The 248,220-nt window shown below is 37.7% G+C and overlaps 3 protein-coding genes across 5 annotated transcripts; 1 reads left to right on the top strand and 2 right to left on the bottom strand.

Moving 5' to 3' along the window:
• Nucleotides 1–21,462: 21,462 nt before the first annotated feature.
• Nucleotides 21,463–111,131, bottom strand: TBCK (TBC1 domain containing kinase). 3 transcript variants are annotated; one of them, XM_063422595.1, is made up of 27 exons: nucleotides 111,073–111,131; nucleotides 108,677–108,755; nucleotides 107,200–107,434; nucleotides 104,323–104,395; nucleotides 88,104–88,218; nucleotides 86,554–86,627; nucleotides 85,413–85,554; nucleotides 84,857–84,917; nucleotides 83,472–83,533; nucleotides 82,653–82,714; nucleotides 82,149–82,297; nucleotides 81,112–81,250; nucleotides 79,560–79,659; nucleotides 77,626–77,675; nucleotides 77,150–77,279; nucleotides 76,231–76,329; nucleotides 74,994–75,056; nucleotides 74,008–74,134; nucleotides 73,394–73,444; nucleotides 72,597–72,680; nucleotides 70,256–70,341; nucleotides 64,093–64,129; nucleotides 62,518–62,679; nucleotides 49,192–49,367; nucleotides 36,265–36,440; nucleotides 33,515–33,674; nucleotides 21,463–22,852 (listed from the first exon to the last, which is right to left on the bottom strand). In XM_063422595.1, the coding sequence occupies exons 3-27, from the start codon at nucleotides 107,390–107,392 to the stop codon at nucleotides 22,742–22,744; spliced, it is 2,682 nt and encodes an 893-aa protein (XP_063278665.1). In that variant the 5' UTR covers nucleotides 107,393–107,434; nucleotides 108,677–108,755; nucleotides 111,073–111,131; the 3' UTR covers nucleotides 21,463–22,741. The 3 variants fall into 3 exon arrangements, with proteins under 3 accessions (XP_063278665.1, XP_063278666.1, XP_063278664.1); XM_063422594.1 differs by having other exon boundaries at nucleotides 21,464–22,852; nucleotides 108,684–108,755; nucleotides 111,073–111,128; XM_063422596.1 differs by lacking the exon at nucleotides 108,677–108,755 and having other exon boundaries at nucleotides 111,073–111,125.
• A 163-nt stretch (nucleotides 111,132–111,294) lies between these two features.
• AIMP1 (aminoacyl tRNA synthetase complex interacting multifunctional protein 1) lies at nucleotides 111,295–143,521 on the top strand. Its single transcript, XM_063422597.1, has 7 exons — nucleotides 111,295–111,444; nucleotides 127,076–127,209; nucleotides 127,935–128,048; nucleotides 130,347–130,505; nucleotides 132,952–133,163; nucleotides 136,373–136,541; nucleotides 143,257–143,521. Coding segments are annotated over exons 1-7 (957 nt in total). The 5' UTR covers nucleotides 111,295–111,442; the 3' UTR covers nucleotides 143,424–143,521.
• Nucleotides 143,522–143,653: 132 nt separating this feature from the next.
• On the bottom strand, nucleotides 143,654–148,433 carry GIMD1 (GIMAP family P-loop NTPase domain containing 1). The gene is made up of 2 exons (XM_063422598.1): nucleotides 146,915–148,433; nucleotides 143,654–145,747 (listed from the first exon to the last, which is right to left on the bottom strand). The coding sequence occupies exons 1-2, from the start codon at nucleotides 147,305–147,307 to the stop codon at nucleotides 145,478–145,480; spliced, it is 663 nt and encodes a 220-aa protein (XP_063278668.1). The 5' UTR covers nucleotides 147,308–148,433; the 3' UTR covers nucleotides 143,654–145,477.
• Between the last annotated feature and the right edge of the window lie 99,787 nt (nucleotides 148,434–248,220).

The following is a 248,220-nucleotide window of genomic DNA, read 5'->3' as shown; positions in this document are numbered from 1 at the left end:
CTGACCAGGAGTTACTACAGCACTTCCCCAAGAATTTTTTTAACTTAGTACTTTGAATTTTTACCTTCTCTTCAGGCCTCTGTGACACTTTTCTCCCAGGTTTTAACTTGCCATGCATTTCAGCAGGCCATGTTCCTGTTTCAGACTCTTATCCTGAATACTCTTGAATACATTCATTTTGAGTTTGGCAAGCATCTGGAAAGATAAAAGTATAGTGTGTACTCAGAGAATGATTTTACTGCATTTGTATACAATACCAGTGCTAAAATTTGAGATTGAAACTCTCAAAGAATTTCAGGAAGATACCATCGCTGTTTTGATACCATAGTGCCCCAGCAGAAATGGAAGACCACATCACCTTTTTGCTCGCCTTTTGCACTGCCCCCATTTTAGGTAAAAAAATTATAGAAGTGGACTCAGCAGATTTTTTTCCTCTATCAGAGTGGTTTAAGACAGAATTCCCTTATGTGTGAAGCAGGATTACTGTGGCATGCATGCACTCCAGTTCAGTACCAGCATCTTTGAACTGCAAAGAACAGAAAAAAAAGTGCCTTCCAATGAAAACTGACTTTGATCCTCACACCCCTGGGTTCAAGTCTAGCACAAAAGCCAGAGCTCCTGATTTGGGAGCTCAAGCAATGTGTGCCACGCCAGCTGGTGATGACACCACCAGAATCCTCAGCAAACACTACCCTGACATCCAGCACAATGTGTGTAGAGAACTAAACAAAAGTAACTAGTGAGCAGTGCCAGTTATGTTTTAAATTAGGAAAATAACTGCAAGAAATTTGATTAAGAGAATTCAGAGGGGTGTCCAAGAGAGACACTTTGACTTCCATCCCTCTGAAGTTCTGAGTTGGCTCAAAGAATGTTGTCATCTTATATCAGTTTCTGGATCAGCTGGAGGACCAAAGTTGTTGGAGCTCTTCAAAGTTTCCTTTTCCCAGTGCTGAGTGTTCTCTCTCAAACACGGAGGATTCTTGCAAGTAGTCATGGGGATTCCTTTAGCCATTTGAGAATACACAGGGTTTGAAGCCACTGGAACTGCTCCCTAGTAATAAAGTCTACTACTCTATGGTGCACATCGATTTACATGGAACCTGTTAGATAGAGGGGTCATTAAACTGTGAGCAGTTCAGTCACTCTCCTGTCATATGCCACTGGTTCTATCCTGATTTTAAAGGTACTACAGTTGTGTGAACTCTATGACTGAAGGTTGCCTCTTACAACTGAGTAACATTTAATTACTCACAAGGTACATCAGGCAGTTTTCTGGGGGTTGGGAGACCTCGGCATTCTGGCAGCTCATCTGTGTGTTAGCAAACAGTGCTGGCACACTCACTATGAAATTCACTGTGAACTGCTCTGCCAGGATTTTTCAGAGTAATTTGCTTGCCAAATAAAGATATGTGACAGGCTAGAAAAAATATTACATTAATACAAAACATAGGTAGAGAAAGTACGTGGTACATCAAGAATGCCTTCATCACCATATGGCCTTTGATCAGATTACACTGGCAGTTAGAGAGCTAGATGGGAGTTGTAAGGATTCAACTACAGCTTGGCCGCAGAGCTCTAGCCCACAGCCTCTCACACAAGTTCTTCATAACACTGTTCTTCATCTTTCATTCAGCCATCCCCTCCCAGGGTACCACTTCATCCAAAGAGTGTGCTTGGCACTGCAGCAAACACAAATGGTGACTACTTCTCTCTGTGGCTGGCTGTGACCAGGTGTGACCAGGTGCTCCCTAGTGTGTGGAACTCTCTTCATTTCTCTCTCAGGTTTTGCCAGAGGTATCAGCTAGGCTACTAGATACATACAGGGCAAATTCAAATTTTCGTGTGCCCTAATGCAAGTAAGGAGCTTTCCTTCCCTGATACGGAAGTCTGCTTCCTCCCTAAACAGAGACCTCACCAGAGGAGCCCATTCCCTGCCACGCTCTGCACTTGCTGCTCCACCTGAAATCCCGTGTGCTGCAAATGGGTCTGAGTCTGCAGGTAACAAACCACACAAGCCCCCACAAATAAGGCAATATCCCGAGCATGCAGCGAACAGACTGGAACTGTGACACTTCAAGAAGCAGCTATGCATGAAACTACAGGAGGCACAAATGGGGAATGCAAGAAATCCTGCAATTTGCACTCAGCAGTACACAACTGCAAAACAACTGGACTCCATTTCTGGCCCTGAACTGACAGACTTGTGAGTTTTACAACAGCCAGTCTGCCTGGAACAGACTGGGAACACAGCAAACCATAAGGCTGCCAACAGCAACTACCAGGTAATCTTGCAGCATACAAAATATTAGGTGAGGGGGATTTTCAAACCTTGCTATTAAAAATATCCTTGGAATGATAGCTCTGTCCTGACACTCCATAAAGACAACCCCTGATTCATGATCCAGTGGCCACAACTCCCTTTGGAGAAGAGAAACCTCTTACACTCATAAGGGAACTGCACAGAGCTGCAGCAGAACAGGCACAGGCTGTTCCAGTGGTCTCAAGCCTTGCCCGCCAGCCTTTCAGTTGAGGGGGTCAGGCTGCTTGTGAGCTCGCTGAACACATTCAAGGGATGAGTAGAAATTTTCTCTGTGCACCTCTCCACATCCTTTTTCATATTGCTGTAAGAAGGGTGAGTAAACTTACCCACATGATAGATAAGAGAAGTGAGCAAATGCTTATATTGTGCACCCAGAGTAGGTAAGTGCCATTCACTTGAACTCACAAATTCTCCTGCCACACACTGTCCTCTTGACCTCAGTCACAGAGACTCAGGTCAACCAGCCTAACCTGCAACAGCAGCTAGTTCAAAGCAGTAACACAATTAAAAGCTTCTCTTATCCAGCATTATTGAACGGGAGAAGCTATTAATACGTCTTTGACTTCCAGAGGCCTGGAACTTTTTCACTCATCCCTTTTTCACCACCAGAGTCAGGTGAGACATTAAAATGCTGCTCAAAGAAAAGCATCTGACATTCTCTCCTGGAGGAACTGGTAGACAGGGCATCTCAAAGCTAAGAAACCCAAAACACGTTGCAAAGGATCTTGGGCAGCCATGAGACAAGCAAATATATCAGACACTGATTAATTCACCACAGTCTCTGAGCTATTTGTATGGGATTTATCTCAGCCTTTAATTAATTTTTAATAGGCCCCTGTTCCTTGCCAAGCAGTTGGGAAACTCACTGCATGTTCTCCAGATTCTCCAGAAACAAACATCCAAGCAGCAGTTCAAAGCAGGTGCTGTAAATGGAGTTTTTACTCAAAGTAAGAAATGCTGTTTAAAATCCTATTTTAAAATCTCCTGTTTAAAATGTCCTGTATCTGAAAATGAACAACCTCTTTTGCCCACATCAAAGTATTGAAATGTAACATCCCTCCCTTCTCTATCATGTTCTGTCATGCACCACAGCTGTTTTTCTTCCTACCTAGGTACAACATGTCATTCCTATCTCATATGCAGACCACTGTAAGGGCTTCAGAGTAGATTCTTCAATTAAACAAAGCCACAAGCATTCAAAGACTTAAACACTGCACTTGCACCACCACAAACCAGGGCAGCATGAGGACAAGACAAAGGGAGAGCTCTTGCAGCCTCACATTTCAGGACACTACTACTTTGCTGCAGAGCTTCCAGCGACATCAACCTGTCAAAAGCTCTTCAACAGAACTGCCAGCAATTGTATAAACACTATGCTTGAAGTACTCTCACCTGTAAAATGCCTCCTCAAGCTGCCTCTTCTAGTTCCAGTCATTTGAACCCTGGGCTGGTGGAGAGATCGTGCTGCTTGCTACCAGCCCCAGCTGAGGCTCTGACTCTGGTCAGGACCCAATCCTGCCATTACTGCCCCAGCTTCAGTGAGGTCTGGAGCCTCCAGGTGTGAACAGATTCAAACCAAGTCCCTACAAATCAGACTGGAAGAATTCCCATTTGCCTCGGAGCCTTCCCAGGTGGGCAGTCCATGAAGCCCAACCATTGGAATTTTCCCAGCCCATCAGGCCTGCGCTGCCCACCCCACAGTGCCAGGGATACTAAGGGTGCACTGGACTGACAGCAGGTGAGTGGGCACTGGTGGTGCTTCTAGGCATGACCAAGTCTTTGGTTAAGCAGCAAGGAGCCAGGGCTGTGAACTCAGAGCTGGAGTGTTTCTTATCTTGCCCGTGGGAAGTGTGTCTGTGGGCTTTGGAGCTGCATGTGCTCACCACAGCACACCATGTGGGGGTACAGCTTCCCACCTTCTGTATCGCTCATCCCCCCACACTTCCTCTTCCTCTCCCTCCTCCTCCTCACAAAGCTTCCAAGGTTTCTCCAAAAGCACTTTACCCCCCAGTTTGTTCCAACACCTCAGCTTTTTCTTCTCCATCTTCCAGCGCTCTGCTGCTGCTGTGGTCTTGAGCTTTTGATGAAAAGCAGGCTATCAAAGCCTTTCTCCTCAGCTGCATACTTTTAAGTTTGGGCCTCCCCATCTAAAAGGAACATTCAAGTTAGGTATCAAGCACAGCACCTGGCAGCGTTTCCCAGATCCTGCCCAAACAATAATAAAGTTTCTTTGCCTCAGGACTTGCTGAACCCAAGCGCTGTTTTCTCTGGCACAAGACGCCAATTTACTTCTCCAGATAAATATTAAGCAAACAGGAATTTTTTGACTTTAGGAACAAAGAAGCTAGACCATTTTCCTGCAGCCACAGTTCCACCCCTTGTGTTTGTAATGCTGAACTATTTTTAAAAACTAATTCCTGTGGTATTTTCCTAATAGCCATAAAGCAGCCGGGCATTCTCTAACATACACTCTGCTATTATTACTCCTTCTATGCCTGCTGACTATGACCTTCCAAATTCAGATAGATTAGCCAGCTGTCAAAAGAAAAAAAATTACTGTCTTTGTAGCCTTTCCTCTATTGCTTGTTTTCCCCAGGCAGCAGCTCAGACCTGGCAGGAACACAACTTAGTTCCTGCCCGAAGACTCCATCATATTTTTGAAAAGTCCATATCCTGAATGTTGAAACTTGGGCTTTCTGCATACAAACAAAAAAAACCAAACAACAACCCACCCACCCGCCCCCCCAACACCAAAAAACCCACAAACAAACAAACAGCAACAACAACAAAAAACCACCAAACAAACAAACAAACCAAAACAAAACAAAAACAAACTTGTATCTTTTGACAGTGTTTCAACAAACAAAAACAGTGAACCAAACCCAACTGAAGAACTGTTGCCCATCAATGTAATGACACTGTCAATACCCTAAAAGAGTAAGACTAGTATTTTAAATTGACCAAGGGACACCAACATCAGCCGTTTAACAATCATTTCAACAATCATACTGTTTCATTCATCCAAGAGGTGACAGGTATAATGAGTTTGTGACCTAGCTGGTAACTTCGTAAAAAGCACAGAATTCTTACCAAATGCTGCTACAAACCCATATCAGCGTGAGGACTTGTTAAAATAGCAGGCAGAGACACAGAGCACTTAGCTGTTCTCCCTCTTCTGCATTTGTCCTCTGTTATAAAATACAGAACATACTTTCTAAGTCTACATAAATATAAACAAAGATTAAAATTAGGACAAATATCTCTTTTTTTGTGATTTCATTGTCTGAACCCTCAATTAAACTCCCAGTAAGCATCTATTTTCTATTCATCCATGACTTATTTCTGCTTGCCCATGGTCCATGCTGAGGGACAGCACTCCCAAGCAATCAACCTTTCACTCCCAGCTCCTGACCCCATATGTTTTTTTCCATCCTTTTACATGTTCTGGCCTTCTGGTCATCTCCTAATGCTGAAAATCAGCTTTTTGCTGCCTGAGGCAAGAGAAAAGACAGCGCAACATACCCTTGGGTAAGTTGAAGGGATGAAGAAAGAATGAAGAAGGGGTTGCCTCTTGCCATGTTCTCTACCTGCCAGAGCAAGTGTGCAGCCATGTGTCATCCTTGCTGCTGCCCTCAGCAATGTTTGTCAGGCCACAAGAAGTGGCAAGCTCTGGAGCAACCCCTCATGGTTCTGGTTTGCATCTTGTCACGCTCCCCCTGCTACTGCCAGCACACCCTTACACAAAAGCCTCTTTCAAGTCAAAACCCAACTTACTGACACACAATGAGTCCCACAAATGGTAATGGCAGATTTTGAAATTCGAGATCTTTCCTCTGCATGTTAATGTTCTTTTTCCTCTACTCAGAGTGTCCACCTCTGTGTCCCAGGGAGGTGATGAACACAAGATACTGTGAGATACAGGTCAGAGCTTCACCCATCAGTGTAGCCCACCCACCTCCTGGAGCTCACACTGCAGAGACAGCACAACTAAGCTGAGTGTTGCTGCTCTGCTCTACAGTCACGTCAATTCAGCTGGCAGCAAATAGGCAATAAAGGTTTTAGTTCAAACTATGCTGTTTTGTCATCAGCTGACATTCTGGCCCACGAATTCCAGCATCATTCATATAGTCAGAAATTATATTCAATCCTCATGTATGTCAGAATCTCAAAATTTGTTTCTTCCATGTCAAAGTTAAGGAGAAAAAAGGTGGTGGGTTGCAGAACTCCCTAAAGCTAAATGCTAATAATTCCTGGATAACAACAAACAGAAGGTTTTCAACAAACAAAAGATTATCAACAACTTCTACCTAGTTTCAGAAGGCAAACAGGAAAAAGACTTCAATAAAAAAGAGCCAAACTGCATGAAAAAAGTAATAATTTTTTTTCCCTCCAGTCAATATTTTTTGCATTAATTCGAGTGATTTATCTACATTTCTAGACTCTTTATTTGTTCTCAAATACACTGGAAATTAAAAAATGAAATAAAATCATCTTTTAACCTGCTCTGAAGATGCTACAAGGAAGTGCAATAGATAACAATTTGAACATGCCTCTAGCAGGCAGGCAATTCCAATACTACACATTTATTTATATGGGAGGAACAAGATATATATTTCATATATATATATATATATATATATATATATATATGAAAAAGTGTGTACCTATTTATGCCTCCATGTAACACATGTAAGAAGGGTCACTTGAGAAGTGTTGCCAAGGCTGGTCAGTGCTGGACAGCAGGACCTCCCAAACCCTCTCCTTCAGGGTTTCTGGGGTAGCAGGCACTACCTATAAGGAAATACCTCCCCTAGTGCCAAGTCCTCCCCATTTCACAGGTTGAAATCCTCAGCTGTTTGTCAGGCTCTGCTTGTTATAACAAAAGCTTCAGTCTCCTGCCATTTAAAAAATGTTCAAAGAAACACAAGATGAGCCAGTTAAAAATACCATGTAGGGTGCATGCACACGCCCACCCTGCTCTAAGCCAAAAATCACAGAAAGCAAAGTTTGTGTGGCCTAATAGCACATCCAACCTATCCCTCCTCTCCAGCAGAACTCCTCCAAAACAGTATCTGCCCTGTTGCCTTGGCAGGTGTGCTTTGAAAGCCCCAGTGACCCCCTCTCCTCAGCAGGCACAGAGGCAGTGCCCCTGTGCACACCCAGGCTGTGCCTGGCACCTCCAGTGGTACCTGATGTAAGCACAGGATGGAGGGATCACGCTGCAGTACTTTTCCTGACCCCCATCCAGAGGGTTTGTTTTACCTAATTTGAAGCTCCTCTTCTTGGAGACCACCCAAAATGTCTTTGTACAGTTCAGGTTGTGTCCTAATCACCTGGCCAAACTAGAGTCCTGCAGCTCTTTTGATCTCTTGTGGTTAATCAAACTTCTCACTCAGTTTGCCACTGTTGATGCCACTCTCAGATGCAGGGACTACTACATGGAGAAGAAAAAAGGATCAAGAAATCAACAATAAATAATATTTACATAAAGCAGGTAAACCACCACCACCAGTATTCTGCCTTTTTGCTGAGAAAATTCTACATGTCCAAATTTCCACAACACAGTGTCATTTTGTAGTAAAAAAAATAAAGTAAACTGTATAGCCAACCCTACTGTATAAAATAACAGAAAGTTAGAGACTGTGCAATGAGTAGCCAGGCAACCAGGCTTCCTGCATGACAGTTCTGGGATATTTTGATACCGTGCCAGAGCCTGACAGCAGCCCTGGATTACTGCCTCCCAGCAATGCCTCCAGGCTGCTCTTCCTACCATGCAATCCATCACTGTTCTGCTGTTGGCATCAGCATGCTCCGAATGCCAAGTGTTGAGCTATGGGTCAGGGTGTATTTACACCACCTTTCTGCTGAGACAAAGGCTTGCTCAAACGTGGCAAGAGAGAAGGCATTGGGCTCTCAGACTAGAAGACATCTAGAGAACTGATAGAGAAAATCCCGTGCCACTCTAAGAGAAAGATTGTTTTTGGAAAGTCAGTAGTGCCCAAATAGGCAGTGCTACAACAATTAATGAATATTTTTATACTGTGCCATTGGGATCCATGAGAGATCTTACACTTGATGCTGGATGAACAAGGAGGTTTTTTCCCAGGGGAATCCCACCTGTTATGCCACTTGCTCTAACAGACAAATGCCACACTACAGTCTTCTCATCTCTTCTTTAAGGTATTTTTAACATGAAAAGATTATTTTAAACACCTCCCCCCTGCCAAAAAAACCACAAAAAACAAACAAACAAACAAACCCCCAAAAAACCACAAAAAAACCCCAAAAAACCCAAAACAAAACACAAAAAAACCCCCAAACAAACACAACAAAAAACCAAACCAAACCAAACCAAACTAAACCAACCACCACCACCACCACCACCACCACCACCACCACAACAACAACAACAACAACAACAAAAAATTCCCACCCAAAAAAACCAAAACACCATTTTACTCTTGCAATACCCTCCTGACTGGTACAGTGCCATTGTCCAAAGGAAACCTCACTCAGATAAATTCAGCATAGCCTGCTAACAGCACTTGAAGCTCTTTTTGTTCAGCATTATAAAATTGTTTGTCTCTTGAGTTTAAGAGTCTCCCTTCAGGCCCTGCCAATGTCAATATGAAAGATAAGCACTCTCCCCTCTCATGGCCTAGGGGGAGGTCTCCTAAGCACCTCAGGTTTGCCATTTAATACATGGGGAAACATGACATCCAACATTTCACATGCTAAATTATGTCGGATTTCAGAATGCAAGCAAGATTTTTCTTCAGCTACTCTTTTCTTACCCTCTCTGATACAGAAAAGAAGAGAACCTTTCTAAATCCAAGATACTTTGACTCACAGCAGTAGAAAAAGAGAAATCAATATTTCTTAAAGAATTGCTGTGAGCAAAGGTTTAGCTGAACAAGAGCTGTCACACCAACTTCCTCCATGACAAGTAAAGTGCCTGGAACTGAAGAGAAGGGGGACTGGGGAAGGTGAGAGAAACACCATCAGTCACTCACCCCTACAACAGAAAGAGATCCGTTTTAAGAATTTTGTACCCCAGAATAACTTTCTTAAAAATCCTCCTTAAAAATCGGTATATATATTTTTTTTTTTAATTTTTATTTTATTTTATTTTATTTTTATTTTTATTGTTTTGCCAGTGAAGGTCTGGGCCACTTTGAATCTTTTCTCCAGAGGAACCCACGAGTTTTCAGTTTTCATAGTGTTGGGCCTGGAATGAACATGTGGCACGATAAAGTGCCATTATGTTCCCTGAAATGTAACTACTGTACATTTCATTTGGCAAAAAGATGTTTATAATTCAGAAGTCTGCATATTCCTCAAAACATCTTGGTTATCAATTAAATTCATAACAAAAGAGGAGTCACTTATAGGAATAATCTGTTAACCCAAAGCAGGAACTTTACACCTGAGGACACACACCAACAGATGCATGAAAAGATGATGTTAGGTTATCTTGGTTAGACTTTGTCTGTGCAGTTTGTGTCAATCTGCAGTGTTTCACTGTCAGTACAGCTACTGCTGTCTGTCTGCACTACCAAGCTGGAACAGCCTAGTTAAATCTAGTTAACTCTGAGTCCTGACCCCAATGTGTCTAACAAACATCCAGACAGTTAAGGAAAAACTTCCCCTTTTTAATTTTCAGCAACAGTATTAGCTATTGAGACTTGTCAGAGATGCTGACATCTAAATATGCTTCAAAAACTTCTGAGTTTTGACTGTTTCACTGTATTTCCTGAATGCATTATGCCTGCAATTTTCCTCCTCTGAATAACACAACTCATCTGTGTCAAAATAAATTTATCACCAGCTAATTTCCATTCTTCTGCTCAGTTACTTCACTCCTGCAGCAGACAAGGGCAGTGCAATGGCAGGGCATCAGGTTGCTAACCTAAAATTACAGAGGAGGTTACAGCATTCCCCCCTCTTCTGTATGTCCACTTGGCAGACTTCTGAATAGATTTCTGGCAAAAGATAAATCAGATATGTTTTTTCAGTTTTAAGAGAGCTCTCCCTGAGTTCATAGAGCTGGTGTCCACTTTCTCTCTTTCAGTTTAAAGAGAGATGCAGTTTTTCTTGTTCTGCTGTAATTGATGAAGGCTATTTCCTAAAAAACACTTAATGGGAAGTTAAACCCTCCACAGAAAACATTTCAAAAATGATGAAAAGTTGTAACTTTTGACAATTCTATTTTAAAAAGGAAACAACAACCCAGAAAACAACAAACCTGGAAACAAATATGTTTTAAAGGAGCAAGAGGCAATTCTTAAATGGAACTGAATCCGTGTTTCTGTGATACAGCTGGATAGAGCTCCACTTTGTGACAATCCATGCCAAAGATTAAAAAATAAAACAAGTCAAAGTATTTCCTAGTGTGGAGTAACTCAATCTCTCATAGAAAAGCTCTCCATTTGATTAAACCACTACATCCTGTCTTTCAGTCAAATTGAACACAGTTTTGCTTTCACCTAATTCTACTCTACGCTGCCTCCTTGCCACCTGCAGAGCGGGTGTATTTTTCCATAAGAAAGTACTGGCAGAAGTGCAAAAGAAATGTACTTATCATCATGCTCCCACCCTAATGCCCAACTGAAACAAAAGCCAAGCTAATCAGTGGTTTTGTTTTTTGGTAAATCAGGTGGCCAGCACCAGCTCTCTTCCACTTGCACCTCATTTGACACTTGCCAGCGGCAGCAGGGCTGCTCCCTGAACGCTGCCCTGTGACCACAGCACTTCAGCCTCTCATTAGGACAACACTCGTTCATTAAGAATATTTTAACACAGACAAAGGGCAATTAAAAATCCTGTCAGTCATTGTATGCAGTTTCCCAGTTTCTGTTCTTTGAATTTATGAGCTCATCACAAAGCTGCCACTGATATACCATGCAGGCTATCAGTCCTCTTTACAACACAGTGTGGCACACAATGAACACCCTCCTACCTTGTACATTTACTCAGTTCAGTGGCAGAGTCTCATCCCCCAAACTACTTTAAAAAAGTGGTTGCTTTTTGAAATTGTCTTACAATGTTCTCAGATTACGAAAAACCTCTGTCCAACAGACTTCAGATGTGATTCTTATTAAAAAATACACCTACAGGATTTCTTCTGCTGCATGGAAGGGGAAGAGCGTTAACACCTTGGACACCTGGTGAACACAAGTAAAATCTTCCTCCCCTAAATTCAGGTTAACAGCAGTTAGCACTGTTACTTGAAGAGCTATGCTTTTCTCTACAGCTCTCATTCCCAAGCCTTGAGGGAAGGTGCTCCAGGGGGACCCCTGGTCTAAAGGATACCTGTTTGCAGTTCTGCCCATGGACTGAGAGCTGAAACAGCCCTCGGGTCAGCCAGGCTAAAGACCACACTAAAGCCAGCAATCTGCAACAACATTGCTCTTTAATGCCCAGTCTGGTAAAATTTCACACTCAGATGGCTCTGCCAAAATTGTGCCATCAAATGCCAGATTATCATGTCATCCCACTGATTTGCACTGGGATACACTCCCTGAAATGCATCCAAGAAATGCCATAAAAGCACGCACCTAGAAATGGCAAAAATAATAACCCCAGAAAACAAAAAAGGGAGGTAACAATAGGAGAGTTCATTGCAGGAACAGCAGCATATCAGAGCAATGACAGAAAATCAAGCCCTAACAGCCAGGAGAATACATGCAGAACAAACATGATTTCTATCATTGTATTAAGGATCTGGAAAAATAGACAAATTGAACACTGGAGCACATCATCAAGTTTCCTCCTTCAGTTCAGTATGGAAGTTTCTGGCCCAAACTATGTTATTTACTATAAGTTTCAGTATTGCCTCATTATTCACTCAGGGGCAGATCAGACTCAAAGTTTTCTTCCTAAAAGTGATTGTTTCTTACTCACCATGAATCCTAATGAAAGACACAGGGTATGACACATCCAGCAAATACCTAGCCTGGATTGCTTCATTTTACTTCTCTTCTTCTGTGTCCAAATCTACATTGCTGCTCTTGACTGATGCTTTTAACAAAAGGGGTGCCCAGCTTTACAGAATAGGACTATCAGACTTACTCCACTGCTTGAGCAGCTGTCCAAGCTACTACTCTAAGCTTGATTTCCAGCTTGCTGCATTAATGTCAGATTTCCTGTGTGCAATTTGAACTGTAAAGAAATCAGCCTGATCACTGGCTGAGTGAGAACAACATTTATATCCTTGGAGGTGGTATAAAGAGAAGAGAGACAATAACTGGCAGGCATGAAACAGAATCTGTGTCATGGGGGGAAAATGGATAATAGCATCCCTCAGGATTCTAGTTAACACACAGCCTTTCAGCTCCAAGCAGAATGATTGCCACTGGAAGACACTGAAGTCTTGCTCCATAGTTGTATACAAATCCTAAAGACATTAAGGGAAAGAGTAGGATATAAAAGTTGGCCAAAACCAAAAACCCTGGGCATGAAAAACAAACACAATCGACATCAGTGCTAATTCTGGTGAATAACAATTGACATAGCTGAGAGATGAAAAAGGGGGGCAAAGAAATCCAAAGACAGAATCTGCTACATTCTATAAAATAAACTGTTCATTTCTCAGGATACCCTTATGTCATGAGTGTGCCACAGGACACTTGTCAAGTTAGACAACTGCCCATGAGACACAAATGTATATCTGATAATCTTTTCTTTGGCATGAAATGTTTTGCACGTCACGCTTTGAATGCCTTCCGAGAATCTGAACTGTTGGCTCACTAATGAGACGTGTCCCTCATTTATGCATGACTGGGCTTTAGACTTCCCAAAGAGGCCAGACCTACCTGAGGGGCTCTGCAAAGCAAACACCAGCTTCAGGAAAAGGCAGAATACCTCTTAAACAAATAATTACACAAGCGCAATACTGGGAGAACGGATGCATTCCAGACCCGCACTAGTTGAGAGTTTCTGGGTAACAAATTAGTTCAGCAACACTTGACATTAATCCCTTTGTTCTCTGTACATACTAAGTTGCTCCCATGTTGTCTGTGGTTAACAAATAGAATATGGGGAGCTGTCTGCTAACTGGAAGTACTCTGAATACTGAAGAAAGAGTAGAGTATCTACCCCTTTTTAATGGTAAAAATCCCTTCCATGCTGACAGTACATTCCTAATGCCTACACAAACATATTATTTGACTTGTAAGTCTCCTAGTTTTCCATAGCCCTTCTTTCCCCTCTGAATGGGTCTGAAGTTCAAACTCTTCCAGTTATACCTGATCATAAGGTCCACCTGCACTGCCAGTATTCTCCAGCCCTACTGATATCTAAAGAGAACCACTTGGAGACTGAAGACTCTGGATGTTTTGATTAAGCTACAGTAAAATATTCCTTTTAATTAAGCATGATTTTGTATAATTAATCTCCGCAGAAAGCATTAATTTACCTTGCTATCTCAGATTTCCCCAGAGAAAACCTTTACAGTTCAAATGACCCCTCCATGTATCATCATACATCACTGTACCTTAGTAATGCAGCCTGCAAGTACAAAGAGCTTCCCACACACTGGTTCTGTCAAAACAGCATATATATGCCACATACAGCTCACACGTGAATTCCAGCCTCCAGCAAAACAAATCCTGACACAAGATGCTCCAAATGTGAGCCAGTCTGCCAGCATCAGCAAGGCTCTCTCCCTTCACAGCTCTGGTGTTTCACATGTCAGCAACCCAGGAATCATCAGTATGAGCCAACTCCACAACTGCTGGTGACCGGGCAGTCTAGTTTCCTAGACCTGCCCTCTTTGGGAAACTGTTCCCCAAATTCCTGTTCTTATGTATTAAAATGAAGGGTGTCTTCCCTGTACCTGGAAAATGAGGCAGGGGAAGTAGGCAGGCAATGACAGCCTACATTCACACATGAATTAAAACTGGGAGAGTGCAGGACAGGCTAAGAAAGAACTAGGTTTTAGAGATGAGCATTTGCGGAATGAGTTTGACTGAGCAATTTGACAGATTTGAGTAGAACATCTATTCTATTCAGCATCTCTGTCTTCTGCACACTCCTTTGCTTTCACTGACATGAGCTTTCCAAAATTTAATCACCTTGATGACAATGTAACTTCAACTTCCTCAGTATACCACTTTTAAAAGCTACAGTAAATAATGGCTTTTGGTCCAAATACTGTTTTTCTTCTACATATTCCAAAAATATTCTTGGTAACCATTACTTCTTGACTGCAAACAAGAACAACCCTAGAGTGGATGCACTTATGTATGAAAAATCCCATGGTTTCCCAAAATCCATGATGAATATTTAGAAAAAACCAAACAAAAGAATCCCCCAAAGCCCAGGCACTGACATAGATGGTAAAAAAAATAGAAGAGGGAGGGGAAAAAACCATTTCTAAAATGTATTAGGTACATTACCTACTTACAGCATGATTCTTCTGGAATTTAATTTATAATTTTGGAGAGTTTGATATGACCAAAGGTTATATGCCAGCCAGATTTTCCTGCCTCTTCTGTGAAGCTCCCACTGAACTAGACTGGAGATGGAGGAGGATGATTACTTACTGTTTTGCACTCAGGACAGGCTTTCAACATCAGCCAAAAAGTAATCAGCAATTACAAATTGCACTATGTGACAAAAACCATGCTGAGCACTAGTTGAACATTCTGGCTGCACATTAACGCCAAGAGTTAATGAGATAATTTGTCTCCTTGGAAGCTACGCCACTTTTAAATCTGAGTAAAGGCAGCCTTTACACAAGCAGTACCACCCCTAGAACATGTCCCTGAAACAAAACATTACCTAATTGCAGACTGCAGCTCCATCACTACAGGCAAGAAAGGCGCCTCTGACCTCTGACAGTAACTGCTTGCAAATGGGATGTGCTACCTAACCAGGAGAAGTTCCAGAATTGGTGTGTGTATTCTCAAGGCTGTTTACATCCCTTCAAGTTGGTGGCCTTTCTCCATTTTGGTTTTTGAGTGTTCCTACTCTTTTTCTTTCCCTTGAAGTATTATTATTATTCTAACAACTATTCCTTCGTGTGATTAAGGCTCTCTGGCTATAGGAGGTATTTTTACTTTTTGCTTAATAAAACAAAACAATGTAACAGAAACCCCTCAGGTCTTTGAGTGGATTCAGGCAAAGCTTAAGTTTTGATTATCCGTGCTAATTGTTTCTAGCCAGATCAGAATAAAGCATTTAAGGAACTTAAACTTATGTCTAACATAAAGCAAGGAGTCATGACGTTATCTCCAACCTGAAGGTGGCTCTGATCATCCTTGTATATTGCTGAATCACTAAAACAGTGAAGAAAGCAATCTTCATGCCTGCTAATATTTGAACATCTTAAAGTTTCTTAGTAAAATGCACTCCCCTGAAAATGAAATTTGAAACAGGGTCAGCAGAGACTTTAGGAAGATTTTGTAGTCAGTCTGATTTCACAAGGAAAAAGGGTGAAGGAATTTTCTTTTCTTTTATCAGCTAAATGAGATCAGTAAAGACAAATGCCATCAATGAATGCCTCACTTAGGCTTGTTCTATTGCACAGGCAGAACGGGTGGTCTGCAAAACAGTTAACAACACTAAAGGGATGGCTCTGCCAGCATTTCCCACTGAGACCACTTACAGACAGTGTATGTAGATCCTGACCCTTTTGAGGATAAACTTTCCAAGCTCAAATTCAAATTTTCAAATGTTTAGCACTGACTGTGGAGGTCTGATTTTCAGGAACTTGGGTCCCATTTAGACATTTAACAAAGGGTTCAGATTTTTGCAAGATTTTTATGTAAGTAACTGAAGGCTTATGAAAATTGGCTGGGAGTTACAAGTGGCTCTTTCTATTGCATGAAATAACATTTACTTAGCTTGGTTCACCCCTTGTGACACAGACACAAGTCTGATGTTTCTGCACAAACCTGCGAAAGTCCAATGCTGCAGCAATCTATCAAGGTGTTGTAAATTGTGAACAAGTGAGGCTCTGCAATAGGACATCACAGCACTGCAGCAAGTGAACAGGTGTATGGTGGAGATCCCCAATGTCCATGTTTAGATTGCTGCTACAGTGAGCATTTATTGCACAACTTCTATGTACAGCACATATAGTAGAGCTGCTTGGATTTTTCCAGTGCCTGTGTTTCCCCACTACTTAAAAAACAAAACAAAACAAAACAAAACAAAACAAAACAAAACAAACAAACAAACAAAAACAACAAACACACACACACACAAAAAAAAAAAGAAAAAAAAAGAAAAAAAAAAGGAAGTAGGCACCTTGTCTTTGCCAGAAGAGGAGGTGACAAGTTCATGACAGTCTCAGGATGTGGTCACCCAAGAGCAGCCCCAGTCCACGAGGGATTGGTGCTCTTGTAATGAGCAGTGAGCAAGAAGCTGTAGTTTGAAGCACGAGCTCTACGTGTTAATTATTCTACCTTGCCATGAAAGAGTAGTTAGAGAATCACTCCCCGATGCCTTCAACTCTCTCCTGCTACCCCCACTGGTTTGCATCCATCACCATGAAGATTTCTCTCAGTGATTCATCATAGGAGGGATGCCCTTCCAAGGGAGGCACTGAGAGGAATTTTCCACTTCTCCCTCCCTTCCATCCACTGTGCACAGCAGCAATCTCATTTATTACAAGCCCATTCCAATGTCAGTGGCTTCAGGCATTTGCTAATAAGGAACAAGCAGCTTCCAGGAAGAGGAAACACAGTGAGTGCATTAAAAAACTCTTCTGAGAAAGAAAACTCATCACATGTTTCCAACAGGGAAGGTGAGCTAAAGGCGAAAAGCTATGAAAAGTTGAATGAAGTTCTGGAGAGAGAGAGGGAGGGCCTGTAAAGTGCACAATAAAAGCACTATCAGGCAGGATGACAGCAAAGAAGCCCAGGCAAATAATGGTTTATCTTTAAGGCTTTAAGAAGAAATGTAGGGTAAGTTTATATTTGCACATGTAGGATCAAGCAGTAATTAGAACAACTGAGCTCAGGTATATTGCAACAGCACCGGGTTCTAACTGCCAATTTGCTGGTTTCTCCTTGAAAAGTAATTGCAAAGTTTCTCTCTGAAGTGGTAAGAGGACTTACCTGGTTTAGTAAAGCCCTTGGCCTAACATGCAGGTACATGCACTGCACACCTATACAATTGCTGCAAAGCAGAAATTTTAATTATTACAACTTCTTTGAGCTATTCTAACTAGGTTCAGAGTATCCTCCAAAAATAGCTGGCAGTTATTAACAATCTTGTCAATTTAAAGTAAGCTGTCAGCTAACGATATTGTATTCATACACACATTACAGCTACATATACACCCATGAAATTTTGTACTAAAGTAAGTTCTGCATAATCCTTCCCCCAGGTACCTATTGTACACGGGGCATCTCTCCAGACCCAGAGTATGGGCATTCCAGTTGCTGAAGAGCTCCCACTGAACTGGTTCCACACTGAGGACATGTAGAACTTCAAAGCCAGCAAGTTCCTCTCTTGAGGACAACATCCCACAAGTGATATCACCTTTTTTTTAAGGCTGGAGAAACAACACTGTTCGAAATACCGGCTTTACTTAAAGCAAAGATGCAAAATCAGAGACATTAGGTCATCCAAATTTCAACAGACTTGAGAAAAAAACACATTTAGGGTAGCAACTGAACCAAGTCAAACAGTTAATTGGCAAAATGGCAAGAAAGTCACCCCTTAATTATTACAGGTACCTGTTCTGTACTCTCAGTTTTACTCTTTTTGGCACTCAGCTGAAAAAAAGTCAATACCACCAGACACTCTTTGTCTCTAAAATGAGGTAATGACAGGTAATTCTAGATAGACAAAGAGGAGACATTTAATACTGCTTCAGTTAGGAAATAATAATTAAACCAGTGATCTGCAACTTTTCCCTGGATTGTTCCATTTGAATCCAATGATTACCACATTGCTTTACTGTATTGGCTCTTTTAGCCAGATTGCTGTGTCTGGAAACTGTGTCTGGTGTCTCTGCTCCTAAAGCACATAAGGACCCATCACCAGGGAAGGAAAATACATGAATTACAGGAGTGCATGCACTAGTGTCTCTCTACCTTTACGAGGCAGACCATGCAAGACCACTATTAGAGATTAATCTGAACATGTATTTACATAATGGTTAAACAAATGTTGGGAAAAGGCTTTACAAAAAATACTTACAAATTAATTCAGCGGTAATAACACTCTATGGATTCTAAGTTTCTTTAAATTCTTTATAACACTGGTTTATTAAATACTGATATAATGAGAGACATATAACAATACTGAATTATCTTCAATAGCAGGTGCTTATGGCAGTACAAGAAGAATTTTTCAACCTAAATGAATGGAATATAGAATCTGCTGTCATAGAACAGAGACTGTTGTCCAACAGGTATTTTGGTGCTATTATTTAAAAGATACTACCAGCAGCAAACTTAAAGCTTCGTGGTTACTCAAAAAGCAAGTGAAACACCATTTCCAAACAACCCTGCAGTTTCTGGCATCAGCTTTCTACTAAGTATGGAAACCTAAAAGATTGACAATACCAGCATTATAGTTAAGGATTCAAAGAGAAAGGAAAATCTGCAATTTTGGTAGTCAAATATACAAATCTGATGTTAGCTAAGTCAGCACAGATCAAGTTTCATTACTTCTCCTGGAAAGAAACACTTTTGGGAAGAATAATAATTCTTTCAGTCAATTTTCACAAGCTGGGTCCACCAAAAGAATCAAAAATGCAAGATAAGACTGATGACAGTAAAATTTCTAAGGTAACAGTGGGAGAGGCCAGTGTGACTCATCAGCAAAGAAAAGATAACTGAAACTGGGAGATTAAAAGGACATACTCAGTCCCACACAATTCCCAGACTCTTAGTAACTCAATCTGAACACTGTGAAAGCTAAACAAAGACAAACCTTATTTTTATATTAACCGAAGGAACTTGATAAGCTATTAAAAGTACAAACATAAATTAAATCTCAAAAAGTGATATTCTGTACAACAGTCTCACCCTGTAAACAGGAGCAGCAAGTAAGTCTCAGACCACAGAACTAACAGGCTCTCACAGTATCTCCTTCAATAATAACATGAGTGAGGCAGCTGCTGAAGAACTAAGTCATGTCATTTGGGGCTTTTTGTTTTGTTGAGTTTTGTGTGATGCAGCTAAGAGATACTCTAATAACAATCTTCCTTAGCTGGCTAAAAGGTCACAGAAATAAGATCATACCACTGTGTGATGACACAGATTATGAAGGCACAGGTATCACACTGAAGTGCAGTGGTCTTGTCAGTAAGCCTAAGGATAGATTAAAACTGAGGAAAAAGGAGCAAGGAAAGAATCACATGAAACTTAACCCTTATCCACTCTGAAAAATTATTTAGCCCTTAGCAGTTCTAGTGATCATCCCAGAAATCAGAGAAATAAACTACCTAAATGAAAGAATATATACCAGCATCTGCCCAGCTGCTATGGTTACTGTTTCTAGTTCAGAAATACCAGGAAGAGTCTACCAAAAAACTCTACCAAAAAAAAACTACCAGTAGGAAGAACATAATTTGAAAGGAAAGACTTATGCTAAATTGAAACAACAACAAAACATCTTAAAAATCACCAAAACCTCCCGAAAATCAACAAACCAGAAATATCTTAAGCAAACCAGATTAGTGAAAGTTACAGTGAAACAAACACTGTAACTTTCCTCCTTTCTGCTACATTATGTGAGTTCTTTCTGTCCTGAACTGGGAAGGTACCGTGGTCACACAGAACCTAGGCACAGAGAAACAAGGATGACAAAGGGAAACAAAATGGGTGCAGAAAGGGAGGTTCCTAGGATAAGGACAAATAGTCTTAGCCTTTGCTCCAAAAAAGGGGACAAAACAGGACAAATATTCACTTGTGAAAACAAAATAAATCCCAAGGAATTTAGACGCAAACTGCAGTAAAAAACTCACAGGACTGTATGTTTGAAGAAGAACACTCCAGTGCCAGCAGCAATTTTTTCATAGTCTGCAATGACCAGTAGGTCTAAGGCTCCAAAAGAAAATTAATTTGTTTGCATTTTTTAGAAGCCCACCTGGGTACCCTCTGGGAATATGGCTTTCCTGGCAGGAAGCTATAGGCCCAGGTGGCTGGGGCAGATTCAGGATGTTTTAAAAGTGATAGGAAAAAACAGAGTAAGAGAGGCTGCATTTTCCAGGTCAAACAGTGGGAAATATTTAGTTAGGGTATTTTTATGCTAGCAGCAGAAGACACCAACATGCAACAGTAATATTGTTGTTTTTCTCCTACTAGATCTTTGTGGCATCCAGTTGTAGTCTAAAACAGAGAATGGTACAGCTGGACAAACCAAGCTTCTAGAAATGCACATTTGGAAAACTCAGCCTCCAGAAATCTTTCAAGAGCTCTACAAAACCTTCTACTTGCCCCACCAAGAGAATTAAGACTTCCTCTTTCAGCATCTCTCATAAAGTCTCATCTTCCATAGTTTCAGTTCAAAAAACCCCTCCCGAAACCACAAACCTCCAAACCCACAACCACCAACACTAAAAAACTCCACAGAACAAGTGATCAGGTTGCCTGTGATTTATGGACACTATTCCCAGCCTTTCACTGACCACCTCTCTCTCTGAATTCCCAGTTTTGGAAACTACTGTAATGGAAGAAAAACAAAGTGAAGTTAGCTGCTGCAATGTTCTGTTTGCCAAATAAAAACTATTCCCTATTCCTGATCTAAAATCCTAAATAAGGCATACAATAATCCCATCTCTAGAGCAAATCCTCATTAACCCTACAGTGAACTTGTACTGTGGAAACTGCCATGTTTCAGATGATGCTCTAAAAAAAGAGCTGGGTGTCAAATTCATGATGCCAGCTAATATGTGACTGTAAACAGAGGAACAAGTTTTTGGTATCATTTTGTTAATTTTACAAAATAGATTTGAATCCTCACACTTCAGTGATTATTAAGCCTCATGTTGCATCAGGTTTTTTCCAGCTTTAAAAATGTAAAAATATAACAATTTCTTCTCTTCTAAAACACATTCTTCCACATTCCCATTTAATTTCACTGCCATACTGACAGTCTTACATTATCGTAACTGATTTTCCTTCATTAAATGTAATATTTTCAAGGAGCATTCTTGAACACAGATTCTTTTATTTTCCCAGTCTTCCTCCCATCTCCTGCATTATTTTTAGAATAATGGACCTGACAAGGTAGCAAACCAAACATGGGGTTTTGAGGGGGAGTAATTAGGGTGTTTTGGGTTTTATTCCCCCCACATCTCTTGAAAGGTGGTAGTTGTACAAATCAAGTTTATTTTTAGCTTCTCAGCAAGAGATATGCCAATTTCCGTTTCTGTCAGTGCTTTAAATGTTTTTGGCTTCTTACTGCAAAGTAATTCCCACATCTTTACTGCACAGCCACCTTATGCCCTTTGTGGAAACCTGCTTTCACTCATCTGCAGCACTTGCATCCACTCTAGTTCAAAAACAGGTTGCTGTCCCAATCTGTCAATTTTAAAGTTCATGTTCAAGGACTTCAAAAATCCCCAAGAAAATTGACACCACTAGCCGAAAGAGAAGAGGGCCAAAGAAAACTCTCAACTTCCAATTCATACAAGAGTGATAATTCTAGAATGTTTTCACATGAAAATTAAAATTGCAATGTTTTCTTCCAAGACATGAGCTGCTAAAATGGAAGCACACTATTATTTTAAGAATAAATGATTTATACTCCCAAGACACAGTGTTGTTGAAAGCCCACCATTCTGGTAACTGTAACTGTTCCAGAAATTGTTACATTTGATAGGACTATAGAAATAGATTATTAAATTCACCACAGAGTAGAAGAAATTTTCCATCTTGTGACAGACTTTGGATTGAATCACCAGCCTCTATTAGAGTGACTTCCAATTTGAGACACATCTTTATTTCCAAATCAGATGAAAAAACCCACTTTCTCAGAAATAAAGCAGGTCAGAAGATACAGCAATTAGTTTTCAAATATTAGGGAACACACTTTTTCACACAATATATATGGTACAGTTTCATTTTGCTACTTTCAATATTCACAGTAAAATATTTTTGCAAATAATCTAAGTGCACATTTGAGCCATCAAGTGCCAGACAATTTTGTTCCATAAAAATATAAGATACCAAAAGCCAGATGAGTTCCTCTGTCTGTGTTCAGACTTGCCCAAGCACTTCTGCACTGCATCAGTGCTGAAAGAGGTTTCTTGAAAAGCTCAAAGCTCCAGTTTTGATGAGCTCCAACTGAAGCTCTATACTAAAGAACAAACACAAAACTCCTGGGCTCTACAGCTGCAGGATAGGATCATTAGGATAGCTTGTGAAGATGCCATAATGCCCTTTAGGTTCAGGATATCTGTGTTGTAGGTAGGATTTTCCTCTTCAGACAGATGTCCTGTATGTTTACAGTCACTTAGATTTGTGGAGAAGGAACAGTGAGGAGACCAGTTGGCTTGATCTTGTTGATTCCTCCATCAAGGATGCAGACCCTTGGGTACTTGTTTTTCACTAGATGAGCTGCAAACTGAAACAGATATACCATTAGCCCACTGCATATCATAGTCATTAAGTGACAATAACTTTCTGTTACGTAAGGCAAAATAAACAAAAAATATCAGACCCTAGGAAGTTCTTTTTCTGCACCAACTAGTCCAACACAGGAGCCCAGGCCAGTATGTTAAAACAGCTGGGATGAATTTTGAGATCCTGAAAGTGACACATTAATAAAAATAAACTTTATTTATCTCTGCTTAGGCAGGACTTTACCTCATTCTAAAAGGACTCTTTAATCTCAGGGTGATCACTGGAGCCTCTCTCAATGCATGAACTAACAAATATTTTTCTGTGCATTAATCTAACTCCCACCTCTTTTCTGTAGGTTCCCAAATGCACAAGCATCATAGTTTGAGGGTACAGTGATTGCATACCTGTCAAATTTGTCTGATGTGACCTGATCTCACAGATGTCAGGTATGAATTTGGGGTCTACCACCTCTAATCTTCCCTGCTCCCACCAATCTGCCCACAGGCAGGTTGAATAGGACAAGTAGGTATCCCCCACCATTGAAGGCCTCTCTCCTCAGTTAGTTTGTGCCATAAACCAAACACAGTAATTCCCACTTTCCACATAGTAACTCTGTGAAACATTATTGCACTGACAAAGTTATTTTGTATATCAAAATAATTATGTGCAAAAAAAAATCAAAATTACGTTTCAGAACACCAAAATCCAAACAATATTTTGCGCCTTACATGTCAAATTTGCCTACAATGCATTAGAAAGCAAGCACCAAAATGGACTAATCAGTGAAAAACTAATAGTTTACTTAATTTCCAATAGCTGTGAGAGATTTCTCTGCCATCCAAGTTTTGAGACTGTTTCTTTAAACTTGGTTGTCAAATCAGTACCATTTGTAAAATCGTTGAGTGCTTCCAATGGGCTGTGTAAAACATTTGCAATTCCCTTTTTGACTCTTTAAAATAATTAGTGATGCTATTTGAGAACATGTGCAAGCATGATGTCCAGGTCACTAGCTTTGCACAAACAACTAAATTACTGACTCAAGAACAGCTGTGGGCACCCCAATCAAACTTAATACATGGGATTTCTTTTGCCATTTAGTTTCCTCCTAATTACCTGTTACAGTATAATAGATACTGAGGCAGAACTAGATGTACTACATGATTACCTGCGAACATTTTACATTTTGGCTGTTCAATTTGTTTCAGGTAGTTGCCTAGGAAAGACTTGAAGTTCAATCATCCCTTTCCCCATTGGTTTGGGTTATTCAGTAAAAGAGTAAAAAAAAAAAAAATTAAAAATTTAAAAAAAAAAAAAATTCTCTGCAATCAAGCAATCAAAGCAGCTGACAGTAAACTTACACCATATGTGGATGTCAGCTTTCACGAGCAAAGTAAATGCTATGCTTTTGGAAAAGTTCTTGGCTGCACAGGTGGTGTAATATGCACAGAGACACCACAAGGACAGTCCAAATACCTCTTGCTATAATCACAGTCCATAAAGATGCTGCATACAGTAGAGACGAAGATAGCACTCAGCTGTGCATACCATGAACTACAAAAATAGTTTATATTCCTATTGAAATACTCCTACCAGATGTCTCTACTTCACATGGACATATCTGTCACTTCACAGTGCTCTTCACCTGTAACTAATGGACAGTGCTGTGTCTTGGACACCATTGTTGCTCGGAGCCAGCACAGAAATGAAAAATGGCAAGCCTTTAGGCTGGCAGGAAGCACCATGTTATTTCCTGAGTTCAATGTCCCATGTGTCAACAGAGATGTTCCACCCTCTGACCACTGATAATTTTTAAATGTTGATAATAAACTGTAAACCCTGCTCCAAGTTTCTGAATGCCCTAACCCTAATCCTTCAATGTAATCTTAAAAGAAAATACACAAATAAATGCCTTGTACTTGGGGTTTGAGCATTAAGACCTGTGTCCCACTGTATTTTAGAACTGCTTTAGTAACCAAGGTATGTCTAAAAATACATTTTCATCACTGCATATGATAAGGTTACTTTAAAACCTTATAGTGAGGAATTTGTTGCTTCTTGCAGGGCCTCAGGGAAGCAAGCACTGCAAGATCTGGGCCTGATAGCAATGATAGCAGAAAGCACGAGATGATATACCATAACAAGAATTTATTTTTCATTATTTTAAAGTTGTCACAGGACTGTTTGATGTTGTCTATCTCATTTCAGTGAGAAATGCTGCAAATGCAGTTCAAAATATTGCAGCTGAACATCCAGCCAAGGAAAATCCACTCTGCAGGAAATGTACTACTATCAGTTATCTCACTACCGTGGGAATTAGCTGTGAGTCAGGGGCCTAGAGGCACATTGGCATAAGCTGAGAATTGCCATCCAATTCCCAATATCAGCCTCCAAGAGCTTTGTATATACATCTGCCCAGGCACTGCATAGGTTTATTTCACATGGCAACAGGACTTGAGCTGATTAAAGACATTGCCAGTTTTACCTTCTGCCTTCCCCTCTTTTTTCACTGAGAGCAAAAATAGTAACTTTTGGTAAAGCATAGACTTAGAAATATTCTCTTACTGGCATAGCAGTCTTACTTATTAAAGGTAAGACTGATTTTTTATAGTTCTCTTCCTGTGTACATGTCTGTGCCACCCTCTCCCAGACAAAGGAGCTCATCTGTTGCAGACAAGAACAGGAACTGGTTCACCATGTTTCTGAAATGTTCCAACACCACCTGGTATCTTGCCTTGCCAAAATACACTCTGTGAAGCCACTATTTTCAAAATACGGGGGAGTGTTATTTCTGGTGCATGCACTGATGGAGAGGCACAAGAGGAAGGACTATTTTAAATAGCTACATAGATTTTTTCCCCAGTTTGACCCTCAGTTATGCCAAATATCAGTAGCCTGGATACAAGAAAAAAAGATTAAAAAAAAATCCTAAAAAGCTGGAAAAAATAAATCAGTGATCTAAAAAGAGCAAAATCTCATGCACCAAAAAATCCTGAGGTGCTCTTCTGAATGAATGGCCCAGACTTTCTACAGTAGAAACTGCCATCCTGGAATGCATTCAGGTGCTCTATTTCCTTTATAAATGAAATCATTAAGTGTTAACTAGAAGTTTACTAACAGGCATCTGAATATGTAACTTGTAGTTTACTAAATGATCCAATTTACAAAGGTGCTGTTAAGACTGAAATAACACGGTGAAGAGATAAGCCTATAAGGCCTAGCCTATAAGCCTATAAGGCATATCGTCCTTAGCAACTTGTAAAGCACCTACATTTTAAAGGAAGATGTATTGAAACGTATAAAGGTAGTGTACAGTTAAATTCCATTATACAGCAATATATTTCTGTAAATAGAAATAAGATATACTTTATTATAAATTATTATATATGACTAAACTTTCTCAAATTTATCAAATGTTTGTGTTGACATAACTTCTGAAATATATCTTTCCCCATACCACCAATGGATCACATTCCTCTGTAATGCTTCTGTTTTCATTTAGACAATAAGACTACTTGGGGAAAATGGGAGTTATGCTTACCTGTGGAAAGGCTTCAAGGTGTACTACAAGACTTTAAGCTTTTTACTTTCTGCTTCAGGTGGCCTTTCCTCAAAATGAGTTCTCAAGTTCAGTTACTGTGCTTTCCCTGGTTGCATTTAATGTTTAAACTGAATTTCCAAATTGGAAGTCTTCTTGCTGCTTTCACAGCAAATATTACATTTGAAAGGATGAATAAGTGAGAAACTTGTTTAATGACTACTATATGATGACTTTGCTGAAAACTTTGGAAACACAGTTCCTCTACTAACTAATGCATCCATCAGTTTCACATAAAATACCCTTCTTGGTGAGCATAACTGAGCCAGAAAGTTGCAATTTGCATTTGAAAGTAGTCAGCCAAGATTCTTCATGAAGATACAAAAAGTCAGGCTTTCAAAGACAGACAAGATCACAGCAAATTCATACCAAAGTTTGGGCAAATATTAAACATTTTACCCTGCCTTGGTGATACTCTCAATATAAACATCATAACAGGACTGCTCCCTTTAGCACCATCAAGAAATCTGAATGACCTGCACATTGGAGAATTTATCAAAATGTTTCCACTACTCTGTTCCAAGCAGCAAAATAACAGCTTTCAAGTGCTGCATGTCTTATGCCAGGCATGTCACGTTTTCAGACTGTCTACAGCACAGAGTGTAAGAACACAACAGCTTGAGCAGCCCCACTCCCACCACCCTTCGGGCCAGCCATGAGGGTTGCTATGTACACATTATTCACTTTCTCAGACAGTCTTGTGACAGGTTGTAATTAAAAGGCAGGCTGGGAGGGAAGGAGGAGTAACATACAGCACCAGAATACCAAAAGAGATTGCTGTGACAAGTGTTACCATGGTATAAATATTAACAGCATACTCTGAACGAGTCAGAAGGAAAATATAAGTTGGAGGAGAAATATCAACCAAATTTTGTAGTATTCATTCATTTCCACAATATTATATCTAGATTTCACTTGTAAACTCATGCTACACAAACCTCTCAGGAACAGCAGTCTATTTTGCTGTCTGATTTCAGTCCAAGAGTTCATCTACACCTCTCTGAAAGTTCAACAGACAGAGTGATCACTCTGCAACTTTTTAAACAACACTGTCCACATTCCACAACACAGATCCAGTACACAAGATCATTTTCAGTCAGCTACTTCCTATATTAAAGGGTTCCAGATAAATGAAACAACAGTTTAACACCATGGAAAAGATAGGAACCTAAAACCTCCCCTACAAAAAACAGTGCCTAGTTGTTGGTTGTATTACCATAAACTGAATGGAAGTTAAAAAAAAACCCACAGCAACGACAACTTAGTGCAAAAACATACTACAGGGTGGGAGCGGTAAAACAGAATCAAATGCTCTAGCCAGATAATGGGAAAATTCTCTATATGTAGACCTGGCCAAAAGGGAACACATTCCATCAGTAAAAATACAGGGCACTAACTTAAAGGACTTACATGCAAAGATTTGAAAATAAGCTTAGACAAATAGGCATTTAATAACCGGTTTCAGAGTAAGTTTTACTGAGAATGAAAGTAAACACTCAAATTTCTTCAAGTGATAAATTTCAAACACCTGTATTTTAAGTTTTCCACCTAGAAATTATATACATTAAAAAAACTCATTTGAAAGTGAGCACTTGAAAATTAAAGTCAGTTGCAGGTATTTAGCTGTTGTAACACAACTAATTTATACTAAGGAAAATAAATGCAGTGCATACATTATAGATGAACAGAATGTAAAATGAAAATACAGAAAGAAAATTATTTTTCACTCAACAGAAAATAAAAAAGCTGTTAGGGAATAGAAATATGTAATTTTGACAAGAAGCATAACAGCTGGCTTGGATATAACAAAAGGAAGTATGAGTCTTTGTGGAGGATTCTACCTCCTGTCCCCAGGTCTGTGGGTTGCCCTAGGTCTTGCAAAAATGGTCGAAGAAGCACGTGATAATGAAAAACACTGATTTGTAGTACTTTTTCTGAACACTACCCAAACTGCAAGTTTTGTTCCATTTCTACTCAAACCCTCCTGCAGCAGTCAGTCAGTCAGTCCATCCTGCTCAAAGGCTGGTTCAGATGCAGTTTAAGAAAACCAAAACAACATTGCTCCAGGCAAGCAGCATGGATATTGTAATTGCCAAATTCACTAACACCATTCTGGCTGGTAGATCCTTACACAAGGTTCTGAACCTGTAACAAATATTTGTAGTTCATTACCGCCTCTATTTCAGTTATCACTATTTCAGATTCTCTGAACTGGAATACCAGGAAACACAAAACTGTCTCAGAGCTGAGAAACAGCCCCAGAAAGTGAAAACTCGATGTTGTAATGCAGTAGCCCTAAGCAGCATGGACACAAGCTCCATCAAGGACAAGAGTACTCCTTCAGAGGTGCAGTCCACCTCTGAAGGAGTACTCTTGTCCTTGAGGACTATAACCACAGCCAAGACAGATACCTGGAGAAACTCTGACAGCACAACTCCAAGATTCAGCTTCACCATTCTCCCACCTCTCCTGTCTTCAGAGATTTCCCAGATGATTGAAAAGAGTTGACAATCCTGCTTGCCAGCATCTCTCAGACATATTTTGACAGGTAAAGCCAAGGACACTAAGCAAAGCGAGGGTCAGGGCAGAGTCACAACAGCACAACACAACTTCTGGCTGGAGCTCAAGTGTCTCTCTCGGGCTGTGTGGAGAGCATGCACTGGCAACAGCAGCAGGGCCGCTTTCTCTCCATGAAGAAAAGTATGCATACATTACACATGTCACAACAATAAAAAGGGCTAAATTTACAGAATAAAATAATGAAGGCTTAACCATGAGGAGAGTTACAACCAGAATGATTGTTGCTGATTAACTAAAACATTTCAAACTTTTCAAAATACAAGCTTAATCTCTTCCTCTTTAAAGGCAACAAGGGGGCTCTGATGATTCCAGTAGGCTCTGAATCTGAATGCAGATGGGAGAATGGGGCCTCAATAAAACAAACATGAAAGAGCCATTCTGGGAATCATAAGGGGCCCCTCCATCCCTGCAAAGAGAAGAGTTTTCATTCCAATTGTTCAGCCACTTTTCTGCAGAAACTATTTACAGGGAAACAGAGTCTAAAAGATGTATAGGGGAAACATCTCCAGAAGTTTATTGCCTAATTTCTGTTTACTTGCACTCCAGAAATTTCATTAAACCCTTCTAAACAAATATATTTGTCTTTAGAAGCACCTGTCCCTTAGTATTCTATGCAACATCTAATCTTCAGATCACCCTATGAAGTGTCATGGGCATCCATTTGTGGTTTTAAGGCAAGTTTATCACCAAAGAAATCATGCAAGGACTTGCTTCTCTGGCAAGGGCTTTTAAAAAAGCCTGGGAAGGAGGACAATAAAATCACACAAATTCATTAGTAACCAGACACTTTAACCTATGTGTCCCAGTCTTCATATAAGAAGAAATGCATTTTTGACAGTGTGCTGGGAGAGAAAAAATGCTATATGCTAATTTCAAATGGAAAAAAAAGTCTTTTTCAAGCTAAGAATATGTTATACAAAAAGAATTTTGAATTTGACCCCCTCCCTCTTGCCTTGAAAAGGGTCAGGAAGATCTCACAGAAAATCAGAACTTCTTGTCTTTGTTTTGGAGATAATTCATGTATTTTATCTATTAGCTATTGCAATGCAGTAAGAATGACTACTTCAGTAACTTATAGAAGTTGTCTAGACAATATATTTATAGCAGCATAACGTATCCACACAAAAAGTAATCGATGTAACAATTAGAATTTCCAGTTTAGAATTTATTTCCCAGCTATAAAGACAGACTTTTTAAAGCTTTGACTTACAGCTTATTTGTCTTCTTACAAGAAAAACATAAATAAGTTGCTAATTATTAGACAGATTAAAGTGTCCTGTATATTTTATTCTAGCATTTAGCTGACAATAAAGCATATATATTAAAACGCTGGGGGAAACACATTTATTAAACAACCATGTGATGGAAGTAGAAGTGTGTCACCATCAAAATTAAATTGCTAGAGAATGATTAAGTGTCAGGTAAGGTATTTCTCCTGATTGAAATTCAGTCAACATTGCAGTGCTACAGTCAAAAGTTTGAAATGGAAACAGCATTTTCCATTTCAAACTTTTGTCTATAAATGGCATAGCACCTTAAAGATGACTGAAGAAGAGAAGATGAAGTAATGCCACTCTTCCATACAAAGACCCCAAATAATCCCTGTCCTTCATATGCATAACTATAATCCACCTTTTTACTTCTGTATCTCTGACTTCAAAAGTGACAAAAATCAGGAGATATGTCATTTGTCCTAGACCAAAAAAGAAGCTACAGTTGAACACTTATTGCCCATTTAACTGTTATATTCCCAACTGTATTGTCCATAATGGAATTTACAAGGTGCTTATCTATCTACGGAGATGGGAAAGGGGAATTCAGCTCACGAGATGCTGCCATTTAACTATCCAAAAGTTAAATACCAAATTAGAATCTGATTGATGAACTCGAAAATAATACCCTTAATGTGGACGTTTCCTGCTGTTTTCAGAGACAAACAAATATCTGCTCTGTTAACAAATGCCCAGAAAAACCTAGAAGAAAGGCTGCCACCAAGTGAGAAGCAGCCTTAAGGAAGGAATATTCTCCAGAGAAGTGTGAGTCAAAAACCACAACACAATTCCTCTTTTTCAATATCTTTATGCTGCTAATGGTGCATTCAGTAAGGCTCTTGTACATCAGCCAATATATTAAATTAACTTTTAGGGTTAGTAGCACCAATGGCTTACCATGCAGGGTTACCCAGTTTTAATTCTAGAAAATAAAGGAAGCGTTCAACTAGAGCCAGAGCAGTCAGATGCAGAGGCACTACAAGACACTGCTGGCTTCCTTATCCTCTTGCTGGAACAGTGCTGTGGTGAAGTTTTCAGTTTTCTCTCTCACATCTCATATTCTAGACAGTATTTTTTTTCCAATTTAAATCTTTTATCATCTGGCACCAAATCAAATGCAAAAAACAGAAACAGAAATGAAGTGCAAAAAGACTTCTTCTACAAGTCTGTCCTGTATACCACACTTATCTTTTTAAATTCTTTTCAAGTGATGCCAAGCAGGTTGTTCACATGAAGCACAATTGGAAGATTCAACCTTCTAAATTATAAACATCCCCATAAACAATTACTGTTTTTTCCACACTTACCCCTGCCTCTCAGTCCTATTTGAATTTAAACTAAACATACAGAATTTAAATTAAACATGTAGCAATGCCAGTCTCCAAATTTTTTGTGGAGTAAATATCAGTGAACACTTCTGAAAAAATTCTCCTTTATGGCAGAAGGTACAATTTTTGGCTCATTCCATTTCATCTGGAAATATATACCTCTGTTTAGAAAATATACATTTAAAGTTGAGCATCTTATAACATGGACAAAAACTGGTTTTGTTTCCATGCATTCACTTTTAAATTTTTTCCTATGATTGGACTACCTAGTAAAATTCAAAAGGTAATAACTATTGCTCTTATCAAGCCTTGAGCCACACAGCTTGGGCATGAAGAGTGGCAGACAGTCCTATGCAGCTGTGCAGAGTAAAACTCAAACCAGCTTAAAAAAATTATCCACAAAAGAAAAGGTTTTATCTACACAGTCAAACTGAGGTTGGTTTTGTATGTACTTTAAGGGTGTGATAGAGGTGGTGAGTCCCAACCAGTATTCAGGTTTTAGTATTGAATTAATTTGTAGTTCAACTGGTCAATCCAGTATTTTGTTGCTATTTAAAGCACAAAACTTTTAGTTAGGATTTCAAGAACTCTAAAAGCAAATCGAGAGGCAAAGCAGCATTTCTTTATGGAAAGCTGTAATATTGACAATTCTGGGTCAACATTGTCTCAGCTGCAGAAAGTCTGGGTTTAGAGGATAAGACAGCACCTCCCATGTGACTGAAGTACTTGCACTTACTAAGCACACTGCAAGATTTCTTTAGCTGCACAGCAAAGGAAACATTTCATGTTCACGTCAAAAATTTTGAAACATTAAAAATGAACTTATCTGGATTCACACACAACCTAGATACTCATTACTGCAACTATGTGAGAGATGGTTTACTGTCTCTTTCATGCCTTCTCTGTTACTGTTTAAGAAACCTGATACGTATCAAAAGTTCATTTTCTAAATGACGAAATGCAGGTTAATAAAGGGGATTTCTCCATCTGCTTACAACTCTCCATCACTTATAGGTATTAAATTAGTATCATGTGTTGGGCTGATGCTTCTGCTGTTCCTGACATGAAGACCTTTTAATGATTCACAGCCCTCGTTGTCATATCAGGGTTACAGTTCATGTCCTTTGTGTAAACAGGTAAGAAATGGGTGAACTGAAGGTAAACCATAATTAAGAGCGTCTGAAAAAAAAGGACAACTTTCCTTCATCTGAGAGAAGTACAGTGAAAGAAATACTTACACACTTTCACTTGTTACTCTGGCAGTTCTCAACACCATCAAATATTTAATTATATAAAGGAATAGGCAAGTTTGAATATTGTTCCTGTCTAGCTAAAGGCACTGACAATAAATATATCATACAAAAGTTACCAGTAAGGACCATTCTCCTCTTTACTAAGCACAACTGCAGGAACAAGTGATTCTAAAAAATTGGGCAATATATTGTTTCTTACTAGTAGGAATATGACTTATATCTTTTTCCTTTGCACTTCATAACATATCTGTCCCCATCCAACTTACCTTACGTGTCTTTCCTAACTCCACAAAAAATAAATGCAAGCCAATTTTGAAAGCTCTTACTGATGCACATTGGAAGTACCAATGTCACTTCTCTGACATGACAACAATAAAGATTTTAAAGCTGAAGAAGATAATGTTAAGCAATTTCATTTGAAAACATCAGCCTTCTCAGATGTGGACCACTTGAAGGGAAATGTCTTTGTCTAGAAGCAGAAATGAACAACAACAAAACCACCACCCCAAATCCTGTCATCATGCACAAAATTCTAATCTAAATTTTCCAGACTCTAGCATTTATTTTACTCCTGCCATATGCATGCTATTGATATATCTCTAATGATAAAAACATACATTACAGCAATATACTTACAGCAGCTGTGTTCTTCACTGCATTTCCTACAATCACCACGACTCTTCCTTTAAAGCTCTGCAGTGTGGCAGTTGCTGGGCACTGGATGAGATCCCCTTCTGCAGTAAATGCTGAGGCAAAAGGGACATTGATACTGCCAGAAATGTGCCCACGGTTAAAGCTTAGCAGGATCAGTTAAGGAGGTCTGAAAAGCAGAGGAATCTGTGGTACATGAATAACTGCAGGATGAACCTGCTCTTCATCCTGGCTGCCATGATACACCACCATTAGCTGATATCTTTTGTGATACAGCATTTTGACAAACCTTATTTACTCTTTACACATATGGAGAAAAACCTTCTGACACTAAATATGAAAGAAAGCACAGAAGGAAGAGCTGTTTGGTTCAAAAACGACAAAGCACAGCACTACAGAAAATGATCTGCTACGTTAAATACTTACTGCTCAAGTGCCAATATCCCCAGGATATCTAATTTTGTGGATTTCACTTAAACTCTAGTCCGCTAACAGGAGCCAAACACCAATAGGCAGCTGGAGCACTTCTTCTAGAGGCATTTTATGCAAAAAGAATGAAGTACTTAAAATGAGAACCAAAACTAAACAGGGATTATCAGGAAATGTCCTCAAACTTCCAGTCAGCCCCCACAAGTTCTCTACTATTTTGATCCAAATTGAAATTCTAATGTATATGACCTCAGATTCCCAGCAATGAGCACCACGTATATTACCTGCAGTCCCACTAAAAGCAAGTGTGTAATGGGTATTGAAAAGCAAATAACTCTGAGATATCATAGCTAGTTTTCCTTCAGTTTAAGAGAAAGATCATTCAATGAGATTTTATAAATGAGTATTGAATGTGAAGATCTCTTAAATAAAAATTAAGTTGGACTACTACTACCACCTAGCTTTTTATGAGTTCGAAAATGCACCATGACCTTGACAAAACTCTGAATTATTTTCACAGACTGTACGCATGCCTGGAACATTATCCTTCCCCAGCTATAAGCAAAGACAGCTTTGAAGAAATGGGAAAGAGTAAAGTTCTGCAAAAATATATACAGTGTCAAATATTGAGATTAGTCACTCTATTACAGCACTTGCAGAAAGCTAGTTAAATTTATAATTAAATCCCAGAATCCTATTAAATCCCAGAATCCTATTAATTAAAGGAACTGCCTTAAATGGGGGTAAGATTTAACTGACTTAGGCTAATACTAGCATTTGTTTTTCATTATTTATGAAACAGTTTTAGTTTTATGACCATCATTGTTGTAGTGTGGGAAAAGCACAGCTATATAAAAAACATTTGAAAGAACAAAAGATGATCATACACCATTCATTAATGTTGTCAGTTTATTTCTGTTTTGAATGGGAAAATTATATCCCTCCTTCATTCCTCTGTGCCAATCCCATTTCCCCAACCCCATTTATAACCACATAACTCCCACTGCTATTCATCACGTTCTGAAATGATCATAATTTAGACAGAAAATAACTTTGGACAAATTCAGTTACTTAAACTACTGAGTACACTGGGAGAAACATGACCTAGTCTTTTAAAAAGTTCTAATTGCTAAGACAATTAACAAAAAGGCCAGGATTTTGTGTTACAGACTGAGAGACCATAAATGTGCAGTTATAACTTTCAAAACATGAATGGAAAGCTGCCCATATATCTGCTAACATGCTTAATGAAATAAGCCTTAGAAGAATTGCTGGCCAACTGAAACAGTGCCTTGTGTATAAGTGCCTTTTCATTCAAAAGCCTTCTGTTACAAAGCTGTCTACTGGGAAAGAGGGCTGGTAGCTCTTGGCCTTGCAACATGAGATTCATTACAAAATAATCCCTCAGCTTTCATATGAGTAGTATTATGAAATATGAAGTATGTTTGATACTTGTTGGAAGTTCTCCCATGGTTTTCTCAAAGCACTAAGAAAAGATGAAAGGAAAATTTAGCATGACAGATATACATGGTGAAAAAGACTAAAACCAAAATACACAAAATGATCATATTTTTGAAACACCTCACAGTGGTCTGTCACATTTTAAAATGTGACACCACTGAAACATACACTCTGATCCTATCTTTGTTGAAATTTTGGGACAAACACAAAGCCTGTTTCCTTATTGTGTGAAGGAACAGGACACTGAACACAGTATTCTTATGGTTTCCCATATATTCACAACTGCTGACAACTTGATCTCTTTATATGTACCTGATATTTTCTTCTGCAAATGATATCCCAACCAGTATACTCAAGGGCAATTTTACTACCTACCAGGCTGCCTTTTAATGGCACTTCCTACCTGTTAATACCAGATGGTGTTAGGGTATCAGTCCACCTATTATTTAAAAGGTAGCACATTTTAGTCTACTATAAACTTCAAACGTACTAAAACATCTTTAAGACTACTCCCCTTCCAAAATCCATTTAATTGGAAAATTTTGCATCTTTCCAAAATGTTGGTCATATTAAATGGGGAAGGTCTGCTGATAACACCTATTATAAAGAAAAATGTAGCATTTAAAGCACTTGTGCTACTGGTACAAAGTGATTTCACAAAACACACAATTTAAAATGGAAAGAGAAAAAAACATTTGTCCTGTGGCCTGCCGAAAACCCCACTGGCTTCACCTCTTCTACCGCACCTCTAGCAGATCCCTCTCTTTCCATTATGTACCATTCTAACATATCATAATTGACACAAGCAGTATTCAGCAGGGCCAGCACTCAGATTTGAAGGATACTCTTCGCTGTTACGGATGTCCACCACCAGCAGCTTTGGCTTGCCAGGCTTTGTTTTCTTTACAGGTGTTTTGGAATGACTAGGTCCTGTCAACTCACACAAGTCAATCAGATCTTCTGCTGAAATTCGTGGGGACACCTCGGCCTTCAGGTCATCCAACTTGATGGAGTCCCTAGACTTTAAAAGAAACAAGAATAATGTTAGAAGTGAAAGAATTAGAGATATGCGGGTTTTTTTCAACTTCTACTTACTTGACAAACTTCAAGTGCATCAACCTAGTTAGATGGAAATACATCTCTTTCTTATAGCTCTGAACTAGTCAGAGTTTAACTATACATACAGAAAAGCTCCAGAGCAGTGCCAAATGCCTAGCTGACAACTATAGCTCTATTTTCTGTTGGAAGTTGTTAAAATAGAAAAATTGTTTGACAATTTTTGCAAACTATTTCAGTTTGTGATTTGTTAATGAGTTATTCACTGTGGCTAATGGGCTCACAACATCCACAGAACATTTCTTAGCATCAGCAATTAAGTAAATTTGCTATAAAGCACTTTCTGAAAGGAGAAACTGAAAGGTCTCATGACTGCAGCAGAAAAGATGGCTGGCAACTGGCAGCTTGCCACAGAAACTGCAGGGATGTCTCTGAAAGATACAGAGCTATCCAAACACCAGTTATTACCCCAGCCCAAAGACCAAGCGCAAATCAGGACATCAGAAATATAAGACTTCTTTTATATCTATAAATACAGTATTTTTTTAAATAATCTGGAAAATTTGTCCTTAGTTTTTTGGGATGGGAGAATTATATATAGATAAAAAAAAATATTTTGGGCAATGTGACGGATTATGACACAAAACACCACCACACCCCTGGTAATACTCAAGCAACTGCACGATAATACCTGAAATTATTTTTCATAAGAAAAAAATTCATTGTAAATTATCCCAGAAATATTTCCATGTTTCTACATTTCTACACTCCACATTGTTAAAGAATATCACAGTAACAATTTTTCTGCTTCTTAAAAAATTCCACTTCTGTTATCTGGTCTCAGATTGCAGTAATCACACCAGTACCTTAGTTGCTTATAGCCCATGATTCAAGAGAACAAGAGTAGCACTCTGAAGAAAACTGAGGCATTACTAATTGCTATTAGTCCAACTGACTGTTGTTAGTCCTAGATTTTTTTTTTTTACATACTAGTTCCTCATCTAATCTGAGAACTATTCCAAATTTAGGGAATAGTCTGGACTAAACAGAGAGACACAGACTTTTTTTTGAGTTATGTCCCAGAAAAGGTTTCTTAAGACAGTCCAGCACTTAGAAATACCTCTGCTGTAAAACAAGTTACCCCAAAATTACAAAACAAACTCCAACAAACAAACAAAACAAAAAACATAAAACAAACAAAAAAGCCCACCAAAAAAACCAAAACAAAATCAGTAATTCTACTTCAGAGAATATTACCTCACTGAACCGCCTTTTTTATTGTATATAATAATATTCAAAACAGAAGTTACAAATTACCAGTCTCAACACTCTTCTTCCCAGTTCAGAAAAATAGAGTCAAGATGCTTTAGAATCAGAAAAATACATATTTTCTGGATAATGTATGATTTGTTTCAACAGAATAGTCAATACCCAAGGGAGACCTATATCCATAAAAAACCCAGTGTGACAGGGCACAGACAACTCCCAGTTGCTGTCTAAAGCCACCTCTCATCTGAATAGCTGAATTTTCCCAGGAGGAGTCCAAGGAAATGAATTGCATTAAAAGAAAGGAGGGAAAAAAAGAAGTCAAGCTCTTCTCAAAAACTTCAGACTTGCCAAAGGAATTCAGCAGTACTATGTCTAGAAAATTCACAGCAGACACATTTGCAAGATCCAAGAAGAGCAGTAGTGTAGAAAAAATACTGATTACATAAGTACACCCTTGGCTGACAGAGCTTAATTTGCCTGATGAGAAACTGGCAGGCATTGCTATATTCTCCTCAGACAACAGCTTCTGCCTGATGACCATGCTTAAGAAGCAACACTAAGGAGGGAAGAGAAGCAAGTCTGCTGCAGAGAGTTCAGTCCTTGAAGCAGGTTCACATAACTACAGGTAACAATAAAAACTCGGACATGAAGTCAGTGAAACTGGCTGAGATGACCCAAATTAAGTCTTCTGGAGAAACATTTACATTATGTTGGACTCTAATTACAAAATCACTTCTTACTTTTACTCACACAGCTCTTGACTATTCAATTGTCCCATTCAGTTGATGGGATGAATGCCTCAGGAAAGAATGAAACATTAAGAAGAAAGCATGAGGTCTACAGCAGAAAACAAACCAACCAAAATCCACCTAATCTGATATAAAAAACATTTTATCTTAAAGTATAAACTGTTATAAGGAAGAAAATGTTTCCAAATGTATAAGTTCAATTGGTTATAAGTAGGCGAATGTTTCAAATGTATAACTAAGCCAAAGTTTCCAAATGTATGAGTTCAAGTGTATACTAAGTAAACGTTTCCAACTGTGTAAGTTTAGGCAAATGACTGTTTCCGGGGGTTGTGGGTTGAGCTGTGGGCAATGGCTCCAAGGCTTTTGTGTTCCAGGTTGCCAGTTCCTGCTCCTGCAAGCGCTGGGGCTGTGAACGCAGCCACTGCTCCAGGATGAGTAACGCAGGCAGCGTCCGCACCTCGGGCCTGGATTGGTGAAACAACGGACCAATCACTCGACGCCCTGGCAGAATGACTCTCGTTATGGACCAATCAAACGCTTGATAACCAGCCAATCGCAGAGAGGATCCTTAGTGAGCCAATCAGGGGAGAGCACGAAGGGATAAAAGGGGACCTTGGGACTCTGCCAGGGTCCTCCAGTGGAACAACCTATCCTAGGGCGAACCCAGTGTACTGCACTGTTACTTTGTGTCTTTTCTCTGGCTTGCCCGGTGGACTCTGGCTTATCCTGGGCTCCCCTCCTTGGTGGTTGCAAGAATAAACGAGGAGCTTTTTTTTGTTTGTCCATCCGAGTCCTGGCCTCATTTATTACATAAACCATGCAAAGTGTTTTACAGTACACACTATCTGTCCAGCTAATAGGTTTTAATAACCAGGACAAGCATTCTTTCCCTTTAACTGAATTGAAATTAAGGAGAAACACATTCAGCCATAAATTGTACAACCATCTTTGCTTTGACCTACTACGTCCAGATCTGCCTCAATGGTAGACTCACTGATAGAAATCTCTATATAGACTGAAGCTTCTCAACAGACTTCCTGGAAATAGAATTGATTCAGCAATTCTTAACAACTTTTTTTATCATACTAATTTATTTCCTTCAAATTGCAAAGTGAAATATATCCATTCTCTTATAAGATAATTTTGCTAATTACAAAAAAACCAAACCAAAACAAAACAAAACAAAAAACCCCCCAAAAACCCCCAAAAAAACAAACACAAAAAAACCCCAATAAAACAAAACAAAACAAACCACACTACATCTGCTGTATCTATAATTCATCTCAAGCATTTTCCCACAGGAATTTTCTAATGAACTGTCAGTCTGCACAAACTTAACATGGCTAAGAAAGTTATCAATCCTTCTACCCCATCCTCACACCTTGTCTTCATAACCACCATCCTGCTACAGATACTTTGAAACTTCAAGAAACTAGTACAGAAGCAGGACTTGAGTTGTGACAGCTCTTCAGGCCATCACATCCACTGAATACACAAATCTTGCAAACTCTTCTGAACCTTTAACACCTTTCCTACTCCTCTACACAACAGTGTTGCAGCTGTTGTCTGTCACCTCAGTGCCTACTCTCTTTATCTCATCATGGACAAACAAGACGAGATGTATGAGATAAAGGCTGACATTTCAGACAGGAGTCTTCATGTTTGTCAGGATTATCTGCTTCAATTCCCTGTTTAGACTTCACTATGTCATTGCAGACACTGCTTTCCAGCTGTGAAAAAACAGAAGGAAAAGTAGGTGAAGGAAGGAAAAGGGTTCACCAAATCTGTTAAGTTAGGTTGGCTGCACTCACAAAAAGTTTATGGCACTGACAGTCTCTTAGTAATTAATTATAAATATCCAATAAGTTGTGAACGGGGTGTAGTATGCAAATGAGATTTTGATATCAGCTATATTAGGTGGCAAGTAGGCACATCTCAGGACAGGTACTTGCAATATCATGTTGAATTTATCATCTGTAATTTTTTTTTTGTTTTAAACAATGAAGGGAGCATGATGATTATCTCACAACCTAAGATTTCCATGCAATACTCTATAAGGAGTACAAACAGCACAAAAAACCCCAAAAAACCAAAAAACCAAACAAAACCCAAAACAAACAAACAAACAAACAAACAAACAAACAAATCAACCAAAAAAACCAACAAAACAAAACAAAACCCCACAAAAAGCCAGGATAACCACTGGGAAAAACTTAAAAAAGCCTTAAAAGCTTATCACATCTACAAAATGCTTGTTTCTTCCTTTCAACTATCTTCCTGCTGTGATCTCTTTACTCTTTTCCAAGGCAGACAAGATACATAATTTCTAAAAAACCCACTCTCTTTCTTACAAAAGGCAAAAGCTCTACTTTAAGCAGTGCCAGAAGGTAGTTAAAAGCCCAGTTACAAACTTGTGTTTTAGCAATTGCATAAGAAACTGTATACTGACATCAATACTGAAATTGAGAACTGCTCAGATATAGAGCATGCTCATACACTTCCTTTCATTACTTGGGAAACATAAAAATTATCAGAAAGACACTCATATTTTCACATATCCATGTATGCACAAGTCTACATGTGCTAAGAAACTGAGCTTACTACTTAAATCTCTATCTGTTCTCATGTGAAGACAAACTTATTTTAGCATATTCTAACTACAAGCATGAGTCTTGCTTTAGATCATTCAGCTATAAGCAACTGTTTGTCAGGGAAGACTGCTTAAATCAGCAGGATGGCAAAACAGCAGAAAGAGTATCTAAGCTGAAGTCTGAGGTCTCCTTGTCACCCAGAAGTTTTTTTGACAACACCTTGCATTCTTTACTTTCAAAGTGCTTATTCTCCTCACCCCATTAATTTTCAAGTAGGCCTGGGAATTGCTAATCCATATGCATTTACTGCTCTTAATAAGAAGAAATAGGCATTAAGAATTGATTTTTTAAAAATATTAGGAATTAAAGCTGCTTAACCATGCTCAATTTGGAAGTCAAGTTTCAGAAAGATTAAAGCAGTCCAGAACACAAGGCTAGTACAATCACAGCTCCTATCTCTCTTCCCATTAGCCTGTAATCTCTTACAGGCATTTCATCATGGCTATTAAATGAAGATATACACTTTTTTTTTTTGAGAAAATAGCCAAGGATCTTTAGTTCTCCTGAACCCGAATTCAACAGTTCCATCTGATAAACACAGAAGCTATAAAGGAACTTCCCATCCATGGAAAGGATAGCTTTATCTGAGTAGATGAAGGGTTTCTCCTCTTTGTCTTTGAAGCTGGCAAAACTTAGTGCAGTTTATTTAATATACTAGGAACTTCAGTCTGGAAGTCTGTATGATTAAAATCTGAGGATCAAGTAAAATACTCTATTCAAACCATCAAGGTCCTTCATGAAGGAACATGTTTCATGAAAGATGTCATTCCATATTTTTCAAACATATTTCTGAAATCAGTGTATGCATGCATACAGAAATAAGACTACAAAAACATTTTTAAAAAGTTTATAAGATAATGGTTTAAACTCACCAGTCCCCCTCCTGACCATTTTTATTACAATTACTAGCAAAGGGTCATATAAAAAGGCTTCAGTATTTTTTGATGTCCAATTGCAACTGTTTACAAAGGAGGAACAGCCAAAATTCAGATTTTAAGAATTTTTTTCTACAACTTTTCAATACTTGAATGCCAGTGTTCTCTACACAACCTCTCTAGAAAACTGATTCTTACACTTAGATTCAGTCCTCTGTAACCATCATATTCTGCTTCTCATATTTCCTAGTCAAGACACTGGTGTCTACCTTCCCTATGCTCCCTCTCTCCCTCCGCATCCTATTTCAGTTCATTCCATTTTCGTTTTGCAAGCTGTACTTCTCAGGCATTTCAGACATTTTCGGTCATTTACCCCTGCAAAGCCTGTTGAAACAGGCTGTTCAGGCTCTCCCTTAACTGATGACTATTAAGACGAGTACTGAATTCGAGTAATTGACAAAAATCTTGAGATTATGGCCAGCCAGACAGTTACCCTGTAAGCTGTATGTGCTTTTCACATAAATCTTGGATTTCTGCACCATTCCACCTATTTTAGAGACCTGGGCCCAAGCTCTGTTGAGCTATATGAAAATCATCATCAACAGAAACATTTATTCCCATAAGCCTGAAATGCACTTATTCACATTTGCAGGATGGGCTCCATGACTAAACTTTGGTGCAGGCTCAGCTTTACAATCAGTATGGATTCTTTCTTCTACTTACGCTGTCACACATATTTGATAATCAGATTTTCCACTTCCAATAATGTTAGAAGAGAAAATACATACACAAAGCTGTAACACTTACTGGTAGATTAAGATGGTGTTGACACCATCACACAGGTCACCAGACAATTTGTACAAGGCTATGATCTACAAGCAGACAGTGACAGCACCAGGCAAGAGAGCTGCATCCAGAAAGTCTTCTCTATCCTTGAACTGCACTTCTTAATAAAGTTAGATTATGATGACACTGCATCCTGACTCAAATGAGAAAACATAAAGCACCTTGCCTGGCCTGAGGTGCACAAGAAAGGAATCCTAAATTCAAGATTAGCCTAAGACAGGCTCCTATAGAGATGTATGTTGAGAAAATGAATAGAGTAGGACAGAAAACAGGAGTAGAGTGAAAAGGCACCTTAGGCTGACATAATACACTCCCTCCCCTCCTCATGAAAATTGTGTTAATAACACAGTTACACAGCACTGTGCTTTAAGACCTAACTATTACAGCAGCAGTGTATGGTACACACAGGAGTGGCTGCAAGCTGTAATTAGAGTTGCTGTGACTGACAGGAGGTAGCTATAGCTGTGGACCTGGGCATGTTTGTGTGGGAGACAAAACCATTAAGATCCTTTAGTCTACTTCTCCTCCAAAACTTGACTTCAAAAATTTTTCCCAAACTCTATTGCTTCTAATGCTACTAGTACACAAATAAAAAATCTAACACCAAGTGGATAGTTCCTCACTGCAGTATCTAATGGTGCTTATCAGAAGCTGAATGAAGCTATTTGGATCTGTGCTGGTCTTAAAGTGTATTTTAATGCACTCAGTGGGTTATTCCGGCTGTTACTTCTCTCCTAAAGTAAAAGTACATAAACACTGCACTGCTCTTTCATTTTCTCTTTTTTAAATGCAGGCCACTATATATTTTTTAAATCAAATATGGATTGTTTAACAAGGCATGAAATAAAACTGTCACCCTGGAAACTTTAGTTTGGCTTTGGTTGCCTAAAAGACTTACTTCCACTATAGCACTCCCTCTCAAAGACAAACTGAGTCAGTCACAAAATACATGGAAACAAAGTAACAACTGTGTCTTCAGTCAGCAAGCCAGACTGCAAAGCAGGACCACTAGAGCCTGAAAAATTACTAAAACATGGAGGTGTGTAATTATTTCCTAATATTCTCCTCAAATCTGATTTTAAAACAATTTCCATTTTGGGAAAAAACCCCAAACATTCTTACAAGATGCAGAGAGAAAGAAACGGCTAGATTTTTTTTAATAATTAATTTTACTGGTACAATTACCCTTGCCTCCTCTGCACGTTTGTTAATCAGTCTTGGAATCCCAGTTGTGGGAGGTCTAAAAGGTCAACACAGCTTTCAACTTCAAAGTGGGTATAATCACAAAGGCTTGTGAGGAAGGACTAGTGGACCATCAGTGAATCCAGAACCTGAGCCCAAGGCTGCAGCAGAATGCTCTGGCTGCTCCAACTGCCCCATTTACATTCAAAACAGATGAACACACCCCAGGGAGACCTGAAATCCAAGTCTGTGCAAAACAAGCTTACAATCCTTAAATATGATCTAGAGTGAGTGTCTCACAAACCCTAACAGTCTCATATAAATAGTATTTAGATCATTACAAACATACCCCTTTAATTCTGTCTCAACTAAGCAGTACATTTGTTTCAATGAGTTTACATTCAATTTAAATAACTGCAACTTGTATCACAACTTAAAAAACCCACAACATTCATTAGGAATTTTTAAATTAACACTTAACATCAATTATTTCCTGAGCCTTATATTTTGTATTTTATCCACTCTGGTAATTTAATGCCTCATCTTCGACCAGAAAAAGTCCTAAAACTATAGAAAATACATACAGATTTTCAAAATCAGTCAGAGTAGACAAAGTGCTAAATAAGGCTTATTTTAAATAATTTCATCTGCAGAACCAAAGTTCTGGAAGCAGAGGTTTCCCTATACTCCTTACTTCCTGGTAGCTGGCTTCCTGGCTTATGAGTATCAAAAAAACTTTAAAAGCTAACCAACAAACAGAGAATGTTTTGAAGTTTGCAACAATTCCCAAAGTATTTGCCAGAATGTGATGGGCTTATGAAATGCATAATTAAAAAGTGATTTGTTTATTCACTCACAAGAGAGTGACATTTAAAAAGTGCATTTTAACCAACTCATCTAAAAATGACAAATAACCTCAGCTTCTCAGTCAAGCTGTTGGCAGCTACATCCAGAAAAACAGAAGCATCAAAGGCAAATGTAAAATAAATTAGAAGCATTAACTGAGATCCTGATCAGTTAATGCTTTGCACAATTTGAGTTAAGATAAATTTGAGTAAGAGCTTTCTGTTAAGTGTAAGAACAATAGAAGAGGAAAACAACCCCAAGATCCACACAAACACAGAAGACAAAAGAAACATGAAATGGGTCAAGGCAGCCAGAAGACCGTTTAGGCAGAATATAAGTAACAGGCACTGTGAACAGCATGAGCATCACACAGACATTCCTTAGCTTGTACACTGAAACAGAAGTGTTGCTATATACTACTGACCATGCTTCTTTCTGAAGAACAAATGGACTTACACACCAGTTATTTTATGACTTAACATAAATCTAGCTGATAAATTTCATATGGACAAATACTTCCTAGGTGCACACTGGAACTCAGAAGCAAGTGAGTGCTGTTATATGACAAATAAGCCTGAATTCCCATCTATAGGAAGTCTATCACACAAGCTATCCTTAATTATTTGTAAAGGAAAGTTATCATCAGGAAAATTTGCTCATGCTATTTCTGATAAAACCAAGTTTGTCATATTTAATTTTCGTATTTCTTTGATCAAGCCATTAAGTCATGTTGCTGCTTATGTATTTCTAATACTTCATCAAAAACAAAAAGCTGAACTGGACTTTTGGCATTTAAATCAATGCAAGGATCAGTAATCATCTGCTAGACTTTTCTCCAGTTTAATGTTTTCATTCCTCAACATCTTTCAGGAACTCTCCACTCTTGAAAAGAGAACTAGGAGTAGAAGAACAAGATAAAGCTGTAATTGTATCAGTCTCTGGACTTCTGAGAGTTCACCTGCCACAGGTGAGGAGATATTGATGCAACATTTTCTCCTTTTAATTTAGAATTATGGAAGTAGCTGGAGAGAGTATATGTCTACCACATTTATAATAATGGAGACACAGATACAGCAGACAATTGTTATATTACAGAGTTATCTGTCTCTCTGACTCCTGGACATTCAAGAGCTTCCAGGGTATGAAAGGAAGTTTCAGGAAGCGTAAGAAGAAAAAAAAAATCAACCATGTACTGGTAAAGAAAAGCTACAGACACAAAACTGAGTAGTATTGTAGTGTAAATATAGTAGTGAATTTAAAGGGGTTTTCCGTTGTTATTTTTTGACATTTTATCTTTCTCAAAATAAACAATACAAACCCACTTAAAATGCACATTCATTCTCTCTGAAACTATTTCCTCCTTGAGATTTTATCTCAGTAGAAATAAGCTTACTGCCTGAAAGAGTAAAAGATTAAGCAACACACAAGTCCAGGAGGAAAAAAGAGAGCACCCAAGTCTATTTACAAAGTCGCAAATAGATGTTACTAAAATAAAAACTAAGCAATGCTAGTGATAAGAGTCAGAGCAGTTTTGTTTTACTGACTGCTGATTTAGGGAGAAAAATGCACACCCAGAGGGAAAATACTTCTGTTATTATTAACCACAGCACAGTAACATGCAGATACACACAAATATTTGAGTAGCCAATAAAAAGCACTTAAGAAACAAACTGAAGCAGCGTAGAAAGAAAACACATATATAAAGGTAAGAGACAGCTGGTGTTTACAATTAAAAACACTAAACATTTAATGTTTCAAGAAGTCATAAATTACCTTCAGAAGCAAACCCACAACTTTCTTCACAAAGAATTGTTTCGCACCCTACCCACTTTCAAATACAGAGGTGACTCACAAGTATATAACTGGAGATAGAAATGTAAAGTAGTTGCCCAAAGAATGACCAACTAAATAGGTAAAGAAACAGCAAAATAACTTTTTAAAGAGTTAAACTGCAAAGCAAGGACAAAGGTGTATTAGAAAATCCATTAAAGAGTACTGTGTATACTAAAGAATGAACTCAGATTTCATCCCTTTCAAGTAGATAAAAAGTTTCCCCATGGCAGCAAGCACCAGTAGAGGACATGTTTGAAGAAAGAAATGGATAATTCCAGGATTAAGGTTAGAAAAATAACCCAAACAAAAACAAACCACATCACCTTTGTGTGTAGTGTATTTCACCAATAATTTCAATTTATTTTTTTATCAATATTGCTCTAATCCCTGAGATGTGTCATTTTATGAAGACAAATATCCAAAAGTACAGAATTGGTCACAGATGAGAGGTAGCTCATTATGGACTCATGTTACATGGGACTTTCCAAGCCTGAACTATGGCTCCTGACTGAATCATAACATACTTGATTTGTATCTACCTGCCTCAAAATCTGACACAGAAAAATACAGCAAATGAGAGCAAACAACACATTTGCAGCCTATAATTTAAGATATGAATAGTCTTTTTTGTTTCCAAGAGATTAGTTTCCTCTTTGCTTACATATTTCTGTATAGATCCCAGAACCTATACAACTCTCCTTCATATGATGAGCTAGAAAAACAAAATACATGACTGACCAAAAGATCCAATATACTCGTGCTTCAAAAGATGTTAAACCTTCAGTTGCACTGCAGTAAATGAAGAGGTCTTTGCTGTTAGGCAGATGGAACTAGGAATGAAAGACAAGGCAATAGAAGTTCTAGTATTTATTTATCTCCTCTTTAACATACCAAAAACATTGGCTTAATTTCTTGGAACTCATGGGATGGATGAGCCTAATTAATGGCTTTATAAACAAACACAACTTCTGGTATGCAGATAAAAACATTATCAGGGAAAAAAACCCACACAAAACATTTCTCAGAAAATGGAAGAATACTGAAAGAAACTTGCTTTATCTGAAAAAACAATTTTTATCTCTGTTACAAATACAAATCTTTTTACTATTTATTATTTCAGTAGACCAGGGGTGCTTTCTCCTATCTCCCTCTTTGCTACATCCAAGTGCTTTGACTATTGCTTTTACACATAAAGGCACAAGCAAATTCTTAGAAATCAGAAAACCTGTTTTTTCACTCTTTTGTCATAACATTCAGAAAAGCTAGCACATACACAAAATCATTTTCACCGGTAGCGCTGTCAGACATCTGACCAGACTGCCAAGAGAGACTGAATACTTTCCTTGAAAGTTTTCTTGACCTGATGGATCAAAGTCCTGGACACCTCCATCTGAGTTCAGTGCTGAACATGTTTTCTGCAGGAATTTGTATCAGATGACCTTAGGAGGTCCTATCTGAATTACTCTATAAAAGCGCAGCCCTTGGCTCCTTCAGAAAGCCTCTCTACATAGCTCCAGAGCAGTACAGCACCAGTTGTGCTGGCTACATTCCCAGATGGCAACAACCAGTACTCCCCCGTAATTTCCTTTTTCTTCCCCATTGCCTTTCTAGATCCACTTATTGTTTCTTAAATTCTGTAAGATTGCAGTCCTGGATTTGTAGCTAAGGCTTCCAGAAATTACAATAGAAACAAAATAAAAAAAACTAAAGTAAAAAGTAAGAAAATGACAGAAAACCAAGCTCTAGTTTAAGGACTAAAAGTAAAGATTCACTTGAAGAAAACAACACTTCTTAGTTTCCTAGTAGTTAGGAAAAAAAATGGAAAGACTAAAACTTAACGCAATTCACCAAATAGATGTAGGAGGTGTATATATAATTCCCATATTATTAGAATGTGCTCATGAATTAAATGATTGTGGGAGAATGTGGAAGGAAAAACCCCCAACAAAATAAATTTATTTTTTAAGAGACTAACTAGATTTATACTGTTGAGAGGAAGAAAAGGAATAATTTCAAATCACCAGTATTCATATAGTGCAATTGACAAGAGAAACAGCAATTAGATTCTACTAGAGAGAGAGGAGAAAAGACTTTTTGCTCTGTATCCAATTAATGCAGATATTCTCTGAGTTACTAGTTACTCCTCGCCAGGATAAACATAGGCATAACTCACCTACTAAACTCTCAGAGTAACTTGTAGCACATGTTTTACCTGACATGCGAAGATGGAAAAAGCAGCCAGAGCTGCCTGCATCACTTTACAGTTACCTATTTCTCACTGGCACACTGTTCTTTTTGCTGCTTTTATCCTATGATAAAGCCTGTCTGTAGTTCTGCAGGTGAGCTGTGGACATTGCTGCATTGCTGTACCAGAACTGAAGGTGCAGGAGTTGGGAGAGACAGGAGAAACACGCAGTCTGAACAATCTACACAATTCTACCCCCTCCAATTCCCAGGTTGCTTACAAGATCACTTCGAGGAGCTTCCTGGTAGTCTGCAGAGAAGCAGGACAGGGAGCTCCGGGTGCCGCTGCTGTCGGTGCCCTGCCGTGGGGGCTGCGCGTACTGCCGGTACGTGGCGCTCTTGGGAGTCCAGCGGAACAGGTTGATCGACTCGCGAACACAACGTTCAATATCAATCTCTGGAAGGGATTTAAAGAGAAAACAGGAAATGCAAGAGCAAAATATCAGTAAAGCCAAGTAACCCAGCTATGACATCGCTAAATATACATATACCCATCTATAACTTTGTCTGTCTCTCTCTCCCTCGCTCAAGGGAAATGTAGATTTCAAAAGCATTTTCCCATTCAGAAAGAAAAGCACTCAGAGTTTTTTTATTAAAAATTAGTAAAGACATTTTAAGAATTAATCTATCCCCAGTTGTACAGGAAAATGTGTTCAAGGGAAGCATATCAGAACTTTAACCAATGCAAAGTCAGGACAATAATCGAAGTCTAGTCATTGTAAGGCATCTTAAAGTCTTTATAAGTCAGACCATTGAGTGTTCAATGTAAATTTGTGCAGTAGATGAACTGCACAAATATGTAGATTTCATATAATATACACACATCAGGATTTTTTGGATCAACTGTCTTTATTTGTCAGTTAAATCCTCTAAGAGCCAAGTTGAAAGCTTTCAGCTATTGAATTTTGCATGGCCATCCATTTTGACAAAACTACATGTTATATGTTTGCTGGAAAATAGGAGTTTTCAACATTAATTTGTGCTTAATGGGAAACATAATGGATTGTTTTATAGATTTTAGGGAATTTTTTTAAACAATGCAGTCCCAAACCCAACCATACATTCCCAGTAAAACATCCTGGCTGAAAGGGTGAAATGCTGTTGTGATAATATATTACTCAATTTGAAAGGAAAGCTGACACCTATCAAATGAGAAACATCCTAAAATAAGATGTGGTCAATTAAAAAGCACGAAAATACAATGAAATAAATGTGTAAAAGAAAAAAATAAACCTATTGGGAATATATATTTTGCAACACTAAGCATCCTGCATGTATCTATCTTCTAACAAGATGTAACATAAAACCCATTTACCCTTTTACCACAATAAAAGGACTGGTCAGTTTTGTACCTCCTGTACGTGCTCTCACGAAGAGAAAAACGATCCTAGCTTTCATTTTATGATAAAACTGGTGTAGTGCGACAGTCAAACAGCAGGGATATCAGCACTCCTTGCGTCTGTCCCAAGATCTTGTATGATTCATTACAATAGTCAAAATTTATATTAAAGCATTAGCTTCTATGAAGAAAACAGAGGCACTGTAGCCAGGCTTTATCTGTTCATCTCCAACAGATTTGATACACTGCCATCAATCACTCATTGCCATCAGTGGATTTGATCCCTTGCCATCAATCTGGGAGCTACTCCAGAAACCTCAGTCATTAGCAGGGTGGCGAGCAGAAGAAGCTGAAATTGAAGCTTGGGGCAGAATAATCTAGTTGGATGAGATTTTTAAAATCTGTTTAAAATCTGGAAGATGTGATCTATTACTCTCCCATTCAAAAAGATGTCCGTATTCAGGCAGGATACAATCTGCAGTAGATGCTTTAATTCCGTCAATGACAACATGCCTATGTGCTATCTTGCTTCTAAAATTCTGAAAAGTCTGAGAGTAAAGCTGTGGCTTACCCAATTTTAATTCTAGCTCTAAAAACCTTTTTGTGGGTGTGAAAATAAATCACAATATTCCTGGACAATATCGGATTCCCTAGTTGCTGGGGACAATAGGTGTCAAAGATAAATGGACTATGTGATGTCTCAACAGTAGCTAACAATTTTTCATTTCAACTATGCTGTAATAGAAAACTGTTATTCAGCATCATTCTCAAGGAAAATCCACACAACTGGAGAATTTCACACGATTTTTAAATTCAGATAAAGAGAGGAGATGCCTTTCACTGGTTATTATTCCTCAAGCTCAGAAAACACCCCAAAGCACCATCATTACAGTTGCACTTTTGTCTCCAATTCTGAAAACTCATTTTACTTATAGAAAATTGAGAACTTCAGTTCAAGACTGTAGTACATTTATAGGGGAGCTGTGGTTTCTTTTCTTGTTTTAGTGGTTGTTTGTTTGTTTGTTTGTTTGGTTTTTTTGGTTTTTGTTTTTGTTGTTGTTGTTTTTTTGTTTGGTTGGTTGGTTTTTTGTGGGTTTTTTTTGGGTTGTGTTTGCTTTTTTTTTTTTTTTTTTGTAAAGAGACTGCTCTGATTGAGTTATAAGCCCCATTTTCAGAGATTCTTAGGTAAGGAAATATTAGTAGTACTTCTGTAATAAAAGATACGAATGCAAAATTTAACCAGTAGGAAAATAAATCTGAACAATAATAATTAATAGCATGAGAAGCATTTGGCTGTGAGAGGGCATAATAGCCAACAAATATCTGGAATTGAAAACAGAGAACTGGGTGATGGAATAGGAGCACTGCAGTAAAGCTATGACAAAGCTGAAAGAGAAATCGAGACTAAGAGTGTTAAACACTGAAACAGGTCGAAATATATTTCCTAGAAACAAGCTCTGTGATTCTAGAAGAAATCCATTTCAGAGAACTGGAAAATAGGCTTGCACACTGGAACAGGCTTCTCAGTGGAGTGGACACAGCAACAAAGTTGATAGAGTTCAAGATGCATTTGGACAATACTCTCAGGCACATTGTGTGACTCCTGGGGTATCCTGTGCAGAGCCAGGAGATGGACTCAGCGATCCTTGTGATCCCTTCCATGTGCATTTTTGTAAAAAACATAACTAGCTTTCACACATCAGAGTGTAAGTAAAAAATGTAGGATCTTGTTCCGTAATTTTGGAATGCTCGGTTTCTCATTTCTCCAAGCAGCATTTCAGGAAGACAGTGGATATGGCTAAAAATGAAACTCCACAGAACAAAGGACAATTTTTAATCTTTTGTGGGGGAAGCCATCAAAAGCCTAAAACAAATCTACAAGCTGTCAATTAAAAGCCTAAAATAAATTTACAATCTATTGATTAATTGATCTGCTTCTCAATAATGCAAAATAAAAATTACTAACGAAGCAATTGTGGTTTCCACAAGTAACAATAAAAAAGCCACACAACTACAAAATGCCCCCCAGCAATGTGCAAACCATAGGCACATGCATGCATATAAAATGGGAACAGTCAACATCTAGCACACACAAGGGAGACAAGACTATGGGTGGTGAAAGAATTTACTCAAAGAATTTACTTGCATTTGTTTAAAAAACCAATTACTTTCAGGATAGAGTTTAAGGCTATACTAAACTGGTATAAATATTTACAGAATATTTATTAATCATGTTGCATGAACTGGCTTCACACTTCAGTAACCTTCAACCCCTTCTTCATCATGTGTTTGCAATTTCAGTTCAAGAAAAATCACTTCCCGTCAGTAACTAAAATGCAATGCAATCTTGTGCACCCTTGCTGGATAAGATCTTTTCTCCTCTTTTTGGCTAATAAGTAAGGGTCTGCTGCGCTACTTCAATCCCGATTTCTTCCCATGCCCTTTCAAATATATGACAAATGAGTCAGTCTCTGGTGAAAAGTCCATTTTTTGATTTTGCATTCACACAGCATTAATCCTGGCTGCACTCCTCCTGCTCCCAAGTCACAGCATCAACAAGCCAGAAAACATTAGAGCTTCCACATTATTAGAAACATACCCTTGGTATGTCAGAAGCATAAATGTATCAAGTCAGAGCCTAGATTCTTGAACAGGACTATGAACAAATGAACAGAGACTACCTCAGCAGAATGCCAGAGTACTTGACACAAGCAAACAACTTAGAAGAACATTCTTCTGAGAGCAGGGTCTGCATAAACCTCCAGATGTGAGCAACACATGACAGTAACATTTAGAAGGGATGAAGAGGGCATGCTCACTCATGGAGATGTATATGTAACATCTCAGTGCTCTCTAAGATCCCAACCCTAGGGTATTTTTTAGTTTAAAAATTATGTGCCTTCTGTTTTTATTAAGACAAATTATTTAATTGAAAAATCTGTAAAGAAAATGTGCTGGATAAGATGGTGCCATTAAATATGAAGTGTGAAACAATTTAAGCCTGACTTAAACCATAATAAAAATAAGTTATAATTTCAAAACTTAGTACATCTTCAAACTGCTTTTGAAAAACTGCAGAGTGCCTGTATTTCAAAAAGTCAAAGCTGGAACCCAAGTATCTTAGGAACCAAAGCCACAATTCCATTTTCAAACATTATGCTTAGGAGTTCTGGCTCAAATAAGCTCAAGGGCTTCACAGTCAAGCAGCAATCAAGCCTTACAGGAAACAACTCTATAGCAGCAGCTAATTGCTCAGCATCAAAAGGCTTTCTCTGACATTTCTAAGTATGCAGATAACACAGCAATTGATAAAGGCAGGAGTAGAGAAGGGAAAGAAAAGTGATTTAACAGTAGTGTCTTGGTTTTGCCATAGCCTCATCCTAACTTTAAGCCTACTGAAATGTTTTGCTCTTTTTCTTAACAGAGCTTACTGTTTATTCTAAGACGTTTTTCACTTTGCTTTTTTCATGCTAAACTATAACTTCTTACCAAGCTGCTGTCTGCCTCTATCCACAGCCTCAACTGAAAAGGACAGCTCAGCCTGACATAGCTGCTTTTTAAACTATGTAAGTTTAATTTATTGTAAATACAGGAGAGAAGTAGATTGCACTTGAAACAGATGTTGAAAAATGCATCAGTTTAAATGCAATACACCTGTGACAAAAGCACACAGAATTTTTTATTTTTACAGCAAAACTGGGTGTGCATATGTTGTTCACAGCAAGTGAAGGAAAGTAATGGAGAAAAACATAAGATGAATGGTGCTTTCCTAATGAAAATCTACACAGAGCTAGTCTTTGTGTGCAGTTAATCAATTCCAGAGCCTTTTCCTTGGGTAACAGAATACCAGCTAAGAAACTCAGCCAAAATAAACTGCTTCTGCATTTTGGGAATAGACCAGCATTATGAGCTTGGTTTGACATCTTCATCACAAATACTTTATTACTACCCTGCCAGGCAACATCAGCTTTCACCACACAGCCACATAAATAGGCCAGAAAATCTCTGCTATGAATGCTCTGGTACTCAGTAGGTCAGTCAGTTCAACCTCCTGATTCCTGCTCTTAGAAGAAATAGAGGTGAAAGGCCATAAACTCTTTTCTCCTGATGACATACAGAAAGACACACCGAGCATGCACATTTAAAAGGATAAATCTAGGAAGAGAAGTGACATTTCTAGCCAAAATCTCTGTATCTATTACTGTAAGAAGGTTATTATAAATGAAAAGGTCAATGCAGAACTATTCTGTTTACATTATTTATTTCATACATTGCAGGATAGTTGCGTGACTTCATTTTTTTGTGGACAGCAGTAGAGAGAAGCAGCAGTAAACACCATGAATTATTCCCCTGACATTAGACTGCATAAAGGGCAAACACAGATTCTTTTCTTACTTGTGATTGTAAAAATTCCTCTGACTCAGCAGTTTACTAGAAAGGTTTACTAAAGAATGCCTTCCAGTATGGAAATGTGATGGTGTCAGGACTGACAAGAGCAGGGAAGACACAGAATGCCAAGTGACTGCACAAAGTGTAAAGCTTTACTGTCAGTCAATCACCAAATGTCACATGCTATGTCTTAGTGAGAAAGAAAACAGAAATAGATTCCATAAAGATAGTAGCTAAGCTCCAACAACAAAGCACTTTTTAAACATTTTTATGAGGTGTGCCAGTACTGTTGAACAGCAGACATTTCTACAAACTAATAAAATGTTAAAGACGTCTGGAGCAGTCCTAACACAGGGTAGGACACTGGCCAAAGACAGAAGCACAGGAATTCCCAATATATAATGGAAATAGTCAGAGGGAGGCTACTACGCAAAACTTGAGAAATACACAAGGGGAAAATAAAGCAGCTCAGCAGAAAAATGAACAGTACTTCATAGGCAGATAATAACCAGAAGATGCATAAAAGGACAGGTTTACAAAATTGCAGGGATCAACTCAGAGGAGAAACTTGTGAGAAAGCCATGGAGATGAGAAACTCGTGGTACCACCACAACAACATCCAGCAACAGTCAGTTTTTGAAGGAATAACTCTTTTTGGTTTTTCTATATTCTTTTCGTTGTACTATTTGCTAAATATCTGTTAAGTCAGTTTTAGAATCTGAAATAGTAGTGAAACTCATCTTTGTTATCCTAAATCTGTGCTTCACAGAAATAATATGCAAATACTGAAACTCAGCATGCAAAAATAGACATCATGCTGTTCTAGGTTTCCATCTGGGTGGTAACTATGAGCTACTTCATGTATTTCCCAGATGTAATGGGTATAAACCTTTAAAAATGTCTACAGTCAGAAACTCTGACCAGGCCCAATGCTTATAAAACTGATGACTCTCTCAAGAGCCACAAGTAAAAGACCATTGCATTAGCAATCCTGTTAGCCTTCAAAATAGTCCTAAGGAAACAACACGAAGTAACTCAGATTTTCTGGTTTTAAACTAAGATGAAAATTCAGGTAATCCTGAAAAGGAGTACCTGTTGCCATGAGAAAAGAATGAAAGCCTCTAACTTGACCTGTTCATTCCCATACCAATGATGGAAAAACTTGGGGTAAAGATAAATATAAATAGAGTATTTAGATCTGCCTAATAAGTACCCTGAACCATGTAACACTCAAACTGCTAGAGCAAGCAACATCTTACTCAGGATTGAAATGTTATTTCCTACAAATACAGCAACTGTAAACAGAAAGGATAACCATCTTGCTTATGTACCCATACTTAAAACTGCTTTCATTTCTAAAAAAAATGCTCTAGCCATTTGACACTGCAATAGATAACATACTGAGATCCCAAACTTTCAGTGTTTATCACTAGTCAAGTCTGTGTTAGTGTTTCACATAGCAAAACTATTAGCTTTAAGTAACTAACAGCAGTCCAATCTTGTCAGTGTACATTTTCTAAGTTATTTAGAGCTTGCAGCATAATTAACCTACACATAAGCTATGGGAAAAAGTTCGCTTATTCTGTGAAAGAGCTAAGTTAACACCCTCATTTGAATTTACACATGAAAGTATTAAACTACCTTCAAGACATAAAAGTTTGTCATTTCCAGGGTTGCATTCCCAGCAGACAAGTTTGTGGTTAATCAGCTTACATGACTGCTTACATGAATTGTCTCCTTAGAATGGTGGTACGCTTGTTTTTTTATCATGAGGACTGAAGAAATAGCAAGAAACCGTCTAGCTCCTTGCCTTGCTCTAAAGCCAAATGCAGTGTGTCCTGCCTATCCCCCCTATCCCCTACAGATGCTTATCTAGACCTCTTAAATTTTTGAAGTGACAGAGGTGACACCTAACACACCTCTGCTGGTTACTCAGACTATTTATCAGCATTTTCAGAATGCAGGCAACACTGTTCACATAAAATGTGAGTTTTTCCCAGTTGGGATACCTGCCCTTCCTGAACAAGTTTTGCCCTTCAACATTAACAAAGCAGTCCTGAAATTTATTCCAAGCTTGCAGTATTAACAAAGTCTCAGCTTTAGGTACAAACCCTGCTCTGATTATCCATGATAGTTTTGGTCTTCCTGTTGATTTCTACTAAACTCCAGTATACTCTTAGGATACTAAGAAGGAAGGAATTTGGACAGAGAGAATCATGCAGCTTTATAAAGGCAAGAGTTTAAGTGAAATACTATGTGAAAGTAAATCAAAGGGAATTGACAGCTACCCCAAAGTGTAAGAGCACTGGGAGTTCACTTAACCTCATTTCAAAGTCCTTATTTTGACAGAAAGATTTTTCTAGCTTTCAGCCTACACTGCCATTCCAATCTGTATTTAAGTAATGTGTCTCCCTATTACACATGCTAGATATACGCTCCCTAAATATATCTACAATCATATAGAAATGTGATGATAATGTACGTTTCAATCAAGAAGTCTTAACACTGCATTATTTGTGCAGCCCATTTAGAAATTGTCATCAATTAACAGTTGGAGAACTAAAGATTATTGAGCAGAACATTTATACCCGTACAGGCAAACAAACATAATCAGCATAACAAAATTATAAACAGATACCCTATAAGGGACCTTGCTCTGTCAGCAACATTCTCTGCAATTGTAAAAGGAAAAAAGTCTAGTACATGGTATTGCTTTCTAAGCATTAGTCTAACCCTGAATCAGTTGCTATGCTTGTCGTTTTAATGGGGGGAAAAAAAGGAAATATTTTCCCAAGGCAACTTGGTAATGAGGAAAAAAAATTCACCACATCTAGCAACAAAGCTCAGATAAGAGCAGCCTGAATTTTGTCAATTCATTCCTAGAAATATGAGTATGTTTGACAGTCTACCTTTTTGTACTTTTATTTTATTCCAGAGTGAAGATGTACAAAGTCCTACATGACCAGCAGATGGATTATTCTATTTTCTGAAATGCCTTTTCACTACGGAGAGCACTATCAGGGTTCTTTCAAGAAACAGGGGGCATAAGCTGTGTGTCAGGCTGTTTTTAAGACATGGCCCAGGAGAGTTCTACTGAGGAACTCATTTTTCACCCTTTTTATGAAGCACTATCTCTTGCAGAGACATATAAAGGATGCTAAAGGATATACATTTGATTTTCTTCTGCCAGTGACAAGTACAGACCACAATAAAGGATTTCAGTTTTTTTTTCCTTAGTGTGTTGCCCACTCCAGCATTTCTCTTTAGTCCCAAGAGGGTAGAATCTATAATCTAGAACTGTTTTCTTTGTGTCACAATGAGTGGAAAAGGTGAATAACTAAAGAATTCACAGCTTCAGGTAAAAAACCATCAATCTTACAGTCTGACACTACCAGACAGACCTGGTCAGCAGATGTGCTCTAAAAAATCTCCCTGCTTCTGTCCCAAAGCCAACAATCTCGATGAATTGCATCATGAAATACACTGACATCTCCAAAAACCCATCTAACATAGCAAAGATGAGCATCATGCTCAGAAAGATGCTTCCACAAATATCAGAACGACCTACATACTTCAAGAAAAGAAAACGAGGAAAAGTGACTTCCTTTTGAATTCTGATGTCTTTTGATATTTCCAATCAATATTTTTGTCATAGTTACCCCATTATCATGTGAAAGAGAACAAAGTGCTGTTTTTCTTCAGCTGTACTGTAACTTGATAGTCAGCTTCACTAGCTCCACAGCCAAATACTTTCCAGAGCCATCTTCCATGAACGACAATAGAGCAATGTTTCAAAATTTTGCAGCTGAAGCTAAAAAAGTTTCCTTTTAGAAGAGTGTTATGGCTTCTGTTCCTCAGAGCCTTAATCTAAGCAATAAGGTATTTTCAAAAGTGCAGGAAAAAAGTCAAACCCTAATCAAAACACTATGATCTTTTTTTTTTCCTTACTACTCACTGGAATATGAAAAACCACTGCATCTCTGTAAGTCCCTTCAAAGATGGTATTTTAATCTCTGATGTTACGTTTTCCTTGGAAGAGTGGTGAAACAAATGGGAACAGGCACTAAACACCCACAACCTCAGTGTCGATTTGGTGGCCAACTGTCATTTTTTCCTCTTATCAGATCTATACTAATTAAATGCTGAACCACCAGAAATTCCAGTACAATAAAAGTGTATGGATCACAGATGTGGGCAGACAAAGGATTTTAAGGAAGCAAAACAGCAGAAAGTAAAATGGTAGCTACCTAGGGTCAGAAACATACCTGAAGTAGAGCCTTCTGATATGTGTCTAATTTTTCTGCTGTCAACAGAAATGCATCATTCAAAACTGCTCCACACAGTCTTAGTAGAGAATTTCCACTATTTTTTAATCTTCCATTTATAAGCTGTATGCAATCTGTCTAAGCATTCATATGGCTTCCACCCTCATGGGATTCAGCATTTGGCACATCACTAGAATGGCAATAGATACAATTTCTCCTGCATTAGAGAAAATCCGTTCCCTGGAGAATCATTTGTGTCTGTGGTTTGATGATAGCCAGATCTTGCATCTTAAAGCTTCATGCGTCTGTCTCACAACATTTTCTACTTCAACCATTTTACTGTAGCTCCTCATTGCACTGGACTGCACTTATTCATTCTCATCATAGCAGTGTCACCCTTACCATTTTCATTTTCATGACACATTCTGCTACACATCAGCCTTACAGGAAAAATAAAGGTAGTCTGTAATGTCTTTGCTCTCTCTGCATCACCTGAATAAGACAAAACTTACCAAGTCTCACAAGTACAGGTAAAAAAATTAGCAACTGTTCCAGGATTGGTTTTGTTTGTCTCAAATATTCCTAAATATTCTCTGGTATTTATATTATTTGAATGAAGTTTGTACTTAACAGAGCTCCTTAAACACAAGGAAAAAATATGAAAGAAAAAATGAAAGAGAATTTAAACTAAAAAAACCCAGCACTTTGGGGTAGTAACTTCCTAAACAATCTAACTCTAAGTTCTAGCAGTTCTTATATGCCCCCTTCCTACAGCTCCACGAAGAATGAACTAGGACTTTTGTGGCAAAGGGTTTTTTCCAATATTCTTAATTAGCCAATTATTTTGTCAAAATCTTCAAATAAATTTCCTAATCTGCTAGGACATTGTCTGAACAACATAAAAATAAATTAAAATTTCCAACAGAGCTTCTAAAAATACCAAGTACTGCCCAATTGTACAGGCTTTATAGATAAAATATGGCCAAAGTTTTGAGACAAGTATTGGAAAGGGTTTTCAGAACCAAGTAATCAATAATGACACAATGCCCCTTTGTTTTTCTCACATCACTATTATTTTAAAACAGTAATTCCAATTGTGTTATATATAGTGCACTGGAAATTAGGCAGTGGTTTCTTGTTTGGGTGGTTTTTGGTTTTTTTTTCTGTAGAAACAAGAAATCTTATAAGTGTTCTACAAAGTTTCAATATTGCAGTAAAATACCTCTATCAGTCTGGAAACGAAGTTGCTTTCATTGACAGCCTGAAACAAGCCATTCCAGTGCACACAAAGCTTAAAAATCACAGGAGTTTCGGACTGTTGAGCAAAAATTGATTTTAGTTTAAAATTATCGCAGATGTTTTGAACATATTCTCTTCTGGGAATGATGTATTTTCAGGTGAAGGTTATTTGTAAATTACTTTCAGAAAATTCTCAGCCTTGGCACACAATATCATAACCAAAATAACAGAAGTCTCATTTGGAAGATGCAGGTGACAAAATGCATAATGAGTCAATACCTTTTAAACACAAATAAAAGTCTGGTCACAAAGCAAAGGCACAAGGCTATGAGAATTATACGTTGAAAAAGTTACTGATTAAGCTAGATCAACACCATTAACTTTTAAGATACACTAGGACTGTCTTTCACCCTTATTCTTTATTCCTTAGTAGTTTTACTAGCAGTATTTTATGGTAAGCTTTAGATTTATCTCAAAATATTCAATTGTGCTATTGTTGACACCCTAAATATCACAGAAATCAGCAATTTACGATAAAAAATCTTTTCAGAAACATGTATTCCCTACCATAGTATCAACAAAGTTATTACCAATTAAAACCAGCAGAATGCATGTTCATTATACCACTACAGACTTCAGTGATTTAGTTTTATTATATGAACACATATGTATTACAAGAACTAATGTGTTCTTTACACATGACCTCAGCATAAAGTACTTCCATTGTCAGTAAATCAGCTGATTTAAGATAAATTGGAATCTATAATTTAGCACCCTTCAAGAAAAAGAAAAATATGGAGAAATGACCTTAGGCAAGAAAATAAGTTAAATATTAATGGATTTGTACTTAATTAGGACATACAACTAACACATGGGGGAGGAGAGGATGAGGAGAGAATCAACCTTTTAGTTTAGCACTCACACTTCAGCCATCTGTAAATATCCCATTAAATTAACCATGAGCACTTGAAATGACTAAACATACAGATTGAAAATTAAAATTCTACACTATAAGGAATAATCTAATTAAAGTCCTTATGAACTGAAAAATCTTGTAGCAAGTGCATAGTACATATTATACTAATCAGTAGGAGACACATTTTGAAATCCAGACCTATACAGAAGGGTATACACTGAGAGACAATTTGTGACTACAGTATTTAAAGAAATAACAGAGCTTCACTTATGGTAACTCACTGACTTATGCAACTGTGAACTCACACTCTCATCTACTTGATAACATATCCTAGACTACTGCTGACCTCTGTAAACTTTGCATTTGTGGAGACTGCAACACTCCAAAAGATCTTTTAAATTTTCCTCTAAACTTAATTCTTTCCCTCATTCTGAAGAACAACTTCTTTTTAAATGAACTATGAATTACTGAATTGCACATATAGTGTTCAAATAGAGTTCACTAAATCCATAATTAGCCCAGGAATTACCCCAAATTTAGAGCTATCTAAAGAGAAGCCACACATTTGAAACAGTGCCAACCTCTTACCTAAGACCCATACTACATTAGTAAGATCCTGAGCAGGAGAGAGGGAATTAATACAAGAACGTAACAGTGTTCTGAGTGCACCAGCCCTTCCTACTTGTGTTGCTACAAACTAAAATACGTCTTTCAGGTGACATGGCTTACTCAGTTCAAATGCATTCTACTGTCTTACTAGGTTCTTGCTCAGAAGGAAGATCCAAACTTCATGGTTAACTGCTATGTATTTTTGTACAGTACCAATTTGTAGGGATAGGTTAATCACCTTCCACTAAGCAAAGACACAGAATGTCTGCACAATGGTCACGCAGACTCTGATACAATTTAAAAGTTATTCTGAAAGCTTTACATTTCAAATTTCAAATTTCCTATACTGCTTTCCCTAATCCTTTTATATTAATTATTTCCACAGTAAATTTTTAATTATGTTTGAAAGGAAAACAGGCTAATACCAGCACCAAAGAGGAAAAGAACTATTCAGAATTGTACTCAATTTATTAAGAAAAATAATTCATATCAACTGATGGTGTCTATATGTGGCATGACTATGAACAGTTGCTTCTGAATTATTTTAAACTATACTAAATTTCACAACAAAATACTCAGATCTTCACCTGCAAATAACAATCCTACTGCATTCTTGCTGATGACAGCAAAAAGACTTCAACTAACTAATCTTAACTACAATAAATTGTAAAATTTTATTGTAATAAAAAAGCTAGCAGTGAGTTTGTCTAAATCTACCATGATTTCTAAACATATATTTAAAAACACACTGGGGAACAGAGAAAAAAGGAAGAAACAGTATTTTCTGTACCTGGCAGGTCTGAAAAAAGGAGAATGCACTCATTGAAACCATTAGCCAGAAGACGATCCCTCAGCTGTTGAAGGATGGCAACTCCGATACAGAACGGGAAGGAGGAATTTCCAAGCAGTAAGGTATCCCACAAGTGAAAAATTTTGTGCAAAGGAAAGACATCTGCATAATGAATAAATAAATAATAAATAAAACATAATAAAACAATAATAAATAATAAATAAAACTCTATAAGCATATACACACAATAACAGTTAATGAGTTGTCCATGTACTTCTTTCCTCTCCCATCTGGAGTGATTTCTTTTTTATTTGGAAGCAAAGAGGACTCAGCCTGTTTAGGATCATGCTTGTCATCATATGCAGTTTGATTATTCTGGAAATTATAGTCTTCTTTTCTTAATGAATAATTAGAAGCACATGGTTTTTCACATTTCAAGTATGTCAGGAATTAGGCAACTTATTTTTCTTTTGGTACAGTACAATTATGTATTAAGGCATGCATATCAGTTTTTCACAATAAGACGACATGAATGAGTTAATCAATAATGTCAACTATTTACAAATAGACAAAAAATTTAACTGAATAAAGAAAAAATTGGCAGAATAAAAGAAAGACAAGGAAAAAGACCTATTAAAAATAGCAAGATTTCATAGGAAGGTGACTCTCTTAAAATATGCTACCTTCCAACTTTATAATTTTAAGACTTTATTGCACTTGATTGCTTAAGGAAACCATCTCCTTGGTTTTCCAAATGTGGCAATTCTCATTAAGGGTATACAAAAAGGGTTAACTTCAAGAACCAGTTCTTTACAGTCAAAATCTTTAGAAAATACAATCAAGAATTTCACATTAAGTTCTTTGATATTTCATCAACGAAATAATCTCTTCTTTCTGCCACTTGTTTCAAAATTTAAATTCAGTATCTGTCAATGTTGATATGACATGAAAAGAATCAAAGATTTTTGAGAAAAGAAGTTTTAAAATGTCTTTCTAGACTTGATTTATTAACTTTGTTCCCTTTAATTAAAACTCACCAAATTAGAAAGCTCTTCTTTTTTCCTAATATACATGCACAAAACCAGTAAACTAGTGCTACCAGAATAACAGTGTGTCAACAAAAATATGATTACCTTCAAAAACAAAGTCACTCTATTACATTATTTGAGTGATGGCAGGGGATGGTGGTGTGGTTTGGTTTTGCTTTTTAACTATTATTAACTCTTTTTCCAGTAGATAACAACTTCCTCTGAATACACCCTAAATACTGCATGTGTAATATTATCCAGATAATAATTACAATGACAACATAATAACTATATAATAATCTAACTACAACAAAAATTTTAAAAAGCAGGAGAAATACTAATTATTGCCAAATCAGGGCAAAAAGTGACAGGCATTGGAGAGTTTTCCATTGTTAGAGTTTTCCACAACATATCCTTGCAAATTATAAGCATCCTACTAAATGATCTATCATACCAATTAAGAAAGGCTTTAGCTGGAAAACTGAGAAAAATTACGCTTAAGAAAGATAAGAAGATTTTATCAGAGGAGAAAAAAAAGCATACTCACGTGTAAACATTGTAAGAAACCAAGGAATCGCATAAAGCTGCCAAAGGTGGTGATAGGGGGAAGAAGACAAAAAAAAAATTGAGAACTCAAATTGTCTACAACAATTGACAACTACATTAAAAACTGCCTGTTTTGCATGAATTTATTTAGAAAGCAAAGTAACTGCAGTGGCAGATTTTCTATCACACAACTCTTAGCCTCTCAGAAACTTCTTTCATCCCTAAATTTTTCAAATTATTGGTTTGTGACACTGCAGTGAAAACAATTAAAAAACTCCCAATCACCACCCATACTAGGTGAGTTTGCAAAATATAACCTCTAAAGTCGTAAAGAACTCAAAAACTTGCTCTACCAAACTGTAACAATTCTCAATAACCTAAGCAAAAAATTACCCAAAGATGCCTGAGAAAGCATAAACCAACTTGATTTAATATATCTTTTTGACTACGGAAAAAAATGGTTTTATAGAAATAACTAAAAGTTCAAATAATGATTTTCAAGAGAAAAAAACAACCACCTCTGCCTTTTTCTTATTAAAGAATTTTTATTCTTTAATATTATTAAAATGCCTATTTGTCAGTGAAGAAATTAAGGACAGTTTCATTCTCAGTAAATGCTTACTAACACCCAAGCATTTATGTAGTTCTACTGTGACCATTTTAGGGCAGTGTCATCAAAGGTGTCCTGCTTCAGCACCTACACCTCTACGAGACTTGTGCTGCTGCAACAGCTACAAAAAACCTTCAGTATCTGCAAACTTTCATACTCATGACATCATACAGAGAAAGAAAAGCTAAGCATTTATGACATCTTAAGAATTTCTAATTCTCCAATGAAGTATTTAGCAAGACAAAGGCAAGAGAATCTACTACTTTCACAGAAACATCAAACTGAGCAGAAAAGTTCCATAAACTAGGAATGCAAGAGCAAGACGATCATTGTTAAATTTTACTCAGCTGTACAACTCATGTGCTACGAAGATTTACAGTTAAACATAAAGCTTAATATATTACTTTTTAACTCATAAAAAGTGCAAATTAATTCTCCTATTGAGCTTTTCCTGGAAGTAACCAAACAAGGAGCAGAAAACATAATTGATATTACGTTAATAAATTACTTCTTATTCCATAAACTCTGAACTAGATTATGGCTCTGATTAAATGATGCACACATTTGCTGAAAAACCTTCTTAGAACAGCTCTTGCTAAGTTTTATTCCTATGCTTCCATCTGAGATCTGAACCATACTGTCCCTAAACTAAGGAAGATTTGATCACCAGTTCACCACTTTTAATATTCAGCAGGTTTTTATGAAGCTTGACCTCCAACCCACAAACTGATTTTAAGTGTTCAAAATCCAAACCAATCATTAAATCTTATAACACAATCATACTATTTCCCTGAGTATATCTAGGTCATGTTTTAAATAGATGGCATCCTAGGAATAATAACATATCCTATTCCCTGAAATGTCCCGTGCAGTGGTTGATCAGCTAATATCTGTTTATCAACTTGTTTGTATGCAATATCTTGCTTCCCATGCAGTAGGAAAACAAGCCTAGTGTCCTGAGGCTCCTCTTTCCTTGGAGGCACAATAACCACATTATTTCCTTGGTATTTAAAAAGCAATTATTTCCTCCTTTTCATATGATTTCCTCCTTAATCATATGATTAAGATGTTTTACCAAAGCAGATCCTCATTTTCTTCTAATTTCACAAACACCTCTATCATGCACGTATTTACACAGAAATATACATGAACTGTGAAGCTTTGAAGATTATTAAAAGGTAATCACAAGGAAAATCACTGCTTTGCTCTAACCCATCTTCACCAAACCTATCAGCAGTGACACAGAAAGTAGGTCAAACAATTTAAGTGGAAGGTGTCAGGTGAGCTTCTATCGAAGGGAATTTTCCTTCTGACTTTAACAGAAATAATGCTTTAAGACAAGGGGGTGTTGGTAAGCCTGAAGAGGTTATTGATGCTATTAGCGAGCAAGGAAAGGGACGGCGCAACACGGGTGGCATTACTCCCCGATGCCAGTGAAAGGGAAGGAGGAGCTGCTCTGGTTCCAGGGCAGAATTCGGGATGCTCTTGGGGCCAGGACTGCGCACAGCGCTGGTGAATGGTGCCCTCCAGCGGCCGCCGCCCGGAACAGCACCGCACTGCGCCTCCAGGAGAAGAGGATTTCAACCCCTCAGGGCTGAACCCTGAAACTTATGGGCCTTGTGGTTTTACTTGACACTTAACTCTCAGGAGCTGGGAAGGAAACCTAAAGTAATCAAAGTATCATCTGAACCGCTGGAACAGCCTGAGAATAAGCCACATTAAGAAAAAAGAGCCTGTAAAACCAACACATCATTTTGTGGAGAGACCCTGAGAGGAGCAGTGCCATAAAGTATAATTTTGCTTTGCATCAGGGAGTAATGCTACCCATGTTCTGCCTTTCCCTTCCTTGCTTTCTAATAGCATCTATAACCTCTTCAGGCTTACAAACACCTCCTTGTCTTAAAGCAAAGGAAAATCTCCCTGCAGTAATACGTTACACAGAAAAAGTATAACTTATTTTCTGTACATACTTTAGCTGTACCATATATTGCAGTTTACATGAGGTGCCAAATCCAGACATAAAGAGGTTTGGTTTTTCCCCCCCATCTATTAATTGGCCGTTTCTTTTTTTTTTCCCTGACTGATGTATATGTGAAACAATGCTGTCTAACAGTAAGTGGAACTTTATTTTGCTGAGTTGTTCTAACAACTGTCCCAACTGCTGCTTTTTGCTTTACCTTTCAGTTGTTAAAACCCCTATTTTTATGCTTTCTACAGCTTCTTGAACGGGGGACGTAAAGAGGGAGATGCTGAGCTCTTCTCCCTGGATCCAGTGACAGGACATGCTGGAATAATTCAAAGCTGCACCAGGGGAGATTTAGATGGGACATTAGGATGCCTTTCTTTACCAAGATGGTGGTCACACACCGGAATAAGTTTCCTAGAAAAACGGTTGATGCCCCAAGGCTGTCAGTGTTTAGGAGGCACTCGGAGAATGCCCTTAATAGCACACTTTAAGTTAGTCCTCAAGTGGTCAGGCAGTTGGACTACACGAGTCTTGTAGGTCCCTTCCAAAGTAAATTGCCTGTTCTACAAACTCCTGATCTTTCACCTTCCTGTTCCACATTTGAAATACACACACACATACTTAGCTTCAATCCTATATGGTGCCTATCCTATCATATCTTTAAAGGCTACAGAAAGGTGCAAAAGATAAGGTACATTGAATCACATTTTTAATAAGAGATTATACCCACCTATATGTACCTACAAAAACTAAGTTTGAGAATGATCGCTTTCTTCACAAGAAAAAAATATCAACAAGAAACTTCTCCTCCAGATTCATTTTCAGGTAATTGTGTAATAGGACAAGCAGAGAGACTACTTCAAGGGCAGGATTTTTAAGATGAAGCCCTACTACTGACACCTTGTGCATATCACTAAAACCAGGCTAAGGTATCTACCTGTGGTAGCAGCTTCAGCACAATGGCATTAAGAAACTGCAATCAGTTTGCTTCTATGTTAGTGGACAGATGACAACCTTCCATAATTCGCAGCTGTGAGTGCTTTAGAGTAATTTATAGCAATCACTGCGCTTTTAGCAACATTGTAGACTTTTTTGTTTTTCTTTAGTCTACCATGGTCTGCTGTTTAGGGACAGAATTAGTAAGTAAAATAAGGAATGGCTTATAAAGCATACAGGGTGGGAAAGATTATAAACTTTGGGAGAGTGAGCAAAGAAGAACTATAAGATTCACTGTATATATCATCCCTCTATTTATATGTAAATCACATAGCCACAGCAATGTACTTAATCCAGCCACCACATCAGCTAATAATATTCACAACGACTCAAGCTTCAGCAGTGTTCAATATTCTGAGAGCTACGTGACCTGAAGCAAATGAGAAGGGTGCCAGGAACACAATCTTCCCTGCAGCAGAGCCTGCACTTCAATGATGAAAGATTAATCAGGGTTTACTTTGATAGGATTAGTACTCAAGCACGAAACTCTGGTTCAGATCTCATTACTACAGTGCATATCCTTCACCTTGATGGATCCTATGCTGCCTTGTTGCTGTTACAAAAAATCACCTCTCTGACTAATCTAAAAGGCAGAACAACTTTTTACTTACTAAAAAAAACCCCAAACCCTGACAGATAATTCAGAAAGGAAAACCTCTCTTCAGAGCTTAGCGTTAACTTTAGAACTTGCATTTTTATTCAATGCGAGAGTTTTTAAAAACAATTCCTCTTTTGCAATTGTTTACTAAATTACCTAATCACCTACAGACTGTCAGATTTAGAGACAAGGCTCATGTATGACTACATACTGTCCAATGACTAGCACAACAAAACTAAAAATATAGCAAAAACACATGATTTCAAACTATTCCATCTGACCTGAACCTTGAAGTCTTCAGTGGAGAATTATAACTATATAAGCAGACACAAGGAAATACTGAAAGATAAGACCCAAGATGGGTTGCTGTGACGGTCTGGCATAGATTAGTAGCCCACACAGGGACTTAGAAGGTGGTCAGTGAAATTACATCTCTAACGCTTTAGTGGGAGCTAGCATCCTGGACAAAATACATAGACGTTTTGCTCATCTGCAGCCTTTAAAAAATAAGCATTAAATGCATTTATATCTGCAAAATTGATTTCCCCTCAGGAACTTAAATGCTGCTGTTAACCCTTGCACTTCATCTACCCAAATATTTAGGCTTTCCACAGATAAATATTCCTCCTTCTCCTCATTTTCCTTTCACCTTCCTCCCATCTGTCCTCTTCAGAGGTGCATCATCTGAAATACATGTGATATATGCTTTTTCAAACTCCTCTCTTTATAAGGCAATATGCTGGCTTTCTTTTCTGCTGATTTTAACACCACTGTGTCTCCTAAATTTGTATCAAACAACATTGTTACATTAAAAACACCATCTACAAATGAAAGTATATAGTTTCTTTTCTATTACAATATTTGTAAACAGTGATAATGAGTATCTGCCAGTCCCAAACTCCCAAAAATTCTTTCAGGAATGGTGTAAAACAGATGATTTTCAGAGGCTTGGTCTTGCTGCTCCAACTTAAAATATTTTCTAATAAGCATAAGATGTTTCTGATAAAATAAACTTTGTATTGCTTATAGAAGCAATGCATATAAATTTCTTATTTATGAAATTTGTTTTTCTACATCAGCATCCCTGAGTTCAGTTATCTTCTTCCATTTTGACCTCTCAGTCATCATCTGTTCTTCTGACTAACTTGTAATTACCAAATTTCTAAATGCCAAATATAGAATGATATAGACCATATCAATTAACATTATCTCCATGGCTTTGCCTAAATCTACTTTTCAAAAAACATCAGTATCTGTAGGCAGCCAAACACTTTTATTTTGGCTTTCTTGACTACACACACCTCTCTAAAAAAAGGAGAAAAGCTTTACTATTTACAATGATAGCTAAAAGTAAGGCTCTAGAGAAGGTCTTGTTTTGCTTTTTCCAACAAAGCCCATCCTCTACTATGTTTTGGCTATCTTCTCCGTTTTCATTTCCTCCCATCTTACAGATTCTTTTTCCAATAGAAGATTAAAACTTGCATCTATGTTATGTACTTGTCCCATATTTGAGACAAACTCCAGCAAATGACTGCTTAGCATTTTCCAAGGTCTGACATATCTATTAGATTGATGATCATGTATTTTTTCTGTTACTTGCAAAATAATGTGTCATTTGTGTTAATCAGCAGCATTCAATTAGCTGCAGTGATTTTGCCATTAGCACTTTATGGGTACACTAATTTTTGTATATTAACCCATATTCCAAAAATAAATGTATCTATACATTTTAAGATGAATCTAAGTGATAGTAACTGGCTAGTAGTATTTTTATTGTATTTACTGTCCCAGCAGAAAAGGAAGGACCGAAGCACATAAACAAGAATCAAAACCTTACCATCTTATCAGCATATTCAGGAAGGTCTACTAATATGGAAGTTTACTTTTGTCAAAGTGCTACTGAAACAGTTTGGAAAGGCATCTCATCTCAGTTTCCCTCATTTTCCATTTTTTAATTCCTTTGTATAATACTTATAAGGACCCTTAGCACTTACATCTGGAATAAACCCAATCTCATTGAGGTGGTTACTCAGCTCTGGATCATGGAATGCAATCATCTGGGAAAACACTGTCAGGTACTCTGAAATGACAAATCCAAGAGTGTTGTCAAAATCACAAGCCATCATCACATGCTGCTAGCTCTCAATAGAGCTGTAGGAAAGCCACTCATTTTAAACAGCAAGTGAATACCACCACTGAATGTCACCATTACATTCAATACATTCTTCAAGAGGAAGAAACATTTCTCCTCTTTAGTATTTCTCAATTTGGATTTTTAACAATGATTAAACTTGGCACACTTAAGTTGTGATGTATGCTTGACATGCAAACTTAAAAACTGTTTAGCAACCAGCAAGAAGAAATACCAACTATAAAAGACAAAATTTATTACATCTTCAGCCTGGCCTTTTCAGTTGATGGGTATAATTTCATTAAGTTGCCTAAATAACACTTGCTTTTAGTGAAGCAGACAGCAGAACACAGGACAGTGACAGATTTCTCTCTGTTCTGCCCCTCTCCCAATTTTCTCCACGGTCTGTCACACACTCTGTTAGAAGAAAGCTGAAGAGGCAGTAACATTGCAATTTTGTAACAGAAGGTAACTCCTTTTCCTCCAAATTCCCAAGAACAGAGTAATTAGGACGCGGGCAGCTAGTCCTGAGGAGCAAGAGACAGAGAATGCGAACTCTGTTTCCAGAACATGCTGGCATCTCAGCGCTCCACACAGTTTATATCTACACAGAAGACACAAAGTAGCTAAAATTGCAGTGGGTAGTTAAATGACACATTATTAACCCTCTCCTCTACCTTAAAAAGGAAATGGCACAGCATTTTCCTTTAAACTTTTAATTATACATTGTTTTTTGACATACAACCCTAGAAAGGATTAATTAGCATACTGAAAGAACTCTAAAGGGTCAAATCTCCCTGAGTCCTTGATGATGCCCAATGTAGAACAGGAACTCAGGGATGCCAACACAATTTTGGTTCACAGAATTCTACTGACCCATAATTCTAACTTTTGTTGACACATATTTTTGCAAAGCTCCTTAGGAATAACATCAGGAAACTATTATAGAGCAAAAGTATTATTTTATGGAACAGTATAAACTCTTCAGAAAAGTCTTTACAAGGCTATTAATCTCGAAGTCTAAAGAAATTGTCTCCAGAGGAACATACTTATTCTTTTCATTTTTAGACCTTTACTGAAAGCAATTTTTCTTTACAGACAAAAGGATGCAAACATGTCCTCTACAATCATTTTTCCTATTATTTTATTCCATTCTTAACACCTTTTACCCATTGTCTTCCGTACACAAACTCTCCTAACCTTGGTATTCTCTCCTTACATTAGCTCTCTCCAAATTATCGAATATGTAAATGCTTTTACATCTAACTAGTTTTGTTGATCAGTTCTTAATTACCTTCCTTGAAGACAAAAAATGACAGACACTTTAAAGCTGGTGAGTTTCACAAGAAATATACAAAAGAACTTCTTTGAAAGAAATACAAGGACAGCAAGCTATGCTGATATTCGGTATTCAAAAAACATTCATAACTACTTGCAATCAAAAACATAAATTACCACCTGTTTCTTTTAATTACTAATGGGTTTTGAAACAGCTTCTTTTGTTTTTTAGAGACTGTCTGGATAACAAATTATCTTCCCAATGCAGACTGTGCCAAGGTGACTTTCTAGGTGGCGACAATTCCTTCTTCATGTTTCTATGAAATTTAAAATTACTTTTCAATTAGAACAGACATTCCTAGCTATTGTTTTAATTTCTCTAAGTTACCTGTATACTTGTTGAAGGCTGAACTATGGAACATTACTCTTCAGGGTTTTCCAGCTCCTGTCTTGTATTGAATAACATCATCTTCTCAATAAGAAATTCCCCTCAAATACCTATTTTCCTGAATACCATAACTTTCATTTTCTGAGGAACCCTTAGTTTGTACTCTTCCTCTTCATTTTCCTTTATCAGCTCGTCTAACACTTTGATCACTTTGACCACTCTAACATTTGATGACTTTGATTATCTGAGGGTAAGAATTTACAATGTAACACTAGAAAGACTATTTACTGCTTTCACAACTTTGCACAATGGACTGACTCTTACCTTGGATATTACATAGACCACTTTTTGCGTGTGCACATCTAGATTTCTTTCTCCTGTCTGAATCCTTAACCACTTATTTTGTTCCAAATTTTCTTGCACAGTTACATGATTTTAACTGCACCCCAATTTTGCAAGCTCTTGAGAAAGTGTATTCACATATCCAGAAACAATTTTACTTCTCTTAGAACTACACCAAATAAAGGGACTGACTTACCTTGAATAACATGAGAGTTATCCTTCAGAAAGAAGTTATACAAATACTTTGGAATAAAAGCAGACATACAGGCATATGCCAGAGCTGAAAGAATGAGAAAAACAGATGGAATGACAGAGGCGGAATTTAATTACACCTAAAAAAGTCCATTATTAACCAGATAATAAGCATAAATACTTAAATTAATCTATACACAAAAATGATCGCATGCACAGTATGTATGAGTCATTGTTCTAAGAAAGTAGTTTTCCCACACAGAGACCTCATATAAAGAAAGTGAAGTACAAGACAATAAAAGCTCGGACTACACCTGTTACAAACAAATCACATTCTAAGAAGATAAAAGTCATATATCTAAAGCAAATCTGAAAATTTCAGGCATTTAAAACCACCATCAGCTTTTCTGAACAAAGCTGGTCTGACAGTTTAACACTTTGGTGTTATTTAACACCAAATAACACATTCACCTTAAGCAAGGCTGAACCACAGCTTCACTGAAAAATACAAGTGCTGCAGCATTTGTTCCTTTTTCTATTCAAAATTATTTGTGCTTTTTATTATATATCATTATTACTCTTTGCAATAAACAGTACTTGAACCACTGCTTGAAGAACAGTACACCACATGCAATTTTCAAAACCCCAACCATTTCTTTTAACCTGTGGCAACAAGAGCTTTAAAATTCCTCTGTAGATACAGAAACTTTCCATCTTTAAGTGGATTCACACATCTGTCTGCACATAGATACAGATGAGAGACTGTGCTTTTCTTCACCCACTGCAAAAAAAGGTGCTCACCTTCATTGTTAAAATTCAAGTACAGAAACGGTGCACAAAGAGAGTCAAGACCTAAAGAGAGAAGAGCCATGAAGAAACAGCACAAAGAGCTCATTTATTTTAATGCACAAGATAAAGACTTTAATTTATAATGAAAATTTGCACACTAGATTCTGGTTCTGCGTTATCAGGCCTTCACAAGCAATAGTGAGAACAACTGTGAAATCTATGCATGAAAACAGCAAGGATTTCAAATTGTTCAGCTATAATGCCAAATTGATTATTCTGCCAAGGCATCCAAGAAATGCCAATTACCGTTCCAAGAACTTAGTAACTTTTGCAGTATTATCTTGGAGCCTAATAGCAAGCAACAGACTTTTCTTTCTAAAATTAAATGAGTGAAACTCATGAAGACTGAATATATAACAAAGAGTGGAGCCATTTTTTGTTACAAATTAAACATAAGTTATTAGGATTTAAATTTGCAATAACCCACAGATTCATTCTTCAAAGGAAACAGAAAGGAAAGCACCCAAAAAAAGGCTTATATTGTGGGGATGAAAAGCAGGAGGTACTTTTAAGTGAATCAAAGCTTTCCATTCAATTATCTGCCCTTGCCAGCTACTCAAACTCACCTTGCCAGTACACCAAATTAGGATGGGAAACAACCCAGGCCTTCAATACACGTCTGAACTTTGCATGACCCTCTGGTGATGACAGCAGTTCATCATACTGATGGCAACGAGGAATATCAACTTCAATCTGCACCACAGCCAAGCATACAAAAAGAAATTGGGATGAGTGGGGAAGCACTACAGCAATCTTCCAACGCTAGAGGTGGAAGTCAGCCAAAATGTAGGTCAGAGCACCATAATACAGGATCTGCATCCTCCATCACTGTCACAACCAAAACTGACAGGGAACCTAACAGACCTGTCAAAGTTTAAAAACAGAGATTTTTTTTTTCTCCTCTTCTGCACTCATATATTTTAAAGGGTTCTAGTCCTTGAAAAAGGCAGAAAACAGATGACAGTTACAGGGTTTTTTTACTTCTGGATGCCTTTTAGGTGGTAATATTGCTTTACTGTAAAAGGTAACCAGATCAGAATTCTCAATGTTGCAACCAATTTGATGAAAAATATTTATTCACCCAGCTGAAAGGAAAAGCTGTTGTTTGTAATGTCTTTTTATGTCTGGTAAGAGAACATTTGAGAACATTCTCTCCTTGGAGAACCAAATTACTCAAACCCTAATTTTGGTGAAGTATAGCTCACATTACAGGACTCCAAGGTACTCAGCATTATCTGCTACAAGATCCAACAGGGGTAACAAGCATTTGGTAAACCCAGAATTTTTAAACAATAAATCATGAATATTGTTCACTACACTGCTGCTGCCACAGAAACAGTGATTATAAAGTAAAAAAGGATTTCAGCTTCCCCATGTTGTTACTTGAGTTAAAGTACTTGTGTCCTTCTGTTTTGCAAGATTCTTGCTACAGTGTAAGGCTAGAGAGCAAGGGGAACCATACTGTTGTTATCCACCACATGTGCTGTAACAGGCAAGCAATGGTTGGGAAAGATCTTCAAGTGACAATATTTGGTAACACTGTAGGTCTTACTTGTCTGTCTGTAGGAATCGGTGTGTCTTTATCAATGGCATCATATTTTGCTTCTATGGCACCCTAAGTGTGGAAGAAGAATATTTGAATTTAGAAAGCCCTCACCAAAGTAAGTGCATATGACAAAGTACATGGTGATATGCAGAAGTTTGTTTTTGTAGCAGAAGATTCTGACAGCTTAATTTTAACAAAACCATCTTTATTCTGTTACTAACTCAAGACATAAAGACCTTTCTATAGATCTTCTCAGCATGACCTTCAGTGATTTTCAGCTGTTTACACAGAAAGCTATGTACTTTGTAGTTTTCCATTTTCAAGCCAAGAGATGCTCTCAGTTTAAATACAGTGCTTAACTCAGGCCGTCTCTAAAAGCACTGAGTCCAGCTGCCTGTTAATTGATACTGCCAATACAGATGACTTCAGTAGCCTGTCCTTGCACAAACCCCAAGGTAAGAATATTAACAAGTCCATTTTAATGTTATGGGACAGAAAAACACGCATGTTGTACAGATGGCAAGTTGCTGAAGCATGAAAATGTACTAATTTCCTAAGACTCAGGCTACGAACCTGACCAGCAGTTTTTCTTCTCCTTTATGGCTTTCTTGTTGATTATATTATACAGCACTAGAAGATCACATCCTAAGCTAAATCTCTTGAATAACTTAGGATGTGTTAGCTCTAAGAATCTTTATAGTCTGCTGCTGCAGGACTCCAAGTAAGGTAAATCAAAAAGCTGGGTAGTCCAGCAACTCTGTGAGGAGCCCTCATTTCTTGGACATTCCATTGTCCAAAAGAACTATATTTGATTGATTTATTCTCCGTTTTTTCTAAAAAGTGTATTGATTGGTAGGTGAGAAAAATACATTTCATGTGTTTTCTCCTGTTTTTGTCCAACTAGTGCTAACTGGAGCAGAAGGATTGTCAACTGCATTTGTCAAAATACTAAAAATCAAAACAAAAAAATCCTGTTAGCTACCAAATGTCGTGGTATTATTTTCCACTGAAAATAATAATCGAAATTAAAGTCAGTCAAATTTACATATGCTTTCTGAAATCAAATAACCTCACAGAAAAGAAGCAAGTTCATCAGAACATCTTCTTTATTTGCACAATTTCAAGACTCATTTTCTTTGAAATTCCATTAACCTACCAGCCGAATCTTTAATATCAGACTCCTTGTCAATCCCATTCCCAACCCACTCCATCCCCAGTCAGTACTGGAACTTCTTGCCCTTACCTCCACACCCAATAAGGCAGCCCAGGTTATGCCTCTCAGAAGGGGAGGGATGTCAATCCTGGCTTCTTTCCAAATTTGGTTTTTCTTGTATGGGTAGGCCTTCAAAGAGAAGAAATTAACTAGAAAAAGTGTTATCATGTAACTGAAACAATTCAAATCCCAAACCTGGGACAGTCTTTCCCCAGATGAAAAAGCCTAAATAGTGAATACAAGTTTCACAAAAAGTGAATTTAATTCCTAACTAGAAGGCCTGGATGAAGGACTACTTTTTGATGTTAAAATGTTCACTCTTTCTCATAAACGCATTCATGTGCTGTGGTATATACTGGATGGATCTACTAATCCAAATTTGTACTATGAATTTTTTCTTCATTACAGCTTTTTTTTTCATACTATGTATTCATCTTGTTTTTATTAAACATTTCTAGTTTATCCTTGATAATGTGCATCAGCTCTCTCATTCTTAAACAGGAATCCATCTCTCTGTATATATGTAAATTAGGGGCTGCTATTCCTTTACCCAGTATAAACCTCATTTATAACATGGCACTGCCGTGTTTTCAAATACTTTATTGCTTGGAAATGTAGAAATGTTACAGGTATATTTATACCTATAATAGCTTAGTCTATTGTGAAATAAAATATTGTGTAAAATTATTTTCATCAGTAAATAACCAATATTAGCAGCAGCTCTATTTCCATGTATTTGGTTTAAAATCTACTTTCATATTCACCAGTGCTGAGAATAAACTGTTCTATTTTTATTCTCAATATTCTTAAACTTCTGAAGGGTTTTTATCTTCCCCCTTTCCTGTTGTGGTCTCTTGTATCTCTGCTTCCTTTTACAATTACTTGGTCTTTCAAAATCTTCCAATTAACAGACCAAATGCAATTATCCAGCATCCCATGGACTCTATACCTTCAACAGCCTGTCAAATAGGACAATTCTATTTAGCTGGTACTCTGTGTCCCTCTCCCGGATGATCAGAGGAAGAGTAGCAGCTGCAGAGAGCTCATTGCTACTGTTGGAATGAGGTAAAGCTGGCTGGCTGGAAAAAAAAAAAAAAAGGATAGCAATAGTGAATGGGAAGAAAAACAAATCACTGAAAATAATTAACACCACATAAAGCATTTCTAACTCATAAACAAGGATAAATGGATAATTTTGAATATTCAGCATAAACAATTGATTCCAGGACAGAGGCTAAGATCCTCAGTTTGGTATCAGGGCCTTAAGTGCAGCGTGTTTATCAGCTCTTGACTTTTAGAGCCAAAGACATGTTAGTTTTGCTTTTGGGAGGCAGTTGTGTCTAGCTGTGCAGTGTGCCATTCAAATAAAATTAATAATTCAAAATTCAAGGCATTAGAGATGTACAAATTTACACACATACTTACTCATCTTCAAGCAATGGATAAAATGCTTCTCCACCAACATCCTTCAGTCTCTGAAAGGAGGAAGAAAAATAATTTGTTATCAGAATGCTGCTCAGAATTCAAGTGGAAATCTTAGTGGAATACAAAAACTATTAAATAGCAATTAATTTTCCAAATTCAGTAACTTGCCTTGAGACCCAAGCATTAGCTCAGTCCCTCACCAACAATGAAGCATACAGCCTTCAACACTAAAACCTTTTGCTAATACAGGCTTTTGGAGCTGGTGGAAGTTCTCCTGCCTAAAGATAAAAACCTATAAACCTATTTCCACACAAGAAGCAGTTTATATGCACCATGGATTAATAGATCAACAGTATTACATAGTTCTTCTATGTTTCCTTGTTTTTCTACATGGACTTCCTATCCAAGTAGCTGCAAAGCAACTGCACAACTTGCTTTTATGGTTCTAATCAGCTCAAGAATTATGCAAACCTGAATTCCTTTTAGGAAATACAGTCAGTAAAGGTGACAGACAAACATGGCTGGATTTTTGACTGAAGTTTTCAGACATCTTATGGTGCATGATTAATGTTTAATGCCATGTTCCCTGCAGGGCCCCATTTTGCAGTTCAGCCTTCAACTTGCAGGGACACGGCACACAGCCTGTTCCTCTTGGGGCTAACAGAAGAGTTCATTCTCAGTTCATTCAGTACTGCTTCTCTTTTGATCATAAGCATCACACTCTGCTCTATAAAAAGTGTCTGAAAAATTTCACAAGTTCAAAAACTTATTTCAACTAACACTGCAAGGTTCAGGCTTGCATCTTCCACAAAATGAAACTTCCATATGCAATTATTTCCTGCTGTATTTATAGACATAGTCAGCAATATCCAAAACTACAGATCGAAATGTTTAAAAAAAGCCTTAAAATACTGCCCTCTAATGAGAACATTAAACGCTGCAATGTGTATTATGTTCAAAATAGATGTTGCATATTTTTAACCTCCCTCCTACTTCACAAGCCCGACTGACCAACTGAAGAAAATAAGCCAGGTCTTTGTCAGCCTTGATGTATTTGTGTGAAGCAATGCAAAGTTCTATTGAAGAAATGTATTTACACAGTGATTGACACACTACTTCCAGTACTAAGATGGCAGAGACAGGAGTCACCTTCTTTTTTGTACTAACCCCTGTAATCATACGGAAAGGATTTAAAAAAAAAAAAATCACTGATAGAATTGCATTTGCTACTATAAAAAGCAAGCTACAAACAGTGCAGCATGGTTAACCAATCTGACAGCAATAAAACTCTACATGAGCAAAGACATGTAAACAATTAAAATATTTCAGTGATATATGAAGTAAATCTTGTAACTGATCATTACATCAAGCCAAATCATGAGTTATCATATGCTGATTTTCTACATGAAGATGGAAGAAAACTGCATTACAGTATTTTTCAAAGCAAATGCTTTGAAGAGACCTTTTGAAGTAGACATTTCAAGCCATATATTCCAAAAATTAGTAAACAACTAGTGGAAAATTGATATCCAATGTTAAAGCTTTTGAGGAGCTGAAACTGAAATGAACTGATTTTTCTTTTGGATAATGTGAGCCATTGACAGATAGTATTTAAAGCATACGGAAGACATTCCCTAACTAAAGAGTTGTAGCAATCATGGAGAATACCAAGTGGTACAGAACTATTTGCACTACACCGGAACCAAACAGGTAACAGAAAAAGGAAACAGAGGGACAGAAGACAAATCAAATTTATTAAGCTTTTGCAGGCAAAACAATTTAATAGCACAAACCAGCATCTCTATTGGACACTAAGAAGTGTTTTCTTGGAATCAGTGACACTTCTGTGGGTAGAAACTGCTGCTGTTACATATTCCCTTTAAATAAATGTTTCTGCAGAGAAGAACAGAAGAAATACACAATATCACTCTTACATTTTGAAGCTGGCACAGAGACAAGGTCACAGTTGTGTCATCTAGTAGGGAACTTCTATCCCGTCCTTGCCCAAAGCTCTCACCATCTTCTAATAAAAAGCTTCAAAAATGAGAACAAAAAAAGAATCAGATCATTTTATAACACAGGACTTGAGCTAGGAAAAAAATTCTTACATCAAGAAGTTTACTCTTTTAAAACAAAGTATTAGGTCTTAGAAGTATACTGTATTGACTGCATGGCATGAAACCGTCTGTCAAGGGAATATACAATCACCTTAAGTTATTCAGACAGCTTTTTGTGTAAAACGGCACATTTCAGGTTTTCTGTAACTTTTCTTTGCACACAAAGAAAGAGTTATGAGGTATGGGATTAATATCCCCTTTTATTCCTTGATCTCACAGAGACCAGGCCTGCCATTTACTGTGAAAAGCAAAAATAAAATATTATTATCATATGAAAGGCAGTTTCCATCATGACAACAGACCCCAAGTGTAAGTCTGACATTTTCTGTTACAGTGTAAGGACACAAATGTATCCAAGATAGAGTGTACACAAATTTTCCATTATTATGATATTTTTAAAGTAGGCCACATGAAATTCATTTTCAGAATTTAACCTAGTATTCTCAGTGTCACTTAAGAGTTCAACTGCATTTTTGAAATTAACTCCTCATCTTCAAGATAAATAGTATGGTGGAAAATATTTGTCTCTCATAATTGAAAAGCACCTGCATTCACCTATGGGCAAAGAAATAAGCAACTCCTCAAAAATGTCACACTAATTTTGATACCAAAATAACACTTAAAATCTATTTCCACCATTTTTCTTTTAACAGATACTGAATTTTGGCTGTCCACATATTTCATCTGTTTTTTAAACACAGAAACAGTAAATTGATATATACATGGGCTCATAATTATACCATTAAGATTAGATCATAGGATTAAAACATAAAACTGCAACATGTGCAGCAGTAAGATAAAAGTAGCAATCACTAAAATGATGTTACAGAATTCTAAGTCATAAAACAAAGCACTTTGAAAATAAGTAATTAGCTGATCTGAGTAACTGCTGCTGCATTCAGTACTGCTGCTCTGTGAAAGGGAATTCAGAATGTGAGAATTCGCTACGTAACATACAAAATTAAATTACAAATATCCCTCTGAAGCACGGTAAGAAATTATTACTAAAACTTAATTCTATTGGAAAGTGTGCAGAATTGAGGGACCCCCAATTTCAGTATTTTCCACTTTACCAGCGTCTTTGCAATTTCAGAAAGCAATAGGTAGGTGACAGATAAAAGGCATTCAAATAATGCCTTAAACTGGATAAGAGGGGAAGTGACAGTTTCCTTCTGTTCAAGAATGCCATTCTCAGCATTTTTCACATGTACAGGTCTTTAAACCAAGTATGTTCTCTTGCAATCACTAGTGTTCTCCATCCATCCATCCATCCATCCATCCATCCATCCATCCATCCATCCATCCATCCATCCTCCCTCCCTCCCTCCCTCCCTTCCTTTTTTTTCCTTAAAGTGCTTCTCCATCCTACTTGGGAAGTGTGCAGACAGGTGGCTTGGATCGAATGATTTCCTTGTTGACAAGTTCTTTCTCCAAGTCTCCTCCAGCCAAACACCAGAGATAATAAACCTCTTCAACTGATCTTTCTGCTAGGTAATCATTATCTTCATCTATTGGGAGAAATGACACAAAAATAAATTATCGCCTTTTAAGTAGTTTCTCTTTCTTTCTACAACTCTAATCACATACTGTTGAAAAAAAAATTCTGCTTGAAAGGTCATAACCTTCATGTGAAGCTAGAGGAAAAGTGACCTTTCCTTTGCAAGTGCTCTTTAAGGAGATTTAAGGAAAGAAGACATTAAAAAAGCAAATATTTTGGCAGTTTGACATGAACCCCTCGCATGAATATACTGAGTGTGGACTTTTGCTTCCCGTGTGTTTTTAAACAAAACAAAACAGGGTTTTGTACATAGCACTAAGATAAAAAATAAGAAGCAAGGTATTCCTACTGAGTAGTTAAAATCTCTCTTCCCTTCAGATACCACACTCATTCTAACAAGGCAAAACATCTTCATCTAGACGAGATTTTTTAACATCTCCATAAGACAAAACTAATCAGGATTTAAGAGCAATACCATTTTCAACATACTATCGTTTAAAACTTAGAAGTTTAATCTTTTAGTCCAGATGTGACATCTTCCACAAAGATTTTGTTTTCCAGTACTTCCAAAAATTATCTTATGCTACGATCTAGCAGAATTTAATTACCAATAAGTGGAAAAAAAATTACCTCATGCATGCACATATCCTGCTTTTGCAATACGGACTTGAATAGTAATGTTATTTTTTCCCTGAGGTTGAAGTGTAAAATTAAGATTTAACTCCTTTGGCTTGCACACATCCCTCAAAACATGTTTGCCCGTGGCTCCCTCTATTAAACAACATTTTGCATTAATCTAGTGTTGTAACATTTAACAGTCTCTGTGAATAATTTGTTGGAGAGAAAACGCAATAACACTTTATTTTCCTTCCCCTTCCAATGACATTTATCCCACTACCCGCTTTTACCTTTACATAATTGACTTATGTCTTCAGGTAGTGTTAAGTTGGCACACCTTGGAGAAGATGAGAACAGACCAGCAGGTTTGTGGAAGGGAGGATATAGTAAGGATACTTCACTGAACAAATTGTCATGCAGCAATTCCTCTGGAGTTGGCCTTAAATTAAGAGAACAGGATAAAACAATTAGAGCAAAGTGCTCCCAAAAATGTTGCATTTTGGCAAAAAAGATCCCCCGTAACGAATATTAGCAAGTTATTTTAAATTATATTTGATTTCAGGAATTTTAATAGCAAAAAAGGTCTACCAACATTTTTCAATTCATGCAGCACAGCAAACTAGTCTGTTTACAGCCCAAATTCTGACCTTTAATTCTTTTCTTTCAAACACTGAAAAGCACAAAACTGAGAATTTCTTATAGATAGCCCAGATTCCAAAAAAAGGTTCAGCAACAGTTCTTTTAATTTCACAGTAACCCACACAGTTTACCAGGCCCTTGGACTGAATACTTGCCTCTTAGAAGGCTGGAAAGTAAGGCATTTCTTCAGTAGAGCTATGATATTTTCAGAATGGTCCTGGAACATAAGAAAAATATGAAATATGGAGGAAGTCTGTTTATTGCCATCTTAATTCAGCAAGTCACTTGGCTCATAGTTAACTTTTAACATACAGGCTATTCTTTTTAGGGCAATAAAATTTCACACCTACACACATGAAGTTGGCAATGTGAAACCAAAATTCTGGGGAAGTAGCTCTTCTCACCTCCCAATCTTACATTTGATTTAGTGGAAAAAAATCTGAAAAATTTGCAATGTATGCAGTTTTTTACTTATTTTTTAGTTAAGATATTCTGTACCCTGCTGGAAACAATGCTGTACCTGGCAACTTCATTCTGCTAACAATCACAACTCTTTCATATAATGTCCCAAAATATACAGACACTAAAATTCAGTGATCATTTTGTGGGTAAGGAAAAGTTTAACTACATAAACCTACACTATCAGAATGTGTAAAGTGGACCAGATAGAAGACTTAATTTCTGGAAGAAAAACACTTATACCACCAAAACTTTACAGAAAATTTATAGCTTATTGAACTACTCAGAAAGCATTAACATTTACTGAGACTGACAGCAATTCTAAGAAAAAATATTACCAGTGCTGACTATTTGAAAGGATCTTAGACATGTAGTTTGGACTTCAAAATTTTTCATCATACTGCAATATAGTAAGTGATCAAACAAATTAAAAAATTAAATATGCAAAATATCATTCAGCAATAATAAAATGTTCTGGGTAAGACATCATGGAAGAGCAAACGAGTTTCACAAACCTTAATAATATCAAGGCAACCATGTTCTTCGGCCAATACAGTTACAATATCATCTACACAGCCTTTGAAAGACAAACAGAACAATAAAAAGTTAAAGATTATTAATAAAGTGATACTAATTAAACATGGCATCAGATACATGTCTACTCAAATAAAAATCACTTAATTTTGGCTTTTTACTGACACTTGCCACATCACTTGAAAGTGAGTTATCAAAATCAAAAATGAAAATTATTATTATCTATGCAGACAGAAGCCTAGGAAAATTAACTAGCACATCTAAGGTAACTGTGAATAGCTATTTACAGTCCTAGTCCAGAGTTCATTCTATACCAAATAAAGTAAAACACTCTTTCAACATAGAAATAAAAAAATTAAAAAGAAAAATCCTTGGAAGAACTTAAGGGTACCTACACAAATCTTTAAGTCATTTTTGCCTCTGTTGCTCCTAGCAGATAACACTAGCAATATTTTAGAAGTTCTTGTCACTACTTTATTGAACAAACCATTCCCATGTCAGGACATGAATGCTTTTCAGTGGATAAACCACCAACTTGAATTCAGATTGAAGTGTATGGAGATGCTTCAGGAAGCCTTGTTACCAAAGCCCCAAGAAAGCCACAATTTCAGCACTTAAGCACTAGCTGCTGAATGAAAAAGATATTTCTCCTGCCAACAATACATTTTAACAGTATTGCTGTTTGCTCTGGATAATAATAACTTACTGTTAAGGCTTCAAATTGCAAACTCATGCCTTTCCCCTTCCCATGGATTGATTATACATAAACACCATCAGAAATCAAGTTTTAAAAGCAGCAAGGATAGTCCCACTTTCTGGCTCACCTACATTAAACCAAAATTCTACTTGTGCAGTGATGTTGTATAGTTTGAAGTTGAAACCAGAGACAAAAGCCTGAGTTCACTAAAACATTTCTCATCTCTCTTTATTTCTGTCTTCCTATTTGAGTCCTGCTTTTCTCTGCTTGCCCATTGCTACACAGGCACGGTAGGGATAGTTTTCTTCAGTGTCATCAATTCCTATCTCATTTCAGAAACCTCCTGCAACACAAACCAACAAATAACCATGAAAACTACTATAATTCTTGAGGATGTTCTCTTGTCTTTTATTCTTTTTAATAGTGTGCCCTTACTCTAATACACTGTCAGCTTTTCCCAAGTTTTTTTCCCCTGGCATCCAGCTCCATACTTTCTCTAGAGAAGCAACACGCTACAAATGCCTATTTAAATCTGTAGACGAAAGATGATAAAGGTAAGGTGCTTTAGATCTATAGGTAAGGTGCTTTAGCATCATAAGCTGATTACTCGGTAAAGCTCTAATCATAGAGCTGCTTGGAAATTTGAAAAATGGATTTTGTGCTACTTACCTAACATAAGCATAAATTTCAATCTTTCTGCTATCTCCAAACTCTGAAATAATTTTCTCCCCTAAAAAACAAAGTCAAATTATACTTGAATTTGAAAGAAACAGCTACTACATGAAAACAATTAGATAACCTTGTATCCCATCTTTATACAAAACCAGTGAAATAAGCTTCTACATGGGAATTCTATACATATCAAAACTATCTGTAACAACAAAAGAACTTTATTTACCCTAACTGCGGCAGAAACAGTGTCATATCATGATATAGCAAAAATATATCACAATAACTTCTCTTAAATTGACCTTGCAGTCAAATTCTTGTGGCTCCACAGGTAACTAACTATCCTTCATGGTTAACACGTATACCAAGCATCCTACACACCAAAATGCATCCTATTCCTTGAACAATCACTACTGTCCAGGTAGGAATGCTCACATACTCTGATATTTGGACTTGGATGATGGGCAGGGCATCACCAACCCCACATTCAAGAGCAATCAAGTTAATGAAACTATTCCCCCAGAGTCAAAATCAAGAGAATTATTCTTTTACATACCATGCAAAGCTCAAATAATATTATACCAAGAGACCACAGATCTGATTTAGGGCCAGAAGGCAGAGGCTTCTCACACTGAGTGTGGTCACTAGGTTTGCCTATTCCCTGTGCAATTACTTCAGGTGCCAGATATGATGGGTACCTAGAAAGAAGTAACAACATTATATACTATTCTTCTGTCCAAAAAATGTGACTTCTTGTTAGATAATGAGCATAATTTGGCATTCTGACAAACCAGAACACTGCCTATTTTATTCAATCAAAATCGACACATTGCAGCAAAGTTTCACTCCAGTGTACTGTTTACCACATAAAAGGTCAAATCCCAATCACTGGCTCTGTTGTTTTATGAAAGGAAACCTCAGGTTTCAAAGTGGTATATTTACATATCTTAGGAAAAACATACATTGAGTTTCAGCATTAGTATATTAAATAAGTGTATCCTAGACTCATACTTAGGGATAGTGGCAGTAATCTTTTCACTGACAGTGTATTCTTGTCAAATAACTTCTGAATTTGCAAAAAAAAAAAAGTAACAAAAAGTGTTAAGGACATATATTACCTTCTACTAGATGATTTTAAAATAATATTATCACTTTTCTTTTTGTCAACACATCACTATAATACCTAAAAAAATATGCAATCACATTTTGAAAGGAAACATCAGTTCCTTTTGGCCATGTGTTTAAGAATCAGCTCAGCATTTAATTTGAAAACAACATGAGACCTCCAAAAACCAAAAAACGACAAAACCCCCACTGCAACAAAGCAATGGTTTGTAATACAGTATGATCATTTGAAAATAAACCATAAAATTATAAAGAGACAGAAACGTTACATTGGTGGGCAACCAAAGCAAAGCACTGATTGCGCATTTTCCTAAATTTGAAATTAGGAATCCAAGTCATAAGGAACTATAAGTATCTGAAGGCAAATCTAGGGAATAAAGACTTACATCACAGAGTTAGGCTAACATACTGGCATCGTACTCATTCCCTGTTTTTCATTCAGCTCACCTAGTTGATGATAACCTCTTTAGTGACATTATCAGAAGCTTCTGTATAAGAGGTGTTGTAAACATAATTTATTTCCTGAAAAAATAAGTCTCTGATATATTTGTATTGTGTAGCTGCATCCTTACCCTATAGGAAAGTCAACATCAACACCTTGAGCAGTCATATGGTAGAGTCCAAATTTAGCCAACTTCACATGTCCCTGAAAAGGGAAAAATAAATTATCAAGAGCAGCAGAATCCAACATTGGAAGAATCTGTGTTTAAGGTAAAAAAGTAAAAAATTATTTCAAATTGCATTAGCTGTCAGAGGACAGAAACCTATAAAAAGCACCCTCTTATATTTCTGTCTCATCTATTATGCAGAAGTGCACTGCAAGTTAAAGAGGTGCTTATTTCTAATGCTTTTACATCTCAAAAGGATTAAGTAAATCACTTTGTTTGGAACACATCTGAAATTTTTAAGTTATAGCATGTTTTCATTAAATTGAAAAGGCTTAAATACTCCACTGAACGTTTTTCCTGTTTGAAAACTGTTCAAAATCCTGCTTCACTCCTAGAACTCCCTAAACATTAACACTATCCCCTCAACTATTCAATTTACCCAGCCTTGCTTCTGCAGACCTTCCATCAATTCATTACTATCTTGCTCTTCTTATCAGTATTAACACATATTTCAAACAATCAGTTTTTCCAGGTACTTTTTTTTAAAATGTGAAGACAGAAAGCTAACACCAAAACAACAAAAATTAGGCATAGAAGTTAAAGTGAGGCCTTACTTCTGCCGGATTTTGAATTACACTCAGCCAGCCTCCAGGTGGTGCAACAGGGAAGGCTACAGAAAGCTTCCAAAGAGCAGGGAAGAGCTTAGATTATTGTCTTATGGCCCCCTTCTCTTCTTTTATTGATTTTAGGAATATCTTAAAATTCTAGAGTACTTTTGCATGTTAGAACGTTATTATGATTTTCATTTGCTTACAAGCGTATAAAAATGTACTTTTCTCTAACATACTTATTTTTGTCCTGTCCTTTCTCTTTGCCTTCCAAGGGGAGCATCTAGTTATTCCACCTAAACTGAGTAAAAAAAGGATAGACAGAGGAGGTATGCAGACAGGTTAAACTCTTTAGGTGTTGGTGCTGATGAAGAAGCTGCCCTGAGGACACCAGTAGCAATCGATTTCTCTCAACTTCTATGAGCAGAAATTGTATTCCACTCTGCCAACTCAATAGTCTGTAGTAACAGAATTGACAGACACTTAAATTTGTATAATTTAACATGAACAAAAAAATACCTTGATACCTTAAAAGGCAAATATCATATCAGCATGGAACACAAGAAATATTAGTGACAGCTAATTAGCCGTAAGAAGTATTATTTTATTCAAACAGCTAGGAAGGTCTTGTGACTAATTACAATGATGACAAGAAGACTTAGATCACCACTTGGAGAAGGGAGAAAAGTGTGGTTTGGGATAGAATAGAACAATAAATTTGGCATTATATTTGAAAATTAGGAAATGAGGGAAAATTGTAGTTAAAAAAAAAAAAACCAAACAACTTTGCAGATCTGCAATTTTTTTTCCCGTCAAAAGGACTGTGACTGTCCAGTCTCCATCTATGACACAGCACAACACTTTTTAGCAGTAAACAAACTCATGGATTTATTCCTGCAGCTGTACCTTTCGATCCAGAAGAATATTGCAAGGGGAGAGTGCTCGGTGGACCATTCCATGCTGATTCATATATTGTAGACCTTGTAAAACCTCATATGCTATGCATAAGATCCTTGAAGAACTGAAAAAAACCAAACAAATCAACAAGAGGTTATAGTGAATCTTTTTAATCTGTAAAAATGTAGTGTTCCACAGCTATTCCAAACAAAAGTGAGACATTTAGAATTCCAGAACAGTTTAAGGGATCAGCATTGAATATGGTGGGTTATATATTCTGTGCCATACAACTGTCTGCTCTATTTTAAAATCCCACAACTAGGTTTCTACACCCTGAACTGGTCCTTAGGAAGTGTAGAAAATGCTGACATAGTATAAAATACTCTCTTCAATAGAAACTCACCTAATCAGGAAATATAAAATCTTAACCCTCCCCTATTTTTATTTGCTCTTAAGTCTCCTACTGATATTCAGAAAAAAGTTCACCTGAACAAAAGGTTTTTAAAACTCAGTAACTACAGCTTATTCAGAAGACAGCAAAGAGAGGCTTGACTATATTGTACCTATAGTCTTCGCTCACCTCAAAATCTAAAATAAGAAAAAAACCCCTTACTATCTTTGTAAAGAAACAAAAGCTTGCCACCCTAAACATTTTGACATAACTATGTATTGTGACAAAAGTTACCATTTCCTCTAAAGACTGACAGCCTTAAAGAGGAGTTTCTGTGAATAACTGATCAGAATACAGATCACCATAACAGGCTGCCACAGTGCACCTTAAATAAGAGCAAAAAAGCACAGAGCTCATGTCACCTGGAGAGATTTATTTTTCTATTCCTCCTCATTCTGTCCACTACCCCTCAGCCATTTCAGGTCTTTTTGGTAACTTTTCCTCTGCAGGCACTGGTTTACACAATGTCCAAAAATAAAAGTGTATCTGCTTACAAAGACCTAACTTTAAATCCCCATTTTTTTTTATTTCTTTGTTAAAAAATAACATGCAATAGCATTCTGGAGGATATTCACCACCTTCTCTTGCTTATTAAAAACCTGTGCAACAGAAAAGTGAGGAGGAGCATTTCAGACTGATGACAGTGACAACCCAACTATCTGACTAAACATCAAAATTAATTTCTTTCTTCAACTTCATTAGCTGTTATTCATACCTGATGGAATGACAGAACTTTGTCATAAGAGTAAACAGACAGATTTTGACAAAAGCCACACTTACAACAAATTCTGAGACTAGTGCAACACAGAAATATTGAAAGAAGCCATGACTAAGTTATCCTGCATGGTGCTATCTTCTAGATTCTCACCTTTTTCCTAGAAGAGTTCTGTACTAACTCACAATAGTTATGAATATATACTTTTAGAGATAAATTTTAAGCACAAAGGGAATCTATTCTAACATACCTCCATACTGCTGTATGTTAGGTCACAGTATTTGAAATTGATTCTCAAGGTCTTAACAACTGGACCAGAAATGGCTAATGGCTAATAACTACAAAACCAAAACAGAACCCCATAACCACCTAGCTCCTCCCTCCCCAGCACCTCCCACCCACAAGTTAAATACTACACCACAGCATCAGAAACTATAATCTGTGTACTTTTCCTCTCAGTCCTTCTTGGGTAGAGATATAAATGTTGCAAAAAAAATTACAAGTCCTCAACTTTCTTATATATTTTTTGCCTGCAATGCAAATACCAGTGATAATGTGACAAACAGAACCCCTCTCTCATTTTCTGCTGAGTTTTGCAAAACAAGACACAAAAAATAAATGATGGAGTATTCAAGTCTCTAGTATGAAACAACTGCATGTGAATAATTAGTGCATCATGAGGTATTCTAGCCTAAACATTGTTTCTCTGTGTTAAAAAATAGAAGTAAATATGGCATAGTAAAAAACCAAAAGTAACTATTAATAAAAGTGAAATTTGGTGTCTGTTTGCTGGAGGCAGGCAGTGTGTTCTGCTGGCGCCAGGGGGCCTCAGCCACCCATCTATTCTCCATGTTCTCTTGCAATTCATTAAAAAAGCACCGCAGAATCCGGGCAAATACATGAAAATACTGCTTTGGGATTATTTGCTCTTTAAGGTAAACCCTTTACATCATTACAACGTTCACGATCACACAAATGGTAACTATTTTTTCAATGTTAATTCAATGCTCAGTGCTCTTAAACTCTTGATGCCACCCTGTTGGGCAGAAGTGTTGAGCCAAGTACCTCACACTAGTCCCTCAGCAGAGAGGGACCTCTGGATAACAACCTCTGCACTGTGCTGCTGCACCTTAGATGTGTGGCTCTTATTTATTAGGGAAAATACACTGTGTGGTTACAACCCATGAGATTTGCATTTAATTCCAAAGGGCCTGGCAACTACACTTACTGCTGCCATCAAGCCCAAGAGATTTCTCTCCTTTCAACTCCCAGAGGCCAACAAGTTCAGCAGATGTTCCCAGCCTCACTGGAGATCATTACCAAGGCTGTCCCCTTGCTTCAGTGGGTCTCGGCTCTCTCCCAGTTGTTACAGCCACCGTCAATGTTGCAAGCATTGCATCAGCCTTTGGCAAATGCAGAAGGTACATTCATAAAGCTGCTTCCAGGCTCCAGGTTAGCTTGACTGTTAAAAAAACCCCCATAAATAGAAAAAACCCCATTGTTCTAAATGAGGAGGACACTTACAAAAATCCAATGTTGGTGGCAAGATCTGAGCAGATTCAGATTTTTTTCCCACTTAGCTGGAAGCCTGTTTTTCAATAGACTAGCTAATGTTGAATTATGATAGATGTAGTCCCATTTAACTACTGGGTCTCTTGAACTGCAGAGGTACCAGCACCCTTCTTTAAAAGAAGGTGGAGAAAAAAAACAACAGCAGAAGCACTAGAAACAACACAAGAGATAAGGCAGCAGCAGGAAAAGAAACAGAAATTTCCTTGCAAAAGGAGCACATGTGTATTCAAGAAGCTGTCTTCATTTTAATCCTCAGCCTGCATATCTAAATCTATTCAGCTGTACCCTAGTCAGTTAGGTTTCTGAACAAGGGTTCTCCTCAAGTGAAAACACTGCACACTGGTATAAAATCAATCAATTTAATGATTGTCCTGGTTTGGAGAAGAACCACAGCCATGAAGAGAGGTCATTTTGTGTTTCTTCATACTAGTAATCATGCATTAAAAGACTGTAAGGATTAAAACCAACACCAGGTTTCGGATTTTAACTTGAATGAATAGAAAGGAAGCACTAGGGAGAACTGTATTCCTCCCTCAAATCCATCCTATGAGTAGGATGAGGAAAAAAAAACCCTTTACAAGTTGATATGAGCAAGTTCAGGCAACAATACAAAACCCAGCATGGTTAAGAGAGGCATGTGCATGGCATTTGTGGGTGGAGAGAGAAGGGAAGTCGACTTAAAAACCCACAAAAAGGAGAATTGTTTTATTACCTCCAGAACTTGTCAGACCAAAAGCTATACCAGACAAATGACTAATTTCCACACTGTAATAGTACACAGGTGTCTGCATTGTGCCTGCACAAAATACATTAACTCTTTCACTTAGCAGCTAGCCTGATCTCTAGTCTGTTGAATTCTTACTGTTAAGGACATAAAAACATTTTCTGGAAGTTTACTTCAGGAATAATAAACCTAACCTGTCAGGAAACAGATGTTTTAGCAGAGTTTCAATCTCTCATGGTTCTGCAAACCCACTGATGAAATAATCTGATTGCCTAGGAGACTGTTGTCACTTTTTGGATTCAGACGGGTGGGGAAGAAAAGCTTCTTAGTGCACCCACTACACTCCCTGATCCAAATGAGAACAGCTTCTGGGCCAGGGTGAAAGGGAAGCTACTAGAAGAAGCTGGCCAATGCAGGGGCTTACCTTTTTCAAAAGGATTAGATTTTAGCAGAGAGAGTGAGAAAGATGCATTATGAGGAACTAAGTAAAGACAATAAGCCCTGAAAACAGTCAGGGGATTGGAGAGCTAAGTGTGAGCATATTCACCCAGTAGTGACTGAGCAGCACCTGGGAAGAAACAGCTAAGAAGAACTGCCCAAGCCATAGGTCAACATAACACAAGATGAAACAAAAAAAGTTGCTTTATTTAGAAATCAAAAACTTTATGACAAAAATGTGGTAAGCTGAATTCCTGCTAAAACAACCCCAACAATATTATCTATATCAGATTCAGTTTGAGTGGCTATTTATTAACTTATTATTTGTGATTAATGGGAATGGCAATGCAGCTGCTTGTAGAAGTGAGAACTGGACTCCAAGATAGGATGCTGTAGGAACAAACAATATCTTGCAGCTAATTATTTCCATTTTAGACAAAATTACTGGTCTTCCAAATCCTAAAAATAGGCATAGTGCCTCAGACCAAAAATTATTTCAGACCACTATCCTTTTCCCAACAAACAAACAAACCAACAAACCAAACCAAACCGGCAGATGCCTAGGAGAAAGGGAATACAGAGCAAGCACCTATGAAATTTTCTTCTGTATTTTCCTGGCTTCCAACCTTGGATTAGAGGAGGTTCTAAAAGTCTTCCTCCTAAGCATCATGTCTTAGGATAATATCACCTACTAGTTCCTGTGGCTGTTCCACAGCCATCAAGCATTCTGTTGGTAAAATCTCCATACTATTTTATCATTACTCGACTCTGGAGCAGGATGAGCGTTTATGGAAAAATGCATTTCACAGCCAGCAGTATGGTAGTTGCTACATACACCACAGATTGCTGAAGGGAAAAATAAAAACTACTTCATGCATGAGGTACTGAATATGAAAGAGGGCCAGAGATCACACAGCTGGAAATTGGACATGGTCAGGGTCAGGAGGCTTGAGTTATTAAACTGATCCAAAAAAAATCCAACATGAGAAAAGAAACAATGAAGAGATGTATTTTCAGCATTCATGTCAATATCATGGAAGTTACAGGTTCACACAAGTTTCTTTCCCTCCAATTTAAAGGAAAATGCCAACCTGCACACAAATTCACTCTGTTATCTTTAAGAGAAGTACATTCACGGCATTAACTGGAAATACATCTCCATCTTTTTTCAGTGCTACAATAGAATAGTTTAATATGAAAGAGTAATTTGGTACCTCAAAGATCTTCCTGTCTTCTTACTGTGTCCAGTCCTACCTTCTAGACTATGTCATCTCCCCCTTTCATGCAGAGGCAGCTATTACAGTGTAGATAATCAGTACATAGTGATTGTGCTGGTTTTGCAAGAATTAATTTTTAGTGAAGAATGTGAGTATCAGTCCCGCTATCACTCAGAGGTGCACTGGTGTCTGGCCAGTGTCAACCCATCACATTTATGTACCTGCATAACAGGACAGGAGCAAAAACAACAGGCTGGAAGCAAAGTGAAGGCAGGAACAAAATCTTGGGGAAGGAGAAACAGTTCTGGCTGTTACAAATACATTTGTGGTATTTTTAACTGGTTATGGCCAGTTGTAAATTTAATTTCCTTTTGTGCTTTTGTATCAGTCAACACAGAGCTCCCAAACCAGTTTTTAGAAGCAAGAAAGCTGTGCCTGGAAAGCACTGGCAACATATTCAGTACTTAGCAGACTATTTTGAATAGAAGTGTTTCACCAAGTGAAGTGAATGGAGGCCCTACTAGAATCTGAAAACAAAATAGGACTGGTGTCAGAAAGCAAGCCTCCTCATCATCTACTTAACTGTACAGAGTCCTGTAATTTTGTAGGTACTAGAGATGTATATGTGGATTAGTATTAAGTCATGTTTCTTCAGTGCACTGGCAATTTAAGGAAAGACTAAATCGATAAAAACTGGAACCAGAATCATTTTGACTTCTCATAGGAAGGCAGAGCAAGACCAAACGGTAAGATTATGCTGATGATACCATGTTTCTGAGTTTCTCCTTCCTCAGACTTACAGTTCACAGGTATGTACACTGCAATGCATGCTTAAGTAAGTCCTTTATTAAACCTGTGCATCTTGTTCTAACACTGTAATATTCCTGTAAAAAGTAAATGCCAAAGGAAGAGAACGTCAACAAGCAGGAGTCTTAAGAAGCTTACAGCACTGATACACAGGAGCAAAAACATGGGTTCCTTTTCCAAAGCAGAGTGTCAGACAGGGTCTCCCTGAGGAAGCACACCAGAGCAACACAGACCAGCAACGTCGTAAATCACTGTCCCTGGACTTGTGAAACTAACACACATTTGGAATGCAGGAAGGAGATGAATCACAAAAAATTGTGCCTGTTCAAAGTGAAAGGGAACCAGGTTGTGAACAGATGTAACGTTTCTGAACTCATAAAAGTGACAATATTTCAATACAAACAAAAGTATAAAACAAAGAAAATGACATTTGCAGTTAGTTCCATTACTGCCAACAATGTGGATAGACTGGTTAGAAATGGTGTGGCCGAGTGGTTCAGCAAAGGATAAAGTTTGGGTATAATCCCAGCTGAGACAATCACTACGCTGACCTTAAGAAAGCCATCTGACCTCCTTATTCCTCAATCAACCAGCTGGAAAACTGGATAAAATGCAGAACTGGCTTGAAAACCAGATGTGCAGATAAATTGGGTCTTCCTGGGTAAATAAATTACAAAATACCCTATACAGAACATAAAGAGTTTGATGCAGGTGGGAATGGTTTATTTAGCACTTTATTATGTGTTTGATTAAAAAATGGCACTGGGGACCAAGATTGTAAACACTGCCAATTTACTTGGAAATGCATTCACATTACCAGAATGAAATGAACTAGAAAGGAATGCAACAAACAGAGAGTAAGACACACATACAAAAAAAGAATTTTATAGACAGAGTCCTCAGAAGTCTCTAACTCGTGCACGAGGTTATTTCACACAGGATATCTTCAACAAGTTCATCGCTCACCTGAGGAAACTCAGAAAGTCCTTTCATTCCTTTTTTAAAGTTCTAAGCCACAAGCATGACTTTAAAAGCAACACAGATGATGTTACACTTTTATGAAGGTCTCAACTTGTAATGTATGATAAAAGTCCATAAAAAATAGATGAAGGTGCAGATAAAGAACAACTTTATATATAGAGCAGATTGAACACAACACTTTTTATCAGACAGATGATTTTTCAGATCATTATCACTTTGAATGACTTAAGTCACGATCCAAAAATTTTCAAACTTAATTGCACCTTAATTCCTTTTGGACATTCAGCATTCACCCCAAAAAATGGGAGAGCAAATGAAAATAGTAGTTTTGAAAAGTAAGTACACCTTATAAAATGCTATTTTAATGAAACTTCTAATGCCATCCTGTTCAATGCACAGAATGGAAAAGACAATCCACATTCCCAGTTCTTGATCTTGCCCCTCATTAACTTCTAAAAAGTTTTTTTTTTTTTGCATCTTATTCTCAGCTGGCTCATATGTAACACATGGAATAGTGATACGTTACACTGGACCAAAAGGTGCAATGAAATAAATTATTTCAATCACTAGATACAAAAATTAGGTAAAGTAGCTTTGATTTAAAACTCAATCAGAGACTCAGTGTTCTTTCCACTGACTATACACTCTGAGTAACACAATAGAACTAGATGCACAGGTGACAATAGAAGAACAAGACCTAACAAGGGAAACAAACAAGACAATGACCTCAAAACATACAATAAAGAAGTAGCTTCAGCAGCATTATATACATGTACCATATGTCACAGGGCCAAAATTTCATTGAAGGAAACAACACATCTCACATTCTCCTCCTCTTCTCCAAAAGGAGTGCTTTCTTAAAAAGTAGTCGAATTAAGATCAATTGAAGTCAGATCTCCAAAAATATTTTGCTTTCTTTTGGACTCCTCTGAACAAATGCACGCACCTCTAAAAGGCCATACATTGTAACTGATACTCCATCAACTCTCCCTGCTGCAACCAAGGGCAAGTATTGATCTGACATTTTAAGATCATAGGAGTGCTTTCTCCCATTTAAGATTATAATGTACAGGCTGCGTATTTTATTTTACTTTTAAGGAAGACCTATATCTATGGCATGAGAATGTCAGCCATACCACCTTTCTCCTCCATACTTCAAGAGAAGTGATGGGTCCCTAACCTCATCATACAAGGAGATAGATTCCCTCATTCTTACTGTGGTGCCCTAGGTGGATCAGAAAAACCTGCTTAACGAAAAATTTCAGAAGAAAAGCTGAAAACGAAGGGTAATTATTGATGCAGTTAATGTTGTTGCAGCTGTGTGGCAGTTAAACTGAACTGACAGCTCTAGAAATCATGACTAGTTATTAATAAACAATGCTGTCCTTGCAGTCAGACAGGATTTTTTTTTAAATTCATTTCTGCAGACATTTCTATGAGAGGATTAGCCTTATTAACAAGCCACTTTCCTAATACTTTCCTCTTCTCCCCCATTTTAAAAATTTCCAACAGAACTTTTAAAACTATGAATACATCTTGCAACACTGCACAGATCTTCTAAAGCCAGGCACTCTATGTAAATTAGATGTTGCAACAGTGTTAATTTAACAAATAACTTTACCACAACATAGTTTTTTAAAAAAAATCTTAACATCTAAGGTGAAAAGCCTGCCTAGGTATGTTTTGGTGTTTAGCTCAAAAAATCTGGATCCCTAAATCAATGGTACAGACAACTGCTAAAAAGTGAAACCGAATGGGAAGTTTCAAGAGAAGAACAGCTTGCAAATTCAAGTGATCAAAGGGACTTTACAACTAGGCCAATAAGCAGTGGTGCTGTTCGGAATTTCATAGCTAACAACTAATCTTGCAAAAGCTGTTAGGAAGTACATGACTTTGATCTACAAACCAGAACACATCATCACAACAGGCAGGAAACACCTATGCCGAGAGGTAACCATAAACTTACATGTAGACAAAGCAGATGTCTGTGACTATAAATTCACAATTTATCAATCACCATACAATTAGTACTAATTTTTCCTGAAAGTGACAAGAGAAATGTGATCACCAAATGGGAAGATAGAGAGGGCTGCAGTTGCATGTAGGAGAAATGCATACACCAAAATTTGCGAGACTAAAGGGCAGGAGAAGCAGAACCAGCTCTAAGTATGCAGGACATACCCCCAAATATATAGGAAGGATGACTGGCAAAACATAAAATAAGCACTACTGGAACTACAGGAAATCACACTTTGCAGGGACTGAATAGTGCTGATTACACAAAAATGTTAGGCATTAGATAACAGTAGCAGAAAGCCCAGTTCATGCTTCACTTGAAGAACTCTCAAGCTTTACCACCTTGACTTCTAAGAACCAGCAAGTTGTTGACTGTATAGTACCAGCTCTGTGGTATTGGATACCCACAGCTAATTTACAGTAAGTATGAGTTCCATGTAAAGAGTGATGAGTAACCATATGCACAAGCTAACCTTTAGCAAGACGTATACTGCTAATGAATGAATGAAATCTTAAAACTAGCCTGATCTGCTAGCCTTCTAAACACTCCCATCACAACAATGTCCAGTGCCCTGGTACCTATTTAGTTATACAAAGAAGCGAATATCCATATGCACAGAAGAAACAAATCTCAAACCACAATGATGTTAGAGATCAATGCACCTAAATAGCAGCTGTCTGATCCCTAATTAGTGCCAAATGCTCCCCTGAAGATATTGCTCCGTAGTCCAAAAGCAAGAACTTGCACTTAAGAAAATAAAATCCTTTTCTAGAAGGATCCACTATAAAGCAAGTCTAACAAGTGCTCACTCTTCCTTGTTTTTTTCCTTTCTAGAAGCAGGATGAAGTGTCAAACACTGCATTTTGTTAGAATAATCATATACAAACCACGCTTGTTCTCACAGTCTACAGCATTTTTTATGCTAAACACAACTATCATAAATCAACATTTGGATTAATAACGTGCTTTAAATCCCCTAAGATTTGCACAGTACAAATCTGACATTTGGGTTTTCAGCCATTAGCTCATTAGTAGTAATTCGCTCATTAATGCAGATAGGAATTTTAACATGATCCTTGCCTAATTCCTTGCAGTAATATTTTTGCATGATGAAGCCACCCTCCCGCTGAGGATGGTGTTTTGTCCACTTGAAATTCAACATCCTCTTTCACTAAAAACTGTAGACTCAAAACTCTCCAGTACTTTTGTTCTCAATTAACTCAGCACAACTCAGCTTCTGTTTAAGATCTTTAATACTTCTTTTAGCACGGAAATCTGTATGAAGTGTCTACAAGGAACTACAGGAAAAGCACAGTTGAACAAAAGGTTGAAATAATCACATACGTTTTCCCCAATCACAGACTTTATGTTGTCATGGTCTAAGCCCAGCTGGAAATTAAGCACTACGCAGCCACTCACTCAACCTCCCTCTCTCCCCACCACCTCAGTGGATTGGGAAGAATAATCCAAGTAAAACTTGTAGGCTGAGATAAGATTAGTGTCATAACTGCCAATAAAGTAAAATACAGTAACAATGGTAAATTATAATAATATTGGTAACAGAATGGGAAAACCAGTGATGCACAGTGCAATTGCTCACCACCCACTGACCGATGCCAGAGCCCCTTCCCAGACCCAGGCTGGCCGCCCTTACAGGGAGCTGCCCCCAACTGATGCTGGCCATGACGTGGTGTGGAATATCCCACTGGTCAGTTTGGGTCACCTGTCCCAGCTCTGCTCCCTCCCAGTTTCTTCTGTGTACCTCCTCACTGGCAGAGCATGAGCCAAAGAAAAATGTCCTTGACTCAGGATAAACATGACTAAGCAAAACATGAAACATCAACACCATTCTCATTCCAAATCCAAAATATGGCATTGTAACAGCTACTGAAAGGAAATTTACCCTAGCTGAAACCAAGACAATTATATACAGTTATCATTTTAATAGTAAGAAGCAGACACTATCATAATCCCACAGAGTTGGATTATTTTCTTTTTTGTTGTTGTTTTTTTCCTGGAAGAGAAGATAAGAAATAAGGATGCACTCACTGTTAGGTTTCACATATGAGGAAGAAACATGTAAGTGTTCTGAAATGTCTTTGTGCTGCAATTAAACAATGCAACCAACTATGCAAGCAAATAATTTGGTTCTATACCTAAAAAGATCACTCAAACATCTCAAGCAACAATGTTCACCTCTAATATTTCATGCAAGCTGCACCCCTGTTGGGGGTTAGATTTGGGTTTTTTTTCTTCTCACAGAATTTTTTCCCATAAGTTTCCAAGAAGCCTTGACGACTACTTAGTCAGAACAAAAGGAGTGCTTGAGGGATATGGCAGCACAAGGCTACACCTATTGTTTGAGTCCCTGGGAGTGTCCCTCAGAGGGGAGAGATGATGAGCTTTGGGAAAGGCAAAAAGACAGATCTGGGGGAGGGAGAGGCACTCTTGCTCTCAGCGCCGAGGAGGAGGCTGCCCTCTACCTCTGCCTCGTCCTGGGAAATTTATCGTCATCTGCTCCTGTACCCGGGAATCCTGAGCTCGTTTTCTCCAGCCTCCCCCCACCGCCGCTGCTTCTTCGAAGCTTTGAGGTTCCCCTGCTACTCTGTGTCCCTGCACTGCCCAGCCCTGCCGGGACACCCCTGCTGCTCCAGCTGCCAGCGCAGAGCTCCTCATCTCATCCACCAGCCCGGGACTTTTCCTTCCTTCCAGTTCGGCCTCTCGGAGTCCTGCAGGGGCGCCGAGATCAAACTGCTCTGGGCTTTTGTAAAAGAAAGCCCTCAAGGTTCTTGGTTCTGTTTATTATTGATGCTGTAGTTGTTGTTTGTTTGTCGTTTTGTCATATATACTAGTAAAGAACTGTTATTCCTACCCCCATACCTCTGCCTGAAAGCTCCTTTATTTTTTTTTTTTAATTGGAATAATTTGGAGGGAGGGGATTTGAATTATCCATCTCTAGGGAGGTCCTGCCCCCTTCCTAGCAGATATCTGTCTTTCAAACCAAGACAACCCCTTTTCCACTTCAAACAATTGTTTTCCTGTGAGAGTAAAGACAATCACAGGAGACAACCTATGCGAAAAGGAATGCTACAGGAAGATTTGCAGTCAGGCTAAAAATTACTTACAGAAATAAACTGGTACTTCTGTATGAAGAAAAGCCTTATTGGACAATATATAAACAAGTTCAGACTAAGAGATAATCCTTCACTGTACCTTTACAAGTAAAGCATTACCAAGAAAGTAAAGAAAAATTCTATGGACTCTAAATGCCCAAACTACAGTACTTCACATATGCCTAGGGAAAAAAAACTCTTTAAGTTTGTTTATTAATGCTACTTCATTTTACTATTACATCATTTATCCTAGCCAAATTCCGCCTTATTGCGATATATGGATTTCTCATGTGAAATTCCAACACAGACTTGATTCAAAGCAGAATACACTCAGCCCATGAACCTCTCTGCTCATATGCAGCTCTTCAAGTCAAATCATGTAAAACCTTTGGCCTTTTGATGACTTGCACCTGTTTTACAAATATTTTTGATGAATGCCTGGCTACTCAGAAATTGTTTTCCTCCCCATGTAACTTCTAGTAACTTCTGTACCACAGTCCCACTTAAAGTTTGCCAAAAGCACACTAGCAGCAATGATGGCATGAAGAACTCTAGTCCAATCAGTGAACAGACAACTATTTAATCTAGCCAAATAAAATGTACTCATCCGAATCCGCCAGATCATGTTTTCTCCAAACTAGTAAACAGCTGCAGACACAGTCTGCTTCCCATCAAATGTTCCATGTATAACAAACTATACCTTGTATCTGATGGTTCACTAGTAATTTTTCAATACCATGACTTTCAAAACATATGACAACTATATTTTATTGAAGAAAGGAATGGACTTAGACTGTCCAAGCCACAAATTGAAGACCAATCCAGAAACCGTACTGTAGTTGCCAAAAATCTGCTGAATGTCAGTATTTGCTGGCATTTTTATTGTTATGAATACAAGTGCAGACCAACTTCTTCAAAGACGAAACACATTTGAAGCATGACAGAAAAGGAAATGCTCACAACTCCTTTTATAACAGCACAGGAGCAGAGAAAATAACTCCTTTAACACTGTCTGGAAAAGGCATCTCAAAGGAATAGTTGGAAATGTGTTTGAAAGATGGAGAACCTTAAAAATAAACGTACATCCTACATTCTCGTCTTTGGTAGCAACACTAACAACTAGCAACTTGAAAAACTAAAATTTTGATTGCTGCTTTAGTGAGACCGTTAAAGTATAAAACGTCTATCCATAATAATTTTTTCTGACTTTTTTTCAATTCATTCATATGAAAAAATCTTTGTATGCACAGGAAGACAGGGGAAGCCAGCTAGACTGAGACACATTTTCAAATCTCTGAACAGCAATAAACCATTGTGATCTTAAATCAAGTATTTACTATTTTTGTGCGGCTGTACAAAAATTCCCAGCCTTTTAAGCATCTAACTGACTCCTGAACATACTTCAGAGAGTTGATTTAGCACTAGTGTGACTGTTATAAACTGAAATTAAGTGCATCCTTTCAGTGAAAACAACAACAAACAGGACATTAAACTGAGAATATGCAAACAGAAAACAATGACCCAGACTACGGTCTCTGTCTCAGAGAAGATAGCGGACAGCAGTCTAGCGAAAAATGGGATCTCAATGCCCAAAATTCTTATCCTATATCAATGACTAAAATTCTTATCCTACCCTTATCATACCCTCTTATCCATGGCTGTAGCCTGAATTTCCTGTGGCACACAATTCCAAAAGAGCTCCCCTGCTGTTGCTGTGATGCCCAATGGAAACACAGTAAAGAAAATTGGGATTAATGTCACTTTTAGAAGCATTAACTGCAGTTACTATGTCCATATGGCTATCCTCTGAAAAAAAACCTCAGCAAAACACCAGAGAGCTGGACCAAATTCCTTTTCAGTACCTGTTTACCTGTGGTAAGAATTGTGGAAAGCTGACACTCATTTCCTCCCTTTGAAAGTTCTTGAAATTTACCCGATAAGAGTTCTTACAGCAGAAAGTGCTTATTCCAGGATCCCAAATATGCAACACTCAAAGCAGAAAATAATCTGGCCATAAATTACCAAACACTTACTTTCATTAATCTTTGAAAATGAAGTTGAGCATGTTAACTTTGAGGACAATGACAAAAAATCTCTGCAATTCCTGGGGCCTGCTGACACAGTATTGTTAGGTAATGAATGAATGAATTCTTGAAACAGCACAACTCCAGTTTCTAGCAAATCTTTAACGCTCAGTAAAATGACTTTCTGCACTGTGACAGAACACAGCAGATAAACACTTGAAGCTCTAATTTCCAGTATTTGGCCCCTACATACAACCGATTTATTAGAATTAGAAAACCGGGAAAAGTCTGAGGTTAACTGAAGAAAGAACATCGCTACATTTCTTTTTCTTAAATATAATTCATACATTAAGGAATTTATGCTACACTTGATGCAAGACTTCAGCAAAGATTAACTGCAAATAACTACCAAACAGCTGTATGGCCTGTTCTGCAAAATGTATAGAAAGATAGACTGTTCATAATGTAATGTCTTGAATTTCAACACTAACATAATAGAAGATTTCCTGCTGATTTTACATCAGCTTGTGGTACAGGTGCAAAGGACTTAGGTTACTGGCAAGCATAAGAAAAATTAATCTAGAGACCAGAAGAACAGTTTCTCACATTCCAGAAACACTTTAAAAAATTAATTGCAATAGCACACGCATCAGCTCCGGATGTGTAGCCAACTATGCTATCACTGACCAATGCAATCAGAATTCATAAAAAAAGCCAAATATTTCCTCCAAAGGTAATTGATATAGACAGATCACATAACCAATAACTGGGAATTGGTCCACTCAACTTATTTCTGGAAGTTTCTGGGTCTCCATAGGAATAAAAAAATCTGTTTTCATAAAAAAATAAAATGAAAAGGAAAATGTCTTGCAAGAAACTTTACTTGAACTGAACATAATTTATCCTTTAGTTACCACTGCAAAAGCTGTAATTTACAGTAGATGAATCACTGATGTCTCTTAAAACTATGGATATATACACAGGCTATATTTTAGCTCTTATCCTCAAGTGTTACAACTTCCAGAAGAAATCCCAACTGGCTCATTAAAAGAAAGATCATAGAGTAGAAAAATTTATGATAGTAAAAACTCTCTGAAGACAAGAGGAAAAAAATAAAGCCAGGCTTTGTGCAACTACTTTTAACAGAGCCACAGCACAAAGAGCTGAGGTAATATCACAAACTAAGTAACTTCTTTCAGCACACCAAACCCCAAACTTGAATACCTTACCAACCTATCTAAAAAGATCTAAAAAGTCCTTCTGGAGGCCACAAAAGACATGATAGTATAAAAGGCCATAAAGGATGTGCATATAGACCACATCTCCTATCTGAGGAAGTTTTGTCAAAGAATCTTTGTAAGTATTCAAAGCATCAAGCAATTCAAAGCAAATTAAAATACCTACGTGCAAGGTTTTTCCAAAACAGTCTAGAGGGAAGCAGGCAGTCTCGGCTGCTTCTCATCTGACACCAAGACACACATGCTCAAAGAACAGTGTGAGAACTGAATTAAAAAGGAATCAAAAGAGCTTCTGATGCTTTAACTGTTTCTAGAACTTCGCACAATAGGAACCTGACGCAAAACTGTGTGAAGAACTATATCACACATGAAAACCCTTTACACCTAATCCTCTTTATCTTAAAAAAAAAAGGAAGCTGTATTTCCCTAACATTCCTCAAGCTACATCCCTCTACAACACACACTGTCATACAAGCTCAAGTTCACAAAAACACTAACACAAACACAGGGCATATTTTCTGACATCTTGTCCACTTTCTAGATGATAAATTAATAGATTTCTACAAATACAAAACAGACACTAAATTCTACCTGTATTTCATCACCTAGCAGACTTAACCTTCACCTTAATTCTTAGAAAGTTCCATATCCTGTCATAGGTCTGATTTTATTTTCAAAAGAAAACCCCCAAACTACAGTATTTTATGTGTTACAAAGTATTTCAATAGTAAGCAAGTTCTCCATAACAAATTTTCACAGAAATGAGTACTCCCTCTTCAGCTGCATATTTTTATCTACTAAACAATCTCTTTACGTTAAACTTTAACAGAGCAAAATGTACATAAACCAGTAAAGTTAAAAGATGGTCCAGGATTTTGCCACAGATGGTACGTGAAACAATGAGTGGATTTGAGTTAGCTTGACACCTCACCTGACAGGCTTTCTTTCTCGTAGCAAATCTTCCAGACTCTTTTCACAGTGTTCAGCCGCCACAACCAATCTCTCTAATTTGAAAAAAACCAAAAAATCTGTAAGAGGACTGGAATCCAAATGAAACTCTGAGAGTACAGACTTTTCATTTTACCTATTTAGCAGACGTTAAAGTATTTCTGTACAGAAAATTACACATTATTAAATGTTACAAGATGTACATCTTATGGATAACACCACTATTTTCTTTGTGTGATACAGAAAATTATCTTCCCAGTTTCCTCATGCAAAGCACTGTCAATCCAAACATCCATGCATCAAGTAACCTCCTAACAAATACTGAAGCCCTCAGCCAATGTCAGTCGGATTCGATTGAAGAACAGAGGTCTCAAAGATAAGTAAACATAAATTTGCAGAGATATGTGGCTGAGTTGATGGAAGAGACTCAAAGTAAGCCCAGCTTTGAGAAAAGGGACTCAGGGTGAGCACAGGAGCTTCAGTTCTGCCAGGCCAATGAGCACATTGACCAACATGGGCATTACCCAACACGCCCAGCACCCCTTGCCCAACATGGAGCTGTAAGGATCCCACATGTTCTGAAGATGGATGGGCTGGCACTGAACATGGGGGGAAAACCAAAACTATTGTTACACTGAAGACAACAACCATGCAGCAGGAAAAGACAAAGGTGTAAGATTTTACAGGGGCATGTGAGGAAACTCCCAATGCAGCTTTGTTACTTCCAGTAACCTAGCAGTCCATGCTCACATTCAAAATCAAATCAAACGAAACAATTACAAATGTTTTTGTAACATGACTTTATCTTACTGTTACAGTAAGATAAAGATAGAAAACTGAGGAACACAAGTCATCACATTTGTCCTGGGGTGACAGGACATTTTCATGCTTTGTATCCCAATCATGTGTTCCTGTTCCCATGATCCCCGTTTGTTTTGTCTATAGCTGCATCCCTCCCCTGGCTGCTTGCTCTGGCTTTGCTTGCTGTTAGCTTTAGGCTCGCTTTGCTAGCTTTGCTCTCTTGCTTTTTGCTTGCTTTTTGCCATTTTTTTCTGGTTTTGTTTTTCCCCTTCTTTCCTTCCTCCCCTGGTAGCAGAGGACAGTTATGATCCATCAACCTCTGGGCCCATAATACAGGATTGGGATACATGAAAATGTCCTGTCACCCCAGGACAACATTATAGCTGGAATGCTTGTTATTCAACTCTGTTTCTCCTTTTTCCATTCAAAAGACCATTTAAGCTTTCATTGGAGGAAAAAAAATGGATATTTTGATAACAAAAATACTGATATTTGATAGCCCTCTACAATGGTAGCATAGATTTTAAAAAAGTTTAATTTTACAAAAAAAATCCATCTGAACATTGTTCTTTTATTGTTATATTCTCCCTCTGAAAGTCTTTTGTGGAGGAATTTATATGTCTAATTTATTTTTGCCTTGTTTTCCTAGCCTGCTTTCACATTTCTCTGTAAGAGTAGAAACTGACATTTGCAAACACAACTCCACAAATATTAAATCATTAGGCATAGAACTGACACATGGAAAGTTCTACCAGTATCAAAATGATAACATTCACCAAGTTTCCCATATTAAATCAAAATTATTAGCTGCCATTCTAATCGTTGTTAAAACAGAACACTCTCCCGACTTCATGGTTAGACATTTTATTTACTATCCTTCAAGTTACTTCAAGAAGGTATTTTTTCCTTAATTTTTATATAGACATATAAGTATTTATGTCATTTACTCTTTGTAATCAGAAGGGCCATGTTTTACTATTCATTTTTTATTTATTAAATGTTATGTTAGTTAATCCTTCCTAACCTTTCATCCCAAACAATATTGTGAGAAAATCCCAGGTTTTGTTTCAAGCAGTATTAGTAAATATAAATGAAAATTATTACATTTCTTAGACCTCCTGACTGTGCAAGTGGAAAATTACATGTTTGAGGGCAAAGGAAAACACATAAAGAACTCCCTGACACACTGAATACTTTAATATCTGGAGTTGGCAATATCTTAATTTTGCAAAAATATGAAACATTCCATCATGCTGCATTCTAAAGGGCAATAAAATGACATGCCCTGCTTTATGAGACCCTGTGGCTAATCAAATACATACAATGCACTTTTGTATGAGAACACTGTTGATTTAAAAGTGGCAATGACTTAAATTGTCACAGGTGTTGCAGCCTTTTTGTGGAAATTAAGTGCTGTAGTCCTGCTGAGTTTGCAACAGAATATCTAGAGCACAAAGAAACAATTGAAGTTTTATTTGAGCTAACAGTAAGTGTGATAACAGGTACTGAAAAAACCCCTCCAAACCTGTACTAGAATAAAGTAACCACTAGTGGGAGAAATCTTAGAGAAATCAAAAGATAATAATACAGGAAGCTTGCAGCCAGGACATGAGATGACACCACCAGCTACAAATCAAGTACAAGAAACCTAACCATTAAATGAAAATGTTCTCAAGATTAGAACATAGGTGTACGAGTTTACTTTTAAAAATACATGTATTTCCATATTCCACACAAAGACATGGCAGAGCCATTGAGTTCAGGAAGTTTAGTGAGGTATAAAAAGAAGGAAGTTCTTAGCTTTTATATGCAAGTGTAACACAACAAGACAGGACAGAGAACTAATGTCTGCTTTGAGTCTAGAGAGAAGAAACAAAGGAGATTTTACTGCTGGTCATAGCAAAGGTATTCAGGAATTTTGAGACTGAAAACTGGCCACTTTCTGGTGCTATGAAGGCAGTATTCTGCTCAGTCACCTTAAAATACACTCTCACCAAAAAATCCTCCAAACCCAAGATTGTAATCATACTGAAAATTTGCTTATTAAATGGATACTCACCATGTTTACCTCTGGTAATGTCAACGTACTGGCAAAGTCTGGGATGGGTGATTGTCTTAAGGATTTGAAATCTCCCCAGAATTTTTATGGAGTTAGGTGTTAGAGGGAGGCCATTACTTCCACAGACATCATGTGGCAGAGCTGAGGCAAAGAAGGTGGAGGCACCCATCACAGTATCTTTTAAAGGAAACATCTTTTTCACACAATCTGAACTCCTTCAGAGCAATCTGTGTTCCTTAAATAGAGAACACAGAGTAAAAATTTATCAGCAAAAGATACAGACTCAGGTTACTAGTTGTTTACTAAAGAATTCAATTAAGATTTTTTTTCCCCTCAGGAAGTCACACAGGAGAAACAGAAGACTTAACAATTTGGCATCTCAAAATTATTCTTTCTGTAAGGGAACAACCTTGTTCAAAGCACAAAATTCCCAGCAAAAAACTACTAAATTTATGTGTGAATCCCAACTGAGAGCAACTCCACACAGGGTGCAGAAAGATCCTTACATACTGAACCTATTTACTAAGGCTATACAAATGAATACTATGAAAGATACTTTCTGTTTCAACGAATACAGTCCAACTTAGGATACAAAGCAAATAAAAAAGACTGATCTCATTTGTGGCTTTTTTCCCCAAAGAAACACAGACATGAGTTATGTATTTTCGCATTCTAGTAAATATAATCATATGGAATATGAATGTATAATGTTAAGGAATCAAACTTGAAAAAGGAGGAAAAATCTGAAACAGCTTTGAGCATTGGAATATTTATGTTAGTATTAAAAGTCTTATTTGTAAAGATACAATACTTTCATATTGTATGAATATTTCGTACTTTTTTGCAGATGATTTATTTTAGGATGTGAACAATGCACATTACAGTTAGAATTTTCCACTGGAAAGTCATCAATTGGACAGAGTGCAAGCACAAAGACTTACTGGCATGCAGCAGGTTCCAATTGGAAAACTTTAACTGCAGATTTATAAGAACCCCCATTCCTCTAAAAACATCAAGTCTGCCAAATAAACTACTTATTAAACATTTAGAAAAAATAGCTTAGTTTACAGATTCAATTATAATCTTGCTTGGCACAATGGCCCTCTAGTGCTTGCTCTAAAATAAAAGAAAAAAATTATTATGATCAGAGTGGAGGGGAGGGGAAATAAGATTATGCCCAGCAGCAAGACACACTATGTCTCTAAGAATGTAAATATGTAGTGTACAATATATTTAGTAAGGTAAAATGTTCTCACTTTTACTGTAGAAAAATACTGTTAGATAACATGTCTCTAATACATTGTACCTGCATTCAGCTGACACTTAGAAAGGAAGTTTAATAAAAAGAATTGTTAAATACCATCAATTCAATAAATATTTTAAGAGATTAAACTCTCCTTGCACTCTAGATCACCTGGCTTACAAGGAGGAATTACAGCACCTGCAATGTGTTCAACTTAGGCGACTGCACACTTACCACTCACCTCCTTTGACTGGCAACCAGATGAGCAAAAAGCAAGACATGAGATATGCAAACAACCTTTCCTGTCACCCACCTAAAGGAATCAATAGAGAACTTTAAAAGATATGAAATAAAACACGTTCTCTTACTACAGAGTTAATTACAGGGAATCCATGAAAGCAATAGAAGAAGTTTTCTCCGATGACAGTTCTGTCAATTGGTACCCTCACAGTCAAACTCATCTCTAATTAATTCTCAGTTAACACAAATTCCAGAGACTGAGTTGAAAAATAAAACAAGTAACCCCAAACTTAAGCCTTCTGCCACCTTTAAGGGACACACATTACAGCTTAAATGAAAGGAGGTTTTTTTTTTTTAAACAAGTTTTTTTTCAGTCTCAACATTTCTCTAGTAACTTACTGACACTTCTAAATTCAAACAGAATGGTTACAGATATTTTAGAAGTTTATCTGAAAAAAAGCTCTTCTCTGATTATTTTTAAATTGAGGGGGTTTGTTTGTGTGTTTTGGTTTCTTTTTCACTCCACATCTAAGTCTGGCAGAACTATAAACACAGGAGAGTGCTACACATCATCCTTTCTTCAATGCACTCAATTTTATACCTCAAACTCACTTCTACTATATAGGAAAGACACACACTACATTAACTTTATGATTGGAAGGCATTAATTATATCCTGCAAAACTTCCCTGCCACTTTGAAATAAAAACAGGAAGAGAAGAAGAAAGGTTTGTTATTTTAAACTGACACCAGAACCAGTTAAGGCAAATTCAATTTTGAGACTTAATGCTGGAAATTCAATTCCAATAATCCAAAACAGCAAGGATGGAAGAGGAAGTGAAGACTGTCTTATTATGGAGTCACCATTTCCAAAGCACCATTTATTGCATTTATGAGAGACAGTCTATCACATCCATGAAACGTGCCTGGTATAAAGGTTAGAAGTCCATAAGTGGATTTCTTCCATCCCATCTCTGAATGACCCTCCCTAGCTTCCCGCCTTCATCCAAATCCCCCTTAGAAACCTTCATAGTACACAAAAACACACACCAACATTCGCAGCAAAATCAAAAAGAAAAAAAAAGACCTTTAGAAATTCCTGTTCAATATTCAGATTAGCACTATTTTGAAAATCTTGCATTAGGTAGCTTTGATGTCCAAAAATGAGAGATAAAATACAAAGTGGAACTCCATCTATTGAGCAATTTATCTGCTCCTCCAAGTATCTACTGCTCTCAGAGAAAAAATGTTTTTTATTCAGAAGCCAGCCTTTTCTAGAACCATCACTTACAACAGCTTCACTAAAGCAGTGCTAAGATGATTGAATTAAGGGACACGTAGAACTTTGCCCTTAGGAAAAGAAAGAAGTCAGAACATAACAAATCTGATTCTCAGGAGCAAACACTGCACTTACGCAGAGACCAACCTGAATGAGTCCATCCAGTGAAACTCAACTACAAATTCCTAAAGCGACCACATGCAGAAATAAGGGCAAGTAGCCCAAACAGTAACTTGAAATGGCTACTTAGTTAAATGCCTCCTAAGTTCTCAAGTGTAAATAACCCTTACTTAGTGAAGACAGATTTTCTGAATTAAAACATAATTACACTGTTATTAAAATATTTTTAAAGCAATTGAGGGGAATTTCAGGAGAGCAAATAGCCTGAATATGCTATACTTATACTTTTTCATTAAATCACGGTATGTTAAAACAAAGTGGGCCATTTCATAGGAAGAAATTCTTTCACAAAATAATTTTGCACTTAAGCCTTAAAATATTCCTGCTACAGCTAGAGTAATGATTAATTTGATAAAATAACTGAAATAGGATATGCAATTTTAACTAGTGTGGCCACTTCACAAAAAAACCTGAAAATGAGTGATTTCACAAAGTTTATTAAAATGCAGAATAAGTACTGAAAGGAAGTTTAATTCTGCTACATCAGGGTCCCAATAAACACCTAAAAAGGGGTTTGTCACCATTTGATTTATCCAATACGCACATCTGTTCAGGAACTAAACCCGGCACAAGACAAATAAATCGCTTTTACCCCGTTCTCTAAATGACTCTAAGAAATGCTGGGGGCCCTGATCACCCCTGTGCTGCTACAGACTCATTGCCTGGAGATCTCCCGGGGAAAGGGAGGGGGCTGGCAAGGGGAGAGCATGCTGGAAGGGGGTGGGAATGGGCAAAGGCATAGGGAGGGAACAAGGAGATGGGAAAGGGGATGGGGAAGGAGTAAGGCGATGGGGAAGGGGGAACAGGGATGGGGCAGAGGAGAGGGATGGGTACAGGGGTGGGAATAGGGATGGAAAAGAGGACAAGGGAGGGGGGAAGGGGATGAGCATAAGGATGAACGGGAAAGAGCGAAGCGAGCGCTCCGCTGGTACCTGCGCGACAGCCGCCGCCCCCGCCGCGCACCGCCCCGCCCCGTGACGTCACTGCTCCCCGCCAGCCGCTCGCTGTAGGGCCACAGGGGCGACTGGCACAGTGCCTGAGCTTCCTTTTCTCCCGGGTTCTTAAAAAAAACAAACCAAACAACATAAACAAACAAAAAAATAGTTTAATACCCTTCTCCCTGTGTGTGCGCGTGCTCTGCCAGTGCTCCAAGAACGACGCGCTGGGCACCTAAGCCCTGTGCTTGCTGGGGGGAGCGAGGCTTTCCCGGGCGCCTGCTTGCAAACGTCAGGCGCTCGCTGGCCCAGCCGCAGGAGCGGGTCCTTCTTCCCCGGGCCGGCAGCGGCGGCGGCTCCTCGGTTCATGTGAGTGTCGCGGCGGGGCCGCGGGCTCGGCCGGGCGGGCTCTCAGTGCTCCTCTCCGTGCTCTCAGTGCCCCTCTCCGCGCTCCGGTGGCCCCGCCGGGAGTGGCACCCGTCGGTGCTCCCTCGCCAGCCGCTGGGGAACGGCGCCATGGGTGCCCTGGGGCTGCCCCGCAGGCCGCGCCGGGCTCTCTGGGGTGGGTGGGGGGCAGGCGGGGCCCCGCTAATTCGTCCCCGCTAATTTGCTGCGAGGCGCCAGCACAGCGCGGGTCGGGGGGAGCGCGGCGCCCCGTGGCGGTGATCGTGGGGGGCTGCCCTTGTGAGGGAGCACCCTCGGCGGAGGGGCAGGACCGGAGCCGCGGGAAGCGGCGTTACGGTCGTGGTTCAGTTCACTCCAAGGATTTTATCGCAGCGCTCGAGGTGCGCTCTAGCTGTAGGGCGGCGTTGCAAATTCAGATCCTGCACTTTGCGTGGAGGATGCGAGCGCAGGTGAAGTGGTTCATCTCAAAGCGGTTTATTTATTGGTCCTTTATTCAGTCACTGGAATGAGGGTTTGAAAGCGGCGTAGGGTGGTGGGCTGTGCAGGAACAAGATGCCGTATTAGCCTGAAAAGTACTTGTATTCCCTGACGTTTGCTGAAGGACACGTAGATGCTGCCTCACTGTTGCTTAATTGTACAACGTTTGTTATACTTTTGCATAGCCTTGAGCGAAGAACAGAGTATAACCCGGTATTGGTCCATCCTCAGTAGAGATACGAGGTTTAACATACAGCACACGTTCTGTGCAGGGATGCGTGCATTGGATCGGCACAGACGAGCTTATGGTTATGTTGCCAGTCCACGGTCCCCCGGCATATGGCAGCATTCCTGAAGCACAGTATATATTTGGTATCTATTAGTATTAAATAAATATGTATCAGTACTGTATATATCAGATAGTGCTGTACCTGAGGTTCATCAGTAAGTGGTTTTGAGCCTGGTTTAGCAGCTGGCAAAAAATAAAGGCAATACTACTGCAAACTGAGCAATGCTTGCATTTCTTGCTCTTTTTGTTTCTTCGGCTCAGAGAGATTTTTATTTTCATTTAAGTGAAATCGTTGCTTTTCACAAATAGTTTGCAGACTCAGGATACTTACATGAAATCTGCAGTAAGATGAGGCAGTAGGGATTAAATACAGCCTCCCAGTTTGGTATGCCCATACCATTCACTTATTATCCTCCAGTTATGTTTAAATTTTACACCCTTTGGCAGACCTCTTCGAAAGGAAGCCCAAATTCTATAAAATTAAGCAAAACCAAAGTCTGAAACCCGAGCTTTTAATACTAGATGTTGCTAAAAGGTATAAGGCCTTAGAAAGGACTAACAGAAACAACTGTGACAAATGGTTGGTAAAGTGGGAGTTCTAGTTTTGGGGTTTTTTTGTCTTTATTTTTGTGAGGTGGCAGTGTTGTATATTTTTAGGTTGTCTCAAGGGTCATTGCTTATCAGTACAGCTTCATCATACAGTATTCTCTGTATTATATACCTTGTAACTCGTTAACAATATATTCCTGTTGCTATAATTTTGACTTATGAGAACTTCAGAAAATATATTTGTGAATTGCTGTGATGTTTTAGCAGCACTGAATCCTGAAGGTGCAAGGTGTTGAAGGCAAAAATTACTCCTAGAACTAGTTTCAGCATATTTGTGCTGTAGAGTATCTCTTTGCTGTTGTAACTACATACATATTTTCCATACATCGCTCTAGGTATCTTTGTTTCTTTTAGACCTTTAAATTTAAAGAGAGAAGGAAACAACAACTTATTGTCCAGACTGGAAGCAGTGGATTGTGTGAAGAAAATTATATCAAATGAAAAAGGATATTTGCTAAAAAAATTTGCGTAAATCTTAAACTAGTCCATCAGATTGGAATAATAGGACTTGAGTTGCCTAGCGCCTTCTGATAATGAAGCATATTTGAGTGAGATTGTTATCACTTTTATGTAGAAAGGTATGATGATATATCTTTGATGCTGTTGCAACTCCAATTTAGTATGAATTTAATAGTGGCAAGTTAACCTAGGGCGTCTTTGTCAAAGGAAGGCTAAACAGGCTATGAATTTTTCTTAATCCTATTGGTTTCTGTTTCCCTGCCCTTTCCCCATTTAAGTAGAATAAATAATTTTATGGATGTCATGTTACTCTGGAAAAGATTGACATCAGACTGAAGGATAGATCTTTAATTGACAAGAAAAAAACCACATATTGAGAGGCAAAATAAGAGATAAATATTATCCCAGACCTGTCTAGACCAAGAATGAAAAGCATAATTGAGTTCTTGTGTGCCTGCAAATACCACACACTTTACAAGTCCCCATGAACATACTTGGGAAATACCTATATAATGAAAATAATGTAAAACAGTTGTCATTAGAAGGATTGCTCAGGTGTGCAGCAAGATGAATCTGATATTGACCATAATATTTTTCAACTTTCCTGATTATGATCTGATTGCTTTATGTCACAGCTGTTAATTCATGTTTATCTCTTCTAAGGAGTTTGTTACCTGAAACCTAAAGAAGGTCAAATGCCAGCAACATAGACAAAAGTGAGGAATCAGCACAGAGGGCAGCTGGTAGGAACATCAGGTGTGAGCAAAGTAAACAGCACCCCTTCTTGTCATAGTGGTATGGGGTATATGATGTCAGTCCAGACCCCCAGAAACTCGTGTGTTGCTCTGAACAGTTACCTGCATGGTTCTTACCTTTACCAAGGAACATTTCCGCTGTTAGATTTCCTGTCATGCTGGGGGTAAGGGGAAATCAATGTTTATTTTTCATTTCCATGGTTGCATTAGTATTAAACAGCAGGGGGAGGAAAAAGGTCTCAGACGGCTTTTTTCCTCCAGTGTGATGGAAGCTGTCCTTACTCATAATTTAATATAGTTGAAAAAAGATTTGGGTACTTCTCAAAGCAGCCTTCTGCTGTCTTTTTTCTATTAATATTTTGTAAGATTCAAATTTATATTTCTTTGTGCTTGGGGAAAAGTTCTTTCTTTAAAATATCCTTTAAGGAACATCTTAAAGTGACTGCAGATCAGTAAGTCATGAGTTGAACAATTTTTTCTCTTGGAGGACAAAAAGATGCAGTGCTGTCTGCATTATGACGTTAGAGGTTAATTTATTCAGAGTGAGTGTAAATTTAATACATTGGTATTTTACTTCACAGGTGGTTTCTTTATCCTGCTTTCACACTTAACAAGTCTTTGATGTCTATTATGTTGTCCCAAATAAACACACTTGATTTTGTGGAAATATCACAGAAGGGCAGGTTTTACTGCATGATTTTTAAAGTTAAATAAAACACAGGCGTGTAAAAGACAGAAACGTGATTTGGTTTGTAACACTGGGTGTAACAAAAAGACCTTAGCAGAAGAGGAGGCAAAAGATCTTTTCGTCTACTGTAACTTAATCACTTCTGACAGATGTTTGCCTAGCCTGTTTTTAAAACCTTCCAGTGATGGATATTCCACGGCCTCCAAAGGCAGCCTGTTCAGTCTATTACTCTTCCTTGAAAGTTTTCCAAAACTTAAATCTTGTTTCTTTTTAATGTCTACATCAGACCTGGTGAACAGTTTAGTCCCATTCTCGTACCAACTTGCTTTGTCTTTGAAGAACAAGACCAGGTCTCCCATTTATCTTCTCTTCTGCAGACTAAACAACTGCACTTCTTTCAAGCTTTTTGATCTTCTTTGAAGTGTCTTGAAAAAGTTGAGAGACAGGAAAGAGGAATTTGAACAAAGGCAAATCTCTGTGCCAGTTGTAGGGGGTCTTGAGTATGTACGAGTTCAACATGAGTATTGCTTGGGCAGCCTCTTGAGCAGCTGAGGCAGTTTGCCTATAATAAAATGTGCCTGGTCAGGCCTTTCCTGGCTTGCTTCTCCCTTATTCCATCCTATGTGCCTCACACTTACCTTCTAGAGAAATTAGAAGCTGGAACTCTTTAAACTGGAGCAGACAGGTGTGGCAAGGCAATAGACTTCCAGGTGAGAAGTCATTCTCTGTAGTTTTTGTGGTGTTGTGTTAATTTGTTGTTTGTGTTAGTTGTATTAATAACACAGTTAGTGTTGTGTTAATTGATTGAGTCGTTAGTTGCCTTTATGCTTCTTGAGCCATAAAGTTTTCTAATGGTGAAGTCCATAACAAGCGTGAAACATATTGCAAGAATGTATTTTCCTCCTGAAAATACAGCCCCTGTGTTTCCAGTCAGTTGAATAGATTTGACAGATGAAACAAGAGAAAGTGGTATTTTGAGCATAGTAAAAAACTTGCTAGTTGGCTTGGGTAGCGTAATGACTCCAAATGTTTTGAGTTGTCGCCATGTTCATTTGAGTATTCCAAGCTTTCCAAACATTCACGTTTAGATTTAAATAGGAAAAGTTCCTTGCCTGAGCATGCTCTGCATCTGCTAGATGCTCTGTGCATCTAGCCAATGCTTTTTAGTTCAGTAGTGTTAGAAATTTCTGGGCAGTTATAACTGGTTTTAGGCATGGCAATCGCTGTCAATCTTGATTACAAAGTTCAGTGTGCCAGATTCCTGTTCTGTCTAGGGAGCAGTTGCTTATGAAGGAAATCTCTGGGCAACCTCAACCAGTGCTTCACCACTCTCAATTCCTAGGTTCTTATGCCACTTTATATAAATTACCAGCCTAAAGACTATTTGACTCCTTGAACTGTAGAGAGTGAAGATTAAACTAGTATTCATATTAGAAAGCAACATGTACTGTATTTAACCATCATCTGCTAAACACAATTCATGTAGAACTCATTCTTTCCTCAGAGTTCTGAAATGCTGACAGAGATGCTATTCTGCATTAAGGGAAAATTGGATTCCTGGCAGCTGGTAATGCATTAAACATCATCAAAAATTGCCTCAAGTTAGCACATGTCCTCTTGAGGTCATTTGCTTCGATCTTTTGGCATAAAACTATGTATTATGGAAGACATCTACTTCCATTTCCTTCTCTTCAGGAGCTTTCCCAACAAATCTGAGTATGAATTAATAGTGTAAAGCTTGGTCTGTGACTTCAGGACCCTCTGTCAGAAACTATCTGTGGCACCGTGACAACTATCCATGGCTATTGGATCCGATTTGTATCCTAGAGTGTTTCTCAGTTACAGTTTAATATGCAGCTTTGTAGTGGCATCTTGTTTCAGTCTCTCAAGATAAGTGCACAGATCATTTCAGCAGCTCATTTGTCCAGGGTAGCTGGGGACTGCTGTTCCCACAGGAGTGCAGGGGCTGGTGCATGGCATGCGAGAGGCACTGCATTTGGCTTGCTGGCAGCTGCTCTGGAAGTAAGGCCCTAAGTTCACATCTGTGCTAGTCCTACTGTAAGGTTTGAAACCTGTTTCAAGGGCTCTAATAATTGGTAACAGTCGCACACTAAGGAAGTCACTGTTGCCAACTAGGATATGACACTGAATTGTACCCCAGGGAAATTAATCTTTTCTTAGGGGTTCTGTTACCCTTGCTGCATCACAGTGGATAAGTAATTTCACATCCAAATGACCCTCTATAGAATAATGCTCGTGATAAGAACTAGGCACACAGAGATCTTTTCCTTTGCATTTTACTGAAAATTTACCTTCAAATTAGCACTTTTGAAGATGTTAAACCAACATACGTCAATTGAAAATAATTGTTTAAAAATTATTGCATTTTAATAGAAGAATCTGGAACACAGCAAAATTTGAATTTAGCTAACTTGTCTTAAAACTTCTTTTGTTTCTATAGTTTGAATCCATAAAGGAAAAATGGCTATTCTCCAAAAGCTGCTTGGGGGATTCTTCTGTCAGAGGCTATCAGTCTTAGCAGCTGACATCCCCTCTCAACATCCAAGATGAGCGCACTGAGAGTTTGTTTGCTTTTGTGATTTTTTTTTCCCTCTGCACAGATCAGCATTAAAAGAGAGGAAACAATTTTCATCCTAGAAGTTTTAAAAGCTGTCAACCCCAAGTGCTTCTCACTGCATACAACTACAAAGAAGTGGTAGATACTGCTGGCACGTGGTTTTGAAGTGACATGAAACTGCTCCTGGCTGCTAAGGATTAGTTGTCAGCCCACTTAAGATACAAAAGTTCATTTAGACTTTTCATTCCACAGCTGAATAAATAATAATTCTCTGCACAGAGTTAGTTACTGTCTTTATAGGTTTTCATTAAAATATCATCCTGAATAGATTCAGCATTGGAAAGTACAATTATTTGTGATGTGTGGGGGAGGGGATTTTTTTCTGTGTAAATAAGGTGCTGCAGCTGCAGGCTCAAAGTTCATCAAGGACTGCTCTTACCCTGAAAATTTTGTTTGACAGCTTTGTTGCTCCCCATTAAAATATATTTGCCATTATTGTTGCATTGATTACAAACAGATGTACACATAAATATGCACATTTTCAGCTTTTTCTTCAGGTTTTATTTGACCCACATAATGCCTAAAGTTTCTGCCTAAGTAAATACCAGCGGCTACTAATGTGTCTAAAGTTAGAGGACACTGATTCTTTTGCAATACCTCTGCATGAGGTCTGCTCAGTGCTTTTTTGAGTAAATAATGGTTATTTTTAACCTGAGCACTTGTTTTAATTGAATGGTTGAATCTTGTTTTCCTTTAGCTGTGCTAAAAGAAACTACTTTTACAAGTAGAAAAGCTGATATTAATGTAGAAGTAGTAAATTACAAGGTTCTTTTTTAACACACTTGGAATATGTAAGATGACTAGCAGAGAGGTTCCAGATATTAAGAGCATTAGGAACTGAAATGGAACAGGGGGATCAATGTTCCTGTGAACTACCTAACCAGTACCATTATTTTGCAGACTATTGCAGTCATAAAATACATTATTTAATGATATTCTTATTCCCAAACTTCAAATTCCCAAGGAAAAGATATTTTTGAAGTGTCTTCTTAACAGCCAGGATTTTTGACAAGGATTTTTATCCTTGTTGCTGTGGCAGACCCAAAAGAAAAACACCAGATTTTGAGAGATATTTTAAAGATGTATCTTTGTTCTCAACTGAGACTTCTCTTAAGGGATAGTGTTAACAGCTCTTTATTTCTTTTCCTTTCTGTAACTACTGTAGTTGCTCTAAATTAAGGAAGTAGAGTTAATGTTCACTTTTTTTAGATAAAGTTACAAAAATCAATAAAATGCCTAAGAAACTGTTCTACTTGGCATCAACAGGTAGATTTCAGCGCAGTTTTGATTCTTCTCTCTGATTTATGAGTAGTTTACTCTGTAGTTACAACAGTAATCTAAAGCTTTCATTTTACTTTCCCAGTAAAACCCTGGAGGGTGAACCACAGTACAGATTCTTTGAGTTCCTGTGGCATATGCTGACCTTGCAGACTTGTCCAGATGCAGCTGAGTCCTCTTAAATTTCTGAATTTATAGGCATATGTGTGTGTCTGTAATTGTAAAGTTCATCACCTGTCAGGGAAGTTTTATGAGGATGCTTTGCGACATGAACAGCAAATACTTTTTAATATATATATTTTTATTTGTATATGCATACACACCTACGTATAACCACAAAAATCCCAACAAAATGAAAGGAAAATAAAATGAACAAGAAACCTTGTCAGTTTTCAATGTAAGCTTTCTGTTCCAAAGACCTGGATGTATTTTGGGTTTGGAAATCGGTGATTACAGTCAAAGAAATGAGGCAGTGTGTTGTGGGTGTTGCATCTTTTCCATCATGGGATTTATTGTAGGGATTTCTTGTGCACATGGTGATCATTTACTGAAAGATTTTGATAGTCTTATTAAAATATTAATGTAGCGGGATTTGAAAGATAAACATTGCTGAAAAATACATAAGGCTGTCCAACTGTTTTGGCATATGAGCTGCTACTTAAACTGCAGCCTGCACTAGGAAGCACAGCCAGATGAATCTCTGTGGTGCTTGCAGGGATCTGGCAGATGCAGTGGGTGTGGAACCTGGTGAGACTTCAGTCAAGCGGCGCGAAGAAATTGCTTTCCTTGAGCTGTGTTGTGAGCCATCCTTGGCTGCTCAGTTACCAGGCAGACTGCTCAGATTAATAAATTAAGGTGTAAATTTTGTCACAGACCGTGTCCAAATGCTTGACTGCCATCTTAACCTGGCAGAACTCCTTAAGGGTGATCATGTCTCTGCTTTGTTTAGTCCTTGGAGTGTCGGCTCAGAGGTGGGAAAGAATACAAAGTTGATTCAGAATTGGACTGAGGCAAGCATTAGTAGAAACTTCTCCCTGAATAGATACTTTGCACAAGTTTACATCAGGGATGTGAATGAAGCTGCAAGTACTCTTAACCTTTTGAGTGTTGCAGCTGTAGGTGTTAAGGTATGATGCAGTTAATTAATACAATTTGGCATCAACTAAAGTCTTGAAATGCAAATTGAACGAAATACTAAAATGATTTTTACTTTTGACTGAGTTTCTAATGATCTCTACCATATCAATCCAAGACATCCATTTTACTGCAAATTAGGCCAGTCAATTTCATGCTTCTACCTTATATCTTGTAATGTATGCCTTACTTACTCATTCATCGCTTCTCAGAGATTTGATTTTTGCCTGTCTTTAATGCTACAACTTGCTTGTAGCTTTGGTACATCATCCCTGTTTTAGGCAGGCTTGTCTTCACGTTTAAGGATAGTCATTACTAAGTAACTTCTGTTGCCTCAAAATTGCTACCAGTGGATTGGCCTTTTGTTGTGTGATGTTCCATCATATGCTTAAAAAATCTCTTTAATGCTGCAGTGTTTTTCAGTATGAAAAAGTTCAGTTTTCTGTGTTTTTACTATTTACAGCCTTTTAAAATTGGGAGGGGTAGGCTCTTAGGACTACTAAATGGACCTGTCTGCAGCTGGGATTGAGCCTGATTTATCTGGCAGCCAGAAGGGTTGCACTGTAGTCTCCAGAGCTAGCAAATCATTACAGTGAGCTGACATTCCTACTTGGATGGGCTGTGTTAGACATCTTTGGTGTTTGGAAATCTGCAAAGCAGTTATTCTTACTTTCTCAGTGCCAAAGATGAAAAGTGAGTTGAAATAACATACAGCAAAAACGTGCAACTTTGCCTACTAATTTGGTGTTTGGGAAATTCCTTTCAATAGTGACCACACGGAAGCTCATAGATAAGGGAATACATAATAAATTGTATTTAAGAGCTAAAAGAAAGAAAACAAATTGGGTTGGGTGACTGTTTAAAGCCCTAATTACAGCAATCACAGTCTGGGGAGAAAGGAAGATGAGATCTGATGTCTTTCTGCAATTATGAATCTTTAAAGCTTGTACTGCCATACTTTGTAACACTCTCTTAACATTTTAGGCTGTAATTTCATTTTGTTAATTTTAAAAAGACCATTCTTTTTTTTAATAAAGATATCAAGGTAGTAGTTAAAATTTCATGTGATCTTTTATAGTGCCCAAATCTCTAATACCTGACAAGGAATCACTGATCCAGTACTGAGAATCAAAAATCAGGTTCCATGATTATTCATTTGATAATTTCTAGGTTTTGACTTTTTATACTGCAATCTATCAATACTGCTCAAATTTTGAAAAATACCCCAACCAGTTGTGATTTGGGGATTTAGGGGTTGTTCTGTTTTGTTTTGTCGATGGGCTTTTTTTTTTAACCTTTTTAATTTTTTTGTGAATTGTTTTCATTTCTTTTAGGGGTGATTTTTGTTTGTATGTTTTCTGAGGGTCGTTTAGTTTTGTGGGTATTTTGTGTGGCTTTTTTTTTTTTTTCAAATTTTGCTTTATAAGTGTTTGCTGTTGTTCTGCCAAAAATGTTTTGATAGGTCTCCTTTGCTCTATGTGGAAAAGGACCTGGATGAGCATCTACATTTTGAATACTTACACATATTTGTTTAAGGCGTTGGATTGTATTTTTAGATGTGTGAACTTTGTGCTATTCAGGAAACATACATTCTTTCCTTACAGAGCCAACAACAAACTTAATTCTGAAAGAGAGATGAGCTGGTAGTTAAATCTTCACTGATATGTGCATGCCTCAAGCAAGATGCTTGAAATGGCATCTAACTATGAGTGCACTATGTCTGTTTTTTGCTCCATTATAGCAAGGAAATGATGTGTTTGATAGTAATGCAATGCAGAAGTACCTAATACTTAAAATTCTTCTGTTTTCTTTCTCAGCATTATATTATTTGTTATTGATACCTTTGCCTCTTTGTATATGGGTTTAAAAGGCACATTTTTTGAAACTGTTTGTGAACAGCTCCATATTTGACTTTTTTTTTGATTGAGGATTTTTTTTAATTGAGGAATTTTTTTGATTGAGGAATTATATTTTTCCACACATAAAACTGTGGAAAACCTGCATTTCCAATAAATAAATCTGATTATATTTCTGTCTGTTAATGCCTGGAACCGCATGATCTTCTGTAACTTCATTTCCTGAGAAGAGATGTATGTGTATAAAAGCCACAATTCTGTTTTGCAACATATAACAGGTATAAAGCCAGTGAAATACCCAACCTTTTGTGATGGTGATGGGTATAAGTGTATGATAGTGCTTGACATATACTAAATATACCTGATTTGCTGAACGTCCTAGCAACAAAACTGTTTCATTGAAACTTTGTAAAATCGTGTTTCAGACCATTGCTTCCCTAAGACAGGTGGGCAACTGCTGCTGATTCTCTTTGCATTACTTAGAGTGAAGTGTGGGGATGATCAAATCAAAACTAAGATATGATCTCAAAACTAATTAGTTGTAGCTCTCCTGTGTTTTGGATTGGATTTTTTTATATAGGTTAAATTTTCAGAGGTTTGAAAACTAGACCTTAACTTTTTCTACCAAAAATGTGAAATCAAATCAAGTGTTCTAAATCTTAGTCAAAGATGCTGACAACATTAGGCCTAGAACATCAGAAAATAGGAAAAAGAAAAAATTGATACGTAAAGCGTGGATCTTAATTCTAGATGAAGAAGTTGGGATGAGTTACAACAGTTGCCTAATTGCAGTGATACTTTGGTTCAGCCAAAGAAAACATACTTCTGGTCTGCTTGCTCCTGTTTTGGTCTGCTTACTGTTGTTCTTTGCCTTGTAGTATAAAAAGGTGTGATGTGAGATTCTCAAATCTGGTTCACTGTATCCTCACAGTTCATAGAAGTGCAAAGCACAGGATAGCAGAATCTGGCAAACAGCTGGCATGTTCTGTTATGTTTATGGGTTTTTGTAAGATTGTCTGCCAGAAAGGACCATACTCAGAAGAGATGCTCAGATTGAAGGCTTTGAAGAAACTTCTTGCAGAAGCAAAGTGATTGTTGGTACTTTTACAAAAAGTACAAAAAGTAGAATACTTTGCTGTACAAGTTGGCCACAATCCTGCAAAGGAAGAAAAAAGAGTTTAATTTGAGATCTGCTTAGGATTTAAGACCAAAAGCTTAGGAAAGAGGAATTAAGTACTTTTATATAGTTTAAATTATTGAACTTTAGTTAGCATTGGGGATATTACCTTTGTGGTGTTGATAACATTTAGAATAAGCCACTGGTTCTATTTGACTTGAATGGATCATCTCAATCAAGCCAACATGTCTTTTTTGCAGATCTTAATTTCTTTCCTCTAGTGAGAAAATGAAATCTTAAGTCTTGGTTGGCAGCTGCTCATTGACATACCATAAATGTATGCCTCACAGAGAATGCCACACAGGCTACTGTGTTACCTGCTCTGTGTTGAAGATGAATAGAATTAGCTTTGCTGTAAGAATACTTGATTCCTCCAGGTCAAACACAGAGCAAAGGATAGCAATGGGTGAGAGCAAAGCTCCATGGAGAGCAAAGGAGAATGCTGTCCAGGTGTGGTGGGCTGTCAAAATTAATCCTATTATTGTGAATGAATTAATGTGTCTGTGGGAGAGGAAGAGAGGAGAAGGAGGCACTTGATGTTAAATCTCCTGCAGTTGTAATCTTACTTTGTGTGCTGATACTAGCAAAGCATTGCATGAAGAAACTGAGAGCTTCAAAGTAATGAGCTTTCTAAAACTTTCAGCTGGAAAAAGGAATGCTCAGAGCTAATTGTTTTAGGCTTTAGGAGTCAGTTGTTTTCCAATTTGGGGTGTTGCTTTATATTGTGCTTGTTTGTTTCTGGTTTTCTTCTGTTTTTTCTGTGTAGTAGTTGCTTTTCCAATAGTGGAAAGTAATTGTTTCCATGGTCGGACTATGTATAGATTCCAAAACTAATTTTTAGAGTTTTAAGTTTTAAATTTTGTCATTAATTTTATGGGGATTTTGGATTTTTCTTGCTTTTAACAATAGACAATATTGAAGAGTAAGCTACAACCAGGTTTATGTTTTTAGCGTCTTTTGCATGGTCAGTTTTTGACTGGGATATATTCTAAGGTTGAGGCCAATGTTGATAAAGTACTTGTAAAACATGTTAAAATTTGGGGATATATTTGCACTATATGAGAAGTCTTGATTTGTTATAGAGAGTTTTCCACTGTGAGGACAGCTCGACACTACTTGTTTTGGAGCAGCAGGGTAGGATAGTGCCTGTTTTCTCCTGTGAGGGTACTGCACCTACTTAGAAAATAGCAACACGCAGTGTTTTCAGCTTAAAAAAAAGATGGGCAGCTCTCTTATTCAGTGGGTAGAATTATGAGAAATTGAACAGCTCTTATGTGTTGATGTGTAATCTAATCAATAACTGTACAGGTTGAGTCTTTCATTTCAAGGTTGAGTTCCATTGAGTGGAGCAGGTGGGTTTTGGAGCAGTTGTGAGTGTCTTGCAAATAGCACAGCAGTCGCCAGAGGTCTGAGATAAACCAGTTTCCTTTAGCTAAGCAAGCAGGAACTTCAGGAGGACTTTTCCAGAATGTCTGAATGTAACTATGCCATAGTGGTTTTTCAAAACAAGGGGAGGGAGCTCATTAGGCACAATTGGATGAAGTGACTTCACTTTCCGTTGATTTATGGGACATTTTCTCCTAAAAAGGTCAGAATGTATCTGCAGTGAGCTATGATCTGGTTTTTAAGCTATATTTCTGTCTTTCTTTCCAATTTTTAGTTTGTGTATCACCAGTAAGAGTGGGTTGTTTTAGAATTTTTTGTGTTAGGGTGGCAGGATGGTAGAGGGCAAATTAAATAGGGTTAAAAAATAAAAAGTGAAAATTGACTGTAACCTTTGGTTGTTGCAGTTCTCATATATTTGATGTGTTTTGTATTCTATAATGCACGGTGAATCTTACTGTTTTTTTCTTAATGTGCTCCTTTTTATGGATACAGTTTTATCACTCTCATGTATGGATTTCTGTGCTTCTTCCTGCAGCAGTTCATTTCAGCTTGTTGCCTTTTTATATTAGCATCAGAAATACCTTTTCCTTTGTGTTATTGTTGCAATACTAGCTTTACAGAAATTTATTTGACAAGTGGGAAAATTGTAATCATGTAACTTCATTTCCAGATCTTCAGTTCATTAGCCAACTTGGCTAAAAATCTATAAAAATGTACCAATTCTATTCACTTTGAAGTTTTAGTAGCATTTCTGTTGTTGTTGGCAAAGTTTCCACTGTTAGTATTGTGTTCCCCTGAGAGAATTTGTAGCTTGCAAGAGATCTTACTGATATGCAGACAGTAATATCCCAGGCTTTGTATTATGCTGTGTTCTGCCATAATACTTTTATGTCTGTTTCCATTTGATATCTCAATTAGTAACTTATTGGAATCACAGTTTTCCTTTTTCAAACTCTCTGTTTTCAGTCTGCCCATGAAAACAAAATTATTTTCTTGTTAGCAGATGTTAATTTGAAAATAAAAATTAATTTAGTTGTCTTGGAGAGATTTTTCTACTCTTTGCTCCAAGAGAGTTTCTTTTAAAAGAAAAACCTATTGTGGATGAGTGGAAGGTGTGATGGCCATAATACTCTCACGTCTTTAAGTGAAACAGTGTGTGTAGAACAGTCTTTGATTGTATTGCACTGCAAAGAAGGCAGGATGTTGGTTCATGCATCACATTTGCGAGATAGCCCATACATCATCAGACTATTACACCTCTTTCTGGCTTTGTGAATTTTACTTTGGGAACTTTTAAATACACTATTCCTGAATGATTGTAGTTAGTTTTCTGGTGTTTTTTACTATAAATTTTTTATAAATTATTTAAATATATTCCTGTGGAGATTTGAGTTACGTATAACATAAGATCAGATATGAAATGTGTGTTGATTTTTAGAGTACAGCAGAAGCAAGTATGTTAACCCTGGCATGAGTATGATTGTAGCTTCACCTTTCAGTTATTTCTAATCTCTTTTGTCTTCAGCGTGACTTTCGTTGCATATCCTGACAGGGAATATAAGTATGTTAAAACCAGATTTAGATCATAGTGTTACAATAGTCTTGGAATAAAATAGGAAGTTTTCTGCCCATTTGATCAGAGAAAAGGCGTTTTTGGATTTTGATAAAGTTGAGGTGCCAATACATGTGCCTGGATTGCCATTTTCATACCGATTCTTTCATTTGTTGCAGTTTATGGACGAATTCACAGGAATCAAATCATCTCACAGGATTTAAATCACTATTGCTTGTAAAAGTCTTTTCTTCCCCCCTGTAACCAGTTTTCTTGATTTACAGATGAGACAGCTGATAGTACAGATTCTTTCCTCATTTAGGTACTGAGTGGGAGGGAAAAAGCACTGTTTGCTGCAGATATGAGTGATTGTAGCTGTTTTTCATCGTTCTGTTGCCACTATTTGAGCTCTTGTGTTTAGACATAAACGTTTCTGAGAAGGAAAGTGGGCCAGATTTGGTAGCTTTCAAAAAATAAAAGCTGTACTCAAGGCATAGCTACTTTCTGGAACACTAGTGAAACATTAGTTAATGGTGAATACCATAAAAGAAGGTTAGACATCATTTATTTGTGCTCTTTGCTGGTCTTTTGTGTTCCCTGCTTCTTTGTTTTCTGTGTGCTTGCCCTTCCATTTCAATGGTTGCAAAATCAAACAATGAAAATTGGTGCTAAAATAATTCTGAAGGTGTAAACCTGTAATAAAAGTTTTTATCTGAGATAAGTAAAAATATTCATGAATTATGAGTATTAAAAGTAAAACAATACTAAATTCTTAATATATGCACAAGCACAATGGATGAAGTATTCAGTATATTCTGAATCAATTTGTTAGAAAAGTTTGGACATTTTTGTGGAATGATTCCATTTTCTTAGTCTCAGTAAAATTTGATATACACTTAATATTTTTTTTTAGTTAAGGCTAGGATACAGTGTTGTCCTGTCCAATCTTTTCCCTTTTCTTTCCTTCCTCACCTCCCCCCCCCCCCCCCCCCCCATATTCATATCTTTCTTTCTGAGAAGGTAGATTTTTTTTTTCTGTTTCATGAAGGAAGAACACATTTTCTGCAGCTGGGAAGAAAAATAGCTTTTCTTCCAAAATACTTGAAAGCAGCTGTCAAGCATCAGATTCTGTTTAACGTTGCTTTTTGTTTGGGCTTTGTGTTAGGAGGTGGGAGCCAGCTTTTCACTTAACAAATTTTCTTATTCAGCAACTGATATGAGAACTGTTTGGTGTGGTAAGAGATAATAGTGTTATTGCATTAAAAAGTCATTAATTTTAGGCTGTTTTATTGTCTAGGTTTTTATCTCGTTTTTTGGTAAAGATGGCAGCCAACAATGCAGTGCTGAACAGACTGGAGCAGAAAGGTGCAGAGGCTGATCAAGTTATTGAGTACCTCAAGCAACAAGTTGCCCTGCTCAAGGAAAAAGCCAGTAAGGATTTACCTATCATATGTTAAACCTGTTAACCAGATGGATAGCAGTGAATGCACATAGGAGAAAATAAAAATATTTGCTGCTGTCAGCCTTTAAAGCATGTTTCAAGTTCTCCAAGATAAACCTTGTAATAGTAGCACCACTTCACTGTCCTGTGGTTTGTGGGGGTTTGGTTTTGTTTTGAAGCTGCTTATTCTGAAATAGAAGAGGCATGGATGAGGAAGAATTAATGCACAAATTTTGGAAATTTGATAGGACATGATTCCACTTGATGACAGTAAGCAAGTTGGAAAGAATAAGAGACTCTGCCTTATCCTGAACTTATTACTGTTTTTTCACAACTATGGCATTCTCTCAAGACTGTCATATCTTCAACTTTGATTTTTTTTTTACTTAACTGTATCAGTGCATAAAGATGCTCTGTGTTACAAACATCATCAAGGATTTTCTGTAGGTTTTTTGAGGTTTTTTCTTGTGATTCTATTTAGGGGACTGAGAAGATAGTATATTGAGAGGCAGCTTGATTATGTAATTATTGTAAAACTGGCTATTTCAACAATAAAGGAAATTCCTAAGTGTTTCTGATGATATACTCCTTGAAAGTTTTCAGTTCATTGCTGTTTGGCTCACCATGTTTCACTTTCCTTTAAAAACAAACCTCTGTGTCCAAAGTGATGAATGCTAGTTACTGAAACCTGTTTTTTAAAATGTGTCGACTCTAGTCTTACAAGCATCTCTTCGGGAAGAGAAGAAGCTCCGTGTGGAAAATGCTAAACTGAAGAAAGAAATTGAAGGACTGAAGCAGGAGCTGATTCAGGCTGAAATTCGAAATGGAGGTAGGAAAAAAAAGTAAAACAGATGTAGTTAGCACAAAACTATCTTGATTCTTCTTGATTTTTATAGTTCTGTGTGTGACTCTATGATATTTCTTACAAATTCTGGATTTCCCTGGTTCCATGACTACAAAATGTTACTTGATTCCAACATTTTATTAAGCTGCAAGCCTGACAGATCCATATACTAAACTTAATCAGGCATGGAAGTAGTTCTTTGTAATTATTTGTTCAGTGCCATTCATAATAAGCTGTGAATCTCACTGATGACAATGACTCCTTGTAATGCTGTAGAAAGTGCTGCATGTCTAACTCTTCTTGCTACTTTCAGTATTTAATCTAGCATGACTGAAAAATCACTATGGAAAAATGAAGCCATGGTGCAAAGTATGGATGGTCAGGGACTTACTTGGAAAGCTGTGGTAATGTAAATTTAGAAACAATGTGTTCTGAATATATGATTCCATGCTTTAGAACAGCAATCCGTTGGACTTCTTTCTTTGCTCTCTTCTATGTAGTTCTATTTAGCTTGTACTATCATTCTCTACTAGATATTAAAAAAGAAAAGAGGAAAAAAAAAAACCCCAGAACTGAAGTGTTTTAGATACACTGTGTTGTGTTTTAAAATTATTGCCAAAAAATCTTCTTCTGCCCTCAAGAGTTATTGCTATTAACCCATGCTGTAAATATTGTAAATTGCTTAAGATAGTATCCAGTGTTTCTGGATGCTAGTATATAACTGTACTGAATGTTTTACTGGTATAAAAGCACATTCAGTTTTCATAAAGTTTAACATGTTGTGAATACAGAGAATGCTTTTTCTCCTTTGGACACCAGTAAAGCCTTTTCACTAACCCAAACTATTATTTATATTTCTGTGTTGTCTGTTAGTCTCCAGCAGTTCTTGACTGGTGTAGGATATTTTACAGAATCTGTTGTGCTTAAGAGAGGTCTCAAGGTATATTGGTCCAAGATGGCAAAGGAAATGCTTGATTTGTGTCTTCCTTTAGTTAGCTAGTTCATCTAAGAGGTAGTAGGACTAAATTAATGTCTTTTCTTTTGATGGAAATAGATGTTTGTTAGCTTTGAAAGGACTAAGTAGTGGAGCACAGAAATTAGATGGACACAGAAGATCAAAAATATCTAGATATTTTTTCAAAATATTTTCGAAACATGATATTTTTTCAAAAACCTGAGAAACAAAGACTTTCCTCAACGAGCAAGCAAATGGTTGTTGATACAACAAATCTCACATTCAAATGATTCTAGAAAGTTGTTTATAAGAATATAATTTGTGCTGATCACTTCTGCGTTGAAGAGGACATGCATCAACTAACAAAGTGCAGTTCTTCAGGAAAGTTAGTATATATCTGAAATGCAAAACAAAACATGTATGCAGAATGGAGAATTCTATAATGGTGACACCAGAAGGATTTATCTGTTGTTAATGATAAAACAGCCTGGATTGAAAGGAACTTCAGAAGATCATCTCTTGTATCCTTTCTTGGGAAAGGGAGCCTTGATGATACTGTCTAGTGTACTGATGATGCTTACCCAGTACAATTATTGGGTTAATTTTTGGTTAACAATTACTGGCCTTGATGAGATTCTTGAAGAGCAGAATGTAGAGAAGAGGTGATTCTTACACTTTCATCTGATAAGATTGATAGTGCAATGTCCAGAACTCTGTATCGGCAGATTAGAAAGAGCTGTTGAAAGTAACATGCAGAATTTAGGGAAGCGAAGTGAGAAATCAGCAGATCATGTTAGGGCTGCAGGTAATTTTGTTTTATTCAGGCTCAGTTACCTAAGTTAATTGTAAGAGTTGAATTGAATATCTGAATTCACTATAAGAATGATTTTGTGCGTAACTCATTTATGGAATAGTCTCCAGTATGACAAGAGCTAGTAGCTATAAACTGAAACTAAACAAATGGGAAATAGGGAATTGGTAGAAAAAACAACTAGATGTTGAAATCAACTACAAAAAGAGATGCTGTTTCCTTATATATTTTCTTTTATTTAGCACTTTTTTGCATTTAAAAAATGTGTAGTCAAACACTTTGTTTTAATTGATCCTAAGAATCATATATAGATTTGAGTTCTGATGTGGTTCACTACTCAGCAGTTGTGGTTTAGTATATGACTAAGTATAAGTCATTTATTATGTTAAGGATATATTAGTATATTAAGTATATTAAACTTTTCAGTTCTCTCTGTTTTTTCATTTATGTTGTACACTTTAAAATGTCACTGTTCAAAGTTCAGGTACTGCCCTAACTTTTGTGGTTTTGATTTTAGTAAAGCAGATTGCGGTTCCTCCTGGTACAACCCTTTCTACAACACCATTTTCAGAGGATGTTCCACAACCTACAGCAGTTACAGCATCTTCTGGTTCCAAAGATCAAGTTAAAGGTGAAGATGAAGAAAAGAAAAAGAAAGAAAAAGTAGAAAAAAAAGGTACTTCACCTTTCTTATCTCTGATAGACAGTTGAGTGCAAGTGTTTTTGCATGATTTTCAACACACAAAAAAAGTTTTCATACAGCTACAGTAGGAAGAGTCATGTGCTAGCTCTTAAATCTTGAAAGTACTCAAACCTAATGAAGGCTGTCAGGTAAGCTAGAGAATCTTCCTTTCATTGGATACATGCCAAATTCTGTTTAATGTGACTGCACTTTGTCATTTAAAAAACCACCACCACCAAAAAAAAAAGGCATATCTGTTGGACAGCTGTACTTTTGTGCAAGTGTATCTTGTAGCTTAAACCTGCGTTTAGGCAGTCATTCTCTTATGCAGACTATTATTAATTTGCTATGATTAGATTCGTGCAGGTTTTCAGAATTTGGATATTAGGATAGCTCATTGTCTCTTACTTTTCTGGTCAACTATACAGAGACTTATAAGCTCTTTTATATTTTTGATGTATTTCAGCCATTGACACATTAATATTCCACAGATCTGTAAATACAAAAGCAGAGGCCACATGTTATATCAGGAAATTATTTTTTTCCTTTTAGTATTCAGTGGCTAGAGAGCAAGTGTTCAGTTGGTAAGGAAAAATAAAACTTTCTATATATGATGAGGGGATGTACAAGAAACTTAAATTCAGTCAGAAAAACACAGATCACAGAGTATTCTGAGTTGAAGGGGACCCCAAGGATCATCAAGTCCACCTGTTAAGCAAATGGCCTATACAGGGGTTGAACCCACAAATTTGGTGTTATGAGCACCATGCTCTGGCCAACTCAGCTCATCTCTTGTGGAAAGCAGTCTATTCTGCTTTCTGCTGAATTACAGCATGCACATTAAATAGTTGCCCTGCACAGGCTATTTCTGTGGAGTTCAGCATCTGCTGAAGGTATTGCATTTAACAATTAAAGTGCCCAATATGTAAAATTTGTTTTTAAGTCTAGAAATTGGTGAAATGATGGACTATCTCAAACCTGTTTGCTTTCTGTCACCTATGTCATCTCTTTCCTCTCAGGTTATTCTCATATTCTTTGTTCTACTTCTTGCAAACCTCATCTGTGTGATTTCTCTGGATATTCATTCTAGACTGACTCCAACACTGGCCAGAGGAGTGACTTTTTCTCCTTAGCCTGTGGCATTGAAATGAATATTTTCTATGTATCTGTATATATACACATCATGTACATATTTGCTGTGTTCTCTTTTGAGGAAAGACTTCATTTCTCTTGTAAAGGAATGTCATGAACAGAACTGTGGAATTATACCAGTGATAAGATTAGCAGGTCTTTCAGATTATTTTAGATATTATATGTTAGCTGTTTTGATTGGATTTTTTCCAGTTTCTTATATTATTGTATATACAACTGATTTTATTAATCAAATTGTCAATTACACTAAAAAAACCCCAGTCATAATCACTAGGGCTTATCATTCAAAATAAATGAACAAATATTTTTGAAGAGCTGTTGCTTATATTAAAAAATACTGCCTTTTATTATTGAATCGTGTAATTTCAGGCCATACTGGAACAATGACGAATTAAATCAAATTGCATGTTGTGTCCATTTTTCCTTTTTTGCTCCTTTAAGAAGGAAGTTCAGTTTACATTAATATGTAAGTTATCTTGGATGAAAGAATAACATGTGCTTATTTAAAGTAAGCATATCTTAGACTTTTTTAATCTCCAAGAGATTATAGCTGTTAAACAAGTCTTGAATGTCTCCTAAACAGCACAATCTTATCTACAAACTGGATGCAACTTGCTCATCTTGAAAGGAATATTACATATTTTATGATTCTATGATTAAATAAGCACCTGAATATGGGGAGCGTTGTTTTATACTATACAGTTTGTATAGTATAAAGCAGTGATGATCATAGGATAAAGACACCACACCAGGGGAATCTCATAAGCCATAAGCATTTTCATGCACTGTTCCATTTGAGGAAATGCAGAATGCTGGCTAAGGTCATCTTAAAGGGTTGCATTGCAGCTGTGACAGTGCAGTTACAGTGACTTCGCAGCTTCTGGCTGTGTACAAGGCTGATAAGCAGTCATAACCTGATGGACTGTGATTCCCTAGTACACCATGGCAAGGCTTACTGGTAATGGCTAATTATTGAAATGGGATGATCTGATTAATTGATGTGGCCTTTGTCAGAGTATGTGTGTTACATGTGTTAGCTGCACTTAAATTCAGGGTGACTTTACAAACAGGAGGTGGTAATTAGTTGAGGTAGTGATATAAATTGAAGTGTGTATGATGATTCACCACTGGAAACCGGTAACAGAGGTGCTAACTCTTTTCTCTTCTTTTGTGTTTTGCTCAGAATTTATGGTTATTTCTGAGATTGTAGTTTGCTTTTCCCTTGCAGCATATGCATTAGTTGTGCCTTTTAAAATGTTTATTTCATGAACAAAATGTTCTCTAATAGGTGAAAAGAAGGATAAGAAACAGCAGCCAGCTGCTGGAAGTAGCGATGCAAAACCTGTAGATGTTTCTCGTCTGGATCTTCGTGTTGGCTGCATTATTACTGCCGAAAAGCACCCAGATGCAGACACTCTATATATTGAACATGTGGATGTTGGTGAAGCAAGCCCAAGGACTGTTGTCAGCGGTTTAGTGAAACATGTTCCTCTGGATAAGGTATTGACAAAATTATTTACTGGTAGCTTTTCCTTTCCTAAAGTATCTTAAGGCGTTCATCTGTTTATAGGATATGTTTTTATTCTGTTAGAAGATTTGTACAGTCATGGAAAAAAAAATAAAATGCAGATGGAAGTAATGCTTAACAACATTTGCCAGACACCAGAGAAGTACCCTTACCCCAAATCAGTTTCTGATTGAAGTGCTTCTATCCTGGGATCTTTTTCCAATTCCTCTGCCATTGGTACACACTGGACTCCTAAACTAAACAGATGTTACTCTTCCTTTAGGTTTACTGTTATGTAGCAGAGAAATCATAGTAACTTCTTTTGTATGATCCAAACTTTTGAAACGTTTGCCTTCCAATTCTCTTTTATAGCCTGTTGAAATATTTGGCATGAAGTAAAGTAGAGAGCATGTAAATTCAAGTTAGCTGGCAATGAATAGCTTAAACAAGATCAGAATACAAAATGCATATTTTTACTTCCTTGTGCAGAATAGAATCTGCGTCCATGCTTTTTTTAGTTGATACACTTTGGTATTTGGCACAGATGGTTTATGGGTGCCTTTGAACAACCTAAGACTTCAAGGTTTTGTTTCCTTTTCACACATCTTCTAGAGGGTGAACGGAATTGACTGAAGGCTGCTCCTTAATTCAAATGCAAGCCTGGCATTTAAAACAGTGTTGTGTAGAGCAACTGCAAAATGGATCATGAAGGAAATGATCTTAGTCTGGAAAAAGCTCCACTTTCTTAAGTGTCTTTTCAATCCTTATTTGCACACTGTCCTAATGGTAGCACTGCAAGCTAGGAAGCAATTGAAATTGTGGTTGTTGTTTTTATGCTACAGAAAGTTACTGAGCCAAAAACACCCAACTGAATACTATTCTGCACTGATCACCTGATAGTGTCCACTTACTGGATTTGTGCTGGGCAAAATCTCAACTTGCTTGCTTTTAGCAGTCTGCTTTCAAGAAAGCATGTAGAAGAAAACATCTTAAAAGCCATTCTAAATAAACTTACAAACACGAAGTGTGTAGAATGAAATGGTAACAGGAGTCTTTTCTCTTTAACCTTTTTCTGAGTGGAAAAATAATTTGAAGTACTATTAACAGAGAATTAGGGATAATCCTTGCATGTTCTTTGAGAACATTTTTGTTTGCGTGTCTGTTTTTGGTTTTGGCAAGTCTCTATTAAGACAGTAAATTCTTAGGGGCAAGCTTCCATCTTTTTGTGTTTTTTGAAGTGTTCAAAAATGTGAAGGCCTGGCATATGTCTACTGCCATATATTGAAATAAAAATATATACATCAGATCAAGGACCTTAGCTATAAATTTCTTCACAAAAAATTCAGCTGTTCATGATTTTGGTGTTTGATGTGGTAATTTAGCAGAGCTTGAGGCTGTAGTGTTTGTATCATCTGATTTTACTTTTGGTTAGGAAGCACAGTATGTATCTTCACTAACATTTCAGTATGCAGTGCAAGTTATTTATGGGTGTGAAAACTTCTGGCATGCCTACTTTAGATGTGAAATGCTGTGTTTTTGTTCACATAGTGGTGAAGCCATGTCAGAAGTTGGGACGTCTATTGTGAGCAGTTGTGTCACAAGTAATAGGGGTGTGGAAGGATCTTGGCATGAGGTGGACCACGCCATTGTTGAGCTCTTTTGGCAGCTGGGGACAATTGGGGAAATTGCTGAAATGTGAAAAGGAATTGACAGCTTTTCTGCCACTGCATTTGGCTTTTTGTGTGTTCCTAGCATCAACACCTGTTTCAGGCAATTGTTGTTGAAATTCAGGCAATTCTCCAGTGTCACTTTTTGTCACCTCTTCCTCTTTAACCTAAGAAAACCTCATGTCAGTGATCAGAAGTGAAGAACAGGAATGTATCTTAAACTTAACAAGAAGAGAAAAGCTCACCATCATCTTCCAGAAATGCTATTCTACAGCCATTCATTGTAAGAGGATACATTATAGTTACATCTGTTATGAACGATATACTCAGATTTTTGTAGCAGAAACCTTTTCTTGCACTTAGATGCCTTGAAATCTTTTCTTTCTAGATTTTTGGGATGTCCAGCCAGTAATTAGCATTGCAGTCATTAATTATTTTTCGGTGCTTATAATGCTACAACTTGCATTTCAGTCACTGACATACTACAGCCATTTTTTGTGTTTTGTGCTACTTATTTCCATAACAGTAACTAGAGAATTTTTCAGTCAATGGGCTGGCTTGAAACTTACGCAAGATAACTTTTTCTTATCAACTGCTTCTTTTTGGCTATTTATATTGTTGCTTTTTAAGGTGTTTTCCTTGGAAAATACGCAGTTTTTGAAGTAGTTGATCATATGAGTTTTATTAATATGGATCCTGCAGGTTTTGTTCAAAGTGATACACAAACACCAAAATCTAAAAATATTAAAAACTTGTAGTGCACTAGTAGCATCTTTACCTTTCCTCTTAAGAATGTTCAGGGTTTAATTTTTATTCAGTTAGAAAGTGTGGTTTCTTTTAGAGTCCAAAGTGTGGTAGTTTTTCTGAACAAAGAATGTTTTCTCTGGTTTATTATTGTAATTATAAAATAAAACAACTAACAGAGAAACATAATTTTACAGGTTTGCACTAACAAATTCAGTATAGAGTATATACAGCCATTTTCAGTGGTTAAAAAAAAAACCTCAAGGCATTTGGGTTAACTAAGATAAAATTTAAGATTCAAGTGAGCTCATTATGTAAAAGTCCTGTAAGCTTCCAGGACACAGTTTGAGGTTTTTACCTATGGGCCTAATTTGTAGGCTGGTTTTGTTGTTGTTCTTTTTAGTATTATCATCATTAAATTATTATCATAATGAAATGGAAATTGTTTCATTAATAGTGCTGTATTGAAAGTGAACTCAAGTGGTGGCCTTTAATGAATAAAAATGAAATGCAAGTGAAATGCCTTGCAAGCCTTGGTTTTAATTTTCCAAATTGCATATTTTATGTTTCCATGATAAATATGGCACATTTCAACATTTAATCCCTTATTCACTGACCAGCTCTTAGGGGCTTAAATGTTATGTTACTGGTGTCCAGGCATTAAAATTGTGAATCTGTTGCTACATGCCCTTCTTAAGCATTCTTAAGCATTCATTGTAATGAAATAATGGAAGTCCCCAAAACCAGATGGCATTTTAAGTACTCACATCCTTCTGTTTTCCTCTCTCTAGATGCAAAATCGGATGGCAATACTACTCTGTAACTTGAAGCCTGCAAAGATGAGAGGAGTAGTATCTGAAGCAATGGTGATGTGTGCCAGCTCCCCAGAAAAAGTGGAAATTCTGGCTCCCCCACCTGGAGCGGTACCTGGGGACAGAATTACTTTTGAAGGTTTTCCTGGTAAGTAGGTATACGGGAAAAATTATAGAAACAGGTATGCCAAGGTAACCTCACTGGAGAAGCACATAAAACAGCTTTTTTTAAAGCTGGCTGGGGTTTTTGTTGGGATTTTCTGAATTAATTCTGTTGGGTTTTTTATTACCATGCTAATGTTATGTAAATAAAAGATTGAAAATACTTTATCATCTGTCAAAAAAAACTAACTTGATAAAGTTGTATAGAACTTTCTTGTAAAATACCCCATTCCTTTAAGTCTCAAGTAAGTATTTCAGTTTTGAAATATATGGATAAACATATTTGTACTTGGCAAGTTACAACGTGCAAATGTAAAGCATCTTTCACAGTGTCTCAGTCTAAATGATGAAGTATTAAATTCCTAATTCCAGCTTCTCCTTGTAATGAAAGTGTCAGAACTTTGGGTAGACTTCTTTATTTGAGAAAGAAGGGATGGAGGGGATAGGAGGTGTTGGAAGTCTCCTATTCATGATTGGAGCCCATAATATTCAAAACACCACAGTTTTTTTGTTTGTTTGGGACAAAATGTCTTTTTAGGTTTCCAGAGAGACACATTGGACTTTTTCCACACTTAATTAAATCAATAAATCCATCTTTTTTCCAGAATATAAATGAGAATGCTACCAAATTTAGACTTCATCAAAAATGGATTTTTCATCCGTGTTTCCATTTCTTCCACCTGTATTAAAATAATTAATTTTTGACTGCATATTGGGAACTCAAATAAAGCATCATAGATTTAGCATGCTGATGAATGCTTCCCTTGTACCCAAATGCCAGTTCATTATTCTCAGTCTGGAAGGGATACAGTCAGATCAGCTTCTTCTGTTGCTCTATTTGTTAGCACTGTTATTTTGTTATTTTTATAATGATTATGAATGTTTTCATCAGGAAGTGCTGGTTCATTATGATCTCAGTAAAAAAGGCACTCATGCGCTAAAGTGCCATTTAAAATGCTGTTTATTAGAGCTGAGTCTGAAAAGAGAGACTAGTATAAATAATCTTACATGGCACAGATGATTTTAATGCATCTGCAGCATGCTGTGTGCTCCCTGTCCATAAGGAGAGTTTCTTCCCTTTCCATTGTTTGAGTTACCACTATATTTTTTTTACTCATTGTGGTGGTCAGTCATAAAGGACGTTTGTGTGAGAATTTGGTGCTGCCCTGTTCCATAAAGGTGAGGACACGCAGGTGGGTCAGTTGCTGGTGCCACATAGGAGCTGCATGTAGACTGCTCTCTTACAGTCAGCTGCCTAGGTTTATCCTGCACCCTAGGAATTTAGGAATTTGTGCAGCACAGCCCAAGCCCAGATCTACTCAGGTCACCTGTTAAGTGGATTACAGAGGTCTTGGTGAACAGTGCTCGTCTGGTCAGGATCACTCCATCACTTTGACCTGAAAAAACGTGGTCCAACTCCCAGTATTTCCCATACTGGGTGTGTGTGCATTTATCAATGAAGTATTCATCTTCAGGATGAATTTATTGTTCAAAATAAAATATTGTTCAAAATATTGTTCAAAGGTTGGCTTTCACATGTGAAAATGGTGTAAGTTTTATTTTGTGCATAGAACCTTATGAACCTTTTTAAACTATTGCACTTCTGACAATTTCTAGCTGTACAGCAGAGTTTTGATTTATGAACCTCTTGGAAAGTTCTATGCTTAAATATATTTGCATGAAACAACTTTCAGAAATACATATATGTGTATATATATTTTTTTATACTTCTTGAGACTGAAATTGTGATGCTTTAAAAAAAAGATATATTTTGGTTAGAATATGATAAAGGGAGCAGTGCTCTATCTAGGTGCTTTATGAAACAGAAAAGCAGCTCAGCTGGCTGTAATTTAATGCTCCAAATGAAAATACTTTAAAATAATGCTATATTTTAAAAGGAAATCAGTCTGGCAGCATGTTTTTCTTCAGTTTTAGTTTCCTGTATTAAAAATATACCAAGCTTGCTAGTTGAGATGCAGAATTAGTTAGCTATACTGAAATCTTAAATGCTTTCTTAAATGCTTCAAATGCTTAATTGTATTGACTGAATTGTAGGAATACTCACTCATGGCTTCTAGTCATTATCACGTATACTGAGTAAAAATGGATTAAGTGCTGGACCTTGTTAACTGCGAGAATCACAGGTAACAAAGACACTCATACTGCTTTCTGTTGTTGTGGAAATGGATGTGCAAGAGAGCATCAAGTTGTAGAAAAAACACTTCTAGTGCATATGCCCAAGTCCACTCTTCAAAAACGCCCTGTGCCCAGGCAGAGTGTCTTTTTTTTGTTTACTTTTGTCTAAGATACACCCTTCCTCCAGACTTATATCTCAAATAGCTTCATATACCTGGCATTTGATGTGAGAGCTGGTAGTAGTGCTGTTTTCTGTTCACTAACATATCTGTTCTTGCATATGACTAACAAAGTGAGTTGTGTCAACATAACTGAACTATTTGACTCGGGTTGTTTGGCTTTTTTATAGTGACAGAAAGCGTTTTCTTGAGCAAATCAGTTATGGAAATATTTGTTCTAAAATTATTCCCAGGTGTTACAGTATGTAGTAGGCATGTTGACATTTTGATCCTTAAAAGATCCTTAAAAGATATAGAATAAGCTGAAGGTGGTGTGTAAGTTGTTCTAGTTCTGATGTTATGCATTGCAGCCAGTGAGACAAGATTTTGTGTGGATTATATCAGTTTCCTTCTGGTGGAGAGCCAAAGGCGTGGGGCTCTGATAAGTGCCAAATGAAGGTTTTTACAACACCTTCGCAAGGTCTATATATCCAGGGCTATAGATTGTAGCCTGAAATGTGGCACTGTTTTCTAGTACTTCATAAAGAGCTGCTTGGAAAATTTTGTAGGTATGAGATTTAAGCTAATCATTGACTTTGAAAGTTTACCTAATGCTTAATAGTACAAAGTGGAGTGATCTATCTTCTTCTTCCATAAAACCTATTTCAAAGAATCCTCAGACTTGTGATTTTACTATCTTGAGTAGGAAAATAGAAAAAAAGGCATTGGTAGATGGAGACCTACAAAATCACGGTGACATCTGCTTCTGTAAATTTATTTGTTGGGTACTTGTCTTTTCAGTGTTGCTGTTGTAAATTAAGAATGAAACTCACTGGGAGATTGGAAAACGGTTTCTCAGTTTTTAGTGGGGTTGAACATCTATCTTCTACTCACCTTTTTTGTGTTAAAACCTTCTGCTTCTTAGCTGCTGCTGTTTCCTCAAAGACCATCTGGCACTTGCCTGATGCTGTTACCAGGAGGATAGACTCCTTGTTGTGTGAGATGTCATTTAATTTCACTGCTTAATTGTAACCATTTATATTCTGATCAATTTTTGTTTTAAAAAGTGATTGTAAAGCATAAAGATTCAGTTGGAGTCCTTGAAGCTAAAATAGAAAGGACAGCTGGGTCTTATTTAAGTTTGAAGTAGGAAAGTCTGTGAAGCAACAGAAGCACCACCAGCAACAATAAAGCAATTCTAAAACACACACAGCTGTCTATCAAGCAGCTTGGAATCAAGCTATTTTTAAGTCTTCTTTCTCCATTATACCAAATATTCATGAGATATAGACTAATTTTCTTCAGCCATTTTAGTCAAAGTAAACAAGGTATCTTGTCTCAAACCAATTAATTTTTTTCTCTAGCAACTGAAGTGTTTGCTAGAAGTATCTTGAGTGCTGTAGAGGAGTTATTTAATAAGGAATGCTGTTGCCTGGAGTACTGTTCTATTTATTTATTTAATGGCATTGCCCTCAGTGGCGTATTTAACACTGTGTGATACTCCAGTGCCTGAATCTTCAAGGTCTCTTGAGCCTTTTTTTGTGTTAAGTACTTTATCAAGTTTTTATCCGTCTTCCCTGGAAAAGGTCAGATTTTTAAACTGTGGAAGAATTGTCCTATCATGAATTAAATTTTATAACGTCCTACACAGTAACTGCCTTAATACAGCAATAATACTTGAAGATTTATAGCTTGAAGATTTATGTGAAATCTCTTTTCTGATAGCAGTATCAGATGCTTTGATGCCACAGGAACCAATATCTGTTACTTAAATTCTATAATTAAATTATAATTTAGGTCTAAGAATCACTAGCAATTTAGTAAATTACTATCTCTTTAAAAGAACAAAAAGTGGTAAAGCTGGAGTACAGTGGTTAGCCTGTAGTTAGCAGATTTCTTTAAACAAAGCTTGAGTGTATGGATGCTTTCCTCCAGCTGCATTGTTACAATCCACTGTGGGGTAAATGGCATTAAGTAAAGTCACACATCACTGTGTCCTTTTGCCCCTTGCTGTGCTGAGATATATTCCTTCAATAGTTGTTGAGCTATTACAAAGTGGAGAGGTTTCTTGCTTATTATGAAACTTTTTTTGTAATATTAAAGCTGCAAGATGGAATGACGTGTAACAAATTTGGGATCTCTTATTTGGTCCATTTTTGGTAAAGAGAGTGGAAACCTGATTAAACCATTAAAAGCTTCAATTTATTTTATTTATAGAAACTCTTCTAAAGAATATTTTCTGGGAAGAAGGAATGCAGTGAGGAGAAGGCATAGGAAAATCCACAGCCTAAAGCTCTGGTAGTATTTAAAATTGATGCCTATGCTAATCTAATATGAGCTCACCACAGATCCCAAGGGAGCTTGAAGCAGGATTCCAAAGAAACTTATTAGAATCCAAAGCGTATTTTTTTATAATAAAAGTCAGGAGGTTTTCTTATTGGAAAAAATAAAATCATGTGCTTTTTATATTTGAGGAGGGGAAGGAAAATGTACAATGGATCACTTAACATTGTGTTTAATGATTTTATTAGTTTGTATGCATTCACTGTGGTCTGAATCCAGGCTTGCCTTTGTTCATGAACCTGAGCATTATGTTAATTTATTTTTGGAAAAATGCACAATTAGTGCTAAACATTTAATAATTTTATTTAGTAGTGTAATTATTTAAGTAAACTATTTAAATGTCTTACTCTGTTTAATATTAATTATAAATATTACATAAAGACAATTGTTAATGTTATTTCTTTGAAATACTAAATGCACTCTGATTGTGAAATAACTTGACTGCATTGTTAAATACTGTTCTGGTAAGGCTAGCTTACTTCACAGAGAAATCTAGCCTAGTCTGCTTGTCTTGCTGGTATAGAGTCTACAGAATTAGACCCATCTAGAGACAGAAGTAATCCAGGTTTGCAGGCATTGAGAATGTGAGTAGACTTAACTACTGAAAACATTTAAAGGAGCACACCAATAAGGCATAAGGCAGGCTGGAATGACAGTAGTTGATTTAACCACTTGTTAGTCAGTCAGGACTTTACCTAGCAGTGATGAGTTTCAAACAGCTACCAGAAAGAGGTATGTTAAAATCCCTGTACTCTTACAGTTTTTCTTCCTGAACCTTTGTGAACACTTTGTAGTGCAGCACGGGTATATTTGATGTTCTGCGCACTTGGAGAGCTCCTCCTCTGAGAGGATCTCAGGGAGGATATGATTCCTAGGTTTTGGGGTTTGATTCTTGCTTATTCTGGAAGTTTTGATTCTGATAGTTTGGGCATAATGGTGCCAATGAGGCACTACAAGCAAGTAAAAACATATAATGTAACAACAATGAAATAGCATGAAATTCCTTTGAGCATTTAAATGTGCAATTCTTGTGGTGTTTTTCATTTGTCTTGCCTATATGACACACAAGAAGTCAAAAACACCCAATAATCTTATGATTAAATTATTTTTAATGAATTTTTAAATAGAATCTGTATTGTATTAGAATTAAGAGATTAAATTTACCTTAGAACAGAAAATAATAGTACAGTGAATTGGCTGTTTTGTTTTATTTAGATTATGTCAGTAAGCAGCAGTTAATCTTTGCAGCACAGTTATTTAGCTTGTTTTGTGTCTGTACTTTGCATTTCATGATTATTTAAAATTAGGAAAAATATCCTTTACTATACTATCTAATTTGTTGACAATATTTCAGAACATTAATACAAAAAGCCTGCATTTTGTTTTCTTTAGAGATCCTTAAATAATCAGGTCTTCTAATTTAATTAGTTACTGTCAATACCTCTGAGGTGTAGGTATTGAGGTATCCATGAAAACAGGAAACTGAGGCCATAATTGCTGAAACTCTAGCTAATCTACTGCTTCTGTTCTGGGCACCAGAGCTTGTCATCAAACAATACAAAGTATAGCAGAACAGTATTAAAACTTGGGACTAAAATTATATGTCAGTATTCTACTTCTGAACTATTCTTGTCTAAGTTCAGTATTCCTCTACTATAACAGCATCTGCTAAATGCGCTTAATTGCTTATAGAAACATCATTAATTTCTAAACTTAAGATGCTGACAAACCTGTCTTGATGAGCAGTGTATTTCTGTGGTCCATAATTCTTGGGAATTCTTTTGGTCTGTAGTATAAACTAACAGCAATTTCTTTCTTTGACAGTGCTTGTTGTCTGATACAACTTTTTTACCATGAAAGATCTTAATTTTCAGAGAGGTTCTGGAGCTATTTCCTAGACAATTCCTAATTCCAATCAAAGTTTTCATTTTGAGAATCAAAAGGAGTGTTGAGTTTTTTTTCCCTTGTCTGCAGTGATGCTATGTGGGTTGCCATAGATGTGTAAGTACATAGAGCTCTTGCTCTGAGTTGTGTACTATGAGGTTATTCTTTGTTTTGAAACAGGAGACCCTGAGAAGGAACTTAACCCGAAGAAGAAGATTTGGGAGCAAATCCAACCTGATCTTCATACCAATGACCAGTGTGTTGCTACATACAAAGGAGTTCCATTTGAAGTGAAAGGGAAAGGAGTGTGCAGGGCAGAGACCATGGCAAACAGCGGAATCAAATAAATAAATGGTTATTAGAAACTTTTACAGATGTTGAAATGGAAAGTGATGCAACACAATAAAAAACATGAAATGCATGTCTAAGACCTGTTTTGTTTGACTTCTTTTCCAGAATATGTTAAATCTCCAACATTTTGACAATTCACTGATACACTAGGTATTTCCTTGAGTTGTGTGTTGTCAGCAATTATTAACCACTTAGTGCTCATAACTTAATTGCCAAGGCTTGTTTGTGGTGGGACCACAGGCAGGCAAGTAACTTTTCTGGACAGCTTGAAGGTGTAGAGCTTCTATTTAGCAAGAGCTAAAAGAAATAAGGAAAATATTCTGCTATGTTCCTTGTCCTCTAATTGCAGGACTAGCAGTTGATTAGTGAAGACCACAATTGTTTTTATTCTTCTAGTCACTTTGTAAAGGTTTTCCTCTCTTCTTCCAAGCAGTTTTCAGATGTACTATAAGCCTCTGCACCTTGTTCTTGCTTGTGTTCTCTCTGTAGTCTGCAGTCAGTTGTAACTGGAAGATTAAACTGTGGTGGTTTATGCCCCAGGATGTACAAATGGACACACTTTTAATGTCCCCACAACTAAGTCATTATAACTTCATTAATATCAAATCTGCCACTTTGCTAGAGTAGTTAATTATCTAGTCCACCTAGGTATAGCCTTCCAAACCGATAGGTAGGACTAAGAAATAATTAATAACAGATTTCTGGAACTAATCAAAAACTAAAAAACCCTCAAACTCCAGAAAACCAACACCTAAGAAAACCCAAAAAGCAACCAAACCAAAACAAAACAGGTATAAAATTAACTAATTTTTCAGTTTTGTTTTAACGTGCTTTTAAGCAATGATATTTTAACAGAAATAGCTTCTTCAACTTCTACTATTAGAATTATTTCATAGTAATGTTGCACAAATAGTCATGTTGCTAGGCTATTAGGCTCAAATAAATTCTTTTAGTTCCTTACTTAGAGTAATATAAAAATCAATATTTTGGATCAATTATAATAACCCTTTAAAGTAGCTATTTAGAGATGCTTCAGATATTTTGTATATAATACTAAATTAAATTATTGCTGTATAACCATTGAAACAGTAAATACTATTTTAACTACTGAAATAAAACCAAACTTGGGTCTTTCTAAGTTTTGTAGGCTTTGAACTTCATCCAGTAAGTGGAGAGAAAACAGAATGACAATGATATAAAATTAAAACAAACATGTGTAAAGAGGAGATGAACAGACTTTTTTTTTTGAATGAGTTTTTTTGGGGCCTGTAAAGTGTTGGTTTTTCATGTATCTGGTAATATGCAATAGTAATTAGTTCTTTTAAATGGGCTGAATAGCATTAAGCACATGGAAGCCATTTTATCTGCCTTGGAAAATGTATATCCAATAATGTCTTACTGAGTAAAATCCTTTAAGTTCAAGAACTCAGTTATAACTGATCTTGAATCATGGTAGGGAAATATTTTACCATAGATAAATCTCAGCTTTTAGTACCAGAGAGCTCTTTTTAGAAATGGAAGTTCAGAGGAACTTCTGGAAGTTTGAAGAATTGAGCAAAGGGACCCCCTGAGTCTGAACTCATGGCATTTTAAACTTTTTTTTTTCCTTCTTGGTATTTTTGTTGTGGTGGGTTTTTTTGTTGTTGTTGTTTCTTTTTGTGTGTGTGTGTGGTGTTGTGTTTTTTTTTTTTTTTTTTTTTTGTTTGTTTTTTTTTTTTTTTTTTTTTTTTAATTTTATTTTATTCTTCCAGATCTATATTCTGTGTGAACTGGAATATACAGTCTGGTGTAGTGCAAAATCTCATTTTAACTACACACATATTAGGAGCATGATTTTGGAGCACTATTTTGTTCTGATGTAGTGGTTGAACCTAGGATTCTGAATGCAGTGGAAGTCAAGGAGTTTGATAATCTAAAGAGGTATTTCTAACTGTGTGTTCAAAGGTGTTTGGTATGTATGTGGAGTTTTCCAGTTGATGGCTTTTACTCTTTTATTTCTAAGATGTTACCTACTGTAGAAAACAGACAAGTGAGCACCTTAAATCTAATTTTATTCCTTGCTGTGTTTAAGTAGTACTTGGTAATTGTTTTTTCGTATAAAATTCAAGAGCTTTCTTAAGACAATATTTCTTTCTTCTTTGATTATGCTGTTGTGGTTGTCTAGAAAAATGTATTTATGCTGTACAGAGTTCAGAAGTGACAACAGGGTACTTGAGGCACTGTGCAAGTATGTTTCCTTACTGTATCCAGCCTCTTCTGCCTTGTCTGCATGAGTAAGTAGAACTGCAGTGAAATCTTTCCATGTGGAACCCAGAAGTTCCTGTAATGAAAAGCAAATCTTAAATTGTTGTCTCTTACTTCTTTTTCCCGCTCTTATTTCATATACTTGGTACTTTAACAGATCAGTTACATGTATAGTTGTTTAGGTTTTTTTTTTCCTGGCAGTAGTCCAGTTCATGCTATCCAAGTTGCTGAAATTTCTGGGTCTTTTTTCACCTTTCTGAGACACTGACATCCACTTTCCAGTGGAAATATGTCATCCTGCAGTACTAGCAGTTCTCTATTCTCTGGCTACAGTTGTTAACAGAATGTCTCCAGTTAAAAAATGTTTATGTAAATAAGAAAAAATGCTTGCTTAGCCATGTCATGCATTAGTTTGAAATCAGTAGTTACCACCTATCAGTAGTGCCATGCTGATTACAGCTCTTCGAAAAAAATTTTTGAAAAACTCTGAATCACCTGTCATTGAAAAAATAAATGATGAGTTTCTATGTAACACAAACTTCAGTTCCAGCTGTGATCCATAAAACTGAACTGTTGTCAGCAATTCAGGTAAAACACAAATCACATGCAACACCTTAAAAATGGGCCAGAGAATTTGTCTTCAACTTCTCTGATTTATCTGATGGAGGAGAATGGAAAAAACCAGCCTTTCTTTCAGTAAGTGCAGAAAATTTAAATAGGAATAAGAAAGGTTGGGCCTTAATTTGCAGGTGTAAATGAAATTATAACTTTGGTTCAATCCTGCTAACTCCTGTATATGACAAGAAGCCTGCCTTGGTGATAAAGGATGCTGCAGTCATATTGACTCTAACCTAAATGCTAAGGTATATGAAACTACTTTTTTATGACTGTCTGTCTACCTCCAAGGTAAGTGGAGTGTTAAAAAGACCAGGTATATGGATAGTGGTTAGTGTGTTTTAGACACTAGGGATGAAATTTATCAAACACATACAAATTTTTCCCTTAAGCTGCCCAAGGAAGTCTTGAGTTACTAGTTTCCGAAAGAGGATAGGGCTTTGATTTGTTGAGGACTCAAAATCAATTATAGTCTTTGTTCTGAAATTAGTATCTGGCACTCGCAATTCATTAGGCTGTTGTTGGAAAAAAAATATTGCACTTCTGCAGTCAATGCTTCTGTAGCTATTGTCACCAGAAATGAAAGAATTGCCATTGAGGCAGAGACTTGTGTTTATTTTTTGGTTACCTGGATGAGCTGAACTGTGTCATTGCTTTCATCTGGACACAGAGGCAGGTCAGCCCTCAGGACCAAGAAAGCCAAGTGCAGGCCTTCCTCCCTGAAGTGCTGAGCCAGGGCTGCTCTCACCATGTCTCTCACTTGCTCTTTGCCCAGAGCACTGTGAGGGTAGCTTGGAGTGTCCAGTACTCGAACACGGAGAGCTGACTCGCAGCCGTTCCTCCGTAACAGCCCCAAAATGCGGCCGCTGCGTCCGAGGCTACAGCACGTAGTCACAGAGCTGGGGGAGAGTCGGCTCTCGAAGTCTGAGCTGCCCAACAGGCTGTTCCCAGCAGCACTTTTGCCAGTCTGAGGTTTTCCAAGGACAACAAGGTTGATGGTCATCTCATTGCTGTCTGCCATGGTCTGTGCTTTTATCCACAGGCCTGTCACACGTAAGGTACTTCAGATAACTTAAGGGCAGAAAAAAAAAAAAAAAAGAGGCAAGAATTTCCAATATTCAATGTCTTTTGAGTGGTTTTCCCTGCCTGAAAGGTGGAAAGAGTTTTAAGAAGAAGCAAAACAGAGTTGTGGAGAGGCAACAAAGAAGGGGGAAACAATTGTGGAAAACACAGTTGTCATTCTGAGAAAGTAGTAGGTTAGGAAAAGGAGGCAAACTAGGGAAGGAAGAAGAGAATGATGGCAAATAGGTGCTACTGCTACTAAGTGACAATGTTTCAGGATATAAATACTTGTTTTGGGAAAAAGAATAGTCAAGGAGAAGTAGATTTTAGGGGAGCCCTTTTTCATATTAGAGAACAGCTTAAAATATGTCTTTCATCAGCTACCACTGACAATGACATAGAAAAGGGTTTTCTGGTGCAGATAAATATGTCAGTCTTTAAAAAGGAGATCTGAAATAGCCAATCTCATGAAAATTAAATTTTGGAAGTATATACTAAGCCAGCTTATTAGCACATAAGTGAAAAAGAAAAACATAGACTGGTGGATAGAGGGAGTTTGCTTGGCATAATTTCCAGTTACTCTATGTGTTCATAAACAAGACTTCTCATTTTCTTTGAACTTTTCTGTAAGCCAGTATCCGAAGGGGTTTTGGTGTGCGCTGATCATCTAACAGGAAAACTTGTTATTTTAATAAATTGAGATGTGTTTCAGAAGGTTAAACCATAGTGGATTTTAAGTTTCTGTGACATGTAAACTTCAAAAAAAATTCTTTTATTTAACTTTTTTTTTTTTTTTTTAAGATACTATGTTTAGGTACTCATAGATAAGTTAATGGATTATTTTAGACTGGTATTTCCTCTGATATTTAGATTCTTGCTGTCCAAGTTAAGCTTTCTCTCTCATATTAATTCCATGCCTAAAACAATCTTTTGAAATAACTTCAATACAACACCAAAGATGTAAGAGCTAGTAATATACTAATTTTGTTACAGGCAGCATTGAATATATACATGATAATCTTCCTTACTGAATTCACAGTGAGGTTTTTGTGGATTTTTCAATGATCAATTTCCTTTTAAGGAAAACATGAAATGGTTATCTTCAGTTATTCATCAGTCTAGATATTTACTGTATACTTTTTAGCATAATAATAGGAAGTAGTATACATGGATTCATCCATTCCTTTTTTAAATCATAATCAAAGATTTGGGATTTTTTCCTGAATTTCCCTGTAAGCAGTCTACACTTAAATACCTAGATTATTTTCATTTTGGATCACTTACCTTATTTTCCCTTAATTTCTACTTGCATTCAGCCTTCATTTATGAACCACTTGTGCAGTGTAAAAAGAAGTTCATATGTGAACTTTGAAACTAACAGCAGCACTGTACCACGCTGAGGCTGTTACGCACACATTAATCTGGTTAATCTATTACTGATAGATCCTCATTCAATTGCATACGGTTGGTCAGTAATTGGCACTGTTGAATTTTTGTAATTTAGCTGCAAATACTGTTTTTGAAGTCACTTAAGTGATTGCATGATATTGATATTTTTAAAAGTGAATTAATTCCTCTATCAATTTAATGTGCAAATGGTAAATGTAGTGGGATTCCTTTGTACTGCATGTTCTGGTATGTGTCATCATATGTGCATGTGAATAGCAAATTCACTCTGTCTTATTATTGCAATCAATTACTAATTACAATATTTTCATAGCATGGTGTAAATAATTTGCAGATATGAAGATGTTTACTTAACAAAGATGGACTAAAATAATAACAAGTATATTAAAATACAGAAATTATCTGTGAACCAGGAAGAAGACTGAAGGCCTCTTGCAGAACTGCCAGTCATGTGCATTAACTATTGGCTGTTAGCCTAATACATTTCTCTTGCAAGCGTCATTATTTGCCATGCTGTAATAGCATTAAAACCAGAGATAGAAGATTGTCCAGAAAGGACCTATCGCTTGCTTTTTTGACCGTTTTCCACAAGTGGGAAAGTAACTGGTTAGAAAAGAAATGCAAATTTGTGCTTTAATGACCAGGTTGTTATAGAATGGGAGAGTGGATGAGCCTGTCCTGTCTGTTCACAAGGATCAGCTGTCTTTTTGTAAATCCCAGGGGCTGCAGGCACAAGTGTACTCCAAGGGCATGAAGATACTTGCCAGTAAGAACATGAATCTGGTACGTAAGCTGTATGTGGTGGCAGGAAAAGAAGAATGTGCTTTCAGAGCCCAGTCCTGCTGGGGACATTGTCATCTGAGTTCTATGAGCTCTATGTGGGAGCCAAGAAGTGTTGGTTTATCCCAGTACCAGGGCTGTTCATGCCAGCCACAGCAGTGAAGGGGGACTGCAGTTCCTCCAGAAACCCATCGTCTCCTGCTATGGAGCCACAAGCACAACCAGACCTCTGGCAGAAGGTTGGAGCTCCTTGTGTAAGTTCACATAGTTTGTCATGGGTGAGTTCATAGTTTGTGTTACTTGGCTGAAGGTGGCTGTGTAAAAAGATTTGTTACTGAATGTTTTTTAAGAGCACATAGACAAGTGCTCTTGAGCCTGCCTCTTCCAGTGAGAAGTCAGAGATAAAATTTTTCCCTGTATTGCCTGTGTACCTGAGGCAACTTCTCATAGTTCCCACTGCCTTAGAGCTCAGTGCTGTGGACAGCCTTTGTGTCTCAAGGCATATTTATATATAAAGTGTTTGGCAAGGTCCTTCACATGCTGGTGAATATAAACTCAAAGAAGACTGGATGAGGAGTCATTCAATTGCAAAGCAAAAGTAGGTCAGTCTCCATTTTATGGATAATAATTTTTTATGGATCTTCACTTTGGTTAAATTGCCAGTCTAGATCTCTGGTTTTCACTGGACTGTTCCTTTGCACAATAATGGCCCTTATGACTCCCGAAGTCATATATGTCTTAGCAGTCACATGCAACTAGATAATTTAAGCTGGTATGAACAAAAATTCAGACTACCAACAACTAGAATACCAGAAGCAGGGTAGTGTTGTATACAAAATGCAGCTTGCCCAGCTGAATGCAGAGCAGGGCTTTTGTAATGGCAAGATGGCTGTAAAATTAAGAGTAGTGTAAATGAGTAAATGTCAGGTAGTAAATGTCATTAACTATCTGAATGAGCTCTAAAACCCAGTTAAAATTCTAAAAAACAAAAAACAAAAAACAAAAAAACCCTCAAAAAACCCCAAAAAACCCCACAACCTACCAAAACCCCATTTCCTCCCAGTTATTGTTGTGAATGGAATACAATCCAAGTTGGAACACATCTGGAAGGTCTTACAACTGCACGGGAAGAGGATTTTAAAAGTTGTCTTCCTGGGACAACTTTTAAATGATAGGGGGGAAAATCAAACAGATGTGTATGACACTTGCATGGGCTCCTCGAACGTGGAAAAAGTCCTCCCCAAGGTGGCAGTATCAGCCTGCTCCACAGGTACGTAAAACCGTAAAGCTGGGGTCCCCTTGCTCTGCAGTCCTATGCTGAAATAAAATACCAGATCAGAAATTATCTACAGCATTAGAAAACACAGGATAATTACAGGACTCTTTAAGCATCTCCTGAGATAAGAAATGTAAAAAGTATTTGTCTTTCTTCTATCACAAGAAATTTTACTTTACATATAAAATACAAACACTACCACCTTAAATAATGAATTTGAACATCAGTAATGGAAAGGTAGCAGTTAAGAAACTGAAGTGTTATTCTCTGTTTCTTATGTGACTCTTGAAAATAAAAGTCTTTTGTTTTCACTAGATTTAAGTTGAGCCAGTGGCAATTTTTATGAGGCTTTAGATACCTTAAAATCTACTGCCAGAACAGCATCTCGTACAGAAAGTTGTTTAGGATGCTTTTTAGCACTGCTTTCTTCCAGTGGGTGACTTATCTTTTTTGTTCACTTTGTTTTTGTATTTCTTTCTTTTTGAAGTGGCAAAGAGAAAATCAAAACTCAGCCTTGTAATGCTCTCATGGAAATACCAAGCAAGTCTAGTGAGGAATTTTCAGGAATCTAAGGAAGTAAAATCCTTAATCTAATTGAACATAAGGATCATTTGTGTATCTAGCATCTTTATTTGTCTGTGAATAAAACAAGGCTAAAATACTTTGCAAGTAGCCATTCATTTTGTATCTATCTATAGAGTTAACTACAGTTGCATTTTAGTCAGATTACTGTCAGCTGCTGTTCTGTTATAGTCCCTGTGACCACCCAGTTGGTTTGCACACATCCTAAACAAGTTCTCTGCGATGCTTGTTAGCAAATACCAAGCAGTCTAGATATTGTAAAACTGAAATAGTAGTTTCTCTTTAGGCACATGGTATCTCTTACCATGTGTCATCTTTCAGTTCCCACGCCTTCCCATCCCTTACAGCTTCTTTCCTTATGTGGGGCTCTCATTTTAGCCCAAGATGATGCCATAATAAGTAACTTAAGATGTGCTTTGATGAATTTCTCTTACTTAGAGAAAACTCGTTGAGGTCATTTTATGGATTGCCACACACAAAGACAGGCTCTCAGCCTGCCCGAACAACATGAGAAATCCAGGAAGGTATGCAGTCCACATAGTCAGTGTGGCTTCAGTTCTGTTAGATGTGTAATTACTAAGAAACAGCAGGCACATCACTGCTGGGAGAGAAACAGGACAGATTTAATGATGTTCTTCTCCTTTTGGACTTCATTCACACAAAAATATTGTAATTCCAAAGGAAGACACCTACCAAGTACATTAAGGTTTTCTTTAAACAGATGATTGTTTTTTCCCTTGCCTAATTCCATCCTTAGTATCTTTAGTATTTTTAAGCATGTTATCAATTCTCATCAATCTACAAGATCATGTTTCTTTTTGCAGTATAGGTGTCTGTGTAGATTGTGTGCTACTCCATTGGCATTGCTAAGGGGAAAGGAGGCAAGGTGTAGCTGCAGACTAATGTTGAAAATGCACCAGCTTTGGGGCACTGTCTGTCAGTACAACTGTTCTCAAATTTCCACTGTACTTCTCACAGTGGATTGTGGGCTCAGGACACATTCTGCTGGCAGAAGGGCAGCTCAAGTACTTTCTTTGTGTTTGAAAGAAAATCAGACAGAACTATCAGAGCAGTGAGAACATCAGCTGGACTTTTTTCCCCCTCTCTATTCTCCAAATCAATCACTAAGTTCCACAAGGTATCTTTGTCTTTCTGTTGCAAGTAGTAGGCAACTTCAGGCTCATCTGGTAAGACTCTGCTGTGGAAGTAGCGCAGGAATTCCTTGCGTTGGCAGGAATGATAATCCTCTAAGCACTCTGCTTCTCCATGTGCTTAGAACAGCACTGTAACAAGCCACAGGAACAGAGTCTCTTCTTGTTAGCTTGGTTTGATGTGACACAGCTTTTCAAAATGTGGGGGAATGCAATGTAGAGTCAGGCATGTCACTTACTGCTGCAGGCTGCCAGTTTCGCAATTCTCTAACTAACCTCCACCTTCTCCATCATTTAAGGGATGATTTTCCCCATGGCACCATATCAATTTGTTTTTTATTATGCAAGGAAAGTTTTTAAAACACCATATTATGCTATGCTGTCTCTTAATCAGATTGCTTAGAGATATTTCAACTACTTTCTTTTCACCTGTGTTGCTGCAAAATGCTTTCCATAATATAATGGTTGGACAAAAGTCACTAGTGCACAGGTCTGGCTGTAAGACTGTGCCACAAGACTGGCATGTTTGTGTCTGTTCATGGCTTCATATGAAAGATGGAAAACAGGCCAAGAAATTATGGTGATATTGCAAGGAAGACTATGCACACATAAATAATATTTAAAAACAACAATAAATTCATCACCAACAAACCAGATTGATAAACTGTTGATTTCAAAGGCACATAACTGGAGAAAGAAACAGTAATCAGAAAGAATAAAAATACAGAGTTAAGAATCCTTTTTCTTATTTTTCCCTTATACATACTTAGTTGGATGAATTCTGTGACTTGCCTCATACGTCTACTGTTGTGACCACATGAGTCAGGATATCATACACATTCACTCTCTTGTGCTTAGCCTCAAAATGTGTCCATGTGTAAAAACATTTTTCCCCTGAGACAAAAGTCCTGTGAATAGTGAACATACTTGAAAGCTCAGGAAACCCAGATCTGGCTGTTATTTCTGTAACACTCATTCCCTAATTCTGAGAAACTGCACAGTTTCTCTGTTTCCTCATCTAAAAAATACAGGGAGTATCTACCTCTTTTGAAGGTGTATAATGGGAGTAATTTAGCTGAAGGGAACAGATTTCTTTATAGCAATAACAGCATTGCTTGCATTTAAAAAAAAAAAAATTAAAAAAATGAAGAGTTTTTATCATATTGTACGATGCTTTATAGGGACCCAAATGACTGAAGACATACTTTCCAAAAATATTCCCATAATGCCTGGAAAGGCGGCAATCATCACAATACTAATATGCACAGAAGTTGCACTGATGCACAGAGTTGAACTGGTCACAGTGTTACTCTTATGCACTCTAATTCTTAAGAGATATTTCATAGAGAGCAAATAATACAAATCTTATAAAGTTTCAACTCAAGGATGTGTAAAAATGATGTATTTCTACTCAATGCCATGGGTATTCAGGACAGATTTATTACTCAGTTTTCTTATTTTCCAGGTTTTCTATGGTGTTTGTATTTCTATAGATACAATGTATGTTGAGGACTTGTCTTAAAATACATTATAGCTAGCAACTTGATACTTTTTATATTTTATTCTGATTCCAAATCTTTCCCATCTTCTCTTTCTATACCTACCATTTAGAGGCAACGTGCTGAATTGCAAAGAGGATTTCTTAGAAATATAAGTTTAAGAAACTGAATTATTAATTGGAAATATTACACTTCTTGGTTTTTATAATTATGATGCTTGTGAACATCAAACCTGCACAATGCTTTTTCTTTTTTAAAACATTTCGAACAACCTGAATCTGATGTAAACTTCCAATACATTTCATGCTGTCAAGCTACTGAACATGCCATGTCAGAATTATTCTGTAAAAATTGTCTTAGAAGACAATGTGGCTTGCTTGGGCAACAGACTTGTTTGGAAAACTAAGATTGCTGTAGTTTATTAAAATTCTAATCAGGAAGGAGCACAATGTATACGGCTACAGAACTGGTATGTGGTATGGGACTGAGAGCGCCACATTTGGTAATTAACTTCAGTGCTTGTAACTTTCTAGTATTAACTGTCACAAAATACTGTGAAGTTGGAGCTTTTCAAACTGATGCCTTTTCTTCATGAGGGGACAAAAGGAACAAAAATCCCTATCTGCCTTTCACAGTGGAAAGAATATAAGGAATCAGAATGCTTCCTCTATTCAATGCTCTGTGTGTTGTACCATCTGTAATGTGCTGTGTTCAGGAATGTGTTACCTCTATAAATTGTGGAATGTGTCTAGGATCTTTCAGTCTTTGAAGTGTGACACTGTTACCTCATTCAGTGGCTGGAATTTGTTGATGGAAAACCTGGAGCTGCATCACTACTCACTCTCCTGAAATTAAAGTCTTGTAGGTATTGAGAAATAAAATGGGTCTGCGCAAATGCTGCAGACCTGAAGCCTACATACAGAGAGCACCGACACAGCCAAGAGCAATGGAAATCACACTTGAGCTTCAGATTCAGCAGAGGGCTGAAAAGTTGCAGTATGATTGCACTTTTCCCTGAGTTCCTCCTTCCATGGTTTTATATCAATGCTTGACAGACTTCATCATCTCCACAGAGTGGAAGCCTTCCGTTGAGTGTCTTCAGATGAAATAGCCCAGGTCTAGCACTCCAAATGGCACACAGAAAATGTGTACCCAGATTGTCCTGACATCATACGCTTCTGGTTAAGTCATCAAAACTTAGACTGGAAATTTTAAAAGTAGTTATGATACACAAAAAACCAAATGCAGACTAGAAGAAAGTTTTCAGAAGTCAGTTTACATTGTTTATTTTATTTTGGATATTTGTTTTGTTGTTTGTTGTTTCTTGAGGTCTACAAACCAGTTTGCCACTAAAAATTACATGGATTCAGGTCCTCAGTTTTGCTGTGGCCACCTCCTCCTTTCCCCTGCTTCCCTCCACATCTAGACTTGGCTTGTTTCATTCTTGATGTGACTATCTTTCCTGTCAGAAAGAGATGGGTGCAACTTTGGTGCATTTGGTATTTTAGTAGAGAGCAGCTATCCACCTCAAAAGAATTTTTGGGGTTGTTTTCTTTTTTTCTTTTTTCCCCACTGTCAGACATCTGGCATCCTGGGAAAAGTTTTCTTGCTGGTGCTTCCAGTCCTGATGCAAACCTGTGCTCCCTGTGCAGAGTGGGATAAAGGGTCAGAAGGGAATATTGATGATTACATGGCCTCACTAACCAACTGTCAGGTTCACGGACTCTGATAAAGTAAGTGAAATTATTGTGTCCCCTTCCAGTTCTCAGCTCTGTTTTCTATCTGAATAGTGAAGCATCTGATGTATTTTACAATAAAACTGCACAAAACCATGAGACGAGTTTAAAATGTTGCATCACGCTGTGAATAACTTGTATGGCAGAGATGAGAGTATTCCATCTGCAGTGCAATGCAAAAGCAGCACTGCTGGTGGAAATCCAGCTATAAATTACTGACATGCAATGTTCCAGAAGCCTTTTTTCAGAACAGAGGTGTACAGGTGACAGCTGTGTAGCAGAGGCCAAAGTGTGGCTCCCAAGAAGTTCTCTCTCCCAGTTAAGTGAACCATCAAGAATAATTCAGAGCTGCAAGGCAAGTTCAGTTTTGAATTGGAAAAACCAAATCCTGTAGCAAGTTTATGTTCTTACGTTATCTCCCTTGTAGCTCAAACAATGTTTGTTCATTGTTTCAGCTAAGATTATACAAAACTTCTCTTTAGAGTCAGCATAAAATCATCATGAAGAAAAAAACAAGTAGTAATTTCTTACACCCAAATTTCTTCAGAAGTGGTATTTGTCTCAAATGAGAAAAAGGCTTCACTTAAAAAAAAGAAATGGAAATTGTAATGCAGGAACAAAAACTTTCAGCTATTAGCATTTCTGTAACATCACAAGACCAAATTTTCATGTCTTAATTTATAATCTTGGTGTGAAGAGAAAACATGGGTTTGTGTTTCTTATTTTAGACTTGAATAATGGAATGAAAATATATGTAAATTTGCATAGAAGATGTGTTGGTTTTAAGGTCTGTCAGAGAGCTGCATCTTAAATTCCTTTCTGTGATCATCTTTTGGCTGTTATTTTCTGGAGAGTTGGGAACTTCGGACTGGTTTTGAGAATTCTTATTCTAGCAAGAGGACAAACCCAGACTGATTTAAGAAAGTGCTCTCTGTTTACTATGTATACAACTGGAATTCAGTGGCTAAATTATCCAGGAAATGTGTTAGGAAAGGCAGTCATGTACAAGAGCATGCAGTGAAAGCTGGAAAAATCATAAAATGGAAGGAGCTTGCAAAAAAGGAGCTTTAGTAGATGGGAGATTCAGGGACTGTCTGAAATATGCACTACATGATACTGGGTAGTGCTGCAGTGTTCAGTATTAGTCCACAAAATTTGGCATGCTGTCTCTCCCTGTGATATTCCCTGTTATGGAAGAGTCGGCTGTGGAGCCTGGCAGCAGCAAAGACAAGAAGAGTTACCCAGATGACTACACACTGTTTAGAATTTCTGCATTTGGAGGATATTATGGAATTGCTAACAAATTAATCTATTTTAATTGTAGTGGAATGTATGTATTTCCTGCCCCAACATATCCATGCCTATTCTTAGCACACCAAAAGAGTTGCGGATTAGTTTTTTTTGCCCTTGACTACAAAGAGCATGAAGAAAAATTATTTTCCAGACATCAAAGAAAATGAAATCAAAATGACCAAACACAGAAAATGGAACAGAAATCTAAATATTAGCTTTTTCTATGCCATTTAATGATATCAAGACCAGCTATTTGAGAAAGTAAAAAGGGAAAAAAGAAAGGGACAATTTCCCCAGAGTTCGTATTTAATCATGGACAAAAATAAATTGTAATGTGCACTGTAATGTGGTAAAAATAGCCTATTTGGACCTGAGTACAAGGAATGTGGTAGTTCAGGCTGTCATTTTGGTAAGACATACTGGGTACTTAAGTCTGCACTTGCACATGAGTGATTTTTATTTCTAGCGTTTTACCTTTCAGATTTCTTATATCTGAACATATCTAACCTTACTGAAATAAAAATTTAGACATAGGAGTCCCTTAACTGCAGCTATGTCAACAGTGTAACATAGGAAACCAACAGCTTAGAGTCAGAAGTTAAATATGTCAGAGGAAACTGGAGGACTGTACAGGCAGAGGGTGGTTTCTTACATGGAATATTGCCAAGGAATACCAGATACCTGATGGCAAAAATGTCATGTGAGCATAATTCTCTTATTTCTTTTTCCCCAATACTGTGTTTATGCAGCAAAAAACAAAAACCAAAACAAACAAACAAATGAAAAGGGGCGGTTGCCCAAATTGAAGGGGAAGAGTTCAGATGTATGGCACACATACAAAGTGCAGGACATAGTGTGGAAAAGTGAGGAAAAGACATAAAAAAGTAAGGCACAAGAAACTTCATGAACATTGGTTGGTTTATTGGTTGGAGACGTCTAATCTTAGTCTAAAGAATAGGTACATATGAGGGAATGGACTTGATGAAGCAAATAGCAACATTGTACAGATTTGCTTAGTGTAGGTTAACACAAGGGGTTTTTGGAAGGCTTAGAAAACCTGTGTGTCTGTTTGCATCTGATATAAGGAATGTAAATTCATAGTCACTGCAAGATTCGGAAAAGGTAATATTCAGATTACAGTGGGCTCTCTGAAAACAATATTGGTCCTGGGGCTAAAAGCAGCTGAAATCCCTGAGGTTTAGGACAAGTTTTACAGGGATGCTCCAAGCATTCTGCTTCTTCATTGTCTTTTGCACTAAATAGTATCTCTAATTTTCAGAAGTGCTCAGCCTCCAAGAATTCTCATTTATGTCTGTAGGAAGACAGAAAAGTAGTGGGTTTGCATTAGAATTTTGAATTTAAGTGCTTAAAATTTAAACCTAAATTCTTAAATGGATTTAAGAAAAAAATGTTTTTGTCTCTCTTAAAAAAAAAAAAGAAAAGTAGAAAAAGAAAAGAAAGTCCCATGTCTCCACTCTAAAATGTTCCCAGATACCTGCGCAGAGGCGGTCTCTTGGAACCTGGATGAACCTCCAGCAGATCCTGCAGCATTCCTGTTGGAAGGCTTTGCAGAAGTGCATTTCAAAGGCAGGGCTTGCTTTGAGTGTAAAGCCATATGTTTAGAGGACTTTGGTCCAGCTTCCACTGGCATAGATGACAATTTGAGTGCTAGATTTGTCAGCTCCTCCAAATCACACAGTTTTTCTCCTTTTCTTGTGCATACAGGTTTTTCTTTTCTTTGGCAAGGCCCCAGATACAAAGAGCATCCACTGGCTTCCAAATTGTGCCCTTGTTCACCTTTTCCCTCTGCTTTTCTGATTCTCTTGAGTTTGTTTTGAACCTTGTAGACTCTAGTCGGCAGGTTGTCACATTCACTGACTAAAAGGAGTTTAAGAAGGGTTACAAGCATGAAATTTTTACTTTGATAGTAGCTGAAGACCAGGCTCCAATGCATGAAGGCATCGAACAAAAGGATGGAGGACTTGTGGATAGGCACTGTTAAATTTACTGATGGGAAAAAAAAGTGCATTGCTCTTGCACTGAACCAGTAGAACATGGCAATGGTAAAATGTCATTAAAATTAGTTTGATTTCCATGCAGAACAGTAGCTTAGGGGGCTCTTTCACATATGGCAGATCCAATTCCTTTCTGCTGTATCCCCAAATAACTTTGTTGGGTTCATTAGCTTTAACTATTATAGTTATAATAATTAGTTATATAGTATATAGTCTCTTGGTTGGGTGAGCTTATAAATCGTTAGAGTAGTGCTAGTAAAACCTGAAATAACATTGATGTAAGCGACACCTTTCTCTTCAAATTGAGATGGCAAAATATGTTCATCCTCTTGAGAGGAAATGACAAAGAGCTATGGCATACTAAAGGAAAGCTAAGCATTGTAACTCTTGGGATCACATTGAGAAACTCTTTGTAAGGCCATGGCCTCTCACTTCATATTTTCAAGTGTCCAAAGTGACTTTAATTCTGTTCGAAAGGAGGACAGTCAGACTTTTATGTTTCCTGCAAGTTTGCATTCTCATTTCTCTCACTTTTACAAAGAATGTTACCTCAGAAACATTAAATGGGAAACATGTGCTTCAGGGCTAATGGTATTGCTTCTTTGTAAGGTCAGCTCCAAAGTCTCTACATAAAGGCTTTGTTAATCTAAAGTGAAATAAAAGCAGCTGTCATAAAGCATGTGATATATAAACTCTCATTTAAAGTTGTATTATATTCCTCTTATTATTTTTAATGGTCTGAATAGAGAGAGAGAAAAATATTTATTGAAGGGATAAAAAGCAGCACTCTTCTAAACTTCTCAAGAAGGGGGAGAAAAATATTTTGTCACTGATAAAAAGACACTACCTTTAAGTGCCTTTTTTCCCCCTTGGTTCTCATTTCTCTTAGGTCATGTATTCTGCCTACAAAAGAACAAGGAGTGTTGGTATTCTGTAATTGAGAATAGCAGACAAGAAAGATAAATTTTACAGCTTTTTAAACCAAAGAAAGAACATTTTGTCTTTTATTTATTAAGTTCTCATTTCATGACTCCTCCACTCAAGGGTTTAATTTTGGTTTCTGGTCACAAGGAAAGGATTTCTCCCGTGTTCCTACTTTGCCTGTCTGAAAGTTGCAGTCAGTATTGGCCAAAAGCAAGTGTTGTTGTTCATGAGACCTCTGTGTGTTGATGGTGAATACTGTTTTTTCTCTCAATGCAAATAGACATTGCTTCTGTCTATTACTGACCCCTCCAATCCCTACCTCATATCTCATTAAGATTAATGCCATTTGTGAGGCTGAATTACTCTGTGCTACAAATGATAACTTGCCCTTTTTAAAAAATAACTTTAGGTGTTGTACATTGAGATCCAAAGAAAACTGTTCACATCATGGGAGCTTCATCTTGGATATGCTCTGGGGAAAATCACTGGCCCTGCTGGGTTGCTTGACAGACAGTTCCAGCTATGAAATCCATGGTCTCTTACCTGTCAGGACTCATGAACATCAGTTGCTAGATACGAAGAGTTACCCTCATGCTGTTCGTTCCATTATAGTATCTATACTGCTTTTACAATGTCTTTAGTTATATGTATGGGCCAAGAAAAAATGCATTTTAAAAGCGTGAATCATTATGTGTGTCTAATTCTTCTCTCTAAAGATTCTTTTGCAGGGACAGGTATTAAAAATCAGGACCCACAGACAACTCGGAGGCCAAACTATTTCATTAAGAAAAATAGAAACTTTTTGACAAACATAACCTGTGAAACTGAAAACTAAAACTGCCTGCAAATGTTGAGTATGAACTTTTTCCAAGACTCTAATGAGCATTTGACTATATCAAATCACATTAGGGAAAAGTGTACAGATGTGTGGCTGGTTTATAGGAAGTTGGTGGAAATCTGCCTTTTCATGTATCTCAGGGAGAAAAGAATTAACTGAGGAAACTTTAAACTATGTTTTTTTCATTGCCTCGCTAGTTCTCATCACAGCTATTACCTTGGAAATCAGAAAGTTTGGAATATCTGTAGAGAAGTTTTGGGTTTTTAAAAAGACATATATACTTTTCTCATATGTATCAATGTTTATTTTCTCTTCTTGGTTGTTTTTGTTTTAGTGTGCAACAGTTAATTTAGTTTTGGTAGAAAAACAACAACTTGCCTTTGATAGCTTAGTCAGCAATAAAATCTAAGGACAATTCTGATAGTCTGTAGAGAGAAATAAGAACAAAACTTATATAAATAGAAAAGTAAAAAACAGTTTTACACTTTGTAGGCAGTGCAGTGCTTTCCCTCTTGGTTTCAGCTGTCTTTTCATTTTTCTAACTTCAAAATAAATTTCTGGGTTTAACTTATTTAACATCTGTTTAATTTATTTCATGTTTTTGCTCCCCACCCTTAGCAAATCTCTCTGCATTCATTGTAGATATTTTTATCTATGTGTAGTTTTATGGCAGGATAAAAAGCCTTTCTTTTCAGTGTACAATTATAGCTATTCTTTATAAACCTATATCCATTTCATGACATACATCTTGACATGCTTCTTTTTGTGAACTTCAACTGGAATATCCTAAAATCTCTTTTATAACTATTTTTGATATCTTGCTTTTGATTTTATTCTTCATTTTGTTCTCTGGAAAAATCACAGTTTCTCTTTTTACAGTTCTTCAAGAAATCAGAAACCTTATTAAAAACTGTCAAAATTAAAAAAGCATGTTCTGTGAAACCAGAATATCTGTGTAAGTGTTTTTATTGTCCATTCTTCCTTTTACACAAGATCAAAGCATCAAGGGACAAGGAAATAGGGTGAGAAAAGTCAATTCAAGCTTGCAGAATTCATGCTCTTGCCAAATATTTATCCAGTGATTCATTAAAAATATTGCAAAATGTAGTACTGGATTTTTAATGATTGCAGGTTTCACTGCCAGTTCTTGTAAGACATCCTGTTTTTCTGCAGTGCTTTAAACAAAAGAAAAAGTCAGTACATTAGCTTGAACCATCATTCAGGGGCAACTGGAAACCACTAATGGGATGGACATAGCTCATTATGAAGTGGCTTTTAAAGGAATGTAAATACTTTATTTGGTGGTACTAGAAAACCCGCACTTAATTTGATTGTAGGGAAATGTCTTGTAACTTTACTAGGTCCTGTTTCTGCTCCCAGAGTGAAGAGATTCCTCAAGAGCGAGATGAATTCTAAAAAGAAGTAGCACAGGCAAGGCAAGAGTAATTTCTCTCATTTCAATCAGCTGAAATAAAAGGTGAAATTTCAGAACTGCAAGCCATGCGATAGTGAGAAACAGGTTACTTGTTAGAGAACACTGATGTGGTTTACAGGAATCCTTGTCATATGAAATGAATGGACACACATGAGATGCAGGGAGACCCTGAACTCTGTTGGCAAATTAGGCATTGGTTGAGCAAGACACAGTGGATGTAGAAAAGAGTAGAGGAAACAAGATAAAACAGAAAGGTATGAGTCAATATCATAGAAGTTGAAGGACAAAATAATTGTGAATATAGTCAAAGCAATATACAACATCAATTAAAACTGAACCTTGTCTTCGTGAAATCCATTGTTTTGTTGAACTTCAACATGTACAAACTGCTAATATGGAAGCTTTTGTTTAACAATTTCTAGCTCCTGGGAATTGCTGCATTCCAGCTGCTGGCCTTGTTCCCTCTGTAGGTGGCTATACTTCAGATACAAGCTTGTTCCTATTTTCTAAGGAGCAACACTATAAGAAGAGCTCAGTCTATGTAGAAGACGAGAGGCCTTGAGAGGCTTCAGTTCCTGAGGCATTTTCCTGAGTGCCTTTCCACAGTGCTCTGCATAAAAGTGAAGCCAGTCCAAATCTCTCTCTTTTTCAGCCTAACCACAGGTACTTTCCACCATGTTTCCTACCATATCATATACCAGAAACTCACTTTAAATAAAAGTAGGAACAACAGAATTAATGTACAACCATATAACTCATATATTAATGACATCAGCATATAGATAGCAAGAAGAGAAGCAGATGCTAAGAGGTAATTCTAGAAATTGTTTTAAGGAGCAGAACTTCTACCAAAGATAAGTTCTGCTGACAAAGCATAGTATGCCTAATATTCAAGCTTCACAGCATGTGTATATATGAACTGCTTACTCTAGAATTTATTTTAAGACTGATCTAAGACCTTTCTTTCATATGACATTCCTAGAAGTGAGAATGCATAGTTCAGTGCAATGAACTGAAGCATACAACCACTTATAACCACAAAGGTTATATGTATACTAATGAAGGTATAAAATAGAGAACAAATTTGGAATGAAATGCATGGGAAAACTTTGGCTCTCATACTACACAGAAAAAGACAGGCAGATTTGTCTCTTGTGAAACATGAAGGAAAACACATAACTAAAATTTTAAACATACAAGTTTTTTGGCTTCTCTTCCTTCCAGGATTACTGAGGTAATAAAGATGGGATTCTACTTGTACTTTTAGAAATGTTATTATATGGCATTCCTGATTGCCAATGGAAATATCTTTGCTGACTCCTGATGGACCGCATTCATTTCTTTTGGAGCTGTAAAAAACTGGCTGTTCTAAATCACCTTAAAGACGCCTTTCTCAGTCACTCCTGGAGACAATTTTCAGTGAAAAATCCATCAAGCTTAACACATGTAAACAAGAAGTGTCCAGCCTTTCTAACAGGAACAGCAGAGAAATGGGCACATGCTGCTCCGTGACACTCACACCCTTCTCTAGTGCTGCTGCTTTGGCAGTGTTTTCATGCTCATCATACAGCAGCAAAGATTATTAAAACATGGAATCTTCACCCTGTTATTAAAAGCATCACTGACAACAAAATATGTATTTTAAGGAATTATCAGATTCTTAGTAGACCATAGTTTGCCACATCAGAAAGCTGGGAAGAGTATAAGAAAAGTGGCTCAGACTAAGCTGGATAGGAATTAGAGTTCAAGAAGAAGAGGGCTAAATATCTTTGCTCTCTTGCACAAATCTGTAAGACTGAGCAGTGGAGAGACAACAGAAGAGAAGGTTTGATGAAGAAAAGAACCTGAAGCCCAAAAGGAAATCTGTAGCCTTCTCGTAATGTTTTTCTTTAGATTACCATACCAAGTGGTTTCAAGGAAAGGTGTCAGAGTTTAGAAATCTGTGAGGGAGGTCCCTCTCTCTTCACTTTTGAAATAAAAGGTTTTCTGAACGCTCCAGCAAATAAAACAATAGAAAGAAAATATATGGCTTGTTTTGAAAATGCACAGAAGCATTTATGGTAGCTGTAAAGATTGTTGATGTGATGCTGTTATCTTTTTGAGCCAGCAAAAATGTGGCTGACAGGTGATGTAGGCTTTGATCCTTACCACCTGTGTTACACAGGTGATGGAATCCAAATGGAGTTGCTGTTGGCATGCCATAGTGAGGTTTGCTCCCTTTTGTGAGGATGGGTGTGGGTGAGCATAGATCTGCTCTGTGCAGGTTGGTTTTTCTCTAAGGAACTACAGTAGTGCTTGATGTACAGTTAGTTATTTTAATTCTTTTACACCAGAAAACTAAAAGAGAAGCTGACTTTTGATGAGCAGCAGCCTCTGGTTTTCTGCATTGAATAATGGAGGTGAGTTGCTGGGTGCAAAATTGTTGTTGGGGTGTGGAAACTATTTTTAAGGTACAGAATGAAGAGGTGTTCTAGATGTAAGCTGGAGAAGAAGAGAAAATGGCATAGTGGAGAAATGGTGGAGTTTCATCGGTTAAATGGAGGATATGTGAATGAAATCCTGTTTGCTGCTTATAGGTGCACAAAATTATGTGGATCCTCTAAAATATCTTAATGTTATATGGTATTTGTTGCCTGTGGAAGAGGCATTTGTTCCTGTTTATCTTAATATGTCAGAGCCTTTTTGTTTCTCTGTTGGACAAATTGAAATTTAGAGAGCTCACTCCTTTTTTTCAGGAGCATCTGAAGTTCTAAATCTGATTAGAAAAGCTTTCTTGGTCCAGGCTTGGGAGAGCTTCAATGAAGCTGTTTCTGTGCTTGTCAAAGAAATTCATCCACTCTCTGATTGCTACCAAATAGCTTCAGTCTCTAGAGATTTGTTCTAACTTGTGAGCTTTCTGGGGAAGCAGTTGACATCTCAGTTTTCAGTTGGGCTGTTATGGAGAGATGGATGTCATTTGGATATGGGTTCTGTGTGTATGTGCCCTGTATTCTGGGGGAAAGCATCAGCCTCAGTGCTCCTTGAGCCTTTCTTGAAACACCAGTGTGTGTGAGCGCCTGGTTGCCATAATATTGAGCTGAAACTTGGCAGGGAGACTGGTTTAGATCTGCATGAGGAATAGGGGTTTGTTTTTTAAGCTCCACTCTGAGGTAAGTTGTATGTGCTGCATGGCTTTAAGTCATATGTGTGTTTTGGTATGTGAGCTGTCAGAATACAAATATATGTCAGAATATCTTCCTAGTATAGCTAAATACTGGCTCCCCTGGAGCCTTAGTAACCCAGAGATTAATCCAGTCCTGGAGGTACTGAGTTGAAAGGGCTTGGTGTTTACAGGTATGTGAAGTTCTGCTGTGTGTTTTGTATCTGTGGATAAGAAGGGAGGAGAAAGCCAGTGATGCTGTGGCTGAGTTGTTAGAGGAAAGTAGTTAATGTCTGCCACTGCAGTCCTCACGGACATCTCCAGTGGTGGTGGTGATGCAGCTCAAAACCGAAATGGAACCTCTACTGGTATGCATGAAAGTTGGTGCCTTTCAAAGAATTACTCCTTGTCTATTCATGCTCATCTTAGAATGCCACATATAACTGTGAAATGATTCAAGTACTGTATTTTTAAACTCCTGTATTCACTTCACTTTGAACTTATGCAAACAGGCCTGCCTCATAAGTAGTTTCATTTTTTTCTTCCTTTTCACAAAGAAGAAAGAGTTTCACCAGCTTTAAAGGAAAAAAGGAAGTTTGTATGGAAAACCTGAGGCTGGAGTGAATTAGTCTAACTATTGAAATGGTCTTCATCCTGGGTGACGTTGCACCAGCTTGAAGGCCAGTGCCTGCAAGTGGCGTAATGCAGGTGTGCTGGGGAGTAATGCAGGGAGGTGAAGGGTGGTTCAGCTGCCTGGGTGGATCACACTAACTCCAGGAGGCAGGGAATCAGCTGGTATCAGTTAGCCATCAGCACATACGCCTCTGGCTGGCTGGCTGCCTGGCACATGCCTGTACAGTAACAAGAGACAGGCAGGACTTAGGAGCACATTGGGAGACAGTTTGACACAGAACTGAGCAGGCAGCGCAGGAGATGAAACAGGGAGTTTTAGAGGTAGGCGTAGAGTAAATTACCGAAGTGTTTCTCTTTTCCATGTGTTTAATTTGAAGTCTGATTTCATAATAAGTGATCCCATGTGGTGCTTCCTTACAGTAATACTTACCTATTGTAAGCCTTTAAACATTCTGAGATGCCTGAAGTATGAAGTAATTTTAATCTATTAGCTGGAATGTACTAATCTCATTTAACACATTTTTGACTGCTATCGAGTATTTGAATGTCCTATTTCCTCCTTGTTCTGCTCCCTCTTCATCCTGCCAGGGGCAGGGATGTTACTGCTCCTGCAGCAACCCTGGCATAGATACAGCTGCATCACGTATGGTTGAGTTGGTGGTGAATGGTGGTTAAGTAGGATGTTTTAGCTGAATGTGTGTGTTTAGGAAGCGTAAATCAATGGTCCAGTAGAATAATATAGTGAGTAACTTTCTCCCCAGTTCAGATGTAAATTTTAAGAAAAGCATTACTACAGGGGTGGTAATTTCCCTTTTCCCTTTCTTCCATCAGAAGTATGATAAACGTAGTGATGGTTTCCCTTCACAAGACAATCTAGCTTGACTCTTGAAACCTCACTCCGTTGATTGAACTCATTTTGGTGATGTGAAACAAAAGAAACAGTGTTCCGTGCTTGTAGGTTTTGTTGCAAGGAACAGCACTAGAGAATCTGAGGAATGCAAGAGTTTTCCAATAAAAACATCACAGTAATTGCTTTAAAGGAATGATTCATACATGTAATCTTTCAAATATGCTGGCATGGATTTTGTTAAGACAGATTGACTTGGCTAGTGGCGTAGGTGCTATTCTTCAGAAATGATATCTAATGATAATAAAGATATTTTGTCTGATCTCAAAGCAAGGTAGGGCCGAGTAAGGCTAAATCTTGGATGTGAAATTTTCTGGACACAAAGGTTTTCAGAAGCAGATGCTTTTTATTTTAAGAGATGCTGCACTGGTAGAAGTGATCTCTCTAATTGCTATCATGATCCTGACGATCTGGTGGCACTAATATAAATCCTTCACGTTGGAAGGGGCCTTAGGAGGTTGCCCAACAATGAATTCAGAGACAGGCTGAAGTTCTTTAATTAGGGAAACTTAATAATTTCATTAGAATATTGATAATTCTCCGGCTGGTTCAGCCACAGGTGCTGTTAGCCTTCCTTGTTGCCAGGTCACAAGTCATTGATGTTTAGACTCCTGTCCACCAGGAGCTGCTCACTCACAGGGCCTGTACAACTCTTTCCTTGTAAGAAGAGAACCAGGTTGCTCTAGAGACAAAGTTCCTGCTCTAACTCCCCCAAGTGAACTGTGATTATTAATGTACTACGTTCTTCTGATTATCATTGTCTGTAAAGGATTGCTGCTGTATGCTGGCTAAAAAGATGCCATGGCCACCATCAAAAAGATTGGTTTTAGGTCAGAAGAAATTTCTGTATAGTTTAGACCTGAGAAAACATGTATATGGTCCAGATAATCTTGGGGAATGCTCTGAAACTCTCCAAATGATGAACAAATAGGCAAGATCTGTTTGACTAGTGTCTCCAGTGCTACTTCTAGTAGTAAATATTTTTCTCAGTTTTCAATGAACAACTCTCGATCAGGAGTAATGCTGCTAAAGTTCAAACACTGAGGTGTTTAAACTTATTTAGAAGTTTTTTTACCGTACCTTTTGATTTTATTTTTCTATTTTACCTTAATTTTTTAAGGCTCATGGTTATGGGATTCTCTGCATCTTAATTAGTATAATTAAAATTTTCATTTGAATACAGTATTACCCACCAAAACTGATCAAGAAAGGAGACCTACTTGCACTGAATAAAAAATAAGTACGAGCTTAATTAATCCTAGGATCAGAATGCAGGTTAACAGTGATATACTAGTTATTCTATACACTCATATATACATAGTGTTGCACTACGTATATATGTCCTTTGATATATGCGTATATATTCTTTGACCTGTTCTATGCATAAAGATCATTAAACTATATATAATGAGCTTCATATTTTCTCTTGCCTCAGGGTACAGCATGTGATGCCCACCAAGTGCAGCTGAAATGCCACCAAAATGTGGACATCCATGTTTCTGTTTGCCACATGCATCCAGTGCTATATTTGTGGAAATGGTTTTGGGTTTTTCTTTCTTCCATTTTATTTTTAAATAATACAAAAACTATGCTATTTTAATCTTCCTGTCTCTTTTAGGAATATCTTTAATGCAAATTCTAATATGTATTTCTTGATTAGCTCTTCATACTGAGGGGCAGGTACAAGATAATTCTCCAGGAATTAGAAAGTTTTCTAACTTTTACTTTTTGTGTATCACTGTAGAGAAATATTGATGTGGTAAGGACTCACAGTAGTTTAAAGGAACCTTCTGCCTGGGAAATGATGCTTGATCATGCTAAATTTCTTTGAAACAAGAAAAAGAATTTTTAAAATGTATTCTGTTTGGTTGGTTACTTTTTTGTTGTATTGAGGACAGCTTATGAGCTTCAGTTCTCAGTTTGTTCCACTGAAAAAATGTCTTGCCATAGACATAATGAATATGGAAAACTGACATCTTCAAGGACTTTTTTCAATTAAGAAGTAAAAAGCATTACAGAATTGTCCCCTTTCAAGGTTTCACAGAAGGCCCAGGTATGATAAAATCATAGGCTCTGCAATTTTCTGGTTCTTGAGTATTTATAAACATGAATTTATGAAAGGTAATTGACTTCTGGTCCTCTCTGCATATGGATCTAATTTCCCAAATCTGTTCTTCCTCTTTTCTTTTCCTCTCTAACTCCATGTTTTGCTCTAGGTAGTTTTAATTTAGTGAGACACAACAAATGGTCCTACTGCTGACACTTGTGGTAGAGAGGACAATTTAGCTCAATGGCTATCGTGTCAATAGAAGGCTGTGTTTTGCTATAATTGAGGGCTTCTTCATAGTGAATCCCAAAATGTATCCTGAGTCTTTATGAACTAGACATCTATATAGATCCTTCATGGCTATGATACAAGCTGAAGGATATCTTTATCAACAGAGAATATATTCCTTCTGAGAGTATGTGCTGCTAGATTATAGCTTTGGCTGCCTCTGTCCCTTAGAAGGTAAATATGTGCAAGGTATGGCACATTGAATTGTGGCACTTACTGATTTTTTTTTTTTTTAATAAATTGGTATTTATGGTGACTTGCAGCCTTTTTAAAATGGTAGAGAATGTATTTCTTCTTGCACCTTTTTGGGACCAAGCGCTTTGTATGGTGGGTTAATTTTGGAAATAGCTGTTATTACTACTTTAGGTGTACAGTAGTAGAGTAGTTTAGGCAAGGGAGAGTTTCCTGTGAGCTATCCGTTAATGCTTGGTTCATGGAAGTGCTAGTTAATACTTCTTCAGTTCATGAAGTTCCCTGCTCCATGGATAGTTAAAGAACTTCAATGGCTCTCTAAATTGGCTTAAAAATGCTGGGAAAAAACACCCCATGTCAAAATCTGATGTTCACTGGATTGTCTTTGTTTCCAGTTGACATTGTTTTATATTGTTTTATAGTGATCCAAATAGACAGTTGGTGTTTACAGAGGGAAAAAGTAATGGGAAAGGTTAACATGACTTTAGTATTCAGAAAAACTGGAGTTTAAACGTTTGTTCCAGCTCTGCAATGACAATTCTGCACTCCAGGAGACTGGACAATAACAATTTCCTTATGCCTTTTTTTAGTGTTACAAATTCTATTAGACCTTAGATTTTGTTTTTTAATTTCTAAATATACACAGGAGAATTTTTAAGATATTTGTCTAGTTATCTTATTTAAAAAAAAGTTTATGGGAGTGGAGGAGAAGAAAGTAAATAACACTAAACCCTCACCATCCGCACGCTCTTTTGAACTGCCCATGTCTTTATTTGTATTGCAAAATAAAAAACAGAATGTTGGCTTTTTATAGGAAATCAGGAATGCAATCAATGAATAATATAATTTGCCTTCAGGCATGTTGAGAAATGCCTTAAGAATGTCTGAAATACAATGTTACTCTTGGAAAACAAACAAAAGATCAGTCCCCTCTTACTACAGAGGGCCGATGCAGTCACTTGCTTATCAAGGGGAAGTGAGGATTTTTGTAAAATTTGGATTCACTAAAGAGTGCAGGTCTATATAGCTGGGAAGTAGAATAGGACTGTGACAGCCTCGTGAATCCAGTGTGTGACTGAGAATTCTAGAGCTGGTGCAGCCACAGACAAGACACATAGGAGGGGGGCTGTGATTTGCAAGCTGGCTAGACTGGCTCCAGAGCACTTTGGGGTTTAATATGTGGTAGATTGAAAGTTTTGGCAGGCAAAAATGCATTAGCAGAATCTTAGCCTGTCCTAATGGGAGTGTGGGCAACAGTTCCATCCACTCCATCTCAGACCACAGATTATATTTTTTCAGTAATAATTTAGAAGGGGGGAGAAACCCCCAAGCCCATACACTCTTCTCTTTTTTTGTATTTTATTTGCAGAATTACTGAAGCAGCCAAACCTCACTCGCAGAAATGCACATGCATCCAGTTCCTGAAAGTTGAGTTTGCTATAATTGGAAGGAAAAGAGGCTGGTCATTCTTAAATTTGGTGAGTGATCAGTGAATCAGTTTGGCCACCATTGTCTTTTAAGTTGATTAAAAGAATTTCAAATAAAATTTGAAATTAAAAAATGTCAAATAAAAAAGAGCCTCTAAACTATGCCAGCTGCAGTATAAAGTTGTCTTACCAGTATAGCTGCTAACCTGAAATATCTTAAGTAACTTATATATATATATATATATATATATATATTTTTAAGCAATGGAAGAGTCTTGTAAGAGTGTGTTCTTAGCACAGATACAATAGGCTGCAAAGTGTCTTCTGAGGAGAAGTTGCTCGTAAACTTTTTCTGTTAACTGGTGTATAATGACAGTTTCATAATGAAAAATTAATTAGATTTCTTTTATCAGAAAAGAAATTTTCTGTTATTTTCTGTTTAATTTTATTTCTTTTATTAAGTAAGAGAGATGGGTTTAACTGATGTTTGTTTACTCAGCAAAGCACTGCCAGCCAATGAGCCAAAATTTAGGAAAGCAAACTGAACAGGGAAGTTGTTGGCAGCAGAAAGCAGCATCCCATAAAGCTAGTGGTCATTTAGCTGGCTTGGCATAGGAACCAGTCTGCAGGAGTACAGCATAAGTGCAGACACATCTTAGTATTTTAATGTCTCTTTCATCTGGAGACCTCAAAAGAACAAATGCATGAGCTCTTCCAGTATCCTTGTCTTTTATGGCAGTGTTAAGAGCTACAGTGGGATAGGGAGTTACTGCTTGATCTGTCTAAAAGCCAGAAGAGAGTTGTGTTGCTATATGACAGGAATTATTCCTGAACTTCCACCAAATTCTTGGTCATCGCCACCAGCAAATTCTTCATGTCACTTCATGTGACAAAACCTTAGGACAAAGACTTGATTGTGACAATAGTAAGATCAAAATTGGAACAGCCAAAGCTTCGGTGCTGATTGACTCCCTTCATTTGCATTAGCTTCATCCCAGCCACAGGTGGGATTTCTTCGCAGAAAGAGGAGTAGTTAGTAGAAGAAAAACATAACAGCCTGTGAAAGAGATGTTTGGAGTTACTGCAGAAACAAAGGCAATGACCAGTGCTGTTTCAGCAAACTGGTCAAGTAGGAGCACATAGACCAACGCTACTGTAAATACAAGATCTCTGTGACCTCTCATCTTCCTCTGATGCAAACACAAGGTATTAATTAGAAAAATCAATGAGATTTATAATGCAATCAAAGAAACTTGGTGTCAGCTTAAATGTTTACTATACCCCCCCACCCCCAGTGATGGTGGAGGGTTAAAATAATAATTTCTGTTTAAGCTAACTGCGGGTAGCTGGGGGAAGGTAGAGGACGCACAATCTGAACTTTACAGATAGCTTGGAACAAACGTCAGCTTCTGCAACTAGCTGCATACCATTGTTTAAGTATGACTCCAGCCCAGGAGATAATTGAGAAGCATTGTTTTAACCAAATCAAGTATAACACAGGGTAGAGCATATCTTAGGTATGATCTAAGATAGTAACTAAGAAATAGGATAATCAGTATCTAGGGGTGGAGGTTAGTTAACGTATGTATAATTTGAAACTATAAAAATCACAAATAGACTCTGTATTCTGGGACACAAGATTTGGGCACTGTATGCCCCTGTGTCCCCGCGCGTTTGAATAATGAACCGCATATGATTGCCTTCGTGTGGTTATATGTTTTCATATGCTAACACCAACATCGTCACTAGGAATAATACTTTTTCTTTACATTGATAATGAGACTGGTTTAAAAACTAATATAGAATAACTGAGGTGGTTGGACAGCATCAACTACGGATCATTTAGGCTGTTTAGAGGTATGACCAAAAGATCTGCTTTAGCAATGTATTACCTGTAAGTAAAAAAAGTTGAAGTAGTAACCTAAATGCTATTGCCAATTCTTAAAAATTACTGTAGCTACTCATATCCAAGTTTCCCAAGAAACGTTTGTCCCAAGTAATGTTAAACAAAGAAGATGTAGCCACTAAGAGTTTTGTCTGAGTTTGAAAGAACCCAAAACAACGAACCAAACAAAATGACCACTAAAATTACATTTTGATTTCTAAAAGCATGAAATATTTCATATTACTCAGGAGAAGAAAAAAGAGAGATGCTGGCTGATTCCAGAAAAGATTGTCACAAAGACCTGAGGTTTAGCAAATATACTGGGTGTTTTCAGTCATGCCTTTGAGGTTCACCCACTAACAGTATTTCTGAAAAATGTCTTTAAAGTCTGCATCTTGTTATTTTGATGGATTACCAGAATCTCCAGCTCATGCCTCAATGTAGTGCAACATAAACTGCAGCTAAAGCAGAGAAGGAGGAAATTAGATGAGAATGCCTGAAGAAATTTTGAATGTCCTTGCTTTGATGTATTTCACAATCTTAGCGTGACTTCATAGCTGGCAGTATACAACATATACAATACTCAGAGAGCCAGCACAGCATGACAGCCTGAAACAGCAGTATGTATTATATATCAAGTGAAAAGTGAACTAAATATGTCAGGAATAACTGCAAAGTTGAAACAAAGTTGTTATGAAAGTGTTGATGGTGGCTCTATCGTTTTGAATTGACCTGTTAGGGGTTTTTTATTTCTGAAGAAGGTATTACATCCCTGTCATGTCTGGAAAGTATTTGAGCATTTTCACTCTTGGATTATAGCAAAGTTATATTGTTTCTCTGTATAGTATGTGTACCTTGTAATTAGATCTAAGAGTAACTGGATACCTCACTCGACAAAACTGCTGTGAATAGAGATTTTAAGACAACTTAAATAATTAAAGGGAGAACAGCAGTGAGCTGTAAGGCATCTTGCAAAGTGAAAAAGTGAGGATTGCCATGAAATGAGTATTAAACAAGTGCTTACCTACCACTTCAAGGACTTCTTTCAGGTATATATTGCTGTGATGGATGCTTCCATCAGGGTTTTGCCAACAAGTTACTTATCAGTGGGCGGTAGTAATGACTTGAATTTATTATACAGCCACCTAATCTTGGGATGGTATTGGACACTTGTGCATCAGAGACTGTTTTCTGCCACTGGTAAACCTGGGCTAGTCATGAGAAGTGCTTAGAAAGATTTATTCACAACTTGCCTGAAGGGGGAAGCACAGACAAAGGCGTCACTCTGTCTGTCCCAGAATTCAACAGATCTTTTCAGAGATCAGGCCTTCTGAAACTCACTCCTGTCACATCATAGAGATTTTGGGATTATTTTTTTTCTTTTGTACTTTGGTCTGATTGCTTCAGTGACAAAAATGTTGGTGTTTTAACCACATTTTAAAAAATTCTTGTAAACACTAGAGAACTGACATTCTTAAAATGGCAAGAAGCAGCTTATTGACAATCAGTGGGAATTGTTACAAAATCTATTTGCTTGCCTGTGTTCAAAAGGATGTATTCTGGGAATGACTTTGGAAGTGAAATGAGAAGAAAGGCAGTCATTTGACTAGCAGAATTGTTATTTGGTATATAAGGTGAATGACTCTTTTGTTCTTGCTTTCACATCAAGTGGAAAAAACCCCTTTGTTTGACAAATTCAGAAATCTGATCTCTGATTCCTCTAGTGTCTTTTTCACTTGTGTATGTGTGTGTACTAAAATGGGGGTTGGCAACCTAACCACTGACTAGAGTGCAGCCTTTTAGTGGCAGAGGAAAAGTAAGGTCTGTCCTGCTGACTTAAGTGGATGCTTCCATTATGCTGAAAGACAAAGGACCAAGATCTCTGCTGGTTTTACTTTACAGCCAATAGTTTTGTTTCATCTGCAGAAAACTATAGCAGTATGAAGGCCCAAGGCATCCTGGCCCGTATCAGCAACAGTGCGGCCAGCAGGAGCAGGGCAGGGATTGTCCCCCTGTGCTCAGCACTGGCGAGGTCACACCTCGAGAGCTGTGTCCAGTCCTGGGCCCCTCACTACAAGAAGGACACTGGGGAGCTGGAGTGTGTCCAGAGAAGGGAACAGAGCTGGGGAAGGGTCTGGAGCATAGGTCCTGTGAGGAGTGGCTGAGGGAGCTGAGGATGTTCAGCCTGGAGAAAAGTAGACTTAGAAAGCCCTTATGGCCTTCTGCAGTCACCTGAGGGGAGGGTGTAGCCGGCTGTGGGTCAGCCTCTTTCTCCAAGTAATAAGTGACAGAATGAGAAGAAATTGCCTCAAGTTGCACTAGGGAATGCTTAGACTGGATACTAGGAAAATTTTCTTTCCCAAAATGGGAACGGACATTGGAACAGGGTGCCCAGGGAAGTGGTGGAGTCATCATCCTTGGACATATTTAGAAGATGTGTGGAGGCAGCACTTGGGGACTTGGCAATGTTAGTGGTTGTACTAGACAATCTTGAAGATATTTCCAGGCTAAATGATTTTATGATTCCAATTTGCTTCAGGAAGGAATATGTGGTCCTGAAACAGTACAATACAGTGACCAGCACAAAGGATGAGAATTGATCTCAGAGACAAGTCTGCTATTGCACTATAAAGCTGGAATTCTGTTTTGTTAAAAGACTATGATACTGTCTGTTACATCTTACAATAGTACTCTACAGTTTGATTTTCAGCTTCTCAGCCAAGTAACTGTTGTCAGAAGAATTCATGACTAAGGTAAAAGAATGAGGGATTTTGCCAAACAAACAGTAGAAAATGAAAGTCTATCCATGTTCATTGTTGTTTCAGATGACTATTATATTAAAGACGTGCCTAGGTAACATGGTTAAACTGGGCTTGGGTATTTTATTTTCATTTAAAGTGTGTTGCATTTATAATAGAGCTTTTTTATTTCGCAGGTCACACTCTATCATCATTGTTTGAGAGGCAGCATATGATAATTTGAATCAACTGTATAGAACAACTTGAATGTAGCCTTCAGTTCCCTTGAATAACATCATCATGAATTACAGTAATTTACTGACAGTGGGGGTGGTACTGAGAGATGCAATGCAGAGCAATGAGCTTTCTCTCTGAGTTGTCACCTTATCAATTTTATTTGTAGTTCTAAATTTATAGCAAAGATAGGGTAAACAATATTAAGGTGAAAATGTGGTCAGCTGTACAAAGGCTACGCCCAATACTTGTGAGCATGGGCAGACAGAGTGGAGTCTAGGTCCTGGCCAAAGACTGTCATCCGAAGCATCCCTTGATGGAATTGAGTGAGACATCTTCCTCATTTCTGCTTTTGAAATACCTGTATAAGACTTAAAATACAATTGTTTAGATAACAGAAACTCATGGGCAGCTAACATCTGAGAATGACGTAAAGGGTTTAAGGGGTCTGACATGGACTTAGAGTGCAGTAATTTAATTTTTAGCAGAGATTCTTTGGATTCATTCCTTGTCTGGTAGTATTCATCCTTGCAAGTAATTTCTCATGAATTGTCATTAATTCATTTATAAAACTTTAAGATAAATTAAAATAATACTAAACAAGAGGGGCAAATTTGTAGTTCTTGTAACATGGTGCCTGTGCTATACTACTTTAGGATTTCCAAATTAAATCAACATCATTTGACAAAAAATGCAGTCTTTATAAACAAGGAACAAATCAAAACTATCCTTCTATCTGAACATTCTCTGTTAAGACATTGACACTGATGTAAATTTTTTTTCTCAGTAAGAGTAAACAGAATGTGTTTAAATAAGAGGAAATAATTTTTGGTTATTTCATGATTATTAGTATTTTGAATTAAGTCCATGAGGAACTCTTAAGAAAACATTGCATCGCCTGACACACAGATATGTGATGACTGCAAAATAATTACAGAAGAGATTAATAAAGAGCATTTGTGCTATGAATCAATCAAATGTCAGTATCCAGTCTAGAGGAGTAGGGAACATGGTTTGCATGTATTCAGAGAACTGTGCCAAATGTAGTTTACAACTGTCTTTGTGGACAGCAAAGAGCTCAGCTTCTTTCAGAGTGCCCCCATGGCTCCGGTTTAAGTGATGTGTGTGAGATCTGGACAGATTGTTGAGCAGATGGTGCTAGTGTGAGATGGTGTATTTCTTACAAAGCACTAGCTGGTGTGAGTGGCATGCTGGTAGAGAGGGTGTGCTGTGACCTGGCTAATAGAGAATGCAGTGGTGTGAAAACTTGCTTTGGAGAGAGGGAGCGTTTGAGCCCTCTGAAAAATTTCCTGTAAAACTCAGATTAAAATATTCAGCAAATTTGGATACTCATATTACTATTAGATTCCCAGCCATCACCATAACTGGTCTGTTCTGTGTACCTAAAATGTCTTGTATCATTCATGTGGCTCTTCAGTGTATGTGCCTTTGGTTCATATTGTGCTGCTGCTAAAACAACCAAGGGTTGTTCTTTCTCTTGATTTACTTCCTGCCCCCATGCTCCTTCTCTGTGGTGTATTAATCCTGTGCTCTTTCTTTATCAAAATGTAAAATCTTTGCTGGAAGAAAACATGCTGAAAATTTGAATGGTGCTTTGTCTCACCCCACATGCAGTGTTTGGCAGCCTCAGAGTGACTGTAATCACAGCTGCCTTCAAACCTGCTTGCTGTCAGAAGATCTCCCACAGGCCCTTGTGAAAGCCAACATTAAGATCAGAGCTGGAGCCATAAACTTCTGTCTTCCATGGTTATAGACATCCCAAATCCTACTCAAAGGTGTGCTTAAACTGCAGCCAAAATCGTCACTTTTCAGTTTGAGTTGCAGAGGTGAAAAAGCCCAAACCTTTCTCTTGACACCGTTAAAGGGTCAGTGTTGAAGAAATACAGAGTGTAGTGATTTATTTACTATATTTAATATTTGTCTTGAAAATACTTGTAGTGGACAATTATTGATTACAGCTAAGATCCTTTCTCAGTAGGTTCAACAAAAGAACTTTTTTTTGGGGTGGGCAGATTATAGATTTCTGTCTATAGGTGTTGAAACCCATATTCTCATCCTCATACTTGCAGAATTATCAGTGTTGTGTTCTCACCCTTTAGTAATTTTGCCCCACAGGAATGTCATGATCAGACCCATGGATAAGTGAGACTCATGCAACACACTGAAAATACAAACCAAACAGTTATTCTTTCTGAAGAACTTGTGAAGTTCACTCTCAGAGTCTTGAGAAATCCACATAAATGTTCCTCTTTTATTTTTTAATGGGTTTTGTTTTATATTTGTTTTCTTTAAATAAATAAATAAAATTTTAAAAAACCAATGAAAAGGGATTTCTTTTTTTACAAGTGGTTTAATCCCACTGCTAGAGAGGATGTAATCCAGATGACATTCTCAGGGGATAGTAAAGACTTTTGCCAATATTCCTATATTGCTGAAAGATCCACCAGGCAGCATTTCTAGCTGGGACAAAATGCATCACTATTAGTTTTATCTCCAATTTCCACCCCAAAGCCCCATTTCTTAAATCTTTTGAGAATGAAAAAGGCAGCAAGGGTTCAAGTGAAGACCCTCAAAGTAATTGTCCATTAGTTTGAAAGGTAGTTTTACAAACTTTTGGTAAAGTAATTAACTGAAACTTGACGTTATACAGCTTATTTTAATTTAGTAGTGTAATGATGTGCTGATAGAGTATTGCTATCTACCCAAGATGTATCTATAGGAGAATTCCAGAAGTTTTGACTTAAAGAAATAAAAGTTTTTCCAGCTTAACATCTAATAATGTAGATTTTGAATAGCTGAACTTATGTCTTCATAGAGAGTTACTTTTTTTCTTCTAAACAAATATTTTTCCACATCTCATTTTTTTGGGCATTATTTGTTCTACATATTATTCTAGAGGTTATGAGGGCCTTGTGGCTTCAGAAAATTCTATCAGATAGTGCATCTTTCAAAAATTCACACTTTCTGAATCCTTTTTATGGTTGCATGACCTGTTTAAAACATTGTGATTAGTGTCTACCTACTGTTCATAAATCACACTTTCTCCATCAGGCATATTTCTGCTTACATTTTAATTATTCATCCTGCAGTGTTACCAAATACTAGCAACACAATGAAAATGTACCCTACTAAAGCTTTGTTCGTGTAGACTTCTTTGAAACATAGACTTTAGGCTACTTGAGTAAAATGTAAATTAATATGTAGCAAATTCCAGTTTCCTACCAAATCCTTTGCTTCAGAAGGCCTTCACAGTTTTTTTAAAAAACAGCCAAACAAAAGAGAGTTTCTAATATCATTCAGCTAAAAAGGATTAATATTTTATTCCCTGTGAGAGTACACAGCTGAAAGAATCCTGTTCTAGCTCCCTATTGGAATAACAACTGATACACACCTACAGATACAACAGCAGAAGCTCATCCAGCATCCCTTCCCAGGAAGAACTGGTCTTTATGTGTGTTCTCTGTGCACCCTTGGAGACTGTGCCTTAAATCACTGATTGTACTTCATTCGTATTTGTTGCTGTGTGTATTTGCTTTCTCCTGTTACGTATGTTTCTGTCCTGAGAGGTAATCCCTTGGTTAGCAATTCATAAATGGAACATTCACATGAATGAGTGCTCATAATCTTGTCCTCTATGAATCCAGAGGTGAGATTAACACAGTTATATGCACCCATCAAGCCCTTCTCTCCACAGCTGGGCATTATATAAAGTATAGTAAATAAACACAGATTTTGGGTTCTTCTCAGGAGACATCAAATGAAGTAGCTGGAAGAGCACAGGCAAATATCTGATTTCATTCTGGCATTAACTCACACGGTTCATGGGTTATTTTAAGAACTCTCTTTGTATAGTTGGAACCGAGTTTCAAACAGTGCTTCAAAGTAATGAGTGGTCTTGGCAGACACAAAAATTCCGCCAAATTAGAAGTGAAATTAGACTAGTATAGTGTTACAACAATAAGGTTAATCGGTTAAGGGAATAATTTGTGGGATAGGATCATTAAAATGTCAGTGCCAGATATGTTCCTGGACAGCACATAGTGTAGAAGATTCTTCATTGAAAAGGGAGGAATAGGAAAGTCTGTTCTTCTTCAGGAAGCGTAACACAAAGCACTGCTGCTTTTGTGCTTGTACATTCTTTTTTGTTTAGCAGCAAAGTTCTTGGTAAAGATCAGAAAACTCTTTAAATAACCACTTCCTGGTACGTCCTTGAGTTGCTGATAGCTCAAAGGAGAAACTTCTTTTTTCTCCTTTGTGTGAGAATTCTGTTCCTGATCATGGCTTTTGGTGGGACTGTTTGTGACTGATTAATATGTATAAAGTGCAAGTAAAAATCATAATGATTTGTATATGTAAAAAACTATGACCAATTGCCTTTTTCTGCTATTGAAATTTGTCACACAGGAGCACTGAGAAATGACCACCTGGGTTAGAAATTGACCTTGGGTCTTTTTCTTCTGGTACTCTGTCTTTGTTAGTGACCAATACTGGACTGAGAGGGAGATGCACAAAATTTTAGTGTATGTTAAAGTAGGGCAGTTTCAATTTCCCGTAGTAAATGTATGTCCTTTTATTGAAACCTAGTCTAAATATGTTGTATTATTTCAAGATATAATACTGATATTTTGCACAAAATTGCATCACCATTTTATAAGGAAAAATTAAACCTACTTGTCTTAAAGAACGGAATTTTGCTGGTTGAAACTGGTAGGAATTGATTGTGTAAGTGAGGAATTCCCAGCAGTACTTTAGGTGAAAAGTCAAAGCACTGAGCTGATAATTTTATCAGCTTTTACCTATATCCTTTCACCTCTCTGGATGAACAGCTGAGGAAGAACTGTACCTGTAGCATCCATAGCCCTTCCTAAAGGTCTAAGGCTCTGGAGTTTCTTCCTCAGTGAAATCATACTTCTCTATTGCTAAGGTATGTGTAAACTGCATGTCTTTGGGAGGCCTTCGAACTTCCATGGCACACTAGGCAGCTGGCTGATTTCAAACCTGTTTGGGCTAGAATGGGGCATGGTAGAATATCTCCTCCCTCCTTTGCATCGAAAGGAGTCCAGGCATATGGGACAGACATACAAAGTACATCCAGGTTTGGCTGGTCAGGAAAAAAGAAAAAAAAAGAATATCCTTTTCAGCATGCAGTAATTGTGTAATTGTTAACTAAACAATAATTTTAAAAAGCCAGTTGTTTTGAACTTTTAGTGATTCTGAAAATAAGCGTGAGTTACTAACAAGCATTTCTGTTGTTAGTAGCTTGCTAGAATCCCTGACTACTCTTGCATGTCCACATTAGGATGTTCAAAATGGCCTAGCAAAATTGGTTAATCTTTCATGGTTATCAGGAAGCAAAGGAAGATTAGAAGGGAATATTTTCTTTTGGAAAAATCTTTTGTCCTACATGGGCTCCAACAGTTCATTCTGGCAATAAAACAGGGAGAGACTACAATGAAACTAGGAAGCCCTAAAACAAAGGTTGAAGATAGGAATTTTTTTTGTTTTGTTTTAGTGTTTTATCTTCTTGTTTATTATTTCTGTGCTTTAATTGTGAAAATTGAATATGGTAGTGACAGGGATTTAGGTGTTCTGTTAATGTGAACTGCAGTTAAAACCTCACAAGAGCTGAATGACAGATTAAAGAAAATCAAACAAACCAGGAGTTCATTTTTTTTCATAACACAATGGGTCACGCTAGTACCTCAAAAAGGACAGAGGAGAAGGAAATAGAAAACCAGGACTACCTTCAACTGGCTGAAGGTGCAGTGGGTAGAAGGCTGCAGGTAAAATTGCATTTAATTGTTTGATATGAAATTTGTACCTTGGCCGGAATTCCTTATACAAATTCTTCACACTGGAAAAATGTTACTCAGGGGAATCAATCTGATAACCTTTTTTTTTTGTTGTTTTGATGGAAAAAGTAATGATATGAAGTGGAAAATGTCAAGTAAAATTAGTCTAAATATTGGCTTTGTGCAACATAATAGAAAGCACATTTTACTGTTTAGTGGTGTTATTCATTAAAGTCCTTAACTACAGGTGTAGTAAGGATACTGTCACGATATTTTTACACAACTAATGGATTTTCCTCTGCCAGAAAATGCTGCAGTCCCCAGGGTTTGTTCTGCCCTTGGACCATGACCTAGAAAAGTTTCTAAATGCTTGCTGCACAAGACTCACCACTCCTTTCCCTAGGTGGTTATATCCCAGATGGGAATATTCTGTCTGCGCAGTGTGGCCCAATTCCTGCAGAGCCTGAGCATCTCATCTGGACCTTTCTGCAAAGACAATGGTGTGCAAGTGTGAGACAGACCCCACAGAGCTGGTGTGGCAATCTAAGCATGGGTATGGTGTACTTTTGTTGCGTATGTGCAGGAACTGAACTGTGTGTGTGTGCTATCCCCAGCAGATGGAAGAAAACCAAGAATGGGAGCACCATTTGGAGTGGCTGATGGAAGCCTGCTGCCCGGGCTCCCTGGGGGTGCCACTAGAAGACCTTCATCTGTGGTGAGGCTAAGATGTTACTGTTTTACCCTAAACCAGAGAGTTTTAATAATTGGAAGCTAGGAAGCATATAGGCTAATGTTCCTGGGTGCTTCCAAGTTAAGCAAATACTCTTTGATGAATATTTGATGCTAAATTTGTTACCAAGTTTGATTTTTAGATTTTGGAATCCCTCTGGTAATGTAAGCCAAGATACACTGGAAATCCTTTTGAGACCAAGAAATCAGTCCCATACTTGCAAGCCTTGGCCAGCTTCCTGAAAGTTTGAATGTCCTCCATCTTGGAGTCTAGTTTTCTGAGACACAGCACTCCTGATTATGTGCTTTTTAGATGACAGCTTGAGAAATTTGTAAGAGAGAAGGGTGACCTACTTGCATCTTATTTTTTTTCTGTGTGCTTAATGAAGATTTTCCAGTTTAGAAGTTGGTTTTAATATAGTCACACGTTGTCTAAAAACTCTTTGTGTACCAAAAATAGATATTGTCCAAGTAGAAATCAAATAATTATTTAAGAATATATTTATATCAAAACAATTGAGACTGATGTGTTAATAACACTGCTGCTTAGTTACAGCTGCTCCTACACACTTCCTGTTGTTTTGAAAAGCCATATTGTCTCAGGTCACCTACAATTCTTGCTTAAGAATATTTTGGGCCTCATTCTTATGGAAAACCTTTAAATCTTCTTTATTTTTTTTTTCTTAAATTTTAAAGTTTATTCACAATATACACATATGTATTAATTGTGGTCAATGTTGTATGTTAAGAATTAAAAATAACATGTGGTCACAGCATTTAGCATTTGATTATTTTAAAGTTAGGAGGATGTGTAGTGCCTGCCTATTGCCTGAACAGCAGTGTTCTCTGAGGTATCTATTTTGAAGGCCATGCATTTGTTCACAAATAAATATTTTAATGTGTGTTTATTTATGTCTGTGGACTTTGTTTTCACTGGTAAGAATAGCTGGCTTACCTTCAATACACAACAATCAATTTAAATACAACTTAAGTTTGCCTCTGTGTCTGTTAGCTAACAAGTAGCAAGTTATTTGCCAGCACTAATTATGGTGTTATTGTGTTTCCAAGAGGCAGACTGACATTGAATTCTACAGTGGCCTAAGCAGCTTGGTGTAACTGTGTCTGAACAGAGCAAAATGTGCCCTCTCTCTATTACATGCAGCCAGTGGCAGCAGCTGAGGCTTTTTTGTATGACACAATGCAGGCAACCTAAATGTCAGATTAGAACTGTTCTGCAGAAACCCCAAAGAACTAGTTAATTTTTTATTTGGATTCTTTGGGATTTTTTTCTCCCCACAAACTTATTCTCTTAAGAGATGCATATGTCAGCTCTGATGGCATATTCAAGATTGTGCAATGAACTGAGGGGAGGCTATATAGAAAGTAGGTTTAAAAATTGAGGTTCTTTCATATGCTTGAGTACCACAAAGTAAGTGTGCGAAGTTATGTGTGAGCCTTTTTCATTTCACTTGGTTGTTAATTTTGGTTTTTGGCCTTTTATTTAGTGCACTGATGAAAAATCGTAGTGACAATCCCATCACCTGGAAGTGGGTTGCATGGCATTTGACAAACAGCCTGTGTAAGTATAGCAAGTCCTTTCAGAGGGTACAGCTGGCTTGAAATGAGGATCGTTGCATTCAAAAATCTCTCTTCCTCTTTTTATCTGTCTTTTTATTGGAAACGCATTATAAGCATTGAGTTTGAGCTTTCCTTGAAAGCTTTAAAAATTCTTGTGCTCATACAGAACAAGTTATGTTTTCCTTATGTAGCTCCTGGTGCCAGAGGAATTTATAAAGTGCTTTTAGCAGCTTAAAAGCCTGCAAAGTGTAGGATAATCCTCTCCCTTCTTTAACACAGTCCAGTACACCTTCATCAGCTGTCCTAGGGGTATGGCTCCTTACTGTGGCAAAATGCCTTCTCCACCACGGATGTGCTCAGGCTTGCAGATGGTTTGAGTCTTGTTCTGACAAATGTTTCGTATTTTTCCTCTTACTCTTTTCTCTAGAAGCTTGGAATCATAAGAATTTCTAGGATCTGTCTGAGGCATACTGGTAGTACCAGTGTGGTGAAGCCATTTGTTTATACACAAGGATGCAAGAGTTCTCCTCACTCCTCCCTCAGCTTTGTCACACCAGTTTACAACTTTTAAAATGTATGATCTGCTGACATGTGCAAGTCTCGGCCGTTCTATGGTTCTTGAACAGAGTTGAGGCTCCATCACCTCCTTCTTCTAGAGGGTGATTTTTGCTGCTGGTTCACATAATTTTCTTTTACTGTTTGGACATCTATTCTCTCACTGAAGGTTCAAATGTCTCTAGAAAGTCTCATAATCGTGTTTTTCAGTGCTCTGGTGTGAACAGCCAGGAAAGAAGCTAATGATAGTTCAAAGCCAGATTTGAAGTTCTGTCTCTACAAGCTTAAAAAGAAACAAAGGCTGGAGTTGCACAAGAAGGTATTCAGGAACTTCACTTAAGACAAAACCATGAGATTTCCCACATCTTATTCCCAATCTTGTAGGAATTTCTTTCAACCTTTCCTAACAGTTTTCTGTCCATTTTTACAGACTGAAAGGAAAGCACATGAGTTGAAATCCTGGTCTAGAAAGCCACATGATACTATACAGTGCTTCTCCATATTGGGATGTGAGCCCTTAAATCCACTAGAAGTTTGGTACTCAGGCATCTTTTGATGATGACTCTGTGAGTGACCTGTCTGAAGATAGTGCTACACAGCACCAGAATCAGAAGCTGGGAAAGCCTTCTTCACCCTTGTCTGTCAACAGCAGATAATAATGTCTCACTCCTTGTTTAGTGGTGGTGAATCTGAACAGTGGTGGAGACTTTTTCACTGCATATGGAAAATATGTTTCATGCTTTGTCTTACCTTGTATTCCAGACAACGTCTGTGGAAGGACTTCAGAGCAGAAAATGCAGGAATATTGGGTTCTGATACTGATCTGAACTGAACTGAAATATGCAGGAAATACCATATTCTAAGTTTAGTGGGCACTGATAATTTTATTTTTTTAAAAGAAACTTAGTCTTTAATATGACCCACATTAAGAAAATATCTTGTTAAATTCATCAGGTTTTCCCCACATGGTCTTTAAAATACTTTCCAAAAAGATATCTCTGAATGTATCCTTTTTGGTCTCAATAGATTATTTAGAGTTTTCTTACCTTTACTTGTCTCAGTGTGTGATGTTTATCTGGAAAGGAAAAAAAAATTAGTGGCTTGTTATAGTCCCAGGTCCACATAGCATCTCTTCATTTGAAACTTTATTCATTGATGTAAATAGAAGGATATTTACTAACATCAGATTTAGTGAATGGGATGTTATTGTTTTAGACCTTAAACCAAATTATAATATTACCTTGTAGAAAAATGAATTTTCTGTGATTGCTTGAAAGTAGTGTGCTCTATTTTTTTTACCTTTAACACTGAGAAAAAACCCCTAACCATTTTCCAAAATAAAAATCTAGTTTTATTTTAATGAAGTGTTGCATTTTTTGTCTGGCTCAAAAAGCTTTTAGGCAACAGATACATTTCAATGAGGTTGCCTCAAATTTACAAAGAAAGTACTGAGTCAAGGCCAAACAAGTTATGTGACTGCTTTTCTTACAGCTGTCAGTGGCTATAACCAGGAAAAGCGCAGAAATCTTCCAACTCTTTTGTACATCACTAAATCACCTTACTGTGTCGTGTACAGCCTTTTATCCAGCACCTTCCTTTTCACTGATCAACAGCCTTTACCTGATATTCTGTTTGGGTGGTCCTTTTACATATGGTAGAGAGATAAACAATCTGAAAATTTAGCTGGTTCAAGGAACTATACTATATTAAAATGCTTGGTTAGTTTAACTTTGGCACATGATCGAATAAAAAGGGTAATTATATTCTGGTGTTATTCAATGTTTGAACAGCTTGGAAAGAGCAATCTTTAGGGAGGTAGAGGGCTCAGTTTGATTATAGAGCTGCCATATTTATGCCTTATGGGACAACACTGCTTGCTATCTTGTCTCTGATTCAAGGTGCAAAAGAAATAAAATATTGACACATGGATTTGAATTAAAGCAATGCCAGTAATCGAATTTTGTTGAATGGTGGATTTGATAAAGGCATGGTCGCATCGTTCCACATGGTGCAGCTTCCTTTTCAGCATGTGTAAAAAGAGAAGAATCGTAGCTATTTTTATACTGAAAAATCAAATAAGCATTCATTCTAGGTTTATTGCCTGCCACCCTAGGTTAACTTCTTATTTCAGTTCCAACTGTCTACTTATGGCTATAATTTTCTTTCAATCTTAGCTATATAGCCCTTAAACTATCACTGGAAATTTATGGGCAGCATTTGACCCATCAAGCATATTTCAAAATACTTAATATCTAAATCATCCAGGCAGCTCTGAAATCCCCACTTTAAAGTTTCTGCACTGTTGGCTATCTCAGATGTGGTAAGATGCTGTAATGATGAGTACTTGAGGGCCTAAGACAGATATCCACCATTATTTGTTTTTTGTTTTGCCTCCATAAGGCATGTTGCTCTGTCTTGGAGCTGTGTGTAATGTGTATTAAAGTTCACTGCACTGCACATGCCACAGCCTCTCTGGCTAACTCTAGAATAACACCTGTACTTGTCACAAAAGGCTTTGGGTGGCAACCACAAGTAGAACTCCCTGCCCAAGGAGAACTATTCTGAAAGGTGGGAGTCTTTAAGAGAGCCTTGAGGATGAGGAGGGTAGCAGGGCCATATTGAAGGGAGAAAAATCGTCTCCTTCATTATTCCTGAAGTACTACATAAGAACAACCTGGTTTTGTGGGTATAAACCTGTCTCTTTTGTAGATGCCGGTGAAACCTAAGACTGTAAATTAGGGAAAAACTACACAAGTTTGTTCTGCACTTCACTGAAACTATTTGCAGCTTAACTGGCAGGCAGACAAGGCATTTACGATTCCTGATCACTCTCACGAGCTGGACATTCATAGCTTTTCTCCTAGTTGTTCTGAGAACATGTGATGTCAGAAAGCTTTCTTTCTGCTCTGACTGTAACTTGGTTATATAAGAGGGTAATCTATTATATCCAGTTCCTAACTGGCCTGAAGATTTTTTTTATTATTATTATTTTAGGAGAAAGAATTGTCTTGTAAATGCTTCCAAGTATGCAATACATATTCCTGCTATCCTCAGACCCAATTTTGCTGTAACACTACTCTGTGTGTTGATGAGTGACCTTAGGCTGCTGGAAATAGAGATATGTTAGGCCAGTTGATATGGCCCATTGTGTTCTTCTCTTCTTCTGAGAGCTAACCATATGGGACTAGGCACTAGATGGACCTTTTCCCTAAATCCAACAGCCAAGTCCCACCGCCAACAGTGAGGACAGCCCCTTTCCTCCCAGGTGATTCTTTGTTCTTTACACAGTGAATCCCACTCCACTGCACGAGAATTCTCTATGCTGCCTGAATAGGAGCAAGGCTGAGCCATCAAAATCATCTTAAAGCCCTTAAGCCCAAGATGTCACATCTGCTTTGCAGAAATTACAACAGGAAAACAACATGATTTAAAAAAGAATCATTTCAAAATAAACATTGTAAAAACTTAGTGGAAAAACATCTGCAGTTTTCAGACCATTACAGCAGCTTGTCAGGGAGGTCATGGAGCATTTTTGCTTTTTTTTCCCCTGAATTTATTATTGTTACTTTATGTTACTAACAAGCATCATTTCCCACCAAGGACGTTATGCTGGTGTCAGCAACAGCATCTAGCTGCTAGGCAAGGTATACAGTGTGCCTAAAATACTGCAAAGAATGGGATAATTAGGACAGCACAATAAATATGAGAAACAACATTTACAAGGGATTGTTCTTGTAAATTGACTTAGAGAATGGAAAGGCTTGGGAAAAAAAAAAAAAGAAAGGAAAAAACCCCTAAAAATCCTTTCCAAGCTGCTAGAGCAGTTAGCGAAAGAAGCCAAAATGCCTTTTTACATGCAAATAGAAAAATGCAAGCACAGTCAGATTTTGGATGAGAGAAGAAGTGCTACATACATACAGTGCTACAAGTATGGCTGCACTAGCAAAGGCAATATCATGTAAGGAGGTATTATGTCCTTATATTGTTGGCCAGGTATTGGAGTTAAAGCTGCATGGTGGTGGGAGAGCTGTCTGTGTGAGGTAATGACGGCAAGAAGCAGAGCTGAGCTGATCACACTGAACTTGAGTGGAATCTCTACACTACTTTTGAACTAGCTTGCAAAGCTGACAGGTGTTTTGTCAAAATCCCACTTTGCTAGAGAAATGGAGGCAAGAGAAAATGCTAAGTAAGATCACCCAAGAGCTGACACAAGACCACTCATGCTGTTAATGTTTGACACGGTCACTGTGAGGACTTTGTTCCTGCAGACCTTCCAAAATGCTGTATTTCTTGATGAACTCTTTCCCAGCTGATCAGGTATGACTGAATGGCCAATAATTTTGCCATTGTAACAGAAGTGTTTGCTCTCTCCTTCTGTCATAGATTGGGGAAAGATGGAAGAAAGCCAATGTTCACAGGAAAGCCTAAAACAGAAGAGCAAAAGCATGAGTCACTTTGGTGGCCTCTTGTGTATGTTCAAAATATATTTTGTTGTCATTAGCACTTGAATAGAAGTGCTGTTCCTGGAGGAGTTGAGTTAGTTGTTAAGAGATAGTTTTGTAGTGACTGGCTTAAATCACGTCTAAAATTCTGGTGTTATAGAATACAGTCCTGCCTCTGACTAACATTAAGCAAACCTGTCTTTTCATTTGTGATGTCCTGAATATGTGGTGTAACCTATGAAAATGCAAAACTTGTCTGCTTTCCAGTGCCCAGTGTCGCATATGGCTTTCTGTAGCTGACAGAAGGCAGATGCTGTCAGACATAGGCTACAAAACTAAACATGGATTGATTGCAGTGTGAAGGATCAGTGTAAATTTTGCCTAGGGCTAGGTTATGAGAGTGTTCTTTGGGATTAGCTCAAGGCTCTTCCTTAGACCTCACATGGCAAGTGGGAGGCCTGCAACAAATCTAATAGGATGTGCTTTAGTTAGAAAAGAGCTGAACCATCAAACAAGTAATATGTCTGATGCTGGTATTAGTGCTTTATTCTATTACCCTGTAATCAGGCTACACACACTGATGCAAAGCTCCAATAACTTGGCATGTACAGGACTCATTCAACATGTGTCTGAGAAAACCTCTGACATTCCAGAGCAAAGGGGCTATTTAGGTCTGCCTAGAGCTACCCAGGTAATGCAAATGCACTCTGAAAATACTTTGTGATGGTCAACTCTATCAACAACTCTATAGCAAGTAACGTAAATGAATGGGAAAATGTTAATAGCTCAGTCTTGATAACCTTGCATAGACACAAAGCATTTTTTCAACTTTTAACGTTGTCAGATTTAAACAATTTCTGTTAGCTGTTTCTTGCTGGAGTTACCTAGTTTCTCTGAGAGAGCAGAGGTAGTACTCTGCTATTTTTCTAAAAATAATTATTTCCTTACTCTGCTATTTCAAATTAATTTAGGCTAACATCTATTTAAAATTTGAGTACAAGTATAGATATTACTTTGGTGAACAGGAAATATTAATTAACTCTGTTCAGGAATATACTTGTAAGCACTTTCCCCCTCTGATTTTGTGAACCTGAATCTATTGTTAAACTGAGATAAGGTGGGAAACCTGTGATCTGCATTTAAAATGGTGAATTAGAAATGTTTCCAGTCACGTTTAATGTTTCCACACATGTCTCCTCTAAATTTCAATTAGCACACAAAGTAGCCCCTTCCTGTACATTGAATCAATCAGGTGGGTTGTGCCATATATGAATTCAGTCCCAGTGGGATAGGGACAGGACAACAGGGTAGCACCATTGTAGGATGGGATGTGAAGAAATCACTACTGGTACTGCCAGGTGTTAGTGAGAAAACCTGGGGACTTATTGCCTGAGCTGACAAACAGCTTTTTACTTCATAAAGGCTGTCCACTGGCAGCCTGGCCAGGATGAGGTGGATTTGACATACCCCTGGCCATCTCCAGAGAGGACTGTCTTCACCTGTGTCACCTCATTTCTAAACCAAAAGAGCAGGAGAGTGAGATGTTCTTATGTGTGCATGTATGAGAGAGTTGTTTAAATAAAATAAAACTTCTGTGCTAAGTCGGAATATGTCAGAGATGTGGTTGCCCAAATTTCCAGCCCAGATTCTTTAGTTAATAGGCTTTCCCCTCATACAAAATATGCCATATTCAACCTCCTCCAGTCTGGTCCCAGGTTGTTCTTCTGTATTTTATATTCAGAGTTTGGATGGTGTAGAAATCACCAACTTGGTCTCTGCCAAATTCCCAGCCTCCCATTCTCTTTTTTTCTCCTTTTTGTCTTTCTTTTATTCTCTCTCCCAAACTGATAGTGCAATTCACAGTCAGCAGTAGATTATAATGTTTTCCCTTTCTGTGGTTTGGAAGTTCCCCTTGAAGGGATATTTAAAAAAAAAACAGCATCAAGGCAGAACTAGGAAAGAGTACTTAAGCAGAGTGTATGCTTGTGGGAGTAGCACATTTAGTAAGCTACACTGCAGGTGATCTTTGCCTCTAGTGGTCCATCTGGAGTTATAGCTTGGAACTCCTGCTTTCTTTGGGGAGAGTCAAAAATACCCTCAGAGAGAGAAAAATCACAGAAACACTCTTCAAGTCAAAACTGGTGGAGTTTCCAACTTGTTGACTGTGACATATTCCAAATGCAATGAAAATTCATAAAACTGCAGTTGTTCAGAGTTTCTTCACACAGTTATCCAGGTCCTTCATACTACAGAACATCCAAGAGCATCTATTCAAAGTGAATAGATTGATGAATCTGAAAAAAATGTGTACTGGAAAATAATACAGCTGCTCAATGTTTCCACAATTTGGCTTGTTCAAATAAATAAATTTACCCCCTAAGATCTCATTTTTGATATGGGGGTGACATATCAGCAATAGCCCTGGAAGATTAATCTTGAGTAACGAAACTATCTGAGATTCCACATAATGTCTTGGGAAAAATACTTTCCTGTACTGTACTGTGGATGTAGGGAAATGATAATGTGTTAAGGTGCTCTTGTGGGAACTGCGAACCTTTAATTACATTCTCTCTTCAAGGCCTAATAGATGGACCTAGCTTGCAGTAGGTGCTCAGAAAAATGTCAGTGAGTCCTGTTGAACTGGTGAGCTCTTGGGATAGAGGTTATTGAAACCATAAATAACACACCAGCAATAAACTCTACCGTGAGGGAGTTGTGGTTGTCTGGTTGGGTCAGTGCGTGAACAGGTCAGCAGAAACAACTTCAAAACCTTCCTTGCCTTGTGAATCCTGTTTGTCTCTGGCTGTAGAGTAGTTTCCACATCTGCACTTCTGTGACACTCTGGTCCAAGTCCTGTGCACTCTGGTCCCTGTGAGTCATCACACTGACCTCAGCTGGATGTCTCCTGTGAGTAAAATGAACACAATTTGGGCCACTGCCAGCACAAAAACTAATAGCTAGTCACTGTAGCTGGACTTCAGCTTCCCTGATATTTCAAGGTACTTTTTACAGCTGCCAAACATGGAGTATCTGAAACCCTTGTGCATTGTTGCTTGAAGGCCAACAACCAGGCAGTCCTGATGACTTGCACCATAATGGTTATGCCAGAAAATGTTCCATGTTATGCAAAGACCAAAGATTCCATGACTTCTGTTGTGGGCTCTCTTTCAAAATATGTTTTTTATTTCAAGAAGACAATGTTTCCTAAGAAAGCTTTTAGTGACATGTTTATTCATGTTGGTCAAATGAAAGTCATGTGGCACACCTCCCTTTCTGCTGTGGTGAGCCACAGTGTGTTTGATATAATCCCACTATCTTGTGTGAAAAAAAGCCAGCTGAATATCAGATGTGCCTGGCTTGCATGTCAGTAAGACAGAAAGCATGTTACACAAGTCACCACACTTTGTAAACTCTATTTTTATTTTGGAACAACCCTCCCTTCAGATTTTTCCACTCTCTTTTCTTGGGCATAAGGTTCATTCAGGGCTTTTCCTCAGCTAAGTGTATGAAAAGAAGACATAAGCATCAGGAAAGACACTGAAACACCCTGACTTTGATGTGGCTTCACATGTTTTTGGGGTTACTGTACTGCCTGGTTAGCTGGTTTTGTACTCTGCAGTGGTATGAAAGTGATTTCAATAGGGTCTGTTAAGTATTCTCTTGACTATTTTCTCCATTATCAGGAAGTCAAAAGTCAAATGAAATGCAATAGCTCCAAATAGTTACTTGAAAAATCAATATATTTGTTTACCTTTAAAAATAAGTGTGAAATTAAATCAAATTATTCACCGCCTCTAGAAATAAAGAATTTATAGACCTTCACATTAGAACAGGTAACTACTTGGTAGAGTTATTCAGCTTTACTTCCCTGCTTCCTTCAGGCTAGTGAGAGAACTTAGGACTGGGAAAATAAGATCATTTTTGTGTGCATGCAAATGCATGCAAAGCTGGTATAAGCATCTAGTAGGCACATCTACTAAGCTAATGAAGAAAACTGTGATAATCTTGTGCAACTAGATAATTGCTGAGCTGATGCCATACTTATGAGCTTGGTCTGTTTTGTTTTTTCCATATGCGTATTTAACTAGCTTATTTAGTTTTTTGTAATGTTGGATATTTAGGAATCTCATTTATGGTGGCTGAACAATCAAATGGCACCACCATGGAAACAGAAATTGTTGGATTAGTAAAGCTCACTCACTAGTGGGTGTAAAATGATAGTATCCTAAAAGGATGGCTCATGTAAATGATCAAAATGTAGAGTGAGAGTGGTTTTTTATGAGAGCAGGGGAAACATGTCAGACACGAGAAGCACAAGTCAGAGAAGTCCATGTATGCAGAGGACATTGGTGCATGTGCTTAAGGGACACACGGTGGCTGTACCACCTTTAATCTGAATTGCTTCGCTGGTGACTGATTTGAAGGAAAGGCTGGAAAAGGCCTGTATGTGGCTCCACTGCCCAAGGTGTGAATTCAGGGAAGGGCTTGTATGACCTGGTCAGGCAGGAGTGACATTTGTAGCAGTTTTGATTGCCCCAGAAATTTGCATCTTCCTCTCAGTTATTTCAAAATTGTAAAAAAAGTAAATTGCATCATATTTTAAGTGCTGTGCATCTATGTGCGAGCCTATTTAATCTTGGGATGTTGCACAGTATTTATTTCAATATCCCAGTATTTATTTCAATGCAGAATTTGTCCAGTGATGAAATATCTATTTCAAGAATACAAGATATTTCTGCCTTGTTTGTAATGGATATCCAAGTCTAAATCAGCAGGTAAAAGTGCTTGGCAACATAAAATACAGAAGAAAACTGCACTTGTTTCACCCAGAGCAACAACTTTTATACTTGCACTTAGCAAAATAAAAAAGCTGTGCCATCCTATTTGTGGTAACTTAGGGAAAATCAGATATAGAGAGAGAAACAGGAAAAAAACAAAGGAAACAGTTCACAGGAACATCAAAATTCTTGTTCTGAATCAAGTCTGGTTTGTTTCCTCATTTATTCCATGCCTGAAACTCACAAAGTTTCCTGAGAACAAGGAAATTAAGTGAACTTAAACACAGCTGGATGTCCCTCTAGGTACATTTCATTGTAATGCATTAGCAAAAAGCGAAGGATGTTTTGTTTGACAGAAAACAGACAAAATGAGGGAATTAATATAATAAGTGAAAGAAACACTTAATAATATACGCACTTAATAATATAACACTTAATATAATAAGTGAAAGAAACTCCCTCTTAGCCATGGTATTGTGCTACTGTGCTCTGATGTGCCTGTTGCTGCTCATGAAGTTCCCTGTTCTGAGCATGGCCTGGGCAAAGAGCACAGGAAAACACAGCTTCACAAATGCTGCCTCTGGTGAGCAGAGACCTGGAATAGCCTATTCTCTACTGGCTTGAAGTGAGCTGCCCTACACCTGGCTTGGAGCCTGGAGTGGCCTGAGTGGCAGCTGACTCCTGCTGTTAGAACATGTTTTGTCATTATGTTATACCTGCTTAAGCCAGAAATCTTAGCTGGTTATGCAAAGCAATTTGAAATCACTTTTCTTTGTGATGTTCTTGCTTTCCTGTCATCTAATCAATCTATGCAGGCCACAGTAATTTTACTGGTTAGAACCCATATGCAGTTTTCTTCCTCCCCAAGAAGCAGGTGCTGCCACCCTTATAAAGACCTTTCCGTTTCTTAATAACTCAGTAGTTGTGGGCTTGTGCTTTTAGGACTGGGTTTTCTCCTTTCTCTACCTCACTCATCCCTAGCCTGCTAGTCCCTTCTGTTTTGCTCCTTCATGGCTGTTGGAAGGAGAGGGCACTGTACTCTTTGTGCAAAATTTAGCTTCAGATGCTTTTTTCAGTTCAGCTCCATAAAAGTAGAAGCCAGCTGAGTATCCTTGATGTTAGAATATCTAAAGTACAGTTCTTTGCAGAGAATTAATTTTAAATGTGAATGGGTCACTTGGTCACAAATCCAGGACACCTCCCAGTGGTCTTGTGGCACTTGAGTAGTTTTCATGCAGCACTTATACAGCTAATAAACAGAGGAACAAGATGCACTCAAAAGAAAAGTTATCCGAATAAGAGGGGCTTTACAGTTTCTCAAACTGCGAAGGCTTTGCTAGTAGCAGTGTCTGTGGAGCTCTAGGCTCTGTGGTTTGTTCAAGCCTAACCTTAAGCTGAACAATAAAATCAGCATTTCCTAGGCTGAGGTGCCACGGAGCACAATGTGGAGGGAGCAATGTTGGGATAGTGCTGTGCTGCCCTTGGCAGGCCTTTTGTAGTTGCAGTGTCCCTGGAGCTCTGGGCTTTGTGGTTTCCTCAACCCTAATCCTAAGTGTAACCCTAACCCTAGACAGAGCAGTAAAACCAGGCTTTTGCTGAGGCTGAGGTTCCCAGCCCATTGATGCAAAAATGAAGTTCATAGTTGTTTTATAGCTGGAAGCACATCCAGAGCTGGATGACCTCAGTGGCTCCAGTAAGTCAGAGCTGCTGGTCAAGTCCAGTTAATTCTGGAAGTTTTCCCTTTTTTAATTCCTTTTTTTTTTCTTCTTCTTTTCTCTCTTTTTTTTTCTTTTTTCTCCCCTACCCTCCTTCTCTTGCACACTTCATCAATTTCTAATATAAAAATCAAACCATTTCCTTATTTTCATCATTTAATTTTGAACTGGATGGGAATTCTCTCTGTGTCCTCAGAATGATGGGGGAAGAAAGCTCATTTATCAAAGCTCTGCAATGAACAAAGCCAGAGCAGAGCAGCATAAGCATAATTAAGGAGGAAAAACTGGAGCTTGTGGCTTGATGTTGATGGATACAAAATGTGCCACAAAGGCAACAAAGCTTTGAGAATGCTTTGAACATAAAACCAGTCTCACGGGATGAACAATTCCATGCCAGAGAGTAAATTCAGGCTAAAATGGATAAGCTCAGCTATCATGATGATCATACAGCTGCAGCAGTGCAGGATCTACGTACTTGTTGGACATGTTTTGCAGTTGTTTTGGGAGGGAGGAGCCAGTTTACTTACTTATTTTGTCTTGGCATGCTGTAGTTGGATAGAGCATTTTTGTTATTGTTACTTTTATAATAGCAGAAATGTGTGCCACAAAGGGATATGTCCATAGTGAAATAGTATGTATTTGGTTGAGCTGTCATCAGCTCCTATCCGTAGAAGACCCCAAAGACAGGACAGATGTGGTTTTTCAGGCTCTGTTTGTATACATGATCACAAACCTACTGCAGCTTGTCATGCAGCTGAGCTCACTGTTATGGGCAGCACGTCTGTTTTCTCACCCCAACACTCCATAGGAAAAGGAAAAGTAAAATCAAATTCCACTTGACTGCCTCTATCAAAATCATGTCATAAAGGATCCAGGGAAACAAGCTTTGAAAAATGTGTGTCTTTCCCTGGAAATTATTTCTTTTACTATATCCATATTTTTGTTTTCCTGTTGGCTTAGAATATTTTAATATTCAGTTCCTGCAAAAATGTGCTTACATATTTTTAACAATATGGTCAAGTGTTGGACTAATTAGAAACAGAGTTTCAGCATGCACAGTGGAAATGATCTTGGATAAGAATGAAGTGAACTCCTCTCCTGAATAAAGGCAGAGATACATGAGCATGCAGGACAGAGCTGGAAAGTGCTGGTCCTGTTCCACAGCAGTCCAAGCAGGAACAGTGAGGGCTGCTACAGAAACCTCTGAGACTCCTGCATTTTTGAGATTGGTGGCAAGAGTTAAGCAACAAAATGGGAAGGAAATGGATCTCACTCTTGCATCTCTTTGTAATAGAACTGAATGGCTCAAAAATAGGGTTGTTTCTTAAGTGTTGTAAAAGGTGAGGAATTCAGTCAATTTACATTGCCTTATTATTGTTGTTAATTTTATATGGGTAACCACCTGGGTTGTGGGTGGTCAAGTCAGCAAAACAAACATGACCTAATCCCTAACATCTTTAAGATAAAAACATTTCTTTACAGAGCAGGGTGGTTGAAGGGTGTGTGTAGACAATCAGAAGCAATTGCATTACTGATCATTCACTAGTTACTACTCTTCAGCAGGTATTTTTCAGTGATTGTGTACCAATTTTGTGCCTAGTGTGAAAAAACCCCCAATATTAATAAATGGATTCATAGCTGCTCTATCATAGGCCAAAATATTTAATTCTGCAATTTCGGTGATCTGAAACTCAACAACTTAAAGCAGTAACTTTGTATGTCGTGCTTTTCTGATTGCTTATGAAGAAGGATAAATTTTCAAGACAAATTATTTTCTGTCTGGAAGGTAATTGGTCACAGTTTTGGTGAAAAATAATCAACTTTTTAAAATGTTGCAAGCGTTTAAATGTTCATGTGTTACATTTGCTGGTTTATGTGTATGTCTACAGATTACACAAGTGGTAGAACTCAAATTTGTTAATGCCAAACTTGAATTCTGATAAAATCACCTCAAGGGGCCTAGGCAGGACTTGCAAATTCATTAAAGCTTAGAAATTTTCATGCTGGTCTTAATGATGAAACTATGCTTCTTCCTGTTTGCTTGTTTTTTAATATAAGTAATGCCTTTAGGCTTTTCATCTACTGCGAATATTTGTAAAAACATAAGTTTGTTTTTTAAAATATCTATTCTCAGTTAGCCTCCAGTTGCAAATCTTACAGTTTTCTTTTGCCGTGTCTCTTCTCTTCAAATTCCCACCAACAATTTCTGAAAAATTTCATTATTATTTTCTAGTGTTTATTTATCATTTCTGAGAATGAATGTAAACCATATGTTTCAGCTAGGGTATGTGACAATATGCTCTTCCTTTATACAAAACCACACGATTTCCAATTTCGGCACATTTCCACAAGTAATGCTTTGTTTAAATCTGCATATATTATTTTTTTCCTCCTCTATATTGTAATAGTTCTGTTATGATGAATATTTGGAAGATCCGAGTCAGGGTGGTGGGGTGGGAGAGAAAAAAATAGGAGATATTGTCTGCCTAGTCATAGCTATGGTGCAAACCATGAAATGGGAACTCTCATATTTCCTTTGCATACCTCTGACCTGAGAAGATGACTGTCTCTGGGGGGAGGAGATAATTTAATTTCCATTCATTTCAGCTTTCATTTCTTTGCAAAGAGTCAACAGATATATTTCAGATTCTGTGGGATCACTTATTTTGCTTTGGCAGTATAGCATATCTCTGCCATGGGACTTAGGTTAGACCACCTGGTTTCCTTCTCTTCAGACCCTTGGGTGGGCCTGAAACCAGTGTAAGTTAAAAGATTTACCTAGTAGATTGTCCAGTAACCCACTTAGTTTTTACTTTGTCTCTTCCATGAATAAAATAATACAGCAAAATACCTCAGGAAGGGTGAGGGCTAAAGGAAAAGTGAGTAGGGTAGAAAAGCAAGGGGTTTGTGTCTTGTAGTCCATATGCAAAGCAAAAATTAAAAAACTGCTTACCTTCAAGGCTAGTATTCAATAAGTGAAAGCTATTCAGGAGTGCTGTGTTCTCTATATGACCCTGGAAGAAATAACATGGTTTAAATTCCTTAGGGAAATTAGGATAACTTCATTACCATTTTGAGGGTTTAAAAAGAAACAAAAAAATTTGTGGAATCAGTAAACCTCAACAGATTTAAAATATTTCTATCTTCTCAGGAAAATTGTTAGATTCCTAGAATGAATTTTAGTAGTTTTGTTAATTGATAGATCTCTCTTCAATAACTTGAAACTATGTAATTGGGTTTTCCCTCACTCAATACAAAATTTTTTTTGAGTAGGAAGAACTCTGAATTTAGCTAAATAATAAACATGCCATTTTCTGCATGAGTGTGAGACTTACAGACCACCATGTTCTATTTTAAACATGTAAATAACTTGTATATCTAGAAACACTGCAATCTCCTCCCAGTGAGAGCACTGTTCCTCATCAGGCAGGTCCCATTTAATTAACACATGTACTTAACCACCATGTCACTGCAAACAAGTGGTTCTGAGCACATGAAGAAAGCAGCCTGCACTTTGGTCAATAAGCAAGGTGGTTGTCTTAATGTTAAAGCCCCAAATTAATTTTATACTCCAGCCACCAAATTTTGTTGTGAGGAGGAGAAACAACAACAAAACCTCAAAACATCAGTTCTGTACCACCTCCCTGCTTCCCTGACAAAGCTTGCATCCACATGGAAGTCAGCATGTTTAGGTGAGAACTCTGTGGTCAGTTTGTGGACATCCAGTTGGTGCTCACCTACTGCCTCACAGGTGAGGCTGGCAGGCTTGATGTGCGTAAAATGTCAAATGTGGCCGTGTGTTTGACATGTTGCAAGTGAGTTCAGGGTGAAGGTAGAAGTGAGGATATAACCATGGTATTCTAGAATAGTTCAGAAATGTCTGGTTTGCATTTTCCTCCTTCTGGTTCACAGGAAATATGGGCAGTTTTTGACTCCAAAGACAGTTGTTGTAAGGTGATAAGCAGGAACTGCCTATCATCACTGACCAATGCTAGAGCACGTTTTTTGCACAGTTTTTTGTCTTTAACCATTTGGTGGACTGTCACTTCAGGAGTAAATGGTTTCTTATGTCTTGTAGTAGGGTCTATTTTTCAGAATTATTCAAATAAAAGAAAAATCTAATTGGCCTTTAATACATAAGTCCCTAGTATTTTTTATTCTTCTTCTTTCATGAGGCATATTAGGTGCTTGAGTCAGTGAAGTGGAGGCACTGTGAGCACACCTTATTGAAGAAGAACCAATCTCCCTAGCAAATGAGAGTCTCCTGACTGTAATCTACAGATACCTTTGGGTCAGTACAACTCTAATATTCAGGACTAATGGAGCACTATTGAGCATATCAGTGCCATATCATTTGTCTGACCCTAGGAAACAATGAACTGGGCCATTTGGAACAACAGCAAAACTCCAGTGGGAAATAGATACAGCTGCTTCGTTGTGTCAGCTTTCCATACCTTCTGACTCTTGAAGGGGCTTTCATTCTAACAGAAAGCTCTCTAAGGTGGCTAAACAGTAACCAGTGTGCAGCTTTATCCTGGGTGCAGGTTTCATCTTCCTGAGTGGGATCTAATCTGTTGTAGCCTTAATATTATACTGACAACAGGAGGCTTGGATGCCCTTGTGAGGTTGTTCTGTTTTATTTGGATTTTGAGGCTACCCCCCTCTGTTACTTCCTGGGAGTGTCTTGTAGGGTAAATTTCTAAGTAGAATTCAGAAAATACACATATAATACCTTATTAAAATGCTGCTGGAGGCCTGCAACTGCTCTCGGGCATAATGCAAACATACAGATTTACTAACAATCAATGAGGAAGCAATAACTTGCTATGTTTGGAATGCACAAGTGTGCTGAGATCAGGTATTCAAAGCATTGGCTTTTGTGTACAACTCAAATTTCTGGCTGTACCTGAACAAGTTTGCTGTCTGGACTCGTGTGTCTGATAACTTACTAGTAACTGCAGGACTGAGATATCTTGTCCATATTCACACTGAAACTCAAGCTGTAAGTCACTGTGGGTGTAGTAATGTTCTGTTATATGGAACAAGGCATAATCTTGCCAGAAAACTCTTTTTTGTACTGGAGAGAAGCTTCTCTCAAAGTTCTTGTAATGTCTCCTAGTTCATTTTGGCTTTTGTTTTGGGTTAATGACTTTTATTCCAGCAAAGCCAAGCCAGTATGGCTCAACATTTCCCCTCCACAGGCTGAGCACTCATAAAAAGGTGACTTGAACTTTCTTTGTGTAATATAGGGTCAGGTCATTGAATTCTGTGAAGCTCTGCTTTCAGGGTTGCCACATAGAATGATGGGGATACAAATAAGTGTAAGCAGAGTGTTGTCTTGTTCTATAGTCCCTCAGAAAAGAAATATACACTATTAGGGTTTAAAATACCGAAACTGGTTTCTTGTTTCTTTGATTGTACAATGATGTATCCAAAGGATCATATGTTTTAGCTGCTGATAGGAATGTAGAAAGAGGATATATGAGTGGCATTTTGCATTTGTTAGTGTGATTACTAAGTAATTAATGAGGTTAGATTTGATCTGGTTTTGTACTATTGTAAACATGTACTCTTTTTTACTATTGTAAACAAGGAACCAGACTTATCTTCAAATTATGTTTTTAATCAATATAAAACAGAAAGGCAAATAATTATTTGGTGAAAAATATGTTCTGAAAATCAGACAATGAGAAACTAGATATTGTATTAGATTTGATAGTATGTGGAGCATGTCTAGTGTCCCTGATGGTTTGGTGTTTTGTTCTTCAACACTACATATGTACCTTTGAGACTAGGAAACAGATATGATCATTTTAAAGTATCTTTTCATATTGGCATTTAGTAATGAAAAGTGGGGAAGCCACAGAAAGAATGTTTGATATTGTCCTTCAAGAGTATTAGATGTGGGACACTTTTGTTTGTCCTTTGATCACCCTACTTTAAATTAGTTGCGTCCTATTCCTACCTTTCCTATTGCAAATTCCTACCTTTTTGCAATAGGTCCTACCTATTGCAAAAAGGTAGGAATTCCCTCTTTCTCTTCTGCCCTACTTCTTCCAAAAGAAGCCACCTTGCTGAAATACTGCTGGCGGCCAGAGGTCAGAAGTACTCTGTGCAAATCCTTCGTATTCATCTATACATTGGGAAATGCAAGGCAGGAGCATAAAATCTTTCAATTCTGGCCAAGCACGCACACCACCATTGAAGATTACATATTCAGGCATGGAATCTGCAATAAAGGGAGAAACAAATACACAAGTGAAACCACATGACACCAGGCTGTCTGTGCTCCAAGGCTGGCAGAAAGATAACTGTGTCAAGCAAGCAAGGTGACTTTTAAGTAGTGGGCAGCCATCCAGTTAGAGACATTCTACATCAGTTGAAATGTCGTACTTTTATGGGATAGAAAATTGTAAGACGATTACCAAGGTAATGACAGACTGTGTCATAGTTTAGAAATGACATTTTTAAAAACCCATAAAAATTCTTTGAATTCTGCTCAAGTCCACATCACTCCTCTTATCTAAGGTGGAAATATGATGTTATGATTTTGGTTTTGTTAAGACATCACACACCTTTATTTCAATCACAGCTCATGAATTTGGCACAGTACAAGCAGCTAATTGTGTTCAGTTTTGTGTTGGAAACAGTAGGTGCTCTGGAGGAGTGGTTAAGGGGTCATGCAGGTTCCCCATTGGTGGGGATGGAATGAGAGGACTACAGAACAGAATGTGCTCCTATGAGCAGAGTCCTTGGTCATCCTGCTGGCCTTGCAGACACGTCGACTGGGGAGTGATACCCTCTAGTTGTGGTTCTGCCCAAGTATTCATTCCCCTATCTTCATTTATTTTTTAAAAATTTATTATTTTAGCCCCTTGAAGAAAAAATATCCATTTAGAAGTTTTTACTTATACTAGAAATACTTGATTTGCTTTAAAGAAACATTTTTTCATCTATTTTCCTTCTAAAAGAAAACTATTGAGCTACAGCCTAATAGTGTAGCTACAGCAAGACTGTGAATTAATTTTGTAGATGTGTGAGTATATGTCTGCAGCATTAACTGCTCAGCAATAAAGCAAATGTATTGTGAAGATAACTAAAGAGAGATTTCTTAAATAGACTTGAATTCTCTCATACATCATAATAATAATAATAATAATAATAATAATAATAATAATAATAATATCAGCAATCTATAGTGTGGTGAGGAACTTCAAACTGTGTGAAGAAACATCTCACTATGACCATAAATCTTCACATCCTATATCCAAGAGCCTTCCCAGAGCAGTTCCCCCTGTGAACTGCTCTCCAGATCTAACAATGTTTCTTGCTGATTGCCTCTTGCTTGTCAGTGAAGACTGAAGGGCTGCAGCTTAACTCAGTAAAGAGGGAATTACACTTCTTCAGTGCAGTAAATTTAAATAGTGTACTTCATGTATCTTATCCTTTCCAGAAGTTGTAGGTTGCCTTACATTTTGATAAAGCCACATGTGTTTTGAGGAAGCACAAAGGTAAATTTCAATTACCTAGAGAAACCACTGAAAACAAACACACATTTGAATGGAAGATCCTTGAAGTTGGTCTGTGTTTCTATATTATCACAGCTTTACAGACCCTAGTAAAACAACCAGCAATGTGGTGGTGATGTAGACTTGTTATTGTTCAGTCTGCCTCTGTGACAGCCAAACACAGAGATAGATAGTAAGGGAGAAAAGTTGTGATGTTAGTACATATTTTATTAAAGAAATATGGAATTGGGCAATGTGACTTTGATTACATATATTAGATATTTAGTAGATATTTTGTTAATTAAGAAATGAGGAATTGGGCAACACTCTGCTTAAGTTTATTTGTGTCCTCTTTAATGCTGATATTAGGTTGTGTTCACTTATGATCTGATTATGTGTCTTTTAAGGAGCAAAAAATGCATTCATTCTCAAGACAAGTGGTGAGCACAGACTTGCAGAACACAGGATATTTAAATGACGGTCATGTTCTAGGGGTTTGGTTTTGGTTGATTGCTGATCTTTGTTTTTCCCCAAAAAATTTCTAGATTGATTTTCATTCCAAAGGAATTGTGTCATAGGACTTCAACTACTGAAAAATATGGGGACTTTCTAATTTCTTCAATTGAACAAGGCAGATGTGATTCTTGCCTGTTAAGAAATAAGTCTTGTGAGACAGGGTTGTTGTGAAGTAGGGGTTTTAGACACAGAGAGCTTGAGCTATGTACATACGTTCTAATGTGTCTGCTCTTATAGTGTGTCAGTGGTTTTCATAAGCAGGGATTTGATAATATCCTGAAGCCTTCTTTCATCATTGTTGAATGACATTTTTTGTTTTCCTCTACATTTGCAAAGTGAGCCTTCTCAATCATGGTTAACCTAATCAGCAGCAAAGCACACATAAAACCTAATTTTTAGAACTTATACTTTGAGTGTTCCAAATGTTACTGGAAATGTTGGCCATTCTTTTAAGTACGAAAGCTATAGCTGTGAAGTTAAGTTAATTATGGTATGTTCTCAGATAGACAGACTGTAGCAACTGGTAGCACACTATGTGGCTCATCATTCAGAGAAATTTAAAAACTACTGTAAGTAGTAATGGTCACACTTAGCTATTAGAATTAGAATTCAGACCTTTTTCATTTCATCTTATCTCTCAGATCTGAGTGCTTGTCCTTTTCTGTCTCTCTTTACTATCAAGACAATGTTGATAATGTTAAGAAATGTTTGGATTGGGTCAGTTAAGGTGGAGGGCAGTGAGAGCATTATTGCAGTTTTCCTTTTTTAGTGGGAAAGAAGAAAGAAGTAAAGGAGCTGGTGTAGTGTGGTGACTGTATGTGTGTGCATTGCAAGAGGTCTCTCTCAATTAAAGGTAGCCAATAACAGGTTTCTGAAAATCTTAGTGAAACTGACTTAAAAAAAAAAGGTTCACAGTCTGTGCTACGATTTCTTCTCAATGTCACAAGTACAGTGAGTTTACTCATTACTCTGAAACTATGTCAACACTGTGCAGAAGGGGTGCTCATTTTTCCCCTGTCCCTCTCATGGCTTCCTAGATGGAGTTAAAATCTGAATGACTTGATCTTAATTGTAACTTGAAGTCTAAGGAAAGATGCAGTACTGTGTTATCTGACAGGTCCTAAAGAGTCCTGTGGTCCTCAGAGCTAGGGACAGGGTGGCTGTTTTCCCCTGACTCCCTCATTTGAATACCTGGCTAAGCCTGGAAGCCAAATAAACAGTGGAACCTGATTTTTATGTCTAACACCTGATACATACGTCCTCCTCTTTCCTCAAGGATAGTGACCACTTCTTATTTACGGCTTAGAAGTGGATAATTAATTAACAGGGGTGAGAATGTGCATGCTTGACTAGACACTCAAAAATCACAGAGTTATTCCTGGGTTTGAATAAAATTATTTTAGTATCATAAAGCAGCATTGAACTGGAAAAGTGCTTTTGTCAAAAGTATGTGCTAAAATTTTATGTCTATGCCATAATTTATTTTTTTTACAAATAGGGCTTGTCTTGCTCAAGGATATTTAATCTCTACCAGTAAGAGAATAAAATCTTTGCCATAGTTATTGGTGGCACTTTATTGCACATAGTATTGGTGTTCTTTTCATAAGCTATCATAGTACCCAGTTTAGGTGTATGAAGATAGGTACATGAAAAGGATTGAAGAGCTCTTTGCTCAACTCTTTTAAGATGATCTTGGTGGAGTATATGACTATTTAGACAAGGAGTCATGGCCATCACTTTGCCATACGATGGCATACTTTGTCATTAAAAGAGGTTAATGAGGGCTATATTTAAAATATGCTCATTTGAGCTATGTCTACTACTTGTTTACCAGTAGAATTTTCTTCTTAACTTATAAGAAAAATATGTTATGACTAAAAGATTTTTTACTTTATTTAGTAGAATTTTTGATGACATTTGACTTGAAAGCTACAGTATAGGAATTCAATGAAGAGTCTTTCTCTAGGGGTGAATCTCCTTGTCCTGAGCATATTCAGAGGCTATAATTGCTAATTAATATCCAAGACACAGGAAGTCGTGAGTCTGTGGCTGAAGACTAGAGTTCCACTAGAATGCTCTGAATGTTGGTTTTAGTTAATTAAGCATAGTAAAATGTTGGTTTTAAACTTCATTGTTCTTGCATGATCATGTTTCATTGTTGCATTCTGCAAACATTCTCTAGAGAGCTATATACTGAGAGCTTGTCTGTGACACTTCTCTGGCTGTGTGTTTCCAAACAGGCTGCTAGAGCATGCATGAAAAAGCTGGGGTGAGCTTGCGGGGCAGTAGGTCAAGCACCGCCAGCCATGGGCTTGTGATGTGAGAGTGCTCTCTGGGTTCGGCGGGCCGTGTCGGGTTCCAAAAGGATCTGTCGCAGATGTTGCAATGGTGTTTATGACATAATATTTCTTCCCAACACAGATCACTGAAAGTGGCCATCAGTAAGTGTATGCATGGGGAACATTTGCATGTGTGATTTCATGAGGGAGGCAAGTCAACCATCACATGCTGGAGGAACTTGGCCAAGTAATATACATAAAACTGCACTCTGTCTCGGTGCTATCCCAAGAGGGCCTGCATGCAGATGTTAGTGGGGCATTTGCAAAATGAAATCCCATCGAAGAGAACTAAATCAAAGCTGCACTGCTGAGACATGAAGCTCAAGTTCTTTGTGGCACGGTTTCCTCAAGCAGTTTTTATAAACATTTCCTAAACGTTTTATGAGCTATGAAAACAGTTGGGGAAACTGTGGAGCCACAGAGAGGTCACATGCTAAGTACATCGCTGGAAAATATTCAGTAAAGTTTGAGAACCAGCAATTCTCTGACAGTATCATCAACGTGTAACAAACCTCTCTTCATTGTCTTCTGCTCAACTACTGTCATTAAGACTTATCTGTTGGTATTTACTTCTCTAAGGAAAATGCTGTACTTACTAGACACTTACCTTAATTTCATGGGTTTTTTATTTGACACCATAAATTGTCCTGAATGAGAAAGTGAAAATTGATGGGTTTCTGCCTGTGCTAGTGTATGGTCTAGATTATGGAAATATGGTTTGTTAATAAATAAAATTCTTTATAAAAGTGTTATTTTCTTATTTGATTTATGTTTGTAATTTCTGTAAATGCCAGCAGCTTATACTGTGGTCTCCCACTCTTTAAGTTACTGGACCTTCTGCTGACTTCCTTTGGGTTGCCTGAGAATAATCTTTGATGTGACTGGGCAGGATTTATTCAGTGTGCCAAAGCATCCTCTGTGTTCAGCTTGAGGTGGCTTTCTCTGCTGTACAGGTGTCTTCTCCTAGACTTCTCACTGATGGTCTGCTCATATCAGACAGATCCATTTCACTGAACTGTGAACAAAGTTGTGCTCTCTGAGAAGACTGCAGTGCTTTGAGGCTTTCAGCTCATTCCCTTTCTGCATTGTGTCTGTACGGGAAACCTTGGCAAGCATGGCACATTTTATTTAATAGAGAATAAGCTAAAAGCATCTGAAGCTAAGTACTAATCCTAGACAATGGACACAGTGCCCTGTTTTCTTGAAGATAAGACTTTGAAATGGTGGTAACTGAGCTAAATGATAAATCAGCAGATGTTGGTAGTTTCAGGAGCAGAAACTATTAACTGTACATTAGAAATGGTTTATATTCATTAACAGAGTTTATACCATGGAGCTGTGTGGTTGGCCATCACTTTCCCCTCTAATTTTTGGTCTTACTGCAGAAGCAGTGAAATTAGCTGTGGCCTTTCTTCACCTATAAAGGAAGGGGGAAGCTGGAGGAGGGTGAGTAAGTGTCTTTTGGAGTGCTGTCAGGGGAGACTTAATCATCTTCAGATTGGTGCCTGTTATGTCAGTCTGTTAGTAATTAGGGCAGACCCCACTTGCCATGCAGGATAGCTTTGGAGTGCCTGTTCCCCACCCCTGAGGAGAGCCAGCGTGAGGCCCAACTGATGCACAGCTACCCTCCTGGATCTTTCTCTGAAGTTCAGATTACAATAAAGAAAATATTTGGGAAGGCGAGGGGGAAGAGCCCACCCCTGTAACATCTCTGTGAGGCAAAAAGGCTGTCAAAGAACTCTGTGCAGCTATTCAGGAAGTCATATATTTTAGGCAACTTGGTCTCAATATTAACCTGAAAACAATATTGAAATTTTCAATAAGTGACTGCTGAAAGAATCATGTCACACTCTGCAGAAAGATGAATATGCAGCAAACTGGGTAGAGAGGTTCAATTTTCTTTCATGCATAAAACCTATTTTTTTCCTTTGATTATTATCAAACATGCATGTGTGAGAGAAAGGAGAAAAGATACTTGGTCAGTATTCTCCTAATTGCTTTGCTCCCAGTATGGTTCCTTTATTAATTTTTCCAGTTACTGTAGTCCTTGAGACTTCTGCGCACTCAACAAGCAGCAACTGCCACAATCTGAAACAAATATAAACACATTTAAAATATATCTCTGGCTTTCTCCAAGATGTTCAGGCTTTTCCTCAATTCTTGCCTATTAAAGAGATGCATAAATCAAAGGAAATAAGATACTCAGTGGAACCTTGTGAGTGGTTGGAAATCTCTAGGTGAATGCATATGGGACTGAAGCATTAGGGAAACAAATCTTTGAAGCTGTGACTGTTGAAGTGAAATGCAGTGTTGAAGGTGAATATTCATGCCTAACTCTGAGGTCAGCGCTCTGTATCTCAGTAGCATCAGTTCTTTCCAAATCATCCCTTTTGGGCCATTTGGCAACACTGACAGAAGCTTTTAAGAGCCCAGCTATGCTTCAGCAAAAGTCAAGGGCCACAGATCTGCAATCCGCATTTTCTGTGTGATTAATAGGTATTGATGAAAATACATGAAAACAGCATTTAGACTAATTCTAACCAAGAAGCTTATGAACTTAATTACTGTTGAGATAAATGGGACATTATGTATCCTTGTTACTTTATGCAAGGATCTGATGAGATCTTTTCTTATATCTGTGGGTATCTTAGTGTTTTTTGAAAGTCTTAGAATTAAGTTCTTAAAACTATGGAACGCTTATAGGACCTGTCACAGATATTTATGGACTTTATGTCCTGCCACACCCACAGGAATCTTATTTTGAATGTGTTTCCACCGGTTTTGCAAATATGATGGGAATGAAGAAAATGAGTGAATCCTGTAGTGACAGAAACCACCCCTGGCAAGACTTGCTCTTCTCTAGAGCCGAAGGAAATTAAAATCATACACAAGTAAGTCTATGTGTATCTATAAACAGCTTGGCTGCTTGGATCCCACCATGCAGGGAGAGGCAGGAAGCTGACAAACATGAATGATTTATTGAGGATGGAGCTGTTCAATTTTATACAGAGGGTAAAGGGGAAGACAAAAACTACTATTTGAACACTCACTACTCAATTTTAACCTAAACTGCGTCTTGAATGCACTCCCATTGACGTCAGAGAGTGTTTTATCATTAGCTTCCTGGGGAGCAGGATAGTGTCTCCTGTGTAAACAAGAGAGAAGTGGAGATTTTTTCTCCTCTCAGTTTATAAGGTTTATTTGTGGTCCTTACCATAGCAGTCTGAGCACCTACACTAATGTGGCTGGAGTCATTCCTGGTCTGTGTCTGTGAGTCAGATGTGGTGGTCTGCTACTTCAGAGGATGCGAAGAGAGACACAGAAAGTTTGTGATGCTGTCTCCAGTAGATTGCACAGAAGGAGTCTGGCTGGCTCTGCTTGCCTTTTTGTGAATTGGAATTGGCAGACTACTGTAGTTATCCTCAGTAGAATTTAAATGTGAAAGCTGAACTTGGAGGTGAGAAGCCCTGAATATTTTCTGCGGTAAACTCTGGACTGCTTGCTTCATTGCTTAACTGTTGACTTCATCACTTAAGGAACTCAGAGCTCCTACTCACTCCAGCAGAACAAGGATTTCTCCCTGAAGATTTCATTCAAAGGCCATTGAAAGAGATTTTTGGTCTGTTCAATTAAATGTGGATCCAAACCCCTCAGTTCGTTCATCAGTTGGCTGAATTGTTTGTGCTAAGGCTGACATTTGCTTCAGCTCCTTTCCAGTGTATTTTAGATTGAAAGGCAGTCCGTACCTTGACCTCTCTTTGAGGCATCAGATTAAGGCAACTGAGACCAAGTGGCTTGGATAGTGGAGTGAGAATTGGAAGACCTTGGCTTTACTTTTAGGTTTTACTGCCTGTTTTAGACTTAGGGAGAAGTTAACTTCTGTTTGTTTTGCCTTCTATAAACACTGCAAGTCTCCACCTTATTGCAGCAAGCGCTGTTTTGGTGGCATTTTCTTGCTCCCTAATAATTTATTTTTATTGTGATCTCCTCCATAGAAAAGTACACTTGGCTTTTTTAAAGTTCAAATTCTAATAAAGCATTTAGCAGGACTAGAAAGCATAATCTCAACTTTGAGATGTTTCATTGCTAGAGGTTGTTGAAGTTTGCATTCAGCGGAGACTTAGACCACAGAGAGTAATAGTTTTAGGTGCCTTGTGGAATTCCAAGTCATAAGAGACAAAGCCATAATGTGACTATGTCAGTGTTTTCTGGTTTCCAAAAAGTCAACAATAACACAAGAGTCAGTCTTTTTTGTAACTTTTCATATTTTGACTTTTGGGTAAAATCAGTAATTTGCAAACTCTTGAAAATGGCCAGAAAAGATGAACAAACAACTTCAGAGAAGAATGAAAGTGATTTTCTTTGGACACTGGATGAGAAGCCTTTATTCTACATGTATGGGCTGAAGGGTATATAATCTTTTATTTATTTGCTACGTTTAATACCTTGGAAAACACTGTGACAAAACTTAGAGTTCATTTAATGCATGCTTGGATAGAGTGCAGACATGACATTGCTTTACAGCTTCTTTGTGTGTATCTTGATGTGATACGTTTATGACTTTTATTTACAGCTCCTTGTTATTTGGTGTTCCAGACCTGTAATTTAATTTATATGCATCTAAATCATAAAGTACTACTCAACGCTGTTCAGTTCTTCCTGCCCAGTTTTTCTTTTCCCAGGAAATGTCATTGTTGAACAGCCTTTGCCAAACCCTGGTAGTTGCAGAGGAGCTGCTTGGGTTACTTGAAGGGATCTCTGCTATATTCTTGGTGGGGATTTTTTGTCTACATGAGATGGTTTTTGTTGTAGTATTGTTGTTTTCCTTGGGAACTAAAAGTATTTGAAATTGGTACAGCTGAGATTCAAAGCTAATTGGTTTTTTGGTTTTTTTTTAAGAAATAGGTGCAAAATGAAGGCCTTATAAATTCAATGCTCTTTTATATGGGTTTTGACTGCTTTACAGTCCACATGGGACAGTAAAAAATGATAGGGTATCCAGTTAGTAAAAGGTATTAAGACAAAATATCCAGTTGCTGTCCACCACCTCCATAAAGGAAATACTGTGACTTTCCATCTGAATTTTCAGTTACTATGGGCTACATGGATGTGATGCAAGTGTAAATTTATGAATGATAATGAAGTATTAAACAACAGACACCCTTGCTTCCCCCACTAAAGTTACCAGTTTTACCAGGGAACCATTTGTTTGATTCCTCAAAAAATTCTTGTTCTCTTTAAACCAGAAAGCAGCCTCACCTATCCTAATCCTGATTTTTTTTAACATGTTGGTCAATTAATGTCTTAATTGAAAGAAGACATTACACAGAATTCATCTGTTTTTTAGATTATATGCAAGTAATTTATAACATATGCTGAACTCATAACAGTTATGAGTGAACACTTTCAACTCTTAAAAGCATTTGACACTTAAATTAACAGTGTCTCCAACATAATCCTGCCTTACCCACAGTATTAGATGTTTTGCTTACAAAATGCATACTCTGTTGAAGACAGAGACACCATCTGTGGTCCAATCTAGGTAGAGTAGCTTTTAATATAAGGAATTAGTTTATTAACATAGTGTTTAATTATATGAAAGGAAAAATATCTAGATATTTGTCCATATTCCTCAAGAAAAGCTTTTTTTCTGTTCTGAAACTGATATCGTATTTACTGAAAGATGTAATAACTCCACCAGAATCAGTAGAACAGACTCAGTGTAAACTTGATGCAAAACACAGGCTGGACCTTAACAGTTAAGATTCAAATATTTCATCCAAACCCAGAGGTTACTTTTCAGGAGCAATTTATTTAAGTTGTGTGTGGTGAGGTAAGACTCAAGTACTGCCTTTTTTTTGAGAAGTGAAAATTGTATCATAAATTCAGTTTTGTATCATAAATGTCAGAAATACACTTTTTAAAGTGGTAATTATTCCCATAATAAACATGCAAAAAATTATGAAATGTACCCTTAAATAAATTTTCCTTGATAAAACAGTGAGCACTCACTGTCCAAATCCTAAGTGAACAGCAATGCTGTCATTGCCATCTGTGTCTTCACAAGGAACAGAAGAGGAGGAATTCCCCAGAAAAGGTGGCTGGTTCCTGAAAAATGCTTGAGAAAGATGAGCAGCAGGTCAAAATGAAGAAAACTTACAAAGACACTGGGTACAGATGTTTGTGGTGTGGATTGTATATTGTTTGTAGTTCTCGTTCCTTGCCTCTGAGACTGTGAGTGAGAGTTGGTCTCTTGAAAGCTCTATCTATCACTACAAACACTCAGGGGTAAATCTCACTACAACTAGGAAGGAAATTCAGCAGATGAATGTTTTGGCTGGATGCCTTATGAAGAAGGCATTAGGTGAAATATTGGTCTACAGAATTTCCTTTCCTCAGCTGGGTTCAACCTATTAAAGTCCCTGCTCAGAAAACACCTAACCCACGATCCACTGAAATTAGATCTGGAAATCTCGTAGTTCTGTTTGACTTGGAGAAGGGAAAGGTTTAAAGACCTGAAGTAAATGGAGTGTCCTATTGACTAAGAAAAATTAGTTTTCCACAATGAAGAGCAAATTTGGATTTTTTTAAAGGAAGTCAGAAGCACTTACAGAAAGGTGTTTTAAAAAAAGTAGTGTGGAAGTAGCAACTGAAGACTCACCCAGTCAAAAGACAGAACGTAGGAATGATGGATAAACTTTCTGTTAATTTTCTGCTTGCTTTTCTTCATCTGACTTTGTTGATGCAAAACCTCAGAAAAGACAATGCTACAAAATTTCCATGAAAATGTTGTGACATTGTAAGGTTCTTTTTCCCCCCAGAGAGACAAGTTTACTAAATATGTGTGGATAGAATAGGAGTGACCATGGGGACTATTCCTGGCTCCCAGCTCTGACAGGGATGCTCTGTGATGCATCATCACTGTTCTTATGATTATTTGGTTTGTGAAAGATCAGATAAAGAAATTAGAGATAAGAATGATGATGGCTGGTTATATTCAGAGTTCACTGAAAGGATCATACCATTTCCTTAACTGTAAGAGAAAATATTAATATGGAATGCTTTTCAAAGGAGCCTCCCTTCCTGTATAGTATTTAGTCCAAGCCTCCTCCCTATTGTCTATTAATACTTTATCTTTAAATCTAAGCCTCATCCCCATTGTCTATTAATAGCTTCTTTAAATCTGGTGAATACCAAGCTCTATTTTACTGCCCACTCAATCTGAAAGATAAAGGACAAAGGGAAATGAGGAGAAAATCTTCACAAAGCAACCAACAGAAAAAAAAAAAAAAAAATCCACCAGGACTATGGTTACAAAAATGTTTGCAAAGGTCTTAATAACTTCACTGACATAAAGCATTCTCTCTGCACTCACTGCAGGTGCAGTATTCCAGTTCCCTGGAGAAGCTTGTCTTTAAGTCTTTTCTCCTTGAGTCTTTCCACTCAAGTCAGAGGTGGGAGGCACAGTTTGAAAGTGTGTTCCCCTAAGATTCCCCCCCAAAGGTACCAAAAATATTATGTCTTCAGGTTTGTCAGATGTTTTCCTTGGTCTTTTCCTTAGGAAGTTTGCTGTAAGGTAGGACACCTGCTATTATGTGCAATAGCAATATATCAGAAGGTACATGAAATATAATGGAAAGAGGAAGGAAATGAAGGAAGATTTGAGCTGCCATCCTGAATAAATGATGGAGTAGTCAGCTGATTTCCCTCTGTAGACACAGAGTTTTCTGCAGGAGAGGGACCATTTGTCCCTATAAACTCTGACCTCCTAAACTTCCTGTATGAGCTGAACATCCCCTGATCTTGACACTCTCCTGTGGATCTCCTCTTTTCTATCCTTTGTTTTCCTTCCCACCCACCTTGTATGTCAGAAAATAATGAACAACTCCTGCTCTGTCAAAGGACATGGGCATGGAAGAACTGGTGAAAAAGAGTAATAGGTCTTACAGGAATCCAGAGTTCTGATGATGACTTGTTAATGACCAGTTTTTCCCCTGATTATTCCATGTATATCACAACAGTAGCCCTTTTGGTAAAGGATTTTTACAGTGAATTTTCTTGCCTTTTCCCCTGTAACAGAAATGGAGAACTACAGAATTATATATATATATACATATATATATTTTTTTTTCCCTTTAGTAAGAGATACTGATTTTTTTTGCAAAGGCTTACTGAAAGTGTGAAAAATGAATGGAGAAAGATAGGACAGAAAGTTTCCTGTAACCTTTGGTCACTGCAGGCACAAGAATAAAAAGATGCTTAATAATTTATCTACTAAATAACAAGTTGCAAATGAGAGATGGCCCATGTTTACAAAAGCTCTGGTGTTTGGTGGTTAGACTTAAAAAAACCATTTTTCTCTCTCCCTGGTCTGGCTGATGCTGACACTGTTGCCACTGGCACCTTTCTTAAGCTACAGGAAGGACTTTAGCCTTGAAGAAAGTCTTCTTTGCCACGTGAGCAGCAGCCTTTCTCTTTGTTATGGCTTGGCAGGTTATTTCATTGTCTTGCAGGCTGGAGGGTTTTGCCACCATTCTGTGGAATCTAGACTTTGGAAACGAACTATTTTGAACCCTTCAGCTTAAAATCTTTAGGTTTCTAAGGTATTTTAATACTGATTCTCAAAGATTATTGGAAAATCAATGCAAATAATTATAAAAGTAATGAGGCAGAGTTGTTAGGAATTCCAAATAGACAAGCATTACATTAAATTGCAGCTGGGATGGATTTCACTCAAGTGTGGAAATATCAGATGAGAATAATCTTTCATTGGACTATTAATCATTTGCCTGCTTTCCTGTGTCATAGACTGTAACACTTCATTTGTTTCGACTCACTTAGCTTATCCCTGCCAGGATACACACGCTCTGTATCTGCTACCCAGTATGCATTGGGTGCCATTAGGACTTCTTTTGAAGGGTGACAAGGAGTGAACAGGTGAAAAGTTAAGTAGTTATTGAGCGCTGATGTCCCTGGAAAACAGGATAGTGAGCACAGCTCACCATAAGCTTTATCCAGCAAAAGCTGTGTGTGGCCTTGTGAGCTACTTACATCCCCAGAGGCTGCAGATGCAGGTTCCCCAGCCAGACACTCAGCACAGTGAGGCTGGGCTGCTGCACAGCCAAGCTTCCCCCTCTGCTCACCCTGGCTCTGCTGTCTAACTTAGAGCTGTCTCAATTTTGTGCTTGTTGTCACTTTCCAGCTTCAGGCTGATAGGGATGGGTTTTAAAATACTGTCAGCCTAAGTAATAAGTTTTTCTTCTCTGCTTATGGCCTTGTTTTCATTTGTTTGTTTGTTTTCCACCCTGGTATAGCAATAGCTCTATACAGCAGATGCTCAGAAGATACATCACGTGGTGTTCCAAAGGGTGTGTTCCCCATCTTTAGAGCAAGCTGAAGGCAGTGATGATGGGACTTGAGGATGCTGCCACAGAGGCTCCAGGTCTTGCTGACCATCAGAGCTCGTATGCTACACCACTGATTTCCAAGTTGTCACAGTCCTGCACTGAACACCATGCTACTGGAAAAACTGTGCTGCTGCTAGCTAGGTTAAGTTATTACAGCAGGAAATTCTATAATCATCCTTCTATTTGTCTCTCTATGCAGGGGAAAATAATATTCAAGAGATACACAGCATGCTATCCTGTGATTTTGACATTACTTCCTATTATTAATGCCATTTAATTTCTAATTTTGAGATCCTTCTTCAAAGAGCTGCAATATTTTCAACAAACCTCAAAGAATTTTGCAGATATAAAATATCTGTAGAAGTTTTCATAGCATGGACAATAAGAGAAAGCAGCCATTATCTTCCCATGCTGAAGTAGATATTTTGAATAAACTGATGTCAGAATGCCTAGCTGTTTCCAAAGATAAGTTACAAGGGAAAAAGAAAAACCCAAATAACCCAACAAAAAATTTTAGGTGTTTGCAAAGTGGAGTAAAATACATGGCTTGTGTCCAGTTAGCCTGTATTCTTCTGTGTACCTAGATAAGATTTTCTTTTTAAGGACAACTAAGGGGGAAATCACTTCATTAATACTTCTTATGATTTTTAATGCCAATAAATTCCTTCTTTATATGGTCTTTTCTTGCATGATTGACAACCTTGTAAACTACACATCCTGACTTTTTCAAGCTTTTTAAAAAGTAAATGTTAATGGTTTGTATTTTTATCCCTTTATGCCAGTGATATAACTCTTACATAACTCCATGTATCTCCAAGCCTGTCCTTCAATTTCTGCCTCTGAAGTGTCATTGCTGGCACTTTTAGGGCAGAGTAGAAGTTTATGGTAGGTTTCATGTGTGACTTTTTAGCCACAGGGCTGGATGATCTTAAATAAGGATGTAGTACAGAGAACGGCAAGTTAATCTTCTAAAAAGAAAAACCAAAAAGCACATATTAAATTTTATTCTTGCCTCGGTGAGGTCAAAGCCCTGTAGCAAGTGATTGATTTCTCCAGCTGCTGGAATCTGTCTGCCACAAGTTCCAGGTCTTTGCCCTGTGTTCATCTCAGGCACTTCTTACTTGTTGCATGTGCTTGCCATCAGCAGCTCAGCCCAGCTCCTAACAGAAAGCACCTGGGCTGAGTAGTGCTCTTGCTTGCCTGACTCATTACACTTGCAGTTAATCTGGACACCTTGTGCTCTGACCAGTGCTGGTTTGGCTCCTTTGTTCCTGGTAAAACAAAGAGGAAAAGCAGGTAATGTGCCTATTCCTGAGCCAGGCACTGGCAGATCTTACTGGTGACTTCTTTGCTCTTCCTTGGCCAGTGAGGACCTCCAAAGCTGTGTTCCCCTGTTTACCATGTACACATGCCAGAACAATGGAAATCTGGGAAAGTTACATGTTCATGTCAGGAGGTGTCTGACCACAAACACTTGAGCCTTTTGAAAGACTGTCAGGAGCATTGTGTTTTCAGTTTTTCGTGCCAGCATAGCCTTCATATCTGATATTACTGAGTGAACTTTTTCAAGCATGGGGAACTATAGGCTAAAGAAGTGCCTGTGCACTTGTATATCCTCAGGTTTTTTTTTAAAAAAAGATTCTCCACTCAATAGAGTCAGAATAAGGTGCTTGCCTAGGAAAGAACATTTAAAGTGACAACTTACTTTTCATTTTTATGGTTGACATGTGTAAGTTTCATTCCAACACTTAAAAAACCCATTGTTCTGAAGTTACACAGGTATCCTTTCCAAAAATATCTCTTACTGACATTAATACTTATACCCACATTTTTGGAGTTCTCAAGACACTTCTGTTATTTATTAATTAATGTTGTACTGGGATGTGATGGTTCTTCTGTTTCTCCCTGGCTTTCCTCCTCCCCAGGTTCATGTAAATCTTGATGTTTCGTAACTGGGGAGAATTAAATCTGCTATTGAAATGGGCTTCCATCCATCCCTAGGAGTGCCATAAAAGTTTAATGTCTTTGTTATTTAGTGTGCTGTGTAAGTTAGGAATAATTTTCTGTTTTTCCCAACACTGGACAATTTCTTTAGTTCTGTAGGATTCCTACTCCCTACAGAGTTCCCATGTCCCCTAAATAAACTGGTGCTGTCTTGTGGCTACAAAACTATTCTTCTCAAGACAGACAGTTTCAGAAAGAACACAGTGTGTGTGGTTAATATTCATGGCACATACTTAATCCATAATTTATCATTAACTTACTCAGTTTAATTTCTTCCCAGTGGGTCTGTAACACACCAGTGTAATCCAGTTTCTTCCCCCTACAGCTCTGACCATCTGGAATACTCTTGCCACATGTCTTCACCTCAGCTACACTTTCCCATTTCTTAAAACTTGTAAATAAATAGTATCAGACATAAAGTCCTAACATTAGATACCCAATAAAAATGGCTTAGATTTCAGAGGGAAGGGAAGTCCTGAAGTTATCACTGAAATCCATAAGCATGCCATGATGCCGAGCAACCAGTGAAGAAAGCTGCACATCTTGTGACCTGGAGTCACAAGTCCTAAACAAGGCTTAGGTTTATGCTCCTCTGTATTTAACCTTTCCATTAGTATGTTAGGGAGTTTTGAAACACATCATCCACTCATCCACATTGAAAGTGCATTGTTGTGCTCTGTGGGGCAGCCTGGCAGCATGTTAGCAAGACTTTCTTTGGCTGCAACTAAACAAAAATTACAGTCCAACCTGCTAGTGTCATTCAGCTCCCAGGACCAGACTGCTGGGCACCAGAAGTCCCTGAATGTCCAACAGTGAGGATATCTCATCTCCACCACCAGTTGCTTCTCTTTATAGATGTATTTCTGTGCTGCACCACTTGCTTAGCCTGTACTCTATTCCTACTAGTTCATAGCTTATGAAGACCTTTCAGTGTTGCTTTGAACATTGAAGAAATCTTGGAGGAAAATATTTAACCCTTATCTTGTTCATCTAGCTGAAATAATTCATGTTGGTACCAATGTTTATCTTTAAAGCACTACAATGTTCACTTGACCTCAGAGCACATTTTTTAGCACACCTTCTCTGTTTTTTCTGTCAGCAGGACTAATGCCCTCTATGGCACTGGATTTCTCCTCAGCTGGTAAACATTGGTTTTGATGACAATGTTGTAGACGTCAGTCTATTTTTATGGTGAAAGGACTAGTCCTCCAATTTGGCAGTGGACCTAGAATTAAAAAATATTTGTCAGAAACATGTTATGAAGGATAAACATATTTAGGCTTTGGCTTAGCAAAGTCTATGACAGGTGCTGTACTCTTTCACTATCTGTAAATCATACATGGTTATGTAATTATGTGTTTTGAGGAATAGAGTCTTCCTCTAGACTATTTGACAATTAAATTTGGTTCTTCAAGGTCTTTCTTGCTACAAATGCATAAATCCTACTAAGAATTCATGCCACCACACCTGTGCTTCTTCAAAACCCATCAAAGACTGTATTCTTTTCCTGTGTAGCTCACTCCACTTGGGTCTCCTCCCAACTTTCATGTTGCATAGATGTGTTCCAGATCTTTTCTCCTCTGGTTTTCAGAACAAAAAGTTCATGTTGTTGAAAATGTTGTAGTGGACCTGAAGAGGCACAGCCACAGGGCTTCCTCAAGATGAAGTAAAAACTCGTTTGGATGCATTTGGGAATTCTATTACAATATTGGCCAGGAGATTTCATTTTTGAACTTCTGAAATATACCCTGGACTCTCCTTCAATAGCTAGTAACAGTATTCTTAACTTGTACCTCACTACCTTTTGTTTCCTCCTGCTGGCTATAACTTTGTCAGTATAGTATCTTTATTTTAGGGCTGGTTTTTGCACATGTGAAATTTTATTGGATGATGACACATTTGGGGCACACTTTGCAATGTCTCTGTATTTCTTGTAAAAATAGAAGCAAAAATAGGAGTTTCTGTAAATTGGAAAAGGAGATTTTTGCTCTCTTACCTAATTGTAAGTAACAAAAAGGGGCTTTTGATTAAAAATTTGACACAACTGCTTTCAAGTGTACTTTATTTCAGCACTAAGTCACTGAAACATAAAATATGACATGTTACAAAGGTACAGAAGAAAACTGCTGGAAGCCTCTTTTCAGAGGATATTTCAGCCAGCATAGGCATGGTAATGCTTCAGGGATGGCTGAATTATAGACCTTGCAGCAGCTGGTATTTAACAAGGACCTTCAGCACAGGTTTTGTTTCAAATTATTCTCAGCCTAGTTGAACAGGTGAAGGAGGTTGTTCCAGGGAGTGGCCACACATTGTGTGAAGACACAAAAATGATCTCATTTACTCACCGCTGCTTGGCTGGAATAGGGGGAAGAGTATCAGAGCACAATTATAGAAAGTGGGGTGGGACACAGCATTAAGAAGAGGAACAGTCTAATGGTGTTGGTGGTACAGAAGTAGAGGAGAAAACAGATGGCCTACGAATGCCAAGTTGTAGCCAGAGAGGTCCTCAGAGACTGGTAAAAGTAGTTGGGACAGCATAAAGAAGAGCTGTGCTGGAGTTGCTCTTCTCAGATTTCAGTCTGCTTGTAATGAATGCATGTTGCCATAGTCTGCAGAGGAAAGTGTGACCCTTTTCAAGGGGAATCAGAACTGTTTTTTAGAGGGAGAGCTGTGGATAGCTGTGGATGCAGCTGGAAGAGGAAGTACGATGGTTACTGGCTGCTCCTCCTTACATCCTTCCTCCCAGAGGTTTTCACTTTTTCACAGCTGCCAGCTAAGTTGGTCATGTGGATGACCCCACACCTGGTAAAGCAAAAAGGATCTAGGCTAGGTTAATTGGTTCAAATTGTACGTCTTTGGTAATCTGTCTCATGTTGATTGGAAGTAGCTGGAGAATTCTCCTGCAGGCAGAGCAGTGGGAGGATAACTTCTAGCAGCAGCAGACTGTGTGAGACTGTAAACTCTGCAGGTGCAGTGCTACTAAGCAAATTAAAGCAATTCGATGGACCAAAACTGCATCCATGTTTATAGACAAAGTGAAGGATATAGATAACAAGTTACTAAGGCAGTCAGGAGAGGGGTGGGTAAGAAAATAATCATTACAGGAGGAAAATAGAGGTTAGAATTGGGGAAAATAACACATATTATGTCAGTGCAAGATTTTCATGTGTCTCCTGCAGGGACAGCCCCTGAGCTTGTCAGAATTGTGGTGCTCTTGTGACTTACTGTAAATGTGTATATAATATATATGTATATTTCTCTAAACTCGGTATGCTAATGTTGTCTATATTAACATAACAATTGGAAACACTTAGGGACTTAATTGGAAACTCAATAAGATTTAGCTCCTGTCATCAACTGAAAACTCAACTTTCAGATTGAATTCTTAGCATCTGACTGTGGTTAGAAGTTTCATTACTGTCTACCTGGTCCCCTTGCTGGTTGTGGGAAGCTGCTTCTCACTCTTAGCCTGGCCTGCAAAGCCACCTCAGGTTCAAAAAGACATGCAAAGTAATCTGTCACCTACCTAGCCGTGGGTGTTCAAGTCCTAATTATCTTCTTCCAGGTGTGACGAGTCACGGGAAAGGAGAGACAGCACTGCTTTACTCCATGTGCACCCCTTCGTGGGTGTGAATCATCACCGTGCATCGCAGGGGAGACGAGCACAAAACTGAATGAACCTTTTCTCTTCTCTAAAGCTACAAATCTTTTGCTAACTTTTAATCAATTTTTACTCTTTGATTTCCCCCCTCCAAAACACTTATGGATTAATGTGACCTATTGTATTTATTTGCATTGGACCCTTTTGCAAGAAAAGCTATTAAGAGGAAGAACTCAAACTCAGTCCAATTTACCATGTATCCGGAGGCTTAACCAAAGCTATTATTACATGAAAGAATGGAGGAAATTAGGAACAGGGCCCTCAGAATACCAAATGCCAGTACAATTTTTTTCTCAATTTTCTTTCTGACTAATTTACTCTGTCAGGAATTTGAAAACAATTAGCCACTAAAAAGAAAAAGGGTGAAATAGTCTTACCTAACTCTTGTGTGCATGCTAAATACTTCCATACTGTATTGCAGGCCTTTTCTGAACTGGAAAACAAAAATTATTTAAAAATGGTTAACTTGAACTCTAGTGGTGCTTCTGGAAAAATCCTGTCTTCAGTTACTGAAAAGCATGAGGGGAGTCTCATAGAAAACAACAGAGAGGGCTATAAATGCTACGGAGGGATCTCGGTTAGAAGATATTGCTCAGAAGAATAGGATTTTTGAAAATAAGTATTTGTTTGGATGACTTTTTCCAAAGGAAAAAATGGTGAGAAATATTTTTCAATAGGATATTTTCTTTTGTAAGATAATAAAAAGTTAAATTAGATGGAAACGATAATATCTTGAGAGCAGGTAACTTCTTTGTTACTAATTGTCTGGTTTATTGGATAGTGGTGTTGTGATTCTGCTTCATCCTCCATCCCATTTTTTGTAAACCATGTCTTATATAAGCTCAACATCTGCACCTGCTTTGATCATAGCAGAAAGATTGTGGCCTTAATTTAATTTAATGTAATGGTGATTGTAGAGAACTTCTTCACAGATAATGATGAGAGCTGCTAGAAGAACAGACTGCATGTTATCCAAGAACTAAAAAGATGCAGCCTGTTTGAATGCCTCGGCTTTTAAGCTTGATGAAGTATGTGAAAAATCTCATTTCCAGCAAGATTTAATTACATCATGGAAATCTGCCTCTTTTTATGAAGTTCCAGCTGGATATGGAAAAGCAAAAGAGCCTGAGAGCTGCCAGCATAGTCCTGACTGTGATGTTAGGAGGCAGTGAGATTAAATTCTCATGCAACCTTGTGTTTATTCCTTTACTGCAAAGGCAACCAAGGATTTCTGCAAAGACACAGATACCACTCTTCTAAATAGGCCACAGAGGCTTCTGATGCAACAGAATGCTTCCTACATGAAGTTTTTTTCTGCTCCTGTTTTCTGGAGTGATTTTTTGAGTGTGTGGCCCTTGGGGCAAAAGGAAGTGTCAGGAGTTCACCTGTAAACAAAACTTTTTCTTTCTGCATTCACTGAACATACCGAGTACCCTTGATGCAACTATGATGCATAATCTTTTGTAGCTTAGAAGCGTTGGTTCTTTGGCTGTTGAATTGCAGTATTATTACTCTTCTCTTTTGGCTGTGTCCAGCCTGCTGTTGCCAGACATAGCAGGTTGCAGGTTTCCTGGGAAGAATTCTAGGAAAAGTAGGAAAGACTACACACTGCCTGAGCTGGCAATGTAACAAGAGCAAACATAATGTTATGGTAAGGCTTACTGCAGTGCACTATGTGCTGAAGACTGTCATTTTTCTCTCCCTGGATGACTTATTCTACACCCGTGCTTGTTGTGTGTGTGTCAGGAGAGACTTCCTTATAAAGGGAAATGAGTATTTTGAGGCTCGTTTGTACAAGCTCTTATTTTTAAGTTATGGACTGAGAGGATGCACTGAATAGATGCACTACAAAATGAAACAGAGACCTGCATCACCACAATGGTCACCATGTGGGCCCAGTCTCTTTGCTGGGTTAGCTGTAGTAACAAGAGTATTTCTATCTGAGCATAGTGGCATCCTCGTGGTGATGCTACATAGCATGTGTGCCCAAAAGTCAAGAATCTTCATGTCAGTGTGGATAGTAAAAGAAAGACTCTGATAATTCCTAACTGACTGGTAATTTGTGCATTTTTCATTTGATGTCCAGTAACATTTTGATTGCTGCTTTAATGACCAGTTTATAACTCTTTATCAACCCAAAATGTTGAACTGAGAGCTCATTGCTCATTACTCATTGCTAACCCAAAACCAGAGCCTCCTTACAGATTTTACCGCTCTCTTCTTTTCCATGTATGGTGATGGGGGCTGCCTTTTGAAATTTAAACTGCAGGTATTAGTAGCCTCTGCATATCAGGTTGATCTGTTTTTTAAAAGATTAAGAGAAATGGTTCAAAAATGCAACAGGCCCAAAAATTAAGAAAGACTATTATGGAGCCATAGTGCTTCTTAGCTGATGAACTTGGGCATTACTGTTTTTCAGCTGTTAAAGTTAAAGCTGCGTTTTGTGGAAAGAAAAAAAAAACATGACATCTTGAGTATTTGCACATCTGCACATCTGAATGATCAAAATATACTGCTGACTTTGCAACCCACCTCCAGTGTTTGTTTTAAAATTTCCAAAGAAAAAGTGCAGACAATGTTACCCCCAAACACTTGCTATTTTTATGTTCTAAAATGCTCCAGATTAAGATGATTTAAAATTCTTGGAAAAAGGTTTTAATTGTTTTGATTGTTGTGGCTTCTATAATAATGATATTTATTGCATGAACTCCTAGATTTGACTCTTAAAAGCTTTTAGAACTTTGCCAAATCACCATGGAAAAAAAGAAAAGGCTTTCTAACCATCTAACTACATCAGTGACAACTGACAACTATGGGTCAAAGAATAGAGGGACGCCTGGGATCAATTATTAACGTCTAAATTTGATTTTAATCATCTTTGCATGTGAGTGTGGACTAATTTCTTTGTCTTCTGACAGATGTTTTCATTGGCTACTAAACAACACTGTTCGGATTTATGAAAAGTCGTAACAAATTGTTGCAAAGAGGTTGCAAGATGTTTCTGCAGCTAATTGAATAAAAAAATATTTTCCTTCCTCAAGGTATAGCTGAGAAAGGTGTGTGACATTTCAGCTTTAAAAAAAAATATGAATATACTGTGTCCAGTAGTGTGCCTTGTGAAAATCTCCCTACTTCTCACTTGGCTTAACTGTGTACATGATGTGAATTGATGTGTGAGTCCAATGAAGGGATGCAAAGGGATAAAGCAGACCTCACACAGGCCAGAACTCTTCCTGAGTGGTTGGGTGTAGAAAGATATTCAACAGTCATAATTTTGCTGAGTATCATCACCAGTATTTTTTTTTTTAAAACGGCCTCAAGAGACCAAATAGTGTATGCCAATGAGGATGATTTGGGGTATTTTCCTTTAAAATCACTCTGATATGTGTCTCTCAAGAACAGGGAGCATTGTGTGTGTTCCAGGGAGGAAAATGTGTTTTCTGTAGAATTCTTGTAAGTAGCAAAATTTTTTGTTTTCCTCCCACTTCTGCATGATGGATAAATCTTGCACATTTTGCTCCTTTCTCTTAAGACCCTCCATTTCCATCAATGCATTTACTCAATAAAAACAAACCAGAAGAACCCAAGAGAGTGAACTTCATGATTAATATCTCCCCGTTTTCTTCAAAGAGATATGGGCTACTAATGAAGTACTATACATTTATTCTCATTAACTCAGTTTCACTTTTGCCTTGGCCACACACAGAGAAAAGGGAAATGTAGATGGAGGCTTAAGAAATTTTTACAATGGTCTGAAATAATCAGTCTGATTGCAAAAGACCCTAATCACTATCTAAAATACCCATCCTGTTCCACACATCAGTACATAAATAAATAACAATTTTTTTCCTGATAGTAAGCACTCAGCAGGTCCTACTAAATTATTTGTGATGTAGGTTGTTTTTTTTTGTTTAAAGAATATTTGCTGGTTCAAGTAGATTAGGAATAAGTTTTTTAATTTCTTCACCATTTCTTTAATATCTTAAAATGTTTCCATAAGTGCTTCCATAAAGGATTATATGAATGATTTCAAAACCATCTTTGGCAATTTTTTAAAAGGTATTGTTTGCTTTCCTCAGCAGGCAAAGTTCAGTTCTTTACCTTGCACTAAAGTAAAGTATAAGGCATTTACATGATACTGTATTTTTCAAAAATGAAGTAGTTGTGCCAAGTATAGGAAGGAGGGACAGAAACCTCAATCTGAGTTCACCAACTGGAAAATAAACTGTTTCTGAATAGCTCTGATGGAGAAACAATCCTTAAAAATGGAAACTAGTCTTTGTTCTTTTATTGCATTTAGTTTACAAGATGAACAAGAACCAACAGGGCAAATAGCAACACTTAAGCGATTCCATTTGCTTTATGTTTATAGTTCCACAAAAAAATACAAATCCTTTCCTTTGGGAGGATTTATATAACATCTTACTATCCCTAGAGCAGCTATATTATACAGGATCTTACCCTTTCTTGGCAAAATTTTCTGTGCCTTCATCCAAAAATAAAACAAAGGGTAAAAGAAAAAGTGAGCAATTTCTAGAGAATTTGATTCTCAGTTAATAAAGTCTTATTCTAAAAACCCCCTCCAAAGTTTAGAACTCCTACTCCAAAATCATAACTAGAAGTCATGTTCAATACCAGTTTCCAGTGTTGATCCACATTTTCTATTTATTCAACAAAATTACTCATGAATTCAGGGTTTTATTCATTACTTATGCATGATATTATTATTATTCATGTAATTGCATGAATTCCAGTAATTTGAGACTTTTTAATTGGCAGCACCTGATGTGGGGCGTAAAATCCTGGCAAGCCTCCTTTGACTTACTGAGCAGAGCCTCAGTTTTGAGGTGCTAGGTCTGGCCAGGTTTTCTTGCTGAAACCACTTCACAGGTGCTGTGTGGGATGCCTGCCCGCCCTACTTTCAGGGGGCTTGGAGGGAGGAAAACCTAATAATGATGATCAACCCCAAGCAAAGCAAAGGTGATGCAAAAGCCATGAGTAGGGGGTGTGGCTGACCTCTCCCTTTCAGGCTGTGACATTTGTATGGATGTGTAGCCTTGAGGAATTCATGGAGCCGTTTCAGCTGTAGCTCAGTGTGCTGGAAACAGCACTATTTCTTTAGCCTTGATTACAACTGAAGCTGGCCCGGAGGCCGGTGGTTTTTCTTAGGTGCAGATCTTATAGCTGTGATCCATCTGTGTGATACCTTTAGACAAGATAACTCTGTGTAGAACACAACCATAAACCTCTCCAAATATGAGCGGGCAGTAGTATAGTTTATGAGCACCATATGTTAATGGTGCTCTGAGATATGTGTCATCCACCTGGGCTTTGAGTGCTGCGTGAGTTGGTGCTCTGTATCGATTTGAAATCCATCACTTTTGAAACATTCCTGAGGCTGTAAGGGTGAAAAAACATTGATGTCAATGGTTCCACTCCTGTAAGTATCATGTTCTTTGAACTGATGCCTATTAAATGCTCTGGCTCTTCCGAAACACTCCTGCTCCATCCCCAAGGAAGAACTAACCTGAATTTGATGAACCAGTGAGCATGTTACTCAGGAAATTGTTGCATGTAGCCCACTTACAGAACAGGTTCATTGAATTCCCACCAATTTGTCACATTCAAGATCTTACAATAGTCAAAAAGAACTCACCTTCTATTCAAAGACAAGAATTTATCTTTAGTATAATTAAAATCTTAGTTGTCCAAAGGGTTATTTTTTGTCAAGTTACAATATTAGTGACACATCAAAGTAAATGCAGATAAAATGAGGCACACACATATTTTCTGGTATGTATATAATCATATAAGTTTTATGTACCTCTTTCTCTAAAGTTATACATTTCACTGACACTCTGGGTCTGGATGTCAGTATTTTCAGTCTTGGCAGAAGTGGTAGTTTCTGGTGAGTTGTCTGCATCCTGAGTATTCCAAATACATCTTGGGGGAAATCTTTCCCCTTCGCTTTATGATCTGCTTGCAGGCATTTTTGCATGGTCTGCACCTATCTCATTCTTGCCTGGTTTGTAGTTCCACGTAGCGTTTGAATTCCTTCTATATGGTGGTTTTGACATATGTCTGACACTCGTTCTTTGCTCTCTTGGTTACCCTTGGCTGGTTTCACCTGGCTCCCAAGGACTCATCCCTCTCCTGGCTAGTCACTGACCACTGGTGGCCAGTAGCTTATAGCCCTGGGACCTCCAGGGTGATACTGAGTCCACACCAACAAGGATAAGCTTCTGTCCTATGCCCTTCTGCCCCACATTACATTTTTGGTTTAGGATCCCCAGCAGGACTTGGTATTGCCATTCCCTTCCTTAAAGGGAGCCTCATGCCATGCAGTTAAGCCAAGCTTATGTGTATATTCAGATGTGAGAGTGTAAGGACGTGAGGCTCATCTCAGTGCAGAAGTTTTGGTACGAAAAGTTTTAGAAAACACAATGTTTGGCATGTCTAAGTTACAGGACTGTGGCTGAGCAGAGTAAATACTAAAGAACAGCCAGTTTCAGAAGTTTTTGAAGACTGCCTTCAGCATACCTTGCTGCCACCCAGTGCTTCTTAGAGTGCTTTAGCTTTGTGTTTTCTGTAGAAAACAATAGCAGGTCTGTGATCTGCTGAGATTTCCTCCCATCTGAAGGAGCAGCGTGTCCCCACCAGTCCTATTCCACTAGTTGGACCAAAAAGTAAAATACTTTAGCCAAAGGAATCACCAAGGGTACAAATGAGGCTTTCAAAAGCACTGCAGTTTTACTGATTTTTTAATGTATTATATTCTGATAAATACTGATTAAATTGAGAAGTTGGTTAATATTTATAGAAAAACTTCTCCTTGAAGTAGCTTGTCCACCATCTCTCTTAAGGAGAAAAATCTGAAAACTAGCTGACCATGTTGGTTAGTGAAATCTCTTCAGCAATGTTTCCACTGGTTTGATCAATCTGGTTTCCAGCACAGCTTCAGCCAGAATGTGGTTAGCCTGCAGTTATTGCAGATGCTCTTTGAGAACAAGCAAGAGGAAAGGATTTTCAGTATTTAGAAGACCAATTTGGTAGTTTGGAGACCAGGCTAAAAGTCCCTATTCTGCTGCAGTTTTCCAAAGTGTCTCATTTCCCTATCTCTAAAATGTGAGTAACAGTACCTTTTCTTTTTAACAACCAATGTTTTGTGAGCAAAAAATAAAATTATTAAATATGGTGAAAATTTCAGTGGGAGTAGAACTCATAAAATATATTTCATTGGATTTTTTTAATTATTATTTTTTATATTTTCTGGTAAAAAATCCCACCAATTTTTTATTAATTCAGCAGTCTTTCTTCTTTTTTTTTTCTTTTCTTTTTTCTCTCTCAACCAATCATTTCATCATTACAATTATGATCAAACCTGGACCAACTACAAAGAACCTATTAGGACAATGAAATTATAAAAATTTCAGAAACCCAGGACCTGGAATTCACCACCACTAAATTATAACCCTTTCAAGAAATACTTTGAGATACATGGGAACTGATGAGACTGTTCTTTAAAGAATAAAATCAAAGATGGTGAGTTCTATAGGCAGTATTGAGCTAGTTGACAGTAATTAGCTTCAGATGAGATTGTTGTCTTTAATGTTTCTTGACTATTCTTGGATGAGTTGGAACATACGATGAAAGTGTAATTACAGCTTTTGATACTTTGGTGGATGTCTCAATACATCCTGGAAGCACTCCAACAGGTTGTTTGGCCAAGTGGTTTGTGGGGTAGCTAGTCCTATACAAATAAATAAATAAAGAGAAAACTTTTTAACTGTTGATGCAATAAATGGTCTCCTCACATACATTTTATGATGTGGTATTTTAAGTACATCTAAGCAAAAGTCAATCTAATGAAAGAACAAATGGGTTTTTTTCTTTTATGTGGATTCTGTTGCTTGTATGCTTATTTTTTTTTTTTAAGTTCAGGCTTTTTAATGCTAATTATTAAAACAATTAGTTCAGTGTGTCTGGAGCAGAGGAAAATGAGCAGTTTAAAGAATACAGCCTGTGCAAGTGGATTCTGATAGGAAGCATGTTGGTTTTGTGCTAGTGTAAGTACTGCAACTCAGATTACATCTGTGCAACTTCCAATCAGGATATTAATATTTCTTTTTAAGAAGTCATATGTAATTTCAGATTGATTTTTTTACAGTGGAACAGCAATTATAAAATAAGGTCTTGAATTTAAGAGCACTCATCCTTTGAAATTTCTCTGTCAGACTTACATTAATTAAGGCTTCAAGCAGTGTATAAATTTGTAAGTGTGAACTAGGCCTTGTAAGATGTAGAAAGAGACAAAAATATTTTAGAAACTAGGAAAAATGGTAACAGAAACATAAGTAGATATACCTGCTGATATCAGGCAGAAAGAAGCAGAGAAAATTATCTCAGAAATTCTTCTGGAGAAGATCTATGAAGGCAGGGAGAAACAAAGAATGTCTCCCTGGGTGAGCTACCTTAGAACAGCATCAGAATATCTGGGAGGTACATGTGCCCACTAAAACAACAAGTGGGCAACCATCACCTTCTTGTGAAGGGCAACTTCTGCTCTTTGGGGGCCAGCAGATGAAGATCTGGAGACTCCACCCAAATTTGTTTTTAATTCAGGTACAGTAAGTTGGAATTGTGAACCCACTGGATGGCAACAGATTCAATTGGTTTTCTGGAGACCTTTGCCCATGACATGTTTTCCTTATGCTGTGCTGGATACATGTAGAGGAGAGTGGGGTGAAGGTTGTCTGCTGCCGGCTGTTTCAGGGATTTTATGGGTACCCTTCCTGTAACACCTGGGATATTCAAACAAGCATGTTTGCATGTTGCTGTAGCCTTGCCTTCTACACCTTTCACCTCTTCCCACCTTACTGGAAAAATAGTTAGATGCTGAACTAATGCATTGTATCAGGTTCATGGAATGAGAATGTCTGCTCCTTATTACAAAACTCAACTTCGTAATAAATCCCTTGACAATGTTGTTAATATTGGAGAATCATGATTTGTGTTGGAAGGGATTTAGAAGATTGTCTAGTTCTAACACCCCCACCATGGCTACAGACACGTTTCACTAGAGTGGGTTGCTCAAAGCCCAGTCCAACCTGGCCTTGAGCACAAAGTGAAGAATTTCCTCCTGTTTGCTAATCCAAACTTACTTTCTTTCAGTTTAAAGCCATTCACCCTTTGTGCCCTACCACTACCTGCCCTTGTAAATAATTCCTTTCCAACTTTTCTGTAGAACCCCTGTGATTAGATAACTCTGGCTGGATGCCAGGTGCCCACCAAAGCCACTTTCTCTTCCCTCCTCAACTGGACAGGGAAGAGAAAGTATAACAAAAGGCTCATGAGTTAAGGACAGGGAGAGGTCACTCATCAATTACCATCATGGGCAAAACAAACTTGATATGGGATTTCATGTGGTCTTAAGATCACCACATGAGCAAGTCTTTCAGTATTAGCAAGCAAAATGACTATCTGTATGCAACTGTGGCTTTAGTCTAATGAATTACTTGTGCATTCAAAACATACCTTGTTAATTAAACTTAGCAGCCTTAAGTAAAAGAAATTAAAGCTAAAACTCTGCTCCCTACCTTTAAGTGAAACCCCACAGCCTTCTCCTTCTCCTACCCTTTCTACCACTGATTTTTCGGTTAAGTTTTGAATACAGTATTTTGGAAAATCTATGAACAGGAAATGAAAAGTTCTGAAATTAGTTTTCTTCGGGTTTATCTTGTTTAGCTAGTTAAAATTATCATTATCTCAAGCATATTCCAGATCTGAAACTTTTTGTCTGTGGGTGACTGGTGAATGTATAAACATTCTGGTGAGAAGTAGAGGAAAGAATTAGGGCGAGCAATCTACAAGTCAATTTTTTATGTAGAAACTGCATCACTGAAATATATATCAAATGTCATTTGTATGTGAAAAAATTCCAGTTATAATAGAATTTCTGTGGTGTCATTTTTAAGCACTGCATTTCATTCATCATGGGGAGTGTGATGAACAAAGAAATTAGTAGTCGGAATATTTTTGTAAGTATTTCAGTTAATGAAAATAGTTACCCTTTTTAGTACAGTTTGGCTCAGTATGCTTATTGGATCTTTTTTTAATGGGATTGTCTAATTGAGGATAGATGTGTGCTATTCTATTTTTGTTTGCTCATAATATTACTCTTTCCATACACAGGAAACTAGTTGTTTGAGCATACAAGTGCTGATGAACAAGACACCTCAAATCTCAAATAAGTAATAAAATCAAAGCGACAATGCAATTTAAAAGACAATGCCTTAACTGAACACTTACAGTATAAAAAATAATTGAATTCATAGAAAAAAAATCTTACAGTAGGTGCATGCATCAAGATTACATTTGTCTTTTCCTGGTACTGAGGGGGTCTCATAAATGACTATGCTTTATCTTAGCAATGTATATCGTGGTATCTGTGCTGGATGCCTTTCATTTTTGCTTGCCTCTTGGTCTGGAAAACGATAAATTATGCACCCTCTGGTATGAATTCTATTTGTGTGTATTTGGCATAACACAAGAATCTTAGAAATGAGTGAACATTTCTCTCACATCTGGAACATGTCTAAATTATCACCAATAACGTTCTCAGTACAAATGGCTGAACAAGACAGTAAGGCATTGTGTCAAATTTAGTTCAAATCCTTCTGCCAAAATGCTGAATTTATGCAGTTCCTAAAGTTTTGTTTAAAAACGAAGCAACCAAAAATGCAGAATTTTGGCTATGAGTTGGCTTGATTTTAAATTGGTTTCAAGAAAGTCTTATCCCCCTTGCTTAAGCCAATACATAACAGATTAAGTGTTCTGTAACAGCAGCAGCATTTATACCCTGGTGTATGTTCTGGTTTGTACTCTGCTAAAAGGTGCCTGAGGTGTGATAGCTGCACTTAGTTGTTGTTCAGCCCATGAACTCACTTAGCATCTGAAAAATATTCCCCTCTCAGGACGCACAGCCCATGCCTCATGGAGCTTTCCTGCTGCCCTGGGAGCAGGTGGCCAGCACATTGGTGCAGAATGTCCAGCCACACTGCTGGCTTCAATTAGGATCCATTCAAAGCTGACTCATCTGCTACCACGGAGCTCTTGTCAACCTGGCTGCTTTCAACCCAGAAGTGTTAATGTGTATTTACCGCAGTGCAGTTGTCAGTCATTCACACCAAGGCAAGGGTTTGCTCCATAGGGGTAGCAGTGCTGCTGAGGGGATGGGACTGCCTCTTGCAACCTGCAAAACCGAGTTTTGTTTTGTGCATCTGTTCCTTTTATTTTCCATGGGCTGAGCAACAATTTACCACCCAAAGAGATGAAGGGATATATCCCATGCCTGTTGTGTTTGGATACCAGCAGAAAGATGATATGGTCTGTGGTAAAGTCTTGTGGTTTAGGAAACTGTGCTGCCTATTTTATTTTTCCAGCAGGGTAAATCAAAGAAATAAATAGAAAATAAGTGATCTTTTTTAACTTCATTCTTCATAACCAAGGTTGTACTCAAAATATTTTATGAGTATGGCCTAATACTATGCCCTCCATCCCATCCCCTGTGTGGTTTGTTGCTCTGTCCCATTTTTAAGGAGAAGAGAAACTGGGGGCCAGTTGATTTTGTGGACTTTAAAACATTCTCTGGAAGTCTTTTTAGTCCTGCTAGCACCCGATCTTTCTTGTGTAGATTTGTCACAGCTGTTTGTGGCACAGCATCAGCTGCTACTCAGACCCTGTAGTTGAAAGTATGTCCTTCTGCAGCTCAAAAGCAAAGTAGTGCATCAACTTAATTCTTATGGGATTGAGGGGCTTGATTACTGCTCTCCTGCCACAGAGGTGATTTAATATCTTTTGGGTCTATGTGGACCAGGGTTGATGGAAGGTCATATCCCAGCTCACTGAGAAACATGCAAGTTCTCACTCTGTTTTTTTCCCAGCTTAGGCTCTGGTGACACTGATGCAATCCTCACCTTTTATTTCCCTTTCCTGTTCTCTACTTCTGGCTCTTGTAGCTTTGTCTAGACTGCAGATATGGATGGTGTGGGAATAACGGGCAAGTGTGTATGTGTGTGCACACACACATTTTGTGTCTTATAAACTTTGTGTTACCTATGTGAAGTACTCCTGCCTGGACGAACAGCTTTAAATCAAAACAGCCTGTGAGAGGGAAACAACAGGAAATGAAAGAATGGCTAAGATAAGGGGTTCAGCTGCGTCAACTGGTTTAATAAAACTGTTGCTGGTACCTCTCTTCATATGTGTCTTTCCTTGCTCATCAGAGCTGGAGCAATGTGGCAGCTATGAACCCATTTAAAAATGGATTTAGGAGAGAGAGTTGCACAGTGAAAGAAGTGTTACCTGAGCAAGTATCCCCACCTAGAACCACTGGAAACACCCCAGCCTGTGGCTGCCTGCTCTGCCTTTATGCCCAGAGGTCATTTTTGCTTCTGCTCATTATGGAATTGAGGAGGGAGTCACTTACTACAGGCAAAGTGAAAGGACTTGTGGGCCACCACTGTGTGCTCTATACTGCTGCAGGAACTGTTGGGAGAGCAGGCTTTGCCTATTGATGCACCACGTTTATTCATCTGTTGAAAGCAATTAGCAGTGTTTCTGCCGGCTTCAAGGGTCTGCCTGTAACCCTGGTTTCATTTCTGTGACACCTTTCCTTTACTGGTTTCATGAGAAACAGTGTTCAGATCTTTTTTTTTTTTCCTCTTGTTAGATCATTTGCACACGTGCACACAAAGAAAATATTGTTTTCTCATTGTTATTGCTTGATTCGTGTCTGCCGTGGTTATGTCCCTGTAGGTCTGTGTCTCAGAAATACAGAGGGTGAGATAATCTAGTGCCTTCCAATTAAACAAACAAGCCATGTTCAAACCCAGAATTTTTAGCCATTTGTACTTATGTTAGGGCATGAACTTTAAATATAATTTCACAGGAACATAAAACTTTCTAAAGCCTCTGCATTTCTGCTGCAAAGGAAAAATGCATTTCTTCAGCTGGCTTTGTCTTCTGCATTGTGTGTAAGGGTGGGAAAACCCAAATGCTGCTAACACAAAACATTCCCCACGCACTCACTTGTTCCTCTGGCAGCAGGATGAGAGAGGGAATGAACTGCATATGATTGGCATTAGTCACACTGGTTGCTGTGTCCTACTGGAAGGTACATGGATCTGAAGAGGCCATTACAGGCCTCCTCACAGAGCAGGGCTGCTCACCCAAAAATACAGGGAATACTCTCTAAGGGAAACAGCACCAGAACTAAACTAGCAATTGAAGAGTAATCAAGACTAATAGACAAAACTAGAAATGTTTCTAAGTCTGACTAGGTGCTACTTTTGCATTTCCCCTAGTCTCCTACACATCTCCTCAGCAGAGCAACTCTTCTTCTAGAGACTCTTCATTGTTTTTCTTTAGCTTGCCTTGCTCTTTTGGTCTGCCTCATCCCAATGTAAATTATTGCTGTTTAACTGCCCTCTCTGGTTTTCTGCAGAGCTCTGCTTTGTGTCCAGAGCTGTTTTTACTCTGTTTGTAGAATGCCTTGCACAGTGGGGTCCTCTCTAGTGGTGGGCCTCCAGGCCTCAGTGGTAAAGAAAATAATAAAGGCATGATACTTCGTCATAATTTACTTTTATGTTTTTGTCAATAATAGGGTTGTGTAATAAGCAAAAAAGTAGACCAATTACCATGTTTTGATACTATGAGTCTGGATTTTAACAATTAACTGGCAAAGGAACTACATTAATTCAGGTTATGGGGAAACCACTTGGCTGGCAATATGATCAGACTAAAAGAAGCCAACCTAATGACACCCAGATACTCCACAAAATCATTGGGTGAGCTGAGTATGATTATACAGCCATTTTTTCTACCTTAATTAGCCTATGACTAAATGTATTCTTTGGTGATCTTCCTTATTGCATGGTTACATAAAAATTCCTGGAGCTGCAAAAGCTTTTTCCCTTGGTCAAGGTGTAAATCACGCCTAAGCATGGCATTGTCAGGCTGGATTCTTTACCATGGTATGGTTGACTTGCAACTGCTCAGTGTTGTGAAACCAGCTCTTTGCATTGCTATAGCCAGGTGACCTGAGAGGTTTATGGCTGTCTTCTCCTCCCAAACCGCTCTAGATTAGGTGTGGTGAATTATAATAGTAGTAAATCTAACCCAACATTTTAAAAGCTATTATACTGTGGGATTTGACTTTTGTTTTTGTTTTTGTTTTTGTTTCTGTTTTGTTTTGTTTTGGGGTTTTTTGGGGGGTTTTTGGGTTTTTTTGGTGAAATGACTGTGGCGGTGTTTGTTCTCATATTTCAGGCTATAGTGTGCTATGGCAATGTAAGCTCGGTATTCTTCAGCAGTTAAACAAAAACTTGAACTTAGGTCTAAGTATGTGGAACAAAGGGTAAACAGATTTTAATTACAAGGCTTTTTCAGTTTCATATAAATACTACCACTCAGCATTTGCTGGCCTCTAGGTGGTATTTAGTTTTTTAAATACCTCATCTAGCATAGCTTATTAGTATCTATTTAGATCTTATTAGACCTAAAAGTAATTCAAATTTACTTCCAGTATTTCAAAATCTCTTAATCTCTGTGGCACTGCAATCTGGAGGAATTTTATTTTGAAGTTCATTTATGTATATTACCCGGGTTGAAACACACTTTATTTTAGATAACCAAGAAAATGTATGAACATTTTTGTGACTTCAAAGTATGCATTATTCAGCCACATGCTTTCATCATTCTGCCCTCAGATCCCAATAATTTAGAAATTAGTGTTGATTGACTCACTAAATCTTTGTTCTTGTGACTGCTTAAAGTGTCAGTGTTTATACTGAAACCGTGTCTTTGCTCATTTGGGCAAATATCTCAAGAAATAATTTTTTGTAGTTGCGGTTTTTAAAATAACAAAAAAGATCTAACAGTTTGGTCATATGCGATATAGAAAAACAACATATGTTGTTGAACAGCTTCCTCATCTATTTGGGCATCTGAACTTGCTATCATCTAAGCAGAGTATTGTATGACAGGACTGAAAAACCAAATTCCGTGTATTTGGGCATTGTATGACAGGACGGAAAAACCAAATTCCATGTATTTGGGCTAGAGAGATACATTAAGACTGAAATGGAAGAGGATAAAATACGATGGTCAAAAAAAGGGAAAAAAAATTGCGTTTTCTTAGGACTTGACAGGAAAACCCTCCCTGAACCAAAGATGTGGAATGACAGAAAAGTGATGAGAGTAGGGCTGGGTGGTGGGGTTGTCCCTAGCCATGCTAGCTGGATATGGAAAGGAGTGAGAGAACAAGAGGAGACTCCAGTAGGCTTCCTGAAGATGCACGGTTTTCTTCTCAGCAGGACATTACCAGTTTTCACCTGGACTATCACTACATAATCAATTTTCTTTTATGTTGAGGATGGTGAAATTGAAACAGGTCCAAAGATGCTGTAAGTGCCACATCCTTGGAAGTGTTCAAGATCAGGTTGGATCGGGTTCTGAGCTACCTGATCTACTAAAAGATGTTCCACTGCTGCCTCCATAAATAGAAGGACACAGGCAATCATGAGATACAAGAGGTACAAGGAGCTTCTTCAGGAGCCTACTCTGCAGAGGGTCTCTGAATGCACGTCTTTTCTCTGACTTTCTTTGAAAAGCTGTTCTCAGCAGCCTGCAGGTGGTGTGGATTGTTGGGGCTCTCATTGCACTCATCCAGCTGTTTTGGCTGGGTGTGCCAGCACAGGCCCAGTCCCAGGCCTGCTGGAACTGGAGGAGAGGAGTTCACATGGAGTGAGAGGAATATGCACTGGGAGAGGAATGTTTTCACTTATATTTGCCTATGGCAAAAGAATCCTGGAAAGCTTTTCTCCTCTGCTAGTGCTAATCACTCTGACTACTTGCAGAGGAAAATTGAAGTCCCTTTAAACATTTTTTTTAAGAGGCTGAATAAGCTGCCCTGTTTTTTAGCATTCTAGCACTCTTATTTGTTCTGGTAGCTCTGTTCTGGTTTAAATAAATTTTTTATGAGCTTGGCTGACCATAAGTGTACACAGTCTTCCAAAAGAGGCCTTGCCAGTGTCTTCTACTGAAACACAAATATTTGTCCCTGCCAGAAAATCCTCAAGGTACATCCAGGGTTAGATGGCATAAACATGTGGGAGTCCCCCTGTCTTTGGAAAATGTAGCCAGATCATTCTGTCTTCTGCCATTTCCATTGGTAGAGCAGTCCAAGAGACATCTAGTAATCCTGTTCCTAGTTTTCTGATTACTTTTTTTTTAAACTTTTAATTATTTTGGTATCATGTCTATCCCTAAGATGACTGGTTTTTCCCATGGGATACTCCAGCCCTGCACCACATGTCATTGGCAGACTCACTAGCAAATTATTTCTGTTTGTGCAAATGTCACTGAATGAAAAGAATTGTCTCCAAGACTGAACTGTTCAGGAGTTACTCTGGTAACTTCTTTTCAGCCTTATAATTTCAGTACTTCCCAACAATTAGTAGTCAAGTCCACTATCTCTTTTATAGTTCTGGTGCAAATCTCCACTTTCAGCAACTGAATTAATAACTTCCTATATGGCAACATATCAAATGCTTCAGTGAAGTCCAGTGGATTACATTTTCTGTGCTTTTTTTTGTGTCGGAAAGGAATCACCTTATCAGATAAGATGAAGTATGCTAGCTGTCTGAAACATGTTTATAAGTTTGGCTGAGAAGCTAAAGGGACGGTATTACCATCTGTGAGATTATGACTTACTGATTTGGGGAAGTTCTTTCTGATTTTTGGATAAAAACTGTGCTCAAGGAGAATATTGTGCATTTTCGTTGTTGCTGTTGCCTAAACATTACATTTTATCTGCTTTTATTATTGAAGTTGAAGTTTTACCCTTCCTAATATTGGTTATCTCCTTGAGTTAATTTTCATGGAGTTTTAAAATTTGGATATCTACTGGCAATATGACAGTAACTATTAGTTGAACGGAAGAAAAATACGCAAAATTTTTAGAAGAGCCTCCTTTAGTTTACTGTGCAGTCAGAAAAAGTCTTTATCATTATTCCTTGAACTATAAAATAACTACTAAAACCCACTTGACTCCAACCTCATGGTTTAGCTTCTCTGATACCCTTTCTAAAAATTAGATTTGCAATGTAGCTTTTCATTCACCTGATTGAGTCATCATACCAGGCACTTTACTGCTTAAGTGTTTACTAAGGGGCACAGTCTTTGCTTTCAGCCTTTTAACAGAGCATTTTAACAGGGAAAATCAGTCTGCTAAGTCTCAGTAACAGAGAAAACTTCCATTGAAAAATTAAAAGACCTTATTTCCACTGTGTATCTGGAAATCTTATTAGCTGCCTGCAATTATCAGCTTAGCAAGAAATCAAATATCATACTGCCTATTCTTTGAAAAACAAGGTGCTTTTTTGTAAGGATCTGAACAAAGGTATATTCACGTAATGTAATGCAAATAAAGGAAATACTGCAGCTATATCGATCCTTTCTTCAACAAAAACAAAAACAAAACCCAAAAATCCAGGAGACATCCTATCACACTTCAAATAATCAAAATTAAAATTCCTGTAAATTAATGACCTCCAGGCATATTTTCTCTTACAGCAACAAACTCACAAACTGAAGTCAAACCTGTGAGTAGAAAAAATATTCAGTCACAAATAAAATAATGCTTTGCTAATGTCATTGTGATACTGCTAATGTGCAAGACCCAACAATGATTTTCTGAAGAAGAATGGGATCATTTGCTATATTGTTGAAAATTAGTCTGGATAAATTAGATATCAGTGATTATCTCTCTTGGTTTTTTCATCCATGATGAAGTGATATAGTGTTTTTCAAGCTGCCAAATCCCTTTTCAAAAGACTGCCAGATTTTCCAAAAACTTTCCATTTCTTTTTGAGTTACGTTCTTAGTTTCATGGGAAAACAGTAATGGTTTGCCCAGAGAACTAAAACTGGATGCAATAGATTTATTCTTGCAAAAACAGCCCTTAACTCTGTGTGTGCATCAGCTTCAGCACAGGGAACATTGAAACTCCTTGTACACATGTTAAGTGTGAAAACCTATTTGGCTTTTGCAGAAGGTTCCCCCTACATCCACCTCTTGAGATTCAGAAGCTGACATCTGTTTTGGTTTCTTGACCGAGTGTTTGGTTGAGATCTAATCAGTAAAGAATATTATTCTTTATCATTTATTCCTAGTGGTAGTTTGCTGAATACAAAAGCGCATGCACTTGTCCATATGACTAAATGCTAAAATAGTTAAATATTGAACCACAGAGAATCATTAAACATAAGCAGATGTAATATTTAGAGATAGACCTGCATATTTCAGGCTGGAAGGTATCTTGTTGTGCGTATGTGTATGTATGTTTGTTATGGGGAGGCAAACTGTACTTCTCTGGACAGGTTTCTTGCCAGATGTTTCTTACTACCTCAGATGATTGAGGAACCAAAGTACATCTGGCTATTAAAATATCTTTATATGGTTACATGATTTATTTTGAAAGCATAGTTGAAACTAGTAAGTTTACAACTATGTGAATAATTCTTACTGGTTTCTGGATGGAGACAGTAAGCTTTGGAACTTAAACTAGACAATATTGCTGGTCTGTGCTTACTTACAAGATGTGTTTGTTTGTTTTTAAGATTATTACATTCAGACAGCCTTCTATTTACTTATGCTATTTTGGTATTTTTGCTGAGAGTCAAGAGACTTAAATAAACCCAGAGTCTCTATGGATTATAGTTATGTACTGTTTTATACATGCTGGAAAACCATAAGCCTTCGGGCTGAGATAACTGCATAATAAACATGTATTTTATGAAATAATACCTTTAACACATGTTGCATTAAAAAAAAAGGGGGAAGACAGTTCATCTCTGTCTGCCATAACAGACTTCTATCAAAAATAAATTTAAAAGACCTACAGTCGCTCTCCTGGGTTTTGAAAAGATATTATTTTACTTGATATTTCCATAAGGTATCAAGGAGCACTTTTGAATCTCTTCAGTGAGCCTAATGGATCTATGAGATCCAAATGCCAACAATCCGGCACTCACAGGGAAAAGAGGAGATGTCAATGGGAGCATGGAAAGGATATTTTGTGCTTAAGACCTTGCATTTTGCTGTCAGTGATTGCCATTGATAAACCATTAGTTATTGCTGTGTTTTATGTTTGCAAAGACGTAATGAAATTCAATATTCTTGTACAATTATTTGGCAAGCATCTGATCAGTAGCCATTACTTCTTAACAGAGTGGCTGAAAAGATGGCCCATGGTTTCTTCCATTCTGAAATACCCACTGCTTCAGGTGCCAGCTCTGGATTTGCAAGTTTCTCTTGCAAAAAACTTTCTCGGCTTTCCTCAGTATGTTAGGAAGCAGAATGCCATGCCATCGTCACTGAGCAATAACTGATTACTGTTCCCTTTCTGATATCTGAATATTATCAACAAAATATCTGTAGTAGCACTGTAATTATATATGGCACATAACATGGTCACATATATAACTGCATCATTACAGCTTTAAGGGTGTTATTTTGCCTAGCTCCAATAAGGGATAAAAAAGCCTGCTGAATTTTATGTTATCGGTCATCTTAGCTATAATTCTTTAAAAAAGGCAGCTCAGCTTTGTTTTTTAGAGCTTAGTTTCCCCTACAGATTCAGGTAAACCTCAGCACAGCTGTTTAAATAGAGATTTTCCTTTAAAGTACTTTAGAAACACAACTTCTCTTCAAGGTGCTGGCTTAAATATTGTGGGAAAAACCCACGTCTTTCTGACCTTATTTGCTTTTGATATTTTATTTAAACTTTGGCAATAATATTTGCTGTATTTCTTTCCTGTCCTTCCCCTTTTGTTTTGAAATGCTTTTAAGAAATATTAAGTTTTTAGGCAGATTTCCTAGCCTGTGGATTGATTTCTAATGAGTAACTCAAAAGGTGATCTTTTCCTGAAAGGAAGGTGAAATTTTACTCTTCTGAATAAAAATTTTATTCAGATCACATAGCATGCCCTCCAACACTGTCAAACTAGAACCATAAAAAGTAATTCTAACTGTCCAAAAAACAAAGTTTGACATTTTATTGCCAAAAGAGAAAATACCGTACCAAAGCTGAGGATATTTTGTGTTTTGACTAAAAGGCTTTTCTGAAATAATTCCCAGTTCCAAGTAGACAAATGTACTTCGGCTGTCTCATGCTCTCCTTTTCCTCTATGGAATGAGTTTCTAGGTCATACTACAGTATTCAAATAAATTCAGTATTAACAATTAACAATTCAGTACTACAGTATTTACAACAACTTTCTGCACCTTGTTGGTGAGAAGAAGAGATTTGCCATGAGAGTGCAGAGCAGCATGGATAGGAGTGCGGCTGGCAACTTCCACAGGGCACAGTTACGTATATATGAGCAAAAGATAATGTTTTACCAGTATAGTTTTACTGCTAGATGATAATTTGATATGCTTTCTAGTGGCCTGTCAGTATTTTCCCAGGGAAAGATGATAGTTTTTGCAGAAATGTGTCTATTACTCTGAAGAACATACTTCTGTCAGGAAGAGTTTGAAGGCTAAGTGAATATTTCTCCGCTGACAATGTTAGTTTTTGTGTGTCAGTTTCCAAAGTAGGCAGCTACACAGGTATTCCTAATGCAAAGGAGTATCCACACAGATCCACACTCAGCTATAGCTCACACAGCTCTCTCTTACCAACATTTGATTACATTTCATGTAACGTTTTCTTAATTTTAGTGTATTTCAAGATTTTTCTTATTTGTTAGTTCATATTTAAAGTGACTCTTCATGGTCTTATTATTTTGTTTGGTTAATCTGGATGTACAATTTTTCTGTTAGTTTGGGTTGGCAATCAAAGTCTGTATCTTACAAAATCTGAATTTGAGATGTGTACAAAAGCTATGGCCAGATGGTGTTGAGAAATCCAGAATTGCACACATCACTACTGCAACTGCAATCTGTGGATTTTTGGCAAGCTGATTTCAGAGTGGAAGACACTTAGAGCTTAAATCTAGGTTTTACAATTTGTGTATTTCTTCTGAAAGCGCCCTTTGGTTGATGCACAGAAAACAGATACCATCATCTCTTTGTTTCTGTTTGTTTCTTTATAGACTCTCTTTTCTCTTTAAGTAATATTCACTGTTTTTTTTAAATTTACCTCAGTGTTCTCCTGTCATCTTGATTCCTGACACCACAGTTCTTCATGACTGAGCTCTGGAGCTTTATGCATGAGCATAACTGGAAACCACATTGTCCCAGGATATTGTTCCTACAGAAATGTACATACCTATTCCATCCTCCTTTACTGTGAATCATCTTGCACCTTTTTTCTTTTTCTTGTCTTCCCCCCTGCTGTAATAGCGTAGAGATATCGCCAATTTTGATTTGGTTCCTTCCACAGGAACAGAAAGGAAAAGGAACTCACTGGCCTTATGTAAACATCTGTGCAGGAAGGCAACAAAAACCTCATTCTCTACATAGCTATCTATACCCCAATTCCCCTGATGCCAGCACTCTATCTCAGAAAGTTATTTCAGCTATACTGGTGAAGAGCAAGTTGACTGCCAGTGTAATTACCTGCTGGACTAATACATGCCTAAACTCATTAACTTTTTTGGTTGGAAAATGTTATATATGTAGACTAGGTTTCAGATGTGTCAACATTTGGTGGTTGTGTTTAAAGCACAAAAACCCCCACAACCCTACAGATTAAGACATATTCAAATGGCTGCCAAAATGCTTCATTATGAATGACTGGTAGGCAGTGGTATAAAATGTTGACAATATTTAGGAGCCAGAACTCAGAGAAGCTGGTTTAGCTCCTCATGCACTGTTTATGTCCGTGCAAGATGGATACTTCCTCCAAAACTTTTGGTTTGGCTGGGCCAAAGAAGCAGCAGGCCAAAACTGAGTAGTGATAGCCCCAGCAAGTAGTTGCACATCAGCCCTGCACTGATGGCTCTGCCAGGAAGAACTGGTTGAGGACAGCTGACCTCTCTTCCCCAGCAGTATCCTACTAGAAGGACCCCAGCTTTCAGCATCCAACCATTGCCTTTGTGACTGTATCATTTTCTTCCTCACTGAGTTTTAATCCCTTAGGACTGGAGAAACTTCACACTGTGCCCAGGCACGGGCTCAGTTTAAACAGTCCATTCATTCCACATTGTAATAACCTGCTCGTGCCCTTGACGCTTCCAGTGAATGGAGAATTGGGACGTTATCAGTGACTAGTGAGGATGAAAGGAAATACTTCACCTCGGCTGTGGAAGTACCAGCATCTGTTATATTTTAGCTGTTATCTTTGGCCGGGGACCTATAACTGATCTCACAGCTAAGACAGGAACCATATGCAGAGAGAAACAAATTTTAACCCTCTCCTTGCCCATTGCTCATGGGTGCTCACTGCATGTGTTAATGTGAGAGACATTAACACTTCCTTATCAGGAAATGTCACCCAAACAAAGGGTTAATTACTAAATACAGTATTTCTGGTGATGAACAGGAAGAGATGATTTCTTTGTGTCCACGCACAGCAGCAGTATGACCAAAAGACCTTATCCAAATTATTGGGTGTCTGACATAAGGTATGGGTAGCTACCATACCTGGAAAGAAGCTACCTGCTTCTTTCCAGCTCTGACTGTGGTTTCATCCAACATTTTATCTACTCTGAGGACATTTATATCAATAATATTCAATGACTAAACCTAGTTAAAGAAAATTTGGGTGAAAGGGGACTTGTTAGTTTTGATGCTGCACCGCACTAGGAGGTGGTTGAAGCATTTAAAGTTGCTAAATTGGTGGTCCAAGTGTTCTAGAAATTATAAAGTCAATGTTTTTCCCGAAACCACTAAATTATTATAGTAGTATGTTGATATTGCAAATAATTTTTGAAATATGTGACTGTCCAATGGACTACAGAATTCAAAAATGAAAGCAAAAATTCAGGATGCTTTTCAGTTAGAGAGACCCAGAAGAGTGTTTTATGTTGTACTCCCATATGTTTATCATAAATGTTTATAATTTTCCCACACCATATAAGCAAACAAATGAAATTTACCCATCTTCAAGTCACTTCACAATTGTCAGCCATGGAGTTTTCCTTAGCTTTAGCTTCTTAATATATAGCTGAAGCTAACACCCACCTGTACCATAAGAGCTTCAAGAACTGATTTGGGACAAAGAGTACAGGAGGGGGCAAAACTCAAAACAAAAACAAATGCTAAAGCTCTTTACAAGGCATACCTAATTATCATTGATAGGGTTTTATTTTTTCTATTGTCGTTTAAGATCAGCATTGCATACTGTTTTGAGGTGACTCCATACTACTCTGTCTTAAATGGTCAGGGAAAAAAAAACCACCAAAGGCAAGCCAAAGAAAATATTAATTTTGAAACTATGAACTGATATTCACAATGAAGTAACTCCTTTGGCAACCACCTGCAGTAGTGCTTATATTGTTCATGCTTACAGTGAATAGGGAAAGAAAAGATTTTTGATAATTTGAATGAGAAGCGATGATATGAAACACACTGTAAAGAGGTTCCATGTGCAGTGGATTAAAAAGCAAACTTGCTATATTTCCAATATCATGATTGACACATTCTTTGCCTGGACAGTCTAATCTCTGTTTGTAAAAATGCCAGATAAGATAACTGGTTCTTGAAGGTTTGTAGCTCATTGCTACCACTCACAGCTTCAAAAAAAACCTTGTAATGCTGTTAGATAAAGTTGTTTTATTTGGAGGGTAATACTAAGAGTTCTCAATACACTTTCCCTTCATATAGCTCTAGAAAATATCATTAAAATATTAAACATTATACAGCCTATAAAACTACTGTTAAATAAAGCATTACCTTATGCATCATACTACTATTTTTTGTTAATTCTTATGGGAAAATGTGCTTTCCAGGTGTGCCCCTAATAAAGCAATTGAACACACTATGTGGCATGCCAAATTGCTTTTTGATGATCAAAATTCATCACCAGTTCCCAGCATTCAGGAAATAAATTAGGTAGTTTCAAATGGTACAAAAGAATCTTTCTCTTGGCACTCCTAGTGAAATGTTAGAGTAGTAAATAGATGTGCCTGCCTTTCAAATAGGCTGTCCATAGCCAGTTTCTGTTCACAAGACACTAACCACAGGGGAAAATGTTTTTTTAAACTTGCATTTCAGTATCAGCCATATATGAAATTTAACATGTTAAAGAAAAATTGATTTCTTTAAATACTATAGGTATTGAGGATTCAGGAGAAGGAAATATGCAGAATCTGAAGAAAACCAAAGTATCAACCATGAAAATAGGCTAAATAGCCAATTTCTGCACCTCTATTTCATTTTGTGTATGTAGAGGAAATAAGCTGTTCTGCTTAATGTTGCCAAGGTTTCCTCTTTGAAGATAATTTCAAAAGAGGTTGATTCTTTGCTAAACTTTTGAGTTGGAGTTTCCCAGCCTTTTGCTCCTTTCTTGCCTCCCATCCTCTCTGCTCAAGAGAAAGACAAGTTGCAAAAATTAAATCTATTTTTTCCAAAATTTAATTCAAGGTTTTCAAGACTGAATTTTTTTAAGGATGCATTAAGGCAGGACACATTTAGCTTTGGCTAAAATGATTGATTCAGCTGCCAACCAAGCTCCTGAGGAAGGTGATCTTTTGAGAAGGTATTGGACATAAATAATGAAAGCAGAACTCGCAAACATTTTCTCTGCTGACACCCCAGCAGTCTGGTAGAGAAGACAAACTGCTGTACTGAAGCCCAGACAAGTCAGGGGCAAGACAGAGACAGAGTCTCTGGATAGAAGGAATATTGTCTAATTCCTCCTAATGATTATTTTTAAATGGCAGGAAATTTTAATGTGCTTTTGTAATTCAGCAAGGGAAAGAGGCTGCTGTGTAGAGGTATCAGTGTGACAACATGTTATTTATTGCAAATCCTTTCTGTCCTTGCCATTTTAAATGACTTTTATAAATGAGTCTATGTAATTAAAAAGATTCCCTGGGGAATCAAGAATGAAGGCTGGGGTTGAGCCTTAAAAGGTACCTAACACCATTTGAAATCAATCACAGTTAGGTATGTACATTTTCTTGAACTCTCAACTGTGCCCCATCCTGGTTAGTCCAAAAATTGTGTCAAAGGAGCAGACAAGGGTTTAATTTCAGCTTATATTAAAGTTAACTAAATAACGTAACTACTATCTTCAGATATGTTTGTTCCCTTTGTTCACCATGTTAATACACTGCTCAGCTAAGCCTTAGGACTAAAATAAGTGATCCATGGTACTAATTAACATATTTATAAATCATTCTCTATGATCAAGACATTCATGGCTTTCCTGACATATACAGGAAGGCAAGTGCAGTTGCCAGAAATGTATTACAAGTGTAATGAAAGCAAATAGTCCAAAATGCTGAGAAATCAAACAAAGTCATATTAAAAATAACTTCAGTCATGTTTCCAGAAAAGTAATTATTTGCACAGTTCCAATACCCCACAACACCTGAAAATTTGGTAATGTTTAACATATGTCAGATTGTAGGTCCAAACCCAAACTGAGTTGTTGAAGTCTTTGCCCTGGAGGAAAACCATAAATCAGACAGGATATGAGAAATGCTGACTGATTAACACTGCTCAAGGATCAGGAGAGGCAGAGGCACTTCTAGCTGGTAAACTTGGAAAAGATGGTTAAAAGTGCACTGTAAAAGTGGCTCTGCCACTCATGGCATAGCTGTCATGGTGCATGGTGCGTATAAATTATTAACTCTAAATAATCTTCAGAAATTCAGCCTACTGAGTTTAAAAGAGTTCTCCAGGGCCAAGTTCATTAAAAGGTTGAAGTATTTTAAACTGTTTCAGTAAGAATTTTTGCAGCTAATCTCTGCAATTTTCTCTTTGAATCTAGGGACCATCAATGTTGGAAATGTTAGATTGCTTTTGAGATGAAGATTGAAAGAGAAAACTTTACTTAGTACTCATTAGACCACATCTGGAGTACTGTGTCCTGCTTTGGGCTTCAGGACGGAAAGGTGTTAATAGACTAGAGCAAGTTCAGCTGAGGGCCACCAGGATGGTTGGGGCAGTGAGGTAGGAGCCCTGGGAGTGGCAGTAAAGGGACTTGGCTTTGTTCAGTCTGGGAGAGAGGCAGCCCAGAGGATCACATAGCAGCCACTGCCTACTAGGAAGCTGTGAGGAAATGCCACCAGCCTCCTTAAGGAGGTGCAAGGCAAAAGGAAGAGAGACAGAGGGCATAAACTGAGAGAGGACTGGTTTCTATTTGACACAGAAAAATGAGTTTCACCATGATAGCCAAGCACTGGACCAGGGATGCCATGTGGTCTCCTTTCTTAGACGAGACCAAGTCAGAGGAAGCCTTGGGCAAAGTGGCCTGAATCCAGACCCAGATCCTGACTGCTTTGTGTGTCAGGATGGATTGGGTGGATGACCTCCCAAAGTCCCTTCCAGCCTGAAAGGCTCGGATCCTGAGTGAGGGCAGCAGAAGAAAGAGAGGCAGCAAGTAAAGGGTGAACAAAATGACCTAGTAAAACATATGTACCTTGCTAAAACCGGAAAGCTTAACTATTTATTTTACTTAGTAACCAAAACTGCAGAGTGACATAGTTGATTCTGACCATGACAATCCCCAGGCTACCACAAAAGTTGCAGCTCTACAAGGTTTTGCAGTATGTAATGTTGTAACGCTTTGCATTTGTGCAGATCTCCCATCCAGTGATCTCTAACCTTCTACAAATTTGACTAACGAAGACTCCGTGCAGTCCTTTGAGGCAAAGGATATATTGCTGCTAATTTAATTTCCGCAGACACAGCTTGCAGAAGGCTATCATACCTAAAGTTGTGCTGGCTTTGGCTATAAATTTTTGTGGGGTCAGAGGAAGTGGAACAGATCAGGTGTAGCGAGAGAACAAAATGATGGCCAGCTCTCCACTGAGCAGGCATGGAATGTTCTTCCCTTTCTGCCTGTCCTAGAGCAGCTACTACATGGACATCGATCCCTCCTTACTGCTGAATATTAAGTGTGGGTCTCAGCTTCCTGCTCACTGTCCTTGCAATTGGAAATAATTGGTGGAGCTCAGTTTATTTCCCACTGATGCTTAACAAAGCCGGGATAATGTTTTGTGAAAGAAAAAAAAATTAAGTCCTCTTTTCCTTTGGAATTACGGAAAAATGTCTCTGATACCTGGCCAGCAAATAACTTAAAGGGAGACAGAAAATCGATTGGCATGATGTTTTGAAGAGTAAGACTGACTAAAAATGTATACCCGTGTAGATACAGGGTGAACAGAGCTCCATTCCCTGCTGCTGCTTTTGGTAGGCAGATTATTTCTTCTGGAGCTGGATGA

This window comes from Prinia subflava, chromosome Z (genome assembly GCF_021018805.1).
Source record: "Prinia subflava isolate CZ2003 ecotype Zambia chromosome Z, Cam_Psub_1.2, whole genome shotgun sequence".
NCBI lineage: Eukaryota > Metazoa > Chordata > Aves > Passeriformes > Cisticolidae > Prinia > Prinia subflava.
The sequence above is the reverse complement of the archived record's forward strand: the minus strand, read 5'-3'. Positions and strand labels throughout refer to the sequence as shown.

Bases quoted from the DNA above. Each gene is read 5' to 3' on its own strand.
- TBCK (XM_063422595.1), bottom strand. From the start codon at position 107,392: ATGTTTCCTTTAAAAGATACTGTGATGGGTGCCTCCACCTTCTTTGCC. The intron at 82,298-82,652 runs GCAAGTATTCAG...TCTTAATTTAAG, and splicing joins ACTTTCCAGCCTTCTAAGAG to GCCAACTCCAGAGGAATTGC. The intron at 72,681-73,393 runs GTGAGCACCTTT...TCATTCTTTCAG, and splicing joins CTTGAATTTTAACAATGAAG to CTCTGGCATATGCCTGTATG.
- AIMP1 (XM_063422597.1), top strand. The intron at 127,210-127,934 runs GTAAGGATTTAC...TGTCGACTCTAG, and splicing joins CCTGCTCAAGGAAAAAGCCA to TCTTACAAGCATCTCTTCGG. The intron at 133,164-136,372 runs GTATTGACAAAA...TCCTCTCTCTAG, and splicing joins AACATGTTCCTCTGGATAAG to ATGCAAAATCGGATGGCAAT.
- GIMD1 (XM_063422598.1), bottom strand. From the start codon at position 147,307: ATGGCAGACAGCAATGAGATGACCATCAACCTTGTTGTCCTTGGAAAA. The intron at 145,748-146,914 runs GTAACCAAAAAA...TTTTCATTACAG, and splicing joins ACACAGTTCAGCTCATCCAG to GAACTTCTGGGTTCCACATG.